General features: G+C 41.2%; 6 protein-coding genes and 1 long non-coding RNA gene across 10 annotated transcripts; 3 read left to right on the top strand and 4 right to left on the bottom strand.

Annotated features, from left to right (window-relative positions):
- Window positions 1-4,621: 4,621 nt before the first annotated feature.
- ENOSF1 (enolase superfamily member 1) lies at window positions 4,622-22,610 on the top strand. Of its 2 annotated transcripts, XM_077352652.1 has the most exons (16): window positions 4,623-4,802; window positions 5,194-5,302; window positions 9,326-9,441; window positions 10,411-10,497; window positions 11,248-11,274; window positions 12,669-12,741; window positions 13,095-13,133; window positions 13,648-13,730; window positions 15,215-15,249; window positions 16,183-16,270; window positions 18,143-18,277; window positions 18,950-18,991; window positions 20,228-20,357; window positions 20,618-20,717; window positions 20,931-21,012; window positions 22,058-22,610. In XM_077352652.1, exons 1-16 carry the CDS (start codon window positions 4,719-4,721, stop codon window positions 22,166-22,168), a joined length of 1,341 nt encoding a protein of 446 aa, XP_077208767.1. In that variant the 5' UTR covers window positions 4,623-4,718; the 3' UTR covers window positions 22,169-22,610. The 2 variants fall into 2 exon arrangements, with proteins under 2 accessions (XP_077208766.1, XP_077208767.1); XM_077352651.1 differs by lacking the exon at window positions 5,194-5,302 and having other exon boundaries at window positions 4,622-4,802.
- Window positions 22,611-26,011: 3,401 nt separating this feature from the next.
- TYMS (thymidylate synthetase) lies at window positions 26,012-34,558 on the bottom strand. Its single transcript, XM_077352654.1, has 7 exons — window positions 34,299-34,558; window positions 33,525-33,598; window positions 32,305-32,479; window positions 30,531-30,632; window positions 28,815-28,990; window positions 27,134-27,205; window positions 26,012-26,456 (listed from the first exon to the last, which is right to left on the bottom strand). Exons 1-7 carry the CDS (start codon window positions 34,486-34,488, stop codon window positions 26,319-26,321), a joined length of 927 nt encoding a protein of 308 aa, XP_077208769.1. The 5' UTR covers window positions 34,489-34,558; the 3' UTR covers window positions 26,012-26,318.
- Window positions 34,559-40,479: 5,921 nt separating this feature from the next.
- Window positions 40,480-55,911, bottom strand: CLUL1 (clusterin like 1). The gene is made up of 8 exons (XM_077352650.1): window positions 55,876-55,911; window positions 55,165-55,326; window positions 54,440-54,588; window positions 51,603-51,770; window positions 46,722-47,166; window positions 42,806-42,949; window positions 41,520-41,734; window positions 40,480-40,713 (listed from the first exon to the last, which is right to left on the bottom strand). Exons 2-8 carry the CDS (start codon window positions 55,253-55,255, stop codon window positions 40,504-40,506), a joined length of 1,422 nt encoding a protein of 473 aa, XP_077208765.1. The 5' UTR covers window positions 55,256-55,326; window positions 55,876-55,911; the 3' UTR covers window positions 40,480-40,503.
- A 30,547-nt stretch (window positions 55,912-86,458) lies between these two features.
- Window positions 86,459-195,656, top strand: COLEC12 (collectin subfamily member 12). 2 transcript variants are annotated; one of them, XM_077352648.1, is made up of 10 exons: window positions 86,460-86,787; window positions 108,304-108,354; window positions 167,002-167,124; window positions 172,756-172,854; window positions 173,663-174,709; window positions 180,072-180,551; window positions 181,515-181,651; window positions 183,138-183,247; window positions 186,679-186,824; window positions 190,101-195,656. In XM_077352648.1, the coding sequence occupies exons 1-10, from the start codon at window positions 86,781-86,783 to the stop codon at window positions 190,118-190,120; spliced, it is 2,220 nt and encodes a 739-aa protein (XP_077208763.1). In that variant the 5' UTR covers window positions 86,460-86,780; the 3' UTR covers window positions 190,121-195,656. The 2 variants fall into 2 exon arrangements, with proteins under 2 accessions (XP_077208764.1, XP_077208763.1); XM_077352649.1 differs by lacking the exon at window positions 108,304-108,354 and having other exon boundaries at window positions 86,459-86,787.
- A 9,446-nt stretch (window positions 195,657-205,102) lies between these two features.
- Window positions 205,103-217,044, bottom strand: LOC143844875 (uncharacterized). Its single transcript, XR_013234172.1, has 4 exons — window positions 215,413-217,044; window positions 213,922-214,249; window positions 212,258-212,347; window positions 205,103-206,848 (listed from the first exon to the last, which is right to left on the bottom strand). It is a non-coding gene; the product is annotated as an uncharacterized LOC143844875 (long non-coding RNA).
- THOC1 (THO complex subunit 1) lies at window positions 216,899-244,688 on the top strand. Of its 2 annotated transcripts, XM_077352644.1 has the most exons (21): window positions 216,899-217,225; window positions 220,995-221,068; window positions 221,873-221,933; window positions 222,786-222,852; window positions 225,056-225,174; window positions 226,730-226,778; window positions 227,289-227,384; window positions 227,764-227,846; window positions 228,236-228,309; window positions 229,810-229,918; window positions 231,014-231,145; window positions 231,659-231,759; window positions 232,941-233,007; window positions 233,367-233,417; window positions 234,817-234,887; window positions 236,169-236,267; window positions 237,256-237,321; window positions 237,911-237,994; window positions 238,115-238,262; window positions 241,042-241,120; window positions 244,329-244,688. In XM_077352644.1, exons 1-21 carry the CDS (start codon window positions 216,920-216,922, stop codon window positions 244,622-244,624), a joined length of 2,232 nt encoding a protein of 743 aa, XP_077208759.1. In that variant the 5' UTR covers window positions 216,899-216,919; the 3' UTR covers window positions 244,625-244,688. The 2 variants fall into 2 exon arrangements, with proteins under 2 accessions (XP_077208759.1, XP_077208761.1); XM_077352646.1 differs by lacking the exon at window positions 241,042-241,120.
- A 3,690-nt stretch (window positions 244,689-248,378) lies between these two features.
- On the bottom strand, window positions 248,379-266,464 carry USP14 (ubiquitin specific peptidase 14). The gene is made up of 16 exons (XM_077352647.1): window positions 266,284-266,464; window positions 263,436-263,581; window positions 262,292-262,324; window positions 261,384-261,488; window positions 260,030-260,133; window positions 258,536-258,594; window positions 255,627-255,757; window positions 255,220-255,300; window positions 254,721-254,809; window positions 254,332-254,446; window positions 253,642-253,707; window positions 252,079-252,171; window positions 251,505-251,633; window positions 250,271-250,331; window positions 249,186-249,293; window positions 248,379-249,078 (listed from the first exon to the last, which is right to left on the bottom strand). The coding sequence occupies exons 1-16, from the start codon at window positions 266,297-266,299 to the stop codon at window positions 248,927-248,929; spliced, it is 1,488 nt and encodes a 495-aa protein (XP_077208762.1). The 5' UTR covers window positions 266,300-266,464; the 3' UTR covers window positions 248,379-248,926.
- Between the last annotated feature and the right edge of the window lie 356 nt (window positions 266,465-266,820).

The following is a 266,820-nucleotide window of genomic DNA, read 5'->3' as shown; positions in this document are numbered from 1 at the left end:
TACAGTCACATTTTCTTAGATCTCATGCATTGACTTCCTTGCATTAAGCCTGTATCAGAGAAAAGAATCATTGGAGCAAACACCATATGTATGCCTAGTTCCAATGTACTCCATTCCTCTTACAGATTTGCTATAAAGCCAAATATTCAGCTGTTTACATTTGGGCTGAACTTGTTAGCAGTGATTAGCACAAACAGTGATTATATAGAGACAGTATGCAGGTCTCTAACCATTGATACAAGTTTCCTGGAAATTCTAAATGCGAAAAGGAACCTAGTTGGCTGCTGCTTCACCTCTTAATGTTACAATACACTATAGGAAACCCAGTATTCAATATCCTTAGGAAATTTAGAACAAAACCTTTAGCACTTATATCTTAGGGATGAGAGAACATACCTAGTACGGATAACGTAACTAATCTTTTCCTCACACTTATTAGTTCCTATAATCTTCCACTGGTGCTTCACAGATGTTTTTAAAAGTCATTACTCCCAATCCCGTAGAATGGTGGTTTCTGTACTGGTCCAGAATCATTGTTTCTATAATGTAGATCCACTGCAGCATTCAAAACTTTTTTTCTGGTAGCATATCCTGATAGAAAACATACGCACTTTATGAAACATCAGGGTGTTCGTGAATAACCATATACTAAGAAGTAAAGAGATGTGCTGAGAACTTGAAGAAGAAGCAAAGCCATAAAGGAGTGAAAGCAAAAAAAGGGAAGTCCCACAGAGTATCTCCATACTTATCCCCTGATTTTACCAGTATAGCTGCATAGCCCTAAGGATGGTTTGTAGCTTGGCTCAGCTATGAAAGTCAAGGGCTATAAAAGTCAAGGTACACCATTAAGACCATAATGTGCACTCTTATATTTGTAGCTTGAAAAGACAAATTTCCCTGGGCTGGATTTCTTAAGCAAATAGTCGTTACCCTGTTTGCTGTCTTCATACTAAGAAATTCGCTAGAGGTCTGTTTCTAGTATAAAACTAAAAGAAATTACCAAAGGAATCAGTTATTTACATAGGATAGTATTTTATGAAGTTTCTATTTCTCGATTTCAAATTAAACAATCACTACAGCATAATGTATCTATTACTGTCACTTATGAACAATTTATGCATGTTGCTCTCATCTTGTGAAGGAGTCTTGATAGCTTAATTCATTTTCTATTTGTCAGTCATTCCAGGTTGCTAGTCATGTCTTCTGATTATCTATTGTTTACCCAGAGCATCTAACTAAGATACTTCTGAACTTATTTTGCCTTAAGGGCTATTTGATTGTACACTATATGTGTTAAATCTCGGTAAGAAAGATAGGTTATAAATGGGAAGGGTGATGTTTAATTGTAAGATCCAGTCAAGTTATACCACTTTATGTCTTTTCAAGGCTACAAAGTTGTAGTCAGTTTTTCACCATTATTGTACCTTATGGAATGTCTTTTTGTGGGGTTATGTAGAGGACCTTCTCATATTTATAATTTGGCTGGAAGTGTAAACAGGTTGCAAATGGTTAGTTAGTGTAACCAGCCACCACTCACTGATTTCAAATTGATGAGTTGGTGGTCTTACCAATCTGTGGTTGGTGCTGATTTGGGGTGGGGGTCATATTAAGTACAGTTGGCTGTTTGAATTCATTAGGGGAATGAACACATGAGAATTGCCACCTCCCTTACCTACAGTAGTTCTAAAGAAATCAGCAAGGTGTACCTACATCATAAATGTCTAGTTAAGCAACGTTTTCCATATGGATATAAAAGTATTAATAAAGTTAAATAAACCTTTTGATATTTTGGCTCTTGTTACCCCATGGCTTCGGTATGTGTCTATCCTGTGCCCAAAAGAAGGCAAAAGAATCATCAGGATATAATAAAGAATTTTGTTTTTATGAGTAAATGACGAGTAGTGAGATGTAAGAGATTAAAAGATGGTCAATATATCCAATTCTCAACCCAGCTTAGAGCGGGAGAAGGACTTTGAGCGGGAACTTACTGGGGTCAAGCCCCAACCACTGGGCTACTTATTGTCACCTGACTTCAGCCTGTATAGTGGTTAGACTTGGAACTGGAATCTCAAATCTCCATTCCAATGGAACTCACTGGGTAACCTTTCACCAGTTACATTTTCTCATCCTAATTTACCTCACACCTCAGTTGAGCCAACATCAGCCCTGTGCAAAAGGAGGCAGCACTAAATCTACCTGTGACCCACGTCAGTGGTCCCCAACCTTTTTATCACCGTGGACCACTCAATGCTGGGGACCACTCACCAGGGACCACTCAACACCTTTTATTGAGGCCCGGTGAGGGGGGGTAGTTTACTCCTCTACTCTCAACCACTGCCCTAGCGCTCTCTGATCACTATGGTAATGTTTAAACATCCCTTCAAAATAAGATACAGACATGCCACATCAATGAAGTGTGTTGTAAAGGGCTGGGGGGGGGGGATGAAGTAAAGGGCCGGGGGGGGGAGAGAAGGCATCCTTCGGGGCCCACCTCCAATTAGTCGAAGGACCACATGTGTTCCGCGGCCCACAGGTTGGGGATCGCTAACCCATGTGATGTGTGGGGACCAATAGTGCCTGGTTCAGGCTGCGCAAAGTGAGGGAGACAGCTCAGCTTGCCTGGGCTCTGCACAAGTGAGAGAAGCTGCAGTTGTCCATCTTGGTCAGCCTAAGCTCTATACAAGGTGGTTCCTGGCCCACTCGAGCTACACATGAAAATTGAGAAGTAGCCTCCAGCCTACCTAAGGGGAAGCAAGTGGTGCCTGGCATATTTGAGCCCCCATGCAAGGGTGAGGAAAGCAGCAAGCAACCAATTGGTTAGGCAGAAAGCTGCTTCATTCCTTGCTTTAGGAGAACAGGTCAGGGGCAGGCAGACTGGCTCTTCCTTTCTCCCTCAATGGGGGGGGGGGGTCCTGCATAGTCACTAATGGTTAAAATGGTGGCTTCTAAACTGGAGAACGTTTGCTTCCCTACTTTTGCACATGAAGCCCGCAGGGTGACCTTGGGCCAGACAGAATTCACTCAGCCCCCACCTACCAGAAAGTGTGTGGGGTTCTCACCCCACTGGTAATGTGATTGCCTGCACATGCTCAAGTAATATTGCTTTGGCAGCAGCTGCTACCATAGCATTGGTTTTAGTTTCTTATCCCTCTTTCCCAGTATTATTAAAATGACCCTTCATCTCCCCTGCACTTGGACTTCCTCTGGGGGGGGGGGTGGCTCTACTTACTGTGACAGCCATTTTGTGATTGTGCCCACCACCCTGTACCAGAGTCCCAAAGATGCCCACAGGCTTGAAAAGGTCGGCACCTGCAGTCTCATAGCTCCAAAAGTGCCCATAGATCCAACAGTGAAGGATCCCTCCCATAGATGTTTCCCTGCTGTATAGCAGGAAAAGAACAATACTTAAGCAGGTGCTTCCTGTCCATGTTATTGTGTAAATTTTTTCTAAGTAGTTTAAAGGTGACCAGATTGTCCCACTTTTGGAGGGACATCTGGGGGCACCTGGCAAATTGTACTTATGTTGCAAGTAAAAATATATATATTACAACACTATTTTTGTGTTCTATGCGTTCTATGAAAATTTTTGTTGCTCCATATAGACCAAATTATTAATCACCCTTCCCGTCAATGGTGTCCTGCTTTACCAATGTTAAAATCTGGTCACCTTAAAGTAGTTGTACTAAAAAGAACTCGATTGAGCAATTTTTGAGTCAGGCACAGGATCTTTAACTAAGCTATCTAAAGGAAATTCATTTTCTAAGGCAGCACCTTAATAGTATTCTAGAGCTGTTTGTGTTGGGAGGTTGAAATTGTTTGCTGGCAGAAAACAGCTCTGGATACAGCTGAGTGAAGTGTGTACAAGGATCGATTCAATGGGTAGCCCTGTAGGTCTGAAGTAGCACAACGCAGAGTCCAGAGCACCTTTAAGACCAACAAAGATTTATTCAAGGCGTGAGCTTTCAAGTGTATGCACTCTTCCTCAGACTAAATGCACTCGAAAGCTCACGCCTTGAATAAATTCTCTGTTGGTCTTAAAGGTGCTATTGGACTCAATTTTTGGCATTCGTACAAATGTACTAATCATGGGGGGGGGGGGGAGTATATTGAAAACGAAATGATTTAAACCGGTCCTCAAGGATACGGCATCCATTACCACACAGTGCTTTGACAATATGGGGATGAGTTTCTAATTCCTTCGTCGTTTTCGTCGGGAATTGCATGCCAAAAATCTCCACTGAAGCGAAAACAAACAGGAATCCCTCTCATGCGCGCGTGTACGTCAAGTGCCATTTTGCAGCCCCTTTAAAGACAAACATTTTTTTACCCTACGCTAAACTTCCACGGACTGGAGCTCACTTCGCCAGGAGCATGTCGTTTACATTTATATAGGAAGTTATGAAGAAAACAGCATGCAAACGAAAGGCCCGTGAAGTTTTCGAGGATCCTGGACGACCCCGGCAGTGCCTAAACATATTTAGGCTGACTTAAGCCTTCTTTCTTCCGTGAGGCGTTCTGCCCAGGAATGGCGCGCCCGCGTGCAACGCCCAGAGTCCTTTTCCGCTCTGCAGCACTTGCTCGTCCTCCCGGGCCCTCCTCGGGCGTCCCTTTCCTCCGCTTCCGCTCCCTCTCCGAGCCTGCCCCGCCCCAATCGACAGCAAGGCTGGCGCTTTGGCGCTGGAGGAGGGCCGCCGTGGTTGCGGCCTCTTCTCGGAGCCATGGCGAGAGGGCGGATCACCAGGCTGACCGTCTGCGACGTCCGCTTCCCCACTTCCCTGGCGCACCATGGCTCCGACGCTATGGTAAGCGCGGCCTCTAAGCCGGCCCACTCCGGCCGCCTTCTTGTCAGTCCCGTGCAGGGGCCACAGAGGCGCTGCAATGAGCCGTGCAGCAATGAGAGATCAGCCAGATTTGGCCCAGTGGGGTTGGGGTGGGCAAAAGTGATCTAATCCTCTCAAGCTCCCGATTCCCCTCCAAGATAAACCGGTGGACAGAGATGCCTCTCTAACACTTAATTGGACTTAGGGTATCCTAGGATGTTACCTGCTTTTCTCTCGATTAGTTTTGACACCATCATGGGAGAACCCCTCCCTCCAGTCACCACCAATTGCAAGCAGTTTTGGATATGCAGGTGATCCTGTGTTATATTGTGTGGCTTCTGCTATTTGGGGGTATGTCTGTCCTCTCCCTTAGCATCCTGACCCAGATTATTCAGCAGCCTATGTTACCATAGAAACTGATGCTTCTGATGGACTGAAAGGTTATGGATTAACATTTACGCTGGGTAAAGGCACTGAAGTGGGTGAGTTGTTTTTCTGTCCCTAATTTAAACTAAACCTAAATCTCCAGGAACACATGAGTCTAATGCTTGGAAATGGTCTCTCTCAGGGGAGCGGCCCTAGGAGCAAGTTGAAAACGGAGGAACATTATTGATCTTTGTACAAATTGGTTACCTATTAGAATTCTGTTTTGCAAAATCATAGAGAAGGGCAGGACATTAATCTCTCTGGTCCTGGATTACGTTTTAGTAGTGCAATATGTTAACAGGCAACCTTAAGGGCAGGGACTGTGGCTCATTGAGAGAGCACAAACTGGGCATGCAGATTCAGACCCCTGCTTCTCCAGCTACAGGATGTCAAGTAGAAGGGCTAGGAAGAACTGGAAGACTCAGGGAAATAATACTTGTAATCTGAATTAGTATAAGAAAGCTTCATGTGCTCGCAAGTCCTGCTGTCACTTACTGTTGTGTAACATGGAGATTCTCCGGACTGATGTACATGACAGCTCCTGCCATCAGAAAGTTTAACCACAGTGGTATCTTGTAAGGGGCATTATATTTGAAAGCCTTTGCTCTTGTACATTAGCCCAATCCATTCTGGTGCTAGCACTTGAGATGCACAGGGGCGTCACTAGCCTAGTGCTTTCATCCCTGTTTCTTTGGGCTTAATTTGGGGCTTCAGAGGTTTAATATTTAAGTGCTTGCTGACAAACTTTCTCATCTGTTTGCACATTCAGCCTCTGCCCTTGCACATTATGGTTAGAGCAGGAACAAGTGGCAGATTTATAGGAGGTACCCACAGACCACTGCTAAGACTCAATATTGTTGTTGATTTTAAGTCTAGGTATTCTACAGGTGCTTTAAGTAAGAATTTGCACTCCCATTTTATTTTGAGAAATATTGATCTACCATATTTGCTGGCGTATACGACGACTGGGCGTATAAGACGACCCCCCCAACATTTCCACTCAAAATATAGTTTGTTACATTATATTACAGCACTATGGGCCACTATGGACAGCTATGTCTATCCCAACTGAAGTGCACCCGGTGTATAGGACGACCCCCTCACTTGGAGGCATGTTTTTCAGGGGGGAAAAGTAGTCTTATACGCCAGCACATATTGTACTTTTATTTATTGTAGATTTGCATGGCTGAGCTATAGTCATCCAACAATCTGTATTATATTTCAAGGAATAATTGAGGATCATGCATTTTATGCAAGTGTTGGTCTCAAACAGAACAAGGATTTATTTTCTATACTAGCAACATGGGTATAAAATGATAGCATGAAATCATGCAAATATGAATAATAATCAGCTGAGGATGTTTCCACAAATATAATCAAAAATCTGTTCCTTTCCTCTTTGTGTCATTTTTGGATGCTTTTCTTCCAGTTCAAAACAAACATCACCCATCTGTTGTGTTTTCTGCTCAGTACAGCAAATGTTTGGTAATCTGAGTCTCCTTTTGATCACAGCCTAATAGTGACAAAATCATAGAGTGTGATCCAGTCAGCTTCTCCACTGCTAAAAAGGGAGAAGGGAATTATCTCTGACCATCCAAAGGCTAGTCTAAGGATCATGGGAGATACAGCAATAAAAACCATGCGGGACAGTCGCTGTAGTAAAGAAATGAATTAGGTAAAATGGGATGAAGAAGATCCAATCCACCCTCTGTTTCAAGCTGCACTACAATCTTGCACAGTGATACCCCCTAACAAAACCATGTGCCTTGTATCTTTCTTCTATACTCTTTTTCATTTCTCTCACTTAGTTCATATTCCTATGAATAATTCTTATTTTAAATATGGACTAACGTTACTGAATCCCTAGCTCTTGAATGCGCTTGGTAAATTGAATGCATGGCCAGACCTTTCCAGTGGTCTCCCCGACCTATGGAACATCCAATCTGTGAAATCTACTTTACCCCCTTTTTATCAAAGAGCTGAAAGTTTATTTGGGATAGCTCTTTTGAGTCCAGCTTTGTTTAACCTTGTATCTCTTTTACTGCTGTTATAGAATTAGAAGAAGAACAGTTGGTTCTTATATGCCACTTTTCTCTACCCAAAGGAGTCTCAGAGCGGCTTACAATCATCTTCCCTTTCCTCTCCCCACAACAGGCACCCTGTGAGGTGGGTGAGGCTGAGAGAGCCCTGATATCACTGCTCGGTCAGAACAGCTTTATCAGTGCTATGGCGAGCCTGAGGTCACCCAGCTGGCTGCATGTGGGGGAGTGCAGAATCGAACATGGCTCACCAGATTAGAAGTCTGCACTCCTAACTACTACACCAAACTGGCTGTTTTATATTATTTAAAATTAGATATTCTGCATATTATTTTATTTTTATGTTTTTTATTATTTACATTGGTTTGGAATGTTGAAATGGAGCTTATATATTGACTAGTAATTAAGCCCGCTGTATGCCGAATACAGCGGGCGCTAGAAACTGACCTTGTCGGGCGGCGGCTCTCTGCCTAAGTAGGCAGCCCTGGCTAACAACTGAAATCATTGTGCACTCTGAAATCTGTGCACTCTGTAATGCAGTGGTCCCCAACCTTTCTGAGGCTGGGGACCGGCACGGGCCGCACCCGGGCCGCGCCCGCGAGCCGCGCCCGGGCCGCGCCCGCGAGCAGCGCCCGCGAGCCGCGCCCGCACATCAGGCCGCTTGCTGGCAGGGCCGCTGGTGGACTGTTTCTTCCTGGAACCTTGTTGGCTGCACGATAACGCGAGAGGCGGCGCTGCAGAAGCCGGGGCAGGAAGCGAGCCGGGAGCGGCTGCGAGGACGGCGGAGACCATTGTAAGTTGGGGGCGAGGGGGTGGTGCGCGGGGGCTGCGGCCTGCGTGGGTTCCCTCGGGCGTCAGGCCAGGAGCAACTGCAAGCCGCGCTGCGCGCGGCTCGCAGTTGCTGGGGCTGGGAATCAGAGGGAGCAATCGGCAGGCGCTTTGCGCCTGCCGATTGTTCCCTCCGATTGTCTGTCATGAGGAAGGGTCCAATCCGGACCCTTCCTCATCCCGGACACATCCCGCCCCAGAACGCCTTACTCTTTTATTTAGTCCGTGGCGCCCGTGGCGCCACGGGCGGTGTTCAGATGGATGGCTGATATTTCATCTGTATGAAACAGAATTAGGTGATGAGGCCCTGGAGAGCTACTATAATACTGATCTTGATAGCTAGACCAAACATTGGTATCAGCACAAGGCAACTTCATGTATAGTCAGATATTTCAGATCAGAAAGATGTCCCTCAAAGGAATATTTTCTCGTTTCAGCAAACTTCTGATGGATTTTTAAATTCTAAATTGGGTTCCAGTTGTGAAGGGCAGATTTATAAATGATTAAGGAATCAAGCAGAAGACAACAACTGAAACTCATAACTCCAGCAGCAGTACCATATTCAAAGGAGATAACAAGATATTCCAAATTCTATCTCTCCCATTGACTTCAGTGGACATGTAGAACAATGGATTAAAAGTCACATTCATTCTTCATCTAAAGCACTACCTTTGTTCTAATTTTTCTCAGAGATATATGTTCATCTTCCTTACTTGTTCCATTTTTATCTCAATCTTCCTTGAAGGAGCTCAGGGTGCCACACCTCATTTCCCCCTCCTAACAACAGCCCTGTGAAGCAGCAATGTGACGGACTGTGACTGATCCAAGGTCACCCAGAAAATGCTTTTAATGTTAAAGGGCGGATTTGAACCTGGGTGTACCTGTTCTTAATTGAATGCTGTAACCATTGCATCACACTAGCCCTCTAATTTGCCTATTCTGTGAAATCTAGTCCTTTATCATAACTCTTATAGTATGTAATGATTTTAGATTATTTTAATTTTTAGAAATTTGTATAGGTTTTTAATTGTTAAACACTGTTGTGAGCCATCCCAAGACCATTTGGAAAGGGTTGCCCTATAAGCCTCAATATAAATAAATAAAAATAAATAAAGTTGATGAGAGAGGTGGTTTGTTCAGACTAAATCAAATGCATTTACACAGAGTCTGACAAGTCTGTGGAATGTGATGACAACCTGGTGTGTTTTGCAGTTGTCTGTGCAGTCAATGCACTTTCTGTCCATGTGGTTAATAAAGACTTGGATGAAATCATCAGTAATTTTCGAGGGTTCTATAGACAACTCACCAGTGATGGACAGCTCCGATGGGTAAGATATTGTACAGCATCATTTAATAAAAAGTAATGGGTGAATGTAAAAAGTTTAACTGTATAATTAATTTTCTTACACCAACAGTTGTACTATAGGAAAGTAAACCTAACTCAAGCAGGAAATCCAACAAGCAACAGGGTACATTGTGTTAACCAAACATGTTTATATGGTTTGACTTCTTGTATTCCTGCTGAAAGAAAATGTACCCTTCCTTTTGGCCTTCTCTTTATCAGCATTCCTGTTCAGTAAAGCTTCACTGAAGGCTTATTGTGTGCAGATCCCAAAGAATCCAAGAATATTCCTGGGTAGAATTCTAAGTAGTAGGCACAAGATATTTTTATTTATTTACTAGGAAACATTTATATCCCATCTTGCCTTCTAAAAGCCAGCTGTGTCCTGAACATTAACATCGCTCATAAAACTCATTAAACCATACATACACTCACAGAGTGCTAATATATATTAAAATATGCCATTGAATCTTTAAAAAAGAAACACTGTTGAGACCATTTGTGCCAGAAGCAGTGATAGGAACTTTGAGATCTCCCTATAGAAAAGAAGAGGCATATGAGCTAGTTGTGGCCAACTGTGCAAGTCAGGGAAAGCATAATTGGATGAGTATAGTTGATAAACTAAGAGAGAGTCCTTCAGATTTGTGGGTCCCAAGTCATGAAAAGTTTTAGTAATAAGAAATGGCACCTTCAGTTGAGTTCAGAAGCAAATGAAGCTATTTTAGGATGACATGATTAGACAGATGTTATTCATTTTGGGATTGCATTTTGAACTGTTGAAAGTTCAAACTGTTGAAAGTGTTCCAGTTATCATCAAGAGCAGTCCACCTAACATGCAATATAGTAATCTATGTTTGTAAAAATTAACTAAACAGACTTTAGTGTGATGAGTGCCTGATCGCAGAAATGAAACTGTCTCTCTTTTTTCACATCCACGTGTTTGTTTTATCGACAGATTGGTCCAGAGAAAGGAGCTGTGCATTTGGCCACAGCTGCCATTTTGAATGCTGTCTGGGACTTGTGGGCTAAACAAGAAGGGAAGGTAATGGTTTTGAATAAATGGGCAAGAATGTACTCTTGTAATATCTCCATTGGTTATACCATTCAACAAATTCAAAATAAAATTTTTCCATGGTTCAGAATAATAAATAATGAAGTAAATACAAAGGAATTTTGCTAATATTTGAGAAGGTACAATTTGAAATAGTATTGCAATCTGTTTTAAATTGCTGCAGTCTTCATTTATAAAATGCATTTTTAAATAGAATAGCTAGAGTGTTTCAGTTTTGTTTCAGTGAAATAAATATAGTTGTTTCCAAGTAATGGACACCAGCCTACCTTTGCCAAATGCATATAGAGAATTGCTGTGGGTGTCCCTGGAAATACTAGAAATCAGGTTCTAGAAATCAAGCCACACACAATTTTTTTCTGCTCAAACTCATAGGAGCTGCATTAAATATAACTACTTCTTTCAAAGAGCCCAGCCTGGCAGAGCAAGGCAGGAAACCCCAGCCTGGCACCAGGGAAGCCTTGGCCCTTTTACTGAACCTACTCATATCTGAAGAAGTGAGAAGAGTCTTCTAGCTGTCAAATCTGTTCTAAATTAAAGGCAGCTTTCATTTCACACTTCCTATCTTACATGTCCCTATCAGGTCTACCATGGGGTTGAAATAAGGAAAGAGAGAAAATAAATATATAATGCGACCTAGTCATTGACCATAGTAATTGCTGTATGCGTTCAAAGTTTCCTGTGAGATAACTTCAGCATAAATGGTTTGTTTCTTTTTTAAAGCCTCTTTGGAAGTTGCTGGTTGACATGGTAAGGATAAAAAAATCTATTATTGATTTATATTCCTGGTGTGCTACATTAATCTTAGTAGGTATGGAACTGTGATTCAGCATTACATGGCTAGTGTAGTTCCTCTAAAGGTAAAAGGCTTTGTAGACTGTGGTTTACTGTATTATTCCTGTGGTGTTCACTTCCTGAATTGTCCTGAGAAACTGCTTCTGCCTTGAACTACAGTCTATGAATATCTGCAGATGTAAGTTTACCTTCCTACTGACATTAAAAATTCATTCCTATAAAGTGCAGTAATAAAGAGATGCCAATATTTAAAGAGGTCTGAGGATTCATTGCAACTGCTTCTATTCTTAAATTAGTTACTATGTAATTTGTGAACTTTAAACATTTAAAGCTTTTACACTGCAGTCCTGTACAGAGCTACTCAAGCCTAAGACCATTAATTTCAATAGAGTAGTGTAACTCTACATAGGATTGTACAGATAATTAAATGTGAAGAAAAAGTAAGTAAGCCACTAAATGATGGGAGAGATGTCTTGGCCCTCAAAAAGTGATAAATACAGATGAGGGTATACAGTAGCTGCTGCATCTTATACAATATGCACATTTTGGCATTGTATTTTTTGATTTAGTTAAGGTCTGTTTTGTAAAGCAAATTGTCCTCAGCATAAAACCTTGTCATTATACTTATAGTGATAGCAGATAGTTGCTTTCATACATTGTATTCATTTCTCAGTATATATTGTCTATTGTAGAGCCTGAGATCCACAGAATCAGGTTACAGTCAGCTAATCCTTTGATAGATCAAGATGGGTAGCCATGTTAGTCTCTCTGTGGCAATAGAAAAGAGAAAGAACCCAGAAGCACCTTAAAGACTAACAAAATTTGGGGCAGGGTATGGGCTCTTGCTCTTTTCTAATCTTTTGATACTCCCAGTTTATGTTTATGATTAATTCCCACACTGATTAGAATTTTCTAGTATCACCAGCAGGATATTGCCACAGAGTATCTGCACATTTTAATAAGATTGTATCACAATAACATTTTCAAACCAAGCATCATATCTTGTTGCCCACTACTCTAATGTGTCATCATTTGCAGAGTAAGACATAGTCCAGCCTACTACCCCAGCTATGCACAATGAGGAAGATATATGTGACTGGTGGCCCTTGATGGGTGTCCATGATCAGTTCCCATCACACATCAAACTGCCTTATACTGAATCACCAACAACCTGATCCTTACCAGAGGAACCAAGCCTGAGCCTAATTAAAAAGCAATAGTAAAAGAAGTGTTAACATTTTAAAAACTGGATTTAGGTGAAAGAGTTGTGCATAAGTCATCTAGATTACTTGGTGAAGAGGTATTTCATTAGTCAAGCTATATATCTAACTTGTTTCTTCTTTTTCCAGGATCCCAAACAACTGTTATCTTGCATAGATTTCAGATATATTACTGATGCACTGACAGAAGAAGAAGCTTATAGTGAGTTATGTTACAGGAACTAAACTTACTCTATCTTATTTCAGACTGCTATAGACTGCTGCAGTGATGGGGGGGGGGGTAAAGGGAGATAAAAGTTTGAAAGATAATGGCTTGTTGACCAGTGAATAAGTGCCTAAGCTGAAGTTTGAACAGAGAAATATAGTTCGTAGCTCATGCTCTTATCTTCAGTGCTCCAGTAACTCCAGAATACCCACTGTCTAAGTATGTGCATGGCTAATGCAGTCCCATTCATTTCAAAGATGCTCAGTACCTCAATTTTACTTTATAAAAATAACAAAGAGATAACATAACATTTTGGTTGAAGATTGCAATTTCTCTTTCCACACAACTAGCAATACTTCAGAATGGCCTGGTGGGGAAAAAAGAAAGAGGTAAGCAAGGTCTTAAATTCTTATCGCATCCTCGAAAGCTCTTCAGAATCTGGGAATGGAATTTGGTGGCTGACTTCCCACTTATCACAGTGCATTGCAGGACAGATGCTATATGTGAAGACTTTCTGAAATGATACAGAGATCCTGGCTTCTTTATTGATTGGTTGGTTGGGTTTTATCCACCTCATTTTCTAAGGACCTTAGGATGCTGTAAAAAGTCTCTTTTCCCATTTTATCCTCTCAATAGTCTTGTGAAGTAGGTCATGCCAAGTGCAAGTATATGGTCCAAAGTCACCGTGACAGAGTAGGGATTTGATCCTAGGTCTCTCTGGCTGTAGTCTAGCACTCTAATCTGGAAAAGCCGTGATACCTTATGGAATACCAAGGTTATCATTTGTTGCAAGGGTCTTTTCTGACAGTCATTTTAGTGCAGTTGTAGGGAATCCAGCTGTATTTTTTCCAAAGTTGTATACAAACTGCATTTGACCTCTTGTGACACTTTGTATCTTTATAGAAGAACAAATGCTAAAACATGGCTACCCAGCTTATACCACATCATGTGCCTGGCTTGGCTATTCAGACCAGCAACTAAAACAGGTTGGGCCTCTTCCACAGTCTTCTCATTTAGACCTCTCCTTTCATTTCATTGCAGAAATATTTAGCAAACATAACCAGTTTAGGCATTACCAAGTTCCATTTAATTGATGTCAGGTACTACCTGATTTGGTGTCTGTCTGCCTGTCTGTCTCTGTCTTTATCCATCCATCCCTGAGGCTAGCTTAGACATAACCATGGCAGTATTGTGTGAAGTCTCCCAATTATCTACCTTCCTATAGTACATGGAACTTCAGGGGTAGTCAAACTACAATTCCATGGACTACAATTCCCATGGACTACCAGCATTTGCTGGCAGGGGCTCATGGGAATTGTAGTCCATGGACATCTGGAGGGCCGCAGTTTGACTACTCCTGGTCTAAACCAAGGGTGCAAGTACCTGCATGGTTTTATAGCTGTACCAAAGAGGCACAGCTGCAGTGTACTAAGAATGAATGAATGAATGAATGAATGAATGAATGAATGAATTGGTTAGATACAGCCTAATGGCAGCCATTCTAAGAAAACAAATACAAATTTATTTCTTGACCTTCTTTTGTTTTTGTTGTAGACAGGTCTCATGAAAGAATGAAATTGTGTAGTACTGTGCATGTGTAAATTCTTTTTCATATTCTACATGAGGCTGGCTCTCATGAACTATGTGTTGGGGTTGTGTGGGTGAGCTATTAACTTTTTCAAAGCAACAATAGCAATGCCAAGAAACCAAAGAGATTTAGATCCTAACAACCACAGACAGAGTTCTGCTTGTGAAATGGAGCTTTCTTATCTCTTTGACTTATGCAGCCCCCTGCACCCCCACAAGAAGCTGTTTTTGAAAGCCAGGGAGCCACATCTGTGGCAGCATTTGGAACTGAAGAGTCAAGGAAAAGCCATAGACACGCAACTGCATGTTAGGAAGCACATTCTGGTAGAACACTTGAAGTCCATGTATATATTTATATATATAGAATTGAGTCTCTACCATTTTCACTTTCCCAAGGAAAATCCCTGTGCTCCCACTAAAACTGCTGCTGAGGATTAAGGGAGCCCCAGGGACACTATGGAATGCATCTGTGATGGAGACGGACTGAAGGAAGGCGGAATCAGCTGAAATCCATCCTTGCATGAGCTTTTGCTCTCTTCACAGAGATTCCTCAAGTTGTACAAGGAGGGGATGGGAAGAAGTGCAATTTCTGTTCCTTTCCTGTCGTGCCCTAGCCTGGGCTGGATCCCACTCTGAGGGCTTCTGAGCCTTTTATGGTTTTCAGTACTGCACTGGATATGGGAGGGTGGCAAAAGGGTTTTTCACAGCCTCATTATTTATGTTATGGAAGGGTCAAATCCAACTCATTATTCCTGTGTAAAACATGGTGCTACCTAAAATGGAATGCCCTTTTAACAGCTTAACAAAGGCAGCTGAAAGTTTTGATCAAATGTTTGTTTACACTTACTATATATGTACATAACTGCTGTAACCTTTTTGACAGCTGTGTACTGAAGCTCTGAAGGATGGCTGGACCAGGTATGAAGCAGTTGCTGTACTGAATTTCACTTCCTCGATGTGCAGGAAACACATGACAGGGAAGGCTGGGTTTGTAAGGAGAAATGAAAATAAAAAGTGCACTCAGGGTTAGGGATACCGTCCTGCGCCACAGTGGGTTGTAAAAACGCTGCTGTATGCCCAGAGTGGGTCTCATCTTGAAAAAAGTTACGTGCCCAATCTGAACTTAGTCTAAATTAGTTTGTTCTAGGTGGACATGTTAAAAATTCTCGGAAAGCACTAATTTTTTTTATGCTTTTCTAAATGGGCTTATCTAAGTTTAATGGTATATATATATATATATATATATATATATATATATATATATATATATATATATATATATATATATATACCATTATATATATGCTAGCATGAAAGCCCATTGCAACCAGGAATACAATGGGCGCTATGACCCAGGGGATCCTGGCAGGTGCAGCTCTCTCTCTCTCTCTCTCGAGCCATAGCAGGTAATCAGGGCTTGTTCGTAGCAGGGAATCAAGGCTGTTTGCAGTTTGGGGCTTATTTGCAGTTTGTATCTGTCTGTCTATCTCTCTCTCTCTCTCGCATCAGGAGCCATAGCAGGTAATCAGGGCTCGTTTGCAGTTTAGCAGGGCTCTCTGTGTCTCTGTGTGTCTTTCTCAGGCGTCTGAGAACAAAGTGGCTACCGTCCAGGAAAGGAGGGCGGGAGCTGTAGGGGCAGGGCTGATTGGCCCTATTCCAACTCGGACACCCCGGACAGGTTCCACCCCCCAAGGTTTCACAAATATTAACAGGAACAATGGATAAGGATATAAATGGTCCTATGTAATGTTGTTCAGTCTCAATAAGTTGATTGCAGAGAGGAAACCATTGCTGTCTACCTTTTATACATCTTAGAGTAATTCATATGTTTTATTGTAAATACATCTCTAGGTTCAAAGTGAAAGTTGGAGCAGATCTCCAGGATGACATTCGGAGATGCAAACTTGTTAGAGAAATGATTGGACCTGAAAATATACTGGTATATATATAGACATAAATTAATCTAAGGTGCCATTTAAATAGAAAAGCGTGTTGTGTATTATTGTCATGTGAACATTAAAATCACCTATGTGTGTTTGGTGATGGTGTTTGTTGAACTAGAAGTAGACCAGCCATTTCTCTTATCACATTATACATTGTCAAATCTAAAGTCCTGATTTCCAGTTGAGTGTCTACTGTAACGAACTTGGCTACGATATTTGCCGAAATATTTTCTAATATAAAATTTTTATTCTTCAAATTGTGACACAGGCAATTAAATTCAAGTTATTTAAAATAGGCATAAAATTTGGGTATCAAGTGTTTTCTGCATTTATGTTAAGCTCTCAGAAATTGATTTTCCCAGGCTTCTGAGGAATTTCAAACAGTACAAATGTTTGTCTCATCAATCAATTTTCTATACTGCAATAAAGGCTATTGTAGACCTAGCATATTAGGAACTGAGTTAGACGTTGTTTCACAAATGGAACAGTTCCTGATTTGAAATCCACAAGCAATCTGAGATTTTTTGCTTGTGTTATTTAAACTATTCAGATTTCCCTGAATTCAGTAGATGTCCCAAGATGAACCTTCAAAATTTGCTCTGAATTTTGCTTTAGGTGCAATGTTGGTGGCATCTTCTTAGTTTTGCAATTAGATTCTGATTATTTTAAGCTTAAAAAAAACATGTTTAAACACAGAGAAACCTGTGTCACTTTCACTGTTTATATTATTTTGGAGATTACTGACATTTATTGTCTAAGGACTGATAGCCAGAATATTTTTAGCCTTTGCTGAGTCCTAAAAGTCCCTCACATTTGAAATTATAAGTTACAGTCCCAGCTCTGACCCTTTCCCGTTGCTGCCCCACTTGCTGAGGTACAGCCTTCCTGAAAGGTTGAGGGAAGCCTTCCTTTGAGTATGCAATGTAGAATTCTTTAAAAGATCTTATGGGGCGGCTTAAAAATTTGCAGGATCCAACCCAATATAAATATATCGCTGCTCATTTATTTATTACACTTCATTTATTACATTCCTTACAGTTCAGAGCAATTCGTATATGGCTCCCAGGCATCTTCCAATCTAAGCAAGAACCAAGCTGAGACCTTAGCAGCATATGTTTGCTTTAGAATGTGCATCTCTGATCCTAGAGCAGCCAGCTGGCCACATCCAGCATGCCAAGCACCTCTGACCATTTCATGAACTTAATTTTCATCTGAAGTGCCCCTGAGCTTTCCTTTGTTCCTCCTGGAACATCTAGGAATTCTGCATTTCTTTATGATGCATTGCAAATATAATATTAAAAATCAACAGGGACTCACATGGAAATACCATTTCCTTTTGTATGATAGTCACTTTTTAACATACTCCAGGTATGCATGAATAGTCTCCTAGGGAAACACAACCTCCTGACATCAGGAATTAAACACATGCACAGTTGCATTGACTGACAGCAACACATAGCCTGTAAACTCTCTTATTAATTGTAGAAGACTTGCAGTTCCCAGTTAAAATATTATGGAAATACATGATGACAGTTGTGTGACATAATGCGATAGCCATTATATTTTCAGTTTTTATAACAAGCTAACAGGAGTCCCTTATATGTCACAACAAATTAGATGTTTGGTTTACTAATATGCTTGATTCTTACATTTGATTGTATTTTGTTTCTTTAATTTAATGGATTTTAGCAACTGTTGGCTAGCAGATGCTACATGATCAGATTGTTTAGCAACTCGGCAGGAGGATGCTAGACTGCCTCATACGAGCTTGGCTCATTTTCTTGATGCTTTCCAAATCAACATTATGGTTGTTATAGCAATGCACACAATAGCTTCACAGAATTGATTCAGTCTGTAACTATTCTCAGATGCTGGATGCTAACCAACGGTGGGAAGTAGAAGAAGCCATACAGTGGGTTGCTAAACTAGCTGAATTCCAGCCACTATGGATTGAGGAACCAACTTCCCCTGATGATATTCTTGGGCACGCAACCATTTCTAAGGTCAGAGGGCATGTTTTGGTCTCAGTAGGACAGCAGAGTTGCTATACACTAGAGAACTAGGATGATTTGTAGATGAGGGGGCGACCTTAGAGAGAGCTCAAAGATCAGGCTGAATGGGTTGTCAGAAATAATTAAAATAGACTTTCCACAGGATCCTGTCACATATGTGGCATGTATTCCATTAAATTTAAATGAGTAACATATTTTTGAAGGCTTTAATAAGAGCTGGCGTGTTCAAGCCAACCAGCAAAGACCCAAAAATATATATGACTCACTATTTAATGTGTTTGGATTAAAAGTTCAAATTATATTAGAAATATTACACTAGCCAAGGATTTGTCATCAAAACTTATTAGGACTCCAGTGGTCCCACATGTACCTTGTGGCCAGAGTCCAACATGGAGTTCAACATGGTTAAGCTTCAGTGGGACTTATCTATGCATAAATAACTGGATTCAAATGCGCTCTTGATGTGGTGCACACCCACTTATGTCACTATTCACACCTAATTGATTAAGCAAAAATACCCTGCTAACACTTAATTAGTTTTCTTTGAGTTTTCTACTAATCACGTAATAGTCACGGAAACATATTTTGGTTTTCTAGAGAGAATAGCTGCATTGGAGAATACTCATTAATTTGTGCCCTTTTATGAACTTTCTTTCATTGTAGGCTTTGGCCCCACTAGGAATTGGTGTTGCAACAGGAGAACAAGTAAGTGTATTGACCCTTTATTATAACTTGATGTTCCATGTAAAAGTTATTCAGTATTCAATGTAAACCGCCCAGAGCCACGAGGAATGGGTGGTATAGAAATCCAAATAAATAAATAAATGTTTTGGAAGCATCACAGTTACTGTTCCTGAGATTATGGAATTAGTAATCATTTCATACCTTCCAATCACCCTTCCACCCATGCTTATTTGGACAATATTTTTGTTGAGATCAGTTCCCTTTTTCAGGTTGCAGACTACTGCCAAGGGATGGGGGGGACAGGGCGACCCGGAGTCCTGCGCATGCGCAGCAGCCCCATGCAAATGCGCATGTGCAGATCCACCCCACGTGTGCAATTGCGCCAGGCTGGGCTGCGCATGTGTTTGTGCTCCAGGAAGGTGCACAAAAGCGCATGCGCAACAGCTCTGCACATGTGCACATGTGCAAAACTGCCACGCGTGTGTGTTTGCGCCCCCTTTGGGTGCAAACGTGTATGCTTGTTTGTGCCGCCAGCTTTCAGGCAACCACACTTACCTCTCCCCCCCCCCCCAGCGAGAAGCTTACCGGGCTGCAAGCTAATTGGCTGCTTCAGTTGGGGACCACTGCCCTAGAAGACATCACTCCTTTGTTGATTCCACATAAACAGAACAGTAGTTGTCTTTGCTGCATGAAAAAGGACAGCTCCAGTCACTTAAGTGCCTTTTCATATACAGATGGGCTCAAGCTTGCCTGTCCCCATACAGTCATGACATAAGGGAGACAACAAAAAGATTCTTTAGTGGTGTATGTACTGCATAAAATATAGGAAGGATTCATATAATGATCATATTGTCTGCTCCTCCCCCCCCCAGCAGTTCTAGACATAATAGGAGCATGCCCTCATGCCCCTATTATGGTGAGTAGTGGAGGAAGTAGTGGAGGAAGGAAAACGAGATGCCTTCTGCAAATAATTGCCGGTCCACTGATTGGTAATATAGTTAATTACCACACCACGCTTGACATGTGGTCCCCCAGAAGCAAAACAGTCATTCAGTATGTACACAAAGTAAAAAACAAAAACAAAACCCTCCCCTTTGCATCATGTACCCTTAAACACACTGCATGTAACCAATGAGGTATTCCATAAAGCACCTTATGTTTTGTAGAAGCTGTGATGGTACATTATCTTTGATGTCATATTGCACATGAGAACTGAAAACCCCTGAATAATTGGGGTCTTGTTTTCCCTGTCTGCAGTGTCATAACAGAGTGATATTTAAGCAGCTCCTCCAGGCAAGGGCCTTGAGCTTTGTCCAAGTGGATAGCTGCAGGCTGGGAAGCGTCAATGAAAACTTGTCTGTGCTACTGATGGCCAAGAAGTTTCAAAGTAAGGCTCCTGAAAATACTGCAGTGTTGCTTTAAAACCTCTCTCTTCTGAAGCAGTCATGTTAAGTCATAGTTTTGTGTATGTTCTAGCAGATAAATATTGTAGTTGAGGGGACGGGGCTTTTCCCAGCAATTTTTTTTTTTTAAGAGAGATGAGAGGCATGAATAATCCCCAGTAAGTAGCTATACATTCTAATTGCTTGTTTTTGGTTTTTCTTATCGTTAGTGAATAGGAACCTGATATCATGTTTTTCCTTTCAGTTCCTGTTTGTCCTCATGCTGGAGGAGTTGGCCTTTGCGAGTTGGTACAACACTTGATCATATTTGACTACATTTCAGTATCTAGTAACCTTAAGAATAGGTTAGTAATGTCTCAGTTCTTCCTGTGTTGTAGTGCAGCTCCTGTGAATGACCTAAGGTTCTGGTATTTATAATTGAAACCTAGGTTTGTTAATGAAAGCCAAATTTGCCAGTAACTAAATGCTTTTCCATCAACTGGATGCTTCTAGCAGGCAGCCAGTGATAAAGAGGAAGCTACACGAACCTTGAACCTGCTGTTTGTTTTCACCTATAGGATGTGTGAATACGTAGACCATCTACATGAACATTTCAAGAATCCTGTCACAATCAAGAATGCATCCTATATACCACCCCAGGTATTGCTGGCATGAGCAACTACACATCTTGTGCTAACCATGAGCTTGTAAGATAAGTTTTCTCTATGAACATCTAGGGGGGCTAAGGAAAACAAAAAAGGAGAGCCAAATATTTCTGACATGATGTCTGCAGTTGTTGCTCTTGGGTTTATTTTAAAATACAAGCCCTATACTAACATCATTTGCAAGGGCAATCAAAGGAGTTCCTATAGATTTTGTATCAGATTTTTTTAAAAGCACCGTTTCTAGTATTTTCCAAAACCACAATGTTTGGCCATCTCCTATTTATGGACTTAACTGCTGAAGTGGAGGTTCTTTCAAAATTACTGTAGTGTTAAATATTGCTTTGTTGCTAGTTTCAATCAATACATCCAGTCTGTGATATAATATGAACTAAAAGGCAGTGTTGATGCAGTATTTATATTTAGCGGAAACAAAATTTATATCTCTTTCACCTTAAATTGAGGTGGCTTAAGTCTGGCAGATGATACAGCTAGTGTGCATCCTCAAGGTATTCAAGGCTGTCCTTGTTTTCATTATGATTGGACTATATGGCTAGCTTGGCGGGGGGGTGGGCATTTCATTCTGTCCTTTGAAATTACCATAATGCAGCATGTACCTAAGGTATATGAGCTTACAATACATGGACTAATCCAAGGGGACTTTTTCCGTCTGAGGCATCTCCGTCCTGGGGCCATTGCTCTTGGTATTGATATGTTGTGGGGAAAGTTGTGTGACTTCTATACATAATCAATTTGCTAATATGGATTCTGAGTTTCATCACCAGTCTGTACAAGGTCAGGTGCTTTCGGGGAAAAAATTATACAGAAATATAAAAGTTCATAAATTCTTTGGGGGAATTAACTTCAGTGCAAATATTTTCTATTTAACTGTGTAACTTTGCTCTCTCTGAGCACATAAAATGCTCATGAGAGTAGGTTCCAGGAACGATTGCAGAACAGAATAGGCCTGCTGAAGGGCAGAGATTTCTTCTCTGAGCTAGAGTAATATGTTCAAATACAAAATATTTCTTCATTTATAAAAGGCAGCTGGATATTCCAATGAAATGAAAGAAGAATCGGTAAGGAAATACCAGTTTCCACAAGGAGAAGTCTGGCAGAAGCTCCTTTCAGAACATAAAATGCAACTGCAATAGGTTGAACTGTGGCTGAAGATTAGATGCCCCAGAGATGCCGTTGTTGCTGAACAACAAGAAGATTGCAGATTCAAATGGCTGCTTTTATGAATGCTGGGGAAATCTGTATTGTTTGAGAGTGTTTTCTTGGGTGTGCACACCTGCAATAAGAGGTCAAGATTCTTAAGGAGAATCAGAATAGCTGTTTCTGAACTACATGCAAATTTCAGATTCAAATTAATGCTTTTATGTAACTGGAGTACTTCCAAAACCAAAATAGATCACAGTCCCAAATGATAGAATCTTTGATCAACTTAAACTTTTTAATGCTTAAGCTCAAGAAGCGCATGATTCATCTTTCCTGGAGCTATTTCAAGAAATTACAGGATTATATAATGAATCCCTTGTTTATTGTGCCTGGTTTCTGTGTTTGAAAGTTTCAAATAAACCAGCTGTATAACCAGGTGCTGCATATTTAGCTATGATTTGTTTGAGAGTGTTTTCTAAGGTGTGCACACTTACAAAAGAGGTCAAGATTCTTATGTAGAATTAAAGAAGTATGCAAATCCAGCAGATGCTTGGTAGCTTGAAAAGCCTGATTGCAGCAAGGAAACATGGGTTGCAAGGAACTGGGGTCAGACTCTTCCAGTGTGGCTTTAGGCCTGGGGCAGAAACAGCCTTGGTCACTCTGTTGGATGACTTGCACAAGGATATGGACAGGAGAGTGAGTCTCCTGGACTTCTCAGGAGCTTTCAGTACCATTGATCATGGTAGCCTTCTGGACTTCCTGTCTAGACTGGGAGGCACTGTTCTGTAGTGCAAATGCTGGCAGGGGCTCATGGGAACTGTAGTACATGAACATCTGGAGGACCACAGGTTGACTACCCCTGCTGTAGTGGTTCCAATCTCACCTGGAGAGTAATTTTAGAAGGTGGTGGTTGGGAGACTGTTGTGCAGTTCCTTTGGGTCCCACAAATTTACATCCTTTCCCCTGTGTTTTTTAACATCTACATGAAACAGTTTGGTGAATTCATTCAGAGATTTGGGCTGACTTAGAGATTCAGAGATATGCAGATGACTTAGCTTTGTCTTACGCATCACTGCCTGGAGGCAGTTTTGGAGTGGATGTGGGCTAATAAACTTTCTCCTCACTTATTCAACCTCTTTTTACATGATCTCCCAAAAACCCTAAGACTCATAAATGGTCATCCACCCAAACTAGATAAACTGCCAATCCCACTTCTTCTGTATGCTGATGACACCGTTTTGCTTTCCCATTCCAGAATTGGTCTGAATAGATATCTGAATGCTTTCCACGAATATTGCCAACTCAATGACCTATCGATAAACTTTAAAAAAACCAAAGTGATGGTCTTTGCACAGAAGTGGTCTCCCTCAAACTGGCACATTGGTGGTCATAAAATCGAGCAGGTCAAATGTTTCAAATACCTAGGAATCACCGTCCAACATAATTTGCACTGGACCAAACACAGAAATAGGATTACTTTGCAGGCTAACTGTTCCATTACCCATCTAAACCGTTTTTTCTTCCTTAAAGGCAATCAGTTTGTCCCAGCTGTCTGTCGTGTGTTTGACTCTAAAATTCTTCCCCAAATTTTATATGGTATCCCTCTGTGGATTTCAGGTTTTAACAAAAACATAGAGAGGTTACAGTCTGCCTTCCTCCGGCAGATTTTGAGAACTCTAAATTGCATCCCTTACTCCTCTTTATGTCTTGAAACTGGACACAATCTTCTCGAAACTAAGGCCTGGATTTTCACCTTTAAATATTGGCTAAAACTGCATTTTAGGGTTCGATTAGATAGTCTATTGGCCTATTTACTGAGAGACACTTTTAAATTTAAATGGTTCTCTACCATCCTGACTACACTCCAACAAATTGGCATTGACTACGATTACATCTTATCTCTGAATGAATCCTCCATTATGTACCAGATCAAACAAAGGCTACTTGATCAGGAATTTCAAAAAATCCATCCCACTGTGCCAGCAATCTGCTCTCCTTGTGCGCTTGGTCTCCAAGTGAAGCACCGGATAATGCAGGCTTATTTCCATAACTTGGCAAATCCCCTCCATCGCAGAGCGTTTTCACTTGCTCGGCTTAACGCCTTTCCATCTAAAGTATTACAAGGGAGATTTGCCAAGATCCCCTTCAAAAACAGACTATGCACCTGTGAATCAAGTTCTCCTGACACCATCCAACATATCCTACTGGATTGTCCCTTGTTCACTGAACAGAGAAGGCATATCATACCTCTCATACCAAAACGGAGAAACCATTCAAGAGACCTGATTTGCCAATTTTTACTGAGTGATAAGGATGCCGACGTCACTTTTATTACGGCTGAATTCCTGTCCTCAGTTTTTAAATTTAAACTGTCTGACGTATCCTGAATAACTTTGTTTATCCTGCTTATCTGCTTTATGCCAATAAAGGTATTGTGTGTGTAAAAAACTGATGCTTAATTCTGACTTGATCAAAGTGCTACCAGAGAATAAAAGGTCTGACCTTGAATTTAGGGTGTCACTTAATCTGGATGGGATTGCACTGCTAGATAAGCAGGTAGCAGCTATGGCCAGGAGTGCCTTTTACCAGTTTTGACTGGTTAGTCAGCTGCGACCTTTCTTGGGCAGAAAAGATCTGACCACTGTGGTGCAAACCCCAGTTACCTCTCGATTAATGTAATGCACCATGTATGGGGCTGCTCTGGAGCAGTGTTCAAAAACATCAAGTGGTACAGAATGATGCACCCAAGATGTTGACTGGAATGAGTCACAGGCACCATATCACTCCATTCTTGACCCATCCATCCTGGCTCCCGTTTGTTTCCCGGCACAATTCAAGGTGCTGGTGTTGACCCTCAAAGTCTATACAGTTAGTGACCCTCATACCAAGACTGCTTATTCCCTTGTAAATCTGCCCAAGCTCTACAGTCACCTTCAGCCTTGGGTGCCCCTGCCTTCTGAGATTAGATGGGTGGCAACCTGAGGGCCTTCTCGGTCATAGTACCAAAGTTCTGGGATTAATCTGTAGCTATGTGAAGACTTGTGTAAATAAATAAAACAGGCTCAAATGAAATTTACTTCAAGACCTGAAATAAGGATATAGAACAAAGCACATCAAATGCTCTCCTAATCACAGGAAACAGGGTTCACCTAGTAAACTGATAGGGAAAGATCAGGCATCTTCTATTTATGCTGTTAAGCTGGCACTGTGTACATATAAGACATATTGTACATCTGAAAGCACTCCATCTTAGCTGATAATGTCAGTCCCCCGTTACAGTTTTATAGGTGCAATGGTCATCTGATGTTCCACTTCGCAAGCCATGTTCTCAAGTTTTGGATTTAGGATGTTCTTCCTCAGGCTGGAACAAGCCCAATCTCAGGGAAAGCTCTAGTGATTTTAAAAGGAAGCTTCCAATAAATGTAACTTCTAACTCTACTGTGTCAAATGAACAAACTTCCATGTATATTTGAATCATCATCATCATTTATAATAATTTAGAAAGAATGCGCCACAAGTAAATAACTAAATAATTGAATCTTGCATGGCACAAATGGGTGCCTTCTGCACTACTTTTAAAATACACTGTACTTAAATGTGTACTTTATGATATTTCTTGCCCACCTTTCTTTCATGGGAGACCAAGGCACTATTGAGATTGGCTCTCACAAATAAAAGTGGCTAAGTATGAAAATGGATAAATATATATTACAAACAGATCTTGAATTCAAAACAAGGAGTGGATGGCGTGTGCTGAATGTTTATGAATTTGAAGCCTTTGCAATCCAGAAGGTACACTAATTATTATTGTGTTCAGAGATATCATCATACTACTGTACAAGTATATATATTTTATTAGTTGATGCTAGTTAGCCTTTAAAAAATACTTTACAAAACTATACAGCCAAAAACCACCTTGCAGCAAAGGGGTGAGAAGTCTGCGTACTCGGGAACCATATATCACATGTACAATACAGTGTATATATTTTATCTTAAGGCCCATACGCCTCCTGAATGAAGGCCAAGGTAACATGTCACAAAAGATGGATCATATTTTGCCCTTATGGACATTTTGAATACTTACAATATTTTAAAACACTATTAAAAAGATTAAGGTAAGTAACACTCCTTGAAGTAAGGCCATTAAACAGCCATTTCCATTTTAATAGCTGGATGAGGATTGTAACCTTCTAGTTTAAAGTCATCTGCTTTGAAATCATTGATGTTTTCAACTTTGCGAAGAATGCTGAGCTTGGGGAAAGGTCTTGGCTCCCTCTGAAGCTGAAATTTAGGATAAGCAAGCTAAAATTATTCCACACTGATATTCAGCAATTTTAAACCATAATAATATATTCACAGGTATTATCTGTATAATTAGTCAGCAGCTATATGTGCCTGGGACAGTGTCCTTTGCACAAATAATTCCATCAAATGCTCTTCTATAATTAGTTTACTACAGGTATATCTCCCCACAAGAATTACATCCTATAGTTATGGAAAGAGATGCCTTTATAAATAGGTTTACTGGGCAGGTGCTATCTATTAGAAACATCCATAGCACCTAACAAAATAACCTTCACAGCCTCCTACTTGCCAATAACCTATCCAAATCCTTGTGTCAGGGTCCACAGCACTCAAATGTAGCACAAGCGTCCCATGTTATTTTGCAGTACCTAACATTTCACAGCACTGTATATGCAGGAAGAAGGCAGTTTTCTCTTAATCCCACTGACTTAGATGTCTTCTGAATTGTGAAATGATACTAATAATTTCAAATACTAAGACTGCCATCACAAGAATTGGCCACAGGATCACTCTTGCATTCTGCACAAAGATGCAGTGTGATTACAGCCTTAGATTGAATTAAATTTAATAGCAATTTATTTGCAGATATGGAAAAAGGGGGAATATTCCCTACAGTGATACTATGTAAATAAGCAAACAAGCTAAATGCTTACCTGGATTTTCAGTGGTTCAATGTGATTTAGGTATATATGAGCATCTCCTAATGTATGTACAAACTCTCCAGGCTGTAGAAAAGTAACAATATTATTATCTTGGAGGGGGGGGGAAGAAAACAAGAATTTGGCTATAGATTCTAATAAGCTCAGGCTTACTTAACTCCATTGTTAATACTTGTCCACATTTGTCTACACAGCTCTGCTAAAAGGGTCCTCCAGCAACTATGCTACATATACTAACTATCACACAAGTGCATTGCATTAAAAGACAGAAAATTTGGTTCACTATCAAATACACAATGCAATAATGATTGGAACTTCTATAGACCATGGTGATCTCCTTCGATGACCACTGTATTGAGAATCTTTGCCTTGCTACATGTGAGACAGCTGAGCCTAATAGGGATTCTATTCCCTGAGGCAATATTTCTACCAGGGACCACAGACGCAGCTACTTCAGGCCCCTAAATGGGCAACAGCACCCTACCACCAAATCATCAGTTTGTTAATGTCAGCATCTAACTTTTGGACAGAGCGTAAGCTATCCCCTGCTCCCGGGAGGGGCATGGACAAATGTTAGACACCAGGAGGGAGGCATGATGGGAAAAATACTAGAGTTGATTGGGAGGAAGCAGAAAATTTAAAGGGATAGAACTGAAATCAATGGTTAGATGGGAGCAGAAGTGGGCAGGGTAAGAGAGTAGATGCAAGTTGCTCTAAATAAGAAAGAAGAAAGGAGGAAAGGAGATGTGGTGGTCTAGCCCCACATGGAAAATGCCCAAGGAGACAAAATAAAAGGAATTATAAACAGTTAAGGAAGGTGCTTATCGAACATACCATGAAACAAATTCCCACATACAGCTGTGCAAAGGAAGGACTTCAGTGATGGGAGATAGGCCAGGAGCAACCTGGGTTGCATCAGCCTCAGGACTACCCACTTGTATGTAGCTATAAAGACACACCGTTCATTGTATCATTTCCCCAATACCTTTGGGTGTTCAATGAAAGGAGGAATTCAACATGCCTCTCCCTTCTGAAGACAGAATTAAACTCATTCCAAAATGAGATTTCTGCAGGCTAAGTTGTTCCCTTAGCTTAGATTACAAAATACATACTCTCTTAGCTTACCCAAAGCAGGAAGAAAACTACCTCCAGGGAAACTGGGAAGAACATAACATTGCCTTTAAATATGGGACAACTTTGTCTGATATTAAATAGCCACAGCATGCGCATAAGCAGCTGTGTGAAGAATGTAAACACTGTTTAGAGCCTGGGAAGTTTCTGCATATGTTCCATAAGCACGTTATAGCTGCGCACCATAGAGATGAGCTTTCTATGAGAAAACTGAATTTAATTTGACGTATGAGAATTTGGGATGCATCTTTTAGGATAAGAACATTTCCCTGGTGTTTCGTAATGGTTAATGATCACAAGCAAAGATTCTGAAGAAGCGGCTACCTCAACAGACAACTTGGGTTCAGGATTTTTGTTTCATATCCCAAACAAACCTTACTCCTGATTTAAAGAAAAAGTAAGTATAATTTGTTCTGAACTGAAGGATCTCCTTTCACATCAGGCACAGAACAACAGAACTTCAGAGTTACATACTTTCCAATTCTCCCACACAGCTAGTGAACTATGTTGTAATCCTTAGAAAAAGCAAGTAAGGGTCTTGTACCTTCAAGCCTGTGATGTGAGCAATCATCAGTGTAAGAAGAGAATAACTGGCAATATTGAAGGGTACTCCCAAACCCATGTCTCCCGAACGCTGATACAACTGACAGGAGAGTTCACCGTTTAAAACATAGAACTGGCAGAGAGCATGACATGGAGGCAAGGCCATCGCAGAGATATCTGACAAGCAGGAAATTAGAAAATTGGAAAAAATGAGAAAATTAAAAAAATAAACCAAATGGTAGTGCTCCACTGACAATGAGAATATGCGGATCTTTCATTGTTCGCTAACCTAAGAATTACAATCTCACTGTAATGACATTGTGTACTATTAATAAGTAGCAAATAAGCAAACTAACGTTCTTAAAACTATATTGTAATAAACAGTGCCTCATTCAATTGTATTTGTGGTGGTAATTTGTAAAGACATCTTCCGTAGAATCAACAAAAAGAGTATTAGCAAGCTTAAAAAGCATTTATCTGTCACAGATTACAAGGCCCATAAGAACCAACGTGGAGCCAGAACACAGGATAGTTATTTTAGATAGATGGCTTTTATTGATTGATCAAAGGCCTTCAAAACAGGATAATAAAAATATAAATCAGATAAAACAAACATAACATTCCATAAACAATTTTAAATATAACAACCAGGATTGGGGGTAGCATTTTTTATGTCAGCATTTTGCCTCTGATCTTCCTAGCTGCGAATGCATAAAAAGCCTCTCTAAGACCCATTATGCACGGGGGTTTTAGCGCACATTCGGGGTGGGATGGCGGCGACTAAAATCACCGATAATGCACGGAGCCGGCTGCAACCGGCCGCAGCTTCGGTGCATGTCGCCGAAAAAGCTGCGTCAGTGAAACGCGGAAGAAAGCGCAGCTTCCGGGTGACCGGGGCGCAACCAGAAGCGGCGCCCGGATCGCCGCGTGCATAATCGGTTACTCTGGGTTTTGCCGCCGTCACGCCCCGCCCCGTGCATAACCGGTGTGCGTCGTGTCTTCCCCCTCTGCGTTTTCCATGTGACCCGAAATCGCCGTTTTGGCGGCCGTGCATAATGGGCCTAACAGAGACGTGGATCAGAATCAGACAATTCAAAAATCAATTTAACAGGAAGTTATTTTAGTGTTAATAAACTATGCTAGCCCCATCTTGTCTTTTCGTGGATGATAAGCAGGGTTGACCCAGGTTGGTATTTGGATGGAAAACCACTAAGGAATTCAAGCTTGCTATGCAGAAGAAGCTAATGGTGAACACCTTTGTTAGTCTCCTGAAAAGTCTAAGGGGTCACTGTGGCACTTTAGGACACATTAGCAGATACCATCAAATAATAATAATAATAATAATAATAATAATAATAATAATAATAATAATAATAATAATAATAATAATAATAATAATAATAATAATAGACCTTTATTGGCATAACAACCATCATATTATTAAGGTAAAGGTATCCCCTGGGGTAATGCCCTCTAGCGTTTTCATGGCAGACTCAATATGGGGTGGTTTGCCAGTGCATTCCCCAGTCATTACCGTTTACCCCCCAGCAAGCTTGGTACTCATTTTACCGACCTCGGAAAGATGGAAGGCTGAGTCAACCTTGAGCCGGCTGCTGGGATTGAACTCCCAGCTTCATGGGCAGAGCTTTAGACTGCATGTCTGCTGCCTTACCACTCTGTGCCACAAGAGGCTCTTATTATTAATGCCATACTGTACCTGTGGGATTCCAAGCACACATGATTATTCTTCTGTCATCTGGATTATTCCTGATTGTATCAATTACCTGCTGCAATTGATCTACTCCTTTCCCTGTATAATCTGGAAAAGAAATAATAGTTTTAAAAATGGCTTAATTATAATAATTAATATCTATAAAATTGACTCACCATGATCACCAACAAAATTTATACCCAACCATTCCCCCAACAGTCAGTCCTTTGGGTAGGTGGCAAAAATATCTATTAAAAGGTTATCTTTAAACCGCCTGTGGCGCCACGGGCGCCACGGACTAAATAAATGGTTAAGCCCTCTTGAGGTGGGATTTGTCCGTGATGAGGAAGGGTCCGGATTGGACCCTTCCTCAGAACAGACAATCCGATTCCGAGCCCCAGCAACTGTGAGCCGCGCACAGCGCAGCTTGCAGTTGCTCCCGGCTTGACGCAGCAAGAGGCGCGAAGGGCCTCTCGCCACGTCAGCCGGCTACCCGAGGGAGCCCCCGGCAGCCGCGCAGAGCGCGGCTGCCGGGGTCTCCCTGCCCAGCGGCCTGACGCGGCGAGAGACGCAAAGCGCCTCTCGCCGCGTCAGGCCGCTGCCCAAGGGAGCCCCCGGCAGTCGCGCGGAGTGCGGCTGCCAAGGGCTCTCTGCCCGGCGGCCTGACGTCAGGCCGCTGCCAAACAAAGACCCCGCCCGTCGCGCATAGCGCGGCTGCCGGGCCCTCCCTGCCTCCCCCGCCACCGGAGCCGGCGCGGAGAGCCATCGCCGCGGGACACGATCAACTGTGACTATCTAGAGCCCGCTGTATGCCTTCTACAGCGGGCTATATTTCTAGTTATAAGAATAAAACAGATACCTAGAGGTATAGTGCTAACATATGTGGGGTATACATATGTGTGTGTATTCAGTTAGAAAACATGCAAGACATCTAGACAATGAACTCTCTTTGCAAGAAAGGCAAGGAGATACTGCAAAGAGTGGAGAAAAGGGGATTCATAATTAAGTACAAGGTTTAGGAAATTTATTTAAAATATTTGTATTTTACCATGTATATGTTAGCATAGAAAGGGTATCTATGTACAGCCTACGGGGAGTGGCGGGATATAAATCCAAATAATAATAATAATAATAATAATAATAATAATAATAATTTGTATATATCATTCATTAGACAGGATAACTAGTTTGTAGATAGAAAGTATTAAATTATATAGGATAGACTGATAGACAGGTAACAATGTGGGATAAAAGACAAGTAAATGTTAAAACAGTGTACATTAGCCAGGAGAAAAGGCAATGTTGGGGGAAAGGGTTTCTTGCAGACAACTACAACCTTGCATGCTCTATGAATGCAGGAAAAGGCAGTTAATAAAATCAGACCAGGGAAAAGATTCCTGCTCCCAGCTTCAGTGCTGTTCTTTTCTATCCAGCTTCAGTGCTGAAATAGAAAATAACATCAGGAGAGATGGATTACCAAGGACAGAAACAACACAGAACAGGGAGTTTGCTAGGGGGATGAAGCTTAAGAGAACTCGTATTTTCCAATGCCTTCTCCAAATCACCTTCCTTACAACAAAATATACTATACTTATGTTAGGATGTATCTTACTACTTTGCTGATGCACTCACATCCTGTAACTCCATTCTTTCTTTATGTCCTCACTGTTCTAAGAGTGCTTACCTCTTATCTCTCATCCAGACTTCATTGTGCTCTTTCACAGTATAAAAGTATTAAGAAATAAACTGTACTTTGCTAGATGAAGTTTTTCTTCCCCACCTGTAGTCATATCTTTGTATTCCGCTCCAAAATGTCTCCACTGGAAACCATAAACTGGACCCAAGTCCCCTTCCTCTCTAGAAAAGAAGCCCTGCTTGTCTAAGAATTCACGAGAACCGTTGGCATCCCAGATTCTGACTCCTTTCTCAGAGAGCTCTTTTGCATTTGTAGAACCCTGTGTAGGATCGGGGAGAGAGAATGACCAGAGTGTTCATCAGAGTGGATTTGGATGTTAATCACAATTAATATTTTTAAACTGTCTAAAATATTATTTAATTCCTTACTAGTGAAGAGATTAATAATAGTAATATACATAGGCATTAATCATGTCAGGAGCTGAGTAGTACAAACCAGAGATCAAATATTGTCCCCCAAAGCCTCAAAAAACTCTCCAAATACTAAAAGTATCCATATGAAACAGTACCTTAAAATTTGACATTTATTTATGTATATATTTATTATTAATTTGATTTGTGCTATAGAAGCGGAGGAGGAAATCCTCATGTTTCTTATACCCCAGTGCAGGGATAGTCAAACTGCGGCCCTCCAGATGTCCATGGACTACAATTCCCAGGAGCCCCTGGGGCTCCTGGGAATTGTAGTCCATGGACATCTGGAGGGCCGCAGTTTGACTACCCCTGCCCCAGTGGTTCTCAACTTGGGGGTTGAGACCCCTTTGGGGGTCAAATTACCCTTTCACAGGGGTCAAGGCATGGCAAGCAGCTTGGCAGGGGCACCATCCACTCAACAGCCTTGCTGGGTAGATAGAGTGTTCATCTGTCTGGAGCAGAGGAAAAGAACAAGATTGGCATGGCGGGACAAGAGGCAGAACTGAGAAACCCCGGAAAAAAATTATATACAATCATGACAATTGTTGTTACCACCTTACTGTTACCAGAATTATGTTACCTGTACCATTTTGTTTTTTCATGTAAACCGCCCTGAGCCTTTGGGGAAGGCGGTATATAAATACAATAAATAATAAATAAATAATGGATCCTTATGCCGTTGGTCAGTTTCGGTTTAATTTCTATGAAAGAACCCTTGCATAATTTTATGGTTGGGGTCCACCGCAACATGAGGAACTGCATTAAAGGATCGCAACATTAGGAAGTTTGAGAACCACTGTTATACCGCCTGCCACGTATAGATGTCAGCGCAAGGAAGTAGCCAACAGCAATAATCTAAACTTCTAGAGTATTATTCGCCATATACCATACCTTGATAAACCAAAGTAGTTCTTCAAGTACTCCTTTCCAGAACACTCTTTTTGTTGTTAGCAATGGAAAACTATCTGAAAACAAGATAGTAAAGATGATAGGAAAACATCATACTATATGAAAACGTCTCAGTTCTCAGTACAAAATCATGTCAATGAAACCCACACCCAGCAATTGTCAAGCATTGACATGTAATGTTCAACTTACATGGCAATCTTACTGCATAATACTATTTAATTTAATTGAAAAAACTCCACCTGCAGAGTTTTCTTATTAAAACATTACCAAAGAGTGAAAGCTCTGAGCATCCTTCTACTATCACTAACATCCAATGACAGAAAATGGAAGCAGCAGAACTAGCAAAAATATCAATTATCCCACCCTGATAAGGTAACAGAGTTTCTTTTGCTCCTGGAATACCAGGACCTAGGAGGAGCCTTGAGAAATCCAAGTCCCAAAACCAGGACGGTTAAAAACTATTTAGGGGGACAGGACAAATGAGGAAGAATAATTCCGTTCTTAAACTGCCAATTATAGCGAGCCTCAATAACTTGGCTTTAAAATCAAACCCGTACAGATGCATGCTGAGTTATTCATGAATGCTGTCAAACGCAGGGCACAGGCTCGCTTTCCTACTCGAGGGAAAACGCCTGGGGTTCCGCGTCCTGCCCGGCGCAAGTTCCCTCTGCCCCCGCGGCTTAGCCTCCTGCCCTGGTCGAAGGTAGCAGAGCGACTTCCATCCCCGTCACCCCTTGGGCCGAGAAAGGGCTTCACCTCGGAGGCTGTACCGCGCCTGCATGCCGAAGACGGAGAGGGTGCCCGTCCCTGTGCGGTCCTGCTTCTGGTGCCCGAACCGCAGGATGTGCTCCACCTGCTGCAGGTACTCGCGCTCCCCATGCGTTGGCGAGGCGGCGCCGACAGGCTCTCCCTGTGCGCACTGCCTGACATCCAGGTCGGCGGGCATCTTGCGGCGACGCGGAACTGACCAGAAACGGCTGCTTCTCGCCCGCTCCAAGGTTGGATTTGGCGCGCAATTTTTCTGTTCAGCCAATAGGAGAAGGAGGGGAAGCGCCGCTGCCGGGACGGGACTCTTATTGGCTGGCCCGACTCCTCCTCACATTTCCCACCCTATCAGGGCGGCTGAAAGGGAAGCTCTAGGAGCTCTCGCGGTGTTCCTTTGACCGCGCTTTTAGCGGCGTAGCTAAACAAGGGTCTTCTCTGGTTTGCCAACTGAGTTTCGAGCTGTCTGCACAGCTTGGGGTGATGGGTTTTAGGGCGAGAAGGGATCTTGGTAGGGCATGATGCCGGGCAATCGGGCTTCCAAAGGCGTCAGTTTTCTCCAGAAGTGCAACACAGGTTTTAAATAAAGTTGCAATAATAGTCTGTTGCAATGTAGTCTGTTGATCAGTTATGATTATAATTTAGAAATGAAGTGTAACTCACCCCTTTATTAACCCATTGCCGTTCTGAATGCCTCTGGAACACTGGGCATTAAATGAACAAGAGAATTGCAAAAAACAATGAGAAGCAATACAGAAGAATACTTTAGAAATCAAGTGTAACTCACTCCTTTATTAACCCATTCCTGGTCTAAATGCCTCTGGAACACCCTGGAATAGGCATTAAACCAGGGTTAGTCAAACTGCGGCCCTCCAGATGTCCATAGACTACAATTCCCAATTGCCCCTGCCAGCAAATGCTGGCAGGAGCTCATGGGAATTGTAGTCCATGGACATCTGGAGGGCTGCAGTTTGACTACCCCCGCTAAACAAACGAGAACTGCAAAAAACAGATGTGCACAATATTTCTATGTTTTTCTTTCCAAAATATTGTTCTGGAGTGCCTTAAACATGTGCCACTGTTTTTTTAATGCCAATTCCAGCCTGTTCCAGGGTGTTACAGAGGCATTTTAGCCCACCAAAGACCAAATACCGTCCTGGATGCTCCAATGCTAAAGTACCTCCAGAACATGCCAGAACAGGCTGGAATGAGCATTTAACAAACCATAATACCTCAAAAAGCAGTAGGATGCATCCAAGGCACGCCAGAACAATATTTTGGAAAGAAAAACATAGAAATATGGTGCACAGATTAACCCTTTTCAGGCCAAAATGCCTCCAGAACAGAGGAAAGGGGAGGAAGTATTCCATAATAAAGTGGCTGCATTCCAAACAAAGCAGAAACTACCAGAGAAGTGCTGTGTAATTGTTGCTCATGGGTTCAGGAGTGGACAGAACAAACCCTGGGCCAACTAGAGGCTTCAAATTTACATTGCCTCTGCTAGGAATGTGAAGCTTCACAAAACTCGCTGGGTATATAGGGGGGCATCCCGAGAAAGTGTAGTGCAAGAAAGCATATGCTATGTCTGTATTTAGAGTTCCAAAACATTGTTCTAGATCTATAGTATCTTTAACACATCTCAGTTTTTTGCAGTCCTATTATGTGTTTACTGCCAGCCTGTTCCAAGATGTTCCAGAGACATTTTGCCTTGGAAAGGATTAATGAAAGTACAGGAGTTCCACTTTTTCATTTCTAAAATATTATCCTTGAGTGTCTGTGATGCATTCCCCTGATTTTTGTGCCAATTCTGGGGTGTTACAGAGGAATTTTGGCCCATAACAAGTTAATAAGGGGTGGGTGAGAAGTCTATTTTTTCATTTCTAAAATATTGTTCTCAATTGTCTGTAATGCATCCCACCATTTTTTACAGTATTGTATATTTAATCCCCTTTGTGGCCTCTTCCAGGGCTTTCCAGAGGCTTTTTGGGCTGGTAAGGGTTAATAAAGGTGCAGGATTGCTGCCTTTTCATTTCTAAAATATTGTTCTTATGTGTCTATAATGCATCCTACTGTTTTTTGTGGTAGTCTTGTTTGTTTAATGCCCATTCCGGAGTATTCCAGTGGCATTTTGGCCCAGAACCAGTTAATAAAGGGGTGAGAGTTCCACTTTTTCATTTCCAAAATATTGTTCTCAACAGAATGTAACGCATCCCACTGTTATTTACAGTATTCTTGTATGTTTAATGCCTGTTCAGGCCTGTTCCATATGTTACAAAGTCTTTTTGGCCTGGTAAGGGTTAAAAAAGGTGCAGGATTTCCACCTTTTTATTTCTAAAATATTGTTCTCAAGTGACAGTAATACACCCCCCTATTTTTTGTGGGTACTCTTATTTAATACTTGTTCTAGCCCATTCCAGGCCATTCCTGTTTTACTATGTCCCCTGGGAACATTGGTAGAAGACCAGCTTGCAAACGAATGATTTATTAGTGTAGGAACCAGGCTGATAACTTGGAGCAGTGATAAAGAGAGGACCCAAGCACTCCAGGGCCCCACAAAACCTGAATACAGCCCTATTTATCTTATAATGTTGATGGTATCTTACTTTCTTGGCGTGTATGCTGAAATGACCGGGTTAGCCCAATATCAGATATCGGAAGTGATTCAGGGTCAGCCCTGGTTACTATTTGGATGGGGGACCACCAACAAAGGGCAGGGTCATGAGGCAGTCGCTAGCAAACCACCTCTATGTCTCTTTCCTACAACCCCTAGGGGACTGCTGTAAGCTGGGGTGATGGCTAAGTCCATCAATCAATTATAAAATGGTGCATTTAAGCTAAGTATGCCTAAGTGTGACAGTTATATTTATCAGTGGTTTCTGGCGCTTATGTCATGAAAAGCTTCAATTGCCTATTTTCACTTATTAAGCTCCCCTTTTTCTCCAGGCCTATTACAAACCTTACGGATACAATACTCCTTAATCATTATTCTTGATTTATCTGACAATGAGAGCTATTTTCGCTAAGTAGACCTTGCTGTGTGAGAGAATCACGGCTGAGCTTATCCTTAGGCAGGATGAGGGGAAAGATTTGAGGATAATCAAAATTGACGGGAAGTTATTTATTTGGTTTATTGGGTTTTGTTTATTTCTTGAACAGCACAGCATGTTGACACTTGGGCATTTGTACTGAGAAACTCGAGCATCTCAAATGTCTCTGGCTCAAATGTTTAGTATTTTAGAAGGTTGAGAATGAGGATATAATGTAAACTTAGAGAATGCTTATAATATTTGCATATGAAACTAACTGGGGGAAATGTATACTTTAACAATTTTATTTCAACAGTAGTTTCAGCTAGACATACTACCAAACCCCCATGAAAATGACTCACTACTATACCAGAATAGTGTTTTTATTTTTTTAACATGCATTAACATCTTGCCACTAAACGTTTGTTTGCACAGAGATTTGATAATCAACTATAAAGGAATTTTGACAAGACTAGAAGACTAGACTTCTGTATACAATCACATGTTTCAGTCATGAATTCAGCATGATTACTATTCCCTGGTGTGTGAATGACAAGGGTGTTTTTACTCTTTCAGCACATGTTTTACCTACAAGTAGCCCTGTTTCAGACATGAAACCTGCTGTTAATGCCACAGGATCCACTATAATGCAAGTATGTGAGAGCCAGTTATTTGATGTCATAGCCACATGACAACAAATTCACAGGCCAGGAAGAGAAGAGCCAGAATTATAACCTCATCTGTGAGGGCACTCTGAAACAATATGTTTGAAGCATCAGTAATTCAGAGGGCTGAACAAAATGTCAAAGTTCTGTCTCAATAGGTACATCAAGCTCATGTGTGATAACCAAAACATTACAAAGTCATGTTTCCATTTTGGCCCAAGGAAACATAGAACAAAGAGATTTTTTCCCATAATACATATATATTTAATGTAGTTAGAAAATTACACTGCAAACTAGAAATTAAGTATTTATTTATTTATTTTTTAATTTATTTATTTATACCGCCCTTCCCTACTCTGGGCGGTTTACATAAAACATTTTAGAACATTAACATAGAACAATATCAATATCAATATCACATGCATCGAGTTTGATTACTATAAAGCAGTAGTTCTCAAACTTTTCTTCTCTGTGACCCCAACTTCAGCGCTGAAGCCCAGCAGGGACCCAGCTGGAGGAGCTGCCAGCTAGTGCTGCGGAGGCGGTTCCACTGCTCCCCCCAGCCATGGCCATGGATGAGCCCCCACAGGAGGTGACTGGAGGGGTCAAAGGGCCCTGCCCGGGGGAGGGTGCTGCTGCTGCCACCACCACTGCACCCACATTGCTCACTGTCACACTCTGGGCCGGGCTTGGGCACGCATCTTGCTCCCTTGGCTCGCCGCTTCTTTCCTTTCTCCCTTCTTTTAACCATGGGGAGGGGGGTTCTGTGGTGGCCCTGCTGCAGAGCATGTGGGAATTTCCAGACAGAGTTGGGCAGGATGGGGCAACTTTGGATCTGCGGGAGGAGGGGGTCGCTTTCTTGCCAGCTCTGAAAGAGCTGCATGAAGCATTTTGGTGCATTCCTTGGCAGGTGCCAGCGCAACCATCCTGGCAGGCTGGGCAGCTGCAGAAGGAGCCAGTGGGGTGCTGAAAACATGTGTCCACACATGTGCACAACAATCAAGGCAATGTGAAGACAGCCATTGCCATGGTTCTACCATCTCCGCCTCCGTCCAACCTCCGTCCACCTCTGCCACCACCACCCGCATCCACCCGCCACCACCTGCTGCCCACCACTGCCACCACACACCTCCACATGCTGCCACCTGCCACTGCAACAGCAGGCAACCTGGCAATGACTCCAAGGTTGAGAACCACTACTATAAAGTATAAAGAACAAATATAAAATAAATGGTTCAGTAACATGTAAAAATTTAAACTTTGCTGACAATGATGTGGTGTAAGCATCCAGACTTTGAATCTGCTCCTTTTTTGTCTTAATTGTGCTCATAATGCACAGGGCCACATTACTCATAATACGGGAAGTATGGCATGAACACATGACCATTTGGGGGGGGGGTTGAGGGAAACAAAGGAAAGCACACACCAAGATTGGAGTTAGTGTTACATGTCAAAATAACCTTGAATCATTTTAACTGGAGCTGTATGCTGAGCTTTAAAAGGCCTTATGTGTAAGGTAAAGGTTACCAACAGTCCTGGAGAAAAATGTCCTGTCCCTTTAATAGAGACTTAATGTATGGAAATAGGCTGCTGAACCTTTTAATGGCATGGAGGTAAATAACATGCACTCTTCAAGGGTCAGAACGCTTTTCCCCCCTCTCCAGGCAATAGAGAGGCCCCCACTGGAAAATCAGACTATTGGTGCAAAATATCCCACTGTATGCTGCCGAATACATCTAACATTGTTTATATATTTCCTGTTTCGCCTTTTGGACATACAAGCCAAATGCTAAGAAAACATGACAGAGTCATCAGGTAACTTGGCTGTATACATTTAAATTTATTTCTTTTTACTGACTATAAAGTTATTTAATATGAAAGATTCCTACTCTGAAGGTCTGTTCTGTAGACTGAGCCTTGTTGTACTTAACCAAAGGAGAATATGCTGGATTTACAAGTGGATAGTATTTGTCAGAACTTCCGGCTTAGTAATAAGAAAATCACAATGTGAATAAAATTGCACAAATTTTAAAACTTCTTTTAAATATAAAGTAATCCCATGGCTCCATACCTCCCTCTTGTCAGCAGCATGGCAATACGTTAGGGAAACATATCAGACTGACTGATAGATAAAAAATGTACCAAATCTTTGGTTGGTTTGTCACCTTCCACCTTTAGAAACTCAGGGTGTTCATGAGCTGCTCTTTTTATTTATGCATATAATAGCATTTTATAATGCATTCTGATTAAACAAGATGAAATGCCAGGAGAGTCATGAATGGACCAAGGAAACCAGGATTAGCCTTTTATCAAATTCAAACTCCCCTCCTTCATGCTCCCAGCTAATTGTCAAGTTGTAAAAAATAAATCACCCTATCAGGTGCAGGTGTATAATTAAATATATAATCAATTATTGCTTGTAAGCATCCATAAAATGTAACATATCAAAATTACCACTCTGAAATTTCCATTTCTTTCCCTTTGTTAGATTTCTTTTTTTCTACATTTTCAATGTAAACAGAACCAATTTGCCATACCTAGAAATTCTGTCTTGTAAAGCTGTAAAGCTTTCTCAGCTACATATTCAATGAATTCGGTAGTCTGTAGGTCTAAATCCTGAGGAACTTTAATTTTGAAAGTCGGTGAAGTTAAAATATTCACATCTACTGTTGTTTCATTCAGACCAGAAGCTTCATCTGCCTGGGCATCAGGAGAAACCTGAAAGGGAACAGCTTGATAAGATATCTTCATATTGTTTTGAAATATATTTTAAATAACTTCACGGTTGTTAGTCTTTAAATTTAGTCTGGGGGTTCTGTTGATGTTGTTCCTTAGAGATTCCAACCAATTTAAGGGTGTCAGCCCACTTTATTTAGGTTAGGGGCACAGAGACAGACTATGTAGCAACCAAACAAATGGTGGAAGGATTTTATTTGGAAGTTTGTTTGTTTGTTTATTTTAGGAATGTTTGCTTGGAAATAAGTCACATAATTCAAGGGTCTTGATTGCAGCTAGAGAAAGGAAGTTGAAGCAGGTCTACTTAGAAGTAAGACCTATTTTTATTCAAAAAGTGTTATTTTAGGCTTGCAGCTTTATCCTAACAGTTTTTGAGGCAGTCACTGGAAACAGACATACAGCATTTATAGTGATAAAATTCATAACATTCTCTTTGACTTGTACTCTGACTTTGTTATATTGACCTAAAGAACGTATTTGAGTCAGCCACCAGCAAGATTCTGGAAAAGTAACCGAAAGGCATTAAAACCCATTAGTGCCACTTGATTCCTCTCAGATGGTGATACAGGTCACTTACTCATCATGCTAAAAGGATTTAGAGTAGGCTAGTGGCTAAACCATGGAGCGTCAGATTATCAGGGGATTACCAAGTATACTTAAAACCTACCTCAATAAGAGCTTAGTATTTTAAAGACCAAAAATAACACACACATATTTCCCCAGGTAGTCCTGAGTTGGTAAATGTCAGTGAACTGTGGTCACTTCCATTTTTAATGTATGGGATTTACCTTTACTATATTGAAAATGTTTTCTGGCCCAATGGTCCTGTTGGAGAGTTCGGACACCCATCCAAACCTTTCCTTCATTTTATTCAACAAGTAGAATGTATCTTCCGTGTGACGTTGGACCATCTGGAGAATCTGTCGATACTGCTCAGCAGAGATGTTAACCAGCTTAAAGACATCGTCAAACTTTATATGTAGCGCAGGGACAGTGGGGCAAACTATAAAAAGCAAACATTGTTTAGGAAGTTTCAGAAATGTTCTACTATATGTCATTTTATTATGAAAGTTGTGTTTGGGGGTACATTAGAATCTGAAGGAAATAAATTTTGCATTTCAATTGATTAAAATTATTGTTGCTAATTAGAGTAGCTATTCATCTGCTTTCCATGTAATGTTTAAGTTATAAGCACCTTTTGTTGGAACTCTTATGGCTACAAAATACAAAAACTATTTTGGAAACTATTGTACCCATTTTTGCCTTCAGCAATGGTAGCGTTGGTAGTCCAGCCTATGCAGCTGTCCTGCTGCGGCTTCATCAATATATACTACATTTTCATTATGTATTGTTGCAATTAATCTTGGATTTAGTACAGTTAGTTTAAGCGAAGTGAAGGCACATGAGAAATATAACACTCGTAGCAGCTGGACACCACCGTAATATGGATTTATTGGGTGTATTCAGTGCCATCAGGTTGCTTCTAGCCTATGGAGACCCTCAGAAATGTCCTATTGTTAGCAGCCTCACTCAGGTTTTGCAGACTGAGGGATGTGACTTCCTTAATTAATATCAGTCACAAAGCTGTCTTCCTCTTTTCCTGCTGCCTCCAACTTTTCCTACTGTTACTGGCTTTTCCAGTGATTCTTTGTCTTCTCATGATGGGTCCAAAGTCATTTTAACTTGTAGGGAGAGTTCCAGGTTCAATTGATCTAGAACTTACTTATTTGTCTTTTTGGCACACATCCACAATTAAATCAAAGTCATAATAGTTTGTTCTTGAACTAGGGTTGTCAGCTCTTCCCTAACCACCACTGGGGCACAGGGTGTAGAGGGTTTCCAGCTTCAGATTGGAACACTCCTAGATGTTTGGGGTTGGAGCCTGGGGAGGACAGGGACCTCAATGGGTTACAGTGTCATATAATCCATCCTTCAAAGCACCCATTTTCTCCAGGGGAAGTCATCCAATCTCTGTAGTCTGAGCTGTAATTCTGGGAGATTCTGGCATCCCTTGTTGAACATATAGTATGATGCAGTTAAGCCATACATCAGAGGCTGTTGGATAACTGTTTACCTTGTAAAAGAGCATCCTTACATTTCTTGCATCTCTCATGAAACTGAGGACAACCTGATGAATTTTGGCGCAGTTTATTACATGGAAGTCTTTCCTGACCTGGTACAATCTTAGAGAACATTCCACTTTTGTCAGAATCAGAATCTAGAATAAACACACACATGCACACAAATACCATTAACACAAACTTCATTTTAATGCTATGTTAAATATTATTGATGCAGTTTACCATTTTGGCAGTTTTAAAGTAAGTATAAACATGGAATAACATATTTGTGAGGCCGAGATATGCATGGGTAAGTGGTGTAGCAGAGCCCTCCTCTGTCTCCTGTTCTCTCTTACTGCCACCCTAGTCAAGAATCTCTTTTCTCTGAGGACTCATTTGTAGTTCTGGAGTTCCAAATGAGAAGAGTGCCTAGATACAAGGCATCAGAGATAAGGTGTAGTGTGTATGTGGCAGAGAGGAATCTTAGAGGTAGGCACATTGCTGGTTGTGTTTCATTACTGCCTTATGCATTTATTCATTTTATGCATTCCATTGGTTTATGTGGGAAGCACATTTTCATCTGTAACAGTTTCATTTTCCATCCAATTTGAATGCAATTCCCAGAGTTAGGACTCCTCCCAGCCAACTGGCGAGTGATAGCAGAAAGGATCCAAGTTTTCTAATTAGAAATTAGAAAACTTGGATATAATATCCTAGACTACTGATCTCAGTGAGATTCATTGGGTTGTACTATCTATTTCTCAGTGGCAAAGAGAAGCTCCAGGAGGCAGTATTATAGGATAGGCTAATAGAGGCATTGACATGCCAAGTAAGGCAGAACTGGTTAACAGTGTAGTCAGATGCTTGTATTTTGCTAACCCATGGAAGCTGACAAAGTTTTAGGGAAGACAGAGAACATCTAGCACCTCAAGGAGGACAGAGGAAGGACTGAAAAGGAAACAAAACAAAGCAGGAACAGAATGAATATGGGCATCCTGAGAGAGGGAGGTGAGTGACCAAGGAGCACAGAAGATTGCATTCTGAAAGCAACAAATGTGGGCAGTAAAATAGTAGCACTTAAAAAAAAATTTCCGTGTGCACAGGCAGACTGAGGGCATTTCTGCATATCGGGAAAAATAGCATTACACCAGCTAATGGCATAGCGCTAAATATTATTGCACCTTCCAGCCACTCTGTAGCTTTTTGCTGTCTCGCTCTTGTCTGCCACCTTTTTGCACTTCTTACAATCCTCAAGTGCTGCTGGAAATGGTGGAAGAGAGCAACGCGCTTTATACACAACTCTCTTACGCCTGTCAATCAATCTAGGCAGCCAATCCCCCTTCTCCATTTTTAAAGGTCTTAAAGGGGACTTTGTGTCACAACTTGGAATTTCTGGCATCGCCTGCTCACTTGTCTGCCTATTCATTGCTCCAGGCTGTTCTCCATTTTTTTTAAAATTCCCCTCTCTGGGAACAAGGAAGAGGGACGCAGTTGCAAGGGTGGGATGTTGGCTGTGGAGGTAGCACTTCTTTGCCTTCATACATTTCTTCTGCTGCTGTTCTGCTGGTTGTCTGCTGGGGAATAGCACTTTTTAGAAGAGTGAATACACTTTAAGCAATTCCCCAACTAGTGCTAAAATGGCAGATGTTGCAAACAGTTTGCTGGCCAGATGTGGGAGGCTGACGACGTCATGCGGAGTGGCTGGAACATAGCGCCTTCACAAGGTAAGCATTTCAATAAATTCATCATGTGCAGAAAAGCCCCCAATATTTATGTGAATTAGCAAATATTCATAGTAACATACCAGAAAGTCAAACTTAGAGATAGAATACAGCAATAATAGACACTAGAAGTGACTGCAAGATATAGGAGAAAATCCCACAGACTAATAGCTCTGGTTCACATTCTAGCAAAAATAGGACTCGGATGACACTTTTTCATATAGAACAAAGTTTTAGTCCAGTGGTACCTATAAGACCAACAAAGTTTAATTCTGGGTATAAGGTTTCATGTGCATAAGCTTTCATATGCGTGCCTGAACTGCAACACATATTTCCTCATACCTTTTATATAGGTAGAGGGAGGAGTTATTTGCCAGGAAGGGTTAGAATCAAGATGTCCAAGTAACTGGGTGGTAAGTATATCTGACATTGGATTAAAGCAGTTGGTAGCAAATTAGCATACAAATACAAGAGTTAACAAACAGATGTGAGAGCTAATTTTAAGACCTTCAAGACCAATAAAAGTCAACTCTGGATATAAGCAAGAACGGAGAGACTTGGCATGTGTAGAAGCACACTTCTTCAGATACACTGAGTCAGATTTCCTCACACATATGGGGTGGGGGGTAGTTGCCAGAAAGGGTTATTTAGAGTCAAGTTGCATAAGCATAGCTAAGATTGGAATAATGCGATTGCTAAAATCTGTGAATACCAGCAGGTTAACATACAAATAACAAAAGAGTCAACAACAGATGTGAGAACTAAGTTTAAGTCCAGTGGCACCTTTAAATAAAGTTTAATTCTACCCCTGTTCTTCCAATTTTAGTTGTGTTTATGCTAATTTGCTGCCATTCACAAGTCTTATTAACTGCTTTAATTCAGTCTCAGCTACAGTTATTATCCAATTACTTATTGGCTCCAATTGCCTATGCATTTTGACTCTAATTAGCTATTCCTGGCAACGAACCTCCCCTCCCCCCCTTCATCCTCCCTCTACCTATGCGCAATGCTTGAGGAAATCTATTGAAAAGTATCTGGCCAAGTGTGCATCTACACATGCTACATCCCTCAGTTCTCACTTACACCCAGGATTGAACTTTGTTGGTCTTGGAGATGCCACTGCACTCAAAATTAGAGCACTTCTAAGTCAAATAAACCAGCAGTATTTGATGGAATTGGTGTGAAGAGGGAGACCGTTTATGGAGGGGGGAATTCCATGACCTTTTAAAACAGTGGTTCTCAGCCTAGGGGTCAGGACCCCTTTGGGGGGGTGGAACAACCCTTTCACAGGGGTCGCGGCAGGGCAAGGTACTTGGCCGGGGAGGCACCATCTACACAACAGCCTTGCGGGGTAGATCGAGACAGAGTTTTCGTCTGTCTGGAGCTGTGGAAAAGAGCAAGATCAGCATGGTGGGACAAGAGGCAGAACTGAGAAACCCTGGGGGGAAAAAAACAATTTATATACAATCATGAACAATGGATCCTCATGCCATTGGTTAGTTTTGGTTTAATTTCTGTGAAGGAACCCTTGAATAATTTCGGGGGTCACCACAATATGAGGAACTGTATTAAAGGGTCGCAACATTAGGAAGGCTGAGAACCACTGTTTTAAAATTTCGCTGACTGGAAACATACCCTATCAGTTTCATTCTCCCCTGATTCTCTTCCTCATTCCTGAATCTGAACTGAGAATGAAGTCTAAACCAGGCAGTTAGGATGAATATTAATAAACTTCCCTTGTTTATGTTTATAGCAATGATAATGAACAGGGTGTTTTTTAAATTTTTAATGGGAATACTCTCACCCAAAAACAGCCTCACAAGGCATACTTACAGCTGCCTTGGCCAGTGTCACTCAACATAACATTCAGCATTGCAGAAATGTTACATGATTCTCACAGGCACATACATACTGCCACAAATAATTATGACAATGTGCTGTAAAGTCACAGCTAACTTATGGTGACCCCATGGGGTTTTCAAGGCAAGAGATGCTCAGGGGCAATTTGCCATTGCCTGCCTCCACATCACAACCCTGCCATTACTTAGTGGTCTCCCATCCAAATTTTAGCTAGGGCCAGCCCTCCTGAGCTTCTGAGATCTGACAAGATCCAGCGAATCTCGACTACCCAGGTTAGGGGACTAATACTGATACTTAAAGGCTAAATGCTACCGAGTCAAAGATCTACATTATCTATTTTAAGACTTGCCTTCAATTTGTTCAGCCATCTCTCTTGCCGTCTCTGTGTATCTTTCAAATGTATCAGTAATCATTTCACTGACACCATCCACGAGAGTTTTGCTGAAATCAAATACAAGCTGGAGGAAGTCTTGGACCCCCCATTCCTTTGGAGAGCCAGTATGTCTCATAGAATCCTCAGTTGAAGCTGGTAAAAAGTAAGGGTCTGTTGGGTCTGGATCAGACGTAAAATACATTTGAAAGGACTGGTCAAAGTCTTTTTGCATCTGTTTGTAAAAAACAAAGCTGTTTTCAAACACTGTACCCACATCAGACAAGAGCTGCTTAAACCAGTTTTCCATTTGTACTAGTTGGGCATCTTCTTTTTCAGTCTTCTGATTCAACTGGAGCTCTTTCCCCTCAGTTTCATACATGGAAACTGATACTGGGGTCATCTTTCTGAAAAAATCTTGAATCTGCAGGCAGAAAGCAGGGGGGGGGAAGTTCTTTAATCGCCATTCTAATTCAAATGCATATTGTAAGCTTCAAACATCCCCTTAGGACTTTGCGTTATCAAATCTAGCCCTGTTTTCTAACTATGGAAGTGTCAGACTTCAGTGAGGCAGCATTTCCAGGGAAACTGTTAATCTTTGCCAAAATGAAAAGCAGAAACTGTAGTCTCTTGCAGTCTTACACTAGTCAACAACCAGAATATCAAGTCTGTAGTTCTAGGGATGAGTCTCCTTGCTGACAGTTCCGGCAAAATCAAATGTGCTTGGTAGAAAGAATCACATCCAGATTTAGGTAAGCTACATCTCACAGCCTCACAATGTGAGAAGCTTGTATCTAAAAAAGTTAAATTACCTCCAGCCTAAACTCACAACTGCTGCCCTCCTAGGCTCAGACCATCTACACTGCTGATTGCTTGCACAGCTATGAAAGAGGGAAAGAAAGAAGGTCCTCTCACATACATCAGATAATGACCTTCAGCAATTGTTTGAAATCGTTTTTGCACAGGAGAAGGTCCCCTTGCCAACAATATTGCACTAGAAGCGCACTATCCAACCATGTATGAAAGGAGCCTGTGATCCAGTATCATTTCCATTATAATATTAATGGATTGCTTTTATTGTATTGGGCCTTAAACAGACATCGTTTGGGAGCTTGAGCCACTCCAGCATTTTCAGTTACTCTGGTCCACCACCCTCAAAGGAGAGGAATGAGATCCTACCCGCTGTGGGCCCCTAACCTCCCCATCTACACATTCAGTCAGAGGTATGTATAAAGCTGTACAACTGTAAGCTCTACTTACAACTGTGTAACTATAACAGTTGCGAGCTTTATCCCTGCCATCTGAAACCCTGCCAAGGGCAAGACTCAGAGTCACATGTGCAGCTAGTTGTACGTCTGTATGGCTCTATGCCAGCCTTTCTCAACTTTTTTACCATTGAGAAACCCCTGAAACAATCCAAGCAAATTTATATATATATGGTCAGATTATAGACTGCATCTGATCATGACAGAAAGCCACGCTGGGCACTAAGGTACTCAATACTCCTAGGGTAGGAGTGGAAGACACCTGATGCAATGGCTTTGCCGAAACGAAATAGGTCTGCTTGGTAGCTTTCCTAGGGATCCCCATCTAGTATTCCATGACGTATGAAAGGTGGGATATGCTTTAAATAAAATTGCCAATCCTACTTGGATAATTCCAGGTTCTCTCCTGTTTTGTCTGGTTATACTATCTAGCACAGCCTGCACATTTTTTGTATGCGAACCAGCATGACAGCTGTGATATCCAGGGTGCAGAATTCTGCCCCTTTTCTGCATTTGCTCATAATCATGGACTACATACAGGCCCGGTTATTAACAGGATGGGATCATGTTGTTGTTTACAGCCTGTCATCCATATATGTGCTCACAAAGCAGCTCTGTTCACTAGACCATGGATTATTGGTAGTTTCCCTAATTAGGTCAGCAAGAACGACTGTTTCTGGCTCTCGCTTTCTCTGTGTCTGTTCCTTTGCTGTGGAACAGGCTTCCTGAAGGCCTGGGGAAGGCCCTGACCCTCCATAGGTTTTAGAGGCTCTGAAAAGCAGAGCTCTTTCATTGGGCCTTGGGTAACACATGAGTGAAGGTTCCAGCTTGCTTCCTTCTTTCTGTTCTTCCTGCCAGTGTGATATATTACATTTATTTTTGTTTGTTTATTATTTGCTTAATTTTAGTTTGCCTTTCCCAATGAGCCTCAAGGCAGATTATGAAAATAAAACAATGCAGTAGAACCCCTACAAAACATATAACCGACCTAGGCTGGCCCTGTGGTCTTCCACGCCAAGCCAACAGGAGTGCCCCACCCCACCAATCTGGGCACATCCTGAGTCACTGACTGGCCAGGCAGCTTGGAGCTTGCTTATTTGCTTGTTTGTTCATAGTCTGCCTTTCTTGAAGATTACATAACGTAAATCAAATGATTATATCAAGATAATGGAAAATACAGCGAATGGTGCAATAGGATTTGGACTACAGAAATCTGAAAACAAACAGAAATCTAAAACAGAACTGAAACAAACTTGGAACAAGCATCAGTGTTTAAACATGACATGTTAATTGGTGTAGAAACTACATCGTTGGAGCATACCTACAGTTATAGAAGTATAGAGCATATAGCAGTATAGGCCACAGGGTCTATCCAGTTACCAATGTAATTTTCTGAACCATTTCTTTACACTACAGTGCAAAAAAAAACAGTTTTGAAGAATTACATTTTGTATAGTTTGAGAAGAGTCAGGAAAGTAGTAGCCTTTCTAACCTTATCAGGCAGGCTACTCCATAAAATGAAGACCATAACACAAAATGCACATGTCCAGGCAGCTATTGATTCTTAGCTATTTGTAGGGCTCAGCTGAGATGAACAAAGGTGTTGTGGCAGAGCATAGGGAGAGAGCCACGTTTGACTTCTTGCCCACTTACTTACTTAGGCCCTGGGCTAAGCAGAGAGTCTCATTGATTCAACCAGTTCATATGATCACCTTGCTCCGATGCTGCCTATAAGACCTGCTCCAACATCCAGCTACAGGATCTGCTCCAAGCCCTTGTTGTCAAAACCAGAACTCCCAAAAGTGACATCAACTCTTGATGACACTCTAAGAAACACCTAAATCTCTGTGATAACTACCATAAACATTTCAGGGAGTCCTAGAGTATCACCTGGAAGAGGTGTCACTACTGGGTACTGACACAACTCATCTTATGTTCTTCCGCTATATTGGCAGGCAAGTGAGGGTAGAGCTTGGTGGCTGGCTAGGTGACTGGCCAGCCCAGGAGTTCCCTAACCTGCCAACAGGGTGCTCTTTCAGCCAGGGTTTTGGCACTGCAATGCGGATACCAGACCCCCATGGTGAGAGCAGGTGTCCCACAGTTTCAAGCCCCAACTCTCTGCTTGTGGAGACGGGGAGGGAAGAAAGCAGGAAATTAACACAATATGCCTACATGATCCAGAAGTGATGTAGGCCTATCAGGGACATTAAAGGGCTACGGTCTATTAACACATTTAAAACACATTTAAAGCAGTTTTAGTACTATATTTCATGACACTTCAGTTAACCATCATCTGTCTGTGGAAGCCAAATTTGTAAGCATGTGGCTCGTAATTTGTCCACTGAGTTCTATTGATCAGGAGATTAGCAGGTTATATTAAAAAAAAAACGAATTAAATACATTTAGGCAGAGGAACTAGAGATCAAATTGCCAACATACGCTGGATCATGGAGAAAGCTAGGGAGTACCAGAAGAACGTCTACTTCTGCTTCATTGACTATGCTAAAGCCTTTGATTGTGTGGAGCACAACAAATTGTGGCAAGTTCTTAAAGAGATGGGAATACCAGAGCATCTTATTTGTCTCTTGAGAAATTTATATGCAGGTCAAGAAGCAACAGTGAGAACTGAACATGGAATCACTGACTGGTTCAAAATTGAGAAAGGAGTTCGGCAAGGCTGTATACTGTCACCTTGCCTATTTAACTTGTATGCAGAGCACATCATGAGAAATGCGGGTTTAGAGGAGTCACAAATTGGGATCAAGATTGCAGGGAGAAATATCAACAACCTCAGATATGCAGATGATACCACTCTAATGGCAGAAAGTGAAGAGGAACTAAAGAGCCTGTTGATGCGGGTGAAGGAGGAGAGTGCCAAAGTTGGCTTGAAACTCAACATCAAGAAAACAAAGATCATGGCATCCGGCCCTCTCAATTCCTGGCAAATAGAAGGGGAAGAAATGGAGATAGTGACAGATTTTATTTTCCTGGGCTCCAAGATCACTGCAGATGGGGACTGCAGCAAAGAAATTAAAAGACGCTTGCTCCTGGGGAGGAAAGCTATGGCAAATCTAGACAGCATCCTAAAAAGCAGAGACATCACCCTGCCAACAAAAGTGCGTTTAGTCAAGGCTATGGTCTTCCCAGTTGCAATGTATGGCTGCGAAAGTTGGACCATAAGGAAGGCCGAGCGTCAAAGAATTGAGGCTTTTGAACTCTGGTGCTGGAGAAGACTCTTGCGAGTCCCTTGGACTGCAAGGCGAACAAACCGGTCAGTCCTAGAGGAGATCAGCCCTGACTGCTCTTTAGAAGGCCAGATCCTGAAGATGAAACTCAAATATTTTGGCCACCTCATGAGAAGGAAGGACTCCCTGGAGAAGAGCCTAATGCTGGGAGAGATCGAGGGCAAAAGAAGAAGGGGACGACAGAGAATGAGGTGGATGGATGGAGTCACTGAAGCAGTAGGTGCAAACTTAAATGGACTCCGGGGAATGGTAGAGGACAGGAAGGCCTGGAGGATCATTGTCCATGGGGTCGCGATGGGTCGGACACGACTTCGCACATAACAACAAAATACATTTTAGCTGTATCTTACCTTACTTGTAAATGAGGACAGGCCACGTCGACAAGTTGTATAAAATCTCATACAGTTGCTTTCTAGACATGATTGGCATTCATCCCATAAATTTTCCAGAGACTCTTGACATGTTTCTTCTTCTTCCTCCAGTCTCTCTTTCACTTCACTTATAAGTCTCAGAGCTTCCTAATTAAGCAATTAGTTAAAACATCTGAATCATGACTTACATCAGTCACATTTCAGAAAAAACACCTTCACATTAAAAATATCTGCATCAATTCCGTCATAGGCTACTCTGCTAAGAAAGATGGTAATAACTCCTAGATCAGGATCAATATGTGATGGGAATTGAATATGTATGTTAATATGTATGCTAAAAGAGGATGACAAACTATACTTCATAGGTATTAACAAGACGGCAGTAGTAACTCCTAGGTCAGGGCCAATTTATGAAGGGGACTGACCTTATATCATTTAAGATAATAACAGAATATATTCTTATAACAGATCATATTCTCATATGTATTAACAATCACTTTGCTAAGAAAAATGGTAAAAACTTCTAGATTAGGAATAATATGTGATGGGAACTGAATATGTATGTTAAAAGAGATGGCAAACCATATCAGCTGGTCGCTTTTTTTCTTAATTTTTCTGTAAATGCATTATATAATAATAAATAATAAAACTATAAAAAAAAATTCCATCATAGGCTTTCTCTTCACAGCAATTGTGTCCCGTAGTTAGTGTACAATTCCAATCTGTCTTCGAGTATGGACACATGAAATGTTTGTATGTGTTATTTTCTGCATTTAACTATTTGATGAGATCATTATTTCTGCTTACAGAATATTTAATATTTAACTACAAACTGGGTCTTGTGACATTATGGGATTATGGAATTATAGAACAAGAGAAGAAAAGCATAGCATGCACACACACACACACACACACCCCATTCCAATGCAACCAGCCACTCGGGGGAGAGCCAGTGCCTCAGCTGTACAAGTCTCTGCATTTAAGGTTTCCTTGTAGCAGGAGACAGTTGATGGTCCATATATTGTTCTGCATTCTCAGAGGTTTGTAAGAACTAACCCCTCTTCTCTTCATAAGCCCATGTGGAGATTCTCCTTGTCCACATACAGGCCATCCACTTAAATACTTCTAAATAGCATGTCAACAATGTATTTTGGAGGCCTGGGGCTTAATAAGCTTCCTGTTGCAGATTACCTGCTAACAACTAATATATTGGTTATATTATTATTATCATAATTTGATTGATATACCACCCTACTAATCAGTTAAAATAAGTTAAAAGTTAAGACTAAGCAACTTTAAACAAGATCAGATAGCATCAAACAGTACCAGAAACACTGGCAGCATCTACAATGGGTAGTGTACCACAAATCTCCCCAAATCTCCAGTGGGGTAGCTTTAATGGGGGGGGGCAGTAGATATTATTTGGAATTCAATGGCTCCAACTAAAAGCCTGGCAGAACAACACAAGCCTTGCAGAACAACACAAGCTCAACCAGGTGTTGGTCAGGACAAAGATGTTAAACAAAACTGGGGAGAGAGTCACACCTTACGGCACACAAGGGAGATGGCATCGGTGTGATTGCATCTTCCTTACTGCTACCCTCTGTCCATGACCCTGAAGAAAGGAGATCAGCCATTGAAGGGCTGTCCCTCATATCCCAGTGTCAGAAAGGCAGCAAACTAGAAGCTTATGATCAACTATGTCAAACGCCCCCCCCCCAGTTCAGTTGTCTCCAGAGGTCATCTGCCACTGCCATTCCCCCAACCCTGGCCATGTAAGGGGCCAGAGTGGAATGGATCGAAAAGTGAAGGTTCACTAGGTGTGCCAGGAACTGGTCCATGGTGGCACTTTCAACTACCTTTCCTAGAAACGCTAGATGTGAAATGGGGCGGTAGCTGGCAGGGTCCCATGGATCAATTTGTGTTCATATATTTGTGAAACCACCTCTATTTCTGTATTCCATAACACCTTCTAAGATCATAGGCCAAGTTACAACTGCAAACTCTTCGGTAGCTGCTTCTTGACTTCCAACTGCAACTTACCAAAGGCCAAGAACAAATCCAATACTACAACTTCAATTTCTTTCATAAAATTTTAATTGCCATTAGTTCCTCCAAAGAATCCTGGGAACCATATTTTGGTAAATCGTGAGCACTGTCTGTTGAGATACCAAGCATCTTTTCCCACTCCACAGGGAAAAGTCCAAGGATTCAATTTAAAGAGGAAATTACTGTTAAATTAGATTTGTCTGCAGTGCTGAAAGGTATGTCTCTCAGCGGAGGCTGCTTGGACTGGTTCTTCAGAATGCACTGAATAAATAGAAACAGAAGGAGCCTGGATCAGGCCTGTACAAATTCAGCTATACCCTCTCTAAGGCTAATACTTTTTAAACTGTCCCAAACGATGTATGTTTAGCTAGAAATAAGTACCAATGAGTTCATGGAATTGTTCCTACATTATGCACAGATGTTTTAAACTTACATTTTATTCAAAATCTCTCTTTTCCATTTTCTAAATCATGTTAACAACAATTCAGAAGTAGCTTAATTTATGAAAATACATTCAATGCCTAGGGTTGCCAGCAGAACTGTAAAAAATATCTATTAGAGATGTAATGTGTGGAAATGGGCAGCTGAAGTTCTTCATGGCATGGAGGTAAATAACATCACCAAGATAAAAAACATTCCAACGAGCATGCACTAAAGGGACAAGATAGGTTTCCCCATACCTGTTTGCAACTATATTAGTGGAGCCCTAGAAATTTACATGTAATAAATTTCAGCCACACATCATTTACAAACTGTTTACTATTTACCTCTCTTTCTTGACTGCTTTTCTTTAAGGTTTTCATCAGTTCTGTGTGTTTAGCTTCATTTCTTTCCATCATAATTTTCATCTGCTTAACGCCAAGCAGAGCTTTCTTTACCTCTTCTTCTACATATCTTCCTCCAACTTCTGATAAAACTGAGGAAAGAAATGCATCTGTTTTTTAAGCCGAGGCTTAAATATTGATGGGGTCCACGAATCCGTATGAGCACAAAAGATTGTCATTTTGATACTTTTGCCATTGTGGGTTTTCTCAATCAGTGGATAGTAATAATGTAACTACTAGCATGGAGGAAAGGAAATTTTTCAATCATGTCATGGTTGGGAAGCACTGATCTAGAGATGGCATTAATCATTTAAAATCAGCAAACATAAAAGTTCACATAATCAGCATACATAAAAGTCTACTCCATATTCATTATTCTACAGTAATTGTGGCCCACTTTCATACTGAGACAATGAAAACATTGGAATAGTAAAGAGTTTTCAAGGGGTAACTAAGCTGTATTAAGTAATCATAATTCATCATCATCTTTATTAGATGGTCAGTAGGCTTTTCAATAATGCAGTAAAACAAATTATAATATAGGTGGTTATAAGAGATGTAGAAATTCTCAAACTAAACTTTGAGACTGCTTCCTTATAGCTCTGGTAAGATGGTGGCCTTAGCAGAGGCAACTTAAGGTTATATATTAGTCCTCCAAGTGCACATACCTTTCAGGTTTTCTATGTTCTCCTTGGCTGGTGCACCTTGTTGTCCCCTCAGCCATAACAAGTATATCACAAGCAGCAGGAAAGACTTCATGTTTTCTGTATTAAGAATTCATTACATGAATTTCTGAGTTAGTTTTCAGATTTCCTGAGATACTACTCCAGCTGCAATGGTTAATAAATAAATGCAATGCATTTAGTATATATTAAGAATATTTTTTTATCCTAGCATCAATACACAGTTTTTAGGTAAAGCAATAGCCTAATTTTAAAATTGCTTATATACGAATGTTGATATAAAAGCTGAAACTAGATATTCCTGCAGGAGAATTGCTCAGGATTCACAAACTTCACAAAGAAATTTAAGCACATACTTGATTTTTCATTGAAATCAGTGAGAGTCTAGCTGAATCATGACCATTTTCCTTATTTTCTTTTTCATACGCATTCATACTGTGTACAAATTTTATTTTTTGGAACACATTTTCATATAAGTCTCAGTTTATTCAAGGAAATGCTATGATCTTGTTTTAGTTTCTTTTTAAAAAAGAAGATGAATCACTTTCAAATTAGAGATAATAATATCAGTTAGAAAGTTCCAAATAGAAGCAGAAATATAGGTAATGTTTATATTTATAAAGCCAGCTGTTGGCCAACAAATATCATGAGAAAAAGTATTATTTAATAGTAGAATTCTCAAGGTACCATATTTACCACTAATGCAGACGTTTCCTCTTGCAAACCTGTTTCCAGCTTCAGGAAAGAACAAGGCGATGTGTTGTTCTAATTTCCAGGAGTGTCATGGATTTTGCCACGTACATCTTATCTGATGACAAGGTACTTAATCCTATTAATGGGACATTTTGTGATTGGACTCTAGGATTTCTTTCTCTCTTTTTCAGACTCGCTGTACTCACATCCAAAAATAAACGCTAGAGGGAGCTTAAGACACAACTGGGAAAACAGATTTGCTGTTTTCATGCATGGAACATGCTTGTCAGTGGTTTGTTGTATTCTTGTTTTTTAAGCTATTCGATTTTGGTGAACTCCTTTTAGGCCCCATGAAATTAATTTATTTATAAGCAATGTATATTTCATAACACTTTGCATAATTTAATCATTTCATATATAAGTCTTTGAAATTACAGTGTATGGTGTTGCTGTTGAATTTTTCTCTTTATACATCTACCTCTAGTGTGGGTGACAAAGCAGTAGTGTGGGTGACAAAGCAACAGCTATGGAAGTTGTTGTAGTGGGAAACACAAGGAAATGTCTAGTTACAATCACACATGTAAAGCTGCTAGATTCAAGCCCAGAAGCACCTTAGGGACCAGCAAGATTTGAGGAGTATAAGCTTTTCAAAATCAAAGCTGTCTGTTCTACTGCAGACAAACATGGCTACATTCTGAAACACTCTACATGTGTAAAGGGTTCCTTGGGTCATAATAATGAATCTCTAATCCACATGGCAAAGGGCTCTCATTTTTGGTCTTGTAGTAGGAAAATGCAAATTATGGCTGTCAATAAAAACAGAATGGTGGAGCTGCTGTATGAAAGTGAAATGTAAATAAATGCAACCTCTAACACGTGAGTTAGGAATCAACTGGGTTGTTGTGGGATTAGAATGGAATGAAAGGTAGTCCCCGAGCTCCTTCTGCTCATGTTCTCTGGGGTAGTGATCCCCAACCTGTGGGCTGCGGACCACATGTGGTCCGTCGACTAATTGGAGGTGGGCCGCAAAGGACATCTACTCCCCCCCGGCCCTTTACTTCATCCCCCCCCCTTTACAACACACTTCGGGTGTCATTGTCTCCCATCACTCCAAGATGAAACTATCTCGTTGCAAAGAAACAAGCTCAGGGTTCCCATTGATTTGTCATTGTCATGAGTTAAAATTTCCATGAAAATAAAATGTTCCTTATGTTCATTTTTGTGGCGTGTCTGTATCTTATTTTGAAGGGATGTTTAAACATTACCATAGTGATCAGAGAGTGTTAGGGCAGTGGTTGAGAGTAGAGGAGTAACCTACCCCCCCCTACCGGGCCACAGTTAAATTGTCAAAGGATTGGGGACCACTGCTCTGTGGGAACCATCTGGAACCTGAACAATCTCATCAACTGTTTGGAGGCAGAAGGGACTGCCAACTATCTAATGATATTTTTTAAAATTAAATAATTTTAATGAGATGGTTTGGGAGCCAATCTAAGCTAATTTAGGGTTGCCATCAGTAGCTTGAAAAATTGCTGGAGATTGGTGGATGATGACTAGGGAGGACAGAGTTTGGGGATAGGATGAAGCTCATTTGGGATGTGAAGCCATACAGTTGACCCTCCAAAGCTGCCAGGAGACTGATCTCTGTAATCCCAGGCCCCAGATGGATGTGGGCAACCCTAAATACATTCCATAGGAATCAATCAGATTATAAGGGTAACCCGTTTTAAGAACTGTGGACATATGCAGTGTCCTTTTGGAAATCTGGTGACCTGAACTGTATATATTCTAAATGACACCACACCATAGAACTATACAATATGAACTGTTTTGTTCTCAATCCCTTTCCTAATAATCTCTAACTTTGACTGTTTTCACACTAGTGATATTGTTTGGATTTGCATTTCTAAGGGGTCGACTTTTCCATCCATTTCCATACTAAAATTTATTTCTTCAGGCGCAGTCGCAAATTGGCCCCTCACTTTCCCCGCAGCAAAGGAATCCCCAGAAAACCAGAGTAAGGCTGCCCAATGTGGACATGCTTACAATTGAGTTTTTCCCTGCAGCTGCCATTTTGAGTTATTTGGGAATGTACCTTTCCTCATCTCTGTCCTCCCTCCCACCTATCTTCCTCCCCCTCCCTCCTTCCATTCTGAAAAATCTGCGTTTTAAAAAAGACAAGGGTGATGACATGACAACACTGTTTCTAAGTTTAAAAAAAATCAGTCTTGCAGTCTTGCACAGCAGCATTATAGTGCTATAACATAAAGGGAATACTCACAACTTTCATACAAATCACAGTTGGTAAAAAGAACTACATGCCACAAAGGAGACCTCCGCCTCCGTCTGTACACAGAGGCAAGAAGTCCTCATAGATTAGCACTATGAAATAGAAAATTTAACTGCTGATTGGCTGTACTGATGAACAACTGTCACTTTTTGTGATAGTAATTCCAGATTCCATAATCTCTGCTTCTCTACCAGCTTACATCAGAACAAGGAGCAGAAAAATGTGAACATCTAGAGGTGATAAGATGATGGACAAATGACACAACACCACCGGGGGAAGGAGTAATAGTAATGGAACAAGGTCCTGTATATTTTGACTTCTTAGATATTTTTAAGAGTGCCTTTTTTCCTGGCAAGTCACATCAAAATTCCTGTAAATCTGCTGTCCTTAATGCCCATTGCTGCTGCTTCTTATTCCCATCCAGTCAGGGCTTGATACTACATTCTTAAATGTTCTTGCACATTCAGAAAATGGCTCACACAACAAAACAAACATGGTAGTGCCAGTCTCCATGCTTGCAGGGTTTTTTTTTTTAATTCTGAGGTTGTTGGGAATGAGACATCGCTTACGGCAATCTTTGAAAAAGAGCTACCCAACTATTAATCCTGTCACAATATCCCCATTACTAGCCTTGCCCACTGTCATGTTAAAATTCAGAACAGATTGCATTTCAGGGCTCTCTTGCATGCCCCCATGTGTTTCTTATAAAAGGCAATTAGAAGGATGTTGGGGAAAGGATGGCATGAATCTGAATCTCACTTTCACTGGCTAGGATTCATTCTCCATGTAATTCACCACTTTGCTTTGAGTCACACTGCCCTCAAAAGCAATGAAGCAAGAGCCAATCTGTATCATTTTACATATTACAGAAGACTTGTTATTATTATATCCATACTTCCTTTTAATGTGTGAGCTGCTTTGCAATATATCTCTCATATATCCTCATGGCATTCCTATAAGTAAATCACTATTGTTGCCATTGCACAAATGTGGAACTGCATTCTTTTACTGCATGAGCTAATTTGCTAGGAATTTTTGGTGTGCAGCAGATCCTGCCTCAGATTGGACTAAGATGATAACCTCCAAGGCCTCTCCTGTTCTCCAGTACGATGGATCTTAAGGTCACAGGGTTAGATCCAGCCAGGTTTCACTCAATCTCACTTTATTCACCTCCTTACTTCATCCTCCATTCCACATGGCTTTTGCCTTTGTCCCAACGCTGCCTTTTTGGTGGTGCCAAAAGGGATCATGCCCCCTTCACTATCAGCAAAAGATTTGATTAGATTCAATCGGTAGTGTTTTGCAGTAGTTCGGCATGGGTCTATTTATCTTTCAGTATCTGATTTAAGAAGAGGGTGTCATGATTTACCTCCATACCATGAAAAACCCCAGCTGCCCATTTAACCCTTCATTAAAAGAACAGGGCATAGGTCTCTTGGCAACTCTAGAGAGCTCTATCTGAAAACTGGACAGTCCATGGCTGATCTCTGGCCTAGAGAAAATAGAAGCATTCAAAACCTCAAAGCAAGTCTCGATGCAATTCATGAATTTTTAACTGCAACATCCTCATAAACTGTACTTCACTTTTTGCCCCTTACCACTGCACACATGAATCCAATGGTATGCAAACAGTTATGCCATTCTGAACTGACGTGAAGGAAGTAAATCTGTGAATTTTTATTCATATTGCATTTTGGCAATTTTTTAATACTTATAAACTATTTTTGATGTTCACTAAAAATAATTGATTGGTATTTGACATACCCTATATACTCACATATAAGCCTAGTTTTTCAGCACCTTTTTTCATACTGAAAAAGCCTTCCTCGGCTTATACGCAGGTATATATGGTAATTGAAATAAAAGCCTGCTCTAGCCAGCCAATCGTTGCATTGCCTTTTGCAAATGTGTACTGCAAGCTGAGCTTGCTCTGGCAGCTTGTAGGACATCAACGGTTTGACTCAGGGACTCTAATCTTTTTTTTTTCCTTTTGCCTTCACTTCTTCCCCTCCTGAATCACTTCTTCCAAACTATTCTTTCAGTTTCTGTGGGTGGGGTGGGTTTTGGGGGTGCTTTGGGATTTACTGTTACTTTCTCCTAGTGTTTCTTCTTTTATCTGAGGAGCAGCATTGTTTGCCTTTTCTTCTTGGGGTTGTATTTCTTTTAAAAGCTGATTTTTACAGTTCTTTATTTCAGTGTTCAGTTTTACAGTTCTTTATTTCAATGTTTTGTTCTGTGTTATTTCAGTTCTTTTATTTCAGTGTTTTGTTCTGAGGGGCACTGCAGTTGTAGTTATCCCAGTTTGGTAGCTGTTGTACTTGTAGTAAGTTGCCACCTTTGGGTACTGTTGTTCTGCTCTGGTTTTCTGGCCTGTGGGGCACTGTTTGGTTCTCCTGCCAGAGCTGTTCTCACAGAGCAGCTCTGTCATAGCTCTCTCAGGGTGTCTTGCATCAAGAGAGGAAGGGAAGGCAATTGTTAGCCACTTTGAGACTCCTTTGGTTAATGAAAAATGGAGTACAAAAACCAGCAGCTATTCATCCTATTGACTTTTCTGTATTTGTTGGAGGGGGAGGCTGGATGGGAGAGCCTGTGATAATGGAGCATTTCCCACCCTCGGCTTATATGTGAGCCAATAAGTTTGCCCAGATTTTGTGGTAAAATTAGGTGCCTCAGCTTATATGCGGGTCGGCATATATGCGAGTATATACATAAACAAACAACATTCTGCCAAGTACACACAAGCTTAAATATATATCTCAGTGCATGTGCCATACTTTATCCTCAAAGGAACAAGTAGTATAAAATTGTCTCTGACTGGAGACCATGTGAAAGATGGTAAACATTTTTATAATAGGCTAGAGATGAAGCCTGTTGCACCCAGGAAGGGTGCTCCCCAGCAAACAGGAGGTGGCATCAAGACCAGAGCAGCCCTGCTGCCAGTCAGGTCTGCTGGGGCCACCTGCAGGGTCACCAACCATACTTGGTGACCCAGCATGCTGGAGGGGGTAGGGGGACTGGAGTCTCCATCCCTCTACCTATGACTCCCCAAACATGGCTGGGGAGGACCCATGGGGACTGGAGCTGTCCAAGGCCGTTGAATGGGACTGGCTCTTCTCCCACCCTCATGAGTAGCCAAAAGGAAAGAGGAGGGGGGAAGGAAGACCAGTAATTGGATCTGAGTGTGAGAGTGCCCTCTCTCTATTGGTTGCATATCCCCTACTGTGGGCCAATCAAGCAGACTTTTGCCCTGTGATTTGGAACATTCCACACACACTCTTTTATTCTATTTAGAAACTCTGTGCTAGGTGCTTTATCTGCTTTACCAAATCTGAGTCTTGATTTTGGCAAGCAACCCCATCTCTGGTTTTAATTGTCTCATTAACTGTGACAGTATTAAGGGAGATGAAGTAGTTTGAAAAATCTAGAATGTCAGTCTGATCCACAAAGTGCCCCCAAATCCCAAAGTAAATGTCTAGATTGAAATGTGTGAGGCTTCAAAAATTTAAGAAGTACCAAGTTTCCGTATATGTACTGATGGCTTAAATAACATTCAAAATGCTATGGAATTACTTTGTGTGGGAAAATGTTGAGGAATGTTTAATGTATATCCTTCCTAAGGGTAGTTTCATGTCGGTTTTATCACGCTGATTTTATGTCATTTGTTCATAAAGTAACAGCGCCCTGGGGCTTATTAAGCACAAGTGAAGTTTCCTATTGTGGCCTTTTATGCCCTCAAGAACTGTCCATAGAATCAAGGGATATTTCAGAATGGTGTTGCGGAAGCAGTCATGAAAATGTTCAACCCAGTGGTGTAATCTGCCACAGCAATAAAATTTACAAATAAATCCTATAAATTCCAGGGTATCTAACCTGTGTGTATGTTTGATTATTTGGGGGGGGGGAAATATTAGGTGCTTATCCTCTCCAATAAAACTTTAATGGGTTTGGTATAACTCTTGCATTTTTCTCTTCTTGCTCCCATAAAGAGTTTTAAACAATGATTTTGAATGCAGAGCTTCATACCTGTTTTTAGATGGCAGGAGTGCTGGAAGATCTTATCAAAGTAAGTAGGTTAAGCTTAACTAATCAGCCTTACCTAGTTCTATTAATAGTGATGGCTGAAACATTATTCCATTATTCTTCAGAAGAAAGCCTTTTGCACAGTGTACCAGATCTTCCTCTATAGAGAAAGCTTAATTTTCTAATCTTGAACTCTCTTAACAGTGATGTCATTCATACAAGTGCAGTGAAATGTAAATACATGCAAGTGTGTTTACTATTAAGGTCTCTGGAAGGCAAGAGTTGCATCAAGGGCAATAAATACAATTCAAACCTCTCTGTTTTACTTGCAGTTGAGAGTACCTATCTCTTTTCTCTTCATCATCTTCTAACAGACAAGTAAAATATAGGTAGGTAACCAGGTATAATTCAATTTCTGAAACAGACTCCTGTAGATAACTTTAAAATATATAACATGTCCTTCAGAAAACCATCATAGGGTGGACGAATTTGTGTAGATATCATTTAGAATATGGAATATGAGAGGGTTCAACTTTCAAAGACAACAACATCCATCCTTTGATGGCTTGTATTTTGATTTCTAACAGTAAGATAGTGCAAGATAGACTTACACCTGTTGTAAATCATTAACTCCTGTCAACTTAAAAGGGTGTATTCCTGCTTAATTGTACTGTAAGTATGGTTCAAAAGGATTCTAAACAGATGTTATCAAGATCAAATAATCCAATAAACAAAAACAAATATTCCCATGCTCCACATACCCTAAATAACCTAGTCATATGATACGATACAATAACATTTACTGTTTATAGCCAAAGGCCATTACAAAACATAATAAAAAACAATATGGTACAAACCTAGTAATATGTATGTATACTCTTATGTTAGATTATTCCATGTATCCCCCGTGATGTTATATGTAAAACACCCTGAGGTGTATGAAAGGGCAGTATATGGCCCAGCCAGTCTTTCAAACAAGAGGGACACAAGACTCAACACACTTATGCTGCAGTGACCAGCTCCACTTTCTAGAGTTAAATTTTACAGTCTTGGTCCACAAGCTTCTCTTGCTGTTATGGAATAGCAAGATAATATTCCCTATAGAGCAGAAAGAAAACAGAGGTGACAAGGAAAAGTCAAGTAAGAAGGAGGAGACCTCTTACCAGTAGATTCAAATAAGGCCTGGCTTCAATGGGCAACTCTGGTACTGAACAGCAAGAGCTTTTCAAGGTTCAGTAGGGAGCTGCTAGAACTCAGACACCACAGAATGCTGCTTGCTGTTTAGTCTCTACACACCCAGGGTGTCTGGTACCAATAAAATCAATGCCAAACTTGCCACTGACTTCTCCTGTACCAATTCTGCATGGCGGCAGCTACACCTGGGTGCCACCAGGAACTCTTTCCCTACCACACAGGCCTGTGCTGGGATAGGCCCTGTTGGCACCTGCAGCAGAAAAGGGAAACATGGAAATATCTGCATTCTCTTGCCACGGGGCTATGGAGGGCCTAAATCATGCCAGGGCCTGGACATGGATGGGTCAGTGCTGACACTGAATGTAAGCAGGGATTAGCTCTGCTACCATATGAGCACTGGCTCAGCCTTTTTGCTCCATGCAGAATCGGTCCTGAAGGCATCAGATTGCCAACAGCTAATATAAAATCTGGTGACTTTTCATTGCTTCTGAAATGATATTATGACTGAAAATAATCTGCTTTAGCTCATTTATTTGCTAAAGAAATTCCCTTCTGCAGCAAAATCCTGTGTGACTACTCTTGGAGCGTCTGTTAATGAAAACTGCTACCAAATTTGCCCTTTTCCCTCACCTACTGTGAAGTTATTTAAGTAATTAGAGGAATTCCTATATCAAGTAACAAAGGCTCCCTATGACAGAGGAATGTATGCTGTTTGTAGATTTTCCTTCCAGTAAACCATCCACATTTTCAAAGGAGAGGAGGAAGGTTTTCCACTGGGACCAGGAGTCAGGAAGTCTAGAGTTGCTGCCTGGCAGAATCACTATCTTGCGATTTATCAGTTGAACATTACTTCTTTCCCTTTTTCCCCATTTGAAATCATTTCTCTAATTACCATCAGCAGCAGAAATATCATGTAGGATATTGTATATTATTACTACTATTACAGCTATAAGCCTTAACAAGTGCAGTCAATAAATATGCTGCAAAGAGCATACATTTTAAATGGTGAGACTGAGTTTAAGACCAGACATGTTTATTTTGAAACTTTTTCTGTTCTTGCTTCTTACTTTAATATGGAATGGAAAGGAAAATGTTTAGTCTTTATTTCTTACGATGAGTGATTCTTCCTGTTTAATAAGTTATGTTCATCAGATATGCAGCACTTTTACAAATCAGGCAAGAGAGCCAATAATGTGCAGGGTTCACAGTGTCAGCCTAAACTTTATCATAGGGTTGTGGTGAGAATAATACTAGAAGAGAATCCTGTATAATGTCTTAATTTCATGTAGGAAGAGTAGACAAAAATGTGACAGGAAGGAAAGTGGCATAAATAGATAAGTGAATGTCATGTCAAAGGCACAATAAATGTATGGCCTGTGTTCCAATTTAGGCACAATGAAATCAGAGTCCAGTAGCACCTTTAAGGCCAACAAAGATTTATTCAAGGCATGAGCTTTAGAGTGCTACTGGACTCTGATTTTGTTGTGCTACTACTTGAATCTTCCAATATACATCTTTCTTTCTTTCTTTCTTTCTTTCTTTCTTTCTTTCTTTCTTTCTTTCTTTCTTTCTTTCTTTCTTTCTTTCTTTCTTTCTTTCTTTCTTTCTAGGATTGGAAAGGATGGATTTCTTGTTCCATTCATGTGTGTGAAAAGAAATGAAAACAAACAGGATAGTCAGAACTTTACAGTTATGCAAGCTGTGCTTCTGCTGGCCAAGCTGGAGGGATGGCCTGGCATGTGCATGACTCATGCCTTTGGAAAGCACTGTCAGCCCTCAAACAGCATGAGTAGAAAAGGGGTACTGATAAATGTGAGACAGATGAGAAAGCTTGATAAGGTACAGGACATAAGAGAAATAGTTCCCCTGCACAAGTTGGTTTGTGGATAAGAGGAAGGAATAATGTCAGTTTTTGGGTCTGTTATGTTCTTTCTTAGTGCATAGCTACAATACTTCATCTGTTGGTTACATTTCTTGTAGCATATTTTACTTTGAAGATATCTTGGAAACTGCAGCTAGCTGAGGTGGGTGAAAACTGAGGGAAAGGCCCTGCTTGTGGTGGCAGCACATTTTGTGGAATCTTCTCCCGTTTTGATGACAGGCAAAGATGTGTTTGTTTCATTTGGCTTTGGTTAACACTGCTTAGTAGGTTTTGGCTATTCTGTTGCCTGATTTAGATTTATTCTGATTCTATTTTCTGATCTTTGTGTATGGAGGCCATGAACTTTACAGTGATCATATTTGATAGGCAAGCATGCTGGCTTGAAGTGGCATGAGCAGAATCATTCTAGGGAAAAGCAAATTCCCTGCTGCTCTTTTCACTGCAACCTTCTTTCTCTCCTCTTTGGACTCACATGAACAGTGTATAGAGGGGGACAAATTAGGAAGCCACAGAAGGAGGGTGGACTTGGCAAAAATTCTGCTCCTCCAGAAATGAAAATTCTATTCCATTGTGAAGGACAAGCTATTGATGCTAATGCCATATTCTCATAAGGCTAAGGCCCTTGCCATTTCAAGGCAAGCTAACTGAAGTTATCTAGAAATGCTATATTCTTGATCTTAAAGGTTAAAAGCATTTCTCTATATATACCGAGTCTTGTTAGCAGTGAAGCAATTTATTTCCAGCAACAGGCATCACAAGATTCAGTAAAAAGAGGATGTGCTACAAGGAAGACGGAGATCAGAGACAGATGAGAAAGGGGGAACTGGAAAATCTCTGTTGCAAGACAGGGAAACAAAGGCTGATAATGGAGGTCAGGTTCCACAGATCAACTTGTTAAAAGTACATCCAAAAGGAAAATTATATCACAAGGGGAATCTACGCATGTCTGATGTGTTGTATTTGTGATGCGTGCATAGTCATAGTAGTTTTATGGAAATATATAAAAGGCTAATGCTTATGTCAATCAAACAGACTTCTTGAGTCTTTGTTGTCTGAAGTCTCCTTTATTCCAAATAAAGTTCTGTCTGTCTGCTCTGTTGTGTTGTTCCTTGGGCACTGGCATATTAGGCAATCAATATAATTTGGATATCAATTTGAGGAACTGCTGCTGTGCCAATGGAATATCAACAAAGGATCCAAGAAACCACCTCCAATGTTTGCAGTTCCCCATGACCTGAACATCTGATGCATTTGCTTCTCCACCATTGACCATGAACAACTGTCAAACAGCTTTTATGCTGTGTAGTAACTGTGGTGGTAGAGTTTCTGTGCCTTGGGGTGTGTTTTGCAGGGTCATGGATGGTCAAGTAATTAATAGAGCAATCCTGACGGGGAGGAGCCAGCTGACCCCAACACCGGCATAACTCAGATCCTGGTGGAGGACATGAGTGGCGCTGCACAGTACACCAGCTGGATGATCTTGGGTCAGTCACAGTTATTTTAGGGCTCTTTCAGTCCCACCTACCTCACAGGATATCTGTTGTGTGGAGAGGAGGGCCAGGTGATTATAAGCTGCTCTGAACCTCATTTGGGTTGTAAAAAAATAAAAGGGGGGGGGGGAGAGACCAGCTAGTCTGTTGCTGCTTCTGCTCCTATAATATGTACATTCACAAAATAACCCCTAAAACACATACTTAAACAAATGTCAAGATGTAAGACTTTCTAAAAATATAGTGTTTATTTATAATGGCTATTGGATCGATTTGCTCACTGTTTATACAACTGGCTGCCCATCAATATGCAATGAGGCACAGGGAAAGTAGCTCTCACATTTAGCTGTGTGAGAATATGCATGCATGAAACACTGCTGCAGGCTGCACTGTACAGCCTGAACATGTGAAAAGCAACACGAGAAAATTCTTAAAACTTTTACAAACAGCTGAACAGTTCTGTGAAAAAACAGCTCCCTATTTACAATGGATAAAAAGAACCTAAGCATGGTTATTTAAACTTCCTACATGGGTGTTGCTTGTCACTATTGAATCGGCTGTTAATTGGCTGTTCTTACTATTTTGATTATTCATCTGAGCCACCCTTAACTTTCTTGAAGGGTAGAAGACAAACATATTTAATTAATAAATGGCCAGAATTTACAAAACCTGCTAATAATGTAACAGATTTTTAAATTCAAATAAATCATTACAAATAACCAATATTAAATGTGGGAAGAGGTCATGGGCAATATTTTGTGTCCACAGAAATTCTTGGTAGGCAGTAATACTGATAAAGTTTTAATGGTTTCCATTTAGAAATGAAGGTACATTTGAAATTTTAAAATGGCTGTGAGCATTTCGGATTTCTAGCCTAAATGCAGACCTAATGACTCCAGTTTTGGTAAGATTAGTGCTGAGCTTTATTCTTTACCCTGTCTGAAGAAGACTGGTCCTTCCTAGTCCATGTATATAAATACTACAATATCCAGCAGGGACTGAGATACACATTTTTGGTAAGAAGTAAGTTGCCTGCATACTCTTCACAGTTTTTGTCCTCATAGGGCTCCAGCTTAGGTTCTACCAGTTCAGATTTCCTGCATATAACATATTCAACAATCTCTTCAAAAACCAAGAGGAGACAATTGAATATGTATTACTACTTAGCATTATTATGGGTCTTTTGAGGAGTCATAATTGAGTCTGGAAAAGCTATAATATTCCTGCTGTTGAAATGGTGGATGCAGAATTAATCACACATTCCTAATGTATCCATTTGCTAGCCACTAAGGTACCATTACAGTAGCTCCTGTCCAAAGTTTGTTTTTAACAGTATATTTTTTCCTCTTCCCAATGCAGTATTCATGGAACTACTAGTGAAAACCTTTAAAATGGTGGTTTTGTACATGAATTTCTATTCGTGGAAATCTGATTTTGACAGACTGGGCCTTCTAGCTTCTATCCCTCAGAATGTCTGTTTCATGTCTGTAGGAGGAATGCAATTATAGTTAATTCTTACAGTGGAATGTTACAAATCGCTTTTGTGGGTGAGTTTGTTGTGTATGTGCATAAATGCATCCACAGCCATATACTGTGATCCTTTCCTTTGCATTGTAGTATGAATGTGATGATTCCACTCCTAGTAGCATCATTTTGAAAGGAACAGCAGGCTCTCCTGCCATCCCAGAAATTAGGGTTGTAAGCACTGCCTCAGCAAAAGCTGGAAGATTTTGAGGGCAGTGCCTGGGAAAGATCAGGTTTCCCTAATATCTTAGTGAGGTAAGGGGCTAAAGACCTGCTTTTTAATGAAAGGGGGGAATTCAAAGATCCTGCTTAACCTATCATTACAATATTATATCAACATGTTGATATTTTTTTAATTTATTTGTTGGACTTCTAGGCCACCCCTCTCCAAAAATGGTCTCAAGGCAGCTTACCACAATCTCACTGGTAAGAAACCCATACAATAAAATCTATTAAAATCCTAAAAATTAATCAATTTAAAATTGATTGGTTCATCATTTTATCAACCCCAACAAACCTAGTATCATGACAGATGGAATTCCATTTTTTGGTCTTTTGTCTCTCCTTTAAATTGGGCCACAATGGCACAGCCAATCTGACTGGCCTAGCCAATTAGATCTGGCAGATAGGTTAAGATATCTATTAATAATGAATTGCTGTTTTTAACTGTATTTATACTAATGGATGTATTTTATACTAGTGTATATAAATTGCTCCAAGACAACCAATTTGATAAAGGCAGTCCATAAATGTAAATAAATAAGATAAAGAAATAAATCACTTATTGTTGGTGTGAGGGAGGAGAGGGAGTGGTTTGACCATGACAATAGTCCAGTCATTGGAAAATTGGATGGAGATTGGTAAGAGAAAGACAACCAGAAGAATCAGATCTGGGTAAAATGGGCTCAAAAGAACTGGGGAGAAAACGGAAAAACCAAGAAAACTGAAGGAAAAACTAAAGGCACAAAATTACATGCAGTAGTATGGGCCAAAACCCCATGGGGGAAAATCATAAGGAAATTCCCAGTGTGTCATCACATAAGCAATGTTTCTGCCATTTTTCTCTTGTTTCTCAATTTCTTCAGGGCACATTATACACTAATCTGAACCAGTTTACTGGATAGAGTGGTATAGAAGAAGTCAAACAAACAAACAAACCTGGGACATATGTATTCCAACATATGTATTATTCATCAGTAGTATTTATGGTTACTATGAGGGAACCTCTCCTATGTCTCTCTATATTTCAGCAGCTGCTTAATATAATCTTTGCAGTTGTTCACAACATCCAATCAGTAAAGAAATTTCCTCTAATGAAAATGCCTCTCTCTTGTCTACTACCCTACCCTCACATTCTGAAATGGTATCTATGGCCTTTAATGCGCTGGTGTTTTCCTTCACTTTCATCATGCATTCACTTGGGGTTGTTTTTCCTTCTGTTTATTACCCCACCTTCACTGTGCATCTGTGATAGGCTTTCTTTTTCTTTCTGTATGGATTTTCCTCCCTTCTGCACTTACTTCACTTACCCTTTGCTATTTTTGTGGGGTTTTTAAAGACTGTGGTTGTTGCAGTTTTTCTTCTTGCTACTCTCTAAAGGAGAAAGTAATTCAAAAGCATAATGATTCCTCCTTTGCTCTTTTCCACTCAACAACAGCTACATTTTGCAGCATGATTAGTCTCTTCTTATTGATCAATTAGGGGGGAAACAATAGATTCTTCAATCTGAATTTAGTTGGGTAGCCATTTTAGCAGACCATCAAATCCTTTTCACTCTCCCCTTCATCAATATAAAAACTTACATTCTCTCTCTCTCTCTCCCTCCCTCCCTCCCTCCCTCCCTCCCACTTTCTGCAAAGTCAGGAAAAGTCTAGCATTATGAGTTCAATGCTAAGATCGCTAAGAAAAAGAAATGGACAAGGCAAGCTCTAAAAGTTTTAAATAAAAATTTAAGGAATCTATTTCCTACTTTGGGCAAATGGAAGAAGATCCAAATGTAAACTAATGACTATGCCGCACTCCCCACTAGCTCAGTGGTCTTGAGTTTCCTCCCAATGCTTGGGTTAAAACTTTTAGAGTTTTCCTTGTCAATTCCTTTTTTTCAGCAATCCACGAGTAGCATTGAACTCATAATTATAGACTTTTCCTAATGTTGCAAAGAGAGAGAGAAGCAGACTGAGTTTCTACATGATGAAGGGGGGAGAGTCACAAGACTTTAATAGTTTGCTAAAATGGCAACACAACAGTAAATTCTAATTGACAAATCTATTTTTTTCAAAAAGCATGCCCATTACAAAACTGACTAATAGAGACATTAATGCTAAACACTATGTGCCGGCCCTGAAAAAAAAATTGGTAACTCATCAAAATCAATTTTTCTCATTGGTATGCAGATTATGTATTCCACATTACAAGAAGAAAAATAAGAGAAAAAAGAAAGGTGCAGAGCACATACAGAACACTGCCAGAAGATGTGATAGCCACAGGAATCGATGGCTTTAAAGGGGGATTTGATAGTTTCATGGATCATAGGTCTATCAATCAGCCTCTGTATGCCAGTGCCAGGAGGCAACATAAGAGAAATATCTCAGCTTCTGTGGCCCCTGGTGATCTTCCAGAAGAACTAGTTGTCCAGTTTATGAGACAGGATGTTGGACTAGATGAACCATTATTCTGATCTAGTACGGTTCTCCTTATGTTCAAATGTCTTTACGAAAATAGAAACAGGGAAGCATATAAAAGTCTTGCCCTGTCTTGCTTTGTTGCTTCTTGACCCCAAAGTTTCTCCTTCTGAATTCATTTGATTTTTTTATTGGATTCCTCTTGCAAACATTACATATTCTTAAAAAAATGGCCAAAAACAACGGGAAGAGATAGAAGAGCTGTTCCAAGAAAAGTATATATTCAGCATGTATGCTTATTCATAAATTTGGGGCTCCTTTTCTCACAGGAGTCTTAGACTCTTTCTATGTTGTGTTTTTAGGATTATGCCATGTCTGTTGTATGATAAACCCTCAATTAGAGTAGAATGATCAGAGAACCAGTTATGTGCCTATTCATTATCAGCTACATTTTGCCTTTGAAGAAGACTCCAGAAGGATGTCTCTCAAGGCACAGGCTTGCACTGACTAACTTTCATTACACTAAAAAGGGGGGGAAAGTGCAATAGTGGCAGAAACACCCAGTGTATACTTGCCAGCCTTCTACCAGCTGAACAAAACACTTCTCCAAAAAACAAATGTTGCCATCAGATCTACACAAAAGTTGTCAACTCCAGCTAAGTAAGTTCTTGGCACTTTGGTGGCAGTGCCCAGGGAGGGTAGAATCAGGGCAGGGAGATAAGCATGGATGTGATGCCTTAAAGCAGCAGTCCCCAACCCCCAGGCCGGGGACCGGTACCGGTACGTGGATTGGTTTGTACCGGGCCGTGGCTCTTCCTTGTCCTCCTCCCCGGCTGCTGCCTTGGAGGCTGCCCTGCCACTCTGCTGCTGGCTCACCTTTGGTGCTCTCCAGCAGCCACCATGGCTGGGGCTCCCCCTCGGCATGGCACAGTGCAGCTGCTGCTGGCAGCGCCCCCCAGCGGACGGTGGGTAGTCAGGGATGCCAGCGGGAAAGCAAGTGGAGCAGGGGCTCAGGCGGCGGCAACGACCCTTGGCAAAAGACTACCACCCCGGTCCTCAGTAAAATTGTCAAGCGTTGACCAGTCCCCAGTGATAAAAAGGTTGGGGACCACTGCCTTAAAGTCTGTGCTCCAAAGATGCTGTTCCCTCCTCCCCCCACTGGGGGCACTGGTCTCTGTAGCTTTAAATCAGTTGTAATTCAGGCTCCCATAAATTATTTTGCATGTAAGGTAAATTTCATGCTGGTTTTCCCATTTTAATTAAAAGGTAACACAATTAATTTTAAAAGGTTAAGACTGAGCTGAACTATGGAAAATCAACAGACTTCCAACATCTCCACGAACTTGTCACATGTCTTCAGTCTTTCAGTGTTGACAAAATGCATCTCCACCATCCAAACATGGAACCACCAACAGCTGATCAACTACGAGGCCCATTCATAGTTGAAATGTTTCTGCTACCTTCTTTTGCACTAGCCTCTTCTGACCAGTATGTGGTTGTAGCAACAGTGGATACCCCAAAAGACAATAAAATGGGACAGTTTTATGGCCATGACAAATGAGTATATGCAGATTACCTTGGAGACATTTTCTTTTCTCCTTTAGCTTGGCACAGCTACTGGGGAGGATTCAAATGAAGCTATGTCTGATGAGGGAAGCATAAGCTTTTGAAAGCTTAGCTTGTACACTGAAACTCTTGTTGGTCTCTAAGGTACTAATGGACTCAAATCTAACTGCAGCTCCACAAGGCTACCTTCTGAAACTACCAACGTCCTTGAAATCAATCCAGTTTGCAAAAAACAAACCTGATTTTATGATAAGCTTTTGCTATCATGGCAATTCTGCAGAGGGATTTGAAAGAAGTACAAGAAGTGGCATCACCCCCAAGTGCCTGTGATTCCACTGTCTTGCTTTCTTCAAAGTGCCCCCCTCAAAACCTGCTTTTTCCACCAAGCTTGTGGCTCAGTCCTTTACTCCCAATTCCTTATTGAAACTGAGACTAAGTGTATGTATATGATATGAAGGAACATTCTTATCACATTTATTCTCATCTTCATTTTCATCGGTTGGTACTCCCTTATGACAAATTTTAGACTGCAAGCTTCTTAGGCGGAACTTGTCTCCCCATATTCTGTAAGATGACAGGCACATTGCAGGGACTATTCAACTGAACAAACTATGTGCTTGCCACATGGATGTGCATACAGAGCTATTTTCTCCTGCATACTCTCAAACTACAATGCTCACCCCCCCCCCCCCGGAGCAGGGTCACTAATCAGCTGCTGTAGTCTTATTCCAGTCATATCAGGCTAGCTGTTGAGAGCAGCCTGCTCCCCTAGAGCTTTGAGTTAGAAAGATAATTAAGGGATTGGGGGGTGGGGTAGAAATCAATTTTATAAACTGAACTAGTAATGTATCAGACAGATCTATGGCAGCCCTAATTTTCACTGTTGGCATGACAAACGGAATCTCTGACCGTATCTGAGCTAGCTGTTTCCCACGTTTCATGTATCACAGCAAATTTCAAGCATCTGTATTATACATCTGATTTGTGTGGTCTGCACTGTAAACATCTGGAAATCACTGTTGGTGAATGGATATCCTGAAACCTAGACACTGACTGTTGTTCACTTTTGCATGATACTGTATTTTATCAGAAAAATGGTACCAGATGGAGAATAAGACATCCTTACACATTAAGCACCCATCCACTTCACTGAGTTGTATTTTTCTTATGATTCTTTGCCCCTCCCTACAATAGTTATTAGAAATATGACCATCTACGAAACTGGGAGATGAACATTCCATGTATGTGCATCCCACAGGAAGCAGAGGAAAAAGCATGTGAGAAATGCAGCAAGAAACACAAATAGAAATAAGCAGAACAGAACAATATCTGGCAATACAAATGCCATTTAAAACATCAGTTCCCCAACATCTATGTTAAGAAAAGCCTTGATGAATAAGATCTTTGTTCCATCTAGTTGAGCAACGTTTGTTTAATATAGGCAGCTGGCCAAGAGCTGTTGTGTCCTTGCAATAGATTTCAGAGATTTACTGCTTCTGAAGATGGAGGTTCCCCCAGAACTAGTAGCTGTTGATTGACCTATTCTCCATGGATCTGTCTCATCCTCCTTTAAAGTCATCTATGTTTGTCATCACAACATCCACTGACAGTAAATTTCACTATTTAATCATTCATGAAGGAACTATTCCTTTTGGTCTATCCTGTATGTATTGCTCATCAGCTTCATTATTTGTCCCTAAGTTCCAGTATTATGAGAGAGAGAGAGAGAAAAGGTGATTTTGAAAATAGGGAGCAGGAACCACCTCAAAATGGCTGCCATAGGAACAATAACAAGATGCTGGGAGGTTCTAAGCCTCACTACCTCCTATGCTTGAGGCAGCTGTTTTAAATTTTAAAAAGATACTCCCTGCAGACAGAAAGGTGATCACTCATGGGTTTTTCTGAAGAATCTCCTTTTCCACTAGGGTAAAGAAAAGTCTGTAATGGCTGTTTGCTTTGGGAAAGAAGGAAGTAGATGCTAGAAAACACAACAGTCACCATGGTGACAAAGGGAACCACAATGGAGATAAGTAGCCTAAAAGAACACAGAGGTTAGAGAGGTGTTGACAAATTCAGCAGTAGACAGAAGGTCTTTTATTTCCCCCCTGACTTTGCACTTTGTCAGCACTTTTTGAAGTATGTTCAACTCCCATGGCCCCACAATTACCTTAAAATAACAAAGGCCAAAGAAAACAAGAAACACTTATTAAAGCAGTTACTATACCCAGAGAAGCAAAACATCAAAGGTCCCATTTCTTCATAAACAGCCATTGACATAAATTACAGAGGCACTGATCAAAATACTATATGATCAGTGTTAGCTTTAATGGTTTGCAAATCTTCTGAATGCTTTCTGGAAAGAACAAGGCATTTCAATCTTCTTTTTCCTAGATTTATTTACACCTGCTTGCTGACCTGGTAATCTTGTAAGACAGCGGTCCTCAACCCCCGGTCCAGGGACTGATACCAGTCCGTGGATCAGTCGTTACCGGGCTGTGGCTCCTCCTCATCCTCCTCCCCAGCTGCTGCCTCAGGGGCTGCCCTGCCACTCTGCTGCGTGCTCACCTTTGGTGCTCTCTAGCAGCCAGCATAGCTGGGGGCTCCCCCTTGGCATGGCACTGTGCAGCTGCTGCTGGCAGCACCCCCCCAGTGGGTGGCGGGAAGTCAGGAGCGCCGGCAGGAAAGCAAGTGGAGCAGGGGCTCAGGTGGCAGCGGTGACGTCCCTCGGCAAAAGACTACCCCCCCCCCGGGGCCTCAATAAAATTGCCAAGCATTGACTGGTCCCTGGTGATAAAAAGGTTGGGGACCACTGTAGGTACAATTAGCATTACCAAAAGTTAAAATAACTCTCTCATCGTCTTGACTTTTTGCATACCAGTTAGGAGAACCCCATCATGGCTATTTTATCAACCATATCCACAATGAACAAAAATAACTATTACAAAAAAACCCTTATCTCGTATTTTAGAGAGATGATCTCTCAACAACTTTCCTTTAAACAGCAGAGCATCACTTACTATGGAATATTTTACATTTTGCATTCTTTTTACTTTTTGTTTGGTTTTCATTTTTTAAAGACTTATTCATGGGTAGAACATATAGTAGAGGTTTTTTAGCCAGTTACTTGCACAGATATCTTGCCAAGATCTCAAAAACTTCCTAAATGAGTACTATCTGAATCAATCTCCCCTATATACACAAGCTACTGTGACATTTTGAGTGAGGTTTCACCAACTTTTCCTTCACAAGGATGTCCCCCTAGTTTCTGCTAGCCCAAACTATTTAGCATAAGAAGCACGGACTTAAAACAAATCTGCTGGAGCAAACCAGTGAATCAGCTGAGTTCTAAAAAACTGAGTACCATTATTGTAGCATAAAGGCACATTTCTAATTGGCATATTATTTGCATCTTCTGGTTTATTACTTCGGCTTCTGGCAGCAATTGCCATCTGGTCACATCTTCAGTAAACAAATGTAAGTTAAAACCATCACCAGCCACTAAGACAAAAAGTGATTGTCCATATCTGCCTTTTAAATGCATTGACAGGAATGACACAGAAAAGCAAACATTTCAGTCAGCTAAGGACAGATGCAGTTTCCTGATATGGATACAGAACTCAAAGAAAGTTGTACCTGGAGAACAAGCCATGTGTCATGTTTTTAAAATATGTATAAGTCCTAATGTATTCATTATGAATATAGTAGCCCATGGTTGGGTCCTATGTGAGAACTTGTAAATCAGAAACAAGTTTAATTGTTCTTCCAATGCTGTAATTATTTTCTTTGTGAGCCATGTACCTCCAGTTATGGCAATTTGTCAGAGCTGCTGACAGTCCTGGACAAAGATTCTATCTGCCCCCCATATGGCTCCAATCCAAGTAACATAACAAGACTAATAATTTAGCTTAGTGTTACCACAAATCTATTATAATAAAAGTATCTGTGCATCCGTCTGTCTGTCCATCCATCCAAGGCAGGCATAAGTCATTAGAAATAAAGCTAGGAATTTCCGAAGGCTCAAACTGCACATTGTCTTGCATCTTCATCCTGTTGTTAAGGTATTTATATTGATGTGTAGCCCAGTTATATGTACTCAACAGGGCTTATTTCCCAGTACACATGCATGGGGTTGCAGTCAAAGAGTTAAAACTAACAAGATGATAAGAGATCCATGCTAGAACTTCCCAGTGTTTTTCTGAACTGAATAACAAATTAATGGAAGCCTAGTTCCCAGCAGGGCTATACTGGGAAGAAGGATTTTAACCCTTTCACCTCTGCATAGTTCTGCAAACTGGAAAAGCTCCCCCCCCCCATTTTACATTGGGCAAATAATGAGTATCCCCCTTTTAACGTGAATGGTAGATTAATAACAGTATAGGTTGACTGTCTTCAATTTATGGAATCATGTGGGGATGAAAGAATCTTCATTGCCCCTCCCTGTGAGACCTCATATTAACTGGCTGTTATTCATCACTAAGGCTGGCAGAAATCTGTCACCCCCATCACACCTATGTAGTTTTACTCCAAGTCATCTTATACAAAGAATTCTTCCTTGACAAATTTGTGAGTCAGTTTATTAAATGTACAATAAAGTCCTTTTGTTTGTTTGCTTTCTTGCTTGTTCTCTTGTTTATAGTTTGCCTTTCTCACCCAGAATCCAAAGTGGATTACACTGGATAAATCATTACAATCAATGGGGTGGAACATCCAGTAGGCAATGTCATAGGTTTAGGATTGCAGAAATCAGAAACCTGAAACAAAACATCAGTATTAGTATGACATATTAAGCAATGCAGCAATTACACAATAGAAAAAATACATACAACAACAGAAAGTACTATACACAGTGGTATAGTCTGCAATATATTTACCTTCTTTAAAGCATCTTTCTGAACTAGTCTGTTATTAGTATAGCTCTGTTACTTGGGTATGAAAACCTTTTTTTGAATAATTCAGCTTTGCATAGTTTGAAGAATGCCAGGAAGGAATGCCAGTATCCAGGTAGGACCTGGGTATCCCCTGGAATTACATCTCACCTCCAAACTACAGAGATCAGTTTCCCTGGTGAAAATGGATGCTTTGGAGGATGGACTCTGTGGCACTGTCCCCTACTGAGGTCCCTGCCCTCCCCATTTACAGATTTCTAGGAGTTTCCCATCCTGTCTCTGGGAATCCTACCCCCATTCCCTAGTAGCCAGGGAGATCATGCAATCCTGATGCCAGGAGAGTGGGAACTTTCCTGACCTGATCACGCAGGTCACTCCATAAGGTAGGAGCTGGATCAGAGAATTCACATGTTCAGAGAGTTGTTGATTTTACCCATGTGCCAGTGTGGCACCTGCAGAAGGCCCTTCTGAAATTAGCAAAACTGCCATAATGGAGCATTAGAGGGAGAGGTGGTCCCACATAACTGAGTGAGCCATGGCCATGAAGGGCTTGGGCTGTGATAGCCCATACTTTTAATTGAAATCGTTAATTGATAGGCAGCCAATGGAATGACTTAGAATAGGAGTAACATGCATGCTCTGCCTGCTGACTCTGATAATAGCTCAGCTGCAGCATTTTGTACCAACTGGGATCTCCAAATTGACTTGAAAGGAAGAGCTATGTAAAGTGCATTACAATAATCTAGTCCTGATATCACTGTGGTGTGGATCCAGGTGGCTAGATCAGCTAGCTCAAGGCAGGGGGCAATCTTCCAGCTCAACAAGAAGTATTTTTTGCAGCTGCATTAACTTTTTTCTCTATCTCTTAACCAAGTCAGCAAGGGTCTGTTGAACACTATCAAAGGTAGGAAGCAAATATCAAGATCTCCACCTTCCCAACAGACATCTGTCAGGATTTAGTTTCAGTTTGTTCAGGTTCAATTTATTTATTCCCCATACGAAGCCTAGCCATTTAACCACAATTTGGAAGAGGCTTGAGGCAGTCAGGGGAGCTATAAAATCCTTGATTAGCCCTGGGAAGGTATACTTGTTGAAGTCCCCAAGGACAATCAGTTTAGGTGTTTCCAGCACCAAGATCTTCTCCACCATTTCAGATAGGGACCCGGCCAGGGAGGGAGGTGAACAATAAATAAGCAATATGCCTATATCTTTAGCCCCTACAGGGGCTCACCCTTGACTCTGACCCAGAAATTGCAACTGTTCAAGAATGCAACAGCATGAGTCCTCACAAGAACACCTTGGAGGGCCCATATTCGGCCAGCCTTAAGGAAGCTACACTGACTCCAGAATTCCAGAGCTGTTTTAAGGCTACTCAGAGTCTGGGCCCAGCTACCTGATGGACAGATTCACTGACTATAGCCCCTGAAGGGCAATGTGCTTTGCCTGGCTCAAGAGAGATCAAGTTTGATCTTAATCAGGGCCAGGGCATTTTCAGTCCTGACCCCTACCTGTTGGAATAAGCTCCTGGAAGAACTGAGGGCCCTGCTGGAGCTGGATCAGTTCCACAAGACCTACAAAATGGAGCTCTTCCACCAGGCATTTGGTTTGGGGCCAAGAACATCAAGATTACCACTGGGCACTTTCTACATGTTTATTTCCCCCCCTCCCCGAAACCATGAAACCACAAATTTATGAAATCACAGATATATAGAAATCATGCTATGGTAACAGAACTGAAAGTGTTATATTGGTTAATAGGCTTAATTGCTTTAATAGATTTTAATTATTATTACTGTATTTTTATGAACCCACTTGTAATGTACATGATGGAATGTTGGAAACCACCCCGGGATGGGGGTGGTAAATATATCACATCATGAATAACATAAATACAAATAAACAATACAGTCTAGCCCCATGGTAGTTTGCATTCTGTATCTGTGGAAGCTGAATGACTCACAGAGGATAATAGCCACCCTATTTCCCAGCCACCTATGCAGGATTGGTGGAGGATCATATAACAAGGTAGAATTAGTTGGGTCACATATACCACATCATTGCACATATGTTGGATAATGTTGTTTCAATGCACTTTAGAAGCAGATCCAGCTGCAAAAGTACATTGAAAGTGCATTATCCAATGTGTGCTGAATGAAGTTATGCAAGCCAAGTCAATTTTCTTTTCCTATAACTTCAACAATCTGGTATTGCATAATGGCAGGATATAAGCGGAAGAAATAGGGCACCCTGTATTGCTGACTCCTGGGATGCTTTGGGGATTGGATAGGCAGGGAGCATTTTTGCCAAATTGTTTGAAAAATCCCACCCTTATATCTACAATTTCCCATCTGCACGGAAACAGTATCTTTAATGATTATCCAGCTTCAGGTAAAGATTGCTCCCCAGCACCCTAATAACCCCACTCCCACCACCAGCCCCACCCTGCACAATCAGCATGCTACCATCCACAAAAATTGTTCAGGTCTACAGCCCTGAGATATAGATCTTAGTGCTGACCAACAGGTGTTGTTCTACATTAGTGCTGCTCCTGGATCATAGGTAAGCAAAATTTTGTCACTCTGCTTCTACCATAGTGATGGAATGTCTTCCATTTATTATGTGAAATAGTTGGGCCCTGGCTGTGTGTCCGACAAACAGCCAAGAGCCATTATGCTCATGCCAAGAGGTTTGTACCTTTGGCCAGATGCTGCCACTTTGAAACTTGAACAAATTATGTTGCTTCTTACATTTATCAATGCATAAAGATACAGGAAGCAAACTTGGAACAAAAGCCACTGAGGACATCCCTCCTGCCTTACTTCATGCTAAACCTAATTTTAATGCCATTCAAACCTTCCTGTTTTTCTTTAAACACATTTTTCAACAGTTTGAGTTACTGGATTTCAGTTCCTAAGGACCTTGTCTAGGCAACTGCAAACATTATTAACAAACATTTCATCAGAGGATTTTAAAGATCTTGGCAAATCTCTGTCTGACAATTCTTAGTAATGCAATTATTCCTAACTAGCATTACTTTTACTTTTCATAGCAGTCCAATTATGACACATTTTAAGTTAAAAAATGAAAGTCCTCTTTCCCTAATTCCCACAATATCCTTGTCCTGCCAAGGTTTTTTAAAAATTCTGTTCCTCTCGTTTCCCTGAGCAATATATCTTGAAAGCAATATTTTTTGTGCATTGCACATTTAATGTCTAGTAAAAACTATAAATATTACCACACAATTCTTGGCAGTGTTTTATAAATATCTGCTCTTCGATGTATTTTCTCCAGATCCTATATTATCTTTCCCTGGAGAAGTCACGTCTTTTAAAGAGCAACCTGTGCACATCCATCAGAAACAACCAACATAATTCAACAGATTCTTGTCCTTATATCAGTGCCTAAATACAGATTATAGAGTTCCCAATATTTTCAAAAGTTACAGACCTTTTGAATGTTCCTGCTGGTTATCTGTTAATATCATAATAGCATAAAAGGTATTCTGCTTAAGGAGAGATCAAATCATCAGGTTAAGAAAAAGAAGACCTTAATAACACCACTAGAGTCTACGGACATACTGCCAATACCCATCAGTCATGCAGAATGTCATAATCTGCATATGCAGAATGTTATGCAGAATGTCATCATGCAGAATGTCACAGTAGGAACCAATCCCCAGAGGATGATGACATGCCTATATATTGCCACCATGCTCAGCTAAATTTGTGCACACAACCTGAATACAGACAAACTATGCAGAAACTTCAATCGTATGAATACAGACTTGTCTAGTACTAGGCCTGTAGAATGGACAAGGTTTAGATTCCCTTAGGTTACACAAGACCACACTCCACAGAACCTCTGACAAGAGGACGGCTAAGAAACCAAAGCATTTTTTACCCAGCCCAGAATTAGTGAAGCCTACTTGGATTCCCAACTATCTCCCCAGTAATGTGTGGGGAAATGAAAACAAATCCGATCTGTCAAAACCTCAGGGAGAAAGAGAGCTGTGGAACAGTCCAGATTGTTGTTGAAAGTAATTGAATTCTTATTAAGTATACAGTGAGCATATATTGAGTATAACATTTGCCTGGAACTACATCTACTGCCCTTATGCTCTTCTTCCTCTTAGAACCCATCTATATATTCTGGGTATAGTATGACCATCGGTTCTGTACAATACTGTAAAGGGTATTCGTACAGATCCTCTGCACATTTCCATGGGATATTCCTCCATTGATAAAGGTTGCAGTACTATGCACCACTTTTATTGAAGAACAGGTGGCTGCTTGAGCCTGCACAGGTGTAGTCCTAAACAGACTTGTGTCTATCAAAATCCATGTAACTTATTTCTCAATAAATAAGCTTAAAATCCAGTTCCATGTAAGGTTTCAGGGCAAAATTACCAATGGATAGGTTTCATATAGTGGCATATGTTGGGTAAAAGGCAGCTTTGACTCTCAAATGCTTACATCCTCAAATTCTTGTTGATCATTAAGGTGCTACTGGACCATTACTGATGGATGACTATCCCAGGGAAATTCCCAACAGCCTGTGAAAGTATCTAGGTAAACACTCTGACAACATGTTAGTGCAAATCCATCCTTCAAATTACTGTGGACGTGTATAGTTTCAAGACAATAATGTAAAATAAATGTTTATGTTACACTAATATAGAACTTCAGAGCTCAAGCCAAAATGATTGTTTGATGCTAGCTTTCACTGGTACAAACAAAAGACATCATTTACTTGCTTTGTAAGATATTTTTTGTACTGTGGACTATTTTGATTTATTTTATGAATAAGTAACATTAAACAATAAGAGTATTAAAGCTATCTGGAGTGAATAGACCAGGTAATAATCAGAAGGTTCTGTAACAGACACACTGAAGGGACAAAGAATCACAATGTTTAAAAAAAATGATGCAGTCAGTAGCCACACAGCTGACTGTGAGGACAGAAGCATCCCCTCCTTCAGTTTCTATCAAGCATCCATCCTGGATAATATTGTGGAGCCATTAAAGCCATTAACCCTCTAGGGCAGCAGTGTGGAACGTATTTGTTGTGAGGGCCAGATCTGACCTTAATGTCACTTCTGTCAGGTCTGGCCATGTGCATCATAAAATGTAATGCCACAAACCAGAGATATAAACTTTATAAAGGACAGTTGCTGGTAAGCTCCATATTGATATGTCCTCACTGCAAGGCCCCCTTGGGAGGGAGATGCAGAAGAAAACCCATATGGGTGGATTGGGAGCCAGCAGTGCTTGCTAGACAGACACTCCCATACTACCTAGAGGGAGGCAAACCTCTTCCACTGCCTGCTACCATCACCAATGCTGTAAGCCCAGGCCCCAGGGTAAAATAGAAAGTGGCTGGATGTTGTGAGTTCCCACTGCCCTCAAGCCACCATGGAAAGGGATGGGGAAGACAAGCTGAACTATGCCCCTACCTGTGTAATTGGGGAGGGGGCAGCCCAGGTCCAAGGTGCTGTGCCCAGGACAGGTAAAGCCCAATAAGCTGGAGATGTCCCTGCAGCAGCAGCCACATCCAGCCAAGATCACCGGGCAATCCTTGGTGGGGAGATGCAGGGGGTTCAAGCTGGAGTAACTGAGAGAAGCATTGTGCTTCCTGGTATTACTCACAACTTCAGTTGGGAAATGATAAATAGTTGATAACTGTGACCAACTGTGGGGAGTCAAAAGGTTTTTTTTAAAAAAACCTATTGTATTTTATCAGACTTGATAAAATACAGTTATCAGTTAAAATTATGTTGTTTTTTAAATCACAAAAGGTTAGAACCACAGAGTGTTTAATGGTAGTTACAGAGAGAACATCCAAAGGCAAATTATACCAAAAAAGAATATATAGTAATTAGGAAATCAGAATCACTTTGTAATCAAATAGTTAAATAAAAAACAGTGCTATTTAAAGAATAACCTACTTCACAAAAAGGAACAGGATTTAAACAGTTAAATTCCATTCTCCAAAGACCGTTTCCAGGCCCTGGAAGTCCTAGTTTTCAACTATCTCCCAGTGTTCTGCAAAATGGTTGCCCTCCGTAAATATAATCCTAGAACACTATGGCTCCTGTCATGTATTTAATAAGGGCCAAGTACATTAGTCCAAGATGAAGTCAGAACATGAAAGTTTATCCCATCCCACAGACTCAAACAAAGGAAGTTCTAAATCACACCTAATGTTGCCAGCTGCCTTGAAAGAAATTTTCCTGTTCCTTTAACAGAGGCTAAATGTGCGGTAGACCAATGAAGCTTTCCATGATAGGGAATCAAGTAAATAACATTCTATTACGCTTCTATTAAAGTAACAAGGCATTTTTCTCCATTCCAGTTGGCAACCATGGGCTATACAGTTTACTTCATAGAACTGTGGAAAGGGTACTTTCTCATTCTTGGGTTATACACCAATCGAGACAAACAAAAAATGTGAATGTATGGGGGAAATCTTGAAAAACAGGACTGTTTATATTAATAGGAAGGGTTAATTCTTTTGGCTCTTGAAGGCCTGTTGGGAAACAATCTTCCAAACACACTGATCAGCAGTTACAGGAAGAAAACGTCAAGGAATGCAGAGAAATAATGCATGCCCATTTGCCTGAAGAGGCCTAGCCAGCAGCTTGTTATGTGCGTGTCAAGAACAAATTGCTGATTTCTGAAATTTGGCCTTTTTTGAAATGATAAAACAGGACACCAAACTGGCCAAACCTTAATTGTCATGACAGCTGAAACCCAGTTCATTTCAATCTTATTACAATTATTACAATCTTATATATATGCTAGACATTTAAGATACACATGTGAGTTTTATACTACTCCACAACCAATGCAAAACCTTCTCAAATATGTTCATGTCATATACCACATTCTGAAAACTTATGTCCTTTGCTACCATACAAAACAATTATGAAACATAACAAAAGATTATATGTAAAAATTCAGTCAGTCAGTATGGTGTAGTGGTCAAAGTACTGGTGAACAAGGTGGGTGGTCCTGTCTCCTGGGGGTGGGGAGATAACCTAAGGAAGTGCTAAGATGCAAGGGGGCAGCAGGGGGCACTTGGTGGTCCCCTTCAACTGCATTGTTGACTTATTTATGGTTGACCAGGCTATAGCACCATGCTGGCAATGGCTCTGCAGGTTTCTGCCTCATAGCGCTGAAATCTGGTGAAGACTACTGCAATGTTTAGGAAATATGCTACTAATCAGACCAGTATACTAGTTTTTGAGAAGCTGTCATCACCAAGTGTATTTTTGTCTCTGTCTTTTTAAAATTAAAATTACAAAAAAATTGTAAGCCCTTAACTGTTAAATCATGTTTTATTATTGTACTTTCTGGTACTGGTTCTTGAGAAATCTCTGGTTTTATATTGTCCCAGTTTTTGCCTGTGGAAGATGCAAATTTAAATTTTTGTTATTGTAAGGTTTTTGAGTTGTAATTTTTTACAGTTCATCTCCCAGAGTTGCTGTAAAATAAAGTCTGGATTGGATAATGGAATCATCTTTTCAAGTGTTAAGTTGCATGTACATGAACACCAAGGAGTTACACAGTGTCTGTCAGTTCATTGCAGCTAATGAAGCATTTTGAACTGTTAATTAGCTATTGTATGACAATTGTGTTTTTTCTAATATTTATATAACCTCGTGGTTTTTTTAAAATAATTTTTATAACCTCATGGTTTTTATATTTTTATATATTTTCTTTTACTGGTATACTTTTTAAAACCTCACATGTAAAAGACTTGCCTGTCCATTTCGGTTGCTGTCTTCTATCAGCAAATGAACACTTTTTGGTTTAATCTGGAGTTCTCATAATGATCTATCCTTCCTGCCTGTCACTTTATATATGTGTATTGTTTAAGTATTTTAACTTGGTTTTAACTGTGCGATGTATTTTTGTTTGGTTGTAATGTTTTCTTACATGTTTTTAACCTGTTAGCTGCATTGGTGGTTCTGATAAGGTCAGAAAGGTGGGGTAAATAATAAATGGATAAAATTCACATTGCATGCTGAAAGTCCAGCAGAGCATTCAGCAATGTGTCATGTTGGCCTGTGGGTGACTCCTAGTATTAATATAGGAATATTACACTTATAGAGCCTCTTATGGAGCAGAGTGGTAAGGCAGCAGACATGCAGTCTGAAAGCTCTGCCCATGAGTTCAATCCCAGCAGCCGGCTCAAGGTTGACTCAGCCTTCCATCCTTCTGAGGTCGGTAAAATGAGTACCCAGGTTGCTGGGGGGTAAACGGTAATGACTGGGGAAGGCACTGGCAAACCACCCTAGAGGGCGTCACCCCAAGGGTCAGACATGACCTAGTGCTTGCACAGGGGATACCTTTACCTTTATATTATGCTTGTATACAAAAGCTGGTGAATCTTGTCACTTTTGTCTGAATGTGGACAGCTTCAGATACACAAATGAAGACTGACAGCGACTTAAATGTGATTACCACCATGATGAATGATGTATGGGGAAGTATGTATCTACTCTCAGGCATCCAGGGAAGTCATTTGCCGGGATTGTCAGCATACACAATGTGAGCCTTTGCCCAGTCTGTGCCAGTACGTGTGTGAGAGGGAACTTTCATGCGGCTTTATACAGCTACAATTTCCAACGGCAGAATAAGCAATAGTTCCCATGCTGGCGCTGAAGTTCCCATCACAGCTGAAGGCATAAGCGACCCTCGAGATGTGCCTGGTTCTTAACAGGCCTTGGAGCACCTTCTAAAGTAGGGTCCAGCTTCGTTGTTTGTCAGCTCGGAGCCAAGAGCCGCGGTGGGCGGCTTCTCCCCTTGAGCATCCCGCCCGGCCTGTGGCACCGCTCACCTATGTCTGCGAGGGCGCCCACCTCCCTTTCGCCTCCCACAAGCAGGAGCCTCCTTTGCAGCCGGGGCGGGGGCCGGAGGGCTGAAGGGACCTCGCCTCGCCGGAGAGTCTGGGGGCGTGGGGGGGAGGCACCCCCTCAGGACTCCTCCTCCTCCTCCTCCTTTTCCGTGACCCCTCGCCCGACGGTCCCTCATTGCCGCCCCTTCCCTGCAGGCCAGGCCGTGCCAGAGGCGGGGGGGCGGGGGGACCCGGGGAGGGGGAGCCAGCCGCGGTTTCTCCTTTCCCCGCCCGGCGCAGAGGCAGAGGCAGAGGCAGAGGTTGGTCGTGGGAGTTCAGGCCGGTCCAGGGAGAGAGAGGGAGAGCGTAGAAACTCTGCGGCCGCTGAGAAGGAGGGAGGGAAGGGAGGAGGGAGACCTCCGTGCTGCAAGCAACCCACCCGCCGGCCCGCCCGCCCGCCCGTCTAAAGTTTCGTCTGCCTGCTGCTCAGAAACCCGCGGGCGCCCGGCATGAGAGCGCCCTGAAGGAGTTCTGGAGCCCCCTTCCCTCCTCCGGGCGCCGCTGCAAGTCTCCTATGTGGCTGCTTTGTGTGCCAACATGAAAGGTAAGCAGGAGCCCAGGCAGGGGGCGGCTTCCCCGGAGGGGCTGGGGTGGGCTCTGCCCGCGCGGGACCTGTGGGGCGCCGGGCTGCGTCTGCTGGGCGCAAAGGGGCTTTGGACAAAAGTGGAGCTGGAGGACGCCGCGCCTCGAGCCCCGCAAGGCTGAAAGCTGCCGTTTGTTCTTCAAGGAAAAGTCGGAGAGCGGCTCCCGCTACGTGGTTTACAGGTCCCATTTTGGGGAAAACGCGACTCGGGACAGCGGCGTGCTCACCCAGCTGAAATCCCTCCTCCCTCAGCATACATTGCATTCCCTCCCCTCCCCTCGGACCTTCCTGTACAGTTTGCCAGAGAGCAGAGTGTGTGCTGGCGGGCGGGGGGGGCAGCATTCCGTGATGTTCTTGGTGTTGCCTCTAAACATCTGGCAATGATTAGGTTCCAGTACAGGCTTAACAGCCTTGTGAAATATATTTGGCATCTTTGCCCCCCCCCCTTTCCATAGACTGGAAAGTATTTGGACTTTGCCTGGCATGTGCTAGAAGATAAAGTGTAAAGTTGCTATGGAATCAAACTTCAGCATGAACCCAGCGGATTGTCCAATTGTGCCCTATAGCTTGGGATCACTAGCGTGTGCCTTCAGCCCTTAACGTGGCTGGGACGGAGTGAAACACATGCTGATATTTTGCAATAGGGCCGCTTGTCCGTGAAAGGGAAGAACCTTGGAGTGAGCTCAGAGCTCTATACACCAGGGAATAATTACACGCCAAGCATCAAAGCATGTTTTGGAATGTTTAGCGAGTGCTTGTGATCTTGCAAGCCTGGGTTCTCTGACGAAATAAATCTAAGTAGGTAAAGGGGAAAACACCATGAAGGAATCTATTTTGGGGGTTTGGCCTCTTGTTTGGGTTGTGCAGTTTAATCGTAGATGCTAAGAGGACAGTAAACATTGCAATAGTTTTTTTCTGGAGACCAATAGGAACATGATGTGATCATTGAGTTAGCTTGCCAGAGAGGCAGTCTTTGGAGAGAAATATCTTGTTTTACTGAGCCCACACACATGTGAAAATATTGTTTTCAATGACATTTGGTGGGGAGAATACTGAAGGTTATTAGCAGTTTTTAAAACATTGCAAAGCAATCAGGTCTTATCTTGTTGTCACTGAATGCCACCAGGATTGATGTGGAACTTTTTTGTAGCTTCAGGTGGGTAGCCATGATGGTCTGAAGCAGCTGAACAGAATTTGAGTTCAGTGGCACCTTTAAGACCAACAAAGACCAACAAAGTTGGCACCTTTAAGACCAACAAAGTTTTATTCCAAGTGTGGACGTTTGTGTGCCTACACAACTTGCAGTATATAGGACATTCAAGTGGGTTGGTCTGAAGCAGCACAACAAAACAAAATCAGAGTCCAGTGGCACCTTTAAGACCAACGAAGATTTATTCAAGGCGTGAATAAATCTTTGTTGTTTATTCACGCCTTGAATAAATCTTTGTTGGTCTTAAAAGTGCCACTGGACTCTGATTTTGTTTTGTTGTGTTACATAGGATAGCGATCCCCAACCTGTGGGCTGCGAACCACATGTGGTCCTTCGACTAATTGGAGGTTGGCCCCGAAGGACGCCTTCTCCCCCCCCCCCGGCCCTTTACTTCACCCCCCCAGCCCTTTACAACACACCTCATTGTTGTGGCGTGTCTATCTTACTTTGAAGGGATGTTTAAACATTACCATAGCGATCAGAGAGCACTAGGGCAGTGGTTGAGAGTAGAGGAGTAAACTACCCCCCCCCACCAGGCCTCAGTAAAAGCCATTGAGTGTGCCCCAGTGAGTGGTCCCCGGCGTTGAGTGGTCCCCAGTGATAAAAAGGTTGGGAACCGCTGACATAGGACATTGTTACCTGTAGTTATTAGGACTAAGCTATTGGTAAAATGTATTAGGGATTAAAGATGAACAATGTCTGAATACTACTTATCTCACTGCATGTTCTCCCAAACATGTTACTGACATGATTTACCTCCAAGACTCAGGTCTATACATGATTTACCAATAAAGACTCAGATCAAATGGGACATTTGTTTTGATGACAAATGTACCTTCCTAATGAGTGACTAATACTATTTGCTCATGATAGAGCCTTATAGCTGGATATGAAATTCTACAGTGGGTTTATCATGTGATAGTCGCAGCCATCCTGTGAATTGTTAGTTGTTTACTGACAGGTAATTTCTGCCTTGCTGTAAAGTTTCACTGCACTTTCTCCCCACATGCATAATGAAACATAATGACTGAAAATACTTTTTGTGTTTTCCTCTGCTAGTGATAGTAATTCTATGCATAGTTGTTGCCAAGTTCTCAGCCAGCTTCATAGATCCTAATTATTCTTTCCGTAGGACATTTCATAATCACTTCTGAGATTGACTCTGCAGTTATCATTTGCCATCATGTTTTCACTGCATCACATTCTAAATGTGAACTCCAAATTTGCACCTGGCATTCTATATCTGTGGTTTTCTCCTGTCACTAGTCAGGACTCCAACTACAGCATGTGTTTTGCTTTTTTGTTGGGAGAGTGGGCAGTCTTGTCTCATGTCACGCCTTCCCCTTTTATTATTGATCTGAGCATGCCCAATAACACACCTGTGCCATAACACAATCGAAATTTTAAAAAATTGCATCCTCCATTCCTCAATTTCTGTGGCACTCAAATCACCCACTCAAGAGGGGTGATTCTTATTCTGATGTATGCTCAGTTACCATGTATGCATGAAGACAAAGCACATTGGCCGCCATTACACAACTATTTATCTGCATGAAAGTTATGAAGAAATAAAGTGTGTTTAGATGCTGGAGGGGGAGACAGGGGAGTCAGGAAGAGGAATGTGGAGTCCTTGATTTTTACTGAAGGTTAACTTTCTGAAGTGTTCCCCAAAAGCTGGCACTATTGTTACTGCAAATTTGCATTGTAATGTGATCATGTTCAAAATTTTTAAAAAATGAGAGAGGGCGAGGACAGGAGAAATGGCAGATAGTTGATGGAATTGATACATCATCACTTGAGGCAGGAATGGAGGAGGAAGCAGACTTGAATCCTGAGCTTCTTCATTGTATAACCACAAATTGCTTTCCAAAGAGAGGGGGCAAAATCATGTTTTCTGAGGATTCTCAAACCACTCAGCAATCATGGATTGCGTTTGGATCTGCTCCTTAAGAGCCCGATTTTTGTGTAAAAGAGTTGTTATTTCATGGCATGTTTTGCGACAGCAGAAACAGTTTAAATGTTTTCCTAGAATTGTGAAATCTCATAATAAAACTAGTAGAATGAAATTGTTACATTACAGAGATAATAAGAACATCCATCAGAGTCAACTGGGAAAACAAAGGTTTTGAAAATCATAAATTTTGTTAACCCAGTTTCACTTTTGTTTTTTTCTTGTTTCTCTGATGTGCTTTGTATAATCTTTGTTAAATCCTTGTTTAAATTATTTATTTTAAAATGCCTGGGACATTTAATTCCTTAGCAAATCACATGTTCCGTTTCCAAGTAATAATAGCACTGACCTGCAGAATGCAGTAAACTCCTGTCTCTGTTCCTGCATTCAGCTTCCTGGAGAGCTAAAGATTATCCGTATAATTACATCATTATAGATCTTTAACACATAATTATATTTTCCATGGCTGGAATTTTAATGTTGTCGGTAAAATAATCAAGATGCCTGTTTAGCTGAATGGTTGTTTCATGTTCAGCAGCGTAAAAGAAGTCTATAGATCTGAATGTATTTTAGTAATGCCAGTAGGACCACCTCCTCCCTTACCTCCTCCAAAGGTGCCTAAGATTGAGTGAGCAGAACTTGCTAAAAATCCCTGGCCCCAAGGATGTCAAACTGTCCCATGTTGGAATGCTTTTCCTGGAGAGATCAGGGCCCTGTGGACATTGGAACAGTTTTACAGGGTCCATAAAACAGAGCTGTTCTGCAAGGCTTATAGCTGAGGCCAAAAAAAACCCCACTGAAATTCTGGTCTCCCTGACCAAATGATCAGTCAAGCTTTCACCGTATTTGACATCCACATCGCCCCACTGGAGAATTAAAGGTGGTTTTAAACTAACCTGATTTTAAAATGTTTCAAAACGAATGTTCTAATATGACAATTATTGTTATTTATTGTTGTTCATATATGTTGTTATCCACCCTGAGCCTTCAGGAAAGGACTGGTTAAAAATAATTTATTATTATCATCGTCATCATCCAGTTAATGTAGCAGTGGACTTACCTTTATTTTGGAATCTGTATTTTTATTTAATATATTTAGTTATAAAACCAAGTACTTTTGGTGTGTTATGCAACAGCTCAGATTCTTAGGAAACAGAGCAAATGTTTAAAAATATTTAAAACATTAGGAAACAGAGCAAATGTTTTAAAACCTAATTTCTCATAGAACATGAGGTTGACTCAATCAAACTCTTCTTGGCTTCTATCTCTTGATCATACTAGAGTGTAACCACCACCACCACCACCACCACAAGGAAGCTCACACTCTTCCCCTTATCTACTACTTTCATGAGCATTTTGCTGGGGTTTTGTTAAATTAATTCATCTTTCAAAGCATTTAAAATTAACCCATGATGTCATTAACAATATGCAGATGAATGTAGATGCCACTAATGCAATAACAAATTATTATTTGATTCTTGCAGTCAAGCTAATATCAAAGTCTTGTGCAACAAACATATGTTTTGCCACACAACTTGGCAATGGTTCTTTTCTTAGGATTTGGAAACAATAAGCATGCCAGTGGATAGGAAAAAATTGACCCTGTTTCATTAGTAGAGATAAGAACAGGTGAATCCTATCCAATTCAGAATCCTCCTTGAATTCTTCCCAATTACAAAGGAATTGGGTAAATATGTTTTTGAGACCAATACTACTTACGTATCATCATGATTTAGTAAAAGAAGCAAAACACAATCAATTTCTTAAGGCAATTAAAGGCATTTCTTAAGGCATATACCTCCAAGGTAAGGCCTTAGAGGAGGAGCATGTCTCAATGCTTAAATGCCATTCAGCATTTAACACCCATTCAGGGTGGCTGTCCCTCCCCGGAGTGCCTCCTCCTCCAACTGGCTTGCCTGTCCATCCAGTAGCCAGCCAATCGCCTTCTGCCCCCCACCCCTGACCACCCCCTCCTCCTTTAACTTCCCTCTGAGGCTTGGAGGCTGCAGATCCCTGCTGCATGAGAACTGCCCCTGCCAGTGAATTACCTAACAAATGAAATTATTTTCAAGCTGATGATGGCAAATAACAGTTTATTCCACTATAAACAATTCCTCAAACTTCCAAAACATCAAAACGAATTCCTAGGTATTTTTTCGTTTTTGGTATCTTCATCAGTGATGTAAGATACTCTAAATACAAAATATATATTTTGTAAACAAATGTCTACAAAATAATGTCAAAATGATTGTTGTTATCAAACAACATCATTTTGACATTCTTGGTTTGGTAAGTCTGCTTTATGTTTTTTGATTCATAGAATCCATATGTCACCTTACCTCGTCACAATGCACTCGCCCCATCAAACAGTGCTAGCACAGATCACTGAGTACCGGCATGTAGGGCACTGTTTCTTCCCAGTGAGGTTGTAAAACACTTATAACAGCTCACTTGCCTGTTAGCATTCCTATCTTTTCTTTGGGGTTGAATTATAGATACCTCTTCTTCCCCAGAGTTAGAAGTTCCCCATCTTCCTGTCCTTGCTGAAGCTCCGAGTCTCAGTGTGTCCATACATCTGAAATGTAGCATTGTAAGAAAACAGTTTGGAACAGAATCTTTTTGGTCTGAATTGTCAGTTGCAACTACAAACTGTTTGTTAAGTCATATAACTTGCATGACGGTTTAGTTCATCTTAATTAAGCTTTATTGGGTGAAAGTATGATTGTGCCAAAGGCGTTGATGAATGTTTCTACTGAATTTGCAAAAGCATTGTCTTGCAGGTCACAGCCCCAGTTTGTTTTATTCCACTGCTTGTTTAGTTTTGTCTTGGCACCATGGTGGTACATCAGTCTATGTTTAATTACCTGACTGCTTGCTACAGTCCGTAATTCCCCCCACTGAATTTCAGATGTGATGGACAGAAAATAAGGTTTGTTCATATATTTGGTAGAAGTATAAGGGATACAAATCAACAGATCTCTAACACAAATAATTTCTTTGGAAAAAATAGGATTACTTCTGTTAAAGTAATGTAAAGATTTATTTCTTTATTTTAATCCAATAAAGCAGCAGTCCACAATCTTTTTCCAGTTGTGGACCGCTGCCAAGGGGTAGGGGGAGAGGGCGACCCAGGGCCCACGCATGCTCGTTTGCGCCCTGTGGGGCCGCAAATGCGCACGCGCAGCAGTTTCACTCATGCACACATGCGTGGACTTGCCACGCATGCGTGTTTGTACTCCTGGCAGGGGCAGCTCTGTGAATGCGCACATGTGTGAAACTGCCGCATGTGTGCGTTAGTACCCCCGTTGGGCGCAAACGCACATGCGCAGCAGGTTTGCGCATGCACGTTTGCGCCGCCAATGTGCTGGCAGCCACACTTCCCTCTCCCCCCCTCCCACAGCAAGAAACTTGCTGGGCCGCAAGCTAATCGACTGCTTCGGCAGCCGATTTGCTCGTGGCCTGGCAAGCTTCTCGATGCCGGGGGAGCAGGGAGAGGGAGCTGCTGCCTGCTGCCAAGGCTCTCACGGTCTGGCACCGGGCCGCAGCCCAGGGGTTGGGGACCACTGCTATAAAGGTACTAGGATCTCAGAAACCCAATGAATAAATGTTAGACATGATGCTAAGATGTTTAAGGCACTTTGTTTCTGATCCTGATTTTATAAACTGCCATGCTTCTGACAAAATTAAGTTTTCCCATGTGAAGGAGCACAATAATGGAAGAGTCAAATTGCATTGTTTGGCAAAGACATAATCTAAAATGCATTCAATCAAAAATATGGCTCCTGTGGATTTTATACTAGTAAACATTCAGGGGAGATTGTAATGTTGGAAGTCTATACTATTGGGAGTTCCCAATTCCGCTTCTTTCATTAAGATTCAAATGTGCTGTAAATGTAAGGTTTTAAGGATCTATATGTTAGCTGTGCACATGTTAACAGAAAATTGGCACCACACATTCAGATTAAACACTACTATGTTTTCCTTTAATTTTTACAATTCAAACATCTTTCCAAGCGTCAAAATCCACTCTTGTATGAATGTGATAAAATTAAAGAAGCAATTCCTGGTTATTGCAGTGACATCAATATTTTTTCTTGAGTTTTTTGTGTGTTCTAATCAGTCTTACAGATTAGTTTGGTTCTTATTTATGTTTAAGCTGACATGAGCTGTAGCTCCCTCTTATGTGAGCCAAGAATGACATACATAAAACGTAATAGTTAGACTGTAATAAGCCCACTGAAATCACACTGAAGTCCAAAGAACCGATGGATCTGAGAGGCTGCCAGAGAAGTGTAAGGTTCAGAGCACCATAGGCAAGAAGAGCGTAGCATTCTTAGGCCTCAACCACAAGCTTTTTCACTTGAACTCAGTGAGTCCCAAGTGGCCCATGACAGAATGCATTTTTTAAACATTGAAAGACCGAAGCTGAAATCACACTGTTTTGCTCCACAGATTTCTACATACCTCCAACTAATGTGTTTAAATCCAGAGAGATTAACCAGTCTTCTTCACCCTTATAAATGCCAGCTCCCAGGACAGAAGCAAAACAGTTACTGTCTGTGTACAGAATGTCAGTTTGGTAACCTGGTAGACTTTGATTAATCTTCTACTTAGATTTGATATAATATGAAATAACAGAAAAACAGAACAGGCAAAAATTAAACAGGCAGATAAGGAAAACTGTTGCTCCTGATTGAAGGATAAAAAATGAAACAGAATATAAATGGAATTTTAAAAATACAACCTGTTTTAAACATTTATCTCTTTTTGCTTAGTTTGGAATTTGATAAGTACCAGGATTTGTGTTGCCTAGTAATTATTGCTTTGTTCTCACATCTCATTTGTATGAGCAGAAGTACTTATAGTTAGAAGAGAAAATTACATAACACACATCTAGTTATCTTTCCCTTATTACATAACAAGTTCTGAGGTATGTTTAGGCCATACATCATACTGTCTATATTAGTTTGCATACAAATCCATGCAACCATCACTTCCAGGCTAGACTTCTATAACTCACTCTGTGCAGGCCTTCCCTTGTCCTTGACCCAGAAGTTACAGTTGGTGCATAAAGCAGTTGCTAGGATCCTCACGGAGCCTCTTGTGGCGCAGAGTGGTAAGGCAGCCGTCTGAAAGCTTGCCCATAAGGCTGGGAGTTCAATCCCAGCAGCCGGCTCAAGGTTGACTCAGCCTTCCATCCTTCCGAGGTCGGTAAAATGAGTACCCAGCTTGCTGGGGGGTAAACGGTCATGACTGGGGAAGGCACTGGCAAACCACCCCGTATTGAGTCTGCCATGAAAACGCTAGAGGGCGTCACCCCAAGGGTCAGACATGACTCGGTGCTTGCACAGGGGATACCTTTACCTTTACCTTTAGGATCCTCACAAGGTCATCTTGGAGGACCCATATCCAGCCAGTGCCGAGGCAGCTGCATTGGCTGCCAATTGTGTTCCAGATAAAGTTCAAGGTTTTGATGTTGACCTTTAAGGTCACCTGCATTCTGGGTCTCACATATCTGAGGGACCACCTGTCTCATGTCCCGCACAATGCTCTTTGCTTTGTGGATTTGAATCTGTTGGTGGTTCCCCGCCCATATGAGGCACGCCTGGCCTCATCCTTTTCAGGGCTTTTCATTCCTGGTGGAATGAGCTCCCAGAATAGCTGAGGGCCCTGACAGAGCTGTCACAGTTTTGTAGGGTCTGCAAAATGGAGCTCTTCCACCAGGCAATTGGTTGAGGTCGGGCTGTAAAAGATCTTGGGTTCCTCCTCAGAATGCCCTGAACATTCTGGGCAGGCATGAAGTGTCCTGCTACCAAGGCAGGTAGGCAATGGGTAGAGGGAGGATCAATTTGGCCCTTGCTGAACTGGGAATTGGGAGGGGGGTAATAGGAGTATTTTACGTTGCCAGGGGGTTTGTTGCTGTTTTAACTCTGTTTTATTGTTAACTGCCATGAGCTGGCTTGGCCTGGGAGCGGAGGTTAAGAAATCCAACAATAAACACACTGCCACAACAGCTGAATACTAATGCTTGTTCATTATGTGGACCACTTCTATATTATAACCATGTAGGGAAAGGGTCATTGTAGTACCATTTCCTGTCAACCCTACATTTGTTACTATACTCAGATATGTGAGGAGTCACTATATAATGTGGATAGACACTACATAGTTAACCATATACTTAAATGCACCCCACAGTAACACGAGTAACCACCATATGATAAGAATTCATTTCTAGTCAGCTTTTAAGAACCACTGTTTTAAAGAACCCTAATATAGATAAAGCGTCAAACTGAAGAAAGTTTTCACAATGTGATTTTATTCTGTTCTTCACCCATGTTCAAGCATTTCTCTGTTCATGTGTGTACACATCGAAATCTAAACATAATGAAAAGTAGAAAACTAACAACTAGCTTAGGACAGACTCACAGTGCTTTGTTTAAAGGGAATAATATTTACTGGAAAGATTACACAGAAATTCTTAGCACTATTTTGCTTCCATATGTATTTGGAAAACAGCCTCCTGGCCCTCTCCGTCTAGGTCCACCCTGATTGGCCCTCCCCCTCCAGCTCCCACCCTCCCTCCTTGCCTGCTAGAAGCCTTGTGGCTGCAGCCTCCATTGTCGCCCACGAGGAGAGAGGCAGCAACAGGGCTTTGTGGCCCGCAGGTATGCTCCTGCTGGGAGGGCGCGGGGGGAGGGTTGCAGCCTCCCTGCAGGCTGCAAAGCCCTGTCGCCACCAACGGGGGGGCTTTCTACTCCCTTTTGCCCGCTTTGCGAGCGAAAGGGAGCCCCGGCCACCCTCTCATGCCCTCCTGCCCTTTTCAAAGCCCATTTTTAAATGGGCTTTGATGCTAGTATATATTATATTCATCTGCTTCAGTCTCCTTACAAAAGCAGTGCAGTGCACAAAAGTGTAAAAGGTAGTTACAAAGAGAACATATTGCAAGCCCCTATAGATGACTTTGCAAGCCAGACTACATGCCCACATGTCAGCACATAGAGCTAAGAGCGTAATGAAAGATGCTTCCTTCCTGCAAGCAGAATCCTTCTCTTCCTGAAGGAGGAAGAAGTGGGCAGTGACCCAACTTTAAAAAAGGAAAATTCCACTTCTTGTGACTGTAATCCCATCAGTCACTATTTGGTGTCACTAGTGAGCATATAAGGACAAGCTTAGTGGTTTAATAGCTTAACAAGAACAACTCTTCAGTGTTGACTTTACCAAATTACTTGCTGATTGCAGTTCCAACATTGCTTCTATTATTTTGTGTGATGTTTAACCGCCCATTGATTTTTATTCTATAGATTTCAGATTTTTGTTCAAACTTGGAACTTTTCTTAGTTTTGTAGAAAGATGTCTTAAATGTAGTCTTAATCACTGGATTTAATATCCACAGATGGGACCATGTTCAGAATTAGATGGTACTGTACCAGTAATATACTTTTGATTAGCAGATGATAGAGACAAAATAGCAGTGATAATTGTCACTGTCATTTCCAGAATGTGAGCTTCCCAGAGCATCTGGTAAATTTTGTACAGGAAATGTGTGTGATTCAGCATGGCGATGTTATGTTCTTAGTACTTTTAGAAAAGGAAAGTTATTACAGGAATCAAAGTCAAGCCACTGGTCTTCCATTATTCTAGTTTACTTATAGTAGGTGTGGGACCGTGGCACCCGTTCCACCACAGCAGCTATGAAATCTTATATGATCCATAGATGATGCTGTTTAAGCCTCAGATTTTAATTCTTTGTAGATACGTCCCAAAGTAGCACGTCACTCAGAAAGATGGACAATGTGTCTGACACAGAACGTTAACAGGCACTCTTTTGCTTTGTATAGATTTATGAATCATCTTCACAAATCACAAAGTTTCCCTTGCAAATAATTCATTCTCAGTTTTTCAGGATTTTACCGAGCAGTTGAAAAGTCTGTGGAGATCTGTCTCATCTTTTTTATTTATACAGATAGCAGCTGGGATTTTTAGGGATGCCAGTTCCTAGGTGGGACCTGGGAATTCCCTGGAATTTGTATTACAATTGTGGTTCTCAATAAAATGGATTTTAAACACAAACACCCCTTACTGTTTTCATAATATAGGTAGCCCACATCCATAGTTTTACCATACATGGCAAAACTTACAAGAAGCATCTTGCCTTTGAAAACTAGAAAATGAGGCCATGAGTTGGCTAGATCTGTTTTCAGGTGTAATGACACAAAGTTCATAGTTTAAAAAGCAAGAACACATGTTAAAAAGCAAAAACACATATACAGTTACTTCTGTTTCCATATTAAATGCATACCATGAATGTATAGCAGTGTTACAGACTTATCTCTTTTGTATTCATTGCTATTTGATGTCATTTTGTACTTTTGCTTTTGCATCCTTGTTTTTTTTGTCTGTCTGTCAGCATACCTGCTTATTCCTGGGGAGATCGGGATAGGATTGCAGTTAAGGAACTGGCACAGGAGGGAAAGGTTAAACACATCTCCTCACTTGCTGCAGTGCCAGGGCTCCAGTGTGTTTTTCTCTTCCCTTTTGGATACTTTTTGCCATGGAAGATATTATTATGGATCTCCATGTCTAGTTGGTCTAAGGATACATCTGATTCAATGGACTCTAGGCCATGAAAGCTTGTAATATAATCAACTGTTAGTATCTAAAAAATATTTACTATGAGTCATTGTAGAGTTTTACTGCCAAACATGGAAAAAACATGCTTTGAAAAAGCACAGGCATCCCATGTTGCAACAATAATTAATGCAATGGTCTAGGAAAATCTACATAAATTACTGGCAGTGCTTTCACATGAACCATGAGTAATTAACTGGTTTACACAAAATCATCTAGTGTTTTGAAGGTAGCACTTTGGCTTTCTGAAAGCAAGCAAAGCTAGCTGTTTTAGCTTTTTATAATTCATAGGCATTTTTTATTTTCACTCTGCCATAAAGTTGTACTGGGATAAAAATATAACAAAGGATAGTATTTAAGACACCCATGTTTTGTCTAGAACATCCTTTTTCAACTTCTTTACCATTGAGAAATCCCTGAAACATTCTTGAAGCTTCAAGAAACCCCAGAAGCAGTGCAATTGTATAGAATATGGTTGAGAAGTATAGCTGTGTATTATACTCTGATCATTTTGGGATGGAGTTGACATGACCATATATTGTCACAATAAACATTTAACAATTTTTAAAATACATTAAAATTAATTAACCCCCACTCATTTGGGAAACCCTTCCAGGGCTGTCAAGATGCCATAGGGTTTCATGAAACCCTGGTTGAGAAAGTGTGGTCTAGAAATTCGAACTGACAAGAGTACCCATGGAATGGAAGCTAATGTACCTGCATGTCCTAAGTAATTATACTTCCAGTGCTGATAGCTATTGCATACTAAATGGCAGCACAAATCTAGTCCAATGGAATATCTACATTGTCTGTGTTAAATATCCCAATAGCATTTGGAATAAAAGAGTATGAAACTTGGGTGAGGACAGGATGGTGTGATTACAACTGATCAGGAGACTCTTGGTTGGATCCAATGAATTGTTCCATTACTGAAAAAAGGAGGAGGTAAGGATACCAACTCTGGGTTGGGAAATACCTGGAGATTTTATGGGTAGAGCCAGGAGTGGGCTGGATTTGGGATAGGGAGGGTCCTCAATGGAGTATAATGCTATGGAGTCCACTCCAAAGCAGCCATTTTCTCCAGCGGAACTCATCTCTTTAGTTTGGAGATGAATTATAATAATTCCAGGGAATACCCAGGCCGCACCTGGCAACTAGCATCCTTAGGAGGAAGCCCCCTACTGAGAAAACAAAAAAGCCTATAGTGCAGTGGTCCCCAACCTTTATTAGGCTGGGGACCGGCAGGGCATCGGGTCGCGCCCGCAGGGACCGCGCCTGCGCGGGCCACGCCCATGCTCCGGGCCGCGCCCGCGGGCCGCACCCGCGGATCGGGCCGCGCCCGCGGGCCGCACCCACGGATCGGGCCGCGCCCGCGGGCCGCACCCGCGAGCCACGCCCGGCCGCGCCCGCGGGCCGCACCCACGGATCGGGCCATGGATCGGGCTGCACCCGCGGGCCGCGCCCGCGGATCGGGCCGAGCGGGCGCGGCCTGCACGGGCGCGGCCCGGCCCTGATTCCCTCTCCCCGCCCTCCCGCAGTAAGTAGCTTCCCGGGCCGCAAGCTTGTGGCCTGGGAAGTTTTTTACTGCGGGGGGGGGCGGGGAGAGGGAACCGCGGCCCGGCGCCATGGCCTTCGCGGCCCGGCGCCGGGCCGCGGCCCGCAGGTTGGGGACCACTGCTATAGTGGAGATCATAGGACAAAAGCCATACAGGATGGAGTCTGCACTAATGAAGATAAACGGGTAACACTGAGCACAGAAACTAGCTGGATCCAACTATATATCTTTCCTTTCATGGCAAAGACCAAAGTAGTTATATTTTCTTTTGCCATAATATATACCTTTCCAACGCTAAGTAGAGAAGGTACTTGTGTCTACTTGCCTTCAGCAGGCTGAGAAAGTGTACAGCCACAGCAGTCATTCAGATCTTTATTACAATCATAGACCAACAGAGTAAAAATTAGCAATCAAGATAATATAAAATTATTATATATTATTGAATTGATGTAACAGAAAAAAATTCTCCCCAACATCCCTTTCATTATAATTTTAAAACATTTTCTGTAAGACACTATAGTCCTTACTTCAAACATATTAAATTTCAAATTCCATGACTGATGTATTTTACAGCCTATGAGATGGCAGTGAAGTCAGAAAAATGCAACTTTTACTTGACTGCCATCATGTCTGCTAACTCGCACATAGTTCCCTTGTTTAAGATAGTTTGGTCTCTCACTTCTCTGTAGGAAGGGCACCAAAATAATAACCAATTGAATATCAGCTATGAGGCATTTGTGAATCATTTTGCAGACAAAATATTGATACTCCACCATGACCTTCCTTTAACCTTAGATACAGAAAGTGAACTAGAGGCCCCTTTGCTGTCTTGGAGAGAACACTGAGTAACTTCAGATGACTCACACTGACTGAAGTGGACAGGATGCTAACGGCAGTGAAGCCAACCACACGCCCTCTAGACCCTTGCCCATCAGGGCTGCTAAAAATAACCAGTATAAGAATAGTGGCCCCCGTCCAGGAAATAGTCAACCTCTCCCTATCAGCAAGAGAACCCAGAGGGTAGCAATAGGAGAGAACCCAACAACTGTCATCCCGTCTCACACTTGGTGTTTCTGGAAAACATGCTTGAAAGGGCTGTTGCACTCCAATTGTCAGAATTCCCGGAACAAGCTTCAGTCTTCGACCCATCCCAGTCTTCTTTGCGGCCTGGCCAGGGGGTCGAAACTGGGCTAGTTGCCCTGAAGAATGACAGTTGGACCTAGGCAGATCAGCCCTTTTTGTACCTTTCAGCAGTGTTCGACACAGTCGAACATGAGTGTCTTGCTTGCCGCCTCACCGATGCTGGGGTACAGGGGTCAGCCTTTCAGTGATCTCCTTTCTCCAGGACCGTGGACAGAGGGTAGCAATAGGAGAGAGCTCATCGAGTTGCCACCACTCACTTGTGGAGTTCCTCAGGGATCCATTCTGCAACCATATTCAGCATCTTCATGTGCCCTCTTGCCCAACTGGTGTGAAAGTTTGGGCGGGGATGTCATCAAAATGCTGATGACACCCAGCTCTTCCTCCTGATGGATGCCTGCCCTGATTCTCCCCCAGAAGTATTAGCCAGCTGTCAGGAAGCAGTAACAAGATGGCTCAAGCAGAGTCACCTGAAGCTCAACCCTTCAAAGACTCAGGTCCTATGGCTAGGCAAGAAGGGCCCAAGCGAGGAAGCACACCTACCCAACCTGGACAGAGTGCAACTATTAGTGGCTCACTCTGCCAGAAACCTCGGTATGATCCTTGATGCCTCCCTCTCAATGGAGGCTCAGGCCTCAAGAGTAGCATGGCTAGCATTCCCTCATCTTCGCCAAACCAAACTACTAGTGCCCTACTTGGCCCCAGAACATCTAGTTACAGTGATCCATGCAATGGGCACCTCTAGACTGGACTTTTGCAACTTGTTCTATGCAAGCCTGCCCTTAAGTTTGTTCTGGAAACTACAGCTGGTCCAGAATGCAGCAGCCAGGATCCTCACAGCAACATTGTGGAGTTGGAACACATTCGGCCCATTCTTCAACAACTGTGCTGGCTACCAGTCGAATTTCAGATAAGACTTAAGGTTCTGGTAATCATCTTTAAGGCCAAATGCAGTCTGGGTGCAGTGTACCTGAGGGACCACCTCTCTGCCTATACTCCACAAAGAGCTTTATACTTTGCTACCTCCAACTGGCTGGTGGATCCTGGCTCCAAGAAAGCTCGCTTGACCTCAACTAGGGCCAGAGCTTTCTCCATCCTGGCCCCCACCTGGTGGTATGAGCTCCCAGAGGAGATCAAGGTCCTCATGGAACTAGAACAATTCCACAGGGCCTGCAAATGGGAGCTCTTCCACCAGGCATTTGGTTGAAGTCAACCAGAACCAATACCTTCCACTGGGCCCCGAAGCCTCCGTTCTATGAAACTCAACATCTGATCCAACCAACCACGGGTCTATCAGTATGCTGCCATTATGAATTCTGTTCTCACTGTTGTTGTATTGTTCTACTGTACTATTGTTCTATTGTTATTTACTATTTACTGTTATTTATAGCCATTGATTTCTCTGTATGGCTTCCAGTTCCGCTATGTTTCATGTGAACTGCCCTGAGCCTTAGGGGAGCATGGCATATACATTTAATAAATAAATAAATAAACTATGTTATTAATTTCATAATCACTTCTATTTCATAACATATTCTATGTTATATATTACATCACTTCCAGGCTTAAAAGAAAGCTGATTATATATGAAAATAATCAATATATTTGTTCAAAATTCACTTTCTAATATCTTTGTATTCAAAACTTGTTTTCATTCTGCTTCTGAATGAGAGAGGCAAATTAGGTAAGATGGCAGATTTTGTTATACGAGACTGTCTAAGGGAAGTCCAGAAATCAGTTGAGTAAAATATAGGTCCAATAACATAGGGCTGGATTCAGATCTTTTTTTTTTTTTGTCAACGGAAGCCACTCCTATCTACAAAGTAGACTCCTGTCCATGCCCTGCTTTCCACAGTAGCACACCCATCTCCCTTCTCTTGAGGGAAATGAGACTTCAGGGAGCCTGCGATAGAAGGGAAGAATAGGTAATTGGACTCAAGTCACAGACATAAATTTATTTTTAAACCTGCTTATTTTCATTTCTGTTTTGAATTGGCTCGATTCTATCAACAACAACAACAACATCGATTCTATCTCAGATTTGTAATAAAGGCCAATTGATATATTATAGAAGTAGTGTGGGATCCAGCAATCAAAAGTGATACAAAATGCTGCACTGATAAAGGGCGCTTGATTACCTTAAATAAGCTCACCCGGGGACATTCCATCATCTTGAATTCTGTTTTTCAAAACTTTCTTGCTCTTCCTTCATTGTTTTTCTACTATTTATGCTTTTCTCTTCTCCTCACTCACACAACAGTTTGGACTCGTCCTGTTATGGTTGCAATGTAGATGTGATCCCCCCCCACACACACACACTTTGATCTAATTCCTTGCCAAATCTTTATGAAATATCTCTAAACTGTGTCCAGTTATTTTCCTGTGTTTCAACTGAACCCTTTGGTTACTCTTTCATAGTAGTGCAATTATTCCAGGATGAGCTGTACAAGATGTACAGATGGCAGAGGAATATAGGGGGTGCTCCAGTTAGCACAAGGGTGAATAATCATTTCAAGATTGAATCCAGTAGGCTTCAAGCTGTCCTTAAAGATTTTTCAGTTGGGTCTGCCGGCTCTCCTTTTAAAGCTCAAATGGGTTACTGGGGTGGAAAACTATCATAAGGAGTCGAAACAAAAGTTCCTAGCATAACAGAGATGTGAAGGGGATAGGAAATCCTGAGAAAAGTCATGAAGGGGTTCTGCAGCAGCAGAAAGGAAAATTAGAGAGAATCACATCTTTAGTCTAAATTTCACAACCCCACAAGATGTCATCAGTAGTGTCGTGCACACTAAAGTTGTCTTTGTCTTTGATTTGCTTTCTTTATTGCCTGATCAGCATCTGAGAAAGCATGGTAGCGAGACCAGGCTTAAAGATCTTGTCCTGTTTTTCTCCCCTTCAGTTTTCTTTTTTTTTTAATTTATAGCTGCATGAAGAATTCTAGAGAGCTCAAACGCTTGCATGATATTTCGTGCCATTTTGATTGGTCCTAATAAACATTAGTAAATGAATTTTAATTCCTCCCTTATCATCAATCTTTTATGCATGTCTGCTTGTAACTTTTTTGATTTTCCATCAAATTAGGATAAAATTATAAAGAATTGCACCTATCATCTATTGTTTTCTTACTGTCAAATATCCAGAAACTATAAAAATATATACCCATTTCTCTCATACTTGTGTTTCATTTTTATATTTAAAAGACGGACTCCCACCTGTCCACCTTTTTTCTCATCAACAGGCTGATTGTTTTGTGTTGCTGCTGTTGTTTTTGACATTAAATACATGATAATCTAGTTTGGCTCTGTTTGCAACCTTTCCAATGACACCTGTGCCTTCTTTTAAAATTCTCAAGAAATATTCACACACTGGAATAGTCATTCTTTCTGCATTATTGATGTATTTCCCGGTCTGTGTTCCCTATGTGTGTTCATGTGTGTTGTCTGAGCCTCAGACATCTTTGCAGTCATTTCCAGCCTGCCAGCAGGTGCAAACAAAGTGTTGTCTACTGTGTGTAATAGATAGAGCCTCAGATCATGGAATATCTGAAGTAAACAGAAGCATATTTATATGGAACTGAAACATCTTCCCAAAGTCACTAAGTCTATACTTGATATAAATGCTGTGTGCTATGGTGCAAACTGCTTCCCACTGCTGACAGAACTTGAAATCTGATATGGCAGTAAGAGTCAAATGTAAATCATTCCAGTTGTTGCTATATTATTGCAGGTAGATGAGTAAAAAGAATGATCGTGACTGAGATCAGATTTTATTTAGTTTCTATCTGATAGCACATCCTATCGGATAATACCAGTATGCCTTATTTTCAGAATGACCTCATCTGTTGATACTTAAATCTGGAGACTAGAGCTATGCATAGATATGACCAACCTTTCTGCAAACCTGAGAAAAGCCCCACATTTGCATAGGAAGCTGAGATCTTATTTAAAAAAAACATTGGGGGAAGCAGCCTTTGTAGCTTTAATGGTCTCAATAGCTTTTGCTGGACAATCACACCATTTTGTCAGCATTCCACCCTTGGTTCCTCTCAGTAAAAGGACCCTTTCCAGGGCTACTTTGGTCATAGAGAAAGGACTCATCAGGGCCAGAGCAGCAACCACCAGGCAACTTGTTAACACTTGCATGACTAACCCAGGCCTGGCTACTTGGTACTGGTCAACAGCAGCCACCCCACAAAAGCTGTAATGGGTATAATTTTGGCCTAGTATCTGAAAGACCCAGATTCAAATTACAAATTCCACAGGATTGTCATGGTGATAAAATGGAGAGAATAACGTTTCAGGCTGCTTTGAGATCCTTGTGGAGAAAAAACCTGTATGAATGAAGTCAATAAATATAGTTGAAAATGGGACACAAGTGAAAGATTCGTTGGTGGGTGGATGAATGGGAAGGAGAAAAGGAGAGGTGAAGACATATTGATTACAGGAAAAGAGGAAATAGTGTCCTTATGGGTCCCCCATTGCACAGCTGGGCCTGGCCCACCAGCTGGCTGGGTCCATGCAGAATCATCCAAGGAAGAGGTTGCCGGGGGAGGGAAGGAGGGAAGCTGAATATGGAGGTAGTGATACAAGTTGGATGGTGGGTGAGAAGGAAGGAGGAAAGGAGGAGTAGCCATAGGGGCATTTATAGAAGGGAAAGAGGAGATAGTAGGGGAAGGGAAGATAAGATTTCTCCCCTCTCATAAGTCCTTGTAGTCCTCCACTTGTCTCCTCTTTTCCAGTAGAGGTGTGAATGAACCAATGAATTAATGCCTGGAAGCAGTGATGATGATAGACAGACTGAAGTTCAATCCACATTTTAAAAGAATTTTTGGTGATGGGCAGCCCTAATATTTAACAGTAGGTAGTATAATGGGTGAATTAAATTCCACCACAAGGAACAGGTTCACAGCAAAGGAATACTTTTGTATTTGTTTGGCTGCTTAATAGAGAAGTGGCAGCTGCAACTTTTTCTAATCTGTTAGGTATACCAGCTATGGAGAAGAAGGAGCTTGCCCTGAAGATACATGCAGTGGTATATGTCAGCTATAATAAGTTGCCTAGTATAGGGCTGGTGCCTAGGAAGACAAATCAGTACTGATTATGGTTAATTACATATATCATATTACACCTGTTCTGTTTCTGGGCCTGATTGGATGCTGAAATAGACTGGAACCTGGTTACATGAAGGAACACTTTCTGCTATTATTCTCCCTGTTGTCACTGAGAAAATAATGGAAGGGTTAGTTCAGGATTTCCTCTGTCACTGAAGTGTTGAATTCTTTGTGTTGGCACCTTCTCTTGGGAACATTTTTTAGGGGATAAGGGTCTTTTGGCAGTTTCCCACGGCAGCTTATATCTTTTCTCTTCTGAAATAACGTTGCACTACTTGGCTAACTTGAATTGGAGATATATTATTTGTTTAATGCTGAAATGATAAGCTGCAGTAAGAGCCCTATATTGGGATCGCAGACTCCATTATCCATCCATTTATTACTGTGCTCAATTTAAGGTAGTGGCTATCATATATGAAGTCCTTCATGGCCTTGGTCCTTCTTATCTATGGGACCACCTCTGCCCTAATGGTCTGCCATGACAACTTTACTAATGTCAGCAAGGGCTTCTACAGGTGCCATCGTGCAGATGGGTTATATCGACAACTGCCCATACATGTGTTTTCTCTGTTTGTAACTCCCAGTTTATGGAATAGCATGCTCAAGGTGGTCAGGAAGGTTACCATTCTTCTGGCTTTCCACAAACCATGCAAAACAGAATTATTCAAGGGAGCCTTTCTGCATGGGTAATAGGGTTGTGCTGTACAAACTTAATTAGATAAATGATTGGAAACTCTTATCTGTATTACTGTGCACATCTCACTGTAAGGAACCTATTATGTATTTTTGCACCGTTTAATGTGTCATGTTAATACTAACACTGTTCTTCAGCAATGTCTGGTTGGTTCCAGACTTTTCAAAACTAATGCATTATTTTTGATGCACTACAAATAACATAAACAATTTGCTAAAATATTTAAATGAAGTCTTTCTTGTAGCCTGAACCTTCTTGCTTATGTTCCCAATTCTACTGCTTTTTTTCTAGCCACTTATTTGAACACGAATCCCTCTTTTTAAAAATCTTGTTTTCCTTTCCTTTTTGCATTTAGTTTGATGTTATAGACTTTCCATGTACGTTTCTCCATCATCTTATCTGACCTGCTTTTATTCTTTTTCCTGATACTACATGGCTAATTTTCTTTGCAAACCTTACAATCCTTAAATTTATCTTTCAGATTTCTGGTGCATCTTTCAAAATGCCATAAGTCTTTTTTCCTAGACTATCCCTGACTAAGCATTTACTCTGGTCATTTGCTACTGTCAAGTGCTTTTCAGCATAAACCTTCAGGGGCCATGTTCGATTTTATTCTCTACCTGTAAATTTAGACTAATTTCAAATAACAAACTTGAGTAATCAGTAAACTAAAAACTTGGCAAAACTTGGCTGTGGCCCTTTTTTTGTTATAGAAAAGAAAAAATTCAGAACCAGAAACTTCCATCAATTTTGCCAATATGTCCTAATTGAGTTTCATAAGGGAGCCATTTTTTAAAAATCCAAGTCAGGACAGCAGTTTATTTTCTGTATTTGTTTGGCTGATTGTATTTTGGCAGCAAGGTTATATCTAAAGGCAAATATGGCTTGACTTTTGAGTAATTTTTTTTTTTAAGTTTAACTATGTAGTTGGACCACCCAGCCATTTCCACACACAGGCAGCTGAGTATGACCAGATGGTTTTGTACTTATAATTTAGATAAATAAGTCTCCAAGAGTTACACATCATCTAAATACTGTGTATACAGCACAAAAAAAGTCACTGTTTTCAGACTTCACTGAATGAAAGAACAGTCAGAGGCAGTAAACTCTTTCAACTCAGAATTTCAATGATTGTGTGGACATTTTCCCATTCTAAGACAATATCCTGCCTGTGTTTGTTATACAGACGACTTTGCAGAAGAGGAAGAAGTGCAGTCCTTTGGCTATAAGAGGTTTGGTAAGTGGACTGAATCTTTACATTTCATTATTACCAAAGCAACAAGAGAAAAGGCTGCAGTTACAGAACAATATCTTCTTATTTTGGAAAATTGCAAGGGGTGTGGTATTTGACTTACAAAAGTGTTCAGCTATGATTGGAGCAGATGTTGTCTACCAGTTCATGTGTGATGCTACATCAATCTGTTTTCCTCATTCCTTTATTTCCATCGCTGTTCTTGCCAGTCCCTTCAGTTCTATAGGAAGGATCCCCTGCTGGCAATTGAGAGTCACACATAACATTTCAAATGTTAAAAGTTTCACCTTGCTGTCAGAGTACAGAAGTGTCACTTCCTGATGTTTCCTCTCTTAACAACACCAGCAAGAAGAGAGGCAATGAAACAGAAGGTGACACTTTCTGGTGCAAGAGTTTTGAACTACCATTGATGTGTTTTGTAACATCAGCCTTCCTCGTGGTGCCAGTCCTGGTAGTCTATGGGCAGTGATTGGAAGGACTGGTATTCAGCATAGCTCTTCTTTTCCTTGCAGTGTGTGCTCAGCTGTGTACATTAACAATGCTAAGCATGACTCATGATGCTTCATACAGACAGGATCAATTTTACACAAGCACTACAGAAAATACATGTCAGATCTTACTGTGCTAAGTGAGTTTTCAATACTTGCTTTTCATTCAGAGATAGATTTGTGACAATATAGAGCTCTAAAGGCTAACAAATGTAGTCTTGGACCTGCTGCAGGATTGTAGCACAGTGACTGATTATTCCCATGTGATTTGGTTTTATTGTGTGCCTAGTGACTGCAAAAATCACATGGCTTGCCAATGTCACCAACTCCGTGTTGGGAAATTCTTGGAAATTTTGGGTTGGAACCTGGGGAGAACGAAGTTTGGAGAGGAGAACTGCCAACCAGCAGCTGGCACCTAGAAAAATGCGACAAGGGACATGAAGGTACCATCATGTTGATGGTGTGATTCATTTCTGGGGCAAACCTGGAAGTGAAATCATGCTGCTCTAGGATTCAGCTTGGTGTAGTGGTTAGGAGTGCAGACTTCTAATTTGGCGAACTGGGTTCGATTCTGCATTCCCCCACATGCAGCCAGCTGGGCTCGCCACATCGCTTGGGCTCACCACATCGCTGATAAAGCTGTTCTGACCGAGCAGTGATATCAGGTGGGGAAAGCAAGGTAATTACTTAGTTGGACTTTACATTTGAAGCTAACAACCTTTCAAGTTGCAAATATGCAATGCAATGACATTTGCAAAAGCATTGCGATGATTGGGGCTAAGGCACTACAACTCCCCCAAGGTGTTTTTACATTTGTGCTGCAGAGATGTATCTTCCCACCTGTTGCCCTGGGAAAGGACCCTAGAGAAGTCAGAACTGAATGTATCTTTGCAGTTCTTTAAACCTGTCCAGTACCAGCAATCTTGTATAGCCAAATATATCCAGAAAACACAGAAATAAAATTGGCTATATTCAGGGTCAGATATATCAGTAGCCATATCTGTATTCAGCTTTTAAAATACCCAGAAAAATACTGGTATTGAATTGAATGCATGTCCCTGCAGAGGTCACACAAAACAGTTATATTTGAAAGGGCACATCACAGCATCTGAATACAGGGTGACTTTTTCTTTCCTCAGAACAATAATTAAGGAGTTCTTAAGGAAGTCAAATCCCTAATTTTAAGTTTTCTGTGTACAAGATATTATTAGGGATAACAGACACCATTAGAGATAACAGACGCCATCTTTTATTTTCATAAAATGTGTTTCTAGAATTCACAGTCAGGAAAATAGTATATGTGCTTATATGCTGTTCTCTGTCACTGAATCATTTAAGATTGCAACGATGGTATTGTGAGAGTGGAAGGTAAAGTTGATACTGAACATCATGGCAGAATATTCACTGGAATGGGTAAAATGAATCATATTATTCCAGTGTTGTACACAGGGTCCTAATTTGCTTCCAGGCTCAATTCTCAATGTTATTGATTTTTTAAGCCATATAGCCAGCATACCTGAAATTTCACCCACTCCCATATGAACTTGCCCAACTACTCCTGTCATCTTCAGAGGCTCTTTTCCGGTACCCCTATTATCTGGGGGCTAGATGGGTGGCAATGCAACACAAGACCTTTTTGGCTGAAGCATCAAAACTTTGGAACTCCCTTCACAGATAGAGTCATCTATCATTGTCTTCTGCCAGTGGGTAAAGTCTTTTTTAAATTGTGGAAACACATGAAACACTCAAGGAAATGGAAATCATCATGGAACTGACATCTGTCTGTCCCCCCTCCCCCCTCCCCAAGTATGGCATAAGAGACCGGGAGGCAGTCGATGGTGGCAGCGGCAGAGTGGGCGGCTCACAGCATGCCACAGGGCCAGGCATCAAAGGCAGGCCATGGTAGAGTGAGTACGACTCAGTGCCGACCCTTACCAGCTGCCGCTGTGCCCATTATGTGGAATGTGTTTCCATATAATGGGTGAAAGTCTGCTTGTCACTAAAAAAATGTCATACCCTAGTAACTGTTATTGGCTCTCCTCCCTGGTTATGTGTGTTTGTATGGGTGTGGTCTTATTTAATTGTTTCAATATTTTACATAGACCTTATTTTAAATGTAGTTTTGATATTTTAATATTTTGGTACCTGCTGCCTTGGGGGGAAATATTTTAAATTTAAAAAATTCAAAACAAACTGTTAGGAATGGGAGAACCTTCACCTCCTGAATATTTCCTTAGTTTATAGCTAAGCAGCAGTTCAAGACAAATTGAAGGCATCCTTTCACTTCAGCAAGGGGAATAGGTTTCTGCATGGAACAATGGATTCATTTCCCCCACTGATCATTGCACAGATTCCATCACCACCATCTGTTGCAAGGGGAAATGTTTTTTGAATGACTCTGATCTGTAAGGTGTGCCTATGTATGTGTGTATCTGCACAAATGACTTTGAGCAGGTGCACAGCTGGGCCCAAGCAAAAGACTAGCAGAGGTAAAATAGAAAGAGAATGATATTGGCAGCTGTTGCCTACAATTGGCCAGTGGTTGGCAAGGAAAATTTTGGCCCCAAGGTAACCAAAATGTTCCACATAAGGAATTATTGTCAGCTCCTTTGCTTTTGCTGATGTCAGTGGAGTTCACAGGATGAGGAGATCAGTATACTGGCAACAGGGTCAGCAGGGAGGAGAAAGAAAGAAGGACTGTACTTGCTCCATGCATATTTTGTTTCAAAGATTACCCCAGTGACTCCTCCTAGCTCTATACTTCTGTGTTTCTTGGAGGATGAAAACAATCATATTTGGAACTAGGGCTTTTAAAAACAATCTAAACAGTTACTTTTCCCTCCCTCAACACACAGGCACATCCCACATCCTCTGTCTGTGGGATCAAGATCTTATTGAACTCATTTGAAATACCAGATTGTGCTACCACTCTCTGCAGTAGCAAAAACCATAGTCTCGCTATGTTAAGCCAAAGAAGTATTAAGTAACAACCAGTGTGGACTCTGGCCTCCTTTTAAAGCGCCAGGAGAAATCTGTGCTAGCAATTTTTATGTACTTGATTAAACAACAAAGAAAGTTACTGGAAGAAGTCACAAAGGCTGGGAGAAGTTCTGTGTCTAAATTTTCTTCTTCTAAATTCATAAATTCATGCTCATCCAATTAGTTTTGTTGTTACTATAGTAGCCATATAGCTTTTGAATCACCACTTCCACGTCTCCCTGCTGGTCACAGAGTTAACGTTCTGGCTAAGTGTAATTCATCTCCCTTTCTGAAATCTTGTACTAGTGCTGGTAAAAGGATTACTGCACATACTGTGTGCACACTGTGTGAGGTGGTAGTATGTGATATGGCAGTATAGAACTCGTGTAGCCCATGATGCCCCTACTTTCACATATGGAATTACATATTCCTCCTGACAGGAGGTAGAAGTGATAGTTTGAGACAGATATACCTAGAATCATAGAGTTGGGACCTCCAGGGTCATCTAGTCCAACCCCTGCAGAATGCAAGAAATAAGTTGTTTATACAAAAGAAGTTAGTTGAAATCCAGGTAACTGTTTGCAGAGCTGACAGGCCCGGAAGCACCAACACATGGAAGAGACAGGACACTAATACTGATCAACATAAATCCACTGAATGTGAAGAATGTGATAAAGAGAGGGATTCAAGAAAGTTGGATAAGTGGTGAATATTTTGGAGACAGCAGCGAATATGTCAGCGGGTGAATGTGTTGAAGGTGATGGTTTAATAGGTGTGGGGGTGATAAAGAAAGAGAAACGATGGTACTGTATTGAATCATTAGGAATTTGATTGAAAGGAGATCAAATGAATGTGAAATTCAGGATACTATTCAGATAGGTATACAAAATGATGTAAGTAGTAGTAATGTGGAAATGTGTAATAATAACCCAGAATATCAGGAATGGAATGATAGTATGGTACATGGAATTAATTTGGAAAGAGAAAAAAATGAAAAGGCAGTGGAAGATCTTCAATGGGGGCGATTCCACACAAGGACCAATGGTGGCAATTGCTTTAACAAAACTGAAATGCTATTTAGCGTTTAATTCGTTCCCCACAGGTTTCCAGTCTCGCAGGAATCTCTAGAAAGGAAGCGATTTCTTTCTGTGCTTGTTCCTGCCCCTGGCCATCAATCAAACGCAACAGCCAATGGGCGGTTGTTATCATGCTCCCGAAAAGCCCCTTTCTCTTTAAGTACAGGTTTGTTTGTTTTTAAAGCACACAAGTTGCAACTAATATGCGTTGATTCGTTGCAAAGGAGAGACCCATCTAGCTGGTGTATGAGCTGGTGATTCATCGTTACCATGCTCCCCTCCTGCACGGGCGCGATTTTTGGCCGAAATTAAAGGGAACTGGCAAACAGGGGGCTGTGTTGTGCTTGGGGACTTAGGGGAGCTTTAAAGCACTTCTGTGGAGGGACTGTAGCCGGAGAAGCCCCGCTGGGCGAATGAAGCCTCGCTGGTAAGTTGCTTTCCCTGCTCCGAGGGAAAAAAATGGCGATCGCTTCGCCGGAAGTTCGGAGGAGAGAGCCATGGGGGAGGGACTTCATTGCAACCGCTACATTGAGAACACACATGTCTTTTTTGCAAGTGCTGCAGGTTGTTGGCAAGAGTGTAGTGATTTTCTGAGGGTGAATCCACTTTTCCCGATTCCCCGGAAATCGCTACAACAAAGCGATTTTGGCGCTAGTGTTGAAGGAGTGTTGCAGATTGCTCACGATGTCATGCGGAACGCAGTTTTAGTTGCGAAACCAAAATGTAAGACTAGTGCTATATTAAAGTCGTGCGGAATGGCCCTGGGTATTTCTGCCAAATGTACTAGAGCATGTCAGATATGTGGAAAGCCTAATACATTGGAATGCAATATAGATGGTAGCTGTGGGAAAGGGAAGGTATAGTTTTCTTGTAATCACTGTGATTTCCAGAGCAAGAAAGCACAATCTGTTTTGATAGGCAGGAAAATCTAAGAACAACAAAGCCCTAAAGCAAGGTGGGCATTTCCTGTATGAAATGTGTGGAGATGGATTCAATTCAGTAATTGGATTATCACAACATAAAAGGCATAGGCACCCAAAAGAGAGGGATCAGGAGAGAATTCTCATAGCAACCACAAGTTCAGTGCCCTCAAAATAAGGCTAACATAAGATGCGTTAGTCTTTGGAGGAGGTGGGTATTTGGAAGATGTTGGATAAAAAATGTGAAGGGCAGCATATAAATAAAATGACTGGAGCAGACCTTCCTGGCAAAACAGCCAACAGATTGCCAACAAAAGAAGAGTACTGTACGCAAGTAGAAAGAAGGAAGACACAGCTTTACTAGAAAACATGGTGAATGTAACAAGAAGGTCTGCAGTTTGGAGAATTGGTTTCATCATATGTTCAATAGTAATAGCTTAACAACTAGATATCTTTCTAGAACTAAGAAGGTGCTCAAAGCTTGAATCCCAAAGATAGTGGGGTTAAGACAGATGGAAGACCTGACACAGGAATTGTTAATACAGTTCTTGGTGGAACTGAAGGTCATTGGAGCCAAAGGGAGAGCAAATAGGAAGAATAAGAGGAAGAAAAAAGGGGGAAGAAAGAAGAAATGGATGGAGCCACCGGGTCATCTCTCACTCAGTGCAGAAAAGAGGAAGGTGTTCCCCTCCTCCCTTGAGCTGTGGCAGAGCACAGAGGAAGTAGATGGTGTCAGGGAAGAAACTACAAACAGAAGCACCTGTAGCGACTGGTGTGCCAGCAACGATGGGAGACTGGAGGCTGGGCCAACAGTCCCATGCTAGATTGAGGATAAGGCAGGAGGGTGAGGTGGGAGATAAGGTGCCTCACTGGGTACACAAATCCTACCCATGAAGGGTGTTTGGATAGCCTGTGGGGTCCCACCTTTCCTGCTCCCTGCCCTGTGGCCTGACGTGGCAAGAGGCGCGAAGCGCCTCTCGCCGCGTCAGGCCACCCACAAAGGGAACCCCCGGCAGCTGCGCTCCGCGCGACTGCCAGGAGCTCCCTGGTCTAGCGCCTGCTGTATTTAGATTACAGGGGGCTTGATTACTAGTTTGGTCATATCCAGTGAAAATGGGTGTGCATGGTCTGCTGGTGAGCATGTTTACAAAATAAAGGGGATTCCAAAAGTGATGCACTTGATTACCTTAATTGTAGCATGGGTTCATAAGGAAAAGGGAAGTCAACTAGAGATGTTGGCCCCATGCTGTGAAGGCTTTAAAGGTAACAGCCATCACTTTGAGTTGTGCTTTGAAACAAATACAATGACGATAACAAAGAATAGGTAGAATTTTATCATACTGGCATAAATTAGTCAGTAATCTAATAGCAGCATTCTATACCAACTAAAGTTTCTGAATAGTTATCACAGGCTATCCCATATATGACTTGTTGCAATAACCTGTCTAGCCTTGAGGTCTCATTGTCATGGATTAGCATGGCAAACATACAACCCTTTTGTGTGAAGTTTAGCTTGAATCTAGATGGTTTGAATGGGTCCATGGGTGGCTCTTGGTAGTCCGGCTTTGTAGCGCACATCCCTTGCCCTTTGAAAAAAAGAAAACAGATTTTGTAACTACAAAGTTTTCAACTGAGGTTGCAATTGTTCTGGATAAAAATGTCCTGCACCTGAGACAGAGGCTTAGTGTGTGGGAATGGTCAGCTGGAACGTTTTATGACATGAAAGTAAATATCATATGGACTCTTCCCCCCATTTTGGTTGTATGATGATTAAATTGCTAATACCACCAGGAACAAGTGGTTAATACAAAATCTAGTCATGTGTAGAAACATTCTCAAAAGAACTTTTTAATATAGTTGAGGTTTGGGCCTAATTGTGTAGTATCATTCAAAGAAGTAGCATGAGGTGGTTTTTCACAAATGCTTTTTTTGGTGTCTGCTATTAAATTTTCTCTGTTTATCATGAGCAAATATATTCCATCTTCATTAGATGTTTGTCATTGCTGAGTCTGCAACAGTTGCGCAACAACAAGAAAGCAGATATTAGGAAGAAAGGGGAAGGATGAAAGCCCATTGTTGGTATGTGCTGATGAAGAGAAACAGCTTCCTGGAACATTCTGTGGTCAGTGGATAAGGAAGACAGTTAAAAAGAATTAGTTACCTTCAGCAGGAGGACAACAGATAAAGTGACTGACAATGCATTCTCTTCAGCATTATTCAAGAGCTTCTAAGCCATTGATCTGAAGGAGATGTTGGACATCTTGTTCAAGAGTAGTTTTGCTTACATGCCAAAATGCCAAACTAAATCTTGGGAAAAGCAGTGAAGGAGAAACAGAAATTCTGAAAAGTGATAAATAAAGTGGAATGTTGACATGTGGGAATTTCTAAGTAGGATCTGCTTCAGTAATTGCTACTGCAACTCCCTTTAGATAAAACAAACATATTTGTAGACTGTATCATATTTCTTGAGGTAAGGGTGAAGTTCTGTAGTCATAGTCCCTTCGTATATTCTACTCCTGAGCAACAAATTCAGGACCATTTCAGCATGCCATTGTTCAGGGTCTAGCAATTTGATAAATCATTCTAGGGAGATCCTGACAGCACTTCGGTTTTCCTTCATAACATTCTTTAAATTTATGTTAGTGGTTATTCTTGTCACTCTCAGAATTCCTTACCACACTTCAGCGCAGTTTATTCCCTCCATTCTTTCTAATAGACATTTGTGGCTTTATAACTTTGATGGGGAATAAAAACTCTGATTGAATTATTGTAATATGGAAATATGAAGCAATTTTTGAAATTCCACATGGATTCCTAACCAGTGACTAATTATCCCTAGGTTGATCACAGGCTGGTTCGGGGAGGGGGGGGGGTAGGGGATGGGGAGGTGTACCAGGTGTGTTTTTATGCAAAAACAACTGTGTTATAATAGTAAAATAAAGTTTATTTTATAGTATCTTTTAATGAGGCACTTGTCTTTGGCACCAGTTTCTTCATACTGAGTTGAATAGTAAAAACACTAAGCAGTTTATAATGTTTTAACTGTTCTTTCAGTGTTCAAAGTCATGAACACACGCTAAATACCCGTAATCTTCTATCGCTAAGTGTACCCAGATCTGTGGATACTCAGAATCACAGTTCGGGGCTAAACAGAGAGCATGAAGTTTTTTTCCTGCAGACTTTCCCCCTCCCAAGTTTGCAGGGGGGAAATCAAAACTCATGGGTAAATCACGTGGAAGGTTTAAAAAAAATTTGGAACAGTGAAGGGAAGATGCTCAAGCCAGGTATTGGCAGAATTTCATCTGGGTGACCATAATGGCAGTGAGGGCAAAGGACAAACATTCAAGGGGAATCTGAAGCAGAGTCTGAAGCACTCACACTATTTGTCAGACTCTGCTTCAGGAATCACTGCCACAATTTAATTAACAATAGCCTTAATAATCAATGTTACAGAAATTTTTAATATCACTCAAGAAGGGTGACTTAAGTCAAGCAAGGTCTCTGCTAAATCCCAAATTGTTGAGAAACACTGACTTGCAAAATTGTTTACATATGCTCTAGTAATGTCAGCTTGCTCTAATTTTTCTGATCTTGAACCCAGATCTAAGGCAGGCTACTGGGAAGTGGAGCCAATGCAGAGCAATAATTCTTCATGCTTGGCTGTCTGCAGGAAAGAATAAGGAAGATTATATTGCATTTTTTGTTAGCATAGTGGAACTGAAAATCCAGTCTTTGTCCAGAATGCTAAGATCCTAAGATCTAGCCAAGAAATAACAGGGGAAACAAATGCATTGAGTCATATCTCTTTTGGAAATGTCATTTGCCTTTTTACAGTGCACGTAAAGAAAACCAAAGTTCTGTTCTTTGTTTTTGAGAAAATGTGGTAGCTTTAAGGGATGAATGGAAGCATACAATGAAAGATATGTGAAATGACAGGCTCCAATAAGGGAAATATGGAAATGTTGAGCAATACTGCCCTTTTATGTTTTATGTAGATGTAGATGATTATCGGTGGTGTAACCAGAAAAGCTTAACACTGAGGAGAGATTGATTTTGTTGGGAATCTTCCAATATGGGGAGTAATCTGGGAATGTTGGACCTGTAATATGAGGGGCTGACTTTGACGTGGGGATATTGTTTTAACACCTTCTAGATCAGTGGTTCTTAACCTGGGGGTCAGGACCCCTTTGGGGGTCGAATGACCCTTTTACAGGGGTCGTGGCAGGGTGAGCAGCTTGGCGGGGGAGGGGGGAAGGCACCACTGTTGCAACTCCTCTTGAAGGCACCCACCAATTTATATACAATTTATAACCAACTTATATCCAATCATGAACAATGGATCTTCACACCTTTGGTCAGTTTCAGTTTAATTTCTGTGAAAGAACACTTGCATAATTTTATGGTTGGTGTTCACCACAACATGAGGAACTGTATTAAAGGGTCATGGCATTGGAAAGGTTGAGAACCACTGTTCTAGATAGATTGTTATCTGATTTTTTGACACAGTCAATTATTTATTTACCTAGTAGTTTGCCAGAGTTTAAAACAACGGCTCCTGTAGAGCGGTGCTCCCCAACCACCGGGCTGTGGCCTGGTACCAGGCCGTGGAGGCCTCGGTACCGGGCCATGGGGAGGGAGGGAGGTGCTGACACCGGCGCACCAGCAGGTGTGCCTCCCTACCCCCCTTGCAGCATGCGCTTGCTGTGCTAGGAGCGATCAGCCGCCCCGCGATGCAGCGAGTGCCGCGCCGCGGGGGGAGGTGCACCTGCTGCACCTCCCTCTCCCCCTTGGTCCCCAGCCTGAAAAAAGTTGTGGACCACTGCTGTAGAGAATGGGATGTTGTATTTTAAATTTCCTGCCCATCAACCTGATGCTAAATTCCTGTGACTAAGGGACTCACTAATATTCTCATGGTGTATTTTCAGGTCAAAGTTTGAACATTCCACTGAGTAGTTAGCGATCAGACAGTCAGGACTGAGCAAATTAAGAATATACAGTCCTTGTACTCTTAACTGAATAGTTTTAAGTTTTAAGGCTATATTTAGCTACTGCCTAGAATTAATGTTGTCCCCTGAATAGGGCGAGGCAGATGACTCCTGTCCTATCTTGGCCATTTTGCAAATCTTCCACATGATCATTATAAAAATGTAAAGGCTAGTCAAATAAGTTACAAGCACATCACAAAGTTATGTAACACCCATTTAAATGTGTGGCAGACTGCCTATACAAGCTCTGTAAAGCACGTTATGAAACAGATTTCAGCCAGCAAGTACAAAACTCATGCTTTTTAAAGTGTTGCCCACTCTTTCCCACTTCTGTAAGTATACCTGTCTTTTTTAATGTCAAAGATTAAGTAAGGGAGTTGATTGAATGTCTTCATACACATGGCGTTTTGAAGACATGGTTAAAAAACATTTCAATAGATGCATCTATTCCTAAATAAACCTATGAGCTATGACTTGTGTTCATACGTAAACAAATATCCCAGTGGGGGGAGAAGCTAGAATGATATGTAAGTATATAACCAATAGTTTAAGCTTACCCATCAGTTCATTTTTATGACATTATCATTGTATTGGTATGCAGAGTTACTCCTCTCCAAGTCCATTGAAATTAATGGGCTTGAATGAAATAAGCTCTGATTGCACTGAATAATAGTTAAGGTAATGAAGGTGCCTGAGATAAACCTGTAACTGAAATTACAGATCCGGGTTTTGCCTTTCAAGAATCACTTGCATGCCAGTTGAAGAAGGAAGACATACCAAGGTGATAAATAAGGCACAGAAACATTTCTTATTAGAATGGGCCTAGATGGAACGTTCCTGAGTATGGGAAATGTCTTAGGAAAAGGACCTTTTCCCTTGATGCACATACATACACTAAGGGAGGGCAGTTGTGCATAACATGCAGTTCTTATTAGTGACCCATGCAGGCTGATGTCCTGGATTCTGGTGACCATAAACATGAATCTCACCTGCATGACACCAAAATCTGATCTACCTCAGAGTAGCCTAGTCATTGGCTAATGCTAATGAGAAGTAGTCCATCTTGTACACATAAAACCATGTGGATAAGAAGGCATCTTTTTAGGAACAGGGCTTTGATTAAGATTCATTATCCGTACGTAACTATTCTGTGTCCTTTTTAAAAAATTCAACTTTGGAATTCAACAAGCACTGCTGGCTCATATATTGTTTGACTGATCATGATACTCAGTGAAAGAAAGAAAGAAAGAAAGAAAGAAAGAAAGAAAGAAAGAAAGAAAGAAAGAAAGAAAGAAAGAAAGAAAGAAAGAAAGAAAGAAAGAAAGAAAGGGCACGTGTTTGTGGTCTTTTTATATTCCTTATGTACCAATTTAGAATTGTGAAATGTGTCTTGCGCTGAAAATATATCTATTGTTAAATATTAAGATGAGCAACTGTGTGATTGTTTGTAGCAGTATAAAAGAGCAAGAGTCCAGTAGCACCTTAAAGACTAACAAAAAGACTAAGGCCCATTCCGCACAAGGACCAATGTTGCCAATTGGTTCCTGATAGCGGAAACGCTATTTTTAATAGTGCAATCTTTGAGTTATGCATACCTGCCTTTGTAGTGGAATCCAGTAGCGTTTCAATCGTTTTCCACAGGTTTCCGGTCTTGCCAAAAATGGCTAGAAAGGAAGCGATTTTTTCTGTGCTTTGTCCCGCACCTGGCCGTCAATCAAATGAACAGCCAATGGGCGGCCGTTATCATGCTCCCGAAAAGCCCCTTTCCCTTTAAGAACAGGGTTTTTTTAAAAAAAGAAAAACACTCGTTGCAACGAATATGCCTTGATTCCTTGATTCCTCCTAACGTAGAGATCCATCTAGCTGGCAGCTGGCGTGTGAGCTGGCGATTCATCGTTGCCACGCTCCCCCGAGTGAAAAGAAAAATCCCCCCCTCCCTGTGCACGGGCACGATTTTCAACAGAAAATAAAGGGAACCTGCAAACGGGGCTGTGTTGTGCTTGGTGACTTAGTGGAGCTTTAAAGCAGTTCTGTGGAGGGACTGTAGCCGGAGAAGCCTCGCTGGGTGAATGAAGGCTTGCCGGTTCGTTGTTTTCTGCTCGCTCCGAGAAAAAAAAAAGGTGATCGCTTCGCCAGAAGTTTGGAGGAGACATCCAGGGGGAGGACTTGGCTGGAACTGCAACAATGGGAACACACAGGTCTTTTTCGCTAGTGTTGCAGATTGTTTGCAAAAGTGTAGTGCTTTTCGGAGGGTGAATCCACTTTTCCCAATTTCCCTTTAAGCGCTACAACGAATCGCTTTTTGTGGGACTGTTTCAGGAGTGTGGCAGATTGTGTGCGATGTCATGCATAACTGCAAATTAGTAGCGTTTACAATTTGGAAGCCTTTTGCAACATTGAAGTCATGCAGAATGGACCTAAGTCTTGTGCATGTGATGTTCAAAGTCTGCTCTTTTCCATCCGTATCATTGATATATACCTGTAGGAATGTTAGCCCGTGTAATCTTCTGGGATGTCCAGTAGTGCTAGAAATGCAATAGAGTGCAAATTTAAGAAACCTTGAGACCACCAGAATTGATACTATAGGAAGACTGCCGATCTGTAAGTTCCATGAGCTTGTGAAATAGTGTCAAATCAACATGTATACAAACGGTATTGGGCCTGATGAACTTACATATCAAAACAAGTTGAAATAGTTTTCTGCATATAGCAGAGCAGTCACAACCTCTGCCTGGATTATTTATAGCCATCTCATTCTAAAATGGATCCATGGCTAACTATTTGATTTAGCATAATCCTTTGAGTTGCCTTTCTGGTCAGTGCATCACAGAAAGTTGAATTTGCGAGATGTTCTGCTTCCATACTCTTATGTTGTAGGGCTTTGGCAGATCAATGCAGCCTACTCTTAAATCATCTTACTACAATGGAAATCCCACAAGGAAATTGGTCCTTGATGGAATCTGAGAAATGTTTGTATAACTTGGTCAAAGATATTTAGAACTCAATATTCCCAGAACAGTAGAGTAATCTAGTTTATAAAAGTCTACCTGTATCCTGTCTATTTGGATACATTAAGTCAACCACCAGTACTGAACTGTCCAGTATCTAGTTTATGTTGGCACCAGGTTTAACAGAACTGAATGAGGACAGTTTTGTTTTCCTCTCCTGTGTTTGATGTGTATATTCTGAGGGTAGAAAAAAAGGGAGAACAAAGTACAACAGAGCAGAGACAAAAATTATAGTTTTAGAGGCAGTTGTGGGTTTGAAGGCGTCTTATGCCTCCCTTCATGTGAAAATATCTTCTTGAGAGATGATGAAAAGCAATTTTGTTTTCATTGCTGAGCAAAACATAGCTGCGATTTTCATTGTGGCAAATGCACATACACAATCAGTTTGGACACAACTCCTAAACAATGCATTCTTGTATTGCTCATTCATAGAAATCTAAATCCGTTCAGTCGTTCCAACTAGCGTACATTCTCTCTCTCTCTCTCTCTCTCTCTCTCTCTCTCTCTCTCTCTCTCTCTCTCTCTCTCTCTCTCCAGTCTTGAATTGTTTCACTTAATATACTGCATTTAACTTCATCAGACTTGAGTATGTGATACAGACATATTTCAAGAGAAGGTTAAAAACATCTGCAGTTTAGAAACAGGGTCCCTTGGGAGAGTGTTAAATCCTGAGAGTGCTGATCTGTTTCCTGTCTTTGTTATGATTTCTCCACTGTAACTGAATATCCCTCTGAGCTGCAGCAAATGAGAGTTATCCTAGTACGGCTGTGTCAGCAAGCCAAGAATTGCTGGCTTCACCTCCCCCTTTCACATATACATAGCTAACTTCCAAAGTCCCAAAGCAGATTTTTATTCATTTACATCTTAAGCCATTCTCTCAGAGCTTGCCTTGAATGAAATGGACATTTGCTGCATGTTCTGATCCTCTATTTGTTAAGGGATAAAAATGCATGTACTAGTACAGAAAGCCTCCAGCTGGATTGTGCTTGCTAGCTCCTAGTTACACAAGCATTGTTCCAGTTTAAAACATTGCATTTTATAGGTAAAGGTAAAGGTATCCCCTGTGCAAGCACCGAGCCATGTCTGACCCCTGGAGTGACACCCTCCAGCGTTTTCATGGCAGACTCAATATGGGGTGATTTCCCCAGTCATTACCATTTGCATTTTATACTTATGTCCAAACACAACCTAGGCTGCTTTCACAGAGACTATCAGTTCTGCATTTCCCCCCAAACTACAGCAGGTTCTTTTTGCCTTTTGCGTGACATCATTGCACAGCCATCTACCTTCAAGGTTTTCTTTGGCCTCTCAACATTTTCACCCAAATCTTCTTTGTTAAAATCTTTCTGGATCAGTCGTAGTCAAAAGAGGGTTTGGTCACCATGTATATGGGAAGATGGACTTTCGACCTCCCTTCAGCAATGTTTTCTCTTGAGCTCATAATCACCATTTCTCTTCTGATTTCTTCTTGCCATTTTTTAAAAAGTATGTTGCTGTAGAATCATAACACTGTAGCAATATACCTGCTAATGATTTTTAACACAACTCCCCAACACAATGGTGGCAAGGGAGATAGCAGATATAAGGGAATACCGCAAACCCTTTTGCAAACCTTCTGTTGCCAATCTATACGGCTCTCAATGCATATAATCTATAATAATCCTGGCTAGTATTTGGATGGGAGACCTCCAAGGATTTGGGTGGTAGTCCTCCAAGAAACACTAGGGGTCATGATGTGGAAGCAGGAAGTGACCACCTGTGAACACCTGTGAACATCCCTTGTCTTGCTGCAGACAGTCATTGGATCTCCTAGCTACACTATTTATTTATTTATTTATTTATTTATTTATTTATTTATTTATTTATTTATTTATTTATTTATTTATTTATTATATTTATATACCACCCTCCCCGGAGGCTCAGGGCAGTTTACATTAAACTTATAAACAATACACGAAACAGTCTTCATTAATAATCATACAATAATAACATTGGTTGTAACAGTATAACAGTATAATAAACAGTATAACAATAATATAACAGTACAACAATGCAACCGTGCAATGGCACAACAGGTCCAGAGTGCTCTGGTGGAGTTCTGGGAGGAAGGGGGGGAGAGCGGGGGCCCTTCATTCGTTGTTGGTTGTGCCTGGTCTCAACCAAATGCCTGCCGGAAGAGCTCCTTTTTGCAGGCCCTGCGGAACTGCCACTAAACACGCTATATGATAAATAAGAGCACAACAGGGAATCATCCCAATATCAAAGCAGCCCTAGTTGTCTCCCTTGATAAAATAATAGTTTTTGTAGATCAGGGGAATGTATGTAATATGCTATTTCAACAAGGTCAGAGAACATCAAGTGTCATAGGACAGTCTCAGTGAATGCTCAGAAATGTGACAGGGAAGAAAACTGCAGTGTAATTATTCAGGGTTTTCGGAGAGAGTTGTTAAAGAAAGCATGCATGAGATAGCAATAAATGGTTCACCATCACATTGCAAAGAGACATTCTGCCATATTCTGCAGGAGTAGTGTTGCCCTATTACTGTTCTAAATCACTTTATTGCATTGGACCATTCTAATTACAGAATTAATAGAGCCGTTATAAACAGCACAGATGGACTATTGTGTTTCATGTTAGGTACTATATAAGAAAGAATTCTCTGAAAGTACAGGAGGTTAACACTGAAGTACACTGACTAGAGAAGCTGTAGAATCTACTTTCTTGGTGATTTCCAAGGAAAGGTTGGGTGTTTATCTAATGAGAATGCTAGTTTAAAATATTTTTTGACTTCTACACAGGGATAGGAAGAGAGGGTTCATTGGCATCCTTCCACCTATACAATTGGATGATTTAGAGTGGAAGAGATTTGTCTCAGGTCAATTGCAGGAAATGTCAACATTACTCAAAAATGTCAAGGTACTACTTTTATAAATGGCTTGATAGATGTTAACTTAACTTGGAGTGTTTTGGGTTTTGTATGGATTTATTTATCCATTTATTTTAAAATTGTTATAGATAACCTTTACTCCCAAATGTGGGTTCAAGGTAGTTTACAAAGTATGCGTAGACCATACTTAACTATCTTTAATCTGCTCTAAAAGAGTAAGGGCTGGTGGGGAGGAGATAGGGCGGGCTCTGTCTGGGATAAAAACTCGGAGGAGCGAATCAGGAGCCCCGAAGCGGCTCCTGATTCCTCCTCCAAGTGGCACTCCAGGCCAAGTGTCCCTATTGGACACTTGGCCCGTTTCCCGAATACCACACCACAGACTCCAGTCCTCCCGAGCCGCCATCCTGCCCGGATGGCCACCAGGGAGGAGGCTCGCCCCACTTCCCTGGGCTCAGGGAAAATTGCTTTCCCTCCACCCAGCTAATGCCCTTCCCCGACTACGCTCCTCACTCCTGCCTTGCCGCCTCGATCCGTGCTCGCCGCCGCTGCGGCCTGACCTCCAACATCAGCACGGAGCCGAAGAGCCTGCCGCCAAGCCGCTGACCACGCTCGAACATCAGCGCCAACACGGGGAGGCTGGCGGCGAGCTGCTGAAGGAGCGGCCTGCCCTCTAAAATGGCCGCCAACACGAACAACCCGCTGACGAGCCGCCACCCGCCCTCGAACTTTGTTCGCGACATGAGGAGATGGAGCCGAAGAGCCCATCGCCGACCGCGCTCAAACATCGGCGCCAACACGGGGAGCCCGGCGGCAAGCCGCTGAAGGAGCAGCCCACGCTCCAAAATGGCTGCCAAGACGAACAACCCGCCGACGAGCTGCCGCCCGCCCTCGAACTTCGCCAGCGACACTAGGAGGCTGTCGACGAGCCGCCGGCAGGAGCCCACGGCCTCCCTTCTCGCCTCCTATTGCTGCCCGCCGCCACCACAAAGATGCTGCAGACCCGCCGGCCACCCTCCACAATGGCCGCTCTCACCGGTAAACTTCCTTGACTCATGCTGCCCTCGCCTCTTCCTCCCTCTGCCTCCGGGATCCCTCCCATACTATGTGCCGCTGTGGCAAATATGCCACCCTTCTCCCTTTCTACCCACTCGGGGGGCCCGCCGCGCCTGCTGGGTACAGGGCCACTTCTACGGACCCCTGCCTGCACCCCCCCCGACAAGGGGGAGCGCCTGGTAGCGCCCATTGTATTTTTACTACAATGGGCTTTATTCCTAGTAGCCATATAAAACAGCAGGAAATGTGGGCTAATAATTACATAAACTCATTAAGCTGGTCTGTCAAGGTCATACCATCTATTCAGACTGGTTCTTGGGTTCCCCTCTGGTAACCTTGGATGTAACCAGTTTAACACATTTTACGAGTCTAGGGCAAAGTCAGATTTGTGAACCTCAGATCCTTGAACTTTTATGCCTTTTTTCCCTCCCTCCACAGAGATAGAATGGAAGACTCTCTACTTTCAAATTGTTTCATTTATAGGGCACAACAAGATATGACAGAATCCCTGGGTTTGGCCCAAAGATGCCGATGCCATTTTAGAATCTAATGGGGGAGATTTAATAATGCTGCAAGGGCCCAAGCATGGGACCAGGCGCTCTTGTTTCTCTCTGTCCTGCACCTTTTCAAGTGCTGAACCAGCCAAGCGAGGGAAGGACCAAAAGCATCTGATCCTACCACACTGAATGTTTAAATTGCCTGTTAGAGTCTGCAGTTGTGATTGTATAGTTGTCTCTGTAGTTTCAATTTGTTCTGAAACCTGGGTTTTCATACCTTAACAAATAGTTTTTTCTTTCCTGTTACCCAGGATTTTATGCTATGTTAGATCAAATTCTTCCAGAACCTGTGAGTCTTCAGTCGCTATTCTCTGACTGAGGGAGGGGATGAGGAGCACAAGAAGTCAGTAATTTGTGGCTTGTTTACCTTAAAAACAAATTTGTGGTTTGCATACCGTACCTGACTTGTTACCATTTCCTTTCTCCTGCTTTCTGCATAAATTAAACTTGATGCTTGCACTCTTTTTTTGGTAAATGTATTTATTACTATATAGCATAGAACAAGAATAATAAATGCATCAAAATAGATATAAGTGAACTTCAGGATAATTTTGGTGCATAACATTTAGATGATGATAAAAACATATTTGCCTTTTAATGGTAACCAAAATCTTCTTCCATAATGGTATGGTAGGATCTTCTTGATTTTGACAGTGTGGTACTTCTGGACAAAATTTAGACGATTATAAAGCATTCTTCCTTTGTGTAGTTAATGGCTTTCCCTGTTTGCTAAGAGATCATTTACTGTAGGACCTCCTTTATAGTGATGCTTTCCTAACTTCTTTGTTGGGTGCCTGAAAATTACACCTTCCCTACTGGATTAATTGTGTTTGTTTGTTTTCATTCCTCCTTGTTCAAGACATGGACATCTGGCAGGGCTTTGATGCTTTCTGGTAGGATCTACGTGTTCTCAGGCTGCTTAAGCTGCCAAGGCTGACCACCACTGAGAGTCAGCACATGTAGTCAGCATATTTCTTCAACTTGGAAATATACTGCTTTAAAAATCTGGAACTTACATTGCCTCTCCTTGAACTAACCAGTGTAGAGGAGCCAACAGATTTCCAGTAAACTGTACTTATATTTAACTTAGAGGAACTTTTTGGAAGTATTTGAGCCATTTCCTCTGTCAGACTTCTAAGCAAAATAGAAATGGTGCTGGAAAAGGAGTGAGGATAGCAGGTCTTGTGATCTGTGATTTATACACACTCATTTCAGGATATACAAAATATATAAAGAAAACTAAGGCATGTGTATTAAGTATATGAGTTTACATTACAGCTCCCCAGGGGGAAGATCAGTACTGTATGTAGAAGACAATGTCAATTATATCTCCAAAATCTCCAGATATTTCTCGATCCACCACTGACAACCCTAGTTTCTATGGGTGTGGCTTTGTCACACAGAGTTGCAGGAGCAATATTGGTGGGTATGGGTTTTACTTATGTTGTTTGTGGAGATTCAAATTTATGATTTTGTTCTTGAATCCATTATTTATAAAGTTGTAGACCAGAATGTGTAAAATTAAATGCCCAGCTGAAATTAAAAACTTATTGTAAATTTTTCAATGATGCCTGAACATCAAGGCCAGGCTACCTGGCAAGAAGATATTGCAGCACTCATTTTAAAAAGTATTAGGCTCAGATTTTGACAGGTCTCCACAGAAGAAAGTTCCACCTGTTCTCCTAAAGAGCTGCTTTGAAGAGTGGCATTATTTATTTTATTTTTCCATTTTTTAGACCGCCACTCTCGGCTACAGCCGTCTCGTGGCGGTTTACAAATACAAAAACAGTAAGTACCCCACAAGATATATAAAATACATAAAATCTTACAATTGCTGCTGTTACTGTTGTTGTTGGGTTTATTAACTATTCCGGCTCCCAGCTGAGGTCCCTTCCCTCCTCAGTCTTAAAAATTTTGACAGAATGTAAAGTAGAAGATACAGTGCATGGGATCCAAGCAATATAGATCCACGGACAGAAGCAGTGAATTCATGAATGCACAAATGTGAAGAAGAGATTTTTTTATACCCCACTTTTCACATCCTGAAGGAGTACTAAAGCAGTTTACAAACTTCTTCTCCTCATAACAGACACCCTGTGAGATAGGTGGGGCTGAAAGAATTCTAACTGAACTGCTGTGTGAGAACAGTCTTAAGAGAATTGTGACTAGCACAAGAACACCCAGCTGGCTGCATGTGAGGGAGTGGGAAATCAAATCCAGTTCTTCAGGTCTGCATCTACTGCTCTTAACTACTATGTCATGCTGTGTATGGTGTGCTTTCTCATCTCCATCATGTGGAATATATTAAAAGTATAAAATGTTTAAAACATTTTTGTAGCATTTTTGTGACTGAAAAATGCCTTAATCCTTTAGTAATTTTATGTTAGATGAAATTTTATTATATTACAGGGCGAAAAACAAAGAAAGTAGTTCTCTTCATATGAATAAAAACCAAATTTAAAAGAATGGAATTATTTTCTTAATTAGCAAAAGCACAACTGATTTGCTTTAAAAAGTAAGGACAGAGATTACATTTTTGTTTACTAGATCCCACCAATCTGATTTTATAGCTCAAACTACAGTTTGATACAACAATACTTTCCTGATTGTTTCCATATTTTTGATTTACATTGTTTAAGCTAGCCAATTGTTACCTGGAAGTCCAAGTTCAAATGCCTTCACAAATCCTAGGTCAATAAATCAAGACAATAGGAAGTACTTGTTTCCTGTATAGCGATATCATTAGACTGTACAGGTTTTGAAATAAATAGCTGCTTGGCGGATCTTCCATGAACTCCCATGTAAATAAAAGGGCGGACAGTGAACAGAGAAATAATGGAAACTTTAATAGGATTTTGCAGTATTTTATATATACACACACATATATTAATTTTCTAACATTTATAAAAATAATCTGTGTTTGGTGCAGTATAAGAATACTATACCGTGCATGTGTGATAGATTACCCTTTAACCTGTAGCTGGCACAAAAAGCACCTCTCCCCAGGGATATTTGTAACTCTTCAAGCCTATGACTATCTTCAAGTAAATGCCAATTAAAAAAAAAATTAAAAGTCTTCCTATCTTATTTATCCCTGAAACTGTTTTTTCCCCTTTGATATTATATTTGAAGTCAGGATTTTTTTTTTAAAAGGAATCTGCATGGCAGAAAAGAACATTCATTGTCATTAATAGCTTGATGGCAGCAATGTAAAAATACACGGTAGAGTTGCCAGCCTCCCAGTGGAGGCCAGAAGTCTCCCAGAATTAAATCTGATCTCCCAATGACAAAGATTGGTTCTCTGGACAAACTGGTTGCTTTATTTTTGAACTCTATGACTGTAACCCAGTGAGGTACCTTCCTTCTTTGAACCCAACTCTCCTCAGGTTTCACCCTCAAATATCCAGGTATCTTCCAAGTGGGTGATGGCAATCAGAAACCCCCTTGCCTACTTCTGGCATTTGTTGTTCCATTAGCACAAGCTGTATTTCTCAACCTGGAGTTAGCAACCCTACAGAAGTCTAACATTTGTCCCATGTACTTTACGCAGTACACTTTATGATGCATTCATATGCCTCTTCAAAAAGAGCAATTTTATTTTTGTTTCACCATCAAGATTAATATTTTGTTGAACATTCATCATGGCACTAATATTCATAACTTTTACATACGTATGAAGGGAAAGATCCTAAAAGAGGGATTTTGCTGGGAGGGGAGGGAGAAATAAGAGGGGATTAATTGATTTTGAAAAGTTGGACTTTGAAAGCTCTATGCATACACCTAACAGTAGTGCTGTTTCCAGATCATACCCAAATACTTAAGACTAATGTCTGAAATTAAAACAAAATGAATCTGTTCTGTATGGTAGTTCATCACAGATAATTACTTGGCAACGCTACGTAGATTCTGACTGTATTCTTATAATGTTTTTTGAAAAGTCACCCATTGTATCCTGCAACACTCAGTTCCGTGTAGAACCTTCATTGCAGAGGGGGGAGGGAAGGTGCGCGGTCGCATGGAGCGGCCAGTTTGGATGCCGCCGTGCACAACCTTAATTCCAGGTGATCTCCACCCCCTACCTAGAAGCTGGCAATCCTAGTTCTTTTGGATGAAATGGCTGCTTTGGAAGGTGGAGTCTTACGGCATTATACCCCTCTGAGGCCCCTCTCCTCCTCAAACACCACCCTTTCCCACATGTCAGCTTCCCAGAGTTACAACTAAAATCCAGACAACAGAAATCTTCCCCCCTGGAGAAGATTACTACTTTGAAAGATAGACCTTGTGGTATTATATGCAGCTGAGGCCGTTCCCCTCTCCACACCCTGACTTCCTCAGACTTCATCATAAAATCTCCTGGAATTTCCCAACCTGGAGGTGGCAAGCCATGCCTAGCCCCAAGATACCGTCCCTAAAAGGCCAAAATAGACCTGGAAAGGGTCCTGTACCTCCCCAACATTTTACTGACAGACCCAAGCTTTGGGACGCTATGGTTGCCTAGCAACAGCGATTGAAGAAATCTGCTGCTTAAAGCTACAGCCAGTCCTTTTATCATAGCTTTTTAATTTGTTTTTTAGATATCACATTTTCCTGCAAACCTGGGGTCCTTTTCAGGTTTGTAGAAAGATCTTTCTTGCCTCCTCACAGCTCCAGTCACCAGATTTAAGTATCCAAAGACAGGCTGACTTTGCTATTCGAATATATTTTATCTTTACCTCCTGAAGAAGGATTCTTAATTATGTTTAGCAAGTCAACCAGAAACTCTGTGATATGTACAATACACCTCCTATGCCACTCCAAATTCCATTCATTGGAGGAATTACAATATGCAGTAATACATAATGAATTTTTCATGTGTCTATGTTGTTAGCTGCTCATGGTTTAAACATAACTATGGTTTTTAAAAATGATATGCAGGTGGCTATCCTGAAGGAAAGTAATTTTGGTAGCCCATGAACCCAATGTTTTAAGCACAGCTGGAGTGTAACAATTTCTCTTAATTTTAGTGGGATTTGTGATAGAGCTCTACTGATGACATTACATGGCAACCATGGTTGGTGGGCTGCACTTCAAGAATCTGATTCAGTTCTTGCCATGAAAATGTTGCCATAATATAGAGTTCATTTTTCCATTTAATTCTATAATTCTTTATTTGTTGTGTCATTGAAACAAAGTTTCAGCCCAAGAAGACCTGGATTTAATTATACAGTGCTCAACAAGAGCTTCTCAGTGCTTAGCGACAAAACTTATTAGGCATCCCACAAGTTACAAAGAAACATAGAGATACACAGCAAAATTAGGATGATAACTCAAATTGATATATAACAGAAACAATGAATATAGAAAAGAACACAGGCTGACATATTAGGGATATTAGTCATGAGCCGTTATTTTAAAATCTAATTTTCCTATGAGTACAATGAAACTGAACAGAAAGGACTATTGAATTATTAAGAGCATTGATTGCCAAAATTACATCATGAGGTTGCATAGTATAGTGCTAGACTTAGCACTTAGAATAAATACTTTTCTTCAGAAGTGAATTTTAAAAGAATACTTCCTCACATAGTAACTGAATACCAGGTAGCATCTGTACTGTTTGAAAGACAAGGTATTCACAGATACAGATCTTTTCCCATATGTCCTTTCTCTGCCACAAAGTATTGGAGTTTCAGTAAAGAAGGTGCATTGGATGAAATCATCCATGACTTGTTCTTCCATGGATGGAGCAAATGCAGCTGATTAAGGCTTCCATTAACAAAATGTCATCTCATAATTATAGCCCCTCTAGCCTAGTGGCATTTTGGTTATGTGGCTCCCCAACCTCAGGCTCCCCAACCTCAGGCACCTTGGAGGACCTTAGGGACCATTAGGGATGGGCTGTGGCTCAGTGACAGAGCAGCTCCTTGGCATGTAAAAGAACCCAGTTTCAATCACTTGCATCACCACTTTAAAAGGCATTGTATGTGTTCATGTGGGGAAGGGTAATATGTAGAAACATCTGTGGTTTTGAGCAATTTGAAGCAGGGATGTTGGAGCCATCATATTTCCCCCATTTCTTATTTCCTTTTCCTGAAAGCCCCCACAGTCTATCCCCTTTCCTGCTTCCTTCCTGCTAGATCTAGTTGAATGATGTAGATCAGGTGGAATCAAACTACTCAGTGGCTGCTGCCGGGCATAGGCTGGTATCCTCTAGGTGGACCTAGAGATCTCACAGAATTACAACTGATTTCCAGATTATAGAGATCTTTCCCCATGGAAAAAAATAATTCCTTTAGATCAGTGGTCCCCAATCTTTTTATCACTGGGGACCACTCAACACCGGGGACCACTCAATGCCTTTTACTGAGGCCCGGTGAGGGGGCGGTAGTTTACTCCTCTACTCTCAACCACTGCCCTAACGCTCTCTGATTGCTATGGTAATGATTAAACATCCCTTCAAAATAAGATATAGACACGCCACAACAATGAAGTGTGTTGTAAAGGGCTGGGGGGGATGAAGTAAAGGGCTGGGGGGAGGAGAAGGCGTCCTTCAGGGCCCACCTCCAATTAGTCGAAGGACCACATGTGGTCTGCGGCCCACAGGTTGGGGATCGCTACTTTAGATGGTGGACTCTAGGATATTCTATCTAGCTGGGGCCTTCCCCACGCCAGACTTCACTCCAAAGTCTCCTGAAATTTTTCAACCTGTAGTTGGCAGTCCAAGTCAGTCCTGGCTACAATGAGACCTCCTTCAAAGGCTAACACAGAATTCTGACCTCTCTCCCTGAGTTTTCTTCACAGAAACCCAGCCTGGAAAGCTGTGGTTGCCTAGCAATGGCTGCTTAGGAAATCCATTCCCTAAAGTTACAGATTCTCCATTTATCATTTTGGGTGTTTGTAACCCACAATATATTTTTAAAAAATATTTCAGACTTTTCTGCAGAGTTGGGATACTTTTCAGGGTTGTAGAAAGATGTCTTGCTCATTCACGACTTCAGTCACTTATTTAAGTAGCCTCAGAACCTGCTGACTTTGCTATTAGTATACAGAGAAGATCCAATCCTGTTGTTGTTGTTGTTGTTGTTGTTGTTGACATCATCGTCATCATCATTATGTTTCCTAGTCAATGTATAGAATATATTCACTTACTACAAATCAGCCTTCAGCCAGGGCTATGAAGCCACAATTAAGACGTTGGCAGAAGCACCTTCATTCAGTTCCATCTACATTGTAAAGTGGGCTCTTTTTTATACTGTTCCCATCTACACTGATGTAAACTACTATAAGTTCCTAACTGGGTTTCTGTAATATGTTCTATGTGAGGCTGCCTTTGAAATTATCTTGGATGATTTCCCTTAAAGTCCCTCTTTAAGTCCATGAACTCTACATAAAGAACATATCTTTATGTGATAAATGTGGTAAAATCAGAAAATGATTCAGGGCTGAACTGCCTTGACTAAAGCTGAGCTGTTTCCATCCTAAAATATCCTGTTTTTCTATCCAGTCCAAAAGAATCTTCAACAAATAAGAATACAGTTTACCTAAACATGACAATAAACATTGGCCAATATCAGCGAGGGCCAAGTTGGGAACCCTTTTTAAAAACTGGCGCAATCACTGTGTGCTTCCATGATTTTGGGATAACCCCTGTCTGGTTTATCTGGGTAACTGAGGAAGCAAGAATTTCTAATCACCACACAGATTAATCTTCAGCAACTCATCTGGAATAAGATCAACACCAGGGATTTCCTGAGCAAAGACTAAGAGAGTAACAGCTGGCCAGCTTGGTAAGTGATCATTTATAACCAATAGTTTGATGACAAAATATTTCCTATTAATGGAAAATGAGTTCTTGAAATATATTTCCCAAGCCTGTGAGGAGAGGCAAGAGGGAATATAACTCTGAGTTTTAATGCCCTGGTTTATAATAGACTAGAATGCTGAGTTGTTATTAGAATTAACAATCACCATTAGTTGTGTCTAGGGATGTGCAATTTGGCTTGAATAAGCTTGAAAATACATGAATCAATGTTGATTTTGGGGGCTTATTTTAGCCATATCAATTTAAATGAGCTGAGAGAAGCTCAAATCAATTCAGCCTTGATGCAGCTGATTCATGATTTAGCTGACTGAGAAAGATCCCGCCAAACAATTGATTCTCAGGATCAGCTGTTTGGCAGGGTCTCCATGAAGTGTGCAAATTATGGAAAGATTACAGTGGCAGGACCATCTAGGCCTGATGTGGAAGTCTTTAAAATCTTACATAACGACGTATGAATTTCAGACTGACTTAAAAAAAAAATATATTTTTACACACTCACTTTAGGATCAGAAATACTATGGGAGAAAAAGATAAAATCAGTCTTTGTTGCCACATAGCCAAAGAAAATGGAAGGCTCAGACAGAAAAAAGGCATTTGTAGAGTTCCCTTGTGCTATGAGCCAAAGAAAACTTCATTGTAAGTGTTACCATCAGAAGATCTGAAGGCCTTCATTTTATAATGCAGGGAACTCAAAGCAACATTGCTGTTTAACACAATAAAGTAATAAATGTGAAAGCTGAAATTGTAGAATTGGGGGGGGGGCAATTTGGGCTTTCTCAAAGAGAGCATCTGTAAACAATCAGGCAGAAGCTTTTCCATAAAACAACACAATAATCTCAAAGAACATTTAAAGTCCGCAGCATTTAAACAAGATTTTTAACCCATGAGGAAGCCAAAGTCAACACAATACTTCCTGCACATAAAAGCCTGGCATGCCATAACCACGTGGGGCTAATAAATGTCTTTTACATTTGCCTCCTTCAAAAAAAATCTGTTCAATATTGATATATATGTTGGCAAATTGAAACAAGGTTGTAAATTATGAAGCATTGCCTTGGACACATTGCCAATTGTGGTTTAATTAAATATGGGGTTAAATATTAAAGTATAAAGATGAAATATTCAACTTGACTCTGAATTGTTGTTCAGAAATCTCAAAGGTCTTATGGCCTTATTCAGTTTTCAGTCACCTACAGAATCATAGAATAATAGAATAATTCTGAAAAAACACAGTTCTGAACTCTAAGAATGCCCACACCAGCCTGGGAAATCCCTAGAGATTTGGGGGTAGATCCCACAGAGGGTAGAGTTTGGAAACAGAGCTCAGCAGAGCTGTAATTCCATAGATTTTATACTCCAGAAAAATTATCTTTGTAGATCAATTATAATTCCAGAACTCCAGAATGAGGATGGCATCCCTATCATGACAAGACACTTGATTGTGGGCAACTCTCTGGATTTGATCATTATTTGAAAGTAAGGATGTGTTTACCACATCAGTTCTCAGAGACTTCCCTAACATGGAACATTCTACTACTTTTATCGAAAAATCTTACTACTTTTATGAGAACTATAGAACCTTGTACACTTTGCATGAAGGAAAAAAGAGATACAACCATGTAAAAGACCCCCTTAATTTTCAAAGAACAGGATTTTATGTGGTTGTGTTACATGTTACTATGTGGTTAACGTTTATCCTTACATTTGTTTTTACAAATAACTAGGGTTTTCTCATCATTCAGGTGATAGTTTGCTGAAAAAATTGTGAACATTAATGCTTTGCATGCATTAATAATCAGGACGTTTTCACAGAACCAGAACAACTCTAATGGAATCCTATATACCGCTGCACACCATTTGGTTATTTAGAGCTAAGCTTCCTTGCTTTCACTGAATAGGCTGTTACCTAGATACCTTAATGAAAACCAAGACACCCTTACTGATTACATTCTTTTTTTGAAGTCTGAAATATGCCCATAATTCTTTTCAGCATGTGCGTTGGCAAAAATATACCTTAAAAACTACTTTACTTGCAAACCAATACCACATGTACTGGAATTTGTGTCTTGGGGTTTTTTTTTTTTCCTTCACAAACCATTGAAGTGATTTAAAGAACTGTGCTGTCAAGGTTCCCAGTCATGGGATGCACTTGAATGTATACTGGAATGTGTGATCCTTTACAGATATAGTAACATCTGGGAAGCTGGCAGGCTGTTATCATTTAAATATGCTTATTTATTTTGTTTATTTAGAAAATGTCTTTTCGTTCTCTCCTGAGAATCTGCATTTAATAAGTATGTTTATTCTGAAAGTAGGGATAATTTTGCAGAAAATTTTGGTGGGGGGAGCACAGTCAACTAGTAGAGATGCACTTTCATGTTACTTCTCTTACTCTAGTTCGGATTAACAAACTGGCTCACTTCCTATGAAACACAGATTGGGTCTGCTTCTCTTCCAGGTCATCCATAGTTACTGAAGGGTAATGTACTTAAAACCTGAAGTCAATGGGATGGCCTGACTGCCCTGAAATTCTTACTGGTTTTCTTAGTGAACTAAAAGGATGTATTTTGATATTGTCTCAGCATGGGAATATTTCTGAGTTAAGTGGAAGTTTAGAAATGAACATTTCTTTTTCAGGCTATGTAATCATACTGCAGCTTAACATATTTTAAAATGCTAAATGTCCATTTTATGCTGTCCGTAGCAATGGTAATATTTCTTGTTTGTGCCTAACAAATCAGAGGGTATAACATGTGGACTTCTGTTTCAAAATAATGCTCTTAAAGGTTAATGCTACTTTGGCAAAAAAATACACTTCATGTTATGACAGCTGGCTTTTGAAGCAGTTCTAATGGCCATTTTTTCCTTTAGTACAGGGCTTTTCAAATGCTTATATGGTTGTCTAAGGGAACAATACTAAGCAAGTCTCACATTATTCAGCATAGAAAAGAGCAAGTGTCCAATAAGTTCTTAAAGACTAACAGAAATTGTGGCAGGTATGAGCTTTCATGAGTCTGCTCATTTCTTCAGGTACAACTGGAATGTAGGTCCATCTATCTTTAAATCTTGGAGTGCTATCCAAAGCCACATAATACTAGCAGGAAATGAAATGAGCAGGCAAATGACTACTGTAGTGATGATTAGTGATGGAATTTATATTCTGTCCTGTCTTCAGAAACTCAGGGTGGATTACAGCTTGTGTCACATAGAATCCCTACATAAAACTCAAAATTAATAATAACAACAACAACTATTCATTCATTCATTTATTTATTTATTTCCTACCTCCCCCCAGAGGCTCGAGACGGGTCACATAAAATCCCCCAAAGTCCCCTAAAATCAATAAAAACTAATACAATAAAAAACCTATCAAACCAAGAAGTTGAGGCAAAAACTCATCCTAGACTAAAACCCAACAAGAACATCCCCTTCTAAAAGGGAGGTGGAGAGTGCTGATGGGACTTGCTATCACCATTTTATGGGGGATGGGGCAGATCTTCCTTGCTGCCCGGCCTTAACCATAGACCTAGCGGAAGAGCTCCGTCTTGCAGGCCCTGCGGAATGCTGAAAGTTCCTGCAGGGTCTGCAGCTCTTCCAGGAGCTCATTCCACCAGGTCAGAGCCAGGACTGAAAAGGCCCTGGCCCTGGTTGAGGCCAGGAATGCTTCCTTGAGGCCGGGATGACCAAAAGGTTAGCCCCCGCAGAGCGTAAAGTCCTGCAAGGGGCATAGGGCGACAGGTGGTCCCTCATATACGCTGGGCCTAGACCACGGATGGCCTTGAAGGTCAAAACCAAAACCTTGAACCTGATCCAGAAAAGAACTGGCCTCAGCACTGGCTGGATATAGGCCCTCCAAGGTGTACTTGTGGGCCCTCCAAGGTGAATTCTGGAGGTGACCGTTCCATGGATCACTGTGGCCAGGTGTTCAGAGGACAGATAGGGTGCTAGTAGCTGAGCCTGGCGAAGATGGAAAAATGCCTGGCCAGCTACCCGTTTGACCTGTGCCTCGAGTGTTAGTGAGGCATCAATAATCTTATACAATTAAATATCTTATACAATTAAATATTAAATATTAAGTATTAAAATTGACCATGATGCTTTCACTTATGGGGCTCGAGAGGGGACCTTCAGAACCTGGAGAGCAGGTTCTCAGTCTAGTAGGGTCAGGCAGAGAGGCCAATGGTGTTAGAATTTCCTCTGCAAGAGGAAACAGACAGGTACTGTATGGGTATGTTTTCCAGATGTCACTAGAGTAAAATTGCCACCTTGTAAACTGGTCCCTCTAGCCTTCCCTTTAATATCCATTTGGCCTGCAAGCAACTTTGCTCCATAAAAAGATTCAACTGATTATTTATGTTCATTAAATTTATGTTAAAGAGACAGAACAATTTTTTTCTGTCAAGTAGGCAAGCTTCAAAGTGTGAGGGACTTGTATGTTGGTTTTCTGAAAGACAGACTTTCTCAAATGGCAGAACAAAGATTGGTTCCCTTAAAGTTCACCCTCAAACAAAAGCCTCTCCAGCCTTACAAAAAGTAAGTTCAGTTTGCAAAATGTTTTTGGAAACTACGTAGATTGGCTGACGGAGCTCAAACTGTGTCTCCCAGAGGAATGATAAACAGTTGAGAATCCCTGTTCTTCAAACAGCTTCCTTAGAAGCAATGTACTGCAGTGGATTCTGCTCCAGGAATGCTGCCCTGGTGCTGTTGAGAAAGTCCAAAGGCTGAGATATTGCATTGTTTCTTGAATTTCATTTGATACCTTAGAAGCCATTATATTCCTACTTACCTAGGATTATGTCCCACTAGGATTAGTAGACTTAATTCAGAACAACTATGCATGAGATAGAGTTGTTATAATTAAGGGATTTATTATATTATTTATTTATTTATATTTATATACCGCCCTCCCCCGAAGGCTCAGGGCAGTTTACAAGGAACAGGAAACAGATACATATAACATGAGGATCTATTTCTTTCATGTCTAAGTCTTTTGTGTGTGCTAGAGGCAGACTAGTAGAGCAATGAATCCCACATAATTGCTACCCTTAAATTTTAAGTGACCAAAAGTAAACAAAATATTGGCTTGTCCACTCTTAGCTTTATAGTAAATGGTGGCTTTTAGGGTTTTCTTTCTGAGTATAGTCTATACCATGGTTTTCAAACAGAATTTCATGAAACCCTGGGATTTCTTAAAAGCCCTGGAAGGGTTTTCCCGAATAGATGGGAGTTAAATGATTTGTATATATTTATTTATTTCATTTATCAGATGATATGGCCATATTTGGTCATATTGACCTGCTTCCCTCTCCCAAAATGGCCAATGATGGACCTGGAGGCAGTGGGAAGGGGAAGGGCCGTGAGTGAGTATATACCCAGCTCTGTTTTCCAAACATATTATACATGATTGCACCACTTCTGGGGTTACTTGAAGCCTGAAGAATGTTTCAGGGGCTTCTCAATGGTAAAAAAGTTGAGAAAGGCTGATCTATACTGAGGAAAAATACAGCATCTGGGAAGAGCCCTTGACTGCTCACTCCCAAGGTTGTGAATTATGTTTCTGAGGACAAACAGTATATGAAGAAAGGAAATAATGTTCCCTGCATTAGTCACATTGGTGATCCAAGCCAACTAGGGATCCTATAGTGAACAGGATAATATAATGTAAAGGTTATATTTGACTATATGATAGTGTCAGTGAGGCTGAAGGTAACCAGACAACATCAGAGAGCACATCCACAGGAACAGCATGAGCCACAACAGTTTTGTCAGTTTTTAATGTGAATCTTTATCATGAATTCAATACAAGTCCTCGAGTTGTCCCAATACAGAAGTACTATGGTAAAGAAATATCTAATGTTATTCTATATCTAATAGATAAATTTGGGAACATGTACACATTAAACAACTGCAAAAGGAGAATACAAAGACCAATTCTGCAAGGAATTTGCCCCTGGACAGCCTCTCATTGGTGGCAGCAACCAGAGGCTATGCAGGGGCTGCTACAATTTATGGCCAGATTTGCCTCGCCATAAGGGAAATCACTGAAACTGGATTTGCCACTTCTTATTGTGCTTAGCATTGGGGAGCAACCTGGGGGCAAGCCTGTGTGGAGGAAGAAATGTGCAACACTCTCTGCAGCATTTTGCTACCCTCACATCTACCTTCCCCTTTCCATTTCCTTCTTTTAAAAAAAATGGTGCAGTCCACATTGGTGCGGGACCATAAAGCAATATTCCCTAAGTTAGAATACATTGTTCTGGTAATTGTCCTCAGTGGTTTTGTGATCAAGTTTGTGTTTCCTGGTGTTTGGGTTTTAGTGGGGAAAGGAGTGGGGTGCATGTGATGAAGCATCCCTCTCCCAATCAACTTGGTGTCCATGCCCTAATTACTCACTGGGGTCCAGTTACCATGTCCAGCCTCTCACAAATCTACCTGAATATAAATGGAAACCATAAAACCAAGAATCCTAAAAAGAGGAGGGAATGCTTTATTGTTGTGGTGTTTCTCCATAGTGGTGCAGAAGTGTTAATTTTAAAAAATTATACCTAAAGCTATAAAACACACATCTGCTCAGATGTTGAATTTACGTTTGTGAACTGGTTCTCCCTTTTTGACAGCCACATACAATTGTAGTATTTGAACTTCCCACTGAGTTCTGAATTTCAAACAATCATAAATGATTCCAACCTAATCTTATTTTCATGCCTTTCCAAGATTCAGGACTGGAATTCTTCATATATTTATTCACAATGATATGTTAGAAAGGAAATCTTTCTAAATGAAAACTGCCTGTGTATTATTTTATATACTGAAGTTAAAAGAAGCAGTTCTGTGTGTTATTTAAAATATTTTGGCTATGTCAGAAGGAGGTGCTGCTCCAGTACTGCCATCCTAGGTAACCCTAGGTTCTTCATGAATATTTACAGCTGCGAGTAACATAGCAGACAGCTTAGCTGTAAACCTGGAAGATTCCAGTTCAAATTTTGTATCTGGAATGAGTTAGCTAGGCATCCTGAAATATGCCACTATTTCTCTGCCTCAGTCTCTTTCCCGACCACCCCCCCCCCCCCATCTGGTATATCACCATCACCACATAATAATATTGAGCAATTTTCACTTGGGGGTTATTATTATTTAATGTTTCCTTCCCTTCAAATAGCTAAAATGGGTAGTGATGGGCATGAATTGAGATAATGCAGTTCATATTACTTCATGTCTTGTGGTGTATGCAGTTCTCAAATCAGGCCATCACAGACTTTTTATGTCAGATGAGCTGGATTGATTTGTGAGGTTCATGATTTGGAAGAATGGACCTCTGGCTCACAAGGGTATAGCAGGTGTTTCTTTTCCTTTGCACAGTGAAAGAATTCACCATGGGTTGTTTCAGCTTGATTAATCTTTGAGTCTCTGCCAAGATTTAGAGCATAAGATGCCTAGTTACAGTTATGTTCTTGGTCTGAAGTGTTTGGCTAAGCTCCACTGCATGTGCATGTGTGCATCTCGAAGCCAGCTGATTGCATGTGTTTTTATAACTGTGATGGGTGTTAAAGCTCTTGAGTCAGTTTTTGGGGAACCTCTGTGAACCTGTGGAGCTCCTGGCCAGAAGCCCATGAAAGTCACAACATGGAGTTAGTAATGTGGACATATGAAGCTGCCTTATACTGAATCAGATCATTTGTCCCTTAAAGTCAGCAGTGTCTACTCAAGCTGCTAGTAGCTTTCCAGAGTCTCTGGTACACCTCGAATAGAGATCTTTCATACTTCACTCTAAAATGGAGATGTTGGGGACTGAAGCTAGGACCTTCCACAAGCCAAACAGATGCTCTACCAACTGAGACACAGCCCTCCCCTTGCAGAAAATAACCAAACAAGCATCAAGGTAACTTCAGCTGAAACTAAATTAATCTATGAATGTTGGGAATAGTATATGAAGTCTAATGAGATTTGCATTAAGAATGAGATTGCTGTTTACAGGATGATGTCTCTGTTTTACAGGGATTGCACCCATCCATTTATTTTCACTGCAGTCTAGAAAGTGTGTCTGAGGTTCTTAAAGAGACCTGGCAAAATAGTCAAACCACAAATGTGCACCAATTATGAAATTCAAAGTTTAAGTTGCTTTGTATGCTACCACATCATAGGTAGCTTGTACCTTTGTAAATCAACTGTATGTGTAACATGAACTGAAAATACAGTGGGAGGCAATTTACAGATGCAAGTCACTAACCGTGACATTTCAGTCTTGTGTGTACCTAAAGAATGTGGTAAATAACAAACAAGGAGGGAAAGGTAGTGGGTGTAGCAGCTGAGGGGAAGTCAAACAATATGACAACACACATATTCAATTAACTCTTTTGCATGATTTACTAGGATTGCCAGGTTCCTCCCTGACCTAGCAAGGGATGCTAGAGATAGCATTACTAGATCCAGGATTGGAAACTCCTGGAGATTTGGATATGGAGCCTGGGAAGGACAGGATGCAATGAGGTACAATATCATAGAGAGCACTCTCCTAATCATCCATTTTCTCCAGGGGAACTGATCTCTGCAGTTTGGAGATTTTCAGGGGATTCCCAGGTCCAATCTGGAGGCTGGCATCTTATGACACATAACAGCTGTTTGAACACAAGTGGACAGTAGATTGTTGAAAGCTCAGTGATGCTGACTGCAAACTGAAGACAGAGTGGTAAACCAAACTAGCATGTGACTGAGGCCCCTAGGTACAGCACTAGTCTTGTAAATTTGTATATCACTTGAGGACAGGAGTGCCTTTTACCAGCTTTGACTGATTAGCAGGCTGCAGCCTTTCCTGGGTAGAAATGATCTGGCCACTGCAGTACATGACCTAGTTACGTCATGACTAGATTATTGCAATGTGAAATTAGGGAATTAGCCATACACATTGAGTAGGCAATGCTAGCAATGAACTTCTACTGATGTCCTAGAGAGGGATATTGGCCCATGACTCTCAGTTTGGAGAATACCCAAAGACAAGAGAGGCCTGGTAGGCTGGGAGATCTGCCTGCCTGCTATTGCAGTTATAAAGAGTCCTTGCAGAAGTGGAGCTCACCAAAAAGAACCCTAAACCTGCACAATATAGACTACTAGGATGAAGAACATTCAGACATCTCAGAAGTTAGTTCTGAAAGTGTTAAATTATATAGTATATAGTATATTTATATTGACTGTACTTAAAGCAGCCTTTTAAGAATGTTAGGAATGTAAGTGCTTATGTGAAGTTACAATCTATTTGTAAAGCAGTAGGATGGAAGGGGTCCTGGAAAGACCAAAAATAGAGCAGAAACAGATGTTCACAACATAAATTACATTGTATCCTTCTGTGCTCTTGTAGGAGAGAATTATTTCTGTTATTAAAATTTTGCGTTTCTCTATCATTTCCCCCATCTCCTGCATAGCAACAGCCTTTCCAGACTTTGTTCTTCAGAGTGCCTTCTCTTTAGAGGCTCATTGACTCACTGCCTTACCTGTTAAGCCCTTTTCCTCAAGCTGCTGTCTCTTCCTTCAGATTCCTTCTTGTGCATTCCCTACTCTGTGCTCTTTGTTCTAGCCCTTTTTTGTGCTTTAGCTTCTTTCTAGGACTTCATTAATAAAAACTGTTTTGCTTTCCCTGAAAGAAGCTGGTCTTAGTTTCCTGTGCAGCTGAGTATTCCATTTCATCAGTTGAGCCAATCAATGCAGTGCAGTACACACATTACAATACTGCAGTCCCTTTGAACAGGGCTTGCAGAAAGCCTGGAAAATAACCCAGTGATGTGGAACAGCCTAATACCCACCGCTCATCTGTTTCAGCCTATCTTGTGCAGTCTCTTTAAACTTCAAAGGTGCTGTACAAGATAGCCAGAAACAGCTGAGCAGTGGAGGACCAGGCTGCTCCCCACATCTCAGCTGTTTTTGCCGCTTTCTTGGAGAACAGAGAGCAGGAATTTAAAGAGACTTGGAGTCCCTAAACCAGACAAGTTTATTTCAGTCACACTCAGGATTTCAGTGGTTAGGTAAAGGTAAAGGTATCCCCTGTGCAAGCACCGAGTCATGTCTGACCCTTGGGGTGACGCCCTCTAGCGTTTTCATGGCAGACTCAATACGGGGTGGTTTGCCAGTGCCTTCCCCAGTCGTTACCGTTTACCCCCCAGCAAGCTGGGTACTCATTTTACCGACCTCGGAAGGATGGAAGGCTGAGTCAACCTTGAGCCGGCTGCTGGGATTGAACTTCCAGCCTCATGGGCAAAGCTTTCAGACAGCTGCCTTACCACTCTGCGCCACAAGAGGCTCTTTTTTTCAGTGGTTAAATATTCCATTTCTCACTTTACAATTTCAAGTTTACTTTGATTTTCTCACATTCCATGTTCCTATTACATGTGACAGACAGCTTTGTTCTTTCCTTTTGCATCTGTTCATATCAGCAGCTGAATGTCTCCCTGGCTTTAATCCAGCTGCATCATTAAGAACAGCACTGTTCATAGTTGTTCTCTGCTCTTCCCCTGTAGCTTTTTGAATACCTTCCACCTAGGGGGTCCTATCTCTCAGTCAAACCAATCAGCATTCTTGTTTCTCCTCCCTATGCAATTTTTAGTGTCCTAAGGGTTGTGGTTGGTATGCTCTCGTATCACAGTTATTTCAGCACTTGGAATGGTGCAGGGGGAACAAGGGCACTCAGCACATTTCAAAATGACAGCAGTGTTCTCATAGAGACCACAAGGACATTGCCACATTTGTTTGGTCTTATAGGAAAGTCTTCTTATAGAGCTTTTGAAGAATGAAATGCTCAGAAGCAGGTTACCATTGCAGTACTAACCAGGCTTTGCTGAAGCATCACTGCTGTCACTTAGGAAAAATCTTCTGCCAGTTTATATCTCTACTGGTGAGAGCCAGCTTGGTATAGTGGTTAGGAGTTCCGACTTCTAATCTGATGAGCTGGGTTTGATTCCCCACTCCTCCACATGCAGCCAGCTGGGCTTTCCAATCATATTCTGCATGATCTTGTTGATAAATTGGTAAAATGCGGTATGGATCCTAATTCTGTCAGGTAGATCGATAACTGGTTGACAGATCGTACCCAAAGGGTCCATGTTAATGATTCAGCATCCTCTTGGACAAAAGTGACAAGTAGAGTGCTTCAGGGATCTGTCCTCGGGCCTGTGTTGTTCAATATATTTATAAATTATTTGGATGAGGGATTAGAGGGGGTACTTATTAAATTTGCAAGCACAACAGAAGGCAGAATCAGAATATAGGATGATCCTGGTAGGCTCAAGAACTGGGCTAAACTGAATAAAATGAAATTCAGTAGGGACAAATGTAAAATACTGCATTTAGGTAGGAAAAACCATATACACCAATATAGGATGGGGGAGACTTTTCTTGGCAGTAGTATGTGCGAAAAGGATCTAGGAATCTTAGTAGACCACACAATGAACATGAGTCAGCAGTGTGACTCGGTAGCTAAAAAGGCAAATGGGATTTTGGGCTGTATCAAATGCGGTATTGTGTCCAGATCATGGGAGGTGATGGTACTGCTACTCTGCTCTGGTTTGGTCTCACTTGGAGTACTGTGTTCAGTTTTGGGCATCACAGTTGAAGAGAGATGTAGACAAACTGGAGTATGTCCAGAGGAGGGCAAAAAAAAAATGGTGAGGAATTTGGAGACCAAAATGTATGAGGAAAGGTTGGAAGAGTTTGGTCTGTTTACCCTGGAGACAACTGAGAGGGGATCTGATAATCATCTTCAAGGATTTAAAAGACTGCCTCATAGAGGATGGAGCAGAGTTGTTCTCTCTTGCCCCAGAGGGACGGACCAGAAACAATGGAATGAGATTAATTCAAAAGAAATTCCATCTAAACATCCACAAAACGTTCCTGACAGTTAGAGAAGTTTCTCAGTGGAACAGGGTTCCTCAGGAGGTGGTGGGTTCTCCATCTTTGGAAGTTTTTAAACAGAGGCTGGATAGCCATCTGATGGAGAGGCTGATTCTATGAAGTTTCAAGGGAGTGGTAGATTACAGTGGATGAGCGATAGGGTTGTGAGTGTCCTGCATAGTGCGGGGGGGGGGGGGAAGATACCTTCCAACTTCATGATTCTGTAATTCTATGATCACTTCTGGGGTTTCTCAAAGCCTAGATCATGTTTCAGGGATGGTAAAAAAGTCGAGAGAGGCTGGTTTAGATGCTGATAATCCACTGGCACGTGGTACATTGTGTATTGTACAGCCATGACTCTCTTTTATGCACATCTTAACATGGTAAGGAGAGATTTGAATGTGCCAGTGAAGGTGACTGAAGACCTTAAGCTTGTGGAAGAGGCACTCAAGGTAGAATAGGCAAAGTTGAGACATGAGAGTGAGATGCATCTACCCCTATTTCCATATCAGCTATTTTGACCAAGCTATTTTGACTAAGGGCTCTCTCAACCTCATCTCCTTTACGGAATGTCTGTTATGGGGAGAGGAAAGGGAAGGTGAATGTAAGCCCCTTTGAGACTCTTTCTGGTAGAGAAAAGCAGCATATATGAATCTACTCTTCATCCTCCTCCTCCTCCTCCTCCTCTTCCTCTTCTTCTTCTTCTTCTTCTTCTTCTTCTAAAAGCCTGTTCTTCATTGTCACCCTTTACCACTGCTGCCACCCAGTAGCTACCATGCAAGGATTCCTCTGCCCCCATCTCTGTTGGAACTGTCCATTCTCTTTTGCTGATGCGGCCTCCAATCCCTGAAAGGGGTAGATGCTGTGAGGATGCAACTTCTTTATCTGTTATTGGAACTGGTATTTGCATGCAGTAAGGACTTCTTATGGTTATAGTCTGGTTGATTTTGTTGACATGTTTGTCTGCTGTTATGGTTTCTTTCTCCTTTTCCTGCTTTACAACTTTCCCTTTTACTTCCTCCCAGAGTAACACATCTTACTTTGTTTCATTGTGAAGATGTTTTTTGATGCTGCTAGGAATTTTAGTGACTGATTTTGGGGGTTTATTATATTTTATTTCATTACTAGAAAATAAGCCCGCTGTTGTCTGAATACAGCGGGCCCTAGCAGTAACCCCCCCCCCGGCAGAACGGCCTACCTAAAGCGTAGCAGGGAGGAAGAGCGGAGAGCCATGCGGAGGCATTATCCTCCCCCCTCTGAGCTCCATCCTTCCGGCTGCCCTGGCCGCTCGTCGAGGGCTCCTCAGGTTCTTCTCCCCGCGGAAGCAGCAGCAGAGCTCAGCGCAGCAAGAGGCGGCGGCGGCATAGCTGCTGGGAGCGGGGGCTTCAGGGGCGGCGCGGACGTCTCCGGAGGCGCCGGTGACGGGGCTGCCAGCTCTGGCACCGCAGAAGCCTCTGCCTGCTGTGTGCGCGCTGCCGGCTCCGGCGCTGGTCCCGCTGTCAGCGGTGGCTTCACCACCGGCGAGGACGTCTCCTGTGTTGGCCTGATGGCCCCAGTGGCTTCGGGGCGGCCAGCTTAGGTTCCGGCGGTGCCGGTGAATGCGGCGGCTGCTCCGTCGGCGGCAACGGAAGGTGGCTGCGTGGGGCGGTGTTGAGGTATCTCTTTTCGTTCAGCTGGCGCCAACCTGCCGCGGCAAAGGCGAAGCAGGTAATGGTGGCATCCGGGTGCATGGATTCGAGCTCGGAGGGGGGGGGTCGGATCGGGAGGCGCTCGTGCTTGTCGCGGTGTGCGGGCAGAGGCTGGAAGTGGAAGTGCAGGCCGCGATCGCGGCGTGCCGCCCAATTAGGCGGAAAGGGAGAGGGGAGCAAGCTTACCGTCCAGAGGGGCCATTTTTGAGGACAGCGTGCAGCTCCGCGGCGCCATTCTGGTTGCGTTGGCGAGCAGGGTGTGGGCTCCCATGGTGGCTGCTCGTTGGGCCTCTGTATTTTGGCGATGAATTTGGCGCGGCTGATCAACGGGGCTCCTGAGGTCGGCGGTGAACAGCGAGCAGGCGGCGGCTCATCGGCGCATTGGTGTTCGGCTGTTTTTATTCACGCCTTTTGAGGAGGGTGGGCAGCCCCCCCCGTGGCTCAGCGGCGTCCTGGCTGTGTTGGCGGCAGGAGGCGCTTCGCGCCTCCCAATGCGCCAAGCCACCGGGCCACCGGGCACTACGCCAACCCACCGGGCACTACGTGCGGCTGGCGGGTGCTCCCTTGCCAGCGGCCTGATGCGCCGGAGGTGCTTTGCACCTCCCGACGCATCAGGCCGCTGGCAAAGGAGCAACTGCGAGCCGCACTGCGCCCGGCTCGCAGTTACTCGGGGAATCGGAAGGACCAATCGGCAGGTGCAAAGATCCTGCCGATTGGTCCCTCCGATTGTCTGTCCGGAGGAAGGGTCCAATCCGGACCCTTCCTCATCCCGGACACATCCCGCACCAGAAGCCCTTATCGATTTATTTAGTCCGTGGCGCCCGTGGCGCCACGGGCGGTGTTAAGATAAGCTGCACAAAGGTGTCATGAATCTTAGGGGAATTATCATATATATTTTTCAAGAAAACAGATAGAAGCTTGCTAGTATGACATTTTATAGGACCCTTATAGTAGGAAGGCCTCTAACAAGCATTTGCTTCTGCCCAGTTTGAGAACAAAGAAGTTACATAGCTGTCCCAGTTCTCTGGCCCAGCAAGTCTTCTCTTTTTCCACTCTCTCACTTTCTCTCTCTTTCTAGGTATTTTTACTGCCACCAGCTATCCAGTTTTTCTCTTCGTAATCCAGCCTGCTTGCATGCATGCACCTTTTGCCACTTCGCTACTTAAAGGTTTAGCTCCGAGTTTTTGTGGCTCCCCCTGCCCACTCATTATCAGGGAGGGACTGCCCCCTTCTGCTCTTGGTATATAAGGAATGAATGGGAATCAATATGGGTAACAGAGATGAGCCTGATTACATTACAAATGAAAAGAATTTTAATAAGAATATAGAAAGTTCAGACTGCCTCTAAAAACACAACAGACTGAGCAAGGATAAAAATAAATGTGAATAAAAGGCAGTCCACCAAACTATGGCCCTTACATATCTCTCAAGATAGCAATTAGAGATAGGCCATCTAATTCTTGGGGCTGCAAGCTGTTAGAAATATCGATTACCTTGTTATAGTCCTGTTACAGGCCATAACTGGCAGCAACTTAAAAATGGATATGCAGCCGCATATCTCATAAGCATAATTTATGAGAAAAATCCACAAATGACACTCTACAAATTGTTGGAAACACTATTGCTTTACCATAGATTTTCCATTGGTTCCTAGAGAATCCCTATATCATTTCCAGGTGTTTTTCCTGAAAGTGACCTCACAGCATACACAATGCTGACTTTTTAATTTTCCCCCTGCTTCTGCCCATAGTCACAGGAGGGGAAAAAATCAATTGCAACAAGGGCTGCTGGTTTAAGTACCTGAGAATATGTATTTATTAAGTACTCGGGAATGCTTCCCTAGATGAATTCACTGCCATGTGCTCATAGGAGTCCAGATGGATTTTTTCCTCCTTCTTAGTGAGTAAAATGGTCAAGACAGCTTCAGCATAATCAAAGGTAGATCCTCTTTCTCTTCCTTTCTGCTTGAAATGTCCACTATATCTCTTGGCTCTGTGAAGCTCTATAGCTTAAGTGTAGCCATATGATTCTGGCTCCCCATTGTTCTTCTCTAGCATTTTCTACATTTCTGTGCCATTGGTTAGCTCTGAGTCAACCTTCACCACTTATTTCTCCACTTTCCTCCTGCTAGTCAAGCCTCTGTGCTTGTATAAAGTGCAAACCCAAAAATTATCCTTTGAGGCTTCAAACTTGTATCACACATGCTATCTTCGAATGTGGGTAGTCCTACTTAGGATCTTAATTCTTAATTCCACTTCTGTGTATCTTTTACTTGTTAGAATAGCCTTCCCCACGCACAATGGTTGTCTCGGAGAATGGCAATCCAATTTGATATAATGCATTAATTTAAATTTCACCCAAACAATCAAGAATTTTGCTAGCTGATGTGGAAACAAGCCTGCTGAATTGGTGGTTTTGCAACATGGTTTAAATGTTTGTCATGGAAAAGAAACAAAAGGTCATGACTTTTACATTTATAATTCCACTGATTCCCCAAAACACATGAATTGCTACCAGACTGTTAATGACTCTTACATTAACAAGAGCAGGCACTTTAGAATTTTGCAATCCGGTAATGTATAGCAGCGCCTCTATGCACTGTAAACAGTAGGATGACACATCACAACTAGTTTGGCTTTTGTTTCTTTTGCAGAATATTCCTAACTCCAAAGAATTGTGGCAAACAAACAAACAAAGCCACAGGAATTGCTATAGTTGGGAAGTATAAACTGATGTGGTTATGGTTTCACTCAAAAGGGCTAGTTGCTTGTTTTATAACGGAGTCTGCTTGTAGCTAAAGTTGTGTAGACTTTCCATTATAAACTCCAACTTTGCAGATTCTCTGTCTAATATACAAAAATAATTCCTAGCCCTAGGCAAACTATATTTCTTTTTATTTGTTTGTTAGTTTTAACAGTTTTCATCTACCTTTCTCCCTTCAATGTAGCAGACTCAAACAACTGACATAAAGAAACTCTTGCATTTCTCTCACAAACAGGTTAAAATATCACAAACAACTGTTCCATCTGTAGCAAAGTAATTGTGGTGACAACTGTGAAATTCTTTACTTTCTCCCAGCAATAATTGCCTTGAACTATTAAAAAGTATCTTCTTATGGCTTCTCACTCTCCCATCCTAAAATAAATGAGGACAGGGCAGATGTCACTCACTGACCGTTTATGCACTGGAGGTTTCATGCCAAGTTGCAGGCTGGAGTTTTAGTCGTGGCAGGTTGTCCCACCTCTTCCTGCACCCTTATATTCCACTACAGAGTTGCTAACCTCCAGGTGGTGGTGGGAGATTTCCTGGGATTACAGGTGATCTCCAGGTGACAAAGATCAATTCACCTGGAGAAAATGGCCACTTAAGAAGGAAGATTCTTTGGCAGTATACCACACTCTCCAAAATTCCTCTGCAAAATCGACCCTTCTCAGGCTCCCTCCAAAAAATCTCCAGGTATTTCCCAACCCAGACTAGCAAAAATAACCATTACATAGGATAAGAGTTTATCGTTTAATCTAAGGTTAGTAGGGGGAGGGAAAGCAGCATAGTATTGCCAAATGTTATATCTCAGAAGCTAAGCAGGCTTGATACTTGGATGGGAGACCACAAAGGAAGATTCTGCAGAGGAAAGCAGTGGCAGAGGAAAGCAGTGTATGTCTCACCTGCTTTGAATGCTCTTTACTGGGGTTGCTATAAATCAGTTGCAACTTGTTGGCAGTTACATATGTGCACGAGGTTAGTAGCTTGTTGTCATTAGCAATCTGATCATCCAGATTTTTTTAGCTGTTTCTGAAATTTTTGGGGAAACTCTTTAGCAAATAAAAATATATTACAAAGACCGAGAAATCTGTGAAATCATAATTTACTGAAAGAAAAGCAATGCTCGTATATAAAAACTAAGTGAAATTATGGGAGCGTCACTGTTATGACCTATGGCACTTCAAGAGCAGTGATAAAAACTACTGGGCGTAATGAAGAGATGCAGAAATATATAATTCTTCACTTATGATGATAAATATATGTAATATATTGCCAGTACTTCAATTAAATATAAAGGTTAGCTATATTCTGATTGTTGTCCCAAGTTTTACCAAACGAAGCTTGTCATCTTGTGCATAAAAAATCAATGAACAGAAATAGTAAGGAATCAGTGCTAGTTTATTCAGTTTTTCTTTCAGAATGGCATTGTTTGATGATGGAGCAGCTGTCTTAAAACTTGGGTCCATTCCGCACGACTTTAATATAGCACTAGTCTTGCATTTTGTTTTTGCCACTAAAACTACGTTCCACATGACGTCATGAGCAATCTGCAACACTCCTGTAACACTAGCGCGAAAATCGCTTTGTTGTAGCTATTTCCGGGGAATCCAGAAAAGTGGATTCACCCTCAGAAAATCACTACACTCCTGCCAACAACCTGCAACACTTGCAAAAAAGACCTGTGTGTTCTCAGTGTAGTGGTTGCAACAAAGTCCCTCCCCCTGGCTCTCTCCTCCGAATTTCCGGCTAAGCGATTGCCATTTTTTCCCCCTCAGAGCGAGGGGGGAAAGCAACAAACCAGCGAGGCTTCATTCACCCAGAGAGGCTTCTCCAGCTACAGTCCCTCCACAGAAGTGCTTTAAAGCTCCCCCAAGTCCCCAAGCACAACACAGCCCCATTTGCCAGTTCCCTTTAATTTCGGCCAAAAATCACCCCCGTGTGGGGAAGGATTTTTTTTCCACTCAGGGGAGTGTGGTAACGATGACTCGCCAGCTCACACGCCAGCTAGATGGGTCTCTACCTTAGGAAGAATCAAGGCATATTCATTGAAACGCGTGTGTGTGTGTTTTTTTAAACTGTGCTTAAAGGGAAAGGGGCTTTTCGGGAGCATGATAACAACTGCCCATTGGCTGTTCATTTGATTGACGGCCAGGGGCAGGAACAAGTACAGAAAAAATCGCTTCCTTTCTAGCGATTCCTGCGAGAACGGAAACCTGTGGGGAACGAATGAAATGCTACTGGATTTCACTATAAATGCAGGTATGCGGAACACCAAGATTCCACTATTTAAAATAGCATTATTGCTTTGTGAAACTAATTGGCAACATTGGTCCTTGTGCGGAATGGGCCTTGGAATTTCCCTGATGTGTCTGGACTGAAGCCAAAAGCTTTGCATTTACTAAACCTACTGTTTTGTTTCAAGCTCATAATATAAATGGAAGAATTCAGGCATATTTGGATTAGGTTTAAGCATTGGATTTTGACCTATGTACACTTAGTGTTTTCTCTCTGTAATTCTCCATGTTGTATTAGATGAGAACAAGGCACTTCTGAGTACATAAATGTTCCCCTTGGTGTGAAATGGGGGAGTGTGAACATATGGTTAACTGTTTCAACTGAAGACATCTTCATATGGATATATGGAAATTACTGTGGTTTTTAGATATTTTCAATCTCCTGATGTCACTGCAATCTTTTTCATTTTTAAAATTTTTAATTTTCAAAACATGTGCAGATCAAGTTTGCTTTTCTGTTTTTTGTTGGTGTTTTGCATATGAACGTGACAAGAGTTAAGAAGTACTACACAGATTTATTTTAGATCCTTCATTTTATGCCATGTGTAAACTCAGGAAGATGCCAGGCAGTTCTAATTTTAAGACTGTAAGCGTTTTGTAAATGAAACTATACAACTGTTTACAACAGGCAGTTCTTGACTACGGGTTTTATTGCTTGATTTTTCCTTCCCTGATTTGTTTTAAATGTACATGTAAATGAACAAATAATTGAGTTTGAAATATGCTCAAATAAATGGCACAATAATAAGATGGGATGTGCTACTGAAACATATTTATAATACCTGCCACCTTATCTGTATTAATCCGACAATTGCTGCCATTTTATGAATTCACTTTTACTACTGATTTTTTTTTTTAAGTTTGGAGGGCCAAGAGAACTATATTGAATTGTTCATATGTAAAGTGGAGAGCAAGTTATAATGCACACATGGATAGATCAATGCCAGTCATAAGGAGGAAGAATATAAATGTGTGCTGATTATGGAGGTGGAAGTAATCAAATCACAGCTATAATGCAACCAGACAGCATCTAGTCTCAGCCCCATCCTTGTATAGCAAAAACAAATCATCTGCACATAAGTGATGCCTGATATATAAATGAGGGCTGTGTGGGTTAATCAGTAGCAGGGAGGGAACTCATTATTTCTTATCTGTGCAGGTGTCATGCCCAAGGCATGGATCAGAGTACTGAACTAGGTAAGTGAGAAGATTTCTAAAGAAAGCAGTAACTGTGCAGTGCACTCCTACAGACACTTCCATGGATGTAAGCTGCATTGAATAATATGACAGTAGTTACTTCAGAGCAGGACTGCTTAGAATTTGTCCTGCAGACAACTGAGAAATATTCAAAGTTGCTGATTACAGGTTTCCACACACACGTAGGGGTTGAAATGCAGTGTTCAGACTAAAAATAACTGTGAAATGTCTTAGAGAAATTTCTGCTCCTTATGGAATTGTGGTGAAAGGCCCAAGAATGTGACCGCATGTTCACACACATACACACACAATAGTGAATCACCTGTCATCACTGTACTGCAAGGAACAAACTGCTGAGAGGGCATTTAAAAGCTTGGAAATCTGAATGAACGAGTAAACCCCATGAATGACTGGTTATTAACAATGTCCCTTTTAAGTTCTGGACTGGCTCGCTGTTAGTCATTCCTTCAGAAGTCCATTTCAAGACGTGGAGAGATGCAGCCTTATTGCAAGTAAATGAAACAACATAGTTAAAATCTAATGGTGGGGGGAATCCCGTAAGCTGAAATTCTTGGCAGTTTTCTGCTTTGTGGAGAACACTTCAGGTCAGAAAGGTCCTGTAAATAGCCCAGTAATGGCTGGTTCCACAGCAGGCACAAGCATGTGCTTTGAGTTTGCAAAATGATTCGGAAGCATGCTGGGAGATAGCTACTGATAACAAGCAGATGTGAGGAGGGGGAAAGTTAAGAAGTAGAACTAGAAGTTGACATTTGTCAAATCTGATGTTGGTGGGCATGACAAAATTATTCCGGCTTTTGACACCTTAAGAAGATACAGGCCCTAAGTCATAGCCAAAGTGAAAAGATATGCCATGGATCCAGAACCATAAATGCATTTAAATAGGTTCAGTTTATTTATTTAAAATCTTTTCCCAGGGAAAAAAAAAGCACTTTTGTTTTTTCCACATCCTATCCTTTCTGGAGCATGTTTAGTCCTCAACATGCTATTTCATTCATTTATTTGCTTCATTTGTACCCAGCCTTTCTTCCAGTGTGGATCCAAAGTATAGCTTACCTCTCCTGTTTTATGCTCATAGCAACCCTAAGAGGTAGGTCATGTTGAGAGTGTGTGACTATGACGAACTCCCTTCATACTGCCTCATACTGAGCTAAATTTTTCACTACAAAAAAGAGAATTCCGTTCCCTCATTAACCTAGCTGCCCAAGAGGCATGGTTTCTTTTGTAAAATATTAACACTGACAGTCCCACCTATCACTGACAGATAATTCGCCTTTTAGCTCAGTCCTGGAACAAGGGATGGCGTAGGAGCCCTCTTTTCAGAATGGAGATGGTGTTAAAGTCAAACAAAAAAATTGATTTTATTTATCATAGAGGGAAAGGGTAAATGGAACTAGGAGCTGAAACTTTGATAGAAAAAGCAGATGCTTTGCAGTTTGTAGATTTTATGTTCAGGCTTTTCTGAGGAATAGAAGCTTTTTCTTAGTTTCTGAGTTCTTCACACTGAGGTTTTGTTTCTGTGTTTACCTAAATACTTCTGTATTTTCTTTGAGTTTCTTTGCACTTTTCTAGTTTTCTTTGAAGGCTGGTACTCTCTGTTAATACCCCAGTCTCCCTTCATTAAAAACACCAGTTTTCCTCTACTTACAGCAGTAGCTTTCCATATCATGTAAATCCTTTGTCCAGTTCTCCTGGGTTATGCACCCCCCCCCAAGCTTCCTAGTCAGGAGCCCAGAGTTTGCCATGCCCCCAACACTGATCAAGACAGGCCCCAAACCCACCCACCACACTGAAGGGGGTCCACAGAAATGGTCCACCCAATGTCGAGGAACCCTGCAGCCTTGGGCGGTATAAACAGAAACATTATATCAAAAACACAAGATGTAATACTTCCACTGTATACCACATTGTCATACCCTACCTAAAGTATTGTGTACAGTTCTGAAGGCTTCACTTCAAAAAGAATATGAACAAAATTGAGAGGGTTCAGAGGAGAGCAACGAGAATGATTCAGGGCCTGAGGACCAAGCCCTGTGGGAAAAGGTTGAGGGACTTGGGAATGCAACATCTGTCCAACCTTAGGCAGTCGATTCCACTGCTGAACTACTCTGTGAAATATTTTTTCCTGATATCTAGCCAATATCGTTCTCCACTCAGGACTGCAGGTCCTATCCTCTGCAGCCAGCAGGAACCTTTCTCTGCCCTCCTCTAAGTGACAACCTTTCAAATACTTAAGCCATTTCTGCATGAGGAAAATGTTCCTGGACAGCCTTTGAATGCTGGCAGGTTTTAGAGACCCCTCCACATGACATCGCCTGCATCCCACAGCTGTCTAGTAGCCGGGTCGCAATTTGGCCATTTTTAATTTGCAATTTCGGGAATCGACAAAATTGAATTTACCACCCTAAATTGTGTGAACCATCAGTGAGCAACCAGTGAGCAATCAGGGATAAAACCGTATGGAGGGGAAAACGCACAATAGTCTTGGCCAGCTTTGTCTCACCCTTGTGCCCGCCTCCCTCTCCCATGTTCCTGGCCATGGAAAAAAAATGTAAATGGTGGCTTATGCAAAGCAACACATATGCACATCCACGTGTAGGTGAAACGTCCAAAAGAAAAAATCATTTTAACATTAAAGTGGCATGCAAAGTGAACATATACATGGTACATCGTAAAAAAAATTAAGTCAATAAAATTTTATCATTTAAGGGAACATGCTTATGTTGGGTGTGGGTGGCAGCAACAACCTTTAAACATTTGTTAATTTCTTTGTTTTGAGTACATGGACAGGTTGGAAGGGGGATTTTATTTCAGAGACCTGTCGTCCATCACTGTGTGCATGTGTTATGGGTTTCCACTGCACTTAAAACATACAAAAAAAAATTTTTCCCCACTTTACTGACCTTGGAAACACGTATACATTGCTCCGCCACTTCATGAAACGGCAGCAGCCGCGTGCTCCATGGAGGAGAGAAATATTGCTAGGGATGACTGAAGCCAGATTGTGATCCTTGTAGTCCTATCAACTTGGTCAGCGAGGCTCTCAATCCAATCAGGAAACAAGAACCCCCTTGGGAGGAGCAAAGCGTGAAGAAAGAAAAGGCAACCAGCTCTGCTTGCCGCCCATTTTCTGTGAGCAGCTTCACGGAAAAGATGGTGTCAAACTCGCAGGCACCATCAAATGCATTGACCTCACAAGTGATTTCCTTCCCCTCCACCTCTCAGGAATCCTCCATGCCCCTCACATCTGGTGGCAGGAGACCAACATGGAAGGACATCGATGTTAGAGACCTCCTGGCCATCTTCTGCGATGAAAAAGTCCAGAAGACTCTCAATGTCTCTAGTTGCAACCCAGAGGTCTTAAAAGAGGCAGCATGCCAAATGAGGTCTCTCGGGCACAACCGGACCGGGCTCAAGTGCCATTCAAAGGCCAAGACCTTGTGCCAGGAGTACTTTTGTTGTGTGAATCACAACAAGGGCTCTGGAGCTGCACCAATTACTTGCCCCTATTTTACAATCCTTAGGGGCATCTATGGGGAGGAGATGGGACTGGCTGTCAAAAGTGTGTGGCTCAGAGCCTGAAGTTGAAAGTGAGGAAGCATGCCACAGAGGAGAGCAGCAATCAGCAACTGGAGAACTCAGACAGGTGGCCCCCCACTTCCAAGCAGCAGTCACAGAGAAAAGCTGCCCTGGAGAGGGATCCTGGGACCGAGTTTGTGACCCTGGACTTCATCCCTATTCAGCAGGGGGAACTACATAGCTGTTGTTGCTCTACTTCCCTCACCGTATATTAGCCAGGAACCCCAGGATTTGGGTGGCCTTTGACGTGTGCCCTGCATTCCTATGTGGATCCATTTCTCTGTTTAGAGGGAAATCTGAGCGCAAAGCCACTGCCTGTCCGTGGCTCTTCCATCTCCTGCTGCGTGTGGGGTCATTAGAGGCTTTCCTGCTACTGTTCCTTACCCCTCCCAACCTCTGTGCATCCAGCTGGCAGCCCTGGGAACTTTTCTGGACAGCTGGCCACAAAACCTGCTTTTAATTCCCTTTCCTGAGACTGCACCTGGAAAGAAAAAGAAAAGTGGTGTGTGTGGGAGGCGGAGGGGGGGAGAAGAGCATGATATCCTCCACACCAACGCTCTTTGAGTTGGCACTTAGCACCAGCCTCTGCCCATCAGCAGGCCTATTCCCGCTGAAGAGACTAGCCCTTCCATGGTAGGGCAAGCTCAGTGGCTGTGGTCACCCCTTGTGGAATGATCCACCCCAGTGGAATGATCACCATCCTCCCAAAACACCCCAAGAACAAACATGATACAGTAAGAAACAAATAACAATAAATACCAAACAACCCACCCACCTCCAAAACCCCCAACAACAATTTACTGCTCCTAATTTACTATTTACTGCTTATACAGGTAGCATGGGGGAGGTGTTATGGGGGTGGGATCTGCACTCAATGAAACAGCAAGCAGCAAAAGGAAAAAGGAAAATTTATCCATGCAGTTCAACAAAGCAATGCTTCAATGTTGCCCTGTTGACACACGGCAACGCGCAAGTTCCCTTTTTTTTTTTTTTAAATTAATTTTGGAGCTCCAGTGGACTTTAAAGACCCCCAAACCTATGCTAGGAGGGGATTGGTTGCCTCTAGTGATTGACAGGCTGTGGTAAGTGTGGTAAGTAAAGAGCGTGTTGCTCTCTCTTTTGCCCTTTCCACCTGCTAGTAAGGAGGGGAAAGGTGCGACGCAATGGCAGAAAAAAGTGGGATGGCTTAAAGTATGGAGGGGCAAAAAGGCGCAGTTTATTATCCCGCAATTGTGGGCAAGAGACAATGTATGATTTTGCCCTCTGTGCAGATATGGTCTTAAAGACAGGAATCGTGTCCCCTCTCAACCTCCTCTTCTCTAGGCTGATCATTCCCAAGTCCCTCAGCCTTTCCTCATAGGGCTTTCATTTCAACACTCTGTATATTCACAGTACAATGCAATCAGACTGTTAGATGTGTTATTTTTGTTGGCAAGCTGATCACAGATTCCCTGGGTGCTGAGAAGGGATCTCAGAATGTTTATATTCTGTGCAATGGAAGAGAAATCATGTGTGACTCTCAATATTATTAGCACAAAAAAAAACCACAACATAAAATAGTTTTCTGGTATGTTTTTGAACTTCTCCAGACATACATACCATTTTAAACTCCTGAAACCAATAGTCATTTTCTTATCCTCTGTTCCCTTCTACAGTATACATTTCTTAGTTTATAGGGAAAGTGTTGAAAAGTACAGAAAATGATGATGGTAGAACAGATACAGCCCACCACCATCCAACATTTTATGGAAACCAAATTGTAGAGTAGGCAACTGTTACAGTAAATGAAACACATACTAGTTTCCTTCAAAACACAGACATGTGCTAGAGCTTTCAACCAACAATACCAACTCAGAAGATTAGATTTGTTATGTGTTTCCTAGGTAGATTATGTCAGCAGAACACTGCAAGTATTTGTTTCGCTGTTCTGCATAAAGCCAAGACACGATGGCATAAAGTATCAAGAGATTCCCTCATAAAGTATGCATGCAAGAAGAATGTGTGATAGTTATGTTTCTGACTATTATACTATGTTTCAACGTTTGCTTAGGTTGCTATTTCTGTTATTGAATTTGCCTAACATTCAGCAGTGCTTCGGGTGGATGGTCTCAAACAGCAACACATGTTTGTATTTCTGTTACTAAGAAACATGATTGCAGCCATGATTATGTTCAGCATAAGATTTAGCTTTACAGCTAACACGGCATTGGCCTAATAAGCAACTGTTGGATCTATTTTAAAAAATCTGAGACCTCTTCTCTGCAGACTATTGTTCACTTGGCATCTGAGAATGACAAAATAGCACCAGATTGGTCCCTGTTAACATGTCTTCCAAGTATGTCTGCTCAGAGTTCAAAAGGACTTATTTCCAGGATAGTGTGCAGGGGATTTTGTACGTGAAACATCCAGATTTTTTATAATGAAAATTTCCTGCACTAGAAACTGGGTTAGCATATCAACTAAGAATGTGAGTCCTGAGCCAGCGTGTCTCTCTCCTAAATTCACTTGATGACGACCCACAATTCTCTCAATTTCTGTTCCTCATTTACAATGTGGGGTAATAATTCCAACAGGGCTGTTGTAAGGATGACTGAGAGAGTAAAGCCTTAGTATTAAGAGTGTAAAATGAACTTAAACCATCAACAATATGAATACCCTTTTCTCACTCTGCAGATTCCAAACTGAGTTTAATCATCCTTGACCGGGGCTGCAGAACTATAGTGCTAGTCTTCACTGAAGGTTTTCTGCAATAATTGAATAATCCTAAACAAAGAAAGAAATCCAATAAGACCTGTTCAGTCCAGTTTAGGGTTTTTTCTCATTCAATAACTAATCTTTAAAAATACTTTACCAGAACAGCCAAACAATTTCAATATGTGTTTGCTTAGGCTGGACCAGTATTTCTCTAAGTACAAGATACTGATATCAAGTCAGCTTAAAAATTCTTTACTTTCTCAGAATACAGGCCCCTTTACTGATGAGGGTGGATCTTACTATTCCTTTGAGAAAAATTGAAACTTTCCTCTAAAGCAGTGGTCCCCAACCTTTCTGAGGTTGGGGACCGGCAGGGCATCGGGGCGCGGCCCGCGGCCCGCCCAGGCCACGCCCACGCATCGGCCACGCCCGCGGGCTGTGCCCGCATGGGCACAGCCAGCCCTGATTCCCTCTCCCCGCCCTCCCGCAGTAAGAAGCTTCCCGGGCCGCAAGCTTGCGGCCTGGGAAGTTTTTTACAGCGGGGGGGGGGCGGGGAGAGGGAGCCGCGTCCCGGCGCCATGGCCTTCACGGCCCGGCACCGGGCCGCGCCCGAAGGTTGGGGACCACTGCTCTAAAGGAGACTTCATCTAATTTATGTGTTTCTTCTTTCCTTGGAACAGATATTTAAATTGGATATAGACCCCCTTGGAGAAAGGTTCAATCCATGCCATAAGTAGTAAGAGATTGCTTGTATGTATATTTTCAGTTTGCATCTTGTCACAAAATCATTCAAATTTTATAGAATCACAGAATCATATAGTTGGAAGGGGCCATTCAGGCCATCTAGTCCAATCCCCTGCTCAACACAGGATCAGCCCAAAGCACCCTAAAGCATCCAAGAAAACTGCCAGTGAAGGGGAGCTCACCACCTCGGTATAGCCATGTGTCTGGAGGAAATCCCCATTTTCCTGCATTAAATGTTGTGCTAATTAGATCCATAAGCTTAATGGGAGTTTTGGGGGGTGGGGGTAGGTGGACCATTTTACAAATGCAAATTCATAAATGAGATTTTCATTCAGCAAGACATGTATTTTTAATGATAGTTTAAAGGCTATGAGTCTCAAAATTAAATAGTCTTAGTATTTTTCTGTGTCTTGACTAAACAGCTGAAACAAATCTGTGAATTTCCTCAGAATGTATCATGGTAATCCAAGGCTCATACTTGTATAGAAGGAGTTCAGATTTTTTGTTTGTTTTCCATGTTGTGGTTCTCTCCCCCCCCCCCGGTCCTTTCAATTAAGATATTTTGTGTTTAATCACAGTAGAGCATTGTGTAGTGGTTCCATATAATTAAAAGGCTATGACAGTTGGTGTATAATTAGAATTTTTAGCAATCCATTTTGTATGTCTGGCCTACAGTGAACATGAACAAAGCTAAATGTAAAATGTCTGTGTTATAAAAACAAGTGAGAGATTATGGTCAAAGTGGGTAATGAGGATTCTTTAATTTAGTGAAAAGGGTTTGTGTACATTACGTACAATCAAAACTATTTCCTTTGTTGAAACTGCTCCAGAGAAAATAATGGCACCCTTTGGGGACACTTTATTATGTCAGATGGAGAAGAAAGGATTAATGAAGAGAGGCAGACAGATGACCAAAAATACCGTATTTTGTGTACAGAGTAATTAAAATATGACTTTCACAGGCGTGGATAAGAAACTGAATAAAAATCATTTTGAAGTTCATTAGCATAGGAATATCTGTTTTATTTGAAAATTCAAACCAGTATCTTCCATACAGTCTTCTGTAACCTCTTCTCTGACTTCACGGGAGTCATTATTGGCTAGCAAATAAAGAGCTATCATTGTGAAGTGTTTGAAAGTTGTAAACCAGCAAACTCCTACAGATTTTGAAGTAAAAGTAAACATTTGGTTTATCTATGTCTTATTTTCAAGTTCCAAATGTTATTGTATTAATGTTCCGTCTTAGTTTTCATCTGTGATGAAAACCCTGTCAGCCTCATCCATAATCTCATTCTTGATGTAGTTTTTTGAAATTCAGCAGGGCCAAGTTCCTCTCTACAAGCAGTCTCATATCCAGCAAGGGGAAGGGAAGGCTATATATGGGTGGAAATAATGTTCACTCAGGGCCAAAAACTGGAGAAGGAATCCAAGTGGTAGGTAAAAATAGGTAGGCAGGTCAGCTCAGTGGATTTTTATACTATCTGTTGACACTCAGGAGCACAACAGAGGCCTCCCCAATAGCCAGTGAGCTAATGTGCTGCTACTTGGGCTGGGTGGATTGGATTTGCCTTATCTAGGCTAACTGGGCTGCCATTGCTATTACTAAACTACACAAGGAGCAGCTCCATTCTGCTTCAACAAGATTTCTCATTCTCTGATTAGGAGGGGAGAAGACATGTGCATGGTGTTTTGCTGTTCTGTGGAGCTGGGTGGTCTTCATGGTTGCTAACCTTATTCTGTACACTCATCCCTATGCAGTAGTTTGTATTGATTTAGTAAGCTAAGATCAGTCAATGAATCAAATGCCTATTTGCAAAGTATAAACTAAGAGTGTAAAAGCACAATCAGAGAGAATATATAGTCTGTCTTCGCTTTTCTTTATTTTGCAGATTAATAGCATAGGTTCAGTCCAGTCTGCCAGCCCCAATTAGCATCAGCTACCACTATCCACGAGTCTCCAAAAAGCATCAATGAAAATGGGTGAAAATAGTAAAACTGTTATCTGTAATCCGAAAAGAATCTGCAGATGGGACCCCCTGCATGAGAACAAAGTCCCCAGTCAATGGAATATAGTACTAGAAAAACAAACCCTACAGAGGTTGGTAACAGGAGGATATCTGTTTAGCTTGTTTTTTGTGACTATCTTAGCTCCCAGGGAAAGGGGGTCCCCAAAACATGTCTGCCAGCTGGATCTCTTTGTACTGAGCGCCAGTCTGTTTGGCCAGATGTCTTCCCAACAGAGACAGAGAAAAAAAATAAAGCTCTTATTAAAATAAGTCAGGAAAAAGAAAAGTGTGTCAAGTGAAAGGAGACCCATTGTGTCCCATCTGATATTTATTAAATGTTGTTTAAGTCAGCAATAAGAAATGTGCAACATTCGGAAGTGACCCTGCCTCTCTGGTATGTACCGCTAGTGACAAAAGTCTGAGGGCAGTTCAGCATTAAAGCCATGTGCTCAGATTGCATAATGGAATGCGCAAACCATGAAACAATAACAGCACATGAAAATCTGAGGCAAACAAGTCTCAGCTCAGCATGTCTTAACACATGACCTCCTCTCAGAACAATGTATGGAGCCCTAAGTAAGCTACTAAATATGTCAGAAAGCTTTCAAGAATAAAACGATTTGCTGCACTCACGCATATCTTTTTCTCAGAACAAAACTATTATGGACTGCACTGTTGCACTAGTACATGCTTAAGTTCCTTGATTTTAATAGGACTTTTAATAGAACATGAACATTATAAGTAGCATTTGGGGCAGGAATATACAATTGTAATGATTTTGAAACTTGAGTGTGCCTGCCCCAAAGTTAAAAATATATACTTTGGGCCAGCCTACAGTTTTAGTGGGTTTCCAAGAATGCGTTCATACACAAAAAATGGTTCAGATGTTTTTCCAAATGAAACTTTCAAGGGCATGAGTGATGTTTATTGAGAGTATTCTGACTATGTCTGTTGTCACCATTCAAGAACTACGTGTGGGATTTTTGTATCAAAAGCTGAGCCCTGGAACATCAATGACCCTGATAATAGGTGGGGTGTTGTTGTTGTTTCCTTGGAACAGGAAAAATCCCTGGAAAATCAGTATTTGAAACAGTCATGGAAATAATCCCTCTCGCTGAAAATTTTTCTGAAGAACCCTAAAGAACAGTCCTTCCTGCATACCAAGTCATTAAAAACAAACATTCAATATCTTCAAATTACAGATGCTCAAACACCCTCTGGTTTAGTTCAGGTCCTGTGTGCCAGCTGTGAACAGGGATCTCTTTTCAATGGACTGTTCATATGTTTGTTGATCCCTTTGCGACTGTTTGATAGGTTGCTTCACTACATTGTTTCTGAACAGTACAACAGGGTGCATTTGGCTTTCCATGCAAGCACATGTTTATCCAGCCCCGTTGAGTCTTACTCCCCCTGCCTGTCCTTACTATGCCACTCTTCCAGTCAGCAGAAAATATTTTAAACTAGGGGCAAAACCCGTTGTACCCAGGAATACAAGCTTCTCTCCCCCCCCCCCCAATTTCTACACCAGAGCAACTCACTGGAGCTAGCTCTGCTTCTTCCACACATACACACACACACACCTTCTACATCAGAGCAACTCACTGGTTCCAGCTCTGCTTTCCACAACCATCCCTTCCATGCCACAGCAACTCACTGGGGCTCTGCTTCCACCCACCAAGTTCCGAGAGTGTCAGGAGGTTGGGAGTGGAGAGTTCCTGGCTGAGAGCTTCCTCCCAAAAGGGGCTAAGCTACATGGAATGGCCATTCCCAGCTGAGGGCCAGTCAGGTAGCAAGTGACCTGTCATTTTGGAAAATATATGGTTTACTAATAGAGTGTTTTATCAGTCACAAATCACATAAATCAGTCCTAAGCAAACATGCACAAAAAACGTCCTTCTGGCCAGTGTTCATTTTGAATTGGGAGTATTTTAACTCATGCACGTGGGAGGGAGGGGTTGGGCGGGAGGGGATGAAAACCCATTTAGGTGACATACCAAGCATTCAGTATTGACCCTAAAAGATCAAGTGATCATCTCACTTCTGATCAATACAGTCAAAAGTTCAGCTTTTGTACATAGTCAAAGCAAGCTTTTTGCAGCATCCCTTCCTCAAAAATTCCCTCAGCTCTGGAGATCCTGCCTTCGTTACTATGGCAGCCGTAGATGCAGCCTCAGAAACAATGCATATCATCTTCCCATTTTTAAAATGTTTTAATTTAAATTTATTATCTTGTTGAGGTCAGCCATATTTTTGGGGGGGTGGGGACCACCAGCCTATTGGCAGAGAGACAGTCCCTCACGTACACAGGGCCTGGCCCTCGTATAGACTTGAAGATCAGAACCAACACCCTAAACCTGACCTGGAATACAATCAGCAACCAGTGCAGCTGCCAGATAACAGGTTGAATGTGAGCTCTCTAAGGGTCCTGGTCAGGACTCAGACTGCCATGTTTTGTACATGGCAGAGCTACAGAAGTTCAGTCTGGAGGTGACCGTCGCATGGATCACTGTGACTAGTTGTTCTGGGTGCTAGTAGCTTGGCTTGGTGAAGATGGAAGAAAGCCAGCCAAGCTACTTTTGTGAGCTGGGTCTCCATTGTTAAAGAGGAGTCTAGGGTCACTCCCAGGTTTCTGACAGAGAACTAACATCCAGAAGAGGGCCCATCATACGCATATCTGCATCCCCATATTACCTCAAATGGATCAGGTAGATGGCCAATCTCTTATTCAAACAACAAACACATGTTTAGATACAACTTATCTGTCTGAAGCAGTCAAAGTAACTAGAAGTTAATTAACTAACTGCTGATTTCCTCATGTCTAAATTCCTAGTCTCTCAAAAGGCAAACTGCCTAGTTTAAAAATACATATACACACAGAAGAGGACTCTCTTGAGTTACTTGCAGGAGCTGGTTGCAAATAGAAAGACAACGGTTTATTTGAACTTCTGTTATCAGTCCTTTAAAAAAGTAGTTGATGCTGCGTTTGAGGCAGTCTCTGAAAAACAACAATTCAAAGGTAGGGGGGCATAAGACCAGCCAAAGGCTAATCCTTATGGGGAACATAATTTACTCCTAAAGAGTTTTGAATACATTTTCACCAGCTCATTAATTTGATGCAAGCAGAGTATTAATCTTAAAGTGCTGCTCTGAGGTTACTCCACTTATAGGTTAATAGGGTAAAAGCTGAAGGAAGTTCATTATTCAGAGACACAGCTAGCTGCATTAATCTATGTTTTCTATATGCAGCATTGACTGCAGCACAATTGCATACCTCTGTAATGATGTTCCTATTATATTTCCTGGAAAACCTGGAAAAAATGAGAGGTGTGTGTCTTATATCCGTTATCCAAGGTGAAATAAAATCTTCAGGAGGCAAAAAGCCTCAATGTGGCAGATGGAAAATGTGGGAGGGGTCTCCCCTTGAGAAGGGAGACCTACCATCCCTCGCTTGCCAGCAGGAAGCCACTCGCATTTTACCCCTCCGTTCGGAAAAGGCCCCACTAAAGTCCAACAGCCTCAATGCTGTCAGCTGGCCAGTGGTTAAACTGAAGATGGCTGTTTATGTTCATTTCATGTTATGATTCCATTTCCTTAGTACTTCTCTGGACCAGTTTTTCAACTTAAAAAAAATTGTCTGTGGTTTTCTGTAAAGTGAGACTGAATATTTAATTTAATGAATGTATGTGTGGTTCTTTAGAAACGGGAGGGAGGCTGCCTGGAGTTTGGGCCAAGGCAATAGACAAAATTGGCATTGTACACTTAAACTTCTGTGTGGGTTGCGGGGGGGCATTTGTACTCTTCTCCAGTGGTGTAGATGCATGGCAATGTTGTTTTCAGTGGTGACTATATAAGTAATGTCTCTTTCAAGCCTTCAGATTAACATATGGTATGGTGACCTGTTTCCTTTTATCGTGCACTGAGTTGCAGTCTTTGATTTGCAGAATTGTGTGGAACAGAAACCAGAATAGAAAAGGAACTTGCAAATTTCCACTCGATCGAAAGTTTTGTGCTCTTTTGCAGGTATCCAGGAAGGAACACAATGCACCAAGTGTAAAAGTAACTGGGCTCTGAAGTTTTCCATCATACTCTTATATATACTATGTGCCTTGCTGACAATAACAGTCGCTATTCTGGGATACAAAGGTAAGTTTCACATATTATCTCCCAGTCAAGCTAAAACCCAATTTTAAAAGATTACAAGGAATTTTTAAAATGCATTTCTAGATTGAAATGTTCATAGAATATACTATAAGGTCAATATTAGACTCATTAATACACTTTCTCTCATACAACAAATATGTTTTACAATTGGCAGAGGGCCATAGAATTGCCAAATGCATAAATCCTGTACATGTTGGACTGTAATGTACACTCTCATCTGTGCACATGCACTCAGTTCCTCTAGTCCATACCACCCCATTCCCTTTTTGGAAGACAGAAGGATCATAACAAAAGTGTTCATGCAGATGCCTTGGTTATATGTTATGATGAAAGATTTATGCGATCTAAAGAGAAACCAGTCGTAGAAACTCCCATATATTTCCTCAAATGCCCAGAGAAGCTCAGGTGCCATTCAGAAATTCTTCTGGCACAAAGGTGGGCGTAATGTTCCCGTAACCCTTAAGCTGTTCAAGGCAAAACCTCTAGCACAGATGATGTATGGGGCCCCATTGTGTATAAATGCCAATATTTCCAGTCTAGAAAAGACCCAGGCTAAATTTTTAAGATCCCTGCTCCATGTACCAACCAGCACTTCCAACTCTTCAATCTGGGTGGAAACAGGAATGTATTCTGTCCAGACCAGAATATGGATATGTACGTCCATGTACTGGTTAAAATTGCTTTTTTCCACAAAGGGTTTGCTTTACCTAATGATGTCTGAATGTTGTACCGTGGATATCCACTCTTGAAAAAAAAACTTTGCTCATATGGTCTATCCAAACAGTTAATACTGTCTCTGGGTTTCAACCGAGCAAAAGAAACGATAAAACAAAGAATCCTAGATATCCATCGCCAACAGGATTTCAATCAAGTAAAAAATCCACTTTTTCCAATGTCTCCAACTTAATAATTTGAGGCCATTACCTTATTTATTTAATCTTATTTTCCCAGAACAGGAGTTCATTTACTCTCTTACGATATAACATGCTCCCATCCGCTTTTAGGGAAGGCTTATTCAAAAAAATACCCATCTGTGATCGTTTATGCATCTGCCAGGATGGGAGCATTGAGACATCTGAACATGTATTACTCCAGTGTAGGCTACGATCAATTCAGGGGAGAACTTCTATCTTCCCTACAGAATAAGCCCAACTCAGAGGCAATCACAGACATATTGTCAGACAAAAGCACAGAAATAAGTTCTGTTGTGGCTAGATTTGCTTGGAGAGCAATCAAAACAAGGAAGAGCTGGTTGGATTCGGAGCAACTTAGGTAGAGATAGTCTCAATTGCTTGAGATAATGCTTGTAAGTTTTAAAACCAGAATGATTCTTAGCTGGGATGTTTTTATCTTTTTTTATAATATTTAAGTTATCAATGATTCTTTTATCTTGTTAATGCCAGATGTTTTTATGTACCTTGTAATTTGACTACTGGTCTAGTACCGTAATAATAAGGACTTGACTATATGTTATGGTGAAAGTGTTTTACCATTCATGTCCCAATGTTTTACCATTCATGTGGAATTTCCAGCCCATGTTCTAGCCCCTTACACCTCACTGATTTCCAGGGACTGTATTTCTATGTAAGTATCATTAGGAAAGCAGCTTTTGCCAGATGAAAATAGGCAGTTAAGAGAAAGGAGGGGAGACATATTATAATGTACTAAGGAAGTTTGTGGAACTGAAGATTCTGGCAGCAGTTGACTCGACATCTGGGACATTCAATTTCATTTGTAACCTGACCTTTTTTCAAATTCCTGGAACAAAAATTAAGAGTCCCACTAAACAGAGTAACATTCAATCTCAGTTTTTTACAATATTATTACCAGTTTCTGCGAGGGACGTAAATAGCCATTAGTTTCATATATCTCTTACACAAATCTGACAGGAAAAAACATTCTAGGATCTTCTTAGAAATGGAGAAACTCTAGAGGGAGCAAGTCCTAGACAAGATGTATATACTTCAAAAATTGACCCAGTTAACTAGTCCTGTGCCCTACAGGAATAAATCCTGCAGAAGACTGGGACCACTAGAAGATATGGTCCGGGCAGAATCCTTCAGCATGTGATGAGAGGCTCTGAGCTATCTGCTTTTAGTTGCAACAGGACCAGCTTTCACTTCTATCACACAGTTTATAACACACAATGTGACAGCACGGACTTACCCGTGTCGCCTTTTGGCGGGTGGGGGCGGAGGGAAGAAGTGTCGACGCTGGTGGCCACACCGCAGCATTCATAGGGCGCGCTGCGGCTGGCAGCGCGCACGGTGAAGGAGGCAGGGATTGGAGCATCTTCTTAGGACGCTGCTGAGCTCCCTTCCTGCCTCTTCGCAAGGACGCGGGCAAGCGACCCACCCGTCCTCCCTGTTTTCATGTCGTTTTATTTGCTTGTTGCCTTGTTTTGTCACGGCGTATTTTGCACAAGAGCATGAGCTTATTTGTAAGGGAACCGGTGTGCAATCGGCCTCCCTGTGGGGAATGGGGCCTCCTTAAGGGGGTGGTGGTAACGAGCTGCAAGCAGACCCAGCAGGGTGGGCTTGGTAGCTCGTTTCCATGACCGGAGGGCTCAGGAGGTAACCAAGGAGGTTTGCGCCCTTTGTGCCTCCACATTGGGTTCTCTCCCATATTTTAGGCAGACTCAAAATATTATCTGTAACTCAGCAGGGTGATTGATAGATAATTTTGGGTTTGCACGTGGGTGCAGTCAGCAGACTGCCTGGTTTAAGCTCATGCCCTTTGTTGCACCAATCCTCTGTGTGCGGGGTGTTTGAATAAATGCCGTGGCCATTTAAATGCCAACAACTGGTGTCACCTCTTCTTTCCCCTAACTGGCCTCCTGTCTGCCAAATAATAGTTCTAGATAGTTCTAGAATAGTTTAAAGATCTAGTATATAGTAATAAATAATAAATCTACATAAATGGTAATAAAAGATTATACAAATCATGGGAAGTAGAGCAAAAAACCAAACAGCATTGACCATGGCTCTCTATGTCTATAGGACAGCTATACAAAGCTAACAGAAATTCAAATGAGTGTGTAAGTGAAGTGAGCCATAAGCAAATGGGAATTGATGTTTGCTTCCCACAGTAACCAGTCAAGTGGAACAAGGGGAAAATGCTTCCTGCTCTGAGACTCATTAGACCTTGAGCATGAATCATAAAATCATCGAGTTGGGAGGGACCTCCAGGGTCTTCTAGTCCAACCCTCTGCACTATGCAGAAACTCACAATCACCTGCGTACCTGCAGTGACCCCAATTTCACGTCCAAGTAATCAGTCCCCAACAAAAATCTCTAGAATCCAGCTTGGCCTGGAGGAATTTCACCTACCATCCTACAATTACTAATTCCCTGGGCATGCAACGAAGGGCCAAGAGAAACAAACACTGGAACATCCCTTCCTGCCTAAGTTCATAAAATCAAAATTTCTGTCAGATAAATATCTAGCCTCTACTTAAAAACTTCCAAAGAAGGAACGTCCCTAGAAGCTCCTCTACTACCTATGGAGGTAATTGTTCCTAATATTTATTTATTTATTTCCGCATTCATATACTGCCCTCCCCGAAGGGTCAGGGCAGTTTACATGGGACTGAAAGAAACTATACAGAGAACATTACATATAACTAATTATAATATTATTAACTGATAATAACAAGTAACTGTATAACATTTAACAATAATAAAAAAACAATAACACAACAGGCCCAGGAGTCTTGGTGGATTTCTGGGGGTGGGGGGGTGGGACAGGGGCCCTGCTGATGTTGTTGATTGATCTATCCTATCATCTCCCTCCTACTATATTATTCCCATTTATGATGTCTCGGGAGGGGTACACATAAAGAAGTACTCATTTCAAGATCCTAGATAAATATGGGTAGCCATGTTAGACTCTCTGTAGCAGCAGATCAAGAGTCCAGTCATTTATTTATTTATTTATTTATTTGTTTGTTTAGATTTATATACCGCCCTCCCCAAAGGCTATTGTTTACAAAACAATACTAGACACAATTGCAGCCTTCTAGGCCCATTGACTTCAATTGACTTAGAAGGCTGTAACCACTTAAGGTTGTACCATTTAATTCATTGGATTGTATTTACCATTCTGTTAATCTAAGTGTGGAGCCTTTCTCCAGGGGAGGGACACTTCTTCCAGAAGAAAATCCTCTGGTCCCAGAGCACAAGCACCACAGGCCAGAGGCAGATTCTTTCCACTAGGGAAAGATGTCACACTTAACTGAATTGAGGAGTAGGATAGGAGTCAGGTCAGTGAAAAGAGTGAACTAAAATATGCCTAATGCTGTACTGAACTGTAGCTTTATTCTCATGTCTCACCCTGTGGCCACCTTCCAGTATCTCCATTATGAACTCTTTATAATTAGTTTCTGCAGTTTTCTCCATTGTCTTTCAGTTCTTCATGCACAGACATTCTTCCAGTCCCATTCTTCCAGTCCTATTCTTTTCCTAACCAAGTCATTTGAATCCTTGCAACGCACTCTTCCTTTCCAGTCTCTTTCTCAACCTCGTGTCATCCTTCTGAGGTCCAAACAGTTCAGACCACTCTGCAAATTCCACACATATGTGGGAGTGTACAGAGCTCCAGCATTCACAGAGTCTTCATTATTTATGACAGTGTTAGGGGATCGTTCTGCACATGCTTCTTCACTGCATTAGCAAATTGCCCTCCAACATCCCCTGCAAATCCAGCCCTGCCAGAAGCAGCATAAAGTGCTGTGATCACCCCCAAATTCTGAGCATTACAGTCCTTCTCCCAGTATAAATTATTATTATTATTATTATTATTATTATTATTATTATTATTATTATTATTATTATTCGATTTATTGCCTGCCACTCCCTTGCAGCTCGTTGCGGGTTACAACATTCTAATTCAGATGACAATGGCAGCACTTGGCAATAGCAGCAAACCCTTCACACACATGTCCCATAAGTGAGGTCAGTCTTGCCTGTAGTATATGAAATCTGTCTCTTTAAGAGATAGGCCAGGTCCTAAGTGGGAACTCCCTCTCTTAACGTGAATGGATGTGTCTTCGGGAATATACTAGCTAGAGCTGGGTAGTTGGTAGTTAGGGCTCTGCTCCTTGTTAAGTCTAAATTGGTTCGATACCCCACTGTTAAAAGAGCCTCTTGTGGTGCAGAATGGTAAGGCAGCTGTCTGAAACCTTTGCCCATGAGGCTGGGAGTTCAATGCCAGCAGCCGGCTCAAGGTTGACTCAGCCTTCCATCCTTCCGAGGTCGGTAAAATGAGTACCCAGCTTGCTGGGGGGTAAACGGTAATGACTGGGGAAGGCACTGGCAAACAACCCCGTATTGAGTCTGCCATGAAAACGCTAGAGGGCGTCACCCCAAGGGTCAGACATGACTCGGTGCTTGCACAGGGGATACCTTTACCTTTTTTACCTTTGCCCCACTGTCCTGCCCCATAAAGAAGGTTTTGAAGTCATCCTGCCACTGCATCTCTTTGGCCTTTCAGAACATTTACCCACCTCCCCAGTGAATCCACTTTACAGAGGAGACAAACACCACATTGCCAATCATCTTTGCCGCAACAGGTCATCCAGTTGTTTTGCTAACATATTGTCTTTATTCATTCTAGTTGTAGAAAAAATGGACAATGCTACTGGTGGCATGAACACATCACACAGCATATACAATGAGAAACTTTCAAAGGTGGAAAGTCGCCTGAAGAACCTGGGTAATCCATATGCATTAAAAGCACCAACATGATCCTTGCTTCTTTAGTTTATTGTTCAATCTGATTTCTTCAACAGTTAACCAATACTTACATTCCTTTTTTTTTAATTAAAGGAAATATGTTCTGTTGCATCTGTTTCCATTAGAGAAAACGTTTGTGGTTATTAATCCTGTACCAACATTCCCATATATCACTAGCCAGGAATTAGTCTGAATTTCCAAAATGCTGCCTAACTGGCTACATGCTGAACACAGTGCATACAGTGTATACATGTCTGATGACTGGCAACTTCAGGTAGTAGAGATGAGAAAAAGCTGTGCCCAAGACCTTAAAAAGTGGCTCTCAGAATAACTAGTACTGCTTAGGTGGCCAGTGCTCTGGCTCAGTACTAAGGAATTACACATGTTTCATTAATCCACAGAAGATTAGAAACTTCTGTAATTAAGAAAAGCCGGTAGCCACGTTGAGCCATAGTAAAGTCCAAGAAAAAAGCCATGTATTATTTTGAATGGGTCTTAATAGAAGTTATTACATACTTTGGTTCTTGTGAAATCAATAGTGCTTAGTTATGCCTTTCTCTGGATTGTACCTTTTGTTTTATACTAAAGAGATCTTATATGTTATATTAAGAAGCACAGATTATTCACATTATAATGCCAATTGAACAGGCATTCTGTTTCGCAGGAACTAAAAACATATGGTCGTGTGCCAGCCATTTTCTAACATGTTTCACCAGTTAAATGATGGCATTGCCTAAGAGTTCCTATTATCAACAGTAAACAAAACTTCTTTTCCTTATTTTTTTCAGGTAATGAAACAGATGAGAAAGCCCAGAACATCAATGCAGAACTTTCACACTTCAAGGATGATATCCTGGCCCTCCATCAGCAACTTTATGAGATTTCAGAAAAAACAGCAAAGAACAAAGATACACTGGAAAAGTTACAGGAGTCTGGAAGTGTGCTAGATAATAGGCAGACTCAAATGAAAGGTGTTCTGGATAGCAACTCCTTCATGATCCTCAATGTAAACAAAACTCTCCAGGTCTACAATGGCTATATCAATGAACTCCAGCAAGACAAGAATAACATTCAGACTAATTTGCAAAGCCAAATACATTCACATAGTGTAGTCATCATGAATCTAAACAACTTGAACCAGACCCAAGTCCAGCAAAGAGATCTTATCAGTGCTTTGCAAAGATCTGTGGATGATACAAGTCAAGCTATCCAAAGAATCAAAAGTGACTTTCAAAATCTTCAGCAGGCTGCCCTCCAAGCACGGAAGGACACAGACTGGCTTAAAGAGAAAGTACAGAACTTGCAAATGTTAGCAGCCAACAACTCAGCCTTGGCCAAAGCTAATAACGATACACTTGAGGATATGAGCAGTCAGCTTAGCTCATTTAGTGGGCAGATGGACAACATCACTACTATTGCACAAGCTAATGATCAAACTTTGAAGGATCTCCAGGAGCACCATAAAAAATATGAAAACGGAACAGCTGCCAAGTTTAACCAACAAGAAGAGCGATTTCAGAACTTTGAGACGGATATAGTCAGCATCATTAGCAATATTAGTTATACTGCCCATCATCTGAGGACATTAACTAGCAACCTCAATGAGGTCAGGACAACATGCACAGAAACTCTTAGTAAACACACAGATGAGCTGACTTTTATGAACAATACATTAGCTGATATTCGCCTGGATGCTACTAGCCTCAAGATGCAACAGGATGTGATGAGGACAAGATTGGATACAGAAGTATCCAATTTATCGATAATAATGGAAGAAATGAAACTGGTGGATTCCAAGCATGGTCAGCTCATTAAAAATTTCACCATCCTGCAAGGTAAGAAGTGTCTTTGATAAGGCTTTGAACATGGGTTTCACTAGCACTAGGAGCTGTTCAGGGTAGTTGCTAGTTTGTTTCATCCTACTAAAGAAAATGCAGAGTTTAAAGGGGAGGACCCCCTAAAAAGAACCCTACAATGAGGCTACTAAGTGTTCCTCAATTTATTTAGTTATTTAAAACATTTCTATATTGCCCAAATTCAGGATCCTCAGAATTAAAATATTTCATACAACACAATGGCGCAAACATTAAAAAGCATTAAAAATATATATAATATTCAAAACCATTAAATAAAACCTAATATAAATACATGGGAAATATAAACACACTAAAGCCTACAAACAGGAAGGAAGGCTAATAAGGGAAGTAACACCAAACCAAACAAAAAAGTTTTTACCTACTGGTAAAAGACAACAAAAAGAGGGAGACAGTCTCCCTGGGGAGGGAATTGTGGTGACACAACCAAGAAGGCCCTTGTCTTGCGTCAGATGGCAGGGACTGCTGAAGCACAACTTCTGAGGATGTTCATAAGCAGTCCCTTGGGTATGGTGACTTCATATACAAATGCAAATAAAAGTGGAGAAGAAATAGTTGAGTAAAGTTCAGTATTTGGAGCCAGCAAGTATAAAGGACATTACACAAAAACTTTGTATTTCATTAGATGATCTATGATCAGATCCCTCAGGGCTTTTTAAAAAGAGCCAAATATGTACCTGTATTTTTTTTTACTTTGCAATAAATAGTAAAATGAGAAAGGAACAATTGAAATTTAGCGAATAATTAAATTTAGCATTACCCTCTCACTGTGGTTATCAACTTCATAATGCATTGTGACAGAAATTATACAAACCCAACCACTCACTCAGGCATCTCTAAATATAATTAATTGCATTAATTGGTTGGTTGTATATTTTTGTTTAAATTTGTATTGTTCATATGTATACTGTTTTGTAAATCATTTTGAGTCCCCACTGTGAAAGAAAAGAGGGTTAAATATTTAAATATATGAATATATTTTCACTGTACATACATTTACTTTATCAGTTAGTATGCAACCACTGATCTTACCTGATCCTTACTAACTCCTTAGTTTTTCTATCACATATGAATCCAGCCTTTCATTAGCCTGGAATTTTAACATCTTGCTCAAATCTTGATGTCAGGGTTTCTTTCCTAATTAAAAACGTGTAAACGTTTGCATTAAATGTAAATGTTTGCATAAACAAAATCTAGACAGGTGTATGGTCTATCAGACACCAATCTCTGCTAAAGAGGAAGTAAATAAAAATATGAGCTGAATTTTTCCCAGAACAATTCAATTTTAGCAAAACCAACAACAAAGAGTTAAAACAGTGTTTTATACTAGTCAGGCTGTCCCTTTGTACATCAAGGAACACTTTCTGAGATAGCCATGGATATAATTTTGGTATTTTTCATCTGTTCAAAATCCAGTATTTGAAGGCAGAACAGATGACACTGTAGCATGTCCTGCTGTATCTTCCTAGGGTCCTTTAAAGCTGAATTACAGCTATGGGAGGGAAAGAGGGATGTTTAACCCATTCATTGCTGCAGAAATTTACAAATAAGAATAAGAATAAGAGGTCCCTTAAAGCAGGGGTCGCCAACCCCCGGGCTGCGGACTGGTACCGGGCCGCGAAACCCTCGACACCGGGCTGCGGGGGTGGGGAGGGAAGTGTTTGGGGCTACAAACTGTGACACTAACCATGGGGTGGAAGGCATTTCACTGCATAGATTCTGGAGAAATTACATTAGAACTAGGGTGTAAACTGCATGGAGCTTTTATTCCAACCCCAGATCGATTCAGTCCCTGCCCTCTACACAGAATGCAATTTCCGTTTGGATTTTGGGCGATTTGAATTTTCCTTCTGCAGCAAGAAGGATTGATCCAGAGTGACCCTACCTTTATTGTGCGATATCTTGGAGTGCTTTTAATGCTCAATATATTTTAAAATCCGGATTGGGAAACCAAGCTCCGTGGTAGAGAACCTCTGATAGGCCACACCTGGTCATGTGACAAGCTTGCCTTAAAGGAGAAGCCCTTAATTTCTCTCGACTTCTGTCGATCCTGGATTTTTCCTCCCTCCTCTGTCTTTTTCGTTCTCCCCCGCCCCCCCTCCAAGAAAAAAAAGAGGCTCCCTGCCTGGCTCCTCTCCCCCTCCCTTCAAGAAAAGAAAGAAAGAGGCTTGGCTCCCCTCCCTTCTGAACTACCCTAACCACGTGCAGAACACTTTCCTGTTTCAATGGGGGGGGGGAGGAAGATTTGTGCCATTTTCAAAATGATCTGAATTCAACAGGATTGACAATGGAATAAACAAAGTAAGTGCAGACTTTGCCTAGAATAAGGTGACCAGATTTCAACATTGGTAAAGTGAGACACCATTGACCGGGGAGGGGGGAGTTCTTGATTAAAAATTTGGTCTATATGGAGCAACAAAAAGTTTCATAGAACACATAGAACACAAAAATAGTATTGCAATATATATTTTTTAATTTCAACATAAGTACAATTTGCCAGGTGCCCCCAGATGTCCCTCCAAAAGTGGGACAATCTGGTCACTTTAAACTAGAACAATTTTCACCCTGCCATCAACCTGAGTATGAACCAGTCCAGTGTTCTGGACACCATTGTACAACTACACAATGTATACACAAGCATCCCCTTATACCAAAAGCCTACTGACAGGTACACGAGCGCCTAAATCAGGGGTAGTCAAACTGCGGCCCTCCAGATGTCCATGGACATTCGCTGGCAGGGGCTCCTGGGAATTGTAGTCCATGGACATCTGGAGGGCCGCAGTTTGACTACCCCTGGCCTAAATGCTACCCTGAACATCCAACACTGTAGTCTACAGTTAAGCATTACATTGCAACCATATTTGCGTCCATCCCTTTTTAAAGGGCTTATACCTGAAACATATATATCAAGCATTCTTGTGATTCTTGGAATTATAATACCAATGAAGACAGTGATTAATAAATTCAGGCTGTTATGCATAAATAAGCTGCTATAAGTTAGACCCCAACAAGATAAGAACTGTGGTTGTTACCCATAGTTCCCAAAGCAGATAAGTACAGTGTATCATCAGAGATCTACAACTACCCTACATTTCTGAAGGCAAGATGCTGTTCTTCGTGAATAGAGAAAGATTATTGAAAGCCCAGAGCTACCCATCCACAAAGGCATGGCTCATGAAGGTCTATCCAGTCTAAAGTCCCAAGACCCAGCAATAAGATCTGCACAAATACTGTAATCAAAAATTTTGATCTAGGGAATGAATGGTTGCAAAGATTGAATTTTGGTCTGAATGACTGTAAATAAATATTGAATGGTTGGTTGGTTGGTTGGTTGGTTGGTTGGTTGGTTGGTTGGTTGGTTGGTTGGTTGGTTGGTTGCAAAGATAGATAACATCAGTTCTACCTGATATTCATAACCTGATAAATACCAATGAATGGCCTGCAGGATATGACTTGCCACATAAAGTATGGAAGACAGCTAATTGAAAACCAAAACGGTTTTGGCAGTTATGAAGATCTGTTGTTTAAATGGGGCAATATACCAGGACCTGAATGTGGTTGTAATTCAGTGCTCCAAACTGTTTTCCATCTGTCACAAAAATGTGAGCATTGTGCTTTCCAGGGAAATATGACCGAGCTCTTTGAACCGGCTGCAATTCAGTGGATTTAAAACTTAAATATCAGTATTTAGAAGGAATGCCCAGTCAGTCTGTGTACCTGTTGTACTGAATTGTATTTTATATTATTATATGTTTCCTGTGTGTAACCCTGCTATATCTGTACCATAAATAAAGTTGGAGAGGGATGGTGGGAAGAGTTGGAACTCCTCATCTACTTGATTGGGCCCCTGGGGAGTCACTTGAACTGTAGCACCAATCAGGCAGGGGATTGCCTGCCCCTCACTGCCTTCAATTCCCTGATTGGCCCTCGGGGAGGGCACTCACCCCCCAGAGGACCAATCAGGTAAGGAACACATTGTCCCTGACTACCTCCTCCTCCGCCTTCCAGCCACATGAAGAGGCAGCAGTCAGGCAAGGCGACTACAGCCTGAGCAGCCCTGCCTCAGCCTCTGCAGGGCTGCTGGGATGGGGGGTGGGGTGGGGTAGAGGCAGGGAGCACCCATCTGAGCTTGCCCCTGCCCTGACCAGCCTTGCTACGGCCTGGCAAGGCCATGCCAGGACTGCCGGGGGGGGGGGGGAGTAGAGGCTACAGCCCATTGTATTTTTTATACAACTAGCTTTTCTGTTACTGATGAATAAAATAAATTAATGTAACATGGCCTATAATACTGCCATGGGTAGCTGACCTTGCCTTGCTCACAAACAGCCCTCTGTCCTAAAAAAGCTTTTTACCAGAAACACTGGACATAACAGAGGTATAAACAGAGGGAACAGACCCTGAAAGACATAGATGTCAACTCCATCCAAGTATCCTCTCAGACAATATTATTATATGATCTAATAACTTCAACAGTAACATCTTGAGCTTATTCACTTTTTCATCCTCTAATATGATAATAGGCCCTTGCATGTCAACAGTGCCCTTCTGCTCTTCACATTGGATAAGCAGAATAGTCCCTATGTTAAAAAAAACAAAAACAATAGACACAAATCTGACAATAAAAATGGCAATATTCAGAAACCTGTGACTGTATATTTTGTTATCCCAGGACAGCACTGGTGATTTTTAAATTACTACTGTTCATCAAAAGAACTTCAGAGGCGAACTTTAGCATGAAACTGCTGAAATGGAACTCATAAAGAAGTGTATATCATCCTCCACGGGCTTAACAATAACCTACAATTCCACAGAAACTACTATTAATCAGCTTAGTGAAACTATGGAGATATCACCAACTACTATTGGGAATGGTTTCAACAATTTCCTTGAAAACCTCTGAATTTTGCATGATTGTATTTCATCCTTTAACTTCTGCATTTCATGAACCTTTTACCCTGCTGTTTACAACTTTTTTTGTGTGATTTTTTGTCTAGCTACACGCCTCAGATGAAGTGGACCCTAGTCCACAAAAGCTTATTTTAAGTTTGTAACTTGTTATTCTTTTAAGGCATTGTAAGACTCCTGTGGTTTTGTTTGTTTGTTTCACTTAGTTTCTTTGAAAATTTCTTTGGTAACGGAGGCATAATTATAAGCAAAGCTCCCTAAAGTTCGAGGGGGCAGGAAAACCATCACATTTGAAAGGTTTAAAATTTGGTACAAGTATCTAATCAAAATATGTCCTTGCTATAGTCATGAATTGCCCATAGAATTTTTACAAATCTCATTGCTATTCTAATTTCCCTTTATTTTAAAATTATTTTAGGCCCTCCAGGCCCGAGAGGTCCCAAGGGTGACAGAGGACTCATAGGTCCTATGGGACTTCCAGGATCCAAAGGACAAAAAGGAGAGAAGGGTGAGCCAGGACCACCAGGGCCACAAGGTGAAAAAGGACCAACTGGACCAATTGGACCACCAGGGGAAAAAGGTGGGAAAGGTTCCAGAGGTTTTCCTGGATCCAAAGGCCAAAGAGGTTCACCTGGGAAGACTGGTCTGCCAGGTCCTAGTGGAGATCCTGGGCCACCTGGAATAGCTGGAAAAGATGGCCCACCAGGCCCTCCTGGTCCACCTGGACCGCCAGGGCTTCAAGGAACTGTTGGTGAACCAGGAATACATGGTCTTCGTGGGTTACCTGGCCTGCCTGGAGCACGTGGTTTACCAGGAATACCTGGACCTCCTGGGCCACCAGGTCCAGGAATGCCTATGGCACTTCAGAGTGTGACAACATCAGCTCCTGAAGCAAATGGTAAGCTGCTCACACAATTCCCTACCAATGTGACCTCCTCTTAGAGATAGTGTTGGGTACTATACTTTAACTATAGACTATATTTTTCCACTGTTTCCGCAGCAGATTTATATAAGTGACTTCTGAGTTGGATACTGTTTCTAGGGTCAAACCAGATGTAATGCCAGGTGTAAACTGCACAGAGCTTTTCTTCCAACCCCAGATCGATTCAGTCCCTGCCCTCTATATAGAATGTGATTTCCGTTTGGATTTTGGGCGATTTGAATTTTCCTTCTGCAGCAAGAAGGATTGATCCGGAGTGACCCTACCTTTATTGTACGATATCTCAGACTGCTTTAAATCCTTAATATCCAGATTGAGAAAGAAAGCTCCGTAGTAGAGAACCTCTGATAGGCTACACCTGGTCATGTGACACACTTGCCTTAAAGGAGAAGCCCCTAATTTCTCTCAACTTCTGTCGGTCCTGGATTTTTTCTCCCTTCTCTGCCTTTTTCAATCCTCTCCCCCACCCCCTCCAAGAAAAGAAAGAGGCTCCCTGCTTGGCTCGTCTTCCCCCCCCTTCTTCAAGAAAAGAAAGAAAGAGGCTTGGCTCCCCCCCCCCTTCTGAACTACCCTAACCACGTGCAGAAGACTTTCCTGTTTTAATGGGGAGGGGGGGGAGAGGAAGACCCGAGTTCAAAGCAATCTGAATTCAACAGGATTGACAATGGAATAAAGAAAATAAGTGCAGACTCTGCCCCATACTGAAACAACAAAGCGTTTTCAAGTCTATTCACAGATGATAGGGCAGTAGTATAAAGTGTTTTTGTTCTCCCCTGCCCTGAACAGTGTTTTGAGTAATATAATATTTCTTCCATACTGTTCTAGAACCTGAAGTATCATTAAATTGTTAAATATCATTGTACTTAAAAAAAAGGCATAGATCTAATAACGGCAATTTTTGCTTCATATTTTATATTTCAGGTTGTCCTGTTAACTGGAAGAATTTTACGGGCAATTGTTACTACTTTTCATCAGAAAGAGACATTTTTGAAGGGGCAAAACATTCCTGTGAAGAAACATCCTCACATTTGGTTTTCATAAACAGCAAAGATGAGCAGGTACAAAGCTATAGCTGGTGTTCCTATATCTAGAGATGCTGACACTTTAGTTGAGGACTCCTCTCAACAGAAAAGATACCTAAACATCAGAAGTCTGCTGGTGTCAGTTACACCCAAAAGTCAGTAGAACTTTACACAGAGGAACAATAAAATATGACCGTTCCTCAGGAAATAGTGACAGTGACAGTCATGTAAGACTAAAAAGTCAGTAGGATCTACTGATGCTTTCTTTCAGTGACAAACAAATCAAAACCGTGACCCATCACCTTGCAACTTAAAAAAACAGTCCTAAAATGCTCCCATAATGGGGGAAGGGATGTTTGTCCATTTCCCTCCATGACTTGATCAAAATCACACATACCCTCAAAGCTGCTTTTGGCAAATGCTGGTGGGACAATTTTTTCTAGAAAACAGTTGAGGAGAAGGTATTTTAATCAGGAGGCAGAGGGTAGAAAACACCCAGCCATCATGCACAGCTGCTCCAGACATCAGCAATTTCCTGAAGCTGTATTGTTATTTCTTTTCAGTTTTCTTTAAGCACTTCAGGAGATCAATCACAGCTCATGTGACTTGGCCCTATCAGACTGTTCAGAGATAAAAACTAAAAATAATGTAAACTTTTTAATTCTATTAGCATTGGGCATCTTATGACAGGGTCATAAGTTTTTGAAAGGAAGCTGTGTGCACACTAAAGAGAGTTGAGGACTTGTTAATATCTTCTCCTGGTGGTGTGTTGTCCATGAGGAGGACACTAAAGGCAACAGAAAAGCTATGTACAACCATTCTTTGTCCTCTCAATTAATGAATGCATGCATTCAACCTAGCAGGAGCAATGGATAAGATGTGAGTTGTCCTCTTAGTTCCTTAACCCCAGCAATTAATCTTAAAGGGATTTTGTTGCTGTTTCCCCTTCCTTCTAGATTTCTACAGTCTTATTATCTGGCCATTATATTTTGTTTTGCTAGATATACTCTTTTATTGCTATGAAAACTGGGGAAATCATGGGAGCAGATTAATCCATATGTATATGTAGAATATGAATATGCCTCACATCATCTCAAATGACCATGATGTTTTTCTGTGGAGTAATTCTACCAGTAACTGTTGATAAGTCACCTTAAGTTCATGCATGTCTGAACCACCCATATCAGCAGGCAGTATATGTGACCTGTTAAGTCATTAAAAAACTGTGATGATATGAAGTAATTTCTAAGGCCAGATCATGCTTTCATAGCTTCAGAACAAATAGTCACATGAGTGCTTCTTAGACCATTTCTACACTGGGAACTTCGCTGCTGTGGCTCCTGTGTGGGACCACAAATCCAGGCCGGATGATGTCTACCAGGCTAAATGCTCTCCTGTGTGGGAGCAGGAAGAGGCGGGGCAACCTGTCCCCGTTGAAACTCCAGTCTGCAGCCTAGTGCGGAAACGGTCTTTATATATTCTGATGCAGCCCAGTGCAACCAATACTTTCTTGCGTTCACAGCAATGGCTTAAAAAACAGATAGCTGGAAAAGGAAGCTTCTGGATTGGCCTCACAGACTCAGAGCGGGAAGATGAGTGGTTGTGGCTGGATGGCACGTCACCAGGATATACGTAAGTGTAGGAAGAGCATCTTCTGCTCCTGTTCTTGCTGTTGTTCCCAAAATGGGAAATTTTGCTAGAACCTTTAAAAACAAATCTTTACCTGGAAAGGTTATTTGCCTTCTGCTATTTTGTTCTCACTCAAACTCTCTCCTTTAACAACAATAAAGCTACAAGGGTTAATTTTCTTGCCGAAAAGAAAACTGAATATTGATTAAAAGAATTGTAGAACCATACAGTATTATGACACTGGTTGCCTAGAAGCTCATTGTAGACTATTATTGTAAATCAAAGGTGGATATCAGACCTTTCTTCCCCTGACCCTGTTTTATATATTTCCTTCTTTTAATGTGTATTTATAACTGTTCATTTTAAAAGTCTGTTTGTTGACATGTCAGACAGTAACCATAATTTTATATGAAATAGGAATCCTCTCTGAAAGGTATAGGACAGTGATAGAATTAAAGTTTTTCTATTTTTCTTTTAAAACTAACTGGATACTCAGTCAGAGACAAATGCCTTTGAACTGAGCTCAGGGCATACATTGTTGTGCTGCAGGCCAATCCTGAGCAAATGCAGGATCCATCTTTCCCACTGAGCTTTCTCTTCTTATCACATGGTTTCACTGCAGTTTGGCACCAAACTAGATCTTCCAAAAATATAATTTGATAGATTCATTATTTTACACTGATAAAACCTTTGGCAGTTTCTGACCGACTGCACACTGAAACAGTATTTATTATTATTTTATTATTTATTTGATTTGTATGACCGCCGCTCTCGGAAACCGGCTCGCGGCGGTTCACAACATTTTAATACAGATACAATATATTAACCATTAAAATTCCCCATTAAAACCCCATTAAAACAATGACTAAGTCACAATGATGGCGATTAAAACTATTCCCGTACAGGCCCACTGGATGAGCAGAAGGGAACGGAGGATAATTGGGCATAGGATGGAACATTCTGGGGAACCAGGTCAGTCTAGTACTGGCCTCCCCCCTCCGGGGAGAGGGGTCCGATCTTAGCCCCGGGCCATCACCCGGCCTTAGACAAACGCCTGGCGGAAGAGCTCCGTTTTGCAGGCTCTGCGGAACTCAGAGAGCTCCGACAGGGCCCGCAGCTCTTCAGGGAGCTCATTCCACCAGGTAGGGGCCAGGACCGAAAAGGCCCTGGCCCTTGTCGAGGCCAGGCGTGCCTCCCGGGGTCCTGGGATCATCAGCAGATTCTTACCCGCAGAGCGAAGTGCCCTGCGGGGGGCATAAGGAGATAGGCGGTCCCTCAAGTATGCAGGACCCAAGCCGCGTATAGTCTTAAAGGTTAATACCAAAACCTTGAACCTGATCCGGAAACAAACTGGCAACCAGTGCAGCTGCTTCAGCAGAGGCTGAACATGGGACCTCCAAGATGATTTAGTGAGGACCCGTGCAGCTGCATTCTGTACCAGCTGTAACTTCCGGGTTAGAGACAAGGGTAGGCCCGCGTAGAGCGAGTTACAGAAGTCTAATCTAGAAGTAACCGTTGCATGGATCACAGTGGCCAGGTGTTCCGGGGGCAGGTAGGGCGCTAGTAGCCGAGCTTGGCGTAGATGGAGAAACGCCGTCCGGGCTACCTTAGTGACCTGGGCCTCCATGGAAAGTGAGGCATCCAGAATCACTCCCAAATTCCTGGCTTGGGGCACAGATGACAATTGTACCCCGTCCAGGCAGGGAAGACGCGCTTCCTGTTCCTGCTCCCTTCGGCCTAGCCAAAGGACCTCCGTCTTAGAGGGGTTGAGTCTCAGGCGGCTCTTCCTGATCCATCCAGCCACTGCTTCCAAACAACTGGCGAATTTTTCTGGGGGGAGATCTGGCCGGCCATCCATCAAGAGATAGAGCTGGGTATCATCAGCGTACTGGTGACACCCAAGCCCATAACTCCGTACCAGCTGAGCCAGGGGACGCATATAGATGTTAAATAACGTGGGGGAGAGCACCATATAACTCCATATATTGGTGTCATTTGCATGTAATTACTCATGAAAATCCAAAACTTTATCTTAACTTTATCTGTTAATTCTACGATGTCTTAAAAACTGGCCCACAGGGAGGTTCTCTTTCAAATGTTTAGGGTGGTAAGAAGAGAAATCTAGTAAAGTATTACAATCAGTAATTACATGTATAAATGTTTTGGACATGTATGTGCATAAAACTGATGAAAACAGGTTTAAAGTTTCTACCTATTTTAAACCAACTGATTGTAATACTTTACTAGATTTCTCTTCTGCCAGGGAGCATGAGTGGAGGCTAGAGCCGCTGTATGTTTTATGCAATGGGCTTTTCTGCCAGTTTGTAATATAGCAAAGTAGCACATAAAGTGTGTAACATGCTGGGTCTGGGGAAAAACAGCTCACTGTTTGTCTGCTGCAAGGTTTTGATATATGATATTTCACGTTTTATTTTCCTTCACTTTTTCCTCTCAGACATAAAGGGTTAAAAAATAAACTGTAGCTTTCGATGCTCAGTATTTACCTTATGTTGTATTTTCCCTGTACCCTTTTGACCTCAACACTGTCAGTCAACTCAGCCGGACTTCACTTGTTACTTCTGGAAAGTACCATGACTGCCCACAGATTCATTCAGCCACTTTGAGTGGGTCAGGCATGTTCTTTATGGCTCCATTTCAGACAGTAACCACAGATTTCTTGTGCTGCTTTTTCAAGAAAGATGAGATTTTCAAGCTGTGAGGAAAGCACATTTTATTTATTAAATGAAAACAGTCAAGAATTGTGGACCTATCAAGCAAGGTCTCTTTAGTGCACCTCTAAACTACTTTATAAAGACTTTAAAATCTTTATGACTGTCCATTCACTATCAAAAGTATAACATACAATGATAGATGATAAATCTTTCTTTCTAAAGACATAACAATAGCTGTGGGGGGAGGGGAACTCATAAATAAACCCAGTACCCAGCTACTGCCACGGGTCAGTTCTTGTTGGATGGTGACATATTAATATGAATTCATTTGTCATATCTTAGTATTCTCTGTTTTGTTTCTTTCTCTATACTTGATAACAAGAAACTGTTGGCTTTCTTTTGATTTGAGGTCAGGGATGTAAATCCAATAGCTAATAGTAAATCAGTAGCTAATTTGGAGATGTTAGACAAATGCAGTCCTATGGATTGTGCTTATCCCTTTCATATCCATAAACATCCCCAAATAAAAACAAAGCACAAATTTCTAATTTTAGGCCCTTAAGCCTTGGCAGCTTGTTGGATTGATTCTCTTGGCAGCCCAGCTGTTTTCTATTTTCACATAGCATCACGTCAAGGAGTGTATTTTGTATTCAGAACTGAGCTGGGATTTTTGTTGTTTTGCTTTTGCTTTACTGTTAGTCACTTCTGTTGCAACATCATGCTGCTTTTCAATAAATAATCCATTATTTCTTTTGCTGAAAGAAACTGGAAGTCTGGGCAGCCTGACAACTGGAACCATGGGCACGGACCAGGTGAAGATTGTGCTGGTTTGATCCATGCTGGGTTGTGGAATGACTTTCACTGTGAAGATGTTAACAGTTTTATTTGTGAACAAGAGGTGGACAAAGGTAAGCCAATCAGTAAGTTAAGCTACATAAAAATAATCAAATGTAACACTTGCTTTCATAAAAGGAGATTTAGGATTAGTAGCCCAATGCAGCTATGCAAGTACGTTGTCTATTACAGGAGTATTGTTCCCAATTGTAATTGTTGTTGTTAAAGGGGAAATTGTATTTTCCTTTGTCAGTAATATTTGAACAACACTTGAGGAAGCTTTCTTAGGGAGCAGTCCTAAGTCCCATATATACTCTCATATAAGCCAACCTGCTTATAAACTGAGGTACCTAATTTTACCACAAAATCTGGGCAAATGTATTGACTCGCATATAAGCCGAGGGTGGGAAATGCTCCATTATCACATGCTCTCCCATTCAGCATTGCCATTCCTTTTGCCACTGAAGGCAAAAGGAAAAAAAGGTCAGAGTCCTTCAGTCAAACCATTGATGTCCTACGAGCTGCCAGAGCTTGCAGTACACATTTGCAAAAGGCAATGAAACAATTGGCTGGCTGGAGCAGGCTTTTATTTCAGTTACTTTATGTACCCGCGTATAAGCCGAGAAGGGCTTTTTCAGTGTGAAAAAGGATGCTGAAAAAATAGCCTTATATGCGAGTATATAGGGTAGGTCTAATAAGAAGTCCTATTTTACTCAGGGGGACTTACTTCCAGGAAAGTGCTTTTAAGTTTGCAGCCTTGGCATGTAAATACATTCTACATATAAGGAGATTCCAGCACTTTCTATTGATTGTCAGCCTCAGTGATACAGAATGTGATATCCCGGGAGATCACACCACCCACTTGATTCTTGTGTCTTGGGTAAAAAATCTAGAAGCTCTTGAATGGGGAAAAACAGCCCTCACCTGTTGATTGCCTTGCAAAACATTGACCTAATCCTGGACCTTTTCTGCACCAGGAATTTGGCCTGACTCACCGCTTGTTGCAGATCAGGCCAAATTCCCACTTCCACATGATGTCAGTGCTGGACTGTCACAGGCCTAGCCCAACTCAGACCCTCAGACCCTGCCACAAGGAAACACAGATAAATCTATGTTCCCTTTTTTTTGTCCCAGGCATCAACAGGGCCATGTTGGGCCTGGGCCATGTGGCTGGCCCGGCTCCTGACTACCCACATCTGAGTACAGCATCCTAGAAGGGACAAAAAAAATGCCTGTGTAGCAGAGCTTCTTTGGACATTGTTTTTATTTTTAAGAATGTGGTATTGCGTACCAACGGTCTTAACAAAGATTTTAAGGCCCACGTCACCCCGCAGGGGAACCTTGCCTCCCTCACTGCCATGCAGGAGCACAAATCCAGGGCAGATGGGGTGCACTTTCCCAAAAAACCCAGCTACCTCTTGGCTTAGATCTTCCCAGCATTTTATGATGGAGCTTATGACATGGCAGTCATTTTCTAATGGAACTTAGTACTAAATTTCAGAATGGTAAAAACGCCCACAAGCTCAACCAGGCTGGACACCACCCTTCCTCTAAGGCAGCTGTCCCCAACCCCCAGTCCTGGAATCGGTACTGGTCCATGGATCAGTCGGCACCGGGCCGCGGCTCCTCCTCATCCTCATACCCGGCTGCTGCCTCAGGGGCTGCCCTGCCACTCTGCTGCCAGCTCACTTTCGGTGCTCTCCGGCAGTGGCCATGACTGGGGCTCCCCTCCCATGGGCAGCGGGAAGTCAGGGGCGCCGGTGGGCGGAGCAGGGGCTCAGGCGGCGGCGATGTCCCTTGGCAAAAGGCCCCCTGGGCCACAGTAAAATTGTCAAGCGGGTGATAAAAAGGTTGGGTACCACTGCTCTAAGGAGCTGAATGCCATGCACATGGTTCTTCCCCCAACAATTGTATTTCCTAAACAACACTGTAAAACTCTAGATTAAAAATTGGGGTTTGAACTTGAGTCTTCTCAGTATCAGTCTACATTATGCTGGCTCACAACCTGTGTTTATCTCAGAATGCTTTGCTGAACGGAAGGGAGACTTACAGAAACCCTGACCCAGGGAAAATAGCATGGGGGAAACATTTGCAGAAAATAATTTGTCAGGATAATGATGAACTTTCCGTACCAGCTAATTCTTACCTGTCAAGTTTTCATCATTTTGAGCTATGATTTGCCAGTGCCTTTTCACCACATCAGATTCTAAACATAGACTCTGAATTTGCAACTGGCCTTCTGCATCTGTGGTTTTCCCCCATCACTAGTCAGGACTCCAGTCGTTGCATTTGTTTTGCATTTTCTGGGGAGAGTGGGTGGTCCTGCCTCCCATCATGTATCCCCCTTCTTTTGGGTCTGAGCATGTGCAAAAACACACACCATAACACAACCAAAAGTTTTTTTTAAAAAAATTAATATCGTAAACCCCATCCCTCGATTCCTATGGCACTCAAATCACCTAAGCAATGGGGGGGGAGGGTCTTCTTGTGTTGCTGTATGCTCAGTCACCATACATGCATGAAAACAAAGCACCTCAGACACTGGCACACAACTGTTTTTCTGCACAAAAGTTACAAAGTGGCCTGCTGCACCTTAAACCATAAGCTCCATTTAGACGAAAGTAATATCAGGGCTCTCTTAGCCTCACCCACCTCACAGGGTGTCTGTTGTGGGGAGAGGAAAGGGAAGGCAAACGTAAGCCGCTTTGAGGCTCCTTTGGGTAGAGAAAAGCAGCATATAAGAACCAACTCTTCTTCTTCCAGATACTAGAGGAAGAGGCGTGGGAGGTGTGGGAATGTGGAGTCCTCATTTTTTACTTTTAATTTTCTGACGCATTCCTAGAAGCCTGTGCTATTGTTACTGCAAATTTGGGTTGTAACATGATGTCGGGTTGTAACATGTTGTCTTGATTCCCCACTCCAAAAATAATATGGAGGGGAGGGGGAGGGCGGGAGGAGAGACAGATTATTGGTTGGAGTTGATACGTCATCACTTGAGGTGGGGATGCAGGAGGAAGCAGATTCGAATCCTGAGGTTCCTCATTGGATAACTGCGAATTCCCTCCCAGGGAAGGGGGAGACACTGCATTTTCCGAGGGTTCTCAATCCATGCAGCAAACAAGGAAAACGTTTGAATCAGCTCCTTAAGAGCCCAGTTTTTGCGTGAAAGGTTTGTTATTCCTTGAAACATTAGGAAGACCATTGTGGCATCTTTTGCAGCTGCGGAAACAGTATGATAAATCTGGGGAGCAAAGAAGCACTTTTTAGCAACTTTTCTCCTTCATTTGTGGGCTTTAAAAACCTTTTACATTTCTATGAGTTTAATTTGTTGTTTTCCTTTCCAACTTTAGCTCAGCCTTCAGGATTGTAACTGTGAGCTTCAAGATGAAAATGACTATTTCTTCAAAGAAAGAAACAAACAAAAAATCCTCTGGGAGTGAATAATCACCTGTCCAAAAGAGGGAGCACTGAGAACTGGTTTTGATGAGCAAAAGCCACCTGCACAAATTGTTCTCCTTGTCTTCTAATTTTCAGGGGCTTTTAGAACCTGTTGCACAAAAGCATTTATTGGAAATGCAATTGGACTGAATCAGCTCTTAATCCTTCTCAACCTTGAAGAGTACAGATACAAAAAAAAATGTTCCTGTCAGAAATGGACAATGCCAAGCTGGCTACAAGTAATAACTTTGCCACTGTAGTAAAACTGTTTGAAGTTACTGCATACACACAACATCCAAGTCATAAAATCCCAATATAGGCAAATTATATAAATATACATTTATAAATATATATAAATTTTATATAAAAATATATATAGTCCAAGTCTGATCAATAATATAGAATATACTTTTAAAAGCTTTTAAATTTTTGTATTTTTGTACAAAATGTTTGCCTATTATATTGGTCTTTTTAATTGCCTTAAAATAAATTTAGTGCAAAGAGACCAAAGAAAACAGCACTGATGCTATTATCGTTTACTAGAAATGATTGTCAGGTACAAATCTTGCTCCCAGTAGAAGCATACTTTTGGTTTTAAATCACTCCATCTTAAACAACTTTGAAGATGGTTTGTTGTAACATATGAAGTATTTTACATAAGAAATGTTGGAGAGAGTGGTTCCAAGTGATGCCAGTTTCAAACCTCTTTCTGCTTGGTTGGTTTCATCTGCGGTTGGTTTTGACTGCAGCATAAGCCATGTGTGGATGGGGTGATGTCCCCGAGAATACCCGGTGCTACTGTCTGCAAGGAATGGAGAGTTGCGGTTGAGATGCTTCTCCTCTCCCAGAGTAGCTGCTGAGCACTGGCCTGGCAACAAATGGTAGCTCAGAATCAAGCAAGACATTTCCCACAGTTGCATGTGGCTTTCCCCCAGCATAATTGTTTAACCCAAAGACAGCTTCCAATGGGGAACAGCACAGCAGGTGTAATGCTTATATTTTCCTTACCAGCTATTAACCCCCATCTCCAGCTGCTTGCTTTCATTTTGGGAAAACGGCCATTGGGGAGTGGAGAAAGGAACCATTCCCACTCCTAGGGTCACTTGATTGCTCATTCTAAGAAGCATTTTGAGGTTGTGGAGAAGTAATACATATTTGCATACAACTCCTAATTTTGACTCCTAACTGACATAAAATTAAGGCTTTCTTACAAGGGCATAATGTTCTGCAGAGAATCAAAATAAAGACACCTTGCATTTTGACATACATTAGGAGTTTTGTGAAATGTAGAACATACCATACAAATTTCTGTGTATATAAAGGTAGCAGAAATCTCTGTGGTCACTTTTGTTGCAGATTCTGGGTGCAACATAGGGGGAAAATCAGTTTATAAAACAACCACAAATATAAATTCATAAGTCTCAATTCATCTTGAATTTTTTTTGCCACTAGTTTTACCCATGCTCCCTATTTGGTTAAATAGAATTTGCTAAAGCTTCCTTTTCCTCTTCTTTTAGAAAGAGCTATGGCATCATATGAGCCTCTTGTGGCACAGAGTGGTAAGGCAGCAGACATGCAGTCTGAAAGTTCTGCCCATGAGGCTGGGAGTTCGATCCCAGCAGCCGGCTCAAGGTCTACTCAGCCTTCCATCCTTCCGAGGTTGGTAAAATGAGTACCCAGCTTGTTGAGGGGTAAACGGTAATGACTGGGGAAGGCACTGGCAAACCACCCCGTATTGAGTCTGCCAAGAAAACGCTAGAGGGCATCACCCCTAGGGTCAGACATGACCTGGTGCTTGCACAGTGGATACCTTTACCTTATGGCGTCATATAAAATGCAAGCAAATTTTTATGTTTATTATTGGGACCTATCAGATATGAACCTCTCAGAGATATCTAGCTGGTGATTACTGGAAATAAAATGCTTGGTCTTCAGTATATTCTTATCATATAAGGAAAGGTCTTCTAATGTTCCTACACCTTCAGTTTGGTGAATTATATGGGTCCAGAGAATAAATCAGCAGCCCCCAGCATGGTGCCTAGCTTGGAGGGTGGGAGGGGTTGGTTTCCAGCATCTGCTTCTTCCTTGAGTTTAGGTTGCTACCAGCTAACTGGTTAGCAAAGCAGGAAACTTGAAACATTAGCTATGTCTAGTGTTTCCTGACCCATCTCACAGCCTCATGTAGTCTCATAGACTGACCTTAAAAAAACCTCTCAGCTGCTCAGTATGGCTGTGAGCTCTACAAAGTAGTAGGAGGGTTTTCTGCTTTCCTTTTCCCACCTGGACTTACAACTGTTGCCAGAGTTTTAATGTGCGAAGATAGCAGAGCTCTATCCTGCTTAAAAGAATAAAATGGTTTTATTATGAAGAGAGACAACTAAGTATATAAAGAGGGAGGGAGAGAACTAACTGTTGTCTGCAGTCATTCTGGAGGCAAGCAGGGAAGAAGTACGCTCAAAGGAGCAGGAAGCTTCCCATTAAGTCAATCAGGACACTAGAAAAAGTTCCTATTCTAACTATGCTAAACACACATTTCTTCCAGTGTTCACTGCAGGACACTCTTTATATTGTTGAATCGTGAACATTGCAGATCTTGCCTATTCCAACAGGGATTGCCTTTTGTGATTGGCCCTGCCCAGGAGGTAGCCATTTTATGATTGGCCACATCCATGGTGACAGCCATTTTGTCATAGCACCCACTAACCTTGCACAAAATTCCAAAAGTGTGAGGCCTTACAAGGCTGGAGACTCCAGTGCTAGATAACTAATGTGGGGGTGCGGGTGTCAACATATTCCACCTCTCCTAGGGAGAGTTGCTATGCTTCATATTTTGCTTTGCTGGCCTTAATGTCTGTAAATTCCATATTTTTCTAAAAACTAATCCTGGCTTGAGTTTAAAGATGCCAGTCCCCAGATGAGGACTTTGTGATCCCCTGGAATTATAGCTCATCTCTGGACTAGAGAGATTCGTTTCCCTGGAGAAAGTTGCTGCTCCTCCCTGCCCCAAATTCCGCCCATTCCCAGCTCCACCTCCAAATTCTCCAAGTATTTCTCAACCCACAGCTGGCACACCTCCAAATTCTCCAAGTAATTCTCAACCCAAATCAGTGAACATTTCCCCCTTCTTGCAATTAATTAAACATGTTAATGTTTAATTAATTGCAAGGAGGGGGAAATGTTCACTGATTTGGTGCAGACATATGCTCAGATAATGTGCCTTCTACATGGGTGGAAATGTACTAAGGGAAAGTATGTTGGCCCCCTAAGCAATCTGAACTTGCTGACTAGTTCCCATCCAGGCTTCTAAAAATATGCTGATGCATACAATGCTTTCATATGCACCAGTTTCCCTTATTAACATAAGGGTGGTGACAGCTCTTGGAATGCAAAGAGATACCTGTGGAATTTCCATGACACAGCAGTACACGGGGAAACCCTTGCAGACACAGAGGTTTTATTTGAGAACTGGAGCATGAAAAAGTGTGCACTAAGTGTCGGGTTGTGCACTCCCTGGGCTGGAATAGTGTATCTGAACTTTGGCTAAATCATTGCTAAAAATAGGTTTTCTTAGGCTATTAGTCTTATTTTTTTCCTTGTGCTTTCTTAATCAGAAGCAACTAAAGTAAGAATTTAAAAACAACTAGGCATTTTCAAGTACATAGACTGAACTACTGAACAAGGTATCTAGAATGATCCCTTACTCTCAGTTAACTATTTCTGCATCACAAAATGAAGGTTGTACCTAATAACTCGGTTACTGCTCAGAGGGAAGCTTTCTTTCAACAAGACTGGAACAGGCTACTCACATGAGCAGAAACTATAACTGTTGGAGGAAAGCAGAATATCAGCAGAATATTAGTACTGAAGATTTGTTTTTCACATGAATATTTTTATCTTTACAAATCTTGAGTTGCTGTGATGCCATTAACTGGCAGTGTTTCCTTTTCTCCCCACACATTCATTCAGCCATTTTGGGTGGGGTGGTCATGTTCACAATTTATTACAGGTTTTATACATGGATTTTCTGAATATTAATCTATTGGAAGCAGTCTTAAGAAAGGCTACTCAAAAGTAAATGCAATGTTATTCAGTGGGGCTTACTCCTAGGCATGTAGATGCAGGAGGGCAGCCCTGTTGGTCTGAAACAGTTTGAGTCCCATGACATCTTTAAGATCAACCAAGTTTAATTCTGGGTATAAACTTTGCTGGTCTTAAAGGTACCGCGGGACTCAATCTTTGTCCTAGGAAAGTAGGATTTCAACCTATGTCAATGAGGTAAACAAACCTTCCTATCTGTCAGGTACAAGAAAGCAGAAGTAGCTTTTGAAGTATTTGAATCTAAACTTCCCATTTCCTTAAATGACTCTAATTCCATGCTCCTTATGATCTCTTTAGTTTTCTTAATCTGTTTTGGATTTAGGGTTAATTATGCCATTTCATATTTAAAATGTTTGAGAAATGAAGCCTCAACATTCTTCTTATTTTTTACAGATTTATTTTTAAAATATGGAATCCAGGAAGACTGTTTATAACTAAGAAAATATATGTTTAGATAGCCTTGGACAGGAGTCAGAAATCTCATATGAAGGTTATGGAATTTTTGTTGCTGTAATGTGCCCATATTTCTTTACATTCCTTGTAAGAGGAAGAAGGTTAATTGCTCCATTAACAGTACAAGACTATGCAGAGTTAGTCCAGTCTAAGCCCACTGGTTTCAGGGAGTAATTCGCGGTATGATGGAGCTGTAAGAGTACCAGGGTCTGGTTGGGAAACAAATAATGCTACCAATGCTCAGCAGGTTTTCCCTGACTGTTGCCTTCAGTGGATGCTGCGCTGGGTTCCAAGACAGAAAAGAGGTAGAATATACATGTAATATGCAAACAAAGAGCCTTGCTGCCTGGAAGAGAAAGGGATGCATGATTGTGCATTATTTGAATGCTGAAACTGGAAAGTAGATGGAGATTATATCAAATGTTCTTTCTGCTAACATATTATATCTTCAGGAATAATGTCCTTATACACTAATAGAAATTGAGATATGATTGATTACCTCTAGAGCCTAGACATTCCTATAACAAAAATGAAGTTAAAAGAGACACTTTGATACTCTGGTCCAACAAAATCCACTGTTTTCAATTTAAGCCTCATTTGGCATCATGAGCAGCTTGTCAATCTCCCCATGCTGCTATAAGCTACCAAAAAGAATTTGTGGGGAGTGTGGTTAAAACAGCAAACACATGTAATGACAGGTGCACATGAAGGCAGCTGCCATGTTCATTGCTTTTCCTATGTCAGTTTGGGTCATTTGATGCACTCACATCCATACACCACTGCTTATTTGGTAGTGGCTTGTAGAAAGAAAAGCTGTTGTAAACTAATAAAATTTATTTTCTTTCTGGTTCCTCTTGACACAGTGAAACAGACATTTCTATGTGTTTTCATAATAAAATTTTGTTAATGTTCCCAAATTCTGAGTATCTTCATTCTAGAATAACCATTTATTTATTTGTCTGTTTGTCTGTTTGCGTGTGAGTGTATGTATGTATGTATGTATGTATGTATGTATGTATGTATGTATGTATGTATGTATGTATGTATGTATGTATGTACCGCCCTCCCCAAAGGCTCAGGGCAGTTTACGTAAAACAGGAACAATACAGTAATATTTATAACAGTAATACAGTGATAACAGCAAACAGCATAGTAGAATGATAGAGCATTAGAATAAAGGGAATGATACACCATTCCATAGAATGATAAAACAGTGGGTTAAACATTAAATCAATGCACACTGATGGTCCAGTGGGTTGGACAGATCTGCAGTGATTGCCATAGGAGGGAGGCTTAGGGACCAAAGTGAAGTGGTGTTCAGGTTAACCTCAGCCAAATGCCTGATGGACGAGCACCCTTTTGCAGGCCCTGCAGAACAGTTTGAGTTCTGTCAGGGCCCTGGTCTCCTCTGGGAGCTCGTTCCATCAGGTAGGGGCCAGGATGGAGAAAACTCTGTCCCTGGTTGAGATCAAGCGAGCTTCCTTGTGCCATAATCATCTGAAGGTGTAAATGTGTTTACCTGATTGTTTTACAAAGTGTAGACATAAATTCAAGGGAAGACAAGAAGAACTACAGGTGGGACTAAGGATCAGAAATTATGGTTGAAATGCGATTTTATAAAGTCAGAACTACAGCTGTGGCATACTTGAGAAAAGCAGCTTAAGAGAAACTGAAGGCAGAAGACTAGACTTAATTGTTTTCTGGTTCTGTTCTACTCTAATATTCTAATATGGATCTAGGCAGCCTGATCTAGTCAGCCTGGATCCTGAATGGGAAAGTACAGGAAATCTTGGCAGCAATAACTGAGGGGAAACCATGTAGAGGGGGCAAATGAGTTATACCGATGGACTGATTTCTGAGAGTGGGAATCAAGTCTTCAGGTACCTGGCTGAACAATAAAGAACCTGTCAAGATCTCAGCAGTTTGCTGAAGCCCAGTTATCCTGTTCCACCAAAATTATGCTGTTATTGATGTGGAACACATCTAGTGCCCTGTTTCCTAAAACGGAAATGATATCTGTACCTGTTATCTGTACCTGTTTCCTGTTCCCTGTAAACCGCCCTGAGCCTTCGGGGGTGGGCGGTATATACATATAAATAAACAAACAAACAAATAAACAAATAAATAAATATCGGGCAAGACATCCGTTGTCATGTCTTAGGGTGGCAGCAGAACTCTGAGGGTCAGAGCTGGGCCTCGGAGTTTTGCCACATGCAGCCCATCTTCCCAGGTTGGTCCCACCCTTCAGAGAGTGAGACCAGGCTGGGAAGAGGACAGACTCAGCAGGTATGTATTCCACATGCCCTGTGATTATCGGACTCTTACTCATTTTTTTCATGTACAAATATCCCTTTCCTATGTATGCAACTTTGAGTGGAATTTAGGAGGGACTCTCTCCCCTTGTGAGCCTTTTGTGGTGCAGAGTGGTAAGGCAGCAGATATGCAGTCTGAAGCTCTGCCCATGAGGCTGAGAGTTCAATCCCAGCAGTCAGCTCAAGGTTGACTCAGCCTTCCATCCTTCCAAGGTCAGTAAAATGAGTACCCAGCTTGCTGGGGGGTAAACGGTAATGACTGGGGAAGGCACTGGCAAACCACCCCGTATTGAGTCTGCCATGAAAACGCTAGAGGGCGTCACCCCAAGGGTCAGACATGACCCAGTGCTTGCACAGGGGATACCTTTACCTTTACTCTCCCCTTAACTTCCTGTTTGTTTTATTAGTTTAAAATAGTTTAGGCCATTTGTCAAACAACTGGCAAGAGATGAAGTCTAAATAATCAAGATATTATAGAAAGCTAAAATAATCCCTTTCATGTACAATTATGCCTGTAATTTTAAAGAATTTTAGAATAACCACTGGACTCACACTGTTCAGAAATATGTGCTGTGATGGCAAACAGCAAGAATGCTGAGCCTCCTACAACAGGCTATGCAGTTCTACCTGTTGGGGGGAATCCAGTTGCTAAGGGCCCCTCTGAGGCTAGCCAGCTGAATGATACCTCCCAGTCCCAGGAGGAAGTGCTCTACAACTGTTTCATTCATCATCGTTGCTGCTGGGCTGCTGCTTAGGGCTCCCATCTTGCAAGGAAATGGGCCCCTTGCTTGCTGGGACAGCTCATCCACACAACACAGTGGGGAAGCTACCAAGCAGTCCAAATCATAGCTCTGCCTTGTTACCTGGCTGGGGTGGGGATGCTTTGGCAATGGAAAGTGATAGCAGCACACTATAGGGCTGGCAGAGTGCCTGTCCCCAACTCCATGGGAACTCTTCCCTGGGTGTATGCCCCATTGCATGACATGGAGCATGGTGTGAAGTGGGTCGGGCCATCTCCATATGTGGGCACCACTAGCCAGGGGTGTGGAATCCAGTATTGTTGAGGTAGTGTCAGCCTCATGTTAGGCAGACAGGGGAGGTGGGTGCAGAATCCCAGCATGGGCTGGCTGGATTCCTACTCCTGCTCACTTACCAGCATGTGGTCACCTCTTTGGTTTGTGCCCCTAAAGATGGGGTACATGTAAAGGTAAGGTTCTAAAATATGACTTGTTAGCCACACAGCAAGGACTTTGCTCTCTGCTTTGGGCATTAGTGTAGACTGGTGCTCCCTCAGTGGTGCTAGGTGCTCTCTGTGACTCCCCTGCTACCCAAATGCAAGCCATGTAGTCTAAATGTGCCCCGAGACATAATTCCTTGCCTCGTGCCCTGCCTACTGAACTAATGGGCATCTGGGGTTTATGTAGTGCTAGGGGGAAATTGGGTGTGGGAGAGGGTTTAGACACCACTTGGGGAGGCATATGATTGGCTGCCCAAACTCTATGAACAGAAGCAAATACAGAGAGAAAAAGCAATGCTACAACTATACCCCCTCCTTCTCCAAGGTTTGTCTCTGTTGTTGAAATCCTGTGATTGGCTACTGGGAGTGCTCTTCTAATCCCTTCCAGGGACTAGAAAGGAGAACAGTCTTCTTACCATCAACTTGGAAATCCATACGTTTGAAGCAAAACAAGACTATGGAAACAAGTAAGGCCTGACACCCTGCCCACCCCAAACCCAGAAAATTTATAAAAATCTTTCCATAAACCTGAAATATTCTAGAAGCTGTTAACTACAGAATTGTCCAAGGAAAGGGTATTCTTCAGGTTGATGTTTAGTTTGTGGATTTCTAGATATATACTTTTATCATTACCTGATCAGGTGGCAAGTCTTCTTGTAGCAGTAGAGATGTATGATTGTCCCATTTAAATTTCTTTTAATCTCTTTCTATTTTCATATGTTGCTATTATGAAAATGTACATTTCACCCATTTTCATAACTGATGTTCCCATAATTCTTAAGTAATATGTTATTTTATCTTGGATAAATGATGCAAAAAACATTGGGCAATTTAAATGGTGGTTTTATCAAATGTATTCTGTGTGGTCAGGCAAAAGGATTCATGTAGTTTAATCCTAAAAAGGGACAACCCATGTCAGAAACTTGGATTTTTCCAGTCAACATAATATTGCTACAAAATTTGGTAGTATCCCTGCATGAGTGACCCTGTTCTTCCCTCTCTTTCATGATAGGTGTAAAATGGATATCATCTGTATGAAGAGATAACTTTATGAGTTCTCTCAGTTACAATCCACATTCTCAGTGCTGTTAAAAGAAATAAAACAAGTGCTAAAATGTGATTTGTGAGCCCCTATTAAACTTCTGAGTAGTCCAGGGCACACTTTTCTAAAAATAAAGATATTCTAGCACCCATGGAAACAAAAGGCAGGAACGTAAGACATAAACACTATTTTTATCTTTCCTTTTCTATGCCTATATTTCAAGATCAAGTGCTACTTGAATATTTCACATTTATATAACTGTTTCTGAACAGTAGGATACTATAGCTGAATGATATGGTGCAAATTATATGTAAAGAATGTGTACTGCATGCATCTAGAACATAAGAGAAACCCTGGTCCATCTCCTGAAATCTTCCCAGTGGAACCCCAAACAAATGACCTTTCTCTGGAGTTGAAAAGGAGGGGTACAAATGTAATGACTTGTTTAAACCACAAACCACTTTCTCAGAAAAAGCAGAAATTCCTGTTGGATAAACTAGTCATCTTTCTTCATGTCCGTCTCCCGCCTACACAAGTGTTGCAATAAATAATTGCTCATAGTGCAGCTGTAAAAGATTTAAATTGTAGTTTGAAGAAACAAAAAAATATTTCGGCTTCCCAGTGCCCATATTTCTTGTGAAATGACATATGCTTTCATCACACATGAATGTGTATGTGCGCTGTGGATTCTTCAATTTGGATGTAGTAGCCGTGCAAGAAAAATGTCATGTATGAAGTAGTCCTATATCAAGCAAGCACTGAAATAAAGTAACAGAGATAAAGCTGATGTTTTTAAAGGGCCTTGTACATCATCAGGTTTCTGTGCACTAAGTACTGAACTGCTTCTCATCCTAAGGTTGTGCTTCTGTTGCAGATAAATTATCATTTTAAAAACATAAACTACTTTAGTTTGGTTACTACCAAGGGAGTTTCTGGGCTTGGAATAGAGAGCCTTTGTTTGCCTACTTTTTATGGAAAATCCAGGTGATCATAGCCAATCCATTGTGTTTTGCTGTTTTCTGTGCTGCTTCTTACTTTTGTTCAGGCCCATTTTTGCCAATGTTTTTCAATTGGAGAACAAGCTGCACCCATATAGACTGACAAAGGTCTATCAAGGCTTCCTGTGGCTTTTTCCTTTATGATAGTTTCCCTCTTTGCTGCTATTTCTTTAAAGTAGGGATAGTACTGGACTGAGGGATAAATCTGGTTCAATTGGCAAGTTAATACACATTATATTATTACTAGCATGAAAACCCATTGCAAGCAGGAATGCAATGGATGCTAGGACCCAGGGGATACCAGGAGGTGCAGCTCTCAGTGTCTCCCTCTCCCTCTCCCTTTCCCTCTGTGTCTCGGTGTGCCTTGCAGCAGAAGGCATAGCAGGTAATCAGGGCTGGTTTGTAGGAGGGAAGGAGGGCTGGTGTGCAGTTTGGGGCAGCTTTCTCTGTCTCTCTGTCTCTCTCTCCATCCATTACAGCAGGGGTGGCTCTCTCTGTGTCTCTCTCTGCCTTTCTTGCAGCAGGAGCGATAAGAGGGAATGAGGGCTCATGTTCGGTCTGGCAAGGTTCTGCGTGTCTCTCTCTCTGTCTCTGGCTTGTCTGTGAGGAACATGGCTAGCCTCCAGGGAGGGAGGGTGGGAGCTGTAGGGGCAGGGCCAATTAGGATGCAGCCAGCAACTCTGTCTGCACCCTGATTAGCCCTATTCCAACTTGGACAGCCGGACACGTTCCACCCCCCAGTCTGTTTCACAAATATATAGAGGAACTATGGATAAGGATTATTTTGGATAATCCCATTCCTAGATAAGTTTAGGATGGTGTATAACATATTAAAATTCACTATAAATATAAATTCTAATAAGACTATAAAACAATAAAATTAATAAAAATGTAGCTCCTGGGTGCCCCATTATTTCTCCTCTTAGGCCTTGTTCTTATACTGTACCATTGGGTCATCTATGCTGATATACTCTGAGGAGCAACGCTCTGATAAATTACCTTGAAATGGTTTTAAAAAGCCATAGTAGAAATAAGTAAGGGAGATTTGCCAAAGACAATGGGCAGAATTACAGTGATTTTCCACATTGTGTATACTCTGGTGCAAGGGCCAGAGTATACTCTGGTACACTCTGGAATATTGAATATGACACTTTAGTCATGCTTCAAGGCCTTTAGTGATGGTGCTACGGCAAATGCTTTTCATGGTTATATAGGAAGGAGCAGGAAAGGGGGGATACAATGAGAGACAGCAAGCGTGGGAGGGAAAGAGGGAATGAATAGGCAGATGATGTAAATGACAGCACAGCCATTTTCCCCAACAACAGTAGGGTATTCCCGCTGAAGAGGATTGCTTGTGCATAGTATTATGCAAGATGTTATACTCTGAAAAGGGCTCTAGGTTCTTAACAAGCTCGCAGCAGAGCACCATCTCTCTGCTAAAGGAAGTTATTTTTGAGAATGAGACACTGCATTTATAAGTTCCCCTTCTGTTGTTTCACTTCACTATGAGCAATGGCTTGCTGCTATATTGAGTGGTGTTGTGGTAAATGCAGACCACATTGGTTGTGGGTCTGTGAAAGCAGATGGTGATGTCTTCAGCATATGCTCACCTTTCCCCCAAAGCTGCTAAGAGGTCAGGGATGTAAATATGCACGGTCTGTATCACTTTGCAGTGATTGTATAGCCACTTCGGCATGTGCCACCCAACTCACATTCCTAATTCTTTTGGCTCAGTATAAATCATTTGCAATTGAGCTGGTTAAGTTGCAACTACACAGTATTGGCCTTTCAAGGGGCCAATCCGCAATTTCGATCGCGGACTCGCCCCCCCCTTAGCCTTTTATTTTTACCGCGAAGCGCGGTATACAGATGATATTGTGCTCTCATTGTGATCAATGGTATTTAGTCCCAGAGAAATGTAGATGGGATTGCAATCTATCTCAACTACTTAGCGAGATTCTCAGTAAAACATTCTAGCTATGTACAGGTTTCCCACAAGTGGATAAATTCAGCAGCATCTCTGAGAGCCTAACTCTATGCTGCAATAACAAAGCTCATACCTTGCATAAAACTTTGGTCTTAAAGGTGCCACTGGACTCTAAATTTGTTCTGCTGCTTCAGACCAACATGGCTACCTACTGTAATCTGTAACAAAATGTTTTCATCTCAGAGCAATCCAGGAAAAGTAAGGCTCATTCAACATCATTTTCCCTGACTGCCCATGGAATGAGCCAAGGTGATGTGCTGGCTCTTCTCCCAAAGGAAGAGTGGACCAGTCTGGGTTTGGCTAAGAGAACAGTCTTGATTTTCTAAAACACAAACTAGTATCCAGACTGGCTTACTCTAAGAAGCAATACTGGAGCCAGAGCTGGTTGCTTTTCTAAAGCAATAAGAGTGAGTGATGTCCCTGTCAGTGAATCCACATATGCTAGGCATTACATGTACTGAAAATCAGCCAAAGCAACATTCTTTTGGGGATGAAGTTGATATAAATAAAATGTAACCAAAAGCCCCAATAGCCAAATTCATCAATGACACATACTGTAATCACCACACACGGCCATGGCTAGATTTTCTACACTTCTATTGTTTTTTAAGAAGTTCTTAGCCATCAGAAACCAGATTCCCAAGTATGCTTGACAGCATAATGAAAGTATGTCCAAATATTCTTCATTAATCCTTTATTGCTTAAAGAATTAGGATTAACTGGGGAAATGTGGCTTGGTTCAGTTTGTGGTTCATGTCCTCATTCATGAACCACAGACCATCATGAACTTCTAGCTGCCTCATGATCCAATACCCACCAAACATGGGGGGGGGGGGCAGATAGAGATCCCCTGTCAGTTTGGTGCCTCTAACATGCTGAGGGGTCATTCTACCACCACATGAACCTCACAAACTGGTTCAGTTCATGAGAGCTGCAAGGTAGTAGAATGCCGCTCTGACATGCTCAAGGCCCCGAACTCACAGGAGATCTTTGGATGATTCTCCTCTATCTGTTTCCCATGTATGGTGGGGATTAGATTTATGGAATCCAAGTTATAGTTCCCTAAAGTGCTTTCTGGGGACACCTTCTTTGAGTGACCATAACTCAGACATTGTAAATCCAAATCCTCATCAGACCTGGATGGCAGGTAGAGGAGAGTCAGCTGGAGAGGCCCTGCAGTTTGGCTTTTCTAGCTTGCACAATCAATACACTCTTGAACCTCTGGAACTTGCACCTGTCAAAATGACCACTTTACCCAGGAAGTGTATAGAATGAAATATGTGCAATCTAGAGACAATCAAGTCCCAGGGGACCTCCCCTAATTGGATGCTCCTCTACATGCTCTCCAAGATGTTGAAGTTTTGTAAACATTTTGAGCAGAAACAGTCTGTGTCTGCTAGTAAACTGGCACAAACTTCCACAAATACATTGAAAATTCATGGAAAATTCATATTCATTGACCTGCCGCAAACTAGACTTTGCCAAGGACAAAGTAGTCAAAATTAATCATGAACTAGAGCTTGATTACACCCATCCCTAATTAGGATTTGCATTGCCATAAGGGAGATCATGTCGTGTTAAGTTACCAAGTGAAATTATCTCTGAAACCAGGCTTTGCAACTAAGTGATGCTCACTCCTATGCTCTGTTGGTTGAAAGGGCTGCAGTGGATTTACTTATCGCATACACAGAAACGTCAGTCCTCAATCCATTCCGGCCTGGTTTCCAGCCTGGCCATGGGTGGAGACAATTTTGGTCACACTGATGGATGATCTCCACTCCCGCAGCAACTGTACTAAGGTGGGTCAGCGCTGCTGGTGATGTTAGATCACATGGCAGCATTCAACGTGGTAGTTCATCAGCTTCTTGCTTGCTGCCTTGCCAACACTAGGAAAGAGGGACAGCCCTCCAATGGCTGATCTTGTTCTTCCAGGGCTGCAGGTGTGATTCTGGATGCCCCCTTAACTATGGAGGCTCAGATAACTAGATGTTTTACCAGTTCCACCAAGCTAAGCTACTAGTGCATTAACTGATCCTGGAACACCTTTTGACTAGACCTCCCCAAACCTGGGAGCCAAAGGCCACATATATATAATTTAAAAGGAAAACTTGACAACCACTGAGGAAAGCCCAATTGAAAACGGTTCAATCTGGAGGCCGTTCTGGTTGTGCTTATATACATATATATATATAAAAAGAAGAGATAAGAAATGTTTATTTGTATTCATTGTGAAATTGTTTAATATAGCCAGGGATAGGTTCTGTTTACTAATCCAGAACTGAGCAGAACAGGTCCTCACTAGGAAACCCTGGAAAACCCATATCCAGTCTCTTTTCAAGCAGTTGTAGTAGCTCACAGTTGAATTCGGGATCCGGTTTAAGGCTTTGATTCTGGGACCAGTGTACCTAAGGGGCCACCTAGCTGACTATACCCCCCAGAAGAGCATGCAGTTAAGCCAATCAGGACCAGGACCTTCTCAATTCTGGCCCCAGCCTAGTGGAATGAGGTCCCAGAAGAACTGCAGGCCCTGTAGGAGCTTTCTCAGTTCCGTAGGGCCTGTTAGGTAGAGCTCTTCCACCAGGTGTTTGATTGGAGCCAATGAAAAATACAACCACTAATCCTGGAAATGGGCCCTTCCCCCCATAAAATTCATCCACTGAATAGAAGGAACTGCTGAAAGTCAAGTAACAGTGGTCAATTCAAGTCGTGGTTATTATGACTGATAACCAATTTTAACATTTTTAACTGCAATCGTATTCTAGATGTCATGGAGAAAGAAGGAAGAACTATATACAGCTGCTGTTTTTCAGAATATATTTTTATTTATTTAGAAAGATACAAAAAAGAAAATGAAATACTGCTTATAGTTATATACTACAACCACTATTATTTAGAAGAAAAACAAAATAATCATAGAGCTTACATTTTACAATACATATACTGTTCTTTTACATCATCTAGAAGTTACAGACCAGATACTGTGTTAACCCCATAGTTAACATATACCATCTGAAGGTTGCTTTTTTCTTTTCAAGTTAGGTTCTACTATTCAATATAGTCTAATCTTGATGTCCATTTTCTTCTGAATTACAATGTAGATTTCTTGAGTGTCAAATATGTAAGTTTTGCTATTGTCCTGTATTCCATCAATTTATTTTACCAATCTGTAATATCTGGTGATGATTCTTTTTCCATCTTGATGCATAAAGTACTCTAGCAGCTGTTACCACGTATTTTACAATTTCATTATATATTTTAACATTATTTGGTACCACATTTAATAACATACATTTTGGATCCAAAACAATTTTAACTTTCAATATCTTTTGCATCTCATCATAAATCATAACCCAATATTTCCTTGTTTTCTGGCAAGTCCTCCATATATGATAGAATGATGCATTTATATTTTGACATTTCCAACTGTTGTCATTGTAACTCTTAGTAATTCTTGCAATATCTTGAGGGGCAATACATCATCTAAAAACATTTTATACCAGCTTTCTTTTAACATTTGACATTCAATAAATTTCAACTCATTAACCCACAGTCCTTCCCATTGATCTAAGCTTATGCTCTCTCTGCAATATTTTGAGCCCATTTTATCATACAGTCTTTTATTTGTTGTTTCCAAGTCATACGGTAATAACTATTCGTAGACTTTACCTAGCAAATGTTTTCCATAACCGATAATCAATTTTCATAACCAGTTTTTTTCTCTCTCAGATGGCCACCTTCTTTCTTAAGCTGTTATTTCAATGTTAACACTATCTGATAATAAATTAGTCAAGGTATATTCTTTCCTTCATTCTTAACAGTTTGCTATTCTTTTATTTCCCCTTGTTTGTCCACCATACTCTCACAAGTTAGATTGACTATTTTCTTTCTTGAATTTAAATCAAAATCATTTATTAAATAAGTTTTAGCACAGCTGCCATTTTTGACAGCATAGCCATGTCTCTTGAACAAGTACTATTATATGTAATTTTATTTCCATTTTACTCAATATGAAGACAAGAAAGGAGCAATGCAAGACACTGAAACTGATCTATGTTCGGAGACTTTAGTAGCTGTGGCTACACAAACCTCTACACATATTTTCTCACAAATTAATGCTGAGAACTGAAGTATACATACACAGCTTACACAAGTTTTCAGTCCAATAACCCCCAGCACCTGAGGCTAGGCAAGTGTGAATGACCATCTAAACATTTCAGCTGACGTTTGGCTCACTTTTATGAATTCAAAAGACTAGTATCAACAGGATTACATCAGATTCTTTTTATCTCTTACATGAGATTATTTAATATGATTGTAACATAGAAGGTTCAGTTTCTGCCAAATGCAGCTGCTGGCCTTGTTAGAGAAGCAGATTGCTGTGAAATGGCTCTCTGGGGACTGATCCCTCCATCAAATTCAAAGAATGCCCAGTCTTCAAAGCCATCACTAAGTCAGGGTCCTCCTGTTTGCCTTCCATTCCCTGCAGTTTTCTTGTAAGGGACAAGCTAGTTTACATAATTCTATATGAAGCCCCTGAGAAAAGATGATAGAATATTTCCTGCTATTGGAGAGTTCACAAATGAGGCTGGTCAAGAGACATTCAGCTTTTTTATACGGCTGTGTAGCTTTGTTTACCTTTTTCTTTAAGGCATCACTACTAGTTTGGATTCTCTGAACAAAATTTCTACCGCCAAGGAGAGAAGGGTACATCTGGAAACTTCATTGACACAACTGAAATATAGTTTTAAATTTCAGTTTATATGGAAAGTGATGTATCTTTCAGAGAACAAACTGCTACAGTTCTATATTATTATTGTGGTGGTGGTGGTTATTAGATTTATTGCCTGCCTTATTCTGAAGCTCAAGGAGGGTTACATAAAAACTTACCTCATTAAAACCCCTACCCCTATATGGAAATTAATCTGGCAAAAGCCTAGTTCCTTTACCTCTTCACCTCTGAACACTTTGGTAGTTGCACATTGCATGCAGCAAGAACTGCTAGCATTCATAATACTTTGTTCTTTATATCAAAGCTAGTAAAGAACTTGACTTATTTTGCAGATTTCTTCTATATCTAACATTGACCGTTTATGCACTGGAGCTTTCATGTTGAGCTGCAAGCTAGAGTTTTAGTCGTGGCAGGTTGCCCCACCTCTTCCTGCACCCACATGGGGGAGCATTTGGCCTAGTGCACAACATCTGCCCCCGATCTGTGCTCCTGCATGGGAGCTGGGTCAGTGAAGTTCCCAGTGCATAAACAGTCATTGACATGCTTATGTGTCAGTTGCAAGAGCAGGAGAGGTTTTTCTTGCGCTAAAGTAGTTGTACAGTTTTAAAAACTGAGGCCTGTCACCAACCATGTCACAAAGTGACCTCTGCCAAAAATTCTTTAGATGACCTTAAGCAAGGCAGTTTTTCCCCATGGGCCTTTCTGCACTCACAGCTTATTTCTGATTATGGGAGAATTCAAGTTGCTATCCCCTTAATTCAAATCCTGTACCTGCACTCTGCCCCATTTTAAAAAATCTGATTTTCTCTGGAATTGCAGAGTATGTGCTCTGTACCCAATGAGAAAAAGCATATAGTGTGACATTAATTTAGTATGTGTATGTTGCATGGTTTGTCACTTTTGGTCAGTTTCACGTAGGTAAATATACAAGTTTTATTGATGTGCCTTTTAATTGTTAATGTCCCCCCACCCCCCAGTTATGCAGGAGGGAGCAAGAGAGGCAGATGCAGCTGAGCCAGCATTGAGAGCCTTCTGAATCTGCCTCTGCCTCCCTGGCTCTCTCCTGCACTATTTGGGGCTGTACATTAATGATGAAATAATATAACCTGAGCTTGTACATAAAAAAGAAAACTTAAATGCCTAGCAGTACTGAAGGGGGGGGATGCACTAATCATTCAGCAATATGGCTACCCATCAGTAAATGCAGCTAGAATCATCTTTCCTTTCAGTTTCAAAAAACACTCTTTGCATGAACCCCACCAATAAGGAGAGACCAATAAGGTAGTGAAAAACGGGGTGTAAAATAACTCTTCTTAAACAACTGCCTATGTTGCCATTACATATCTCAGTAAGTCAGATGAATTATAAATAATTAGCCATAAGTACAGTGATTGAACATTATATTACTCAGCGAGACAAGCTGACAATAAATAATAGCAGGATGCAATAAAACAATGACTAAATAAATGAACAAAACAATTCCCACTCTCCTCACTTCAGTCATCTTTAGTTATGATCACGCCTTATCCCATCTTACTTTCCTTCTACATGTCATCACATGCAGGTGCAGTTTTCAGTTTTTCCTTTTCCTATTTCATTTGACCCCCTCCACCCAGAACAAAAAGTTAAACAGTACTTATGTACTAACACCTTTAAATTATGTTCCTCAGAAAAAAGTTGACCGGTTACACAAATCTGGATTGGGTTTCTGTAGCTTTCTTCTCTTAACTGTACTAATTCTGTTAATTTAAGTAATGTCATCATCTGCCATATTTTTGTAATCTAGATTTTAATGTTTGATCCTTTGGAAGATTCCCAGGTGTTCACAATCATCATTGTAGCAGCAGTATGCAAATACCATACCATAGATATGTTTAATGGGAACATTAATGTTTAAGCGTCCTAATAAAGATTCTCGGGTAAATAAGAACCAACCATTCACGTGTTTTTCACACAAATTTTTCCAAAAACATTTTTACTGTTGTTCAGCTCTACTACATAAGTTTGATGTCAACTGTATGAGAGCCACATGGGCAGAATACAAATTTATGTAGACCTTAGTATATTCTTATTATCTAGGAAGGGAGGCAGCTGTTTTATCAGGTTTAAATAAAATGATAATGGGCCTTTTTTGCACTAGGATTGCTGGACTCCAGGTGGAGCTTGGAGATCTCCCAGAATTTAACTGATATCCATACTATAGAGATCATGTAGTTGAAAGAAAATGGCTGCTTTGTAGGATGGACTCCATGGCATTTTATCCCACAAAGGTCCTTTGTCAAATCCCACGGAGCCCAGGTTGCACTCCAAAATATCCAGGAATTTCTCAGCCTGGAGTTGACAACCCTATCTGCAAGCTCTTTTTGTGTTGTCTTTTTAATATAATTTTGTTTCTACTACATTATACAATTAATTAAAAGTGACCCAATAGCAAAAGGAAACTATTTTGCAATCGTGTTGAAGCTTTTCTTGAAAAGAATATCCCTACAAGGTTTCTGCAGTTTTAGTTAGCTGCTCTATCTGCCTTTATAGCCACTAAACCTGAGAATTTTTCAAAAGCCACTCCTCAGTGATCTTGTGTTTTTTTAATTAGTTTTGCAAAGGTTTGTCTTTAAACACATGATGTGGCAATGCCTTCAAGTTAAAATACACTTTCTATCCAAGGAAAGTTCGTTCCTGTTTATCTTTCATAAGGTGGGTGGAGCAAAGCAGGAAATGAATCATGAAAGAAACAGTGAATGGAAAGACCAGCTTACATCAACTGAATTAGAGCCTGACTTCATTTGAACAGTAAACACGCTTTAATTTGTCAAAGCAGATTAAGAAGTGCTGACCTAGAAATATCCAAATTGTAAAACCTGTTTCAACTGAGTTCACATCTGATTTTTCCAAAGAGTAGAGACAGGTACTTTAAATTGTAAGAACCCTCCCATCACTCACAAACCCACTACATTTATTCTAATCTCTTGATACTTTGGCCAAACTCTTCTACCAAACTCTACTCTCAGTGATATCTGTACTCAAATGGTAAATGCCTCAAGCTTCCAGACATCCTATCCTGCAAATTGCTCCAAGACTGAACTGGGAAACTAGAGGAGACTGCACCTTCCTATTTTCTATGTCAGCTCTGACACCTACTGGTAAAATAACAAGCTACAGCTACTATGTTAGAAATATATACATTTCCTAGGACAGGAAGTGGAAAAGTAAACAAAATAAAAATAAACCCTGATGTTCTGTTACTCAAAGAACAAAATGTTTCAGTCTTCTATTCATTTAGTTTTCCAAAAACATACCACCTGAGAATGGGATTAATGATCTTTTAAAGGACAATTGCATTTTTTCTTTTATGAAAACTTCCTATATTATAAATCTTTGTTGGTCTTAAAGGTGCCACTGGACTCCCATTTTGTTATATTATAACTGTTTGCAGATATTCTGTACAGCTATATATCCAAATACTGAAGCGGACAATATCACTTTCTACTTTTTTTTAATGGTTGGGGTTTTAGAGTCTGAGGACACTCCACCCTGCACCCCGGGTTTGAAGGGGGGGGGAATCTCCCATCTGAACACGGTTTTATGTGGATTTTTGATCTGCATTCTAGGCTATATTCAGAATTCAATATATTAATATAGGTCCAAATGCACGTCAGTATTAATTTACAAATGAATGCTCCTATTAAATAGTGGGTACAAGAAGGCGCAGAGTTGCTCATGGAATGAGCATCAGTTTTTTATTCGATTGCACCAACTGAACTGAAAAACAGCCCATCACCTGAACTCATCTACAGACCCAGGTTTCCACCACAGCCTATGATTGGCTCCTAGTGAATACCCAGCTTTGAACTAATTAAACAATTTAAATGATCCATTTGCAAGATGGATCCTGCACGCTAAACCAATGGCACCAAGCAATCCTGCTGTTTGAATGGTGGCTCCCACTTTGCATGTCCACTTCACTGCATACACAACAGTTCTCTCTACTATTACTGTGCTATATACATAGATAAGCCATACTGGCTTAAAACAAGGAATCAAAATACAGAAGGAATTTATTCGTAATATTAAATGTCTGAACTACAGGGTTGTTGAACAATTGTACACCCATGCTCAATTGCAGATTTGATATTTTTAGTAATATACAGCTCTAGAAATCTAAAACGTCTGTTTGCTTTTGTCATAGCTAAAGTTTTTCCTTTGAACGTATGGTTGTCTTTTGTTTTATGTGTCATTCACATTTTTAACTGTTAACAGTTGTTAGACTTTGTTGGCATGCATTGCACTACTCTGTGCATGGAATGTAGAGTTTTTAATCATTCCTCTCTGTTCTTGTAATGCCTACCAACCCTCAGAGATATTATTCCCAAGACCATAGGGCTCATATGTAGGATTAGCAGCATGAGCTGGGGAGCTAGAATGAATGACAAGGGGGTGAAATTGCTTTTCCCACAAGCAGAGCTCTGCTGAGGAAAGTGATTGATTTCATCCCCTTGATCTTCCACCCTTTAGCATACCAATCTGCACAGCTGTTCATCTGCTTAGATCCCATGACTCCAGATATACTCTTTTGGGGGGTCAGTAGTGCTGCAGGAAGGGGACGACAGTGAGTGAGGTGGCTGGATGGGGCTGGATGGGGCTGCATGGGGTTGCGATGGGTCGGACACGACTTCGCACCTAACAACAACAAGTGCTGCATGAATGGAGCCATCCATGGGAAATTTTTCTTAAAAAATGGTTGGATCCCTACGTGCCTGGCATTTATTTATTGGGGGGAGGGTATCCTGTGTTTCTAGTTTTGTTCTTGATGGTCCCCCCCCCCCCTATCCCTTGATGTCTAAGTTTGTGAGATGGGACATTTCAGAACTGTTTCAAGACAGCCATGACTGCACCTCTTTAACAAGCAGGAAGGGCCATTTGTAATTCAGTTCCAAAGATATTATGATTTTTGTGAGCATTTTATTTCCAATAATGTCAAGCTAAAAAAATGCTAGTTTTTAGAGATGGGAAATAGAAAGAGAAATAGTGTTGTTATAAAACAGTGGCCTTTGCAATTTGTTCACATGCCACTGAGGATAACAATGTCAACAGAAATAAGAAACCTTTCACTTAGACTTTCCAAAAGCAATCTGGAGGAAACAGAGTGTGCCCCCCAAGTTGATAACTGTGTTTGCTATGTGATTTATTAAATGAAGGATGGAGAGAGTTCTTACCTAATGGTGAATGTGCACTGTCTCAAAATCCAGTAACATAAAAGGGGTCCAGTCTCCAGAGAGCCAAGGAAATGAAAACATCGAGTTATTCTGTAATTTCAGTAAGAGAACAATTTCCTATTTAGTTTTCATTCAGTTTTGTGCAGCATCAATCAAGGTGACAACCAGGTACTATATAGAGCATACAAAACTCCTGCTCTTGTTCCTTGGACTATCCACTGCTCTGAGATATATTCCAGCTAAGCATTTATCTATAGTAGTGCCTTTTCATCTGTGAGACAGTTAGACAATGCATGACATAAATTTTGAGAGACCTATTTTCAAAGGTCTCCCAACACAGGGCGGACCTTTTGATTCATCAAAATAAATTACAGTCCAAAATGTGTATACTTTAGAAGAAAATTAGAAGAAAATTATATCATTTTCAATCACTTCAATCATAGGTTGGTGGGATTATGAATAAAATAAGAAGAGAGCAAATCAGAACAAATCAGAACAAACAAGAACAGAGCAAATTAGGGCTACACATTCAATTTCAAATTCAATTTCAAATTAATACACATTACTTAGGGATGCACATTCATTTTCAAACTAATGAAAAAACTAAAAGAAAAAAGTCTTGTGTTTTGGGTCACATTTGTTGTCCTGGAGCCTGGCAGTGTTTTAGATCAGCGGTCCCCAACCTTTTTGCAGTTGAGGACTGCCTCCGGGAGTGGGGGAGAGCCGGCAGCATGCGTGTTTGCCCATGCATGTTTGCGTCCACCGGCATGCCGGCGGCCCGCCTACCTCTTCCCCCCCTCACAGCGAGAAGCTAGCCGGCCACGAGCTTCTCGCTGCGGGGGGGGGGAGGCAGGTGTGTCCGGCGGCGGCCCGGTGCTGAGGCCTTCGCGGCCTTGTACCGGGGGCTGATGACCCCCATTTTAGATCATTCAAGACAGTCAGAGAGAGGGAGACAAACTTTTATTTCTTCTTCCTCTCCTTTCTCCTCTCAAGCAGCTACTGCAGCTGGCCAGCAGATGGGCAAGTACTGCATTTACTCAAATGCAAAATTAGAGTTCCTCTCAGGAATGCCGTAAAAAGAAAGAGGGCATCTTAAATTCACATACAACTTACAGTTATATCCAATAATAAGAATTTTTTGTGCACATTCTTGGGGGTGGAATCTTCCTTTGAAGTAAATATAGTAGATGGGAAGAAAATATTTCCCCTCCTGCTTCAGTATTGTTTCTGATGAATATGAGATGCTGTTCTCCAGTACATCCAGCAAAATGTAATTCTCTTGATACATGACTTCTTAATATAAGTCAACCAGATAACTACATTTCCCAGAGTCCACTACAGCTCAGATTTCAAAGAAACAAAGAGGACAAGAGAGCAAGATTTTGTTCCAATCTGCCCATCTGTTGTCTAGCTGGCCTGCAGCCACCTAACTGATACAGGCCGGCTGTATCAGCAGCCATCTGAAACAAACCCATTTAAAGTGGGGAGGGGAGAGAAAATGAAGAGGAGGAGGAAGATATTGGCATTCCCATTGAAAGCAATTGTAACAAAATTAAATGCAATAATTTAAAAAACCATTATAGTAAGCATAGCAAAAATATATGAACCTTTTCAATGAAATTCACATATTTACAGACTTCTAAGATATGGAAAGAGTGTATTACCTGTGACATTATCGCCTTTAATTATTTTAATTTGTTCAGTATCTTGAACGTTTTTTGAAAATGTAGTATACAAGTTAAAGGGGGGGAAGGAAGGGAAAAACTCATACATGGCATGGGCAATAGCAGCCAGTAGAGCCATTGCTGATTTCCTCTGTCAGCTTTGTTAATTTTCATCTTCTCCACTGATGCCTGGTCCCTCTTTTTTCTCCTGCCTAGGTCACATTCGTCTTTCTTTTCTTTGTTATGCCAATGTAAGTTGTCACAATCTTACAGTCTTCATTAGGGTGTTGTATGAGTCTGTATTCCATACAGCAAAGATTTTTTTCCCCTGCAGTAGTAGAGAGAAATTGACAAAACTGATTGGGGCAGAGAGAGATTTGTTGTGGGGCAATTACAAAATAAAAATGAAATTTTGTTCTGCAGTTCTATAGAAGTAGCGCACACAAGGGAGGAAATAGAGGAACATTTTCTTAAATATTGGGGGTATTGCTACAGAGGAAGAAGGTAGCCTTGCTGGTGTTTGCCTTTATACAAAGGCTATATGCCTGCTTATGCAGTATGACTACTTACTCTACAATGAAAAAAATTGTAAAGAACAGAAACAACAAAATATACAAGAGTGGTGAGAGAAAATAGGTTGCTATCAGTGAGTCTAAATAGATGCTCCTGCCCTTTCTATAATCATGTTACATAAAACATACCAGGTGATAGGTTGAAAAATTATATTTTCACAACAAAATGAAATTGATTTGACCAGATGCTAGAAAAATGAGATCTCCTTACAGTAAAAATATGACTTGGAGGCAAAGGTATCTGGAACTCTTAGAACAAGAGATGCAAATATGAATTCATTTTTTAAAAGGGAAGTGCAAACCCAAGCTAATTGTGAGCTCAGATAGTTAGACACCTAGCCATACACAGCTAAATGTACAGGAATGTACATAATCAGAAAAATGGAAGGGAATTTTGAAAGTGTGGGGGGGGGGGAGGAATCCATTTTAAAAGCCTATGTTACTGAAGTCTCTGTTTTAAATATGAGGAATATATACAATTATTTTAAGTAAATGACAAGATGAAAGATATGGAAGTATAAGCACTTGGAAAAATTAAGGAACATCATAATTTAGTTTTTGTTACTAACAAGTATTAGTTTTGGTTTCTTCACTGAGGCCACAAAAGAAGTTTTCTGCCATTTCAACAGACGCAGGGGAGTCTGAAGAGTGAACGGTCCTCACCTAATTTCATCACACAGAAAAAAATAGACAAGTGCTAGAACCAGTGAGTGGTGGGGGGAATGCAAATTGTTGTTATTCTGACAGTATGAAATTCCTTTGGGTCCCTTGGAAGTCATTATGTAAGGTTGATACCATAAAACCATATATGCACTTTGGGCTAATTACCAGTTAGCTCTTCACCAAAGGGAGAAGACCTATGCTGCCCTGTTGTGTGCCCCCCTCCCCCGAGCAGTTAAGTTAAAATGAGATTGCTTACCTCTCTGGACTCGTTGCTACCACATTCAACAAGCTTCAGACGGAAAGGATATGAATGGCCAGGGGTCCTCTCCTTCCTATCCCCTACTGACCCATCACTGGTCACAGATCATTTCACTTTATTTTTTTTAAGGATACAAAATTTATTAACTTCCACCAATTGGCAAAACCTTTCCGGGGACATCATGAAACCCCAGGATTTCACTAACCCTGGTTGGGAAAGCCTATCATAGAGTTTCAGTAGAATCCTAGTAGTTTGCCCCAGTGAAATATTACTTCTGACTTTGTGCTAGAAGTGATGTCACACTGTTGAAGTGTTATGGGGAATTATTTTTAAGTTTACAGTTATAAGGCCTTGTCTATTCCCGTGAGTAGCTGTTGATAGTAAAGATGTCACTGCACTCAAAATTTGTTCTAAGGCCTTGTTTGTGTAACAGCTGCCAAAACTTGACGCTACCTCTGCCCAGATAGGTTGGAAGGAAACTTTGAGCTATAATATTTGACACCAATATTGCTGGTTGCTGGCTGCCTTTATATCTAGTTTGAAAAATCTCTGTAATATGAAAAGTTGCCTTTTTATTCTACATCAAAGATGACATAATAAATAAGCTTTCTAATATGTGGTCTTGCTTTCTTTAAAGCAAACTTTGTAAAGGGGAAGAGCATCTCTTTGACTAATGCCTGGAATATGCAATGTTCCAAAAATTCTAAAAAAAAAAAAAAAGTTACAAAATAGATTTCCACCTGTGGACTGAGATTTTAGACAAGATCTTGTTCTATCTGATCTGCGGAAAAGACAGTGCACACTTATTGCTATGCCCATTTATGTCGGGTATTAATTGCTTTACATCACTTTGGCCCATTATGCACAGGGGGAATAATGCACAGTCGGGGTGGAATGGCGGCCACTAAAATTACTGATAACGCACAATCGCAGATTCGGTGTATGCCACCGAAAAAGCCGCGTTAGCAAAACGCAGAAGCGCAGCTTCTGGGTGACTGGGCGCAACTAGAAGCAGCGCCGGGATCGCTGCGTGCATAATCGGTTACTCTGGGTTTTGCCGCCGTTGTGTCCCCGTCCCGTGCATAAGCGGTTTGCTTCGCTTCTTCCCCCTCCGCGTTTTCCATGTGACCCGAAATCGCCATTTTGGTGACCGTGCATAATGGGCCTTTAGGAGCCAGTCTTGACTGAAAACAAGGCATCAGTAGATGAAGACTAAGGAACTTAGATTTCGAGAGTTTTGAGGAGAATGGTGTCAGGGCAATAAGAAAAGGAAATGTTCCTTTCTGAGGGACTTCTAGCTCTAAAACGTTCAAAAGGTAAATGTAGAATACCTTTTAAAAACTCATCTAAATTATATGAAAAGTTTGGCTATACTTTAATAACCGTTTTATGACAGACGTCATTTGGCATCCTTTGAAGCACCCAGGCATAAAAAAGACCGAACCAGGAATCTCCCACTCGCGTCCATTTTAAACAACAAGGAAGGTGGTGACGTCGAGTCGAAATGCAAATCGCTGAATTCGGGAAAGGAAGCAGCAGCCGTTCTTTTCTTCCCCGCCGGCTAACGTCTTTAACGGACGCGCGAGAGGTGACAGGGGGCGCGAGGTCGTCGCCCAACGGGTGTCTCCCCTCCCCTCTCACGCAAGCCAGGCCGCTTGAAGGGCAGGGCAGCAGGGGGCGCTGCTGCGGCTTTAGGAGGCGCCGAGGGATGGCGTCATCATTCTTGGCCGAAGAGCGTCGGACGAGTCTGTCAGGAGAAGCTATGTTGCCGCCGCTCTTCAGCTTGCCTGAGGCGCGGCAACGTTTTACGGTGAGCGGGAGCGGGCGGAGCATGGCGGTAACCGCGTCGCCGCCTTCGTATTTCAAGCAGGGGTCGATAGGCGGGAGGGTGTGAGGAACCCCCCCCCCCCCGGTCTCGGCGTCACGTTCGTGAATTGAGCCTCCGGTCAAGTTGAGACAAAGCGCTTCGTTCCGCCGGCGGGAAACGAGCGGGGCAGGGAGGGGACCGCGTGGGAGAGAGTATTTTGCAGCTTCCGTTATTTATTTAGGTGATTGGGCCCTCCTCGCTAATTTGGGGAAGATGCGCCCACTGATTTGCCCCCCCTTGCCTGTTACATCTGAAAGCTGTCCAGAATGCAGATAATTATATATTCATTATTTAATCATTTATGTGAGCATTTCCAACCTTTGCGGACTTCATTTCCTTCTAATTAAGTGCCGTCAGAATTCATGCCTGTATATCTTAACTAAGTGACTCAGATAAATGTATGAATTAGGCTTGGGGGGAGGGATGAGGATTTGTGAAAATTCTGTTAGATGTGAAGTGGCTTTTTCAAGTGTTTGTGCATACAGGTCGCTATTGGATGCTGCTGTGATCTCTTAACACTCATACGTTCGTGAACTGGCAGTATTCTGGGGTCAAATTCAGGAAATTTATTCAGATTATTGAGAAATGTTTAGGCCGCTGTACTGGATCACTTTGCCACATGCACACTTAAGCGAAATGGAACCTTACTTGGTGGGAAAGCTGGCATTGAATAATGAGTTGAGTAGCTCCTTTTAATGTTTAATTCTCATTCTGTTTAACGCATGCTGCTCAGTTTCATTTTAACACATCGTTGCTCAACCTATTCTAGTAACTTTGTGTAAGTTGAGTTTTGTAGTATTACATACTCATTTCAGTGTATTATTTTACAAAAGCACTGTGACCATAATAAATGTCCATGTTCTAAACATGCCAGTTAGTGACAAGAATTAATCCTGACAGTACTGAGTAGAACACTGATACTTTATGTTTGTAAGGATTAAAAGATTAAAGCCTGCATAGTTGAAAGTAAGTTCCATGCAAATAATTGGAGTAAGTTTATAAGAAACCAAGGTTAGGACTATGCTTTGTGGTCTTTTTAGTGAAATGACAAAATACATAAAATAATTGGGGATCTGTTAAGTACAAGTTTTGGTTTAATGTTTCTTGTATCACAATGTGATTACAGATTTTTTAAAAAAGTGAGTAAACTTTAAAGAAAATGCCTTAATGCCTTAAATCAGGCTTTCTCAACCAGGGTTTCATGAAACTCTGGGGTTACTCGACAGCCCTGGAAGGGTTTCTGGAATAGGTGGGAGCTAATTATTTTATATATTTTTTTCAAATTGTCAAACATTTATTGAGTGATATAACCATATATGGTCATGTCAGCATGCCCCTCCTCCCAAAATGGCTAATGATGGGCCTGGAGGGGGTGGGAATTGGAGGGGCCCCAATGGGCATGTACATAACTATGCTTTCCAACCATATTCTGCACAATCATGCCACTTCTGCAGTTTCTTGGAGCCTGAAGACTGTTTCAGGGGTTTCTCAATGGTAAAAAGTTGAGAAAGGTTGCTTTAAATAGTTTTTGGTCTGATGTAGAATATTGATTTGGATTTAAAGCTTAATAAGCAAATTTGAAAAGCGTTGCATGTCAGTTTTATGCCTCAGTAGCAATAAATGTCAGAATTAAAGTATTTGATTAAGGGGAAATTAAACTATGCTTGATGCATTCAGAGCTGTAAATGGAAATTAACTGAAATGGAAAAGTATAATATAGCAATGTAATATTTCCCTTACATTATTTACATTTATTGAAAACTGTTGAAATGCTAATTGATTCTTATACCCTGTTTTCACTCTGAAAGAGTCTCAAGGCAGAATACCTCCTGTGTAATAGGTAGGGCTGAGAGCGTTCTGACAGAACTGTTCTGCAATAACATCTGGCTGCATGTGGAGGAGCAGGGAATCAAACCCAGCTCTCTAGATTAGAGGATACTGCTTTTAACCACTAGAGCAAGCTGGAATTAATGCAAGAAAAGACTATAATGTCCCTTCAGCTGTCAAGAAACCTTGGATGATGACAACAGGTGAACCTACTACGGCACTGATAAAACTGTTCTGACCAAGCAGTGATATCAGGGCTCTCTCAGCCTCACCCACCTTACAAGGTGTCTGTTGTGGGGAGAGGAAAGGGAAGGTGACTGTAAGCCACTTTGAGTCTCCTTCGGGTAGAGAAAAGCGGCATATAAGAACCAACTCTTCTTCTTCTACTACTGGAACTGGCCAGCTGCACAGCACTGTTCTGTGGTTTCAGTCTGTGCTAAGCTTCCAATCTCAGGGTTATTCTTGAGACTTTGTATGCCATTTTAAGAGTTAATAATTTCACCAGTGTTTGTGATCATACATAACTGGCCTTGACAGGAGAGATACATGTCAGACTGTCTCAAGGCCAATTGATTAGCAATGGTATATGGTAAGTGTCCACAACAAAAAATGTGCCATGTTCCCACTACTACCAGATACATCAGTTATAAACAACATACTCATTAGTTGAGTACATGAACTAGAGCTACAGGCAAAGCAGATATAAGTGTTTGGGTCTGCAAGTCTTCTGGTCTGTAAAGCAACTTGGGCACAAAACTGGTGAAACTGTAACATACCACTTGATTCCTCAAGATATCCATGGTCTCCAAGAATGAAGAGAACCTGTATTTTACATGTGTTCAATTGAAAAGGTACCTCAGGTAAAAAGCAGTATTCCCCATATATGCTGGAGTAGTAGATGTTGTAGTGCCTGTTTAGAATTGAGCGTTTTTGCTTGCTTGGTATGGATTTCAGTTTCATATTACATACATGTACTAATTTTTAAATCAGAAATATTACTTGAACCCCCAGCAGCTATACTGTGGTATGAATACCAGAAGTTACACAAGTAGCAGGTATGTAGGCATACCTAGGAGCAAGATGACCTGTTGTTAGGGGTTTAGCATAGAGATAGGGGCTGTAATACTCCAGTAACTGCTGTCTAGGAGGAAAGGTTTTACCTCTAGTCTTCTCATGATATGGAGAAATTTCCTTTGTTGAAAGCAAGAGTAATATTAATTCATATAAACTTTTGAACATGATACACAGTAAGAACAGGCAGCCTGGATATATAGTTAATTTGTGGAATAAGCTAATATTTTTCTTTGTTTTGTTCTGAAGAACCAGACCTTCTATAATGTATATTCTGTTAGCTATGTTATATTTTTAATAAGAGGAATAGTATCTTGAAAGAACCCGCACTTATATGTAGAATGAAGATTTTTGCTTCTATAGAAGATACTGTTACAATTTTCTCCTCTAATACGATGAAAATTATTAGACTAGCATAAAATTCATGCATTTACTAAGCTGTAGGATTCCTTAATGTGTTTAACACCTAGATCCCCATAACCTTTCTTAGGAGCCCTATTTATTTCAGTTTATCTATTTAAACTAGAATTGACTGGTAAACTAGAATTGATTGGTAAACAAAGGATCACAAGGGTAAATTACATTGAAATTTAATCCAATAAATAAATCATAGTAAATATATTTAGCATTTGATTACAAATGCCTTTGTTGATTTTAAAGCAATTTTGATGTTGGTGAGGTTTGTGGAAATATATTGGTTTCTTTAGAACACACAGATAAATAATAACATCTATTAAAGCTATGGTCAGTTTTTGAGTAAGACACTTTTACATATTTGTTAAACTTTACTATGTGTATTTCATTATGTTCGCAGAACTCTACTCGAGAAGCTCTTAACAACAAAACCATTAAACCTTTATTGGGTGCCTTCAGCCAAATACCCGGAAGGTAATATACATCAGTTCACATTTTTTGTGTGATAAAACTGCATGTAGACAAAATGGAAGCCATGACGGCTAGGCATTTTATCTAATCCTAGCTTTCTCAACCAGAGTTTGATGGCCCTGGAAAGGTTTTCTGAATGGGTGGGAGTTAATTAATTTTTATGTATTTTTTAAATTTGTCAAACATTTATTGGGTGATATAACCATATATAATCATGTCAACCCGCTACCCCTCCCTAAATGAGCAATGATGGATCTGGAGGGGGTGGGGAGGGGCCCCGGTAAGCATGTGCACAGCTGTGCTTCCCAACCATATTCTACATGATCATGCCACTTCAGGGGTTTCTCAATGGTAAAAAAGTTGAGAAAGGCTGGTTCAATCCAAGTTTTTCCTGACCTAGACAACCCAAGCAAGCCCAATCTTGTCAGATCTTGGAAGCTAAGCAGGGTCAATCCTGGCTAGTATTTGGTTAGGCAACCTCCAAGGAACACTAGGTTCATGATGTGGAGGCACACAATGGCAAACCACCTTTTAACATTCCCTTGCCTGGTTGCCAGGCAGTCCTATGATCTCTGGCTACCCTACACACTCCATGAAATTGCTAATTTTTATTAAGTTGTGTTATTTATGTTCTTAAACTGTTTGTGTATTTTGCTTCTGGTCTTTTTATATTTGATTGGATTCTGCCTTGGAAAAATTTTGGTTAAAAGTTTACATAGGAATATTTCATGTTTTATTGATATTACAGACCTCTTTGATGCCCACTTTATTAATCTTGGCTTTCCTAAATCTATTCTTGATTTGTAGTGAAAATGAAAAAAAGTTTACCCTGGATCAAGCTTTCAGAGTTGTCTTAGAAGAAGAAATTGTAAGTATTTCCTCAAATACCATCTTATGATACTACGTGCAAATGAATTGAATTCAGAGATCACCAGGAATATTATGCCATTAAAAAAACACCTTTTAAAATATTGTTTTTTATTTTCTTGGTGATTATACAAATTAAAATAATAGATATACATTTGAGTAAAGTACATTGCTTGTAGTCCTTGATTCAGTTCATTTCTTTTTTATTTATACGTATGTAGGTATCCTTTGGTCTCCTTTTCATCTTTATATCTTCCTTTCTTTTTTACTTCTTTGAGAAAGATTGTCAGGAAGTTCTTGCTCTACACTTGGGAGCCTAAGGTTGTTGTCGTCCTTGTTGGTTGTATCTGGCAGTCTTCTTGTTCTCTACTTGCCATCGGTACTCGCCCCAATGAGAAGGAAAAGGGAGAGAAAGAAAACAAGCCAGATTTGGTTCACTTATAAAGTCAATATTAAAAGAGTTATTCCCAAGTACAAGAATAAAGGATTAGGAGGGCAAAAGGGAAATAAGTTTCATTTTAGCCTTGACACCACTTTTAACAATTTATTGTTTGTTCTGCTGCCTCTTGTGAATATAGTAATTTTCCTTTACAAGTCAGTAAGCACTCCCATTGTTGCCAAAAATCTTGCAAGGATTCCCTACGGAGTAAGCTTGTTAACTTGTTGCAGTTGATAACTGCCATACAAAATATGTTTTAAGCGTAGTGTTATGAAATTTTATCTGTTCACAATTTATGTGTAATATTCTAATTCTTAAATCAAAGTGTTTTTTGTATCATTACAGGCTTTTGCTGACATAATTTATGTTTCAGTTCCATATGATAAGCAAGATGCTTGTATTATATCTTTTTAGATAAACAAAGCTTCCTGTGAAAATGTCCTGGCAGTAATCTCTCTTGCTATTAATGGGGTTACAGAAGGTGAGTGGAGGCCATATTGTTTTATTTTAAATATATACTAGCCTTCAAGCCTGCTGCATCCTAAAATGCTGTGGGCGCTAGCAGGAGAAAGTGTGTGTGGGGGAGGCAGGTTGCTGGAGAGGCCTCCTTGCCACTCGGCCATGTCTCACTTCCCAGGCGACTGGTTAGGCTGCAATGGGCCTGCTGCATCCTCACCTATGCTGGTGGGTGCAGCCTCACTCAGGGCCCTCAGTAGCAATGATTGGTACGCTAATGACGTGTTTGCCTTAGGAGGCCTTCAGCAGAGCACAGGGCTGCCCTTCTTGTCAATCTACATTGGTGCATTTTGTGGGGAAAGGGCTAGCAGCAGCCTTCCTTTTAAGTTTCACTGGAAGTTTTTTGGGAGCTCCTTTTGGGCCAGCACAGGTTTTTCCTTTGAGGAACTGACAGGCGGCCATTTTCCTCGAGCAAAAAGCACAACGGTCTGCAGCTGCAGCGCCTGGCCTCTGCTGGGCCAGGAGACAGGTTGGGGTGGCCATGAGGAACAGGCCAGGTGGCAGAGAGACTGGAGCGCATTGCAGAGCCGTGGCGAGAGTAGGAGGTGGCACCGCTCCTCAGAGCTGAAGGTGGGACTGAGAGACACGGCGGCGTCTTCGGGCGTGCTGGCTCTGCACCTCGATGGATGTGGAGATAGGAGAGAACGAGGTCCTGGCAGACAGCCACACCTGCAAGCCAGAGGAAGGAGGGAGGCAGCCCCAGGACAGGCTTGGGGACCCGGATTCCTGGCTGCATGTGAGCGGGGAAAATGGCTTGCTGTGGAAAACCGCAGCAAGTGAGAAGCCTGCCAGCATGAGAATTTCAACACTGCCGCGGCCTCGTTCTAGCCGCCACCGACTTCGTGGTGCCACCTCCTAGTGGCCGCTGCCAAGTCATTCTCTGGTCTGGGTGGTTCTGGTGGCCGCGAGCTCCTCATCGCCACTGCGGCCTCCTTGTCAATAGTGCTGCCTTTCCATTGGCGTTGGCTTTTCACTGCCACGGTCTTTCTGACGGTTCCAGCACCTTCTCGCCCCCGTGGCGTTCTCTGTGTGTTGTTCCTGCTGCTGCCTACACCACCACCTCCTTGCCGCAGCTGGTGGCTCATGGTAGGGCAGGCCACGTAGGGACTGGCTGCACTCTGATTGGCCCTAGCCCAGGACTCTCTCCACCCCCTGACCGGTTTCATAAATATGAAGAGGAACCATGGATAAGATATACAACTCAGCTCCCTTTTAATGTGCATATAATTCTTAGCTGTATATACATATTTCAGGAAACAAAGGTTTGTGCACGTTTGCTATCATCTAAAGGCATTCTTAGGATTAGCTCACATAATTGGCAGCTGCCTTTCATTACAAGTATGTCAGACTATGATACAGGTGTATGCCCATGCATGTTAGCCCCACAGTTAATTCCGCCAAAAGTATCCTGCAGTTTGTCCATGAATAATCTGCAACATGTGCTACATTGTATGAAAGCTAGCAATGCATATGTGTAATCTCCATGCACCACAAGAGGAACTGAATCTTGAGCTAAAGATTGCACATTCCAGCCCAACTGTCTCTTCTTTTCATACTTACCTTCTCATACTGTATTAGTAATGGAAACTACTTTTCCCTTGAATGCCATATTTTTGCATATCACATAGAGGAAAGAATTTTAATAAATTTAGGATATCAGAATTTCATAGGATAACTATGAAAATATGGGGGGATAACATCTAATAGTCAAAGATTTTGACTATGATCCTTTGTAGTATAAAAGAGCAAGAGTCCAGAAACACAGCGCAACTGTGACTCACAAAAGCTGTCACAATTGCCACATGCCACAAATTTAAAGTGCTACTGGATTCTTGCTCCTTCCTACTGGTACAGATAGACTAACATGGCTACCCATCTTCATTAGTCCCTTGTGTTTCCATAGCATTTTAGAATTTAAAATCCGTTTTCTTACAAAGCAACGTTGTTACTTAGTGAAAGTAATTGTCATGAGGATATAGGAGTCAATTCAAAACCTTCAGTAGCAAACGGTGACTCAGCAAGAGAGGGGTATTTACACACATGCTTGAACAAATTACGTTTGTTAGGATCATATTGATAAACTGCAGTTAACATATACTTAACTACTTCGTTTCTCTTGGGATGGGGTAATTCTGCAAAACTGAACTTAAACTTGTTTTCCAATAAAGGTATTTGCACTGCTTCAACCCCTTTTGTGCTGTTGGGAGATGTTTTGGATTGCCTTCCATTGGATCAGTGTGACAGAATTTTCACATTTGTGGAAAAAAATGTTACTACATGGAAATCAGTAAGTATTTTATCAAACAAACTTAGTTTGATTTGAGATCCTGAATGGGTAAATTCAGTGAATGTTTATTACTCTGATAATTTTATGGAGCTTCTCCAATAGTGTAAATTGAGTATTTCTGATAAACAGTAATGTTAGAACATGCCATGTGTTTGGAGGCCAGGACTGCCCCATGTGTTTGCCATCTCCTGCCTGCTGTCTGGAGGCTTGGCATGTCATTGGCTTTCACTCTCCTCACCCCTAACAAAACTCCTCCACCCAGGAGGGGTCCACCCCACCTTGATGTTTCCTGGGCTGATTCCCTGTTGTGCCCATAGTCCTGCCATGACAAAGGACCCTGCTGGTGATCCAGAATCAGCTTTAGAGCCATAGGAAACACATACTAACTCAGTGGAATCAGTACTGCTGATCAGCTGCTGGATGGTTTTATGCCCCACATCTCATACAGCCGGCTCCTGCCTTGCATAGGCAGCCAGCTAGGGGCAGTAGAGGACCCCAAAGAAGAGATTACAGAACAGAGCATAGGCTTCCACAATAGTACAAGACAGTACAAGACAATAGTACAAGGCCATAAAACTCAAGGCTGAGGAGGATGCGGTGACTGTTCCTCCACTCCTGTTCTGATGCTGGCATAGGTGCTGGGAGCTCAACATCATACAGGTGATTCCCCCACCCACAGGTCTCACCTCCAGCAGCCAGGGGCTGCTGTTTGAATATTCCCATGCCATATTGTCTTTGTTATTGGTTGTCAGCTTTTAATGCTCATGAACAGTGGTTTTGGATTGTCCTGTGGTATATGTTTATTATTTATTTATTATTTGAACTTTTATGCTACTGTTCCTAGCCAGTTAGCCTGCAGTGACTTGCGATATGGTTTAAAACAATAAAATAAAAAACAACATTAAGAATCCCCTCCCACCCTTCCCAACCCACCCTCCGAAAATGCACCTCCTTAAGCCACCGATTTCCTGCCATATGTGCCCAGAAAGATGTAAAAAAAGGCAGAGTACCAGGAGGCACCAGAGTTACCAGTAGAATCCTGGTCATCTACATTCAGAGAAGAGTTTGGATCCAGTCAGCTTTTCTACTGTTGTCCACCAAAATGCCTACATTGGGGATCACAAGACCTGTATGGATGAAAGGCACGTAGGCTAGGGTTTACAGTAAGGAGATGCAATTAGGTGAGAAAAGTGGGGGGGGGGGACCCTGATTGGATGAACCTTTGATTGGCACCAAATCAACAGGTCTTGAAATAAGCTTTGTCAGGGCCCAAGCTAATCTATATAAGTTCTCTGGGCCAGTTTTGCAAAACAGTCAGTAAATATTGCTGGCCCACAAAAAAATTGTATCAGCTTGTTTGTATTTCACTAGCATGTAAGAAAAATGATCACCTTTTCCATGTTTTTTTTTTAAATTTCCCTGCCTGGTTGCCTGGAGATAATTTTATTTTCTTGCAACAAGCCTTTAGGGAGATAGCTGTGGTACTATAACAGCGTAACTGGCATTGTTGTAACTCTGAACATTAACTAATTACATTCTTTAATGATATTTCTAGAATACATTTTACTCGGCAGGAAAAAATTACTTGCTCAGAATGTGCAACGGTAAGTAGTCTTTGTTTAAAAAATAAAGGCAATTAAATGACTTATTACAGCACCTTGCTAAGAAAGTATTACAAAAATATGATTCAGTATTTAAAATATGTGTGTTGTATAGACTACAATTTGTTTTAAACAGTTTTTAAATTTATTATCCTTTTGGAGAATAGTATTTATGAATTTTGTGCATGTTTGACACTCATATACTTAGGCAACTAGAAAAACAGATTAATTTAAAGGAGCAATAACATTCTTTGGGATGTGTTTACCACCCCTTCATTTTCAACAGCAATTTGCATCCTACTTACATCGCAGACCTCCTTGCTATTGCAGGTTCTGATATATTATGCAACTCTTGAGTGGATCCAGTTGGGAGCTCTATGGGGCTTAAAATTTGAAGGGGAAATCAGTGGCCGTCTCCCTTTTGTAAAAGTAGAAGTGCACAATAAATTTGTACATGAAAGTTTGGGCTTCAGGGCATAATCAAAAGGTAACATATTTTCTCCTGTTGTTTAGACCTCTTACGAAGGTTATCTAAATCGCAAAATACAGTGTTCTGTGGAAGAATTCAGCTATTCCTGGCTAGATTATTCCCCCTTTCAGAAAAGTCAGGTAAGATTTATTCTTTTATGATGTCAGAAATGTCAGAAATAACTTAACGGATGGCTTGAAGTAGAGTCGGTCCAATGTATTTTAAGCCCAAGGCTATTCTGATTTTCAATTATATTTATTTTAGAAGATTGGTAACTGATCTCTGATACAGACAACAATACTAGACTCAATTTCCTGTCATTGTAATTAAATTTCAGTGTAATTGTTCCTACTTGGCTTTCAGGAAAGATTGCTTCTTATGTGTGTAAATTGGCCTGCTCCTTGCAGTTTATATTATTATTTTTTTCAATTTATGTAGCAGTTTCTCACAAGTTCTTCATTTGGGGTTTGTTTTGTTTTTTGTTCATTTATTTTTTAACATTCATCTTTTCCCCTGCAGGGCTCAACTTGCAAAGTCAATTTAACCTGGAAAATATCACCGTTTTTAATACCAATGAGCAAGAGAGCACTCTAGGACAGAAGGTCAATCTTCTTTTTAATTTATATAAAGAGAAACTAATTTTGTGAATAAGCTGTAAAAGGGGGGATATAAGAATGACATACAGCCTTCTGGGTACTGAATAAATATAATTGCACCATTTCCAAAAGAAGTAAAAGGGATTAAAAAACAAGCGGGTCTTGTTCCACATCAGATTTAAGCCCTGTTCCTGAACGCTTAAAAAGGTATAAGGCAATACTCAAATTTTTGATTTGGGCTGTGTGTTCACTTTCCTAATTTTAGTTCAGATTTCAAAAAAAAATTAATTGTAATCTGTATCTTCTGGTAATAATACAAAGCCTTTTGCAGGATTTTTTTGTTTTTTAATATGTGGGGAAAGTTTTAGGTCTATTAAAGTGTGTTTTTTCTTCAGCATGTAGAAGAGCGAGATGAAGGGATGGAAGTAGAAGAAGGTGAAATGGGAGATGATGAAGCTCCTACAAGCTGGTAAGTGTATAGTCAAAGCTTAATTTTTTCATCTTTTTTATAATTTCTAATATGAAAAAATATTAGAAATGCATATGTATGGTATGGTTGGTAAGTGGTTGCCATTCATTGTTTTTTTATCAAACGAACTTACATTTTATCCATGTTTATATCATAAGACTGGAAGTTAAAATCCTATGTAGAGTTACTTCAGTCTAAACCCATTGATTTTGGTAGGCTTCAGCTGGGGAAACTGTGGTAGGCTGGAAACTGCAGCAGGCATATTTGCTGTTACTAAAATTGCTGTTGCTTTGTAGGGAAATGTTTGGATTGTTAGTGATATGCTAAGTACATTGATTTGGCTAAACAAGTGTTAGTAAATTTGATCTCTAGCTTTGTTGGTCTCCTGTGTCTTTTGGGAAATAGTAGCTGCATTAATTAGAACTTTGTTTCTGTACCCAGGGAACCAAGTGAGAAATGTGCAAATAAGTCGTGGTCAAGCTTTAAATTTCAAGAGTAGTTTTAGTAACACACACACACCAGGAGTTTTCCCTCAATTGAGACAAACTTTTTAAAATGAAAAATTCAGTTCTAAACAGTTACTATTTTTAAAAACCAGTATTGCCTTATCCTATAGCTAATAATAGGCTGTTTAGATTCAAGAGGATAGCCGTGTTGGTCTGAAGCAGCACAACAAAACAAAGAATCCAGTGACACCTTTAAGACCAACAAAGATTTATTCAAGGTGTGAGCTTTCAAGTGCATGTACTCTTTCTCAGATGGTCAGTTCATTAGTCTGAGGAAGAGTGCATACACTCAAAAGCTCACACCTTGAATAAATCTTTGTTGGTCTTAAAGGTGCCACTGGACTCTGATTTTGTTTAATAGGCCTATTGTGGATGGAACATTTGATAGTGGGACATTTGCAATCAGCAACACACTTGTTTGCTTTCAGTAGAAGGATATATGCAAACATTTGTTATGTGTGAAATATACCAGTGTGTATTTGTAAATGAAGTCCTCCTTTCACATTGCACTGGGAGGGCATTTGTAGAGCTGGAGGCAGGAACTTGGACAAACTTAAATGTCCTTTAGTTTTTGTCAGTTTACTTTTAATATAATGTCTTGAGTTGAAATGGTGTCTTGATCCTGGTAATATTAGAAAGGAAATGATTTTCAATACATTGTCAACTTGAGCTAAAAGATTTTATATCATTAATTTGTCATCGTTCAAATCCCGTAATTGGCTCTATGCAGTCCACTGTCAATATGTTTGTGCACGTAATTGGGGAGAGTTACTTACGGTAGTATCTTTAAACCTACAGTATGATTGATTAGCTGTAGTTGACTATGGAGAAGGATTTTCTACATGAACAAAAATAATTATGAAGTCTTGAACTTTGGATTTTTTTTTTAAAGGAAGAAAATATTTTTATTTTTCCATTTATGAATTCAAATTTGTCTCAAAGTGCAAGTTATGGGTGTGTGTGTGTAGTAGTAATTTTTTATTTTTCCCTCCAGCTCTATCCCTATAGATTACAACCTGTACAGAAAGTTCTGGTCACTTCAAGACTACTTTAGAAATCCTGTGCAATGCTATGAAAAGGTCTCATGGAAAACTTTTCTAAAGGTAATTACTGTAGTGTGGATTTTTTTCCCTCTTCATCTAGTGTGCATTCATTCTGTTTTACAGAGTTTGTCCTAACTAGGCAATTTTAGAAGATGATGATATGTAACGAGGGATGTTGTTGTCCAGTAATAATGAAGACACAGCAAATGCTCAATGGACAGAGCTGTATCCAGGAGTTATTACAATGCTTTGTTCCTAGCAGAATAAGTCCAAAACAAAAGCTATGTAATACGTTTTAATAAGACCGCCCAAATGACACCAGATGGTATGAAAGGTTTCAGGTTCTTCAGAGTTCTTTGTTAGATTGGATTTTTTTTTAATTGTATGGGGAAGGGGAAAAGATGTTCTCTAAGGAAGTGGAGGTTGTAGGTAGGACATTGTTTTTTGCTTTGGACCAGAAACCTAATGGTATTGTCCCCCACTCAACAAAATCTTTCATATTGTGCTTGGGTATTTCATAGCTTCCTGATGTTGGATTTTACTTTAGAAGTCTGCAGCTTCCTGTAGCCTCTAGGAATATATGTGTATTGTATGATAATTTGCAATTGTAGTTTGCCTCTTGGTTTTCCTTGTGAGCCCCATTGTCAGTCTTAAGTTAAGATTGAGTAGATTTTAGCTGGGACTTGTAAAGAAGCATATGAGGCAATCTTATGTTGGTCTTGAAATCATCATAATATGCTAATGTTGTACAAGGATATGCTGGCATTGCACTGTTGTTGTCTTTAGCTGTTTACATATCGCTTTTAGTGATCTCTCATCAGTTTCCTATCATATCTACACCTGCTTAGTTGCAGTGACCTTTTAGCATCAGAATGAATCAGGAAGCTGGGACTAATGATATTTAGCGTGCTTTTGTGAGTTAAAGTTGATTCCATCAGAAGTGCTGGAATATAAATTGATGGGGCCAGTTGATATACACAGAAGAAAGGGGGAGGGTGGAATGTTACAAAAAGAGGCCAGATCAAGAAGAGTAATTGGAAGGGGCAGGAACAGTATATCTGATCACATTTCAAATAAAGCTGCTTTCTGGCTATAATTTTTAGGAGATTTACTACAATATTTATGTAAATAATCTTTTTGGCATTTTTTTTAAAGTACTCTGAAGAAGTATTAGCTGTCTTTAAGAGTTACAAGTTGGATGATACCCAGGCTTCAAGAAAGAAACTAGAGGAACTGAAAACTGGAGGAGAGCATGTTTACTTTGCTAAGTTTCTCACAAGTGAGAAGGTACTATTTGGCTGAGCCTAATATAAATGAAAACTGGATATATGGAAATATCAATGTTGTGGAGGCAACCATGGCAAAATAATTAGTAAAAAAATATTCAGAGCCAGTCAGATCTCCAGTAGCTGATTTTGATTGTGTGTTTACGTGTCTGTATGTATATTTCTTTTTGTTGTTGTTGTTGACATTCCCCAAGGGCTCAGGGCCGTTCACAACACATCCTATGCTATGATGTTTTGGCGGGTGGTATGCAAATGTTGTTGCTCATGTAGGGTTGCAGTATGTTAGTGTTATTCTGTGGGCCTCAACCATAGGCCTGGTGATCAGAAACCCCTATAGGCAAAATCCCCACTGGCCCTAGCCATTTTCTAAAATCATTGCCAGCCACAGAAGAGGTATTGGTGGGCCCTTGGACACCCACCAACCATGTTGGGGGACCCCTGCTCTATGTTATAGAACTATTGCTGAAGATAGTGGCAGACAACACATGTTCTTTTCTCTCTTCCCCCCCCCCAGTTAATGGATTTACAACTGAGCGACAGCAATTTCCGCCGTCACATCTTACTGCAATATTTAATACTATTTCAGTATTTAAAGGGGCAAGTGAAATTTAAAAGGTAAGGTAGGAAGTACTGATTTAAATCATTTACTTTAAAAAATGATTTCTTATACTGAAAAAAATTGTGAAGTTTAGCAGAATGTTGTTAAATTAAACTACAATCATTTGCAGGTCTTATATTATTCTACCCACTTGCTCTGTTCATACGGATCTGTAGCCAGTGCAATCTGTTAGAAAGAGGTAGCTTTTAGCGAATTATACCCAGATGGGTTACAGAAGCCTGAAGTTGTATGTGAAAGGGAAGACATACTGATATTTTTCATACAACAAATGAGAACAAAAGGTGTGTTTGATGTGTGATTCTCTGGCTCATGATAATATAATCAAGCCTGTTCCATATCTGTAAGTTGAAATACCAGGGAAAATAACAATGTAAACATATTAGCAACAATTATAACTGAAAGTTAACCCAATGCTGCTTCATTCTGTTTTTTTTTTTAGGTAGTTGGCAAAGCTATATTTTATGAGTCAGATTTTGCAGTTCTTCTGGATTTCTGTACAACTTTACAATCAATGCACAGGGATCTCTGAATACCTTTCTCTTTTTGAAGATGACATGTTATTTGGAATTCTCACTTATTCACGTTAAAATTATACTTTGTTCCAAATAAGTGTCTGTCATATTGAAGTACTTTTAAAGTGCTTTTAAAGTTTTCAACTTCATTCTTTAGCGAAAAGTGAGAATATATCAGAATATGCAGACCCAGCAGGCAGGACAACGAGTTGTCTGCTGGCATTGGAAAGTTAGGGGTCTGGGGCAGAGAGAGGGTCAGGTCAGCCATGCCAGAGTGAGCATAGATGCTTGGACAGGCTTTAAAGGAGGTGGTGCAACATAGCCTTGGGCTGAATTGGGTCTTTGCCCAGTACAAATGCATTCTAAGTGTGCCACCTGCAGCAGCAGAAAGACTAAAGCAAAGTTACTCCTGAGTCCCTGCATGGCCTTATGGAGTAGTGGCCTCTGCCCACCCTCCTCCATTCCGCAATCACAATGATGCATTCAGAATCTGGCATATATTCACAGTCCTTTGAAAATAAAAGCAACCTAAAGATGCTAACTGGATCTTTGCAGTTTTTCAAATAGTTGCTTTGTAGCCATGAACAAAACACTTTATGTAATTAATTACATTCATATACTGTGCCTCACTATATTTTTCTTTTAATTGGTGTCTTGCTTCGTAGCTCAAACTATGTTCTAACTGATGAGCAGTCTCTCTGGATTGAAGACACTACAAAGTTAGTCTATCAGGTTAGTGCTGTAGCCTGCAAGCTGTATATTTTCAGGTTGTGCATTATATTTTCACAAGTATCTCCACTAGTACATCATATGGCATTTATTTTATTTTATTTTTATTTTATTTATTCATATTTTTATACCGCCCTCCCCGAAGGCTCAGAGCGGTTTACATGTAACTGAAACTATACATTTGTTCTTGCTGTGCTCTTTTTGTATAACTCTGTGGCTTTTGTTTTTTAAAGAGTCAAGCTAAGATTGAGAAGCAAGAGGAATATGTATTTATGAGCTGTGAACTTACCTGTTTGATGATTATTTCCAGTGCTCTGCTGCAGCAGTTGGCATCTAATTATCTGACCTCTTTCTAATAACAGCTTCTTTCAGAAAATCCCCCAGATGGAGAGAGATTCTCAAAAATGGTAGAGGTGAGTGGCCTCTCTGTAAATTGAATTAAGATATAACTTAACGGGTTTCATTTCATAAAAACAAGATGGCATTATAATAATTTGTTCCCTGCTTATTAATTGGTTGCCCCTCCCAGCATAGTGGTTTTCAACATCTCATTACAACAGTTAATTTGTAAAAACATTCAGCATTAACATTAAAACCTATCAAAACAATCAAATCAACTGATGTCCTGTGTTGCTCTTCAGTACTGTTGAGGTAATTCTGATTTTAACTCCACATTTTAAATTTCAGGTTTTGATGGGGGATGTGAGTATCCATGTGGAGGGGAGCTCAGGCGGTGACTAGATGCTATTGCTGGAGCTCATTTTGGGAGGGTGGAGTCCAGCCAGCTGTCCATTAGGAAGTGGAGCTGGGTGTCATCTGCATGTTGGGGGCACGCAAGCCGAACCCTGCAACCAGCTGGGCTAGAGAGAACCCAGTCCCAATGAAGATATTAAATTAAGTAGGAGAGAGAACCGAGTCCTGTGGGACTCCACAAGGGAATTGGCAGTGTCACAATTGGTTCTCTCTCACTGTGGCCCTGGATAAAGATCAGCTATTGAATGGCTGTTCCCCATATTCTAGCATCGGTAAGACCTTAATTTAGCCTCATGGGTGCAACTAATTTATTTGTTTTGGGGGGTATTCTTTCCCCTGTTGTTAAAATGGCTTTTAAGTCCCTTGCATCACTGTAACGAAGTTACATACATACCTAGCATAAAAAGATGGCCCACAACAACCAGTTTATTTATTTTTAAATATTCCCTGCAATAACATTCCAAGGAAGCTTACCACACATCCCTCTTGCCACTAAGTGTGAGAGGCTCATGGTCATCCTATAACTTTCCATGACAGAGATGGGATTTGAATTCTGTTACTCCCAGGTTCAGGTCTGTCACACTAACCACTACGCCAGATGAGATCTCAGAGATGAACACTGAAATTAGAAGAAGAGGAGTTGTAAAACAGAATGAATGCACACTAGATGAAGAGGGGGAAAAATCCACACTACAGTCATTACCTTTAGAAAAGTTTTCCATGAGACCTTTTCATAGCATTGCACAGGATTTCTAAAGTAGTCTTGAAGTGACCAGAACTTTCTGTACAGGTTGTAATCTATAGGGATAGAGCTGGAGGGAAAAAAAAATTACTGCTACACACACACACACACACACACACCCCCATCCATAACTGTGGGGTAGCTGAGAGCCCTGATATTACTGCTCAGTCAGAACAGCTTTATCAGTGCTTTATATTTTCTGCTCTGACTTGTACACTGGCTTTGTGGTATATTGGTTTTGCGACTCTTTAATCTCTGCACTAATGCTGAAAGTGATAGCAACTCATATTGAGGGTTTTATGTTTTTATTCTTACAGCACATATTAAACACAGAAGAAAATTGGAATTCATGGAAAAATGAAGGTTGTCCAAGTTTTGTTAAGGAAAGGTATGAAATGTTACATTTGAACTGGATTGTATTCCTTAATACCACATGCATGTTCCTGTAAAACTTTAATATTGTATTTAAGAAAATTAATATATAGTGCTGTATCATCTAAATTATTTTGTAACCAGTTATGTAAAAGGGAAGGTTTTCCTTCCTTATATGATCCTATGTAGGCCCTTTATATTGCTGCATCTTGCTCTTAAGCTAGCAAGAAGGAAATAAAATAGCCCTGATTTGAGCTTAAGTAGTTACAAAAGAAATATCCAGACTTTAATTTTTGTATTGATGTAATTATAGACAGCAAGAGAGATTGATGGCTTAACCATCAGTAAATAAAATTTTACTCCCCAGTGGATGGAGGAGGGCCTAAAAATGGAATGTGTCTCTTATTGTCCGTCCATAGGAGTTTTGCAAATAGGTGGTAGCATGTAGTTTTTTTTCCCTAGCCTGGTGCTAAGAACCAGTCTGGCTATAGTGGCACACAGGGGAGAGATATGTAGGTTGGAAACTGCTGTTTGTAGCTGATGTTCTTTAGTGTGGATCTTTACCCTTTTCCAGATGTAGATAAATGGACTATGCCCCCACCATTCAAACTTGGTTTGATGAATCAGGTTTGCAGATATCCTCCACCTTGGGGGAACACTAATGGAAGCAGTTTGTACTTTAATCTCCTGTGAACCAAAATCATCAGCTGAAAGATCAAAGTTTGAGTCCACCTTTATGACTAACAAAGTTTAATTCTGCGTACAAGATTTTATGTGCATGTATACTTTTTCATATACATTGAAATAAGACTTCCTCAGTATTTCAGTGAATCTGAAAAAGTGTACATGCACACAAAAGCATATACCCAGAATTAAACTTTGTTGGTCTTAAAGGTGCCACTAGACTCAAACTCTGTTCTGTTGTGGCTACTCACCTAAATCCAGCTAAAAACTGTCAATCATCCCAAAGGGGAATGGCTTGACTGCATCAGATACATTTCCTATTGTACTCTTATTTTCTGTCTTTCATAGGCTGAAGCCCCCATGAAGATGTGCATGTAATTTGTGTACCTTTAGAAGACTTCAGCTAAAAAACTGCTTTTTGAGCATTATGATTTTATTTTTGTTCTATTTTGGGGGGAGAGTTCTTAACCCTCAGGGAGTTAAGGTGATATTTTAGCATCTCAAGAAATACATGGGAGGTGCACTTGCCTGGGCTAATGCACCAAACATCCTCAATTAAGTAGGCTGTTAATATGCAAGCCTACAGTATGTGGGCTAATATATTTTTCTTTAGACCAGGTGATTCCAAGCCAGTAAGGCCTTTTGTGCGAAAGAGGCCAGCTCCTGAAGACTTCCTGGGAAAAGGACCTAACAAAAAAATTCTTATGGGAAAGTATGTCAAGTCCTTAATTTTCTTAATTCTTGTATTTGTCATTTGTATAAGTAACTTAGTGATAAGAACAATGATATTACAAGGTTAGGAAAAATAATATTGTAATGCTCTATGCTGTAGTATACATAGTATATATAGTATACTACACATTCTATGCATATATACTATATATTACAATATTGTTATACTCTATGCATACAGTATATAATTTTTAATCCTTGAGTATATGTCTCCTGTTAATATTATGTTTATTTTAAATTTGAGGATCTTGCTTATTGAACAAACTTTTAAACAAATTCAGGGGCAATTGATGTGGAATATCTACTGGTGCAGTCCCCCAAAAGGAAGTCTACAGACATGACATCCGTAGAGTCCTGCCCCAGGGACCGCGCCAGTGGATGTATAGTGGCAGCGGCGCCAGAGCACTGAGGCACACTCACTGCTCTGGCGGTGTGGCCACCGCCAGTCTTCCGAGGCTGATTCCGCTCTCCAGAGGGCGGGGCAGCCTTGGGAGACTGGCAGGGGCGGGGCCAGCTCAGCCAGCAGGTAAGGAGAGGGGGTAGGAAATAAGGATTCTCGCCCCTTATGTCTGTAGATTTTTTTTAAGTTTATTTTCTCATAGGAATTGGAGAGATGGTAGAACCTGATGTTCCTACAAGAAATTTTGCTTAGAAATATTTGCCATCATTAGTAAAGAAGAGCTTTTGATCTTAAAGAATGAGAAAAAAACATAGGAGGCAAATGGGGTCACTAGTGGGTTCCTGGGTAGGGCTACTGGGGATGTGAGGGGTTTTTTAGTGATTTGTTTGATTTTATTCTGGTTTTATTATCGTGTTGTGAACCAGCTGGCCAGAGAATGACAGTCAATAAGTCTAATTAGTTTTTGTGAATGGTGGAAATGATGATTAATGCTACTAATTAACATCAAGGAAACGTTTGATTAATCAAATCATGTTCTCTGTGATGTAATTTGTATTTCTTCTTTTAGTGAAGAGTTAACACGGCTCTGGAATTTATGCCCTGATAACATGGAAGCCTGTAAATCTGAGAGTCGGTAGGTAAAAAAACTGTAATAATTTCAGTGATACATCCTGAATTAATTATATAGCTGTGTTTATAATGCACATACATAATAATGCAAAATATGGCATGAGTGGAGTGTTGGTTGTTTTGTCCAGTTCTAGTATGTGCATCAACACAATCTGCAACCATATAATTACTTTGTAGGACAGCTGGGTAAAAGATTTATGAGGAATATAATTCATTAATATAGAAATATTTATTTATTAAAAATCACTGAAAGCAGATAATCAGATTACTTCACAAGCTATTCTTCAAGTGTTAAGAAGCTATTTCACTGAGAATATCAACAAGGTATTTCTGAAATAGCTTCAAATCAATTAAATCCAAATAATATAATTTTGTACAGATTGTCATGTTGTATTGCAGTAAAATAAGTATTTTTTTGTTTAACCGTCTGGTCAACCAAAGTGAAATTCTTTACTGTATCTGTGAATTAATTAATTGAAAACTCTTTAAAAATGGTCCCCCTCCCCTGTTATTACAGAATTTAATCTAAAATTTGAATGCATGGTAGTAAGAATAGGAACAAGTTCAGTACTCAATCTGATTTTATGTCACAGGGAGTATATGCCAACATTGGAAGAGTTCTTTGAAGAAGCTATTGAACAGGCAGTTCCTGAAAACATGGTTGAGAATGAATACAAGTATGTATGGAAACATTTTATCTTACCCTTTCATTAATACCTACCCTTTGTTATTCTAAAGCAGCTAGGGAAGTTTGGCTCAATGGGGCAATAGCTACCTGAATCTGATTATCATTACAGGGCAGTGAATAATTCTAACTATGGCTGGAGAGCATTGAGGCTGTTGGCACGCAGAAGTCCTCACTTTTTTCAGCCAACCAACCAGCAATTTAAGAGTCTACCAGAATACCTTGAAAACATGGTCATCAAGTTAGCAAAAGAACTACCTGTAAGTACTATGCAATGCTTTTTCTTTTCTTTTTGCCTTGCTATAATTCCTTTTATTGAGGGTGCTCCGCAGTAAAATGCAGTGTTAGAATATGTCAGCTTTGAAATCTCACTGTCTATAACATAACTTGGCGTCATTTTTGGTTAATGTTCTGTATCATTTCTGCGGGGAAAGTCCAGGCAAGCATATTCTGGGGAAACTCCACTAGGGGAGGGATTAGTGTCTGTAAATGACAGATCAGTGCATCAGTTCTGATTGGAGATATTTCAGAAGTACCCAAAAATCTAGTAGCGCTTTAAAGGGCTAACATTTACTTCAGCATAAACATTTGAGAGTCAGAGCTCATTTCAATGGATGCATTGTACGTTTATTGGGTTGATTATATATATTTGGAATAAAAGAGGTCATTGAACACATTATGCTATAAAAAGTTTAATCAGTTTGCACACAGTGGGTAAGGGTCATCCCCAACTTTTAGTGGCAGATAGAAAATGAAATCCTACTTTGCCTTAGTGAACTCTGCTTATTAGTGTAGCTGATCTTCAATGGGAACAAATCTTAAAGCTGGAGCTTTAAGAAATGAATGCCCTCAGTGGCTATTGCAAAGCTATCAAAACAGTTTGGCCAGCCCAAGCCTTTTCAGTAGAAGACAGGTGGCAAGGGGCAGGGCCCTTTGCAGGGTTGTTTGGGCCTTTTAGGAAGGACTTAGCAGGACCATGCCTGAAAGCAACCATTGTGACTTCTTACCATGAGTACCCAGGCTAAGCTACTTTTTACTGGCCCATACAACCACTATGGTCTAGTGATTAGAGTTTCAGACTAGGATCTGGGAAACCCAGTTTTGAATCCCCACTGTTCTGTGGAAGTTCACTTGGGTTTGTGAGGATTTTGGGGCAGTACGTGATTTGCAAAGTCAGGTTTGTGGCAGGACAACCAGCATAAACTTTCTAGTTGTTCATAGAATCATAGAGTTGAATCATAGAATCATAGAGTTGGAAGGGGCCATACAGGCCATCTAGTCCAACCCCCTGCTCAACGCAGGATTAGCCCTAAGCATCCTAAAGCATCCAAGAAAAGTGTGTATCCAACCTTTGCTTGAAGACTGCCAGTGAGGGAGTTTGTGAACAGATACAGGTGGACAGAATTTGGAGGAGCATTTGTAGGAGATCCCCTGTGATTTTGATGTCCCTAGGATTCACAGTATATATTCTGTAACTCTTGAACCTGTCCCTGTCAAAATGGCCACCTGTGGGCATTTTCCCAGAAACCACTGTTCTGGGGGCAACTTTGAGGGGAGCATAATTTGGACCACATACATCCTATCTTCACTGAGCTTGGGGGGAGCAGGTAGAGGAGAGTCAACCAGAGATCCCCTGTGACCATGGTGTATCTAGCACACTGGAGAGCGGCATTCTATGTCATTAACCAAACCAGTTTGCTTGGCAGCTAAAAATTCATGATGGTTCATGGTTTATAAACCAGGCCGCAGACCCCAAACTGCATTTTCCCAGGTCCCAACGTGCAGAAAGACAGGGCAAAAATGATAAAAAAAAATAATAATAATAAATACAGCTGAAGATGGAGGGAGGTTGGGAAGGAGATAAAGAAGTAGGGGAAGAGGAGAGAATGAAGAAAAAGTGTGGGGAATGGAGCACAAGGGAAAATGAGGTGTTTGCTCCCTGCAAGTTGTTCTGGGTTCTTCACCATGTAGCTGGGCCCAGCCCAGTGGCCAACATTGCTCAGCAGCCCTAGCTTTCCTGGGTAAAGGCGGCCAGGAGGCTGGATGGAACGAAAGCTACAGACAGGAAAAGGTAGGTTGGCTGGTGGGTGGGAACGAGGGAAAAGAAAAAGAGGGAGAACTCAAGTGTTCTTCCCCTTCTTCCTTTAAAAAGGGACCATACCATTGTTTCATGTAAATGTGAAGTCCAGTATAAATGCTGACTCTTGTTATTAACTGAAATCCCAGGAATGCTCGCAGTGGCAATGAGTGATCTGGGTAGGGAGGGCATTTTCCTTGCCTCCTTTGTGCCGCCTTCTGAAGCCGAATAAGGCTGAGAACAAAGCACTGGGAAGGCATCGTCTCCCTGTCTGCACTAGCTCCCAGCATTTTGACTCTTCATACTTCAAGCATAACTGCCCAGACTGTGAAAAAGAATTTTGGGAACTACTGATAATACATGTAGATTTTAATTTCAAGCAGGTTTTTTTTTTTTTGTCTGTTATCAAGTAATACATTTGTGTAGGCATACTGCCCCTGTCTTGTGAAAATAAATATCAGCAGGGAATGAATGACAGCTAGCCTTCAGTTTTCACCACCTAATGATTAGGGACTCTTTACCTTGAGATCTTCCTTGAAAGGTGCCAGACCTGTGGCTTTCTCTTGAGATTTAATATACAGAAAAATAGAAGAATGAAGATTTGTCTTAACAGTGACACTTTGAGTTAATTTTGTGATACCATTTAAATTAATTACATTTCAAAGAAAAACCCAGTCATCTCCTACAAAAGTTCACAGTATTTAGGTTTAAAAATGCAACAAATAGGTAATAACAATATGTTGTTGTTCAGTGTTTTAAGTCAGCATTTGATTAGTGACATAACTGGTCTCTGATATGCAATGAATGAAGTTAAATGAAACATGATCTGATTTAGCCTGTTTGTTGTGTCCTTTCCACATATCTTCCTGAACATTCTGTTCCACTAAAAGTGATTCAGAGACTATCAAAGCAATTCCTTTTTGCATAAGTCCATCCAATGATATTCAGTTCTTTCATTATAGCCTCCTTCTGAAGAAATTAAAACAGGCGAGGATGAAGATGAGGAAGATAACGATACTTTATTAAAGGAAAACAATGAAAGTAAGACTGTGTTCTTAGGGTTCTTTTTTCTTCTCAATGCTTTTTGTACAATGAATTTGCAAGCAGCTCCAAGTTCATCCTGTTTATTGCTTCTAACCTGCCATATTAATTGGTACTCAGATTTGTGTTGAATTTCTGATTTCTTGAAGGCAACCAGAGTATAGAGGCCATAATGTTGCCATGCTTGATACGATTGTGCTCCTTGGATTTCAGTGAGCTTTTGATATCTCATCTAGCAGTTGGCTAATCTGTCCATCATATCTGAGCAGAAGTTGTTGTGTGACATGACTATGTGACATGTCTTCTCCAAGCCTTCTTATGCTTATCATGGCTCATTTGGCAAAAGACATTTTCTGAGAAAGTATCATTTTTCAGCCCAGCTGTATTTATGAAAGTTTAAGCAGTCTATATGAAATCTTTAGACCATCTTCAAAGCAAAAGTTTTCAGAGGCCATGTAACCTCCCAGCGTCATCTCCTTCTCCTACCCAGTTTGTGACTCAGTCTGTGATCTTGGCATATTGCTCCCTTTCCATGCCCTCAGTCTGCTTATCCCTCCATTTGCAGCCCTCCTATTCCTTTGTGTTCTCTTTGTGTGCTGTTTGAGCTGAGTGCTGGTGTAACTTCATACACTTGTTACGTTCATTCATGAATGCTTCCACTTCTGTCCTTTATCCTTTCTCACCTCACCAACATAGAACAAAAACATTAACCCACATTTTAGTGATTCCTTCAACAGACTCTTGCTTAGTGTATCTATTCTGCTGCCCATTCTCATAGTGTTTTGCTCTCCTTTAAATGTGCATACAACCCGTGTTGCTATTAGTCTTTTCTCTAGTTTATTCCAAATCTAACTACTTTTAAAGGTTATCCTATGTAGAATATCCTTTAGCTCAAAATTGTGGAGTGAAATTTCATTTCAGTTGCGTTCTTTTAGTAGAATGCGTTGCAAGGAGTAAAGCAACTTCCTATTTAATTTTGTTTCTGTAGAGAAAAACAGGTACATGGTAGAATTAAAAAATCTACCAATACACAAAGTTTAAGTCCAGCTTATACCCAGAATTAAACTTTGTTGGTTTTAAAGATGCCACTGAACCCAAAGTTTGTTCTACTGCTTTAGACCAACATAGCTACCCATCAGAATCTATTATTGACAGAATCTAGTGACAATGGTCCTCTTTTGTACCGGCTAATGTATTGTGATAAAACATGTCTGAGGAAAACTGTCTGTTGGTTGGCACAAACAGTGGGTTTCACTGGAGAATGTTTTAATCACCAGTTGTGCTTGAAGTAGAAAAATACCACACGTACAAAACATGTTAATGAACAGTAATGATGGGTGTTGTGCCCAGTGTAGGATACACTGGGCAGTATCCTACCATCCATGCATTAGTGCAGCTTTTCCCAGCCTCCAGAAAGATTACCTCTGGGATTGCAAAGGAACATCCATGAGGGTCAGTGAGCTAGAGTGAGGAGGCACAAGGAGAAGAATTTGCTCCCACCCCACTTGCATAACAGGAAGGAGAAGTAATTTTCGTTCTTGCCCTTCCTCTTTTCAGCCTAACCACGTACCTTCATGTGGGTCCCTTCAGTCTTGGGGCTGATATTTTCAGGATTCAGCAATGGAGAAGAATGAGGAAAATGCAACTTCCACACACAGTGATGGAGGATTTGGAATTGTGAATACATTCTGTGAAAGCTTTTGTCACACTAACAGGAACAGTGTGTGCTCCCCTCCCTCCCAGCTGCTCGTTTCCTTTTACTTAAGATTTATCATCTTTCTAAATAGTATCTGGAGTGCAACTTGGTAAACTTTAGAGAGAAGGTTGGAAACATTGTAAGGCAGTCGGGAAGATCTATGAAGCAAGTTCATTGTGCCAGCTCAAAACTAATACAGGCTAGCTATCACATTTCACAGATCATATGATTGCCCTCCCAACTTGCATCCTCTGATTTGGGATAAATTTGGGATAAATTTGTGATGTCGGATGAGTTTGAGAGATGAGTTAGTGATTTCAGCACAGCATATGTCAGCTTTCCTTTGGGATGTATCTACCAGTATCTTTAACTGCTCTGCGGGAGCAGTATAAATAAAAGAGTACGGGCCCTTAGGGTGTGCCCTGTCCAGGATGAGGAAGGGTGCCCATTGGCCCTTTCCCCCGGAGTGACAGCCGGAGGGCCCTTCAATTGTCAGTCCGGCGCCAAGGGCCCAATGCGTGCGGCTCACGATTGTTCACTTGGCCCCGGTCTGATGAATCGGGAGGCACTTTGCGCCTCCCGACCCCCCCACCCCCCCAACATCGGCCACCTTCGGCCCACGGTCACCATTACCCGCCTACCTGCCGACACAGCAGGTAGACGGCGGGCCTCAGCCGGGAGGCGGGGAGGGGGGGGGAGCGCGCTGGCCCTGACTCTTCCCAGGCCCCAAAGCAGGCTCCTCAGCTGCCCGGGGGGGGGGGTAGAAAGCCCTTCCCAGCTGGCCGGCCAGGGCGATTGCTGGCTCAGAGAGCCGCCGATCACCCTGCCCAGCCAGCTGGGAAAGGCAGCTGGAGAAAGCCCTTCCCAGCTGGCCGGGCAGGGTGATTGCTGGCTCAAAGAGCTGCCGATCACCCTGCCCGCCTGGGAACAGCTGCGACCCGGGGGGGCAGGCGGGCTAGCGCCCACTGTATTATATTTACAGCAGGCTTAATTTCTAGTTTTTTGATAATTCTGTGTTATGGTTATGCCAACCATTTATTTTCAGCCAAATCGGGCAGAACTTTAGGCAGGGACTGGCTTTGTTTCTGTTTATAGATAGAAGTAAATTCCATAGAAATCTAGAAAGATTTGGTTTTCCATAAAATTGTACTCTTGCTTAGCTAACTAACTGTTAATGGACAAAATCATACTAGCTTCTGTTAATTATTCCCATTAAAATCCAAATTAAATTGGATTAAATCTGACTAAAACATGAAAATCTCATGGTAGGTTTATCTTTCAGGGCAATTAAAATCTGTGGTGCCTTATGAAAAACTGAAGTTGAAGGTATCACACCACAGGGCTTCAGAGAAATATCAGCACTAGTATATTTTTTATTCTAACCTTTACTTGCAGGGAATTTAGGATTTAAGATGAATGAAGCTGAGTATGAATTTTAAATATAGATTTAAGTGGAAGAAATATGGCAGTTTTAATTCTCTCAGCTAAAATATTGTTTTGTTTTGTTTTTAGGTCCAGATGTTCAACGGGACAAACTTATAACAGGGGAACAAATAGAGTTATTTGCCAACAGGCTTGGTGAATACTGGAAACTTCTAGCTCCATACTTGGAAATGAAAGACTCTGACATAAGGCAGATTGAATCAGATAGTGAAGATGTGAAGATGAGAGCAAAGCAGCTCCTTGTTGCTTGGCAAGACCAAGAGGGGATCCATTCAACCTTGGAAAATCTCATTACTGCATTGAACAAAGCTGGGTTACATGATCTTGCAGAAAGCTTAACAAATGATGCTGAGAACTACAGCTAATTTGCTCAGAAGAAATTTTTAGTTGAAACATGTGGTACACATTAAAATTTTTCTAATGTCACAATTGTCTTAAGTTTTCCAGGAAGGAAAGGTTTAGTAGCACTGATCAAAAGTAGATATAATAAAGGGTGGTAGACGCTCCATTATTCACAGTGGCAAGACATGAGACGGACTGTGGTGGGGCTTTGCCAAGCCTTTTCCTCCCTGCAACGCCAGACCCAGACGGTGGCTGCTGGATGTGGGTGTTATTGCTCCTGACTTCTTGTAAAGTTCTTAAACATCTGATATAGTACAAAGGTATGAGCTGATTCCCAAAAACAGACCACTGGGCATAATATGAAAGTTCTTTCATCATGATTTGATAGCTTATAAATAGATCTTACAAGGCTTTCTGCAGTTCCCACTTCCTCCTTAATGACAATAATTATTGAAAAATTGTAATGAAAAATACCACTGTTTACTGATAAACAGCTGCAGGCATAAAGTATCACTTGTCTTGAAGGGCCATTCTCATCTGTGTTAAAAGAAAACAAGCCACAGCTCAAATGTATCAGCAATAACATTTCAATTTTTTGATTACTTGGTTTCAAAATAATCTTTCTTTCTAAATAATAGAATCTCACTAAAACAGCATTCTCCCTTTAGGTGACTTGGAGAGTCACTGCTGTTCCTAGAAAACTAAGAAGGTTCTATTTTCACATCAGTCAGATAGATGGGAGAAGGGTTTGTGGTTTGATAAATGCTGCTCTAAAAACAGTTTTGAATCACAAAAAACATCTGATGAGCATTATGACAACACCCAAGGCTCCCCACACCTGGACTCCTATACTTACATCTTCAGATCATTTATTCAGTATTTTAACCCTATATAGCTAGTGTGCTCTGTTAGTTGTATATTTTGATAGAAGCAATACAAATAGAATTAAAATTAGGGCATTTATTCTAAAAGATCTAAAGCAGTTAGAAGTGTGTGGTGGGTAGAAGAATCATATAAAAAGATGTAAACATCATAAATCTTCATTTTCCTTCTTCAGACTATCATACAAACCTCCCTTGAAAACCTTATGGCTATAATGCTAAATAGTGTGAAACTGGGTAGAGGGTAGGACGAGCTAAATAGATCTTCCTTATGAGCTACTTTAAACTAATTACCACGTTTTCAAGTCATGCTGTGCCTTTTAAAACTATTGCAACTGTAGTTTAACTGCAGGGAACATGCATCTTTCTTTCACTGCACAAGTAAAGCATTTCCAGAATGCTTAATGTTTGGGTTTAGCAAAGAGACCAATTGAAATTACATATGCAGCCTAATATACAGGACAAATGATGGGAAATTGTCTTGCAGGAGAAACACATGTGGCCATAAATGCTGTCTGTCTTTGAAAGAAAAACCTCCTTAGGCACTTGCTACCTCCTATAATATTTTTTTATATTTCCCTTAGACACCACCTTATGGCTTTGTGGAAGAGCAGCTCTTTGGCATGCAGAAGGCCCCAGGCTCAGTCCCCAGAAACACTAGTTAAAAGGATCAGGCTCCATGATAATCCTGTCCTGAGACCCTGGAGAGCTGCTGCCAGTCTGACTAAAAATAGCGAGATGCCGATGATGTAAGCCGAAAGTGGGTCTCCAAATAAAGTACAATAAAGTATTGTTCCAAATTGTTTCTTTCACAGTGATCAAATGGATATGCAAGATAAACAATGAAATAGACATTAAACTTGGAACAATACTGTCCTTTATTTGGATAGCCGATTTTACTTTTGGCCAGTATGACTAAAGCGTGACCTTAAAGGACCAATAGTTCGTTTCAGGGTAAGGTGATTTTATGTGTCCGTGTATGATCCCTTCTTGGGAGGTAAGGCAGCATAGTACGTTCTAGTCTCATCAGATTTTGGAAGCAGGGTCACTACTTGGGAGACCTCCAAGGAAGATTCTGCAGAGAAGATAAACCACTTCTGCTTCTCACATGCCCAGAAAACCACCGGGGCATCATGTGCTCCTTTTCATCAGTTCCTTTTTTGTCTGCTGTGGAGTAGGAAGCTCTTCCAGCATGCTCTTCTCAACTTGCATTTTCTTCTGGGATTTTCTCTACAGGGTGAGACCAACTAACCTACCATTTCTCCATCTTCAGTTTTTGGTGTTTTGGACAACTGTTTAAAAAATGTTCCAAATGTGGGACAAAATTGACAGTGACAAACATGAGTTTTGCCCATTATGCTTGGACAAGTCCCATAATACCAGTGCCTGCCTGCCCAATCTGCCAGCACTTTACTCCCAAGACTCAATCAGAGCTTAGTGGCTCAAGGCTGCAATTCAGAAAAATGTCTTGTCCACTCCGGCATCAAAACCTGTCCCAAACTCAGATCTTTCCAGCTCAGTTTACGTGACTTCTCACCCAATATTGGAGGCCTGTTCTCAGTCTGTTCAGTTCCGGCCGGCCATCCCCAAGAGATCAACAGGTGGAACTGCCTTGGTACTACATGTTACCTACCTACCTCAGGAGGTGAGAATCACACCAGCCTCATCTGTTTGGTATCAGATAGGATTAGGATGACTCAATTTATGGGACCCCACCCCTCTTTTGCGCCTTTCTGCTCTCCATTTCACAAGGCCAGGAGGTGTCAGTAGCTTCATGCTGAAGTTCAGAGATTGCATCTGACCCATTGCCAGATGATACCATGGGGAATCCAACCCGTTTTGCCTATGAACATTTCTTTAAACATTTCAAATAAGTAATTTTTCTCTGGACCCAAGATCTAAAGATATTAAGACCAACAGTGCTGGGAAGAGAATAGCTATTTAATTACTAACAATAGGCCCTTAATTGTTAAGGGTTGCCCACAGGACAATACCAAGGGGGACTTTATATGTATTAATCTGTGTAGTACCAATGTCATGGATTATTGTGTAGCATCACCTAGTATGTTCAATCTCATTGAGTCACTGAAGACAACAAAATATATGAGTGGTGATCATTTTCCTTTGCAATTAATATTAAATACCTCACAATGCAATTTTATTCAATATGCCATCCTTCAGTTAAGTTAAAATTACTGGAACACTGTTATGAAGGAAGTTATCAGTAGGCACATGCAGTAACAATTCAGTATGGTTTCAATTCAGACCAAACTGATTCAAATTACCCAAATCCTTTTATCGGTATAGGGATTTGGGTGATTTGAGTACAACTGAATTAATTCAGCCATAGCCCAACAAACAGCTGATCAGTGGGGATAAGACTTGTTTCATCAGATCAGCTGTTGGGCCATTTAAATATTCCCGCACACGCACAGGCAGCAGAGCCTGATAAATATCTGTGTTGGGCCCTGCATTAGGGCTGGGGACGGCATTCCAATGAACCTAGGTCTATTTAAATCTTAAATGCCTCCCCCCACCTGGCAAAGAATCCAACAACCAGCTCTGTCCATTTGAGTAGATATGGGCTGGGAGGTAAATAGTCCTGGTGGGGACCCTCTTTTTTTACTGACAAATTAAGGCGTGTCAGCTGGCAGAGCTATTCTTGTCCAGCAAACCCTAAAATAGTTCCAGAAGTACCTTTGTTCTTAAAGGTACTGGGAGGTGAGTCTACTAGGAAGGTGTTAACCTCCCTATGTACTTTTTTCAGATTTTCTGAACGTCTCTGGGTTCTTCCCAGGTTTGTAGGAAAATATGACTTGTCTGTTCATTGCTCCAGTCTCCACATTTAAATATTTATAAATATATTGCTCTAGAGAGAAGACAAAAGGCAGCTATATTTACATAAGCATCAATATTATTGATCACCATTTATTTAAAGTCATGAAATGCCAACAACAGAACAGACTGAGTCGGCAGTCAGGTTGGACAAATACGTGATTGTAGCCATATTTCCATGGGCTATGGGCAACAGCGCTGAGTTACATGTTTGGGCAACAATTGAGTTTTCACCATTCTGACAAAACTGTCAGACACAATGAGAGGATGGACAGCTACTGAACCAGTAGAAACCATGCAAGAGTTAACAACAAATGATCCATTAATAGGTGTGCAATAAACATCTTGCAGATAATGTTACAGGACAAGGGGAGAAGTCCCATTTAAATTTCACCAATAGTTTTAAAATTGTTTTTGCAAATGTTAACTAAAAAAATTAATATGAATTACTGAGTGGCTGCACTGGCATTAGGGCAGAGATCAGTTTCAGACAGACTTTCACTTCTTTGCTGCTCCAAATGACAGATTGTTTCAACATTGCAAACTCCATGAAGTTCTGGAGTCAAGAAATTTATTTCACACCTAGGCAGAAATGAGTAGAAATGAAGTCTATTGTTCAGCTTCATCTTCAATTATTTCAATTCTGCGTGGCCCATAAAGTAGAACGTAGGCTATATGCCAGTCTCCACCACCCGAAAGCCTCAAAATATCTTCTGGTGTAACAATACTGACTTTGTCGTCATCAAATTTAATCCATTCATCTGGAAAGAGAAAAATGTGACAGTCAATAACTTGGTAAGAAACATCTTGTTCGCAGTTTATTCCTGAAATAAACTCTTTTCTGAGGCTGCATAAGTTCTTTCAGTACCTTGTTTTCTTTTAACCCAAGATACGTAGTGTCCAGAAGAGCTAGATCTTCCCTGATGTGTTAGCACTGCCTGGAGGTCATAATAGCCACAGTTATTAGAGCCAAGATCTGGTGGGAAAAGAAACACATCACAATGCAATAAATCCTTTTCACGCATATTATCCATGTCTTTCGTATCTTGACACAGTCGATTTTAGAATTAAACTCTGCCAAGATTAAGGGAAGTCGTTTAACACAAGATACATTTTAAACACACCAGATTTTCTTGGGGGCAAGTAGAGAATTTTAACAATTGAATTCACACACTGTCTCCACAGGATTGTACCTAAGGAGACACAGCTAGTACTGACTGTGTGTGAAGGCAGTTGTGGGTAACCCTATTGAGTTAAGCAAAGTTCTGCAAATGCAGAATATAGATCAGCCTTTCTCAATTTTTTTTTTATAGTTGAGAAACCCCTGAAACATTCTTCAGGCTTCAAGAAACTCTAGAAGTGGCACAATTGTGCAAAATATGATTGGGAAGCATAGCTATGTACATGCCCAACCAGGGCCCCTCCCCTTCTTCCCCCTTCCAGGCCGTTCATTGGCCACTTTGAGAAGGGGGATATATCACCTGATAATTGTTTATATATATATTTTAAAAACTTGTTAAACATTTAACTCCTATTCTGGAAACCCTTCCCAGACCACCAAGAAATCCCAGGGTTTCACAAAAGCCTGGCGTAGACAGATACAGCTGACACCACAAGAATTGCACAAGAAGGGAATGCTGCTATTCAATGTTGATTTTATCAGACTTATTTAAAATTCATAAGGGTGCAATGAAAACATAAGTGTTCCTAGCAATCCAGAAATAAGACCCCTGGACCCGCTCAAGATAAAAAGCAAACATTTGCGTTACCACTCCACAATCATGAAACACATAGGTGAGTGTTCAGACGGCAATCAATAAGAATTCCAGACTGCCAAGCCTCACTTTTGAGTCATGACAAAACATTTATGAATACTGCCATAGGGTAATTATGGCAGCATGAAAAGCACTACGTTGTATTCAAAACCTGAAATGTCTTTCAATAGACACTTACCCTCAAGAAAGGAAAACGGCTCATATTTTATTTCCTTCTGTGCACCGTCACCTTTACTAGACTGAAAATGAAATTTATCTTTAAATAACATAATTTAGTAAAGACATATTGCTATTACTAAAACTATTCTAACTAAATCCCCCAACAATGACATCTCTCTAAATGTAAGACATTAAAAAGCTTAAACTGCACACAGTAAGAGATTTACATTTTTAGACCAAGATCTGCCCCATCACATACAAAGCAGGGGTACAATTATAATAGCAAAAAAGACATGCAAGCAACAGTTTACTTTTGCAGGAAAGTTTATGGGGTGGACACTGTTAGAGGGGAGGTATGCAGCAGGAGGTAAGAGCATTCCATGCTCTTCTAAATACTACTGCTGCTCATTCATCTCTGACCATCCACTTTATATATGATAAGGAAAGAGGCAAAGTTTAACAAATAGGCAGGCTGCCCATTAGGTGTAAATTTGATTCTTGTCTAACCCACTTCTACTGTTATAAACTAAAACACAGTCCAGCATTTCTTTTTGGTTTTCTTAACAGAGACCTAAAAATCAAGATTTCAATTCTGAATTTTAAACCACCATACTTAAATGCTTTATGCAAGACTTAACATTAATGAATGGATTGAGAGAAGTTCAAAACCTTGGTTGAAAACCATGGGTTCCAAATTAGTCACCTGCCTGACAAATTGTTCAGGTAAAACCTAGTCAGCAGATTGTTAAACAGCATGCAGGGCTGGGACCTTCTAAGTGTCTTAAGTACAGAATTCAGAGGGTTAAATTCAACCAAGAGGAGATGTTCATGGATGGGATTCTTCCATCACCCAGGGCAGCCTCCTTTGACCCCAATGGTACAGGCAAAGCAGCAGAACAACATGGGCTGCTGTAAACAGCAACAAGCTAAAGTAACATAAATGTCCTCTTCTCCAGTTTAGTATTATTTGGGACGCTTGCTATTCACACTATTGTGGAGGGGGGAGATTTCTAGCCCTTCCTTTCTTGCCCTCATGCCATAACCCATTATATGCACCACTCCATTCTCCTCAACAAGCAGGAATTCAAACTCTTCAACTCATGTACTCCAGTTAATTTGCTAGCATGACTACAAGAATCTAAACTCATGTTTGGGGTAATGATGTTTACCTGAAGAATACTAAGTACGAATGAAAGCCTGTATCTAAATAAAATTCTGTGCATTGCATAAAACAAATTTTCTGAATCACATACATTCTTTGTCTGCTGGTTTACTTTTTTGTCCTCTAAGTCTTTAAATTTTGACCGGTATGAGACCATCTTTTCTTGAAGTTCTGGTGTACACAGTTCATATACATCCAGCATAAGTGGAAATTTAACATCCTGAATACAAAAAAAGAAAAGCTTACTGTTCATGTAAAGCATCATGGGAATCTAAGACGACTAAAAAAAAATCCCTGTTTTAAGTGCGGTTTAATGATTTGGAGATAATATTTTTATCTGAGACACAGAATTGAAATAAACCTTAATATTGCATATAAAACCCCCTATCTGCCTGAAACAACCCCAGACATTTCACAAGGTTATGATAAGCAGTTGGTTTGACAATTATTCTAGAATAAGAAACCTCCATGCAATCAGACTGACCGCATGATCTGTTCCGGCCTTGCTTTCATCTTCCATCTACAGGGCAAAAAATTGGCGACCACCACATTTTTAAAGGAGATTCTTCATAAAGAAGAGGGCCTGTTTGTGCTCCACCTGGTGGTGGTGCCCTAGCACACAAGTTCCAACACCAAATTTAAAAGAAATATAAAAAACTACACACCTTGAGAACTTTAGCATTCACTGATTCCTTTTCTTTGTAAAAAAACCGAACCATCTGAATAGTCAGATAGGCAGGCAAGCGACTTATCTTGGACTAAAACAGGAAGAGAATTGATCAGAATCCATGAGTACCAGTCTATGTAACACAAATGTGCAATGTCCCACATCAACAAATAAGTATTTTATATTGAATCAAATCACTGGTCCATCCATGTTGGTACTGTCTAAAACTGGCAGCAAATCTTCAGGGTCTCTGGTGGAAGTCTCCCACCTCATCCCCTCTCTGTTCCTTTTAACTGAAGATGTCATGGATTGAACCCAGGGACTTTGGCAAATCAGATGCTCTACCATTAAGCCACAGCCCATAATGTATTAGCCATCTTTTTTGACAACCAACGTCCATTATACTAAACATAGCACATCCTTAAGCCCTGAAATACAATTCACCAAAAGATGAATAACCCTTAATGCCTCATAATGCGATTCTGTACAACTACACACATAACATAACGCTGCATGTACACAATTTGTTTTGAGTATTTCTACCCAATTCCTAACCAAGCAGGTTCACGGGGCAGCTATTGTACAGGCTTCCACATAACATTGCCACAGCAGGAACCAAGTTTTTGAACTGGGCTCATTCTATACCATGGCCTCCCAAAGTAAAGGTAAAGGTATCTCCTGTGCAGGCACCGAGTCATGTCTGACCCTTGGGGTGATGCCCTCTAGTGTTTTCATGGCAGACTCAATACGGGGTGGTTTGCCAGTGCCTTCCCCAGTCATTATCGTTTACCCTCCCAGCAAGCTGGGTACTCATTTTACCAACCTCGGAAGGATGGAAGGCTGAGTCAACCTTGAGCCGGCTGCTGGGATCGAACTCCCAGCCTCATGGGCAGAGCTTCAGACAGCTGCCTTACCACCATGTGCCACAAGAGGCTCTCCCAAAGTATGCAGTATAATTTAGCCACACACAGCAGCCAGTTTTTACATGAAGAAATGATGCACCGGCCCATTGTGAATATGCTTAGAATTAAAATGCCACGTTGGAAATGTCTTTAGACGGATACTCTTTCTACATCATTGTATTATACCTGGTTTAGTAAAAATCCAATCTATTGCCATTTAAAGATGTTTAACCTTCAACTGCATCACCTGCAAGAGGTATAAATAATCTGTTCCACATATTTCTGGTAGGGCCATAGAAGGGGAGTGTTTCTCATAGTTTGAGTGCTACTTAACACCCACTTAGGGCGGCTGTCCTGCCCCTGAGTGCCTCCTTCTCCAACCAGCTTGCCTGTCTGTCCAGCAGCCAGCCAATCGCCTTACAACGCCCCCAACCACCACCTCCTCCTCCTTCCACTTCTCCTTGAGGCTCAGAGGCTGCAGATCCCTGCTGTGTGAGTTGCCCCTGCCAGTGAGTTCCCTTTCCAGGTCCTGGGGGGAAGGAGAGGCCATCCACAGTGTTCTTCCACCCCACCCCCCAATCTAGGGCTCATTGTATTCCTGAATGCAACGGGCTTGGCCCCTAAGAGGTCTAAGTGTTAGGCTTCTAAATGCTACTCACAGATTTTATGTAAAGGGCATTCCTTTGCAATGTAGGAGAAAGTTTGGTAATTTCTTCTTGAAGGCGCTGAAAAAGAAACACAATATATCATACAAGACAATGCCCAGGTGACTGATATAGTTTCTTGCCTTAAACCTCACCCAGCTCACATATCAGGTTAAACTTCAACTGAAATGCAGCAACACTCTTCAGCAGGATAAGAAACTGTAGTGGAACATTAAACACTTCTCCTCTCTAGTTCATTTCTCTTTAGTGCTCTCTCGATCTTGGGAGAACACAAATTGAGATATTTTGCACACCTTCCCATAGCCCATTCATAGCCCAAACGAAAACACAACAGCCCACAAAAACCTGATTTCAAGGAGCGAAGGATTGAGAGCACAGGAATTCTAAAATGCTGTGCTTTATTAGCATACAAAGTAAACAGACAGTACTAAAAGATTTGGTTTATCTAAGGCACAGGGTTGTCAAGTGGGGATGAGAAGAGGACAAAAAAAATTGCAAAATACAACACATGCCTCAGAAGAGATCAGAACAAAAGCTGACACACGTTTCAGACGACTCTTCATTCAAACCGAGCTACCCACCTTTTAATAGCACCAAGGCTATGTAGTGTGACAGACAAAAAAAAAGTGTGATAGAAAGGTAAAGTATAAGATCAACAGTATCAGAGATGCTACAATTGCTCACCAGTTTAAGACCCGTGAAAAGATATTTAACTTCTTGATTGATAAAGCAACTAAGCTGGAGTTGATTCTCTTTTCCTTTTGTTACTTCTTCCTCTTCTGTTTCTGTGCATTTCATACTTTACATAATGTTAAGGAAAGAATCAAATCAACACACTGGTGGCAGCTCTGGCCAAGATGTTACTATAATCTGTACAGCTCATTAGATTTTCAGTGGCCAACTAGAAGCCTTCCTGGGCAAGAGCTCTGCCTGACCCTACACACTTCCCGAAGCCTCCCATGGACACCATGCGGGGTAACGCCTAGTAGAAGCCACTTGCTTGAATGGACATACTTGAATGGACTTCAGCAAGCAGAATTTTTATCTATCATGCCAGACAGTGTTTAGGATACACGGTTTCAAATTCAATACTGAAAAACTGATCAATGAAGCTCTTCTTTTTGGGTGGTGATGCTGCAGCTCCTGAAGCTCCAGAATCAGTCTGTAAAAAAAAAGTATTATCTTGTAACTACGATCCTTAGAAGCCACCGTATCTTGCCAACTCCTTTATTTCTTTTGCAGGATAAATACTTTCATTCTTCCTGACCTTAAGGATCTCTCCGTTTATTAGAAGTTAACTGAAATGCCCCTGGGGCAAAAAATTCTACCAGCTAACCATTTCCTGCACAGAAAAGGTGGTGTTGAATGAGAAAAACGACCAGAAACACTAGAAGGGGGGGGGGGGCACATATTTATTATTTTGATATTAAAGCAAACTGATTGCTGAAATTCCTTTAAGCAAGGCCAGAAGCTTGCTACTTTGGGGGAGGTAGGGATGGACAGAGATTTAATTGGCTGAGACCCCAGGGTTAGTTATCAGCACTGCTTGCATTGTGCAGCTAAGAGACGTACTTCCATAACCGTGTCACTTTCTATCCCTTCTAGCTTCTGCTGTAGCACTCGCATCATCTGTACCCAGCACTCGTTGGCATCCTGTGAAGGAAGCAGAACAAAAACTAGTTTCTGAGGTAGAGCTGCCTGTTAACAAATATACCTCAAGCATCTGTGCTAAGAGCAAATTACAAATTCTGTGAAGCTGAAATGTCATTTGCAATTGTTTTTCATTTATTCAGCAGTACTGAAAATTATAAATTTCTAAAGGAATCATAGAAAAACCAGCACAAATGTTGCATTCATACAAACAAGCTGTATGTAGGTTACTGCTCAATTACTGGCTCACAACTAATGATCTGGGACTAGATGAACAACAAACAGATTCTTTCTAGAAATTTGCTGCCTGATAAAAGTAAAAAAATTACCTGTTGGAGATACTGGCCTTGATCCCCTTTCTCCGCAAACTGGGGAAAGGCCATATGTAAGAACTGGAGGAGAATGATGGGAGGGATACTAGAGGAGGTTTTGTCCATGGAATCAAATAAATCTCTAAGAGCTTTAAAATAAGAGAAAAAAAGTCTTTCTTTTAAAAAATGAAAAATCATGGAATACTGCTAATTCATATGATAAACACAGCCCTAAATTCCTAAAACCCATATCACAGGAGAGCTTTTCAGTAAAGGATCATTTGTTGAACCAATCGACCTGGAAAACAGGCATAACAACCAGTTAATATGCTAAAATACTACATGGGGAAGCTTAGCATGTAAGGGCCAGATACCAATTATTACCAAGAAGGTAAAAACTGGTCCATCAAAAACTACTTAGGAGCCTCTCAGCAGCATGGCATTCCAATCTTTTAAACACAAGTCTAACTTAAAGTATATGTTACTTACTCAGCACAAAAAAGTTACCACAAAGGGTAGATTCCATCCCAGCTGGTGGTCAAACTCTCCCCCCCCCCCCCCCAAGTTACTGAGAGTTCTCTTAGCTTGGAGACATAGGCTGGGAAACCTGCTCAGCATCAGGGTTCAAGGCTTCATGGTACACAGAAAGCATTATGGCAAAGGCATTTGTTAGGAGGGGGAACATGATTAAATTACAGCTCAAGGGATACTTGAAACAAAGATAACCATTTTTCCTCGCAGCTCTGTGAATTAATTTTGCCACAAAAAGACACAAAAATGTAGAAAGGAAATGTACACACACTTTTAAATCCTGTGGCACCTTAAGTATAATGGCCTAATGCAGGCAACTGACTGTCCATTCAACTAGTTAAGGGGGCACCAGACCTTCCTGTAAGGAGAAAGCTTTGGAGCAACAGAGAGTCTTATCTACAACAGACTAACTCAGCTCTCAAATGGAGATGCAACGTGGAACTTGTTACATAGTGGTGTTACTGATGACCAATATATGCCATCCAGCTGTTTTTTTGCTTTTACATTTAAGTAGACCCCATATCTGGGAAGACACTGCCTTCACCAAGAGCCAATTCTGTGTTGCTCTCCTGGCTACAAGGACCTTCCTTGCCATAGCCCACTGTTGCCGTGATTTCGCCCGACACGTACGGGAGGACTTTTCCTTTGAAAGGAAATACTACTGCATCAAATGTACTCGTTCTCAGTTTTCATTTTCAAAGTCAGTCACTAACTCCTTTTCTTGCAGTTATGAAATAAATGTTCAGCCGGCACTTCCCCTTATAACTTCACAATGAAAAAAGCTAGACCAATGATTCTCAACCTTCCTAATGCCGCGACCCTTTAATACAGTTCCTCAGAGTTCCTTAATACAGTTCCTTAATACAGTTCCTCAGAGAGCCAGTTTGGTGTAGTGGTTAGGAGTGCGGTCTTCTAATCTGGCATGCCGGGTTCGATTCTGCACTCCCCCACAAACAACCAGCTGGGTGACCTTGGGCTCGCCACGGCACTGATAAAACTGTTCTGACCGGGCAGTGATATCAGGGCTCTCTCAGCCTCACCCACCCCACAGGGTGTCTGTTGTGGGGAGAGGAATGGGAAGGCGACTGTAAGCCGCTTTGAGCCTACTTCGGGTAGGGAAAAGCGGCATATAAGAACCAACTCTTCTTCTTCTCTTCTTCTTCATGTTGTGGTGACCCCCAACCATAAAATTATGCAAGTGTTCTTTCACAGAAATTAAACCAAAACTGACCAATAGCATGAAGATCCATTGTTCATGATGGTATATTGTTTTTTTTTTTTCTGGGGTTTCTCAGTTCAGTTATGCTCACCATTAGAAAACTACCACTTTTGTTCACCACTCGAAAACTACCACTTTTTTTTTTTTAAGGAACTTGTAAAGTCAATCAAAGCATCAACGGATAGTCAGACGTCCTGCTGGCAAAAGTCCTACCTGGCTCCTCTCACTTCCTAAAAACACTTGACAGGCACCAGGAAAGGTGCTGGCTGGCATCATGGTGCCCATGGACAAAACACTGATGACCCAAGGGAGATGGTTAAAAGAGACACCCCAAACACTAAGAGAGGCATTGGGGAACTGAACAGTCACCCAGCTTAAAGCAACACATATGGAAAGTTAGACATGGTGATACCGATAATCACTGTAGTGGCACAACCACAGTATTTGCCCATTCATGCCCATGCCCTTTCATGCATCATAACCAACTGCTGACCACTGCACACCTTGTAAACTGTGAAGGGTACAGACTGACTGAGATGGCTGCAATAATTTTAGAAACATTTCTTAGAACAAGAATGAGTATTTTACACTCTGTTTCAGGCATTCAATTAATTGTAACACCAAGTGCTTTATTCTGAGTAACCATAAACATTCTGGCTTACTCTACACATGTTAGGATATGAACCATTTTTGAAATAAAGGGTGTTAATGTACTTTAACACCCATGAGGGAAGAATTCAATAACTGTTGGCTCTGAATCTATCACCTTCACTGGAATGCTTACACAGGAAGAGGCAAAGGAGGGAAGTCAGAGAGAAAGTGGGAAAACAAAGTTCCAGCAAATACTTAAATTTTGGGGCGTGGAATGGATAGGTTTTTTGGCTAGGCAGCCAAATGAGGGTTAACAGGCCAGCCATAAACCGCCCTGAGCCTCAGGGGAGGGTGGTAAGTAAATAAATCCATGTTTAAAATGGTGGTTTGGCATCAACCCACAAACCTTTATGGTTTGGGTGTCATAAAAACCTGTTTATTCTGATCTCCACAATGCAACGTCGGCATGTCACACAGAATTAAATGTAAGCTACAAAGAGTGCCTTGTGAACAGAACAATGAAATCTTTATCATCCAGTCCCCCAAAAAAGTAGGAAACTCAGCCCTGCTGTGAAAAAATACAAACCTGCAGTAATGTACTGAGCAGAAGCCATCTCCCCTGAGGCTCTTAAGGCACCAGCATATCTGAACAAAAGTTTAAAACATGGTATTTAGTTTGGCCTTGCAATCAGAGCAAGAGACACAAAAATAATATTAACATGGGCTTGAGCTAGACTGCATATCATCTATGCACTTGGATCACAAGTGTGATGGACTGCAGCCTACAGAGCAACAACCGAAGCCCCACCCAAGGAAGATGCAGTGCTTCCTCACTTTGCCCTACTCAGTGCAGCTGCTCATCTCGCATGGATTGTTATCTATGTGGAGTCCAAACTGAGGCTCACAAGTAGTTGACGGAGAAGGGTGAGGTGGGATAAAACTGCTTCTGCAAGTACCTCGTAATGACAGTGCATTCCATTGTCTTGAGAATGTTACCATCACTATGGTTAAATAGGCCAACTTTCATGACAGAAACTGTGAGCTATCATGTACGGTCTGTTAAAAAGAACGTATATGTGGGGGAGAGGATGTATAATCAGTCACAGCATAAGTCTTCAGATCTGATTCAAGCATTATTATACCCCCTCCAAAATGTATCCTTGGTGACAAAAGTGGGCTTGGAGTTTACACATGCATCTCCTTGGCTCTGCCCTGTCGCCCATGGTATCATCTTTGCGACCACCCCCTTCATGCAAAGGGTCACTAAAATTCAAAAATTATACTGAACTTCAAATGCTAATAGGAGCTGCATCCAATTTAGTTTGACTGCATATTAAATTATAGACAACTTTAAATATTGGATGTGAGGTAATCATGGCACAACCATAATTTATCTTTATCATTAATTTCTCAAGAGAACTTTCAAAGTATTCTAAAGTTTAAGACAACATTAAAAGCCAAAGATCTGAGGGGAGAAAAACAATGAGATCATAAAAGATACCCCAACTAAACATTCCCCTGCTTTGGAATAATTAAAGATGTTAGGAATTCAGTAAAACTCATTTTCATCTAGAAGTGGATTGATTCCTAAATCTGGAAGCCACTGGCAAGACTGACCTTTGCCTATTCTGCTTCTTTATGAATTCACAAAGTGCAGGAGCAAAGTTGCATTGAAGAACACACAGAAGTAACATTAAGTATGAACACGCTACTATACCAAGAATTAACAGCAAACAAGACACTAAAAAGTTTCTGGAATGAAATTGATAGAAATAAGCTTCCTAAATTATTATGTAGGTCTCAGCACAAATCCCTTTGCAGAAAGGCAGATCATATTTTGCATCCAAGCTATCAGAATTCTATTACTAACTTTAATTTGGCCCATTTTAGCAACAACAAATTAAACTGGAAAAGTTTAAATATCATACCTATCATACATATTGATCGTAATCCCTACTATTTCATACCTATCACACCTATTGGTCATAATCCCTACTATTTCATTATAATTTTGAGTGTTCATATTGAAAAGCATTTAATAACACTACAACATGTTATTTATTACAGTAATGAAACCCACCTCTTCAGGGCCTCTTTCAGTTCTGGCACAGAGCGAATACACTGAACTGTTGCATTCATGTAACAAGTATTACCAAGGTTTGTTAAACCACATGGCAATTCCATCTATCACCAAAAAAAAGAAGGAAAAAAAGGAAAAAGTTGGTTTTTATATATTACTCATTGTCAGGAGCGTCAAAGCATTTACAATCCCCTTTCCTTGTTCTCCCCGCAACAGACGCCCTGTGAGGTGGGGTGGGGCTGAGAGGGCCCTGACATTACTGCTCAGTCAGAACAGCCCTACCACTGCTGTGGGAAGCCCAAGGTCACCCAGCTGGTTGCATGTGGGGGAGCAGGGAATCAAACCCGGCTCACCAGATTAGAGGCTGCCACTCATAACTACTAGGCCAAGCTGGCTTTTCAACCTGACTCACTGGCAGTCTTCAAGCAAAGGTTGGATACACACTTTTCTTGGATGCTTTAGGATGCTTTGGGCTGATCCTGCGTTGAGCAGGGGGCTGGACTAGATGGCCTGTATGGCCCCTTCCAACTCTATGATTCTAAGATCCCTCTGTCTCATTTCTAATATGAAATTGGATGACTTATTCCAATCACATAGAAGCACAATTAGACGACCTACACAAAAGGCCACGGAATTTTACAGATTTGGAGGGTTACCCAATTATGCAAAAACTGTTCTTTACAAATAAACTAAAAAAAGAAAACTCCTCATAACACAGCTAGCTGAGAATAGTACATGCTCCAGGAGGCAGGAAATACTGAACTGGCTTCCTCAATTGTCAGTATGATACAAGTACAGAGAAGAAGATTCATGAGACAGCATGTGTGTATATATGTGAGAATAGGTACACATTTCAAAAATATTTATCCATCGCACATATTCTGTGGTTCCCAGCTTGTTCTTTCTGTCAGCAAATTTCAGTCACATGCCCAGGTTACCTTTAGAGACATGGAAACTGAAAACAATAAAACACAAATATCCACAGCTTTCACAGTGCATTTCTTCAGCATGGTTTTTCATATGCAAAATCTATTATTTTGTTTAAAGGGAAAGGGTGATAGAAAGAGAAAGCTGTTTTGCACAGGTACTGTCCAGGAAAGAGTTCTGCACTTGTAAAATTGTATCACAAAATTGTATTCTTTCAACTTCAATTAATATTTGTTTTAAGACAACAAAGAGATCAAAAGCCCACTCATGTTCTCAACAAAACTATCAAAAGCCCACTCATGTTCTCAAATTTTTCAGTCCTTTGGATCCTGTGAAGATCCGTTTGATAATGTAATGATAATGATAAATTAAAGATGCAGTGATGTCAGACAGTACAGTCAGATTTTTGACAAAAAAAATCACTTACTGCTGAGGCTAACTGTTCTTCTGTCATATCTTCTACGAAGACAGGCCGGGCTACTGGTTCTTCAGGAAGAGCGTCCGCAGAACCCATCATTAATAAAGTCATCCCCTGTTTAAAAAAAATTGCAAAGGCTAAGTAAATCCACTCACCATCAAGCAAAGAGGCAGTCACAGTACTGTAGTACACAGCTTGAAATATTTTAATTTCTTAAACTAATGCTAATTTGAAAACTAGCCCGTCTATGCCCCTATAATATGCCATTTAATGCCTACATTTTTTAAAATGTTGCATCTGCCAAAAGCTGTATTCAAACATCACAAGCAGCTGATATTAAACAGAGGTTTACTGATGTCATAAACAAACAGTTCCTTTACTGTGCTTTCATGCTTCCCTTCCCACCTGTCTTTTCATTGGACCTTGATTCAAAACTTCTTACTTGATCAAGCTCCAGCTTACCATGATATAAAATAGAAGGATTAATCAGAGGCTTGATTACAGGTTTCCCAGAAACAATAACCCATTGTTTAAATCTCAGCATGTTGAGAGATTAAAATAGCAATAACCTAAGGCAATCATTCTCAACCAGGGTTACTAGTAACCCCAGGGTTACTCCAGAGTTCCAGAGGGGTTACTCCAGTTGGGCGGAGGGGATTTTGGCCAGTCTGGCTGTCTGAGGTGGAAAAGGGCCAATCAGGGTACGGCTGAGAGAGCCCTGATATTACTGCTCTGGGAGAACAGCTTTATCAGTGCTGTGATGAGCCCGAGGTGTCTTCAAAAAATAATAATGAGTGACATCAACAATGAAGTCAAGCCTCTATGGTTTCTAATATTTCAAAACATGAGCATCAACTCCATTAATAGTCCAAGAGTTTTTTTTTAAACATAATTTAGAGTTGGATTTTCATACTTACAGATTTTATCTTAAGGTTGCCCCAGTCATCATCCTATTCAGAAAAAAATGTATACATGTTTTACAAGGCAGAATCCATAGAAATACATATTTAAGCCCAATCAATTCCAAGGTAATTCAAGCAAAGATGGAAACTTTGGGGATTGCTCCAAATAAGCTACTGTTCAACAGCCTCAATGGTTTAGGGAAAGGCCTGCTGGCTGAGCAAAACTTTCCATTTCCTTAAGAGATAAGCACTCATCTAGATAATTTATAGATCAAATTATGTCCATATAAAAGCAATCTTGCATATATGCAAGTTGTGGATGAACACCACAATTGCACTTAAATCCTAAAACTGGATTTTATGGTTTCCTTCTGTTGATAGAAGGGGCTGCGGGCGTTTTTAGGCAGAGAATCATTGCAATAAGGAAAACTCTGTGGGACTGCCAAAACATAACATAAAGCAGCACCGTTCACTGTTGCTCTGTAGCCCTGTGTAGCTCTTTAGCATGCCAGCTGTGGCTCTTCACAGCACTATTCCTGAACATGCTACCTGGTCTATGTTCCAAAACAGTAGCCAAGGCTCAATGGGGCTTCTGTCTAGCAGGTGACTCTCACTTTGAAACAGACGCCATTTAAAAGACTAGAAGGCTTTAGCTGTGAGCCTTTGAGGAGCAGGTCTTAAACCGGAGGCATAAGTAAGAGACCTGTCCTTTCCAACAACTCCTACCCTTCTTTGCAGTAAGGCCATACAGGCTTTCCGTTGCAAACACCTGCTCAAAACCAGTAAGCAAAGCTGCCTTGAAGCCTCCGCTCGGAACATTCATGGCTCAGCCCAAGCAGACTTTCGAAATGAGATGCCTCTGGCGTTCTCTCCATTGTCTTTCTTTCCCTAGCAGATCAGGCTCCTGCAGCACCAGCCAGATCTTAAGAAACGCCAGTGTCATGGCACCTATGGGTGCAACATTGGGGATCACTGGTGCACTGAACGTATGGCTCAATTTGCCCTTCTATACACAAGTATATCCAATTCATTTTTAATTTGTGGTGCTGATTTTTGGTGACACAAGCTAATACCAATATTTTGTCGAATGTCCAAACCTGCATCAACATATTACAAATCTATAAAACAAAATAACAGGGAAATTACTGTCATACTCTACCTTTAAAGTGCCACCTTTCACCATCACTTTCTGTCTGTCTGGCTGAACTCCAGTCAAAGCAAAGAGTTGAGCTTTGAATACCATGGGAGGTTCATCTGTATTCAGCTCCACACCATCAAATTTCTCCTTGCCCCATTTTACATTAACTGCAATAAAGAATCAAAGATACACTCTTAACATATGCAATGCGTTTTAAAATACAGTAAATTTTCATAAATAACTATCCCATTATGAGTCAGTAAAGCAAAATAATTTTACAGTGCAACAATGCAATCCTGGACTCCAGTCTAAAACCATTAGAATTATACTGGAGAATCTGCATAGGACTGCATCGTTAAAATACTAACAATGCTCAGCACCCGTAACATTATTTTAGAAGGCAGTTTCTCAAGTCTGTGCATTTTAATTTATTTATAATTGAATTTGTGGGCCACCACTCCTGGTCAGCTGGCTCGAGGCGGTTTACATCCAGATAAAATCAAGATAAAATGATGACATAAAATAATCACAATATAATCCTCACCCACCCCACCTTCCCTTTTCCCTTCCTGCAGCTCATTGGACAACGCCCACCGAGCCTCCCACCGTATGGCAAGGTGTTCGGAGGAGATACCCAGTCAATGTTCCATCCACCCTCAACCAAACAACTGGTGGAAGAGCTCTGTTTTACGGACCCCGCGGAACTGTGAGAGCTACAACAGAGTCCTTAGTTCTTCCAGTATGTTTAAACTCATAGAGCGCAAACTCTTAGATTGAAAGGACTTTGCAGAACTTGAAATAAAACCTAAAATTCTTTTGACAAAGAACAACTCAGTGTTGTATACAAAACCCCTGTATACAATCAAGGACATTTGAGTTCAATACCATACACTGTCATGAAGCTTATACTGGGCCTAGTCATTACCATTCAGCAAAGACTTTTCCACAGGAATATTGTGAGTGTAAAACGTGGTGGAATGTCACCCTAAGCTTTACAAAGGAAGAATGGGATAAAAAATGTAGATATTATTAATAGTAAATGCTGTGGCAACCTAGTAAGTCACCATCACAGAAAATAAAACACATTGAGCTCTGCCATTTCAATCACTTCTTAGTTGACCCCCTCAATAATAATTAAATCCCCATTCTCCTCAAAACTGCCTGACTGTCAATGGTAGTGAAGCACAGCAACACCATTCAAACAAGGATAAAAAGTGTATCTGAAAGAAGCAAGCAGCAAACCCTTATTAATAGTAGGGCATATTCCAGCAATGTAAAAATAACATGTTTTGATATAAAGGTAAAGGTGTATGGGCTCATTCTATACCCTGGCCTCCCAAAGTAAAGGTAAAGGTATCCCCTGTGCAAGCACCGAGTCGTGTCTAACCCTTGGGGTGACGCCCTCCAGCGTTTTCTTGGCAGACTCAATACAGGGTGGTTTGTCATTTCCTTCCCCAGTCATTACCGTTTTACCCCCCAGCAAGCTGGGTACTCATTTTACTGACCTCGGAAGGATGGAAGGCTGAATCAACCTTGAGCCGGCTGCTGGAATCGAACTCCCAGCTTTATGGTCAGAGCTTCAGACAGCATGTCAGCTGCCTTACCACCCTGCGCCACAAGAGGCTCTATGTTTTGATATATGCTGACATAATTGTTTGATGACTAGATGCAGAAATTGTCACAGCTGGGAGGCTGAACAGAATTAATCAGCCCTAAAGTGGTCTTAAAGGATGCATTCTTCCTATCCCCATCCTGGAATTTCCAAGCTGGGCAGGGGAAGGGTCTTTAAAGGTTTAAGTTTAAAGGTTAAGTTTAAAACAGTTTAAAGGACAATGGGGTGTGGGTGGAAGATCCAGCCTACTGTCTTCCAAGTCCACTTTATCACTGTCTCCCCTGCACAGAAGACAACATGACGGCAATTTTACAACTTGGGCTTTCCTCAACTACAGAAGTAACACTTGTCTATGGAGCTAAAATAAGAGGACAAAGCTGATGAGAGACTAAAATAAGAAAACGTTTCCTCTCTCTCTTTGCCTTCTCTTTACCCCCCTCTGCATAATTTCTTACATGTCTCCCCTTTAACAGTGTTTACCACATACGATATTCTCCCCATCGTACTTAGTCCTCCACACTACCAATGCAAATCACAAATCTTTCCCAGATCTAACCATAGTGTCTGCTATCCCTATAATTCATTATCAGGCCTTGAAACCTTCTCCCATCACTAGCCTCTTAAGCCCTGAGAGCACACAGAGATCATCGACATTGTCCTGAGCAGTCCCACTTGGCAAGTCAACGGTGCAAAGAGCTGGACGAGTAGATCTTTCTAACGAGGCTCTTCCACCCAACTCTACCCGCCCAAATATCGCTTTAGGCCTTATTCTACAGCAGCTGATAGAGGGGTCGGAATACAGACTCCTGCTTAAGCAGAAAGATCTGCTCTTCCAGAAATTTGAACCTTCGAGTCGCCACGTGGGACTCCCCAGTCATTACCGTTGAGCCAGAGGGACAAGTGACAGGGGAGTGCAACCCGGTTCTCTCTTCCACCCGCATCCACACAGACCAGGACCCCGCCCAGCACCAAGCCCAGCACCCAACGCGCTCCCTTAAGAGGGCTCTCGCACCACGTGGGGAGCCCTGGGCTGGAGCCCCCCGAGACGAGGCGGGGAAATTAGCCCGCAGCCCGGCCATTCCGGGCTCCGCGGGGCTGCTGGAAGAGGGCGGCATAAGGGCAACCTCAGAGAAGGCCGGCCTGCGGTTGGGGGGGGGGGGCGCGGCTCCACGGCCAAGACCTCGATCCCCCCGCAGGCCCGGAAGACGCAAGGCTCGCGGGAAAGCAGTTAGGCCGCGCCCGGTGGCCGAGCCCCACCTGAGAAAAGCGGCATGGCGGCCCGGCGGCGGCGGCGAGGCGAGAGCGGGGTCGGCAACGACGGCGCCTCGAGACGACGCAAAGAAGACGCGGCTCAGTTCGGCTCCCTTCCCCCTCCCTCCCTCGGGGTCTCATTCAAACCAGCCCCTCAGGATGACGCTGCAAGCGGAAACGAGTGCGCGCGCAGCTCCGGGACAGGCGCCTTCCCCCCCCCGGCCGTCGCGCTGCGCTATCGTCAGAGGAAGGGGAGGTGCTGCTGCTCCAGGAAGCGGCTTCTCTCCTTTCCGGCAGAGCCTCGCGGACCGAAGTGCTGCAGCCTCCGGGCATGGGTTTTGGTCTCCTGGTCCAATTAAAGCTCTCGGGGGGGTGGGCGTGGGGAGATTTCTCAGTTGCTGCACTTTTAAATGGCAAGCGAATCTTCTGTCCAGGATAGATAAATTACCATGCAGTTCTGGCCTTCCGGGTTCCAACAGTAGAAAGATTCAATCCAGTTCCTTAAAGGTAAAGGTATCCCCGGTGCAAGCACCGGGTCATGTC

Source organism: Paroedura picta, chromosome 9, assembly GCF_049243985.1.
Source record: "Paroedura picta isolate Pp20150507F chromosome 9, Ppicta_v3.0, whole genome shotgun sequence".
Classification (NCBI taxonomy): Eukaryota; Metazoa; Chordata; class Lepidosauria; order Squamata; family Gekkonidae; genus Paroedura; species Paroedura picta.
Note: the sequence above shows the minus strand (reverse complement) of the source record. Positions and strands in the feature narration are given on the sequence as shown.

What these genes read in the sequence shown, in the direction of transcription:
- ENOSF1 (XM_077352652.1), top strand. Translation starts at nt 4,719, where the DNA reads ATGGCGAGAGGGCGGATCACCAGGCTGACCGTCTGCGACGTCCGCTTC. An exon ending in GGAAGTTGCTGGTTGACATG is followed by an intron (nt 11,275 to 12,668) that starts GTAAGGATAAAA and finishes TTCTTTTTCCAG; the next exon opens with GATCCCAAACAACTGTTATC. An exon ending in CTGAAGGATGGCTGGACCAG is followed by an intron (nt 15,250 to 16,182) that starts GTATGAAGCAGT and finishes ATACATCTCTAG; the next exon opens with GTTCAAAGTGAAAGTTGGAG.
- TYMS (XM_077352654.1), bottom strand. Translation starts at nt 34,488, where the DNA reads ATGCCCGCCGACCTGGATGTCAGGCAGTGCGCACAGGGAGAGCCTGTC. An exon ending in AACTACTTTGGTTTATCAAG is followed by an intron (nt 32,480 to 33,524) that starts GTATGGTATATG and finishes GATCCTACACAG; the next exon opens with GGTTCTACAAATGCAAAAGA. An exon ending in ATACAAAGATATGACTACAG is followed by an intron (nt 30,633 to 32,304) that starts GTGGGGAAGAAA and finishes TTTCTTTTCCAG; the next exon opens with ATTATACAGGGAAAGGAGTA.
- CLUL1 (XM_077352650.1), bottom strand. Translation starts at nt 55,255, where the DNA reads ATGAAGTCTTTCCTGCTGCTTGTGATATACTTGTTATGGCTGAGGGGA. An exon ending in AAAGCAGTCAAGAAAGAGAG is followed by an intron (nt 51,771 to 54,439) that starts GTAAATAGTAAA and finishes TTGCTTAATTAG; the next exon opens with GAAGCTCTGAGACTTATAAG. An exon ending in TAAGGATGCTCTTTTACAAG is followed by an intron (nt 41,735 to 42,805) that starts GTAAACAGTTAT and finishes TGCTTTTTATAG; the next exon opens with TTTGCCCCACTGTCCCTGCG.
- COLEC12 (XM_077352648.1), top strand. An exon ending in AAGTCGCCTGAAGAACCTGG is followed by an intron (nt 172,855 to 173,662) that starts GTAATCCATATG and finishes TATTTTTTTCAG; the next exon opens with GTAATGAAACAGATGAGAAA. An exon ending in AAATTTCACCATCCTGCAAG is followed by an intron (nt 174,710 to 180,071) that starts GTAAGAAGTGTC and finishes AAATTATTTTAG; the next exon opens with GCCCTCCAGGCCCGAGAGGT.
- THOC1 (XM_077352644.1), top strand. Translation starts at nt 216,920, where the DNA reads ATGCAAATCGCTGAATTCGGGAAAGGAAGCAGCAGCCGTTCTTTTCTT. An exon ending in GATGAAGCTCCTACAAGCTG is followed by an intron (nt 228,310 to 229,809) that starts GTAAGTGTATAG and finishes TTTTCCCTCCAG; the next exon opens with CTCTATCCCTATAGATTACA. An exon ending in ATTAAAGGAAAACAATGAAA is followed by an intron (nt 241,121 to 244,328) that starts GTAAGACTGTGT and finishes TTTTGTTTTTAG; the next exon opens with GTCCAGATGTTCAACGGGAC.
- USP14 (XM_077352647.1), bottom strand. An exon ending in ATGCCCTTTACATAAAATCT is followed by an intron (nt 252,172 to 253,641) that starts GTGAGTAGCATT and finishes TTCCTGTTTTAG; the next exon opens with TCCAAGATAAGTCGCTTGCC. An exon ending in TAAACCAGCAGACAAAGAAT is followed by an intron (nt 250,332 to 251,504) that starts GTATGTGATTCA and finishes TTTCATTTTCAG; the next exon opens with TCTAGTAAAGGTGACGGTGC.